We start from the raw sequence: 288,358 nt of genomic DNA, 5'->3' as shown, positions 1-288,358 counted from the left end.
AAACTAAAAAGTCATCCTCCACTTGTTCAAAGAAGAAAACACACATGCTGTGCTTAAAGAGTTACAGGACAGAAAACATCTTATAAAAAAGAACAAAGACAGTGTGTTCAAACTTTTTTTTAGTTTGAAATAGGAAGCAAAATTTTCCAGAAAGTTTAATTTGGGTACTAGTGGCATCCTTTTACTAATCAGTTGCGGCATAATTATAATCAAAGTAAGCTTATGTTTCACTTTCAGAAAAAGGGAATTATCTTGTCCTCAGTTTCTAAAAAACATTTACTGTGATATCCTTGTAATTGATTTTAAATTGACTTTATTTTCAGCTCTATCTTTAAATAGATACTTAGTAAAATAGGTATTCTCAAAATTTTCTTGCAAAAAAAAAAAAAATCACAAAAGATAGGACTGTGAGGCCTATGATATAAATTGTTTTTTGCAGTTCTAGTAATTTGCTTAGAAGTGATTTCCAAGAATATCCCCAAAGATATCTGACTTTCATTTTAGTTCAAGAAAATTTCCCTTAAAAGTTGTCCCTCTTGGAATTAAAACATCAAAAATTGTAAGTATGTCTGAGTGCTGAGGGAGGGGAAGGTTTGCAGCCCTTCATGATGCATGACCAACTGAAGACTTGGACAGAAACTTATGGCTTGACATTGCAGCGGCTCCGTAGAAACTTCCAAGTGCCAAGGAAACGGAATGGAAAACCAGCGCTGACCAAATGGAAGCTGGTTTTTCATCTGTTTCTAGCATTCTTCCAGAATGCTTTCCTTTTCCAACTCCATGATAACTGCTGGCAGAATATCATCACCTTGCTACCAGATTGCAAGCTCTTTGAGAACAAGATGTTTTCCTATATCACCCACAGAAATGCCGTGCTTGAGAAAACTGAATATTCTATAAATATTTTTTAAATAAAGGAGGTCTGAATAAATTCCTAAAGTTCTGACATATAATGTGCATGCCTTCTCTAACTGCTTCCTGTTAAGAGTTTCTAATCTTTATAAAATAAATATTAAATTAATAAATTTAAAACATTATCTGATCTGTATAGGCTTACCTAAAGACTTATAGAAGCACTTTGACTCTAATTTGTTAAGGTTTTAAAGTCTTAAAATTAAAGAAAAATATAGTATTGTTTTATAAATGAATCAACATCGAGCTTGTTGCTCCAAAAAGGATATTGTTAGTGGAGACTGTTGGCTGTCTACCAAGATCTGCCCTCCCCAGTATACTTATATTTCTCAATCTCCACTGCAGTTGAGTGTAACCACGCAACTAAGTTCTCTCTGAAGGAATAAGAGGGGAAGTCGTGTGCAACTTTCAGACCTGGCCCACAAAAATTCTCCCAGAAGGCTGCCTCCATGCTCTTTCCTGCACTGCACTCCAGCTGTCAGGGAGAGCGGCATCCAGAGCACCACACACTAAAGATGGCACCACCACATTCACCTCGGGTCCCTGAATGCTTGTGTGGAGCAGTCTCCTCAGCTAGCATGGAACATCTACTTTGAACTGTTATATAAGGGAAAAGGAAATACTCTTGTGTTTAAGCCACTAAGTATTGAGTCCATTTATAACAGCACCTTAGCCTATCCTAATTAATGTAAGTAGCACTTATCGAGTGCCTACTCTCTGCTAGGTAGTGTGTTAGGGAGGGATTCCCATGAACTTTCTAAGACACTATTAAATAGAATATTTTTAATCTAGTATTTATTGAGCCCTAATGGATCAGGTACTGCTAAGCATTTTATGTTTATGACTTCATTTATCCTCACAATAGCCTTATGAAATAGGAATTAGTTTTCCCATTTTACAGATGAAGAAACTGAGGCTTGGACAAGTTAAAGAAAATTGGCCCAAGGCCACAGCTAATAAGTATTAGAGAAGGAACCAAACATAAGTTACACAAAGTCCACTGTACTACCTCTAGGCAATGCTGCCTTAGCCAGGTATTATAGCTATACTATACAAGGGATATACCCAAATGCAATAGATACATCGAGAACAATGTCAAAGAAAGTAAATTGTGCAAAAGACTCTGATTAGTGTGACTTCTAATAGGTACGTTTCACCATGACTAAAATGATGATGTTCTGTCGTTTTAGCCCCAACGGTATACTTTCATACTCATTTGAATGCTCTGAAGCCTACAATGTGCACATCAGGGTAATGGATGAAGGAATTGGGGCTACAAGAAGGTCAATAGTACAGAACCTGACCTAGAGGGGAAACAACACACAATAGGTACCTATAGGAAGCAAGTAAAAGGAGCAGTTTCTTCTTTGAAAGATTTCCAGTGGTAAGTTACTTAGAGACTAAATAACCTGTAACGTAAATCAGGATTAGGCTTTTTCAAAATTGACCTCTATTATGGAAGGTATTTTCATAAGTAGTAATTCTCTCAGTAAATATTTGCATTTTTGACACTCTTTAGAGAATGATATAAATCACTGGACACAAGAGCTCTGAATGGGGCACTAACTGGTCTGCATTTGAGAATCCTTGTATAATGCTCTTAGAATGTAGGTTATTAAGGTAGGTATTTGAATTTGCTGGACTTGGTAAAATCAAGGCCCTCCTCAGTGGATACATCTGTACATGGATACACCTATAAATAATTCCTTTAAATCACTCTCCAGTTACAACTTAGACTGAAATTTGTATATTTTTAATTAAGGCAGGTGCTCATTTTGCTATAAATTTTATTACCATCATTGAAGCACATAATATAAGTGGCTTTCAAATAACAGAGTGCCTTTGAAATTTGAATTCTCATACCTGGATTTATATTTGCTTGGCTTGAGATTCTGCCTTTTGTAGCATCAGCTTTTGGCTCAGACTTGCCCTTTGAATATGGTCTTCGGCTGAGTCTCCTGCCCTCTAAAGAAACAGGGCTACATGGCTAATTTTCCTAGGAAGAATTTTTGGCCAGCCATGCATCATCTGTGTGGACACTGTAAATTAGACTACCATCCTGCTACAGCCTCCTTTGCCTTTTCCTGAACTTTTACACTTTTTACAGCCCTACATGATCCCCAATAAGCCATATAGAAATTCAGGAAGTAGAAGATTTTACCTTTGTCTCTCGAGGGCATCCCAGCTGAGTGCCCTCAACCACAAGCTTCTCCCTTCCTACTTTCTGTGGAATTGTTCAGAGTTGTTAGATTCCAGAACATCATTCACTGGACCACAGTTTTTAATGGGCAGTTTTTTTATGCCTTAACAGATACGTAGCTACTCTCCACTTTGTCTCTTACATATCTGATTTTATTTCCATGTGGTAAGTTGATCTAGGCGAGATCTGCCTTCTTGTACAAAGCCCAGTGTGTCAGGTCAGTCCTTAGGGAAGCAGATGCAAAGACAGAATTTAAATTGCAAGAGATATATTGAGGGTAATGCCTATGAAAGATAAAGAGAAAAAAAGGCAGTGTTTCAAACCAGCAATATAGGCCTGACACCTGTGAAGAGAGAAGGGAAAAGAAGGATGAGTAGGTAGGAGAAGCCTCATACTGTAGTACAGCTCTAAACAGCCTCAGACAGCACAAGTGGACACCAGCGTAAAGACTGCCTGTGGAAGCATCCTGCACTGGGCAGAAATAGGCCCAGCTACCCCACCAAGCGTGCTCATTGGCCAGGAGTGCTCAAGGAGAACATGTACTCAGCTCACACATAGCAGATCATAAGCCCTAGGGCTGGGGACTGGTCGGCGGCCTGTGTATCTCAAGGCCGGTTCTCTCTTAAAAAAAAAAAAATGAATTGGGTGGTATGCCTCCCGGACGGCCTCATCACGGTTCAAATTAGGGCTTGAGTTTAAATGATTTATTTGGGAGAGGATCCCAGGAAATATCAGTAGGGGAGTGGGAAGGTGAAATCAGGGAACAGAGCCCACCAAGAGAGTGAGCATTTCTATATTAGTTTTCTATTGCTGTCATGACAAATTATCACAAACTTAGCAGCTTTCATCAGCACGAATTTAGTATCTCCCAGTTTCCATAGGTCTGAAGTCCTGGCACAATAGGGCTGAGCTGATTCCCTGCCGAGGGTCACATAGGACTGAAACAGGTGCCAGCAGTTGTGGACTTTTATCTAGAGGCTCTGGGGCTGTTGGCAGAATCCAGTTTCATGTGGTTGCAGGTCCCATTTTATTGACTGTCAGCTGGGGGCTATCCTTAGCTTCTGAGGCCTTTTTCTGGTCCTTAAGTCTCAGAGCCAGCAGTGATCCATCAATTGCTTCACAAGTTTCAAATCTCTCTGACTTCTTCTGCTCTCTCTCTTCTGCCTCCAATGAAGAAAATTCTCTGCTTTTAGGGCACATGTGATTCAATTGGACCCACCTGGATAATCTAGGATAATCTCCATATGATTTATAACCTTAATTACATCTGCAAAGTCTCTGCCAATAGAATTTCACAGGTGCCAGGGATCAGGGTATGGACATCTTGGGGACCATCCTTCTGCCTACTACAATTATTAAGCAGTTTACCACTGTAGGCAACTGAGTCTCAACTCTGCTGGAGAACTCTGGAAGAAAGTATTGACGATAGCCCAGACTTGCCCCACCTGAACAGTCAAAAAGCTTCTAACACATACAGAGTGCCCTTGTTTTTTGCTTGTAATGTTCCTTTGAGTTGGACCCAAATTCAAATTAAGTGTTGTGATGTCATCCCTCATCACCCTAACTCTTCACTCTGGACCTGGCAGATGCTCTGGGTCTGCATACCCTGGTTCCATGCCAAGTCAGAGTGGCTGTTCTCTACTTCACAGGGAAAGAAGTGTGCCCTGAACCTTGTAGACAGAAGATTCTTTATGTAGATAGTGAAAGTTCTTATTTATCCAACAGAAAGATTATCTTTTTGAGTTTATAAGTACCAAGATCTCATCACCAGGTTTAGGAAATGAAAACACTTTTTAATACTAACTTACAACCTAATGGGGAAGGAAATGCTGCTGCAGCACCTTTATTATTCATCAGAAAATAAGTATGAGATCACACTTTTTCTGTGCCCCTACTCTCAGGCATTGGAATTGTTATGGAGGACTGACTGTGTAAGTGCCACTTCCTGGATGTTTAAGATGCATGTGCTTTGACCTTCTCATTTATAGGCCCATCTAATTTCCCACATCCAGCTTCTGTAACACACTCCCAGAAATTTAGGTTCTCAGAATGTGGATTAAAATGCCATGTTCTGTGTAGCAAGACACCTTTTGCTAAGTTTTGTGTCAGCTATTTTTGAGTGGTGAATAGAGATAGCCCCCAAGCTATAGGTTTTTGGAAAATTGAGAACCCTGGCATTTAATTATCCTCTAAGGCATGCTTTAGTTTTGCTAAAAATAAATTTAGTGACAATTTTGATTGCATACCGCAATATCTGCAGCTCCAAAAGATCTGATAGACAAGTACAATGCTGTTGTCTAAATTAACATAACATTTTAGAGGAAAAGTAAACATATTTACTGAGTATTCACTTACAGATCATTGTGCCAAATGCTACAGATGATTTTTATAAAATACAACCAAATACCTCCAGGGAGTTTACAATCTAATAGAAAAACTAAGATTATATTAAACATACTAAAGCGTTGAAGAGCACACCATAGCATATGATTAAGTGCCAATCGGAATACTTGCAAACATTCTTGATAAAATTAAAAGCAGGAACTTCAAGATCGTCAATGAGGAAGAATCTCCTTATGGGGACCGTATGTCCCTAGCTTTACCTACTTTTTTAGGACTTATTGCTAATGGCCTACTAGAAAGGAGAGGGTCCAAGTAGTGGGGTTTAAGCAGTGTATAACCCCAATAAAGATCAAGTTTAAATCAGGAAAATCCCCATTTCCTTCATGACTCATGGCAAATCTGAAATGAGGTGAAAAATTAAACTAGACTGAAGAAAAAAAAAGGGACTGGAAGAACAAAAGGGAATGACTTATAATTTGTTAACTGGAACTATCAGCCATATCTCATATACATATATCTTCAGATTGAGTCTCCACAGGGCAACCTCTCAATCTAGTTGCTAACCAACTACCTTTTCCCTCCCACCTGAACCTCATTTGGACACTTGTAAGTCCAGATCCCTATGACAGGCAGGAGTTACTTTTCCTGTTTCAAACCCACACTCCTAAATTCTGGTTCCCTGTCTGAGGGTCTTGCCTCCTCCCCAAGTAATTGACATAATGCCCACCTCATTGAGGATGGACCCTACCACTCTTCCAATGTCACTTCTATTACTATTACTTGTAGTGTTACTGCTGATATTACTACTACTAATAATAAAAGCTACTATTTTATTTTTTTTAAAGATTTTATTTATTTATTTGACAGAGAGAGCAGGAGAACACAGGCAGGGGAGCAGCAGAGGGAGAGGGAGAAGCAGGCTCCCCGCTGAGCAGGGAGCCCAATGCGGGGCTCGATCCCAGGACCCTGGGATCATGACCTGAGCCGAAGGCAGATGCTTAACCGACTGAGCCACCCAGCTGCACCTAATAAAAGCTACTATTTATAGAGCACTGATGCTAGGCACAGCATTAAACCTTTTATAAAAATTATTTTATTCTCACTATGACTCTATAGGGATACTATGGTTTAGAGAGGTTAGGTAACTAGCCCAAGGCCAGGGAGTATGAGCACTGGAATTTTCATCAAGGCCTGTCTGATTCCATATCTAATGATCCTAACCATTACACAATACTATCCCCTTGAGGCCCATCCTATAACTTGAAGACAATTATATCAAACTCTCTCCATTCAAAAAACACAGACATACGTAAGATGGTTTGGGTTGGGTGATGATTTATTACAGGGCAAAGACTAGACAATAATTATGCTGTGTAGTTGGTAATTGCTACCTAAATACCATGTTTTTCTTCATCCCAGTGATGGGATGATGGGGTGCCACCATTGGTTAAGGTAAATGATGGTGTGTTAATGGGCTGAGACATTTTCAAATAAATATACCTGAGCCAGGTGAGATTCAGACATTTGGGAAGACAAGTCCTTGTCAACCCCTTATTGCTCCTGATTTTCTTGTAAAGAGGTATAATTATTCTCAAGCTCAGCTTCTGACACCAAACTTTGGTTTTCAATGACTCTCATCAAATTCCTCTGATTAGAGGTTTGTTACTCTTCTCAGTCCTCCCAATTGTGCTTGGCTTGCTGCCACACAACCTGCCATTATCACCACCAGGATTTAAATAGTACCTCTTTAGACATACTAAGCATGAAACTCATATTTATAAGTGAAAGATATAATTGGCTTTTACAATGACCACCAGCTTTGTATTCTTTTCACAAATACAGAGATTGTCCCACCAAACTTTTCCAAATAACAGGTTGGGTATCTTGACCCAGTTCAACAAACATTAATTGAGGACTACGGGGCCATTCACTATGCTAGGTGCTGGGGGTAGAAAGATAAATGAGCTTTATGCCCAGGAGTTGTCTGGTGATAGAGATCATTACACATGACACTGTGTCAGCAGAATAGTCTTAAAGATGAGACAGAGGGTCAGGAGTGCTCTGCCAGCACAAGGAGGTGGCATTTACAGCAACTTGTAGGTTCAGGGCTTCTTAGCAGAATCTTTGCAGCACACAGTCAAAATAGCAACCACACTTTACCATAGAGCAGTGCATTCATCAATAGCCGGAAAAATGACACCTGTAATCAAAAATGATCATGAAAGAAAAGACAGTCTTCACGGATGCTATAACTTTGTATTTCACACCTACATACTTAGGTGGTGATTCTTCTCTATCAGCTTCATGGGTGTCCCCTTTCAGGCTGACAGTATGTTCTGGCAAAACAGAGGACTCTCAAAGAATAAATTCAGAGAACCCTTACTTCCACTAACCCTCTGCAGCCTTATTTCACAACATGAGACCCATTTAAATGTCTTACAGTACACACTCAGAGATAGAAAATTTAAATGTAAGCCCTCTTGAAAGTACGAGTGGAAAAAAAAAATCTAAAACGAGGGCCTATCCCATGGTGGGCACTATGCTAAATACTTTTGTGTAATCATTCATTTAATCCCCACAGTAGTATGAGCTAAGCAGCAGCGTTCTCCCCCTTGACAGTTGAGGAAACTAAAACAGAGGATCAAAGGGGTGGAGAAACTTCAAGTCAGCCTAAGTCAGGATGCAAATCCAAGACTCTTCATCTTCGGAGGAATCAGGTCCAGGTGGCATGAGTAAAAAAGGGGTAAAAATGACTGATGTCCAAAAATTTCCTAAGGATAAAAGGAAGAAGTAGATCTAAGGGGGAACACTGAAGAAAAGAGAAGGATGGGAGAGGAAAGGGCTCAGTAAAATTCTACCTTTTGGGGGGATTCTGGTGAGAAAGAACCCTCCCCATATCCTATTAGGGCCTTCCTGACACAAAGATACACACCCCAACCCCGATACAGACACCACACAAACTTTGACGAGGTTTGAAATCCAACTTAATTTTCCACCTGAGAAATTCCAAGACCAGTGCACATTAGACTTATACTAGGCAAAGGCCCAACTCTCCCTACTCATTCAGCAGGCACATTTGGGACACTAAATTGCAGGAAGCGATTATCTTTATCATTTCCATCAAAGGAATTATCTTTAAAAGCTGGTCTTATTGTGAACAATTACTGAAGCAGCTGCCAAGCATGGACCTTCTGCCAAATCCTAGTCCACAAAGCAGGTTTCTATGATGTGAGGACAATGGTTCTGGGAACCTATGGTAGTCACTCTATAAGCATATTTATATATTCCTCAAGGCCCCTCATCACCCTGTCCAGGAACTAATAGACTTTTCATACAAAGCAAAAGCTATCAACATATTCTGGAAACTGAACTCTACAACTGACATTCTAGTCTATACTCTTCAACTGATTAGCATGTGACCTTTAGAAACACATTCTAAAATTCCACTGCGCATGAAAGGAGAACTATATGATTTCCAAAGTTTTTCCTACTTTAAATGTGTGAGTCTAAGAGATGTCATTTTAACTAACACATTAGCATATATCCACATAGGGTGCAAGGCACTGTATCATGTGGTGAGGGACACAAAAACAGGTAAACCATGCCCCATGTCCCCACAGAGTCACTTTGTCTTAAGAGCTGTTAGGAATACTGAAATTATAAAATTATTACTGTGATTTCAACAGTTCAACCATTACCTCTTTATATCATAATCTTTATAGAGAAATAAGATATGGAGTATGTATATTTGCGGCGTTTACAATCCTATCTACCTCACATTATGGTTGCAGGATTAAGCCTAGAAATATGTGAAAAATGCCTAGAACACAGTAAACATTAACTAATAACAATAACTACTATATGTTGAGGCTTTTCTATATGCCAGATATTTGTAGCACATTATCTTTTCCTAAGTTACCTAATGCTCATGACAGTCTTAGAGATGTGTATTCCCATGCCCATTTTATGGATGAGAAACATAAGGCTTAGAAAAGTAAGTAGCTTGCAAAGGTTATGCCAAACAATAATTTAAATTCATTCCTGACTTCAGACTCATACATTTAACCAGTTCATTATTTATCCTCTTTGGTCACTCTTCCTTCATGCAGCTGGCCATGTTCTACACGTCTAACGCCATGGTCTCTGCTTTTAAATTCAGTTTTGCATCAGAATTTCTAAACTACTTACCTAGTGATCTAGTGTTAGTAATGGTAGAGGCTCCCAGCTCTAAACCTTTCCAGTTCCCTTTCATTTATTTATTTTTTTATTTGAGTATAATTGGCATACAATGTGTATTGGCTTCAGGTGTACAACATAGTGATTCCACCGGTTGATACATTATGTTATGTTCACCACCAGCGTAGCTACCATCTGTTCCCATACATCATTATTACAATATCATTAACTACATTCCTTATGTTGTGCCTTTTATTCCCGTGACTTATTCTATAACCAGAAGCCTGCATCTCCCACTCCCCTTAGCTCATTTTGCCCAACCCCCACACCCCTCCCCTCTGGCAACCATCTGTTCATTCTCTGTGTTTATAGGTCTGATTCTGCTTTTTGTTTATTCATTTGGTTTCTTGCTGTTGTTTTTAGATTCCTAAACGTGAAACCTGAAGCCATAAAAACTCCGAGAAGAGAACAGAGACAGTAATTTCTCTGATACCATCCATAGCACCAGTTTTCTAGATAAGTCTCCTAATGCAAGGGAAACAAAACCAAAAATAAACTATTAGGACTACATCATAACAGAAAGCTTTTGTGCAGCAAGGAAACTCTCCTGTTTCTTTTTAAGAATATCTGTGACATCACTTGCTCCATTCTGTGGACTGTCTCACTTTTTCTTACTGTATTAGGGAACATGCTCAAGAGTCACAAGAATTTTGAAATAGTTCTATTAGCATCTCCACTCATCATCACCATCATCATCAACAACTGGTTGAAGAGCAGTTGTCTTTCTATGGCAGTTAGCACACATTGCTTGTACCATTGTTTGCAAAACACCTCTCCCTCTGGTATATTCTCAGTGTTGATCGCCTTCCTGTCTCCTCACATGCATTTAAAATTTATATTTATGTCCCAAGTCCACTGCCACCCACTTTTATCTGTGCTTGTACTCAGCTAAACAAGGTCCCTTCTGCCTGGTTGTCCCTCTTGGCAGGTTTTCCATTCCTTGCTGGTCTAATAAGATTCTGTCATAGTCATTCTCGTTTATTGCCACACCAAACCAGTGCTAAAATGTTCATTCCAGCCTTTACTACCGCAGGGTTAGAAGAGTGGCATCTTTACCGTTTCCTGTGTCAACCTCAATTCCATCTTTCACATAGATCCTGTCAGTCCTATCCGCCCACCCCCTGCCTATAAATAAATTCTAGGCTGTTGACATGCTTATCAGAAAGTTTTAAAGTAGGACTTATAAATGAGTTTCAAGGGCTCTGGAAGCCTCCTGAGCCTGGAAAAATGCTACTTGTACTTGGGTATGTGCACTTTTCTAATGAGAGCATTTATGGTTTCATGGGATCATAGAGGAATCCATAAACAAACAAAAATCTGAAATCTAAGATGTAGATATAAATAGAACCAGAGAATGTTGAACCTAGAAAGGATTTTAAAGAGCATCTAGTTTGTTGCTCCATTATGAAGTCCATGGGCAGTTGGAATTGTGTGGTGATAGCAATGGATGTACTTAGCTATTTCAAATATTTCAAGTGCAATGGGAATTATATCTTTATCTGCAAAACAAAAAGACTGTAATATAATGGACATTTCTATTACTTTGTTTTGTACTAGGCATTTTCCATCTTTATTACATTTAATCTTTGAATAGTGTATGTTTCAATCCATGTTTTTTGGATGATAAAACTGAGGCTTTAAAGAAACACTAATGTTGCCCATGGCCAAACATATCAGAGAGCCAGGATTTGAACCCAAATGGTCTGACTCTAAAGTGTGTGCAGCTGATGGCTGTGGAGTGAGGGAATCCTGCTTGCTTCATGCTCTGGTTGTCAGTTATATATATTGGATTAATAAAAATAGAAAAATACTACTTAACAAGTGTATCTTGCTCGGGTTTTGTTTTTCCTTAAACCAATGGTTCTCAGATGTGGATGATTTTGCCTCATGGGGGACGTTTGACAGTGTCTGGAGACATTTTTGGTTCTTAGAACTGGGGATGCTATTGGCATCGAGTAGGTGAGGCCGGCAACACCGTGAAACATCCTGCAGTGGCAAGACAACCTCTCCCAACAATGAATTATCTGGCCCTAAAGGTCAGTAGTGCCAGTGTTGAGAAATCCTGCTCTAAACGTGGTTTATAGGTTAATGGGAATACCAAAAAGCATTCTTTGTGGTGAAAATGTTGATAGCCATCAATCTTATTCCACCATGGTACAGTAAACACTCTAATTTTTAATTGAACACACGAACTCCTATATTTAGGGAAGAAAACCATTTTCTTCCCTCTCAGCTTCACTTTATTTTCTCTGATATTATCCCCTGTGTCCTCTAACCCAGTGCTTCTCAAACTTCAATGTGCAATAGAATTACCTGGAGGGCTTTAAAAACACAGATTCTTAGGGGCACCTGGGTGGCTCAGTCGTTAAGCGTCTGCCTTCAGCTCAGGTCATGATCCCAGGGTCCTGGGATCGAGTCCCACGTCGGGCTCCCTGCTCAGCGGGAAGCCTGCTTCTCTCTCTCCCACTCCCCCTGCTTGTGTTCCCTCTCTCACTGTGTCTCTGTGTGTCAAATAAATAAATAAAATCTTTAAAAACAAAAACAAAAACAAAAAACACAGATTCTTAGATACCAACTCCAGAGTTCCTGATTCATTAGATCTGAGGTGAGGACTGAGAGGCCACTGTTCTAACAAACTCCCTGTTGTTGCTGGTGCTGGTCAGTGGACTGCACTCAAGGAACGAGGCAGTTCACTCTGCCCCTCTGGAAGCTTCCCCATCCTCCTTAAGAGAACACTCTACTTCTATATGGGCCACAGCTCCCTGATCCTGCCGCTCTTATAACCTGGTTTTCATTCTGCTTGTTGGAAAGAGGAAGTGGCCACAGACTCTTTCTTCATCCATCCAGCACATTCACAAGACTGGCAACAACTTTTCAGTAACTTTTAATACATCACAAGGGGAGTTGAAATCTCTTAATGTCACTTTTTTTTTAATGCAGAAAAATAGGATATCTCTTCCCCCATTCCCCCTTAAAATCCTTTTTTTATATTTTCCTTTTTTCTTTTGGAGTTTGGAAGAATGAAAACATTTAAAAATCAAATCTTTTCCCTACTCCAGTCACGTTTTCTAAAACAAGCAGTGCACAACATTTAAACATCTACATTGTGTGTGTGGGTGTGTGTGTGGATGTGGGTGTGGGTGTGTGTAGGTATAGTCCCCATTCCTTAAAAAGGAAAAAAAAAAATCATAACCTCTTCTTCCAGTTTATTTGCATTTAACTCTTATCTATTTTCCCTTTCTCTATAATCAGAACTTTCTAGTTTCTTGTCTCTGAGAGGGACTCTAGAAGTCTTCTGGCTTTCTTCTATTTTCTCTGTACTACTTAGTCCTACTGGAGGTTATATATTTTCTACACTTGTATATAATTTAATTATTATTCAGTGCTTCCTTTGAATTTCTTCCATTCATCTCCCCATTTTAATTCCTGTCTCTGAATGTTTTGTTCACTTCAGATGCAATGAACTTCCCATATCTATCTCTATCCCCTTCTTCCTTTAGGTTTCCCCTAGATGGTCTCCCCAACTTCTCATTTTTTCTTCTCCATAGACTTTCCACATCATGCCTTTGGTAAGGGAAATCTTCCTGTTTTCCTTCCTCAGCTACCTTCTCCCTGATAATTTATTGCTATACGTATGTTCTAGACTGATAGTTTTATGTAAACATAGGGTTGTTATGAGGATTAAAACAATAAATAGAAAGCTCTTAGCTCTCAACAAAATGTTATTAATATTATTCTCCCTAGATACCATATTTATTTCCCTATCAAGTTCCACTTCCTTTTCTCCTTTTCCATCATGAAGCCTCCTCAGTCTTCCACAGCCTTCCCTGCCTTCATCTGAGGAGATAGTCTTTGCTAGGATATGTCACTTCCTTTTCCTTTCCAGGCCCCAGAATAGACCCAAGTCCATTGTTTCCCTTTATTAAAACAAGCTCTTGGGAAGTTTGTATAAATATGTATCTCTTGCCACATATATTGAATGAAATTCATCATTTAACCTCAGACATGGATATTGGGTTCTTTTCCTAATGGAAATACCACAATATTTCCTTACCCATGTTTTATTTCACATGTATCCAAAAGAAGTCTTTCACTGTGACTGGAAATAAAAATATATCACAAACACACTGTGGTATATTGAATGATTTATTCACCTGTTTTGTTGATGCCTCCCTATATTCTCACCATTTGGTAGCACACTCCCATACTGAGGTTAATCTTAGCTGTGTGACTTTTGGCCAATAAGTTAGTAGAAACTGTGATACAAGCAGAGAATTTCAAAATGCTTGAGCACTGGAAATTTGTTCTCCTCTTTGGAATTCTGTGACTATTATGAGAACAAGCCCAGGCAAGTCTTCCAGAAGATGAAGGGTCACAGAGTTAACTTAACCTCTGATGGAAAACACCACTAACAACTAGCCATCCTACTGTTGCTGTCATTAACCAGACAAACCCAGCCAACCCATCAACTAGCCACAGACTCTGAATTAGTCTAGCCGGAATAAGCCAAAGCCAGCCCAGACTAGAAGTGCTTAGCTGAGGCCCCACCAAATTTCCTACCCTCAGAATTGAGAGCTAAATAAATGGTTGCTGGTTTGAGGCATTAAATTTTAGAGTGGTTCTGTATGTAGCAAAAGCTAACTATTATACACAATGTTAGCCATTTGACACTGTTCTTATTCATACTGCTTTATTCCAGAAAGAACAAAGAGTCCTTCTTTGGTATACTCTGTGAAATCATCATATATTCTCAACAATTCTGGCTCATTTTCTTTTGACCAAGTCTAATGAGTTTTGTTTTTTTTTTTTTTTCAAAATAAAAATCTTCATTGAATTAAAACATCTGACAATTGTTTTTTTTTAATTTAGATAAAAGAATAAGTCCTTGAAAAACACAACTGACTCAATAAGAAATAGCAAACACACTGACTACTTTATCTATTGAACAAATTGTATTGGCAATTAAAAAAACTTCTCCAAAAGAAAACGTTAGGCCTAAATGGCTTCACTAATGAGTTATTTCGAATATTTAAGAAAGAAATAATATCAGTCTTCAACAGGAAAGACTTCTCAACTTGTTTTAAAAGGCAAGCATAAACTTGATAACTATAACATTATACAAATATAAGAAAAAAACTATAGGCCAATATCTTATAAACAAAAAATTTTATATAAAATACTAGGACACTGAATTCAAGAACATATTTAAAAGAATAACATATCACAACTAAGTTGGATTTATACCAGGAATACAAAGTTGGTTTAATACTAAAAATCAATACCATTTATAACATTAGCAGAATAAAAGGGAAAGCTTATGATCAACTCATAGAAGCAGATAAAATCTAATAAAATTCAATGTCCATGTTTTAAACTTTAAGCAAGGTAGAAATAGAAAAGAACTTCTCACTGATATAAGGTAACTACTGGGAGTAACAAAATAAAACAACTCCACAAAAATCAGCCTTAATTGTGAAATGGTAAAAGATTTTCTGCTCACATTAAACAAGAAAAAAAAAAATGGCTGCTTGCACCACTTCTCTTCAGCATTACTCTATACAGGACCTAGCCAGGGCAATAAAGGAAGAAAAGGTAGCAAGTTTTAAAACTTAAAAAGTCAGGAGGTGCCTGGGTGGCTTAGTTGGTTAAGCATCTGCCTTTGGCTCAGGTCATGATCCTGGGGTCCTGGAATCAAGCCCCAGGTCAAGCTTCCCGCTCAGCAAGGAGTCTGCTTCTCTCTCCCTATGCCCCTCCCTCTGCTCATTCTAACAAACAAATTAAATCTTTAAAAAAAAAAAAAAAGTGGGGCACCTGGGTGGCACAGTGGTTAAGCCTCTGACTCTTGGTTTCTGCTCACGTCATGATCTATGGGTCCTGAGATGGAGCCCTGCATTGGGGCTCCCCACTCAGCATAGAGTCTGCTTGAGACTCTCTCTGCCCCTCCCACTGTCCCTGTGTTCTCTCTCTTTCTCTCTCTAAAATAAATCTTTAAAAAAAACTTAAAAAGTAATGAACACGGGCGCCTGGGTGGCTCAGTTGTTAAGCATCTGCCTTCAGCTCAGGTCATGATCCCAGGGTCCTGGGATCAAGCCCCTCATCAGGCTCCCTGCTCAGCGGGAAGCCTGCTTCTCCCTCTCTCACTACCCCTGCTTGTGTTCCGGCTCTCACTATCTCTGTCAGATAAATAAATAAAATCTTTAAAAAAAAAAGGTAATAAACAAAACCTTCATTGTTTATGAATGACACAATTTACACAAAAGATACAATAAAATCTGACACAGTACTAGAACTAAGTGAATTTAGCAATTTAGTTGGATAACAAGGCCAATCAATATATAAATATCTATTTCTATATACCAGCAACAAGTAGTTGAAAAATAATTTTTAAAGGCCATTTATAATAACACCAAAAAATAAAGATGAACCATATCATGGATTAGAAGACTCAATATTTTAAGGATGTCAGTTCTCCCTAAATTGATCTCTAGATTCAATGCAATTCCAGTCAAAATCCCAGCTTTTTTAATAGAAACTGACAGGCAGAGTCTAAAATGTGTGTGGAAATTCAAAGACCTAAGAAGAGCAAAGGCAACTGATGAAGCACTAAGTTAAAGGATGTATATTACAAAATTCAAGACTAATTATGGGGCTACAATAATCAAAACAATGTAGGATTGGTAGAGGATAGGCAAAGATTCCAGGAGAACAGGAGAAAGTGTCCAGATTTAGACCCATCCATCCATAATCATCCAATTTAAGGCAAATTACTGCTGCAATGAAATAGAATCTGCAAAATAAATGATGATTAATTAAGGTTATTTGTTTAAAAAAAAAACTGAATGTTAAACAGTATCTCACATGATAAGCAAAAAAACAAATCAGATGAGTCATAGACCTAAATGTGAAAGACCAAAAATAACTCATCTCAAAGATAACATACAAAAATATCTTCATGACCTTGGCATAGGCAAAGATTTCTCAAATAGGATACTAACCATGAAAGGTACTAACCCGAAGGAAAATGCTGATAAGTTGAACTGCAATAAAATTAAGATTTTTTTTATTTCAAAATATAGAAAATGAAAATGCAAGGTGTAGCGGAAGAAAGGATTTGCAATACATATATAAGATAGGACTTGTATCCAATACATAAAGTATTCATATGATAAGAAAAGACAGACAACTATAAAAATAGACAAGACTCATAAAAGTATTTCACAAAAGATGTGTGAATTCCCATTATGCAGATGAAAAAGAGATCAACTTAATTACTTCTCAGCAAAGTGCAAACTAACACTAGTGAACTACCCTACACACCCACAAGAATGACTAAAATGAAAGGGACGGACAATACTGAGTGTTACTAAGAATGTAGAGCAATTGAAATTCTCATACAATGCTGGTAGAAATGTAAATTGGTACACTTTAGTAAACTTACTGAGAGCATTACTTATGACCCATTATTCCATTCCTAGATCTAAAACCAAAATAAATGCTTACATTGTTCACCAAAAGACATACATCAATGTTCATGAAACACTCTTTGTAATAGCCTAAAGACAGAAACAACCCAAAATTATTCAACATGGAAAAATAATTTGCAATAAATTCACAAAATGGACTACTACACAGCAATGAATAACAATGACTGTGGTTACCCACAATAATGTAGATGAATCACAGATATAATGTAAAATGAAAGAGACCAGACACAAAAGAATACATGACTCACACATAACGTCCAAAATAGATAAAACTCATCTTTGGAGATGTAGGTCAAATCCTAGCTACATTTGATGGTAGGTAATAACTAGGAGGAAAAACAAAACTTCTAGAGTGCTGGGAATGTTCTCTTTCCTATTCTACGTGGTGGTTACAAGCTTGTGTTTACTTTGTAAAAGGTCAGAGAGCTGATTGGGCATTTTCCTGTATTTGTGCTGTGCTTTAATAAAGAAATTAAAATATATATATATATATATAAACAGGAAACAAAAAATTAAAAGGGCTTTATTTATTGTTTTCTAGTCCGCTCTTCTCTTTCCTACCTACTGACCTTTGTTTCTTATCTTCCCTCTTCCTTTAGGTCTATTTGTTGTTGTTGTTGTTTTTCTTATAAATCTTTTAAATACCCAAATGGATATTTTAGGGACACACCAGACACAACTATATTCTCTCCCCTCTTGCCATTGATAGAACTTTTTCACTTTTTCTATGTAGAACACAGAATAAGAAGTCACAAGCTTAAATGACAATGAAAGAAATATTTTTTTAATCCCGGAAGTTATTGCATACTTGACCAAACTTTTAATATTGTAGGATCATAACTATAAGTCTGTGTGTTTGTCGTCCCACTTGACCATAAATTCCTTCAGATAAGGAGACAGATCTAAGTAATCTTTTTGATCCTGCTCATACTTTGGTCTTTGCTACATAGTAGGAACTCAAATTGTTATTGACCTGAAAAATCGGATAATCCATTTTGAAGTCTTTGAGAGTAGCCAGAGGACCAGAATTGAAAGAGACTGAGATATCCTATTTCTAAGCCAAAGAACTAGATTATATGACCTCTTGAGAACCCTTCTTTTTCCCAGAGTCTATGATTGAATGACTTACTGATAACTTTTATAGCCTTCCTTAATTACTCATTGTACCAGTTGGTATACCACTGAGATTTACTTTTTTCTTGTTCTTTTTGTTATATTCCTTTTATAAAAAAAAAAAAAATTCATTTGATTTGGGGTTTTTTTTTTTTTTTTTGGTTCTTTCCGAATTATTGCTACCTGAGCTAAAGGATTAAAATGTACAATTTTTCATTTCAAACTTATGTGATTCCTCTGAATTTTTATCAGTAATCCAGATTTATTTCCAGATACAAAATTAAAACCTTAATACATTTTGCTTACATAACAGGAATTCATTTATCTTATACCTGTTTTTTTTTTTCTTGCTCCAGACAATAGCTAGTGCTTAGTTTGTGGTATCACATGTTAGAACAGCAGAAATTATTAATTATGAAACAGATTAACCTGATCCACCAGGATATGATCATGAACTTGAGTGGGGAAGTCTCTTGTCAGAGGAAAAAAAAAGTTTTAAATGAAAGCAAAGGAAGATAGCAATTGGAAAGTGGCTATGTCTCTCTAGGTAGTTGATAAATATTAATTACATTTTCTTCCTTTTTATGTCCAAAGCAACACTAATGACCTTCCAAAAATAGTTGTTTGCTATTAAGTAGACAGACTTTGAATGTAGCTAAACTCTCTTGATCACTTTTAATGCTTCAACCTTACTGAAATTCAGGGTATACACAAATGTTGTTCCTTAAAACGTATTGAAGTAACTGTAAAACTTAATGTCCCAGTGATTTTGCTTCTGTATACTAAGAAATAAATGCAATCTATTTATAGAACAATTATATTCAAAAACTTAATTGTATTTTATCAAAATATGAACTAAAAATTATTATGTACCACTTCTGTACTTTGATTTTCTTTGTTTATGTTGACAAAAATTAAATTAAACGAAATCTTATCAAACTATTTCAAAGTTAGGGGCGCCTGGGTGGCTCAGTCGTTGGGCGTCTGCCTTAGGCTCGGGTCATGGTCCTGGGGTCCTGGGGTCGAGCCCCGCATCGGGCTCCCTGCTCAGCGGAGAGCCTGCTTCTCCCTCTCCCACTCCCCCTGCTTGTGTTCCCTCTCTCGCTGTCTCTCTCTGTCAAATAAATAAATAAAAAATCTTTAAAAAAAAAAAAAAAAAAGAAATACCTTTGACCTCAAGTTTATTGCAGCCTTCATTTCTCATTACAACACAGATATGTACTTTCCTTTCACTCATTTTCTTTTAAAAAGATTTATTTATTTATTTGAGAGAGAAACTGGGGGTGGAGGGGCAGAGAGAGGTGGAGAAAGAGAAGCAGACTCCCCACTAAGCAAGGAGGCTGATAAGGGGCTCGATCCTACGACCCTGAGATCATGACCTGAGCCAAAATCAAGAGTTGGATACTCACCTGAATAAGCTACCCAGATGCCCCTCACTTACTTTCTTATTAGAGATATAAAATGCTCACTCTCTTTCTCCTTTTCTCATTTCTAAGCCAAGGAGGCAGATTTCCATCTTCTACTGATTGAGGACAACCCATTTACCAAGTCTCCTTTCTCAGCCCCTGGGGCAAAGGAATTGTAAGATCACTCATTATTTAACCTTGAATCCAATTCTAACTCTAAGATTGTGACATTCAGGTAGATGAGAACTAATTCAGCAAATGTAACAATGACTGGTGGCAGACCAACTAGCATTCTTCCTAATTGAGTTCTCTTGTGGTATTACAGCAAGGGTTAGAGAGAAAGAACAGTCATTCTTGATGCAGCCGCAGGTAGGTGGGGAATTGACGAAGCCATCCTTGAGCATAAGCTAAGCAGGCAGCTGACTGTTGTGGTTTGAAGGGTTCAAAGTGACTTCCTCAATTTCTCCCAAAGCACCTATAATTCCCAAAGGATTCACTATTTGGGGTTAAAATGCAAATGTTATGTAGGAAGTATAACACTTCTGATCAACTAGTTTTCTGAACTAAATTATCCAACAAGATATGGGTTGAACAAAGATAGGTAATAATTTGGAGGCAGGAAAAGGGGCAGAGATAAGATGTTCGGAAAGAAGGACAGAAGGATCTGCCTAAACAAGGACAGGTCGAAGGAAATCACAAAGTATAGTTAAGGGAAAGATAGGAAACTGAGTAAAGCTGATTTTAAAAGCAGTAAAAGATAGGTCTGAAAAATGACATAATATTGAATGTTCACTGAAGGAGCAAAACGCAAATTTTCAAAGAAATCACCAAAAACTTGTTTAGTGAGTCTAAAGGTCCATCAGCCACACAGAGGATATAGCAGGGTCCAGGCGGTAGACATGAGGAGAGGATTTTGTGAGGAGGCTCTTTTTAGAGAGAGATGGCCATACGCTGGGAGAGGTGGGGTGCAGACCCCTCACTACAGTCCTAGTGAAAAGAGCTCCAATAGGAGCACTCAGAGAGGGTCTTACATGTCTCCAAAAGGCAGGGGTATTTGGCATTTGATTTTGCGTGGAAATTCTTAGGTCCAAGATGGGCCTGCTGACTGCTTTGGTAGCAGAGAAAAAGAAATAACATCTCCATTGAGATCAGCTTATCATCCCAAACTTTTTAAAGGCAAAGATATGTTAGTATTTTACACAAGAGAAATAGCCTGAAGCCACTTCCAATCCTTCCCTAGAAGACCTCTGGAAAAACAGAAAAAAAAAAAAAAAAAAATGAGAGCAGTATGGGGAGAAGCAGCTGGAGAAAAATATATTGCCCTCATCACTAGACATAAACTCAAATATTCTCAGTGAGAATATTTGAAAGAGTACACAAGAAACAAGTCAGGTTAGACATCTTTCAGGTGGGAGGTGGAAAGTAATACCAGCACGTAAGGCCTGCTCTTCTCCCCTCAGTCAGGAGGGATAAAAAAACAACCTTGACTGCAAAGCAGGGGAATAAAGGGAGGAGAAGGACTCTTGGTTTTCTGTAATAGATGCTTTCTTAGCTTAGATTCTACAAGTGGACTGATTAGCAATATAAGGATACTTTTAGTATGCTTATATTTGATGTAAAATTTCTAAATGGAGTATCCTTCCACTTGCCCCTTCTTAAACTGAAAACTTCTGTCTTGCAGCACATCCTAGCTGGGAAAAGGAGAAAATATGTAAATCAAGTTTAAAATGTAATTATTTCATGGACCTATTTTGAAATACCAAATTGATACTGTGTTTTGTGACTTGGAGTAAACATACTTTGTATTTATTGAAAGTGACCAGGAAATTCATGGTACTAAGTTTTCAAAAAAGGGGCTGGAGGAGTTCCACCGCTAAGTAAATTTTTAAAGGGACAGTAAGAATAAAGATACTTTCTGGGGTGCCTGGGTGGTTCAGTCAGTCAAGCATCCGACTCTTGATCTCAGCTCAGGTCTTGATCTCAGGGTTGTGAGTTCAAGCCCTGTGTTGGGCTCCACGCTGGGTGTGGAGCCTACTTAAAAAAAAAAAAAAAAAAAAAGATATTTTCTGATTAAATTCCATTAATTTGGCTTGTTCAACATCCCTTCTACAATACTAATAGTAATAGCTGTAAAAATGACAAATAAAATAACTATCATCTATTAAAGACTTAATATATGTCAGATAGCTTATGTACTTGGCACATATTATCTCATTTAATCTTCATGCCAATACTATTAGTTTGATATCATAATTTCCACTTTAAACATGATCAAACTGAGATGAAAGGGTTAAGGAATTATTCATGGTCACTCAGATGTGTGATTAAACCACTTATGTGACCACAATGAGAACTTCAAAATTATATACTCTCATCTAGCTAGAACACATCGTCTCAGTGCCAGGTGATAAAATTTTTGTTTTATCCAGCAGGCACTCAAGAGGCCATTAGAAGTGTAAAAGAAAGAGAATATAAAAAACGAAAGTGGTTTTTTTAGGAAGGATAAGCTGGCAGTCCTTCACACTGTGGCTCTACATCATGCACCTCTATCTCTCTGGCCACTGTGACAGCAAGAGAGAGAGGAGCTGATCACTACCTACCCCCCTTGCCAGTCCCCAAAGCCATCAAAGTGAGTCGTCAGACACACAGCCGAAAGGGGTAGTCTTAGAACCTGCTACCGTGCCTTATTCTTCCTGAAACACATCTAGGAGATTCCATTTAGAAATTTCACATCATAAATAGAAACATGAATAATAATACCCTCTATTGCTAACCAGTTCACGTTTAGGAACTGAACAGAGTCTATGACAAAAAACCAAGAGCCCATTTCAACAAAGTTGCCCTTCTTTTTTTGTTCTCCTTATTCTTCCTCCAAGGACACTAGAACCACATGCTAATGAGAGAAAAATCCATGAGCAACTCTAGCTAGTCATTCAAAGTAAATAATTCAGGCATTAAAAGTCTGACCTATGGACTATTCAGAGTCAGGTAACTGCCAAAAGTTTACGAACTGGAGCACAGATCATCAGGAAGCCATTTAATGTTTCCTTCCTAAGATGAGAAGTTGGCACCAAATATATGAAAACTATAAATTATAATTTAAATTATTTTACGTATCACAGTAAATATAAATGCTTCACAAAATTCTTTAAATAAATCTTAACTCTTTAATATTACAGATAAGGAATTTTAATTAAAGTATTTCATTCAAGAATTTTATATTATATTTCATAGTTTTCATAGTGCTTACTCACAATGACCCAGGCAAAGATCAAAAAATAACTTCTATATTAGGTAAAGTTGTCCTTGACTAGAAACCCTGCTGCCTGCTTACATTAAGGTTGTTGTAATTCATCAAATACCTTGATGTTCCTTTTGTTATTTTTTTTAACCCAAAAAAGATGTATCTCTCTTAAGACAAAGCAGCCTCACTAAATAGAACTAGGCATTTTTCCCATTCAATTTTCTAAAATAATGTAATAACTCTTATCAGGAACATTAAACCCAAGGTGAATTCTGAAACAACTGTGTCACTTTGAAACTAAAGCTTCATTGATTGGTATCAGCCAACTACAATATATGCATTCCATTGAGTGCTTCCAGGATGGAATCTGCCTCCTGGCTCATATTACCTATTGGCAGCAGCATAAGAGCATTGCACTTGGGAATATTTTACACACAAAAATATAAAACCACTGAAAAACCTTATCTTTTACCACCAAAAAAGCATAATAATTTTTGACAAAGGCCTCAGAAGCTCTGAGGGTAAGTCATTCAGAAGGAGCAATGCTTTACTGTGCCTTGTGAATCCAGAAGTGGTAGGTAACTCCATGATGTATTATAAGAAAGAGGAAAGCATAGGAAGACAGTGTATACCCAGGGGTACAAGGAGATATACACAAGCATGAGTTGAACATGGCAACTCTGGGCCGTCTCTTATAGTCATCTTCCTGAAATCACTCATCAAACAACAAAAGATGCATTTTGGGGATTCTAATGAACAACCAAAAATGAGGAAGTCAAAATAGAGGGCAACTGGATCGCTATATTTACTGTGGGTGTTCACTGATGGACTTCCAAGTATTTATTAAATATTGTCTAAACATTGTCTGAATTTACTGAAACTCAGGGTTTGAATCAAGTTGGCAAACTCTTCCTGGCTATGTTACTGTTGTGTGATTATAAAAGTGACCCTCCCTCCCTGCTTTAACTTTCCACACCTAAACAATGATGAGAATAAAAAATCCTATCTATCTCAGATGAATGTAATGAAGAGGATTCCAAGTTAATAATTCATAAGATTTTCTGGGTGAACGATTCTATATAAATGCAAGCCTGAGCAGAGAAGCCAGCAATAAACCACAGGTTATTTGACACCAAGTTTAGTATTTGATCCACAACAATACCATTGTTTTAAAAATATATTTGAAAATAGTCTCACAGAATTTTCTTTCCTGTCTCATTTCACCCACATCCTGCAAGGCTTTCCGATTATTTCCTATATTGAATAAAGGAGAAGGTTTTCCACCACAAAATAGGTAAGAGTATTGTCAACTGCCTCTTTTTTTCTCTTTAAAATTTTTAAGAGACTTATTGGTGGGATGATTGATCACTTGCTCACTACAGAATAGCACTTTAGGCTTCTAAGTAAATGTAATGTCTTCAGGTTTCTGATTATATATGACCACAAATGAAATACAGCATAGGAGTTCATACTATGTAAATAGCAACCTACCCAGTTGACAGTAATAGTGTGCATCTGTTTCCTGGACTATAACCTCTAAACCAGTATCTGCCATAATTTAAAAGTAGATGGTGGTTGGGGCACCTGAGTGGTTCAGTTAAGCACCTGACTCTTGATTTCCACTCAGATCATGACCCGGGGTCCTAAGAACCAGCCCCACGTTGGGCTCTCCGCTCAGTGGGGAGTCGGCTTGAGGATTTCTCTCCCCCTCCTTCTGCCCCTTCCTCCACTCATGCGCATGTGCTCTCTCTCTCTAAAATGGTTAAATGAATCTTTAAAAAAAAAAAATGTAGATGGTAGAAATTGTAAACTACGTAAGTCAAAACTTTGTTTCACATGTTATATACTACTTTTATACTTACTAGGAACATTTATTACTTAAAGGAAAATTCCTATTCCTATGTTTTATCACATTTTCAATCTTTTTATAGTTGAATTGATAACTAGTACAAATGTTTTTTTAGTACCATAACTACCAGTACCAGTAATAGACAACAAAGTCATTTTACCAGCATTAAAGAAATAATTCCACTCATCTATTCAGAACATATCTGGTACATGGATAACCAAAGAATACCTGTGCAACTCCTACTTGATGACAGCATGGAAGAGAGTAAGGTAGGAAGTGTAGGAAACACTGGTAAAAAACATATAAATCGAAATGTCAAAACAGGAGGTATAACTGCTCAGAGATTTTACAAATACCCTCAGTAGGCATTAAAATCAATAGAATAGTGTCCCATTTGAACAGAGAAACAGTTCTAACAATGTGGCATGGAAGAAACAATTTGAAAGAGATTCCTAAAATAGTAGCCATATCCACAACTCAACCATATTCATGGGTTTAATTAGAAAAGCATTAACACTTTCATTGGTCTTCTCTGGCGCAATCATAGAAAACATAATATTGATTAAAACAATCTGCATATAAGTAGAAATGAAATCATCATTAAGAAAAAAGAAACAATCTTTGAATCTAAGTCAATCCATGGAACTTTTTTTTATGTCTGCCCAATAAAATATATCTCTAAGTTCTACAATAAAATCATGAAAAATTTATGCCAACATTTTACCTGAAACAACAGGTCATTTCAACCCCCAAACTGAGTGTATCCTGATAAGCATTGAGTACAATTAAATGTCACTTCAAAATTCTAAAATAATGAAAATTCTTTAATAGTAAAATAATTGGCAGTATCTGTCATTTTGAAGGCAAAGTTCACTATAAACAATAATCATTGTGCATAAACAGCTTATTTCATTCAGCAGCAGTCATTATTGTAATTGTCTGGTTATCTATGGCTGCTCAACAAATTACCCATAAACTTAACAGCTTAAACCAACATTTTTTTTTTAATTATTATTATATCTCATGGTTCCATGAATTCAATAGGCTTAGATAATAGTTCTTGCTGAGTTTCTCATGCAGTTGCAATCAGATGGTAGATGGGGCTGAAGTCTCAACTGGGTCAATGTTCAATACACCTCCTTCACTCACATATCTGGCACCCCAGTTGATATGCCTGGAACATTTGGGGACTGGCCAGGCCCACGCATCTCCCCTCCTCCCAGTTCCCCATCCTCTTTCTTCCTCTCTCTCCCCTCCTCTCTGCATGGCAGCCTGAGAATCCTCACAAATATGATGGGCTCAAAGTAGTAGACTTCTTATGTGGTAGATACAAGCTTGAAGATACTGTGGAAGTTGCAAATCCTCTTATAATCCACCCTCAGAGCTCATTGTAATGTCACTTTCACTGCATTATACTGGTTACACGTGGCAAGCCTATATTCAGTATAGGAGATGACTACGAAGGGTGTGAATACCAGGACGTCTGGTTTGTTGAAAGCCATTTGTAGAGATGAGACCAGTCACCACAGTAACTAATAAAAAATCAATAATAAGATCAATGAATATTTGTTGTTGTTTTTTTAAGATTTTATTTATTTATTTGACAGAGAGAGAGACAGCGAGAGAGGGAACACAGGCAGGGGGAGTGGGAGAGGGAGAAGCAGGCTTCCCGCCGAGCAGGGAGCCCAATGCGGGGCTCGATCCCAGGACTCTGGGATCATGACCTGAGCTGAAGGCAGACGCTTAACAAATGAGCCACCCAGGCGCCCCGAATATTTGTTGTTTTTATTATTAGTGTTGGTATCATTACTATTAGTATCATAACAATTAATTTATCCTTTTAGAAAGGGCTATTATAGAAAGAACTGAACTAATTACCAAATTAAATATGTTATATTTTCATAATCAGCAACTGGAAAAAAAGGAGAAATGAAATATTTAATTCTGAAATCAGTGATAAGTCCAATTTTGCTATTGACTTGCTTTGTGACTTTAAAAAATTGGAAGTTCTTACGCTTTGGTCCTATAATTGCTGTCATCACCTAATATGGTTTCTATCTTCACGTATAAAGAAATACTATCAGAAGAGGAAAAAAAAATCAATGAGTTGTATCTAAATGATACTAAATTTTTAAATATTTCGTATTAGTATAAGATTTTTCAAAAGGTAGAGTGCAAAGCCTCTACTGTAATTCAATGGGGGAAAGATTGTCTTTTAAATAAATGATTCTAGGTTAATTGAATATGTATGGGGAAAAAATAAAACTTGTCCATCTCTTAACATACAAAAAACAGTAAAATAGATCATAGACCTAAATTTGAAAGTTAAAACAATCTAGTGTGACTTCCATCTCAAACCATAATGGATTATTTTATACCAGTGTAATACAACCACTACAAACACTGGAAATGAAAATATATATGCATAGGAGTTAAAAAAATTGAAAAACTCTTTCAATTTTTAAACAACAGATAGCACAGGTCTATGATCCCTAAGAGAAGGAAAATACATAAAGTAAGCCCCAAGATCAACCCAAGTTTCTTTCTGAGGGCATTTTCTATACAACAAAATGGAGAGATGGTGTCCAAGCAAAAAAAAAAAAAAAAATCCTGAAAAAGAAAAGGAGTTTGGGGTTGCTGAGGTAGCAGAATTTGGAGAGCAGAGTACTAGAGAGCAGAGAATAGCACAGAGAAGGGGCTCTGGAAATCTGCATGGGGTCTCCTTTCAGTCTTTGGTTATTAAGCTATTAAGATAAAACTCTCAATGTGTGCTGGTGAGCTATGAGTTGAATAGAGATTCTGGTGTTTCCCAGTGCTAGGATACATAAGACACAGAAAGAACATGCCCTAAAAGTATGGCTACTCTATTACTAGTATAGAGAATGCGTTAGAGCTGCCTGACCTGGGCTTAAAAACAACTCTCAAAAGGAGCAGACTTATCCACCAGTAATTTTACCATATACCAGAACAAAAAGCAATGCTCATTAAAGAAAGATAAAGCAATGAAAAACCCAGACTCTAAGCAATATAGGAATTACTATGTCCATTAGTCATATTATTAGCCATGTGTGAAGAAACCAAAAATTAAGATGCTTGACGTGGAATAATAAAAAGAATAGTTTGTCAAACTTGAGATGACTCATGTGGAATTTCCAGATAAGGACTTTAAATCATCTAGAATAAATATGGTCAGGATTTAAGTGAAAAGATGGTTATAATGAATAAACAAATGGAGAATCTCAGCAAAGAAATGGAAAGTATAAAAAAAGAACGAAATGGAAATGAAAAAATTGCAAAGTACAATTTATTAAATGAAATATATACTGGATGGGCACATTATTAGATTGGAAATAAGAAAAGAATCACCAAACTTTAATATAGGTCAATAAAATTATTCAAACTGAAAATGAGAGAGAGAGGAGCTAAGAAAAACTATAGAGAGGCTCAGAGATCTGTGGGACGATAGAAAATCGTCTAGCATAGTGTAATTGAAGTTCCAAAAAGAGAGAAGAGAAAAAATGGGCCAAAAAATATTTGAATAAATAATGGCTGCATAGCCTCAACTTTAAAAAAAAAAATGGATTTATATATACAAGAAACTCCATGAGTTATATAGGAAAATAAATACCAAGAAAACAGTGTCCAGATCAAACTACTAAAAACCAAAGAAATTTTCACTGGGTATAGTATTCTAGTTTGATCTTTTATTTTTTCAGTACTTTAAGGATGCTGTTCCACCTTCATCTTACACCATTTTTAATAAGAAATATGATGTCATCTTTATCTCTGTTCCATTATACATGCCATTTTTTCTCTCTGGATCCTATTAAGATTTTCTCCTTACTGCTGGTTTTGAGCAATTTGATTCTGATATGCCTTGGTAGAGATTTTTCATGCTTCCTGAATGTGGTGTTTGTGGAGATTCTTGGATCCTGTGAGTTTATACTTTTAATTAAATTTGGAAAAATTTTGGCCATTATTTTTTCAAATATTTTTCTGTTCCCACCTCTGTTCTCTCCTTCAGGGACGCCATTTCCACATATATTAGGCCACTTGAAGTTGCTCCGTAGTTCACTGATGTTCTCTTAATATTTAACTCTCTTTCCTCTGTGTTCTTTATTTTGGATTATTTCTATTGTTCTGCGCTCAAGTTCATTAATCTTTTCTTATGCAATATCTAATTGGATGCTAATCCTATCCCATGTATTCTTCACACACTGTAGTTTTGATCTCTAGAAGTTCAATTTGGGTCTTTTATAGCTTTCATGTCACAACATAAGTTTTTGAACAAATGGAATACAGTTATAACAAATGCTTTAATTTCCCTGCCTGCTAATCCTAATATCTATGTCAGTTCCAGGTTAGGTTTGATTATCTCCTCATTATGGTAGATATTTTCCTGCTTTCTTATATAAGTGGTAATTTTTTATTGGACACAAACTTGCACATTGCAAATATTGCCTTGCTAGTTCCTGGATATTTTTGTAGTTTTGTACCTATTGTCGGAAGTAATTTGATCCTTTCATAACTTGTATTAAAAAAAAAAAGATTTATTTGAGAGAGAGAGTACACACACAAGCGGAAGGGAAGGAGGGTAAGGGGAAAGGGAGAAGCAGACTCGCCCTTGAGCAGGGAACCTGACACAGGGCTCGATCCCATGATCCCTGGGATCACAAACTGAGCTAAAGGCAGATGCTTAACAGACTTAGCCACCCAGGTGCCCTTCATAACTTGCTTTTAAGATTTGTTAGGCAAGGGGCACCTGGGTGGCTCAGTTTGTTAAGCCTCTGTCTCTTGCTTTCAGCTTAGGTCATGATCTCAGGGTCCTGAGGCTGAGCCCCACATCGGGCTCCACACTCAGCAATTCTCTACCTCTCCCTCTGCTCCTCCACACCCCCCCGCCCCCGCCACTTGTGCTCTTTCTCTCTCTGTCAAATAAATAAATCTTTAAAAAAAAGATTTGTTAGGCAAGACTGGAGTGCAGTCTGGGGTTAATTATTCCCCATTACCAAGGCCCCTCTGAGTAGTCTCCCAATATTCCATGAATCATGAGGTTTTTAATTCTGGCTCATATAAGCACTGTGCACTGTTACCTCTAATACTTTCAGGCAGTTCTTTCCCCGGCGTCAGGTAGTTTCTCTTCATACATGTGCTGATTAATAATCACCTGACTAGTCAAAGAAGATCATCTGAAGATCTCAGTAATTCTCTTTTCGTACAGATCTCTCATTTATGGTACTGTCTTGTGAATTCTAGCCTCCTTGATCTCCCTGGCCCTTAGTTCTGGATCTTTAACTGAGGTACTCTGCCTGCTCTACCTGGGTCCCTATACCATGGCCTAGAAACTCTTTCAAGAAAAAAAAAAGGGCAATCAGAATTCATCCCATTTTTTTCATCTCTCATGGATGACTATCCTTCATTTCCTTTGTCCAATGTCTTAAAATTTATTGCTCCTTATAACTTGCCCATTTTTTGGTTGTTTTAGAAAGCAGGTAAAGCTAGTCCCTATTATTCCATTTTGGTGAAAGCATAAGTCTTCTATTATTATATGTGAAGCTAATTAAAATCCTATGTGCAAAATAACAGGATACAAATTAAAAATGGAAAATTAATGTAATAGTCAAGATTAATTTTAGAAGAATTAGTGAATTAATTTGAAGAGCAAAAAAATATTGTAACACAGATTGAGTAGTTTGGAGACCTACCAACTCTGATAGAAACATTTGTTAAAAAAAAAAAAATCTGCCTCTCTCTGCCCTAGTATTATATCTCAGTACATTTATACATGGAAACAGAAGGTATTGAGGTCCTGAAAAGCCATTGCTAAAAAAATGCTTGAGAGCAAAGCAAGATGGTCAAAGTCTGAGGCCAGGGGAAGATGATTATTACTTATGAAGGTATAAATATTGATTGGTAAGCATTGGTGAGAGTTTTAAACTCTAGGACAGCCCATAGCACCTCTCACATTTCACGCTTTGATAAAGTACACCTACATGCTATCTGCTATTTAAAATGGCAAAATACTTGTCCTAAGGTCCCAAACAGCTTGGCCCATAAAATATATGTTCTATTTTATTTTTTATACAACTAATATTTTCTTTCTTTCTTTCTTTTTTTTAAGAGAGGGCAAGATGGGAGTAGGGGGAAAGGGAGAGAGAGAGAGAATCTTAAGCAGGCTCCACACCCAGCATGGAGCCCAGCTTTGGGCTCTATCTCACAACCCTGAGATCCTGACCTGAGCCAAAATCAAGAGTCAGACGGTTAACCAAATAAGCCACCCAGGTACCCCTATACAACTAATACTTTCTTCTTTCTCTTCCTTCACAAAAGCAGCAGCACCCTCTTGATTTCCTCCTCATTCCCTTGCCCAAGGCATTGCCCATCAATTCTTCCCATCTCTTGCATTTCAACCTGTCCCCTCCTCTAGATCTTTCCTCTCAGTCTCCATGCATTTCAGGGTTTTTTTTTGTTTGTTTGTTTTTATACCAATCCTAAACAAATTCTCAACCTTTTATCTCTTTGAGCTCTAACCTCATGTCTTCCCTTCTCTTTTACTACCAAATTTCTATTCCATTCCTTTCTAAATTAAAACCTTTTTCAGAAGGTTGCCTTCAACCTTCTCACTTAAAAACATCAAAAATATCTTCACTATATTCATTCTTCTTGAACTCTCTACCAAATTTAATATTTTCCCAATGGTTTATTGTGTTTTTGTTTCTGTTGCCTGAGGAGACCTATCTAGAAAAATGTTGCTATGGCCAATGTCAGAGTCATTACTGCTTATGTTTTCTTCTAAGAATTTTATGGTTTCAGGTCTCACATTTATGTTTTTAATCCGTTTTGAGTTTATTTTTGCTTATGGTATAAGAAAGTTGTATTTTTTCATTCTTTTGCACGTAGCTATCCCATACTCCCAGTACCATTTGTTGAAGAGACTGTCTTTTTCCATTGTATTTTTTTTCCTCCTTTGTTGTAGGTTAATTGAGCATTCAAGTGTGGATTTATTTCTGGGCTCTCTATTCTGTTCTGTTGATATGTGTATTTTTGTTCCAGTACCATACTGTTTTGATTACTATAGCTTTGTAGTATATCTTGAAATCTGGGATTCTCAAGATTGCTTTGGCTATTTGAGGTCTTTCACAGTTCCATGCAGATTTAGTATTGTTTTAGTTCTGTGAAAAAGGCTATTGGTATTTTGATAGAGATTGCATTAAATCTGGAGATTGCTTTGGGTAGCATGGATGATTTAATATTTTGATGAACTGCCTCCCTCCTTGGTTTCTGAAACTTTTTTCTTTGATATTTCTCTACCAAGGATAAATACAAATTGTCTCCTACTTTCTTTGTACACTAGCATCTACTTCCTTAGCTAGTGACTCCCAACGCTATGTCTAGACTTGAGCTCAGACCTGAGTTCCAGATTTATACTATTCACATGGACTTATTCCTGGAATGTGCCATGCCTTCACCCAAGCTATTTCTGGCTTCCTGGGCCCTAGTATCTTAATCATCTTCCTTTTAAAAATATATGTATATTAATCTCTCCAACCCAACTTTCTATGTGAAGCAGTTATGGGCCTACACACACGTGTAGCATGCCCACACAAAATCACTGTCTTTTCCATCAGCTCTGTCCATATTGGACCTTCTCATTAATGACCCAAAATGGCAGGTGCTTACACATCTAAAATGGATTGCAGAAAAATGATACAATATAGCCACAGCATTAAAGAGAGAATATGCATCACAGCCAAAGGCTATCTCACAGTAGGAGATTCAGAGAGGCCAAGTACAAAATCCAACTGTCCTCCCTTTGTAAGGACCATGGCAGTATGTATTTACTCTCTTGAATCAGAAACCACCAACATGACACTGAGCACTCTAGAACCAGAGATCCCAAAATGGAAGTTATCACTAGGATTTTTGTTTTGCATTTTGCTGGTCATGTAGATATATTCATTCTGTGTAGTTGGCCCAAATAGGGATGTCTTCAGAGATGTCACCAAGTCCAGGTATAACTTCTCAATCTCACTGTTATCAATAAATAATGATACAAACCACCCCAAACTCTTCAGACACATGGTTACAGAACAATGCTTTTACTAACTAGGGGTCAGTGCCACACAGACACAAGTAGAACAGCTCAGGCTAATTCCAGGCCTACTAGAATTAACCCTCACAGAACCACCTTTACTAAAATACTTATCAAAAGTCTGATTTGTGGGGTGCCTGGGTGGCAAATCGGTTAAGCGTCTGCCTTCGGCTCAGGTCATGATGCCAGGGTCCTGGGATCTAGTCCCACATGGGCTCTCTGCTCAACAGGGAGTCTGCTTCTCCCTGCTGCTCCCCCTGCTTCTGCTCTCTCTCTCTAATAAATAAGTAAAATCTTTTTTTTAAAAAAAAGTCTGATTTGTGGCATATATCTGTCTTCAAAAATTGACTGTAATCTCCTGGAAAGTAAGAACTATATTTTACTTATCTTGATCTTAAATTTTCAAATTAGCACCATTAAATATATTCTCCTTTTTCCTTAAGTATGATAAAGACTGAATTAAAGGACCAAATCAGTGACAAATAGGCAAGTGGAAATATAATGAAAAGTGTGTACCTACCCAGAGATTTCATTATGTATAAAAGTTGTAGTTTCAAATTTGCAAATTTGAATGTGCAGCAGTATAAGGCCAGTGGCTATTGAAAAATCTGACTAGAACACATTTTGTTCTCAGTACCTTATTCATTAAAAAAAAAAATAAACATTCACAAAAATAAAATGGAAAAATGAACCCATCATCAAACTATTATAATAACCAACTCATGGCTACTCTTAGAAAAGACATTTTTAAACTTAGTCAACTCTTTTAAAAACAAAATGTAGCAGCAAAAATGTGAAGTTACGTTAGTGGCTAAAATCAAAAAACGTTTCACAAGTATTGGCTATGTTAAGGGTTTCACACTCTTTGCCATGCTCTGGAAATAGAGTGTCCATATCCATCACAGCCAGTGACAAGCTGCACTTAATAAAAGCAACTCTTTTAAGGAATATTTCTGTCTTGATTTAACTTACTGGTAATTGCACAGGCAGAACTACTCTCCTTGCAACTAAATTCAGCTTCACAACAAACTGACACAGCACACGCACCGCCAAAGGGACTACATTTCACTACCACCTAACTTATCACTAGCCTCCAAGATACTGCTACCCAAATTACAAAGAGTGGATGTTATATGTTCCTGTGTCACCAAAGCATCAGCTGAGGATCCAGTTACAGGATCTGCTCCAACTTGCTGATACAGTATAAGGAGATTGTGGTGTACAGTATCCCAAGGGCAGTCTCTGCAGGAGGGATGGGGCAGAGGCATCCTCCTGGCAAGATACAGGCTTCCAGCTACATCAGGATTATATGTTGGTGCTGTGTAAGCACTTTATTTGGGTGATGACATTTGTGTCCTCTGAGAGCTAACTCAGTTGGCCTCCAGAGCCCACTGTATATGATAGCATTGTAGGAATCAGAAGAATGTCATGAGCTGTCTTTCTTCTGCAGTAGTGACTAAGAGAAGGGGAATAAATCTATTGTAAGAAGCTACTCAGCTTCTTAAACTTTAAGCAAAACAATGAGAGACACAATAGCAGTTACCAACATGTTACTGCTTCTTGATATATTTTATCATTAGAGTCTACCTCCTATCTCTTTTTGTTCATACAGCAATACAATCAGAATTTTGGTTAAAAAAAAAAACAGGCTCCAAGTTTGGTCTTCAGCATTTTTAATTTTTGTTTTGATCCCCACTATTTGCCCTATTTAATTTTTGCTTTGCAGATACATCAAGTGTTTCTTTGCTGCACTAATTATCACAAACTCAAGGCTTTGAAGTGTTGGTTTCATGTTATTTTTTGATATCTCACAAGCCCTTATTTGATTTTGTCTCTTCTTTAAATTAAGGAATAATCTAAAGAAATAACATATGGCTTCCTTTCTTTACTACTTTCTCCAGTAAGCTTATTTCTCATGAATCTATTATTACCTAAATTCATCTATGAGAAAAATCAAAAAAGGAAAGCCAATTTTCCCAGAGCGACTAACATGATGGGAGGTTGTCCTAGGCAATGTTTTATCTAAAGCTCTTCATCTATGACCCTGATGATGTAAGAAACACAGAACTAAAGTTTTGTTAGAAAATTTAAGACTCTAATCAGAGGGAAAGGACTTCAGTTTGGTATTCTAACAATTGGACAATTGTTGAACAATAAATGATTAAAGAATCAAAGAGAACTCTATGGGGGCACCTGAGTGGCTCAGTCATTAAGCATCTCCCTTCGGCTCAGGTCATGATCCCAGGGTCCTGGGATCGAGCCCCGCATCAGGCTCCCTGCTTCTCCCTCTCACATTCCGCCTGCTTGTGTTCCCTCTCTGTCTCTCTCTGTCAAATAAATAAAATCTTTAAAAAAAAAAGAGAGAACTCTATGTTGCAATATTGTAATATATGGACAAAATCTCTGGAGAATCATTTCTATCATGCCACTGTAATGGTAGGAGCGACCAACTTCATTTCCAATTAAGTCAGTGACCACTGTGATTCTGCATTACAATAGGTACCTCAGTCATAGCAATCACTAAAATGGGACTATTATTGTGTATTTAGGTATAAACAGACAACCAGTTTTCTTAAAGAATAAACTTCTTAAAGAAACGGCAATTAAAGCTTATGCCATAAAACCCAACTCTTTATTAGACTACATATCAAGCTCAGTCTGGGAGAAATTTGAAGATTATCATATAATTTACTGATCTGGTTCATTTTCCTTTAATCTGAGTTTCTGAGGACTAGTCCAACCAGATCATCTTTCACAAAGGTTTCCTAGAACCACAATGATTTCCAGCCTTCTGCTTAACAGAGTCTTCCTCATTATAGTTAGCAGTTCCCTTACCAGAGAGAGCTAACAAATCCTTGAAATTCACTCTGAACAGGCAGTATGGTGATACTTCTCCTTCTTATGCCTTCCTTTTCTCTAAACCTGCTCCTCTTCTGGTATTTTCTATCTCAGTTAAAGGCATCTCCATCTACTCATTTGTCCAAGTAGACAACACAAAATCTTTTTCAAAATATTCACTCTTCCTCTTCCTCCACATTTAGATAGATTTCCACCATGCTATGGCCATTCTACTTCCAATAGGTCTTTTAAGTAGATCTCCTTCATATTCCCACTACCTTACTTTTGACAATGCTCATGTTTCACCTTGACCATAATGTATTTAAATGGTTTAATAAGTGGGTTCATTTGCCTTTGTTTTTTCTTCTTCCACACTGATGCCTGAATCAATTTTCTAAAATTTCTTCCCATAAAATAGTAATTTCCTACAGCCTATAAGTTAAAGGCATTATTCAAGAAACGTTTATTGAATACCTACTGTGTACTAGGCATTAACTGCTTCCTATACAAAGATAAGAGAGATAGAATCCCATATCCTCAAGGAACTCACAATCTAGAAGGGAAAATAGCGTATCAACATAGATTTGCCTGTGTCTTAAAGTATATATAAACTTTCTCCAGACCGGGGCGCCAGGGAGGCTCAGTCATTAAGCATCTGCCTTCAGCTCAGGTCATGAGGGGGTCCCAGGATCAAGCCCCATATCGGGCTCCCTGCTCAGCAGGAAGCCTGCTTATCCTTCTCCCACTCCCCCTGCTTGTGTTCCCTCTCTTACTGTCTCTCTGTCAAATAAATAAGTGAAATCTTAAAAACTTTTTCCAGACAAACAAATGAGAGAAAGCCTTCCAGGCCAAGACAACACATCCAAAGGTTCTAATACCTGAGTAAGCACTGCATATTTAGGGAAACACAAGTTATTGAACATTGGGTAAAAGAGTATAAATGATACTAGAAAATGCATACAATGGAGTCTAAAATTTGACCTGAAGGCTACAATAAGCCATTAAAGATTTAAGCAGGAGAATAACATGGATCAGGTTTGTGTTTTAGAGGGAAAAAAAGGCTGGAATGAGAAAAAGAACAATTGGAACATTAATATAATAGGCAAGATATGATTAAGACTTCACTTAAAACAATAGCCATGGCATTTATAATGGCTAGAGTTAGGGCAGAAAGAATAGGACTCCTTACCATGAAACATAAGGCCTTGCAAAATACGGTCTCAATTCAGCAGAGTTCCTGGCACATAGTAGATACTCAATAAACTCAATAAATATTTGTTGAATAAATTAATTTACCTTCTGTATCTCTTATCTATTGCTTCATAAGAAACTGTTTCCAAACTTAGTACCTTAAAACTATAATGATTCTTACCTCTCACAATTCTGTGGGTTGGCTAGTTGGTGCTTCTGCTAATCTTGCCTAAGTTCACATATGACTGAATTCAGCCTGCTTATCCACTAGGGATGAATTCCTGTCATAAACTCATATATTCACATGGTCCCTTTCTTTTCATGGGTTCTCTCTATACATGGTGCCTCCCTCCCTCTCACTGGCTCTGTCTCTCTCTATAATATCTCTCTCTCCCTGTCTCTTGGATCTGTTTCTTGGATCTGTCTACATGTGGTCTGCCTACTTTCTTAGAATCTCTCTCCGTGTTGTTACTTCTTTTCCATGGGATTGCCCATCCTCAAGGAGGATAATCTGGGCTTCTTCAACCATGACAGTCTCAGGGCTCCAAGCAGGCATGTCTCCTGCATGAATATTTATCATGCCTCTGTATATATCACATGGTCAAACCTAGTCAATCTGAGAAGAGATTATACAAGATAGTCTTCCAGGAAGCATGATTCCTTGGAAGCCATTATTGTAGCAACCACACATCTCTTTATTTTACATCACTCCCCCCTCACAAGAACCCAATCGCATAGCCCACTGTTTTTCTCCCAGGTTCCCATACATGTAACCAACTTTTATGCCTTCTTAACTTGGGCCAGGCTTCTCCTCTTACAGTGCTCCCCTCTGCCTTGGGATATTCTCTGCCTCAAATAGAAAGTACCTACTTTCACAAGTCAGCTGCAATGTTTGAGAAGCCTTTCCTGAAATCCATACAGAAGGAAAAAGCTCTCCTTCCTTTCTTTCACTTTATTCATAAATTACAGTAGTAATCTCAATGTGCCAGAATTATCCACTGACATGTCTTTCTCTAGCAAGAATTTGAGCACCTCAAAGGTAGTCATTGTATCCCATTCATCTTTGTGTTATTCAACAATTATCATCAGTTATCTTCATTCTTTATGCACACTTTCTCAATAAACATTTATTGGGTGAATGATTCTGTTCCTAACCTATATGCAAAGGGTTATAAATCATTCTGTAGAGTCTTCGTGTTATTACAGAAATAGCCTAAAAAGAAATTATACATATTAAACAGATTTTACTCAGAAACAGAGACCTGAAAGAGGTCTTAGAACTTTACATTCCTTCTTGTAAACATGTAAAGAAGTGACGATATTGACTTAGGAGTTAGAACCACATTTCTCCTTAGAGAAGGAAATCTCTTGATAAGTCAATGCAAGATATAGCATTTCCAGGAATGAGATTCTGACTACCTTTCAAAAAACACTGATCAGGGCCCAAAACAATCATCAGTATGGAGAATAATTCCAGCATCCTTGGCAGAATCAGCAAAATGATCCACAACTAGAAACAGTTTCTATAGAACTTACTTGAGATTCCCTACTTCAGGGAAGAAAGAAGACCCTTCCTTGAAAAGGGGGAGATAATCTATCAGAATTCACTTCTGGATCCACTTTGGAGACCCACCCTTTTAGCCTCCAACAGAATTCACTACCTTGGGTCAATCTGCCCATGTGGTACTGTCAATCAAATATAGTTCAAAGAGCACTCTAAATCATCACTTTAAACAGTGTGACATTACTATAAATTTCCAGGAGTCCCTAATGAGTGATAACAGCAGCCTGCCTTACAGTCCTCTTAGGGGATGACTTTCTTTTCATGTCTGGAAATTTGTACCAAAGGGTTTAACAACAGTCTTAGGAGTGACATGCAGCAACTTCAGGTAACAATTAGTCACTGGTTTATTTATCATGTTGTAGCAGAGACAGTAACACTTACCGAATATCCAAATATTCTATCTATATATTATAAATTATCCATATCTATGTATTATATTCCCAGTCTCTCTGCACCTCAGTGAAGACATACAACCACTTCTGGCCAAAGATATAAGTGGGAAAAGCCTGTATATGATTTGCCAGTCTCTCTCTTCCCCTGACATAATGTCTGAATGGAGACCTCAATTCTAGATGGTGCCACTACAAGACTGGAGCCTCCATCAACCTGGGTGCAGAATCCTTTATCAACTATAGTGACCTGTTGCAGAGGCAAGAAATAAACTTCTGTATGTTAAACCATTGAGATTTGGAGGTTGTTTGTTAACAAGAATGCAATTTAGCCTAGTCTGGTTAATACATATTACTCAAATATTGGATTTTTTTCAGCTATCTTTAAAAAACATTTCATCATACATTTGAGTATCTAATGTATGCCAGGAACTCTACTGGGTATTTAGAATGTTATTAGTTAACATTAAGTACTGTCCTTGTGGAGTTGATATTCTAATCAAGAAAATCAAAATTACGAACAGTAATTGTGACCATTAAGTACACAGAACATTGTGTTGTTACAGGAGGTACATACAGGAGATATTGTAATAAAAATATTAAGGATAGTATTATTATATGTTTTTCTAAAATCTCAAAATTAGAATGTGTTCACTTTAGTGAGAATATATAATTTATTTACATTTGATTCAAGACTTGCTTCAAGTTACTTAAAATGTGCAGCATTTTGAAAGGAACACCAACAATTTTAGCAGGTTTGAGGAAAGGTAAATGAAGAAGTAAGTAGTCTACTACTTCACCAAAGGCCACTGTCATGGTGAGCATAGTAATCAGCCTGTGCCTCTTGAGAAAAGTCAATCAGCAGCAGCTTCCAGTCATTATTTGAAAGGTGTGTAGAGGGCAAAACCAGATTTCTGCTTTTCATTTGCTAAGATGGAACACTGAGTGAAGGATGTCAAATTCAAGTCCTTTAGGTTCCAGGAAGATAATAAAAGTGTAAAGTAAGACTGACTTAAAAAAAAAAAAGTATTAACTGTTAATAAATATTGTTTATTTTTATTGAATTATAGTTTGAATATATATTATAATGCAAACATGTATTATAGTTGGGATTATATTTTAAATTGAACCTTAAATATATATATTTAATAAAGAGAAGCTATTAAGTATTAAATTTGTCTTTCCTAATGAATTGCTTCTTTGATTTAGAACTGGAAAACTCATCCTCTCTTCTACACCAAGATGGCCATGCCTAGTTGAGTATTTTATATTGCTACAGAATTCAGCCTTTAGTAGGCAGTTTTATTCAGAAAAGAAAATAGCTGTTCACAAACATAAGCACATCTGGACATGTATAAAATCTTTGCACAATGGTTTTTTACAATTAAGAAAATTACCGTACAAAGGCATTTGTAGAATTCTAGTATTCTAGAACTTCTATTTAGTTTTCAGAAAACATTTATGCAATTCAGAAACTTCCATTTGAAGCTCTCTGTTCTCATGATTAAAGTTAATTGAGAGAGCTTAATTTGATTAAAACTAAATGTTAGCACATCTTTATAAACTTTGAAATCAGAGAATATCTTCTGGAATTCAGTTCCTTTTGGGGGAATATAGTTTAAGCCATAACTGTTACTTCTGGAGCCACTTTCATCAAAGGAACATAAACCACAATATTCCTTGTCATATGAGTTTCCCATATGTTTTGCTTGACTTGGACACATAAATTCATTGGTAACCACTTGTGAAGTTCCTTTTAAAGGGTTTAGATGGGTTGTAACATTAACCAAAAAGCCCAAGATTCATCCCTGAGTCTCTGGTGAGCTGAAGTAGAAATTTTCCCAAGACGACATGAGCAAACCAATTTCTTTCAACTCTTGAAAATAAGAAACTTTTCAATGCAATTAAAATGTCACAACTAAGTTACTAGACTCTGCATACAACAGACAACTTACTCAATTGTGCTTCCAGGGCCTCAAATCCAGCATTGAGCTCTCTACATTTCACACCACAGAAGCACTTCCAATTTGTGTCACTTATTCCAACAAAGACAGTCTCCATTTTTTTTTTTTTTTTTAACCATTCGGTACAAAGTAATTCCTGGCAAATTACAATGTGTCCCTCCAAATTTTACCATCTGAGATTTTCATCTCAGAAGTTTGATGTTAACCTGAATTTCCATGGAGGTGCCACCTTATATTAGTCACTCCCTAATATTTCTTAGCCAGTCTCCATTAAGCGTTTCAAGACTTCCTTAACACAGTTTGTTTTTTGATGTTATACCTCTTATGGGCTTTATATTCAAAATTTCTTCAGTCTCATGTATATTTTCATTTATAACACGTACAAATACTGCTAACCAGATGATATTTGTTACATCTGGGTTTTTGTCAGCTGCAACAGAACATGACAAAAATATTTTAACTTCTTCCTCCAACTTATCTTTTAAGATATCAGCTATTTCTTTGACAATCGGAGCTAACATTTCTTGTTGGAATTAAGTCTTGATGCCAATTTATATTTTCATAGGTACTACTTAACTCAATTTTATGGCAGTATTACTCAGATTTTTTTTTTTAATCTAAAAGCAAGCCCAGTAAAAAAAAAAAAAATTGGAATCTTTTCCCAGATCATTAAGTTCCTCATCAAATAAGTTTTCCATTTATCGATCATATTTCTTACCATGATTGCTTACATAATGGCATTTTAAGTTGTATTTTTGGACAAAAGCACATTTTGCACATCAAACACATAGGAATAATCTTCACTTTTGCAAAGAAGTATGCTCTCTCCCATATGCTACCCTCTCAGCTTATCATTCATTTTCCCTCTTTTGATAAAGATAAAAATACAAGAAATCATTCATCTTCTCTACAAAATAATAGAACTGCAATGATTTATGGCAACTGAAATTATGACTCTATCACATAAACAAAAAGGAAACTATGTTTCATTCTGCTGCTGATACTTAGCTCAAGAAATCCGGCCAGTGATGCCAGTGCTTCTAATTTTTCAATGAAAGGCAAAAGCCAAGGATTTTCTGTAAAACTGCCCAATTTTTACATGTTGAGAAGTAGTTCAAATTGTTTTTAAAACATTGTTCAGTCCAAACAACAAAAGAGCCGGGGCTGCATCTAGCCCATGGCTGGTTTGTGGTCTCTGTGCTGAGTCAGGTCTTTTTATCACATGAATTCAGAACCTTGTCCAACTACTCTACATCCTCCTAAACTTACATTTGGCTGCAGAGCCTGATCTCATAAATTCTTAAGCAAATCAATTATGCATAGCCATTATCCATCAAAAGCACTGCTTGGCATTTAAAGAAATGGTGAAACAAGGGATTCATCCAGTAACTTATCTACATTATATGAATATACCACCATCAACAGACACTGAAATATTTCAATGTGTAAAGGAATTTTAATAAGGAACAGTATTTCACTAATGGCCTGTATAACCTGTCTCACAAATGGATAGAAAATCAACATACTGTTCTTCCCCCATTAAAACTAATAGCACTTTTCTTTCATCATATGCAGTCAAAAACAACTTGAAGAGTTTTCATCGTAAGTCTGTGCAGTAGTTCTTACACATCCATATACAAGCACAAAGAATATCTGACTTTTATATCCCATGAGAAACCAGCGTGCAAGGATTTGGCCACCTGAAATTCTTCTCCAAATAAAAAGCTAAGCTAGCAAGTTTATTATGATTCAATAATTTATTATCTGTAAGGTCATCAAACTCAACTATAATTTAACATGTAAACATCTAGGCCAGTGTGGTCCAGGAGAGAAAATCTTAAGGAAAGGCCAGGTAATTAAGCTTAGAGAACTAAAAGATAAGAAGTAAAAAAAAATACAGTTGATAGTGTATGTTACATATATATATATTAACTGTTTGTCTCAGAAAGAAGGAGCGTATTAAGTAGTATATAAAATATAGGTCTTGAAAAGTTACATTTCCCATTAACTACTAGTATCTAACAATATCTTCTATCATTAAATGTTTAGTCTCAAGGGAGACATAGTGTTATACAATAAGAACTGACCAATGTGATAATCCCTTCTTTCTAAGACAAGACTTTATCCTTGGGTTCATGGATGGACAACAGATTCATGAAGTCCCTGAAATTACGTATAAATGTTCAAAGTACTTAATAACACCAATTAGTTTAAACTTATTTTTATGCTAGGAACTAGAATCAAAGGAAGAATTTGATTAGTATTTCTAAGTCTAAAATAAACAAACCCTATTTAAAACAAAATAACTTTCAGGTAAGTCATTAGTCATTATTTGGCTACATGCTCATTAAACATGCAGTAAAGAATTATGGCAGTTCAATAAATTCATTAGAAAAGGTAGAATACTATAATAAACATGAAATCTGTTAACATTTAAAAAAAAAAAAAAAGAAAAGAAAAGAGAACATGTAGTGCAGGATGCCTGGGTGGCTCAGTCGGTTAAGCAGCTGCCTTCGGCTCAGGTCCTGATCCCAGGGTCCTGGGATCGAGTCCCACATCGGGCTCCCTGCTCAGTGGAGAGCCTGCTTCTCCCTCTCCCTCTGCCTGTCTCTCTGCCTACTTGTGCTCTCTGTCAAATAAATAAATAAAATCTTTAAAAAATCTTTTAAAAAAAGAAAAGGTAGTACACTGTTGAAAAAAAAATAAGGATTAAGGAGTCAGAGATCTATGTTCTATCTAAGTCCTGCCACTAACTAGTTACATGAAAAAGAATAAGGTGCTTAAACTGAGCTCCTATTCCTTCCTCTGTCAAAGATAATAACAATCCCCACCTCAAAATGACTACCTTTTGAGTTTTAGAAAAACCTGAAGAACATAGTACTTCCTAGCACCTAGTAGGAACTAACAGTAAGTTTCCTTCCTCCTCTCTTTCCTTTGAATACATGCTCTTCTTAATTGCCTAAAATATCCAGACCATTCATTCCTGGTAACTATGAAGCCCTGAGGTAAGTAACCTAAAAATATCCATAAGATACACAAACACCTCAACAATATCCACCAAAAAGAACCTAGTAAACTTTAACCCATACTTAAGCCAAGAAAGGCCCCAATTTCATATGACAACTTTAAAAAATAGTAGCAAAGAAGAATAAAAACTTCACCAAACCTAGGGTGTAAACTCCACTTCACAAGCACAAAGTGAGCCACAAAGGTAAATGGAGAACATTCTGAAGGGTAGTACTAACTTCCTCTAGTACTAGTTTGTGGGGCTGAAAAAAAGTCATGAAGTCAAGAGTATCTTTTCTGACCAAAATAGGTTTGGGGAATCACTAAAGAGACTAAACTAATAGATTTTGGGAAACCTACCAAAGCCCCTCAAGTAAAGAATGTAACCACATTTGCACCCAGGCTTCACTTAATTATGTGCACCTGAATGAAATAGAGCTTAGCCACCTGAAAATATCCTCCGCTGCTCATGGAATAGACAACTGTAAGTGAGGCCTGAGGGTGAAACTGTGACCACAGTAGCACCTAGTCCCTACCCCTCGAGAGAGAAAACGCCCATTAAACTATGAAGAGAGAAAATAAAGATCAATGTTATAAGAATGTATATGGCCAAATTTGCACTATTTTAAGAGACTATATCTTTCCTACTTCAGAGGAATTAAAATATCCTTTCTTTCATAAAGCTGTAATAGTAGATAATAGCTTTTCAATTAACTTATATATTAAATATAAAAATTAACAATACTATGTCTTTCCCCACTTTTTAAAACTGGATCTTCCATGGGAAGGTCTGGAACTACTAATCTACCTGCTAACATTAATTATGAATCTAAGTTAGTCATTTTCATCATTATCAACATGACAACAGCAGATACTTAAAAATGAAAAGAAAATCAGAAGCCAAAAAAGAAGGTACCAAACTAGGGGATTAGAACAAATTACTACCAGTGAATATGTAATTCTGGAAACAGGAGAGAACTTTTTAAAAATTCTAAGAAGTTGTCTCAATGAGATGTGAGAATATTGGATTGTATTTGGTTTTTTTGAGTAAACATCTATTTTTTAAAAAGAGCACAAGAGAAGGGCAGACATTTCAGTAATCTTAAAAAAAATGACTGGTTAAATAGATAAATCAATAGAAGTAATGATTTTTCAGAAGAATATTGCTCTGAAAACCCAGCCCATGAATCAGATGTTGCGAAATTCTTTAGAGAAAAGGATTATGATTCTAGAATTATGTACCAGTGAACTATTATTTTTGTGTGAAAGTAAACATTTGTTCAATAAAAGAATGAATTAATATAAGATGAATGAATTCATTAAAAGGTACAAAGTATCACAAACCTATAACAATTGTGAACACTTGTAGCAAATGCTGTTTCATTCTTATTCAGGGCTGACTTCCAACTGCCAGACACCTGAATTATGTTTATTTGTTTCTTTTCTTAATGCTGGTTTTCTCTGTCTACCAGAGCCCACACTGATTGCAGACAAAACAGGCCAGAAATTCTGGAGAATTAATACCTGACAACCCTGGAGTGGGTCTCAACCAATTGACTACAGTGGATGCATAAGTATCCCAGCTCTCTCACCAACTTGGCAAAGATAACTCTGAAGTTAGTTTTCTACACTGGCTCCTGGGAGCTCCCAGAGGCAGTGAGCTACAGTTGCTCACAATGGTAAATTGCTTGCTAACGCACCCTTTAGTAGCCTCCCTAGTTTCTCTGTCCCAACTCCCCACTCTCTTACCTATACTTTCTAGAAACTGCTTGCCCTTGAATCCAAGCTAAAATAACACTTCTGCTCCAAATTTATGAAGAAAAGCATCATAAATACATGAAAGAAGATGACATGCATAACTGGAAACTGAAAACTTCCTCAGAAGTTGATAGGCCAAGTAGGCATAAAATAACAAACCAGGAGACTTGAATAACAAACTGCAGGTTTGATATAATGAATTATAAAGATGAGGACATTATCAAACATCTACCTTTCCCCTAGAGCAACAGACCAAGATAATATCCCAGACAAATTCAAAGAACAGACTAATTCTAAGTCATTTATTTTTTTTTAAAGATTTTTATTTATTTGAGAGAGAGGATGAGAAGAGAGAGAGAGCACATGAGAGGGGGGAGGGTCAGAGGGAGAAGCAGACTCCCTGCCGAGCAGGGAGCCCGATGCGGGACTCGATCCTGGGACTCCAGAACCATGACCTGAGCCGAAGGCAGTCGCTTAACCAACTGAGCCACCCAGGCGCCCTAATTCTAAGTCATTTAAACTGTTATAGAAAATAGAGGTTTTCACTGTTGATTTATGAAGCTAGTATAACTTTAATAAAAAACTAATTGACTTTGTATACCCACCTGTGAGCTCACACCCACCCACATACTCAATAACTACAAAGAAATCTTTTGGGAGTATAATGGAAAAAAAAAAATCCTAATTAAAATATTAGCAAATCAAATCCACCATTAAATCAAAAGCACATTGCAACATGACCAAGTTGACTTTATTCCAGAAAAACAAAGATAACCGAACTTAAGAAATTCAATTCTGTAGTTCATTATGTTGACAGATCTATAGAAAAACATTTATTTCTAAAACTGATAAAAAGCATCACGTATAATTTACCTATTCCTATATTACAAATAAAACTTCCTTAATGTGATTCAGTCTAACAGGAAAAAATTAGCATCATCATACTTAATAGTGAAAAAAATTAAAAGCACTTCTACAAAAGTCAGGGATAAACAAGGATATTTGTTATCATTTCCATTATTTGATATTGCTCTGAAGTTTCTAGTCAATACAATGAAACAAGAAAGAGAAGACAGGTACATATAGATAAGGAAGCAAGCAAACAAATTATCATGATTTGCAAATGATATAATTTTCTACCCAAAAAAAAGGCAAGAGTAAAAATTCTGAAATCCGTAACAAAATTTAGTGACTAAATTACAATATTAATACACAAAATTAGTAAATCCTAAACATTAGTAATAATTTTTAGATGTTTGAATTCAATCGTTGTATTCACAGTCCTATTGAAATATAAGCTATATTATTCATAGAAATAAACCTAAAAAGAACCATATAAAACCCCTGTGAAGAAAACTATAAAACTTTACTGATACACATAAAAGATTCTTAGATGGGAGAACTCAATACTGTAAAGGTTTCAGTTTTCTCCAGTACAATTTATAAATTCAATGCACTTTTAAATTCCTAAAGAACTAACAGAAATGGAATGTAGTAATGGTATGGAATATACCAAAACTATGGTTAATTTCATGAAGAAGAGTAAATTTATGAGGACAAGAAATTTTTGCAGGGGGAGAGAGAGAGCAGGACAGGAGAAACGCAGTAGGGGCAGAGAAAATGGGAGAGAGAGTATCTCCATGCTGGGCATGGAGCCTGCTTAAGATGCTGGGCATGGAGCCCGACGTGGGTCTCAATCTCACAACCCTGAGATCATGACCTGAGCTGAAATCAAGACTCAGATGCTTAACCAACTGAGCCACCCAGCCACCCCAAAGATAAGAAATTTTCGAAAGAGAAAAATAAGGAGGATATGTTCTACTGGGCAAAATTTATTAAAAGCTATAATTATTAAAACAATATATCATTGGCATAGGAATAAACATAGAAATGAAAAAAACTAAATAAGATCCAAATCCATAAATATATGAAAACTTTCATATTATAAATGTGGCATTTCAAATCAGATGGAAAAATGATGAATAAATATAATAAATAATTTTGCACAGCTGGGTAAACACTTGGAAAAATACTGAGTCTCTGCCTCAGACCAAATCCAGATGTATTAATATTTAAGTTATTTTATACATAAAATTATTATAGTCAAACAGAGGAGTATATTATTTTAATATTTAAGAAAAAAGAGGAGATCTTTCTTAGGTATAAGAAATCCAAAACTATAGTTATATAACTATACATTAATTTAAAAGCTTTTTAAGGCAAAACCATTATGAACAAAATTAAAAGATAGCAGAAATACATCACAGTGTAGACTGGCAATATACCTAGTATATAAGATTCTAATATTATGTACCATATTATTATGTTATAATAATACAGAACAGATTGGTGGCTGCCAAAGGCAGTAGATGGGGGATAAGCAAAATGAGTAAAGAGGGTCAAAAGGTATAAACTTCCAGATATAAAATAAATAAGAGAAATGTAATACACAGCATGATAACTATAGTTAATAATAATGTTTGCATATCTGAAGGCTGCTAAGAGAATAAATCTTAAAAGTTCTCATCACAAGAAAAAAATGTGTAACTATGTATAGTGACAGGTATTAACTAGACATATTGTGATCATTTCACAATATATATACAAATATTGAATCATTATGCTATGCATATGAAAGTGTATAACATTAATTTTACCTCAATAAAAAAAGAAAAGAAAGAAAAGAAAGGCTTCTGCATAGCAAAAAAAACCCCAAAAAACAATATGATGAAAAAGTAACTTACTGAGTGAGAGAAAATATTTGTAACCATATATCCAATAAAGGGTTAATATCCAAAATATGTAAAGCACTCATACAACCAAATAACAAAAAAATCTGATTAAAAAATGGGCACAAAACCTGAAGAGATATTTTTCCAAAGAAGACATACAAATAGCCAATAGATACCTGAAGAGATGCTCAACATCACTAATCATCAGGGAAATGCAAATCAAAAGCACAATGAGATTATCACATCATACCTGTTAGAAGACATATCTGCACTCCTATGTTTACTGCAACATTATTCCAAGACATGGAAACAACCTATGCATCCATCAACAGATGAATGGATAAAGATGTCACTGATCGATCTCTCTCTCTCTCTCACACACACACTCACATGTGCACACGCGCACACACACATACACACAATGGAATATTATGCAGCTATAAGAAAAAAGGAAATCCAGCCATTTGAGACATGGATGGAACTTGGGGCATCATGCTAAATGAAATAATCCAGACAAAGACGACAAATACTGAATAATATCACTTATATGTAGAATCTAAAAAAGCCAAACTCGTAGAAACAGAGTTGCAATGATGGTTACCAGGGATGGGGGAGCAGGAGAGTCGGGGAGATGTTGCTAAAAAGGGCAAACTTACAGCTAAAAGACAAAGAAGTTCTGGAGTTCTAATGCACCACATGGTGATTAGAGTCAAAAGTACTCTAACTATATACTTCAAAGATCCTGAGACCAGATCTTAAATGTTTCCCACCACAGAAAAGAAATTATAATTATGTTATGTGATAGAGATATTAGCTAATACCATGGTGGTGAATCATATTGCAATATACAAATGAAATATGAAAAAAGAAAAGAAAAATTGAAAAATTCCTTAATCTTAAAAATTCAAATAAAAATAATAAGATCATATTGTCTTTTAACCTACCAGATTAGCAGTTTTAAGACGCATGGTGTGAGACAATAGACACAGAAATAGTTGTGATGATATGCAGTTTGAAAACATCTTTTAGGATAGCCACTTCATTATCTTTCAAAATTACATACTATTTGATTCAGTAATATATGAGAAAATAGTCAAATAATAGAACAAAGGTATAAATACAAAGATGTTTATTGAAATGTTACAATCGTAAAAAAATGGAATGTTCATCGTGGAAATAATATTAAATAACTTCTCAAAACAATCACTTTTGTATTAACTTGAAAAGGGGTCTACAAAATACATTTAAGTTAAATAAGCACATGCATTCTTATATATATATATATATTATGTATAGTTATGATTATATGTAAATATATATGTATAATTTTAAAGGATGGAAGGAAATATACTAAAACATTAATAGTAAATAGCTTTATAAGGGGAGATTACAAGGGAACTTCAAATTTTTCTATTTCATTTTTTACCATGGTTTGTATTATCAGGAAAATATCTTCCATTTTGAAACAAAAATGAATAAGAATTATCAAATTTTAATATTTTGGAGTCAATTGACTCACATTTTTATCCCTGTCTTTCCAATGAAATCACTGACCTAAATAAATATTTATATCATCTATGAGCAGCAGTAATAGGGGACTTTTTAGAGCTTGTGAATAAAATTGTGATTTTTTAAAATTTTATTATGTTAATCACCATACATTACATCATTAGTTTTTGATGTAGTGTTCCATGATTCATTGTTTGCATATAACACCCATTGCTCCATTCAATACCCTCTTTAATACCCATCACCAGGCTAACCCATCTCCCCACCCCCCTCCCCTCTAGAACCCTCAGTTTGTTTCTCAGAGTCCATAGTCTCTCATGGTTTGTCTCCCCCTCAGATTCCCCCCCCCCGTAATTTTACCCTTCCTACTATCTTCTTCTTTTTTTTAACATATAATGTATTATTTGTTCCAGAAATTGTGATTTAAAGCAAAATAAATTTTTAATACTGGAGCCACAATAAAGCTGAGTTTTGATGGTTTTAAAAAAAAACTTCTAACAAAGTAAACATTATAGCTCCAAGGTATCTGAAATTCTTACCAAAGAAACTCTACATACAACAGGAAAAAATAACCAAGTTTATGTTTTTGATGGATTTGATGATTAATATTGAACAAAAATCAGCAGAGGATACAATCAGTGACTTAATATGTTATAGATAACAATGACTGAGTTTAATGTTACAGGCTTTTCAACTAGTTTGGGCATACCTACTCATTTGCTCATTTACATTTTCTAGCTACACATGGAGGTAATTTACAGGATCAAAGGAATGTGAATTTTCATTAGATTGATCAAAAGCACTGGATTTGTTCTTTCTGTCAAAGACACACATTAGTTTTAATGGAAAGAACATATGTAAAGGGGGGCCTGACTAGCTCAGTTGGAAGAGTGTGCAACTCTTGATCTTGGGGTCATGGGTGCAAGCCCCATATTGAGAGTAGAGATTACTTAAACTTGGAAGGAAGGAAGGAAGGAAAGAAGGGAGGGAGGGCATGTGTATGCCAAGTGACTATATTTTGTTAGTCTGCTCAAACATTATGAAACTACTGTAACATTTTCATTTATAATAAAATTTTACTAACACAACAAAAAGGTATGCACATTTTTCATACAAAAAGGAGTACACTTAACAGAGTGTATATTAACCTATATACAATTCTATGAAATCTAACCAATCAGCCAACCAAGTGCATCTTTTAAATAAATGTTCTATGTCTAGCAGTGTAAAATATTTTTATGTTCCAAACATATATTTACCTCCTCAAACACAACAGTTAGTAAAAACAGCACTGTCTGCTACATAAGTAATGTTTAGTCTTTGAAAGTTTGTAGTTATATAATTATCCTTTAAATCAATCTCAGGTTTCATCTTGACAGACTAATAAAAGGGATTTTTGTGACAAATATAAAAAATATTTGAAACAGTATGTTTACAACACATTCTCCAAGAGCAGAAATATTGAGTGGAATATTTTTATCTGGAAGATATGGGATGCTGTGTTTAAATTCATTTTCTGTGATGAACAATTTAGTTCCATAAACAAACTCTTAGTTGATTATTTCTATTTAGTAAACTAATTTGCAGATGTGACCCCAGGTTACAGAAGCAATATTCCTAACACCTAAGTCTACTCAATAACCAAAGTGCCTATTTGTCATTTTGATTAAATAGTGGAAAAAGCAGCCAATTTGATGAAAAAAATCAGCTAACAGTTATTTGATTTTAAAAGCCAAAGCAATAGGGTTCTTGAGTAAATTTCCACGTCAAATTTCTCACATTGGTTAACTCTAATTGTGTCAGGATAAAATGATTAATTAGGTTGGATTATTGAGAAATATTGTGGAGGAATAGAAACTCACAATAAATGTTCAGTTAGTTGAGTACGACAAAAGGTAGGAGAAGAAGAGAACATTAAGAGGAACACATGAACCTTCTCATTCAAATCTTTCAACAGCTTAGTTAAATCTTATTATCCCTATATTAGAAATAAGGAAAAAAGCATAAGAGAAGTGGAATAATTTTTCCAAATCCACAAAGGTGATAAATGCTGGATTCAAGTTTTAAACCCAAGTTTCTGACCCAAACTAGGTTTTTCCCTCTTCACCATGCTGCCTCCACAGAGATCAAACCAGCCAGTAAGTACAGTGTAGACATTTTCAGCAATATAAATTCATTTTATCTCCAAATCTATTTGAATGTTACATATGAATTACTCTATTTTAAAAAAGTAGTACAAGTAGGTGGAGCCCAAGGCTCTTGGGTTAACAAAGAGCCTTTTTAAAAAGATTTTACTTATTTATTTGAGATAGAGAGAGGGCATGAGCAGGCAAAGCTCCAGGCAGAGGGAGAAGCAGACTCACTGCTGAGCAGGGAGCCCAACAAGGGGCTCCATCCCAGGACCCTGGGATCATGACCTGAGCCAAAGGCAAACGCTTAACCAACTGAGCCGCCCAGGTGCTCAGACTATAAGATTTGGAAATAATAACCCATCTCTTCCATGCACTTGGCTAATAATCTTTTAAATTCTCTATAGTGACAAAAAAAAGAACAAAATATTAAGAAAATAAAACTTCCTATTTCAGGTTTATCAATAGTTGATTCAACTTCAGAGTAGGCTGGGGAAAATTACTTTGTCTGCCTCAGACTCAGTTTTCTCAGCAAGAAAGGATATAAAATATTGAGCATTTTATTGCTATCTCTATTTCTGCTGAAGAAACAAGAGGGAACAAAGTTAGACACTCGGAGAAATTATGACATCCTAAATAAAATATCTCCCTCTCAAGAGTTTTTTTTTTTAAGATTTTATTTATTTGACAGAGAGACAGCAAGAAAGGGAATACAAGCAGGGGGAGTGGGAGAGGGAGAAGCAGGCTTCCCGCTGAGCAGGGAGCCCAATTCCGCTGGATCCCAGGACCCTGGGACCATGACCTGAGCTGAAGGCAGATGCTTAACCAACTGAGTCACCCAGGCACCCCCCTCTCAAGAGTTTTTTTAAAAACAAAAATAGCAATCTGTTCCAACGTCACCAAAACTTGATGGAAGAAAAGGAGAGATGGTAAAATGGCTGGCTTCACCTGATGCTCTCCTGGAATTAACAATTCCTTTAGAATTCCAGTTACTTCTTCTAGGGTATTATTAATACCCTACTGGCATAAAGAAGCTACTGCATCTTGTTATAGGGAACTGTTTTTCCATTACCCTTATTACTGCTCCTAGTACATTGGTTTGTTCTGAACTTCTTGAATCACAGTACTGTATTCTCTATTATTCTAGGTTCCTGTGGTTGCAGTATTCTGCCTATTTCCCAGTAAGCAATGTAATCTCAACTTTTTCCCATTAATAAATCACAGATTAGAGAAACTCACTTGCTAATTTGCACTAATGATGATAGGGAACATTGACAATTACATTTTGTAGATTAGAAAATACATAAGCAAACACGATTAGAACTCAAAGATACTGTTTCACTAAATGCACTTTTTCTCAGCAATTGTTTATTTATATAAATGTCCTCTGCTCTAACCATGCCATGATAGTGAAATATCACCAAGTATTAATGACACTTTAAACCATTTAGTCTTTCTAAGCAATGATATGAGACACTCTGATTTTAAAGTCTATGTGTTTCTTTTCTCCAGCGGAGCAAGAACAGAAGGAAAAAGATCTAAATTCTACTTGTAAGGAAAGTTTCATTTTAAGTGAAGGTCATTAAATGCTGGAATAAGGATAGAAAAAGGTCAAAATAGAACAAAGAGGTGTTTTAACTACAGAATAGACTTTCTATCCTCTGGTAGGATTCAGTTATGGTTCAAGGACTATCAATTCCTATAAATTTAAAAAGTCTTAATCTGCACCAACACATTAAAGAATGGACCATTCTTACTTCTTCAATTTATAAGTAGAGGGATGAGACAGAGGGATGGAATGACTGCTCAAGACAATATCATTAATTTGGGAATCACCAAAATTAGAATTCCTAGGTCAGACTTAATTTTTTTCACCTTGGAAAACACATTTTCACAGTTATAACTGACAAAAAATAAACTTGTGGTTTGGGGAACATGGGTTGGAGAGTTGATGAAAAACCTCAATATTTATCACTCTAGGAAATATTGAAACTACATTTCTGTTTTTACCCTTTTCTCTTTACACAGTACTACTCCTGTTAGTATTACTGTATGAACCCTTATTCTTCAGAGACCTGATTATATGCCAGTAGCACAGCTTGCTTGAATTTGGGAGTTTGTATTAAATAAAAATGACTTTGAATTCCAAATTTAAAGATATATGAAAGTACATGTTTCAAATTTTTACTTCATCAAGTTTTAAAATTAACTTTTAGAGCTAAGTCAAAGGAGTTGCTTTTGTCTCTAATTTGATGGATGGTTCCCCAAAAGAGTTGGCAATAAGATCCATCTAATCTAAATTTGAATTCATACTGTTATTTGGAATAAAGATAATTCAGACTACCATCAAGGAATTCATCTAATAAGGGCTTTTTAGGTAAAATTCACAACAATGAAACTGAGAAATTAGAAAAAAAGTCTAAAACTATGCATTTCTTTTATGGCAGAATTTTACAAGGAGAAGCAAAATTATTTTAACATGTAAGACTAAAGTAATAACAACAACAAAATCATGCTTCACTACAAAAGTGAGAAATTAACAGGAAGAAAACTTCAGGTCAAAATTTTATGTATATGTAAAGCTACATATGTATACTGTTAAAAACAAGACAACTAGCCCAAAATGGAGTATTTATGCTAAGCCCATGTCAACAAACCAAGACTTAACTTGATCATAGTCTCAGCTCTCCTGGAAATGTAATCTTAAACTAGTAAGTCAGGAAATCGCCCAATCAGCATTAGTTCGCTAATCTGCCTGATAGACTTCTGCCATCCTCTAAAGGAGAGTAACCTTACAATAACCAATCTGCTTTTTTTGTGTAGTATGACTTCCTTGTTCCTGCTTCCTTCTGCCTGTAAGTCTCATTTTGTACAGCAACTCAGAGCTCCTTTCTGTCTGTTAGATTGGATGCTGCCTGATTCAAATCAATTTTTGTTCAAATAAATTCTTAAAATATTTAATATACTTCAGGTTATCTTTTAACAGTTCTGATATCAGAGGAGGGAACCGAAAGAGACTCTCAGAGGTCCCCAGGAACAACAAGCAACAAGATGTAGGTACCGGTGGAGCCCCTTGAGCTCGCTGCTTTCTCACTGTCTTTGAAGGTCATGGGTAAGTCCCATTCAGATCCTAGCTCCACAGCTTTTGCATTATGAGCATTCAAACTTTGAGCATTTCTTTTTCCAAACTGGGTCCAGAAACAGGCTGGAGTCAGACTGGGCCAACTTAGAAATCAGACTGGGTCCAAGGACAGAATGGGTCCAACTTGGAAACCAGACTGGGTCCAGAGATGGACTAGGTCTGAATGGGAAACTGGACTGGGCCTGAAGTCAGACTGGGTCCAACTTAGAAATCGGAAATGGTCCAATTTAAGCTGGACTGTATTCAGTGTGAGGTGAGGCCTTAGATGGATAAAACTTCAAGGCTAAGCTAGCAAGTCAACCTTACCAAAGAAAATCTTGAATTACAGGGGCCACAGTAGAGAACTTTTAACCTAGATAAGTTTACCCATTTATGAGGTGTCCTAGAGAGAAGGGAGTCTCAGCCAAATACTCACCATCAAGTGTGGAAGGAAATTTATTTTTCCTCCTCTACAGTTTCTGGTAATTAGGATGAGAACTGCTGGGACACCCCACTCACTCTAGAGCCTGCAGATATCCTGAGAAAACTGGCAGAAGCCAGCAAAGGATGAGAATTCTCATCAAAGTCAGCTCTCCCGGATCTGTCTCTGGTGCTGCTTGAGAGAGGAAGGTAAAAAATTTCATTTTGTCCCGTCCTTTCCAAATTCAGATTGGCAGACCATTGGAGGAGGTCATCAAGAAAACTTGACTGCCGGTTGACCTGTGAGCCTCACCTGGGTAATGAGAGATTCCTCACTCACTCCCCTGTCCTTGGAATGTATATTCTGCCCACTGTTCCCACATTTGGAGCCATTTTCAAGGACGCAGACTTGAAAGAGCAATGTGTTGGTTAAGACCATCTAGATGGGGACATAACTGAACACAGGTTGAGTCCTCTACAGAAACTTTTAAGATTCTGGCAGGCAAGTGAGGAGATCTACTTGTCTTGCAGCCATCAAAGACAAACTTCCTATTTAAGTTCCCTTGCTCATAAAACCTGTCACTTACCATCTGGAGTGCCCTACCTCTTTTTGGTCTCCCTTTGCTCTCCATTATGGGGGCTAGTTTCAGATTTCACCTGGAAAGCTCCTGAGGTTTTAAATCAACAATTGGCAAGCCATCCAGGAGACCAAAGAAATGGGTCTTGGGGAAATGACCTCTGCAGGGCACATCCCAAGTTGGCCATCAGCCTCTATGGGGAGAGGAGTGGCCTGTATGCTAGATGCTTGTGGATCACCTGAAAATGCTGGCCAGTCTAATATGCTTGTTTAAGGAACTGTACATAGCACACTGTGGCAAGGAAGGGAAATGAATGGTTGCCACAGTGGGCTGGTCTCTACTGTGGACAGTATGGTGGCCAGAGATACCCAACGAGAGGCTGAAACTTGAATTAGAAAGTTGAAAGAAGAGCTGAGATAAGAGAAGGACATGCAGATGTCCACTGCTCTTTGCTAGCTTCAGGGCTGGAAGACAGGTGGGAGGGTGGCAAAATAAGTTGGAGACCTTACTGTGTCATTTTGCAAAGCTAGGAGGGTACAAACTACCTTGAATTAAGGTCTCAGTGCTTGTGACAAGACCTGAATGGGATGCTAAAAGATGGAATTCCTGGAAAAGTGAGGACAGCATAGAAGGGGATGTTGTAATGGACAGTGAAATGGACAAAATGCCCCGTGCCATCCAACCACTAATACAAAGAAAAGCAAAAGCACAGTAACAACAACCCGAGCCAGTGAGACAGCTCCAATTCAGGAAACACTCATGATGAGAGAATATATACCCCTGAAAAGCTTATTGATATAACTGCTAAGTTCCAGGAAAAGGCCAGGGAAATTATTAGGGCATGGTTGGTATGCTATGGGATATGCGGGGACAATGGTATTTCTCTAACTGGGCAGGAAGCAGAGAAGATGGGCAACATTATCACATACGCTGCCCTCTGGCAGTAAGTGCATGGCATTCAGGGGACTCAAGGTACTCACTCCCTCATAGATTGGATTTTTCTAGACTGCAGGGAGTCTTGTCCCAATGAGGGGAATCTCCCTGGGCACATGGGACCCTGAAATCTATGGAGGAAGTACAATAAATTCTTAGAAAGTTAAGAATGAGAAAGGCCATCTATAACCCTAACTTTGAAGGTGCTGATCCAGCCACATTTACTTCAGGAATGAAAGCCAAGACATTCCAGTCCTCCCCTAGCCCCTAGTATGGGATGCTGATCCATGCTGAGCCCATGGAACAAGACATTTATGATAGTGGACAACCCACTGCTGATCTGGGAGAAACTGACAAATTCTAGGAATAGGTACGGGGTGTGGGAAAGACCCAAGACAAATAGGGAACTTGAAAAACCAGAAGGCTATCCCAATCCCAGACCCTTTAAAGGGTCTGATCAACTCTTAAAAATTTTTAATGCCTCAGTCTATATTTTAACAGTTCACACACATGTGTATGCATGTACATTTATGGGTATATGTATATATGTAAATTATATATGGATATATATTTGCATATATAAACATACATAGTTCATATTTATGTACAGATTAAATAGGTAGATAAATCCTGTTCATTCTAATTTTCATCACATGTCAATCCTCTCTCACTGTATCCTAAATTTTATATTATTAGGACACTCTTAATAACCAACAAAATTCCTAACCAGGCTATGATTTCTGGTCACTTAATCTTTGCCTACATAAAACATTACTAATAATCATATAAGGTTCACAGATTGGATATAAAGTAATATTGAAAAATCTAGTCTTCTACTAACAAACAAAACTCCTCAGTGAATAAAAAGAAACTTATTTCAGTTGTTTTGCAAGGGCTCTCATTTCACAATTTCTGACAACTGCAAAAGGAAATAATTCTTCTCTATTTACACTTCACACCCACTAAGCTAATGAAAATGCCAAATTTGTCATGTTACTGAGCCCCCAAAGTGGCTAGCTGAAAATAAGTGTAGGTGATGACATGGTAAATTAATCTCTTGGGGGTAATTCCACAGCTGAGTAACAAATTCGCACTAGCACATCCTAATTACACTAACTAGTTTCCCTATCATCCCCCATGGCAGTACTGACCTAGTTCAAGTTCACAGGGGTCAAGTGATGAACTAGTTAACCTTTTCAGGCTCTGTACTTTAGTTACTGCTTTTTTCCATGTAACATTTTATTGAAATGCCAGTCATATATTTGTTTTTGAATCACATGTAATTGACCTATTTCCATAATAGAAGCATTTGGAATTACACAATCCGGAATTTCCAGTATTTGTTTCAGGGCTGTTACTCCTTAGTAAAGATCCCTCTAGCTCCAATGTGTTACTAAAATGACTATTTTTCTCAAGGGATAATTATGACCTCTTGGAGGTCTAACTAACAAATACATTAATGGAATTATGTTATGTACATGTAAGCAAAACCTTTTATTTCATTAGTTGAAATCCAAATGTTCTGAACTCAAAATACTTTTGTTTTAAATTACCAAATGCATTCATTTTACATAAAGGCCAATGCCTTCTTTTGTCCTGAGGACTATCTAGTATATACAAAATTTATTTGGGCTAAATATTGGGAATATTTTTATAACTAGTCACAGTGATCTCAGTAAGCTGAACATAATGTAAACATGCTGATAACATAGCCCAGTCTCAAGTCCATAAACACTACTCAAATATATTCATTCTATGTTTATGATGAATGTTCTTCTCTCCCCATTTCCCTCTTATCCCCCATTCTCTCCATGTTACTCTTACAGGGACTATGTAGATAAGATATGGAAAGATCATGGGATGGATGTTCAAGTTGTGGTGCTCCAATGTCAAAATCCCCTTCAGTGGGGAAGACTTTCCAAGCCACTAGTTTCAGAATATCATAGAATTTTAGAGTTGGAGAGGACCTTAAATGCCAGTTAGTCCAACCCCCCTTTTGTTTCCTGAATTTCATCTTCAATGACCCATGACACAGAATATCTACCTACCCAGATTCCATTTCTGGAGAGTTTTTACTTTTAATCTTTTTCTCACCTTAAAATTCCTAAATTGTCTATCCATTTGGCCTTCTAAAGCAACTTTTTAATAAAAGGCAGGATGGCAGGCAGATAGTGTAGGACATATTAAGGGCTGAAGAATCCAACAATCCAGAAATGCCAATCAGAGCAGGAAAAAAAAAAAAAAGAGAAGAAAAGAAAAGACAACTCTCTCTAGCCAAAGGATCAAAAAGGGGCTGCCTAGAAAAACAGTAAACTTTTAGACAATAATCACCATACTGCATGCAACCAAACATCACAGAGAAAAGAGAAACCTATGGCCACACTCCACCCCTGCCAGGAAAGGCTAGGTGAGAAATATTGACTTCCACCCTCTCCTGGCTATAACAAGGTACCCCCTGACTGGGGTGGTGCTGAAGAAGGTGGAGTGGAGAGGTAGAACCTTCATTCCTGCATGGCAGTGAGCAGCACTCCCCACAGTGTCAGTGCAGGCCACCTGGGCAGCAATAACAACCTCTCCTCCCCTCACAGCCAGTGGCGTCAGTGCAGATTTGGAAAGGAGCTTCAATTCTCACTGATCTCCAGCAATAACAGGAACTCTACCTGTACTCTAGGCTGTCAACAGAGGCTGAGTGGAGAACCTCAACTTCCACCCCCATGTGCCAATAATGAGACTACATCCCACTTTGCCCACAGGCACAGTGGCAGAAGAGGCCTGTGACACCATCAGGTTTAAATAAAATTTATAGTCTCGTTATAAAATACCCAAGATGTCCAGATACAGCGGAAAATCCCTTCTCATACCAAGAACCAAGAAAATATCAAAATGAATGAGAAAAGACAGCCAACAGACACACACAGAGATGACCCAGATGATAGAATAATCTGACAAGGATTTTAAAGCAGCCACATAAAAAATGTTTAAATTAGCAATAACATACCACCTAGGTGGAAAAATGGAAAGTTTTGGTAAAGATATAGGAGGTATAAAATAGAACTAAAAGAAATTAAAAATTAATCCAAAAAAATTTTTTTAACTCAGCGATAGGCAAAATAGCAGAATGGGAGACCAGAGGAAAGAATTCATGAATTTGGAGATAGAATAAAAATTACCTAAATTGAGTAATGGGTAGAAAATAGACCGAAAAAAAGTCAAACAGAGCTTTGAGGTCCTGTGAGACTGTAACAAAAGAGACTATAACAAAACATATTTATGCCATTGGAGTCCTTGAAAGAGAGGAGAAAGAGGACAGGCCTGGGAAAGTAATAAAAAAAAGATAATAATGGCCTAAAATCCCCAAATTTAGTAAAAGATATAAAACCTACATATTAAAGAGGCAAAACAAACAAGATAAACCCAAAGTAATCCATGCCAAGACATAGTATATTCAAATTTCTGACAACTACAGAGCAAGAAAAAAATTGAAAACACAGACACCTTACCTAGAGTGGAAAAACTATTGGAATGAGAGCTCATTTCTCGTCAGAAACCATAGAAACCAGAAGAAGTAGAAAAACCTCTTTCAGGGGCGCCTGGGTGGCTCAGTCGTTAAGCGTCTGCCTTCGGCTCAGGTCATGATCCCGGGGTCCTGGGATCGAGCCCCGCATCGGGCTCCCTGCTCGGCGGGAAGCCTGCTTCTCCCTCTCCCACTCCCCCTGCTTGTGTTCCCTCTCTCGCTGTGTCTCTCTGTCAAATAAATAAATAAAATCTTTAAAAAAAAAAAAAAAAAAAGAAAAACCTCTTTCAAGCACTAAAAGAAAAGATCAATCCCAAATTCTATGTCCAGTGAAAGTATTTGTAAAAACTGAAGGAGAAAGGACATTCCCAGATGAAGGAAAACTAAGAATTTGTCACCTGCAGACCTACTCTAAAAGAATAGTTAAATGAAGTTTTTGAAACAGAAAGAAAACGATGTAGGAAACCTGGAACAACAGGAAGGAAGATAGAACAATGGCAAACATAAAATTATGAGTACATTTAAGGAACTTCTCTCCACTTGAGCTTTCTAAATTGTGTTTAACAGTTAAAGCAGGACACTTAACATTGTTTTAAGAATTACTAATTGAACTGAACATGTATATTTATTGGAAAAATCCAGCTTTTTAAAAAAAATCAAACTTAGGAAAGAGCTTAACCTGAAAACCTAAAATGTTGAAGAGAGAACTCTGACACCAATAAAGGATGATATTGTAGTTCAGTTGAATCATATATATTTAGAAAAGGAGTAAAGAACTAAAATTTAGTGACTGACACTGTCAAGAAAATGTAGGGTTTGGAGGTTGCTGAAGATGGCTAACGTCTGAGCTGAGAAGGGCTGAAAAAGACATACAGGTTATATACGTGGCTCTGCAACTGTTAGTTGTAACCTGAGATTCAGTTTCCTGAAATCTGAGAGAATTATGCCCAACAATTTTAAAGATCCCTAAAAATTCTATGATTCTTAGTTTTGTCCCCCCACAGAATTCAAAATGTCACATAGTAAAATGAGATGATTTTGTGAGTATATAGGTATATATTGGTGTTGGGAAGATAGGGTTCAGTTACAACCTACAAAAGGAAAGTTTATTAAAACTACTGATGGATTACAATAACCAGTGCATCTGCCTCCCTCCCTCTCTAAAGGTGCCATCCTAGTATCAGATCACCAATCAAGATCTAGTATCTAGCAGCTGTGTGTCGGATGGAGTTGGCTCTAACTGGCTATCAAGAGCCAACACTTAAAGGCTGAGGAATTTTGCAAGGCAATGGTTAAACCAATGGTAGCATGAAACTGGCTACAGTGGGAGTACTTACACTACAGAAATGGACAAACAATATAAAACAGAGCACTTTATTCACAGAGCAGTTTACCAGCACACCACAAAACAGCAATTTTCCTTCCATAGACTATAGATTTATTCATATTCTGGCTCCTGCTTACTTTTCTGGCTTCATTTTTTACCATCAACATCTCTCCATTCCCCACATTAAACCCTTTAGCAATACTTAAAATGTGCAGGGCCACAAGCACTCTATGCTCCCTCTTGCCTCTATGACTCCTGCCTAGAACACCCTCTGCCATCACCAACACCACCATCCCCCTGCATCCACCACCATCACTAGGCCTCTTGTATTTACCTTCAATCCTACTTTTACCTAGAAATTTATTTCCTGTGCTTATACACCATCTCCTCTGGGAAACTTTCTCTGCCCCAGCTGACTGAATTGGGTACCCTCTGTACTCTCCCATAGTACTTAACATTATCTTTTCATAACACACATTACATTGTGTTGAAATTCCTTGTTTACTTTTCTGTGTCTCTAACTAAAGAATAAACCCCTTGAAAATAGAGATCTTCTGATTCAGCATTGCATCCCCAGCTTCTACACAGTGGAGGGCACATAATGATTGTTGGAAAAAACCTTTATTAACAAATTCCAGACCAGTATTTGCTTTTCAGTTTCATTATCTTCCACAGAAAAACATTTCTAATTATATGAATGGGATAGATTAGAAAATAGGATTTGCTTCATGGCAAATCATTTCAAATTCAACTTCATTAGTACAAATATATTTCATAAAGATAAAAATGGCTCTTTACATATGCTTGCATATATATGTGTATATATATAAATATATATATACATACACACACACTTAGTACCTATTTATAGATAAAGCTCTGTCTACTCATCTTCAAATAATTTTTAAAAATGCTCATCATCATTAACATTATGATTATTGGTGATTTAGTTAATCTGCATTTTCATGGCAACAAACACCATAGTGCTGGGTACAGTATCTCTAAGCACATTCTAATTTCTTTCCATCTATCTATCAAGATATTTGTTTACTGCTCATCACTGCTCTCCCTGGGCACATACATGATGTTTTTTTGGGGAAAAAATTTTTAACAGCATTTTATTCAAGGAGATTAAGCCCATAATGTAAAATCTCTCAGTCTGAATTAGCCCTTACTATACCAAAGCTCTATTATTCCAAGAAACAAAATAGAATTCAATTTTCAAATTTCCCCTACTGCTAGAGAACATTCTTAATGATCTGTTTCCAGTAGATACACTAGCAAAGGTGCTAGAATAAAATTTGTTTTGTGTAAGGTGGATTCTTTTTGTTTGCTTTTGTTTTGTTTCATTACAAAACAATTTTTGTAATTTTTGTAGGGACCTTAAAATATTCCTTTTTTCATCCTCCATGAAAGCATTTTTCTGCAGGAGATTTCTTCATTTTTGTGTCCTAGCTAGTTGGAAGGGGACATCCTCAAGGTCGCTGAGACTGAACTCAGTTTTAATAATCACAAAGTACCTCAAAAACATAAAGAGCTCTTATCATGATCAGTTGCCCTCACCTTCATGGTTTACTTCATGCTGGCATTGTCTGAAATGCAGAAATCAAAAGATCATTCAAAACTGCACCTCTAGCTAATGAATTGTGAACCATGAATGGAAATTAACAATAACCATCTAATAATCATGCACCAATAAAACTGCCATGGAATTTTGCTATCATAAAGGACATGAGAATGGTTTCCCCAGTCAATTACAATGGATTGGGATTAATGCATCTTAAGATAAGAATCTTGAATCTAATTAAGCACTTTAATATATTAACCTTAATAGATGCTTATTATAACTGAATTACTGACTATTTGATCTGGTCAACACCCTACCAGGCTCTTTACCTGTGGTTCCTTTTTTATCTCACAATACTATGAGAGAGATATCACCATTTTTACATATTTTAGAACTACTCTTAACCAAGGTCACAAAAGTAACCAGTAGCAAAATCAGGATTTTAAGCTAGTATTCCTAACTGCAAAGCCTGTGCTTTTCCTATTATCCTACAGTTCCTAATAAGGAATATGTTATCATTTAATGAATAATGGAATAACAGTAAAAAGTTGATTTTTTTAAATCTGATTTCCATACACTGGAAAAAAAATTGTCAGACTGGATAAAAAAGCAAAACCCAACAATATGCTGTCCAAAAGAACAATACTTTAGATTCAAAAACTACAGATAGATTGAAAAAGGATAGAAAACATGTATAATGTGCAAAGTACCTTAACATCAAATTGACTTTAAAATAAAAAATATTACAAGAGACAAAGAGGGAATTTTTATAAAGATAAAATCATCAGTATATCAGGAATATATAACAATCATAAAGGAATACACATAAGAACAGATTGTCCAAATACATGAAGCAAAAACTGACAAAGTTAAAAGGAAAAAGAGATAATTGAACATGAATAGTTGAATATGTCAATGACCCACTCTCAATAGTTGAAAGAACTTCTACACAGAAATTCAACAAATATATAGAAGATATAAACAACAATATCTACCACTTGACCAAACTTAAAATGTTAAAGCAGAGCATCCAATGACTGTGGAATACATGTTTGTTTGTTTGTTTGTTTTCAAATGCATATGGAACATTATTTAGGATAGACTATCTGATGAGCCATAAAACAAGTCTCAATAATTATCAAAAGACTGAATTTATACAACATATATTCTATGCCCATAACAATTACATTAGATATCAAAAACAGAAATAAAATAAAATTGGAAATATTTGTAAATTAAATAGTGCACTACTAAGTAATGCATGGGATAAAAAAAATTGCAAATGAAATTTTAAAATATTTTGAACAAAATGAAAACAAAAGTACAACATATCAAAACTTTTGGGATAAAGAAGATGTGGTCCATATATAAAATGGAATAATTCTCAGCCATCAGAAAGAATGAATACCCAACTTTTACATCAACATGGATGGGACTGGAGGAGATTATGCTAAATGAAAAAAGTCAAGCAGACAAAGTCAATTATCATATGGTTTCACTTATTTGTAGAACATAAGGAATAGCATGGAGGACATTAGGAGAAGGAAGGGATAAACGAAGGGGGGGGAATATTAGGGGGAGATGAACCATCAGAGACTATGGACTCTGAGAAACAAACTGCGGGGGAGGGAGCTGGGGGGATGGGTTGGCCCAGTGTTGGGTATTAAGGAGGACACGTATTGCATGGAGCACTGGGTGTTATACAAAAACAATGAATCATTGAACACTACATCAAACACTAATGATGTACTGTACGGTGACTAACATTACATAATAAAATAAAATAAAATTTTTTTAAAAAGTGAAATTCAAAACTTCTGGGATGCAGGTAAAGCAGTGTTTAGAGGGATATTTATAGCTTTATTTTATTTTTATTTATTTATTTGGCAGAGAGAGAGAGAGAATACAAGCAGAGGGAGCTGCAGGCAGAGGGAGAGAGAGAAGCAGGCTCCCCGCTGAGCAGGGATTCCAATGTGGGGCTCAATCCCAGGACCCTGAGATCAGACCTGAGCCGAAGGCAGATGTTTAACCAACTGAGCCACCCACGCACCCTCTTTATAGCTTTAAATACCAATATCTAATTAGAAAAAAATCTCAAATTAAACTTCTACCATAACAACCAGAAAAAGCAAATTAAACTCAAAGCAAGCAGAAAGAAAATAATAAAGATTAAATTAGAAACAAATAATAAAGATTAATCTAGATTAAACTAAAAAATGAAAACCAATAGAGAAATATCAATGAATTCCAAAGTTGGTCCTTTGAAAGTTATCAAGTAAATTGGCAAACCCTTACCTAATCTGGAAAATAAGGGGACATTCCTAGCATTCCTACCTAAATTAAAAGCATTATAATAGGATATTATGAACAATTTTATGCCAAAAAATTAAACAACATTGATGAAATAGGAAAATTCTAAGATACAAATTATAAAAAAAATTATCAAGGAAAAGCAGAAAATCTGAATAGGCCTATATAATAAGTAATGAAGTTGAATTAGTAATGAAAAAGTATTCTCAAAAGAAAATCTCAGTCTTAGAGGGGGCTCTATAGATGAATTCTAGAAAATATTTAAATAAGAAATAATACCAATCCTTTAAAGATTCTTCCATAACAGAGGAGGAAACACTTCCCAACTCATCTTATAGGGCTAGTAGGACTCTGATACCTAAGGCAAATAAAGACATCATAAAAAAAATATTGTTCATGAATATAGATGCAAAAATATTCACAAAAATATAAAATGTTAAGGTTTTAAAAATTAACAAAATATTAGCAAACTGAATTAAACAATATATTAAATGATTATACAGTATGACCAAGTTGGTTTGATCCTAAGAATATAAGGTTGGTGAGGCGCGTGGATGGCTCAGTCAGTTAAGTATCTGCCTTTGGCTCAGGTCATGATCCCAGTACAACATATCAAAACTTTTGGGATAGAGAAGATGTGGTCTTCCCTACTCAGCTGGGAGTCTGCTTCTCCTGCGTGTTCTCTCTCCCTCTCTTTCTCTCTCTCATGTGTGTGCTCTCTAATAGATAAAATCTTAAAAAAAAAAAATGTAAGTTTGGTTTAACATCCCCAAAAAATCAATTAACATAAATACCATATTAATGAACAAAGGACTAAGAACCACATGTGTGGTTTGCATGTGTGGTTTGTGTGTCTATGTGGGTCATCTCAACGGACAAAAAAGTATTTGCCAAAATCCAAAACCAACTCATGATTTTTTTATTGCAGTATAGTTGACACACAATGTTACATTAGTTTCAGGTGTACAACATGGTGATTTGATAACTCTTTATACATCATACTATGCTCACAACAAATGTAGCTACCATCTGTCACTTCACAATATTAGTACAGTACCACTCACCATATTCCTTATGCTGTACCTCTCATCCCCATGACTTGTTCATTCCATAACAGGAAGCCTGCACCTCCCACTCCCCTCTGATAACCATCAGTTTGTTCTCCATATTTATGCATCTGTTCCTGTTTTTTTTGTTTTTCATTTGCTTTTTTTAGATTCCACGTATAAATGAAATGAAATGGTATTTGTCTTCTTCTGTCTTATTTCACTTAGCATAATTCCCTCTAGGTCCATCCATGTTGTTGCATGGCAAGATATATTTTTTATGACTTAATAATATTCCAGCACACACACACACACACACACACCACATATTCTTTGTCTAATACCAATTCATGATTGTAAAAACTCATCATATCAGGAATAAAAATGAGCTTACTTTAACTGTTAAAGATATCTGTGAAAAAAATCTATAGCTAATGTCATACTTAATGGAGGAATACTGAACACTTTCCCCCTAAGGAACAAGGCAAAAATGTCTGCTGTCACCAGATCTATTCAAAATGTGCTGGAGATTCTAAGGCGTGCAATGAGAGGCGGAGGCATATAAATAAGGGGGAGTGGGAGAAGGAGAGAAAGAGGGAGAGGGGGAAAGGAGATAGAGGAGAAGGAGAAGAAAGGGGAGGGGGCAAAGGAGCAGGAAATGGAGGAGGAGCGAAGCACATACGCAAATACCTTAGAGAAAAAGAGTCCCGAAGAACCAAAAAAAGATTGAGTACAGATGGGGCACAAAATATAATAGAACAAGTGTACTGGAAAGACATTTATTCTAGAAAAAAAGTCAGATATCAGACATTGTTAATGACTTTGAAATTCTTGAACAGTACATACTCATTTCATTGATTAACTAGTTATCCATTTTCAATTTCCTGGTACATTTTTTAAAGGCTAATTTTTTAATTCATTGCATGTATTGAGAACTTTCCACCTTGCATACTTTTAAATGTTACAAAGGTCCATTGGGGGAAAAAAGTACAATTATAAATTCAAAGATATTAACATATAATAGCTTTCTTCTAGTCAGGTATTAATTCAGATTAAAATCAAGATGTGATAAATTTCCTCCCTGTTAGTAGCCAAATATAGTTCCTGAATATAGTTCCTTTTATCTGGGCCTTTAAAACCACTTTATAAATAACTGCATAATCCAGTTGAAAGGCCAGGCAGAGAAGATAGAGAACAGTAAGCTACTCAGTTACTTTACAGACAGAAGTATTATGTCTTGTGAGAGACCAATAAAGAGCAGCCCAGCAAGATCTACACCTGTGGGGAGCTGCTGATGGGCAGCACTCCAGGAAAATACTGAAGAAGGGAAAAGATTTCCCCCTCAAAAAGAGAATAACATAAGCAAAGATATACTCCAAATATGTAGATTTTTCCGGCTGGAGAGTTTGGACATTATGGGAATGGTGTTGGAAATAAGACTGAAAGTATATTGGATAGGTGTTTGGATTCTAGGCTGAGGGATTTAAATTCTATACTTCATGTAAATAGGTACCCACTAAAATTGTGTCAAGCAAATTCAATTTCGTCAAGTTTAAAATACCATTGATTGAAGATACCTGATTATCATGTCTCAACTTGACAATTGTGGAATGCTAGCAGAGATATTAAAATGTGAAACAATATGAAGTTCAGAATTGATGTAAGTTATCAATTGCAGAAGTCGGATGACTTTAGATATCTGGGGGGGGAACTTAGTAAAATCTGTCTTCTGTGTTTTATATCCCTTTATCTTCATAAATCAAAGGATTCTGTGTCCAAAAAAGTAAAAAGACTTAATGAAAATGAAAATATTTGAACGGTATTTACTAGTGTTTGTAGCTCAAAAGGTTAAATAATGGGGTTAATGAGGTCATGGACTTCAGAATTATCCTAAGTAGGCCAGTTAATCACTAAGAAAAATCATTTTTGCTCAAGGCCATAGCCTATACTCCTCACTCGGTATCTGTTTTGCAAATGCACACTACTCATCACAAAAACAACAGGCCAAGCAGAAGCACAAAATTATAGAATGGAAGAGTTGGGAAAGATGACAGAAGTTATAAAGTAAAATCTCCCCAGTGCATGTATCCCCTCAACAACCCTCCTCACAGCCTGCCATTCAGCCTCGACCTCCATATTCTTTCCTGCTAAACTGTAACCCTCATGAAGACAGATACTCTGTCTTCTTCACCACTGTAGCCTCTTGAATCATATACTGAGGTCAATAAATATTTCTGAACAAGTGAGTGAGTGTTCTTGTGGGGGAATTGTACCACCCATGTAGTAGTGCCCATCTTTGGGGGAGAACCCAATCAGAAGAGAAGTCTGTTGAAACTACACTAAAAGCCACCTCTGGTGCCTTCTGGTAAAGTCTGTCCCCTCTTCCTTATGTAAGCCTTGCAAATACTTACAGGCGACTTCTTCTCCAAGCCAAACTTTGCTATTTCATTCCACAATTTGCCACATACCGTTGTTTCCAAAACTTCCTACTGTCCCCTATATGAGCTACATTCGGTCACTTCTTTTTCTAAAACTGTGACACCCAGAATGAAATATAGTTCTTTCACATTGTTGTCTAGCTAACCCAAAGTACAGAATTCTCCATGACTAAATCTATGCAGAATCCTCCAATCCTTGGGAAAAGCACATCAAATAGCAAGATGATGCTGATGAGATATCCTTCAGAGAATGTAAGTGGGTAAAACCGTGAACTCCCCCCAAGAAAGTTTAATTCATTTATTAAAGGCACTTCTATGAGGGGCTGGAATGCAAAGAGAAAGTGATACACTATATTCCCCTTGCAATTGGATCCACACTAAAAGATTTCTGGGAGTTTTCTTTTCTGAATGGAAGCTAAGTGCATTCATTAAACCTGGGAAGTTCTGAGTATTCCAATCTGCATAGTGAATTGGAACTGCAGTAGCCTGAATATGAATGGAGATGAGGTAATTCAGTAACATGAAATGGGAAATGCAGTTTAATTACCCTGGAAAATTTTTTTGCAAATAAATTACTTCTACTTTTATGACAATACCAGGTCATGAACCCATTCACCTTAATGTTGGGTACTGAGGACTATAAAGCAAGTCATAAAAATGCTCTGTTAGCTATGATTTTAGAAACTCCAATCTTACAGAAAAATCTTTCTTACTATTAAAATCATTTGTAGTTCAAAAATCCTAGAAATGAAAGGATTCCCATGCATTTTAGAAGACCCTTAATTAAGGAACCAAAGAATTTGGGAACAGTAATAAAAAGTATTTATCAAGTTGCTTCAAATCTATATAGAATATACACTTCTTTACTGGCACCATAGAGTAGAATTTATTCTAGAAATGGCTGAAGATAGTCTGAAAAGAGATATTCTTCTGAAGTGAGAGTGGGATAATAGACCAATAATAGTCCTGAGGAAAAATATTGTCTATGGAATTATATTTCTGCTATTAAAAAAATTCTGTATATGTAATGAGCATGCACATGTACGAGAGAGGAATTTTTACCCCTTAGAAAAACAGAAGGCAAATTTTAAGAATAGTGAATGCAAATTAAGAGAAATAATAACCTACTTTTACCCATTAGATTAACACAAAGTTTAAAAGGCAATAACACTCATAACTAATGTGTGTAAGTCATCCTCAGACTCCATTTGAATATGAGTTGCTACAAATTGGGGAAAATAATCTGTAAATGTGTGTTAAAATTTTAAATATGCATACTTCTTTAATAATGTTACTTTTGGGGACTCTGTCCTGTTGTAATTACAAACACATGTATCTAAGATAAATTGACAAAGGTGTTTGTTGCAGCAGTATTTGTCACATTAAAGAAAATAACAAAGAATCTGAATGTCTATTATTATGGTTAATAAATATTTCACTGTTAGGAAAGTATGAGTTAGATGCTGGTATTAATATTAGAGAGATGTCCTTGAATTAGTAGTAAAATTTAGAGTAATATACAGAATATAGCCTCTTTTCTGTGAACCAAATAACAACAATAAACCCATACATGTATATTTGCATGTTTGTATAAGCATAGGACATTTAATACTGATTACTTTGGGGTAGTGAGAGTATTAAGAGGTGATTTAAAAGGGGGCTTTAGATCTCCATAATCTACATTAGTTCCCTTAAATGCTACTCCACATGAACATAAAAAGTAAAAAGTGTGCTTGCTATTTGTACACAGCTACAAGAAAGAAACCCATTCCTTTCTCACACTCCCACCATGAAATCACCACACCTAAACATTGCCACATGGAAATTCTAAAGTCATCATAGCTTCAGAGAAATGGAATGGAAAAGAGATGGCTTTCTCACGTACATCTTTTTTTTTTAAGCCATTTAATATTTTAAAATGAAACTCGTAGGAAAAAAAAAAGTTGTGGTGGAACTATTTAAGAATTCATACTGAGTTTGTGCATGTGTGTGCCCACGCACCCATCAGGGGGAGTTAAGAAGTGGGTTTCAGGAAGGAAATCAGTCGTAATTAACAAAAAGCATATAAATGTTAGTTTTCTTTTCATTGGCTTGTTTAATTCATGTGCTTTTTTTTTTTTTCTAGCTTTCTGCCTCAGAACTGTACCCAAAGTCAAGACATTGCTAGCATTAGGACCATAAAGGGTCAGAGTGCTTCTTCAAGGCATTCCATAGTCAATACTTTTTCACTCTCTTTTCAAAGTTTATCCTCCAGTATTTGCTTCCAAGTTCACATACCATATTTTTCATACAAAGATCCTGCTGCTAATATGGTGGCAAACAGGAAATTTCTTAGAATTAGTTTTCCAGGAGTTATGAAGAACTTGCATCAGCTAATTGGTCTTTCACTCCTATGATCATTTCACCTTATAACCCGAAGTGCCCTCCATGGAACAAAGTTTTCTCTGTGCTTGTTATTTAAGTAAAGCTAGATAACTTAAACTTCAACTCTCACAGGCAGAAAAACAAGGAGGCTTATGCAGGCATATTAACTTATGCATACTTCTATTATATCCACATGTACTGTCATCTGTGTGCATGTGACCATACCCCCATAAGTCTAAGCTTCAAGAAGGCAGGCACCATGTCTTTTATTTTCCAATGTCTAGCAGAATGCTTGACATAGTAAGTATCAACAAATGTTCACTGGATGAATACAAATATAAATAACTGAACATTTAATGAACACCTATTTACTCCAAGAATAGTTATTTGCCTCTTGTGTAAACTAAGAATAATAGTATTGCTCCACATAACACTCTCAGTCACTAAAAGTGAGAATCAGATAAGGTAACTAAAATGAAAATAATTTGTGTACTGCCTGCCAAGTATTATAGAAGAGAGAACTCCATTGAGAAGATTATTGAAAGAGACCAGTTTTCAAATAATGGGTCTCTGAAAAGGATACACATAAAAAAATCCATGAATCCACTACTGGGTAGAGTTGTCATCTGAGAAACATAAATTTGAGGGTTCTCATACTTAATTACACAAGGTTAAAAAAATAAAATTTGGTGAATTCACTTTAATTCACTTTAAGTCTATATTGGCTATATTTGGATTTTCTGCTGTTCCTTCATTTTGCTTTTGTACCATTGTAAATCAGATACTTAAGATATGCCTTTAGAGGACCTTAAGGTCTCAAAAGATTCAAAACCAAACACTTTAGAAGTATTTATGTAAATAATAAATTATCTAAATTTATTACATATTTAAAATGTAACATGCAATCAGTTAGGTAGGTTTTTCCAACTCTGATGGTCACTTCCAGTTCCTGAAAAATTCTTCAACAAAGATTGCTTGGCATAGAAAGAAGAGATATACGAGTTAAGGCCTCCAAATGGGGTGCTGGCTGGGTCACTAAACCACCTAGGTATAAACTTAGACCAGATTCTTGGTTTCTCTTTGCTTTGGCTTACTCTTTCTAAACTCATAGGAAGGAAACCATAGTATCTCTAAGATCACTTCCTTCTCTAACATTTTAAGATTTTATAACTTAATTTTATCACTTTCTAGTTATACGTCTACTTCAAGCTGGAAAAAAAAAAAACAACCCACATAATCCTACTTCATCATGTTGGCAGGTCTTGTGCATATAAACCATCTTAAGAAACATTCCTAGGATGACTCTCCAGTACAAAATAGAGTGGTTGATACCAATAAATTAATTGTACACATTAATCAAAGTAACCTAATACTAACCTAATACTTTCACCTGCCTTTGTTTAAACAAATACTAAAATGTCTCGGAGAAGTCTCCCTCCCTCCCTCCGTCCCTCTCCTTCTCTCCCTCACACACACACACACACAACACACACACACGCATTATTTATATGGTTGTATTCTTTATCAGCTTTCCTCTTACATCTGAAAATCAAAACCTCTTTATGTTATTTCACTATAATATTCAGGAATGAGGATACTTTATGGATTAAGAGAATGTGGGAGAAAGGGTGTTTGTTTTCAGCCTTCAGTCTCTGAGCTAAGGATCTCCCACCACCTGCTGCTTCCTACACTTTAAAACTCCTGCTCCAGCTAGCTTTCCTGCGAGGAGAGGAGAGAACTGGGAGGGGAAAAAGGTTGGTGCGAGCTAGAGGCGGGAATGAGGAATGGGAGGCAGGAGGAGGCGTGGCCCGGCTCGGCCGTCAGAATAAATACTGAGAACTGGGTGCGGGGTGTGGAGAGAGAACTCCGGAGGACCGCCCGAGCCGAGCAGCACTGAGGACAGCTCCCGGCAGCATCCGCCCCCGTCTTCCTCCGCAGCCCAGATCTCTTTCACACACACACCCTGAGGATCTTGCTCACCCCACACTCTCACTGACACACACGCATACTCATACACGCAGACACACACTCGGCTGTACGATGGCAGAATCCCACCTGCAATCCTCCCTGATCACAGCCTCACAGTTTTTCGAGATCTGGCTTCATTTCGACGCAGACGGTGATTATCTTCTCTCTTTTTAACTGTTTGAAGACCCCTTTGTCCCTGCCCTTTTCCACCCTTTCCCCTCCCCCTGAGCCTCCTGATCCTATTATCCCTCGTTTCTTTACTTCTTCCCCCACCTCTCTAATCTTGTCTCTCCGGCTGGCTGCCAAACCATCAACTTTAAAGTTTATATATATTTTTCTATGTTATCCCAAAACCTTCAACTTTTTTTTTCCTCTCCAGGAATGTTAAGAATAGGAAGGCGATGGAGGAGGGGAGTGAGAGAACAAGCAGAGATTGGGGGACACTGCACCCTGAAGTTTCTATGACTACATTTAACATCCGTACCATCCTCCTTTGCCCTTAGTGGGTCCAAACTTTGACACACCGAGAGAGCAGCGCTGCCGGGCTTCCGCATCCGCATCCTTTCAGGGTTAATCAATGTAGAGGCAAGAGAGAGCTTCGCAGGTGGCCAGAACTATAGCTGTCATGGAAATTGAAAGGGGCAGAAACTCAGAATGAGATGTATGATACCTGGGTGCCTCTTTGTCTTTGCAGGAAGTGGCTACCTGGAAGGAAAGGAGCTGCAGAACTTGATTCAGGAACTCCAGCAAGCACGGAAGAAAGCTGGATTGGTAGGTTTAAGTTTGCAACCAAGGAAAAAGACCTTCAACCTTAAAACATAAATATTCTAGAGTTTTCATAATAAGCCAGCGAGATCAAGTGGTTTCCAGGGAATGTAGACTGAGGGGATGTAGATTTATTGACTGAGAAAGGAGAGGAAAAAGCACCTTTCCAAATTGTGTAGGGGGAAGATGAAAGGGGGAAAGAGAGATCCCCTAAAGGGAAAAACCTTACACTATGAAATCAGAGTTTTTTAAAATATAGATTCTATACTTGTACTTGCTTTAATAATGCTTAAAAGAAAAGTGTGGGTGCATGAGATCTTTTAGCAGATCACCTCCTCTTCGATAGAGTTCTACTAAGTAATTTTTAACTTCTCTTTAACTGCATGAGAAGTGGGGGGGGGGGTAGAAATACATTTCTGCCCCTTGGTGGTCAGGAAACAGATCTGCAGATTACGGATCTCCTGTTTTATTGCTACTTATTATTGTGAGGTTGATGTGGTTGGACAGATAAGAAAATGTTCTGTCTTGACCTTTCTCACTGGGGGAAAGTTGGACAACTTGCAACATAATAATGAGCAAGAACTTAACAAGAAAGCTGTTCATTTCTGTTGAGAGGGAGAAACCCAAAAGTCAGAGACGTAAAAAGTAAAACAATTTTAAGAATTTCATGTATTTTAAAAAAGCTAAGCTTTTTTAAACAATTAATGGGGTTTTGAAAACAAGCTATATTTGTGACTTAAGCCATTAAGTAATTAAATAAATGACAATTCTTACCAATTATGAATAACTTCCTGTGGGCATAAATTTACCTGTTAAGATGTTTTCAGCATAAAAATAAAATATACCCAGCTTTAGAACACAGATGGAAAATAGGATGGAACACAGAGGAAAACAGGATAAGAATTTTACTAGTGTATTGGGGTTTATGTAAGACTGCATTTCAGAACACTGTGTTGGATTTGGGCTAGTTAGAGGTTAATGATCTTTGGCCTTTTAACTACTGGCTAGAAATTTTACATTACAGATTATATATAACTTTTATGTCTTTAGAGGAAAACATAGATGTGTGTGATCCTTTAGCAGATCACCACCTTAAGCACTGATATATAGATAGATATTTTATAAATATATAAGTTACTAATAGAGTTACCTTTTTGTTCTATCTAAACTGAAAATTGTGTGATACACATCCCTGTATAACATATTCAAAAGACTACCAGAGGACTCTAAAATGCATTATAATGCATTACAGAACTATCGGTTGCTTTCATGGACCGAACGGATTTAAAACCAGATGACACTCTGGGGATAGTTTTACCCAGATTTAATATTATATAAACCTGAAGGTATTGTAGATTGGGATCAAATAAAATAGAAAAAAGTTTTATGTACTCTCTGTACACCCTCCCCTCCTTATATATTACCATAAATAAATTCATGTATTATTATAGCTCTATATATCTTTGACTAATAAAGCAAAAACAATTCCTTATTTCATTTAAAAATATATATTTAAAATATCTGTTTGGAAAAATCTTACTTGCCATAAAGTTTCAAATTAAAACATTTTAAGACACTTCCAGTAGCTAAATGATTATATTTTAATTTTTCTAGAAGTAATTTTAATATTGTGATTTATTTTCAATTTAGAAATTCAAATATTTAGAAACTACATTTTTTCAGATTTTTCTTTTTCTCTTCCCATTTTAATATTTGTACTTTTTTGTAAACAAATAACTTCAGTTAAAGTTCTAAAGATTGTAAAGTTTTTTCTACTGCCCAGGCTCTAATTTTAAGCTACTGGAAATTCTAATTATTAGATATTAATCAAAAAATAGCAGACTTGAGCACAAGTACAAGATTATATCAAGTTGCTTAATACATTGATTGTTGACTATTTTTCTGGGTTATGTGTATAGGCTTTGGATAGTTATAATCTAAATTGAGATTTGAATTGAGAGGTTCATGTACTGGACAAATATGTCCCTATACTACTGGCCCCATTGTAGTAAACCTTTGACATATTTCTTCTTTTTTAGAACATAAAGACTAACCTTAAAAACCAGGTTTCTTTTCATTTCTGGCCACAGGATAACAAATTTCATTGTATTAATGGAAGCACTGTTTGGCATTTAAAAAATTTCACTAATATAATTATAAATAAATGTAACATTTTTAAAAAAGATTTTATTTGAGAGAGAGAGAGCGCATAAGCAGGGGGAGTGGCAAAGGGAGAGGGAGAAGCAGGCTCCCCATTGATCAGGGAGCCAGCTATGGAGCTCAATTCCAGGACCCTGGGATCATGACCCAAGCTGAAGGCAGACGTTTAACCAACTGAGACATCCAGGCGCCCCAAATGAAATATAACAACCCAAAATATTTTCAAAATTACCCTTTTATACTAAACATGGTATTTTGTCTTTAAGTGTGCATTTTTATAAAGCTTTATTTTATTATCATTGTCATTGTATTTTGTACTGTTTAAAATGTAGATTTTGACATAATTACCACTCAAGAAACTCACAGACTAAATGTCGATTCTGCTAGTTAACCTAGTGGTACTATACGATTTTAAGGTTTAAAATCAAATTCTTTGTTTTGTTTACTTTAAGGTATGTGCAAAAACCAAAACTGATGATCCCATTAATGTCAGGGGGTGAACTCTTTCCTTTTCTTACAGTTATTGCTGTAATAAAATTTAATAAATGCATATTACAATTAATCCATAGAAAAGTTTTGTTTTAAAGGCTACTTATAATTAAATTGCTTGATTACCATTTGTTACCTCAGTTCTACTAAAGATATTTACTTTGGTTCAAAAAGGATTCTGCAACAATTAGTAGTAATGATATTCAGCCTCAATATAACTCAAACTATATTAACCTACCTATCCCTAAAGCAAACTCATGGGATAGATAATACCATCTTGTTAGTTATGAAAAAAATTGAGACCTTAATACACTTTCCCAAGGACATAGAATAGGACATTAGTAAAGCCTGACCTATTTTAAATTGGCTTCAGTTAATGCAACAGGGCTATCTAAAATGGGCTATGTTGGAGACCCAAGGGTATAAATTCAACTTCCTGAATACTAGTTCTATATTCAGATCACTAGTTTACAGTTCATGGCCCTCTGTCAATATGTGAAGAGATTATGTAAGCAATAGAATAGATTGGACAAAATAATTCAAATGAAATGAAAGCATTCATTTTGTCCCCCTTAAACATATCTTCTTGTACTAAAATACATGGGAGAGAAAACATCTCAGAAAAAAATGGAAACACTGGAAAAACCACTCCCTAAATTATTCTGGGAGGCAAAGATCCTAAACATATAACCAATAGCTTACACTAAGGTTATCAAAATTGTCTGTCTCTAATGAAAGTAGAAATTGGTCAAGTTATTTTATTATCTTATTTTTTTGAATTTAATTTTTCAATTTATTTAGTCAGTAAATGCCACTTCTGTGTTGGAAACACAAAGACACTGGAAACACTGAAGAGTGACAATGTGAGGCACTCTTCAACACTCAAATTTTTTGCTTGTCCAAACTGAAAACACCTATTATTACTTCCCATGGATAAAACATGTTAAAATAAGGAAAGTGTTATAGGGCAATTAGTTGTAGCAATACAAAAGAATTTTTCCTGAAGCAAGAAATGTTTAAAGTACATTTTATTTGAATTCACTAAGTTATGAACTCAATAATTCTGACTACCTTTTTAAAGGATAGCATATTCTCAAAACTAATAGAAGATAAATAAGTAATTGATTCAGAAATGATAATCATAACCCTTTCATTTGAAACCAGTAAATACTGTGTATCAGTTATATCTTCAATTTTCATGAGAATCGTTCATCGGTGTGCATAATTCTAAATGGTTTCAATTCCAGTTTTTCTAACACCATCAGAAGCATAACTGATAGTTTTTAAAATAAACTTCTTACCTTCTTTTATATAATTTTAGGAGTTATCACCAGAGATGAAAACCTTTGTGGATCAGTATGGGCAGAGAGATGATGGAAAAATAGGAATTGTAGAGGTAAGGAACTTACGCATTTTTCTGACGTACTATTAATCAATGAGCTTCATTTTGTACTTGAATCCAACTCAAACAGGATATGGCAAAACCAATTTTGAGAGGCTTATTTTGCCTAAGTAAAATGTTATCTTCTCTTCAAAAACTTAAAATCAAAATGGTCAGAAATGAAAGAGACCTTAGAGTTTGCCTAATCCAGAGCCTAAATTTAATACATTATGAAACCAAAGTGTGGAGAGGTGAAATGATTTGCCTTTGGTCATGCACCTGTTTGCTGGCGTAGGTACAGGTAGAAGCCCAGGTCCAAGATTTCTGGATGGGTACCCATGCCATTACATTACCCTGCCTCACTTGGATAAAACACCAACCAAGTACATGGTTCATTGGCATTTCTTATTAACAGTGTAAAATTTTCTATGTATTTGTAATCCCTATGACGATGGCAAAAAGCTGCATCCTGGTTCCTGAAATTCTATTTTAGACTGGCAGTTGACCATAGTAAAAACAAAGAACCAAAGAACTTAACTAAAATTAATGAATATTTTATGATGTTATAGGAAAGGATTTCTTTTGAGTCTCTAAAAGATAAAACTGTGGGTGTCAAATCTTATCTTCTGATGAGGACTATTCCTATGGAGGACAACTTTTGTTTATGAATCAAGGGGGCCAGACTTTGATTATGCATCAGTTCTTTGGCATTCTCAGATTTGTGCAAGAGCTTTCTTTCTTTACTTTCTTTACTTGTACTTTTTGAAACTCGGGTGTCTCAGCTACTTTATCTCTGCAACCTATTAGAGAAATGGAGTGGACAGCTTTGTCCATAAAAATTAATAAAGTTATATTTAAAAATATGCCAGATCAAAAGAATAATTATATTATAATATTTTTTAGTGTATTAGGTTGTGATGTATTCTGGCTGTCAACAACATGTAGTAATAATTTACCTTCGATTCAGAGAATTGACCTGGCTTTCAATTAATTGGTCTTAAAGGACATCTGTCATGTCATTGTGAAATACTTATTTTTAAGCAGCACTACAAAAGGAGTTAAGAAAGGACATACTATTATTACCTTTGTAATTAAAACATTTCCCTGGAGTATACACTTTCCCCTTTGCCTATGTATAACTCATTACAATATAAATAGATAAATTAACAGTACTGGGACATACAGATTGACATAGAGGGCAACTAATCAAGATATGAAATCATTAAGGATAAGAAAATAACTTAAAGGAACATAAATGAGATGAGGTAAATCTATTCAAAACAAGTTAGAAAATCAAAAATCAGTGAAATTATAGATGTGGTTATTTCAAAGTTTGGCAAAGTTTATAATTCCAGTAGAGGAAGGACCATCATCTTATATTTAACATACTTCACCTTAAAGGACTCCAGTGGTCTCAGCTATTTATTTTACTTGATTTCTTCAGTGATAGTAGATTAAACAATAGTATAAAAAGCATGATCCAATTCACATGCATGTCACACTTTTAAAAGGACTCAATGAATGTTTTGAATCCAGGTTTTACTATACATTATGTAATATAATCACTTATGAATTCTAATTTGAAGGCATATTTGAATGAGAGGCTGGGGGTCACTAGCAGATGCATTGTCCTGGAGGTTTGAGGAAAGAAGTTTCTCTAGAAGTTTGAGATAATAAACTATTATAGAAAAGTTTTGTGTGTGAGAAAAGATAGGTAACAGAAGAGGATAAAGACGTTAACAAAGGCTAAAATGAAGAACTGAGGAACTTTTATAGTAATCACAATAAGAAAATTTATATTAGTATGACAATATACAATTTCTAAAATACATTCTCTCATTTGATCCTAATGACAAAATAAAGCAAGCCTAAATATAATATAAGGACCTATTTTTATAGCTGGGGAACCTAAGGCTTCAATAGAGTTTGACTAAAGTTAAAGAAAAAATAAGAAATAAATGGTGAAACATCTAGAACCCAGCCATGTTCCTCTAAACCACTCTGCCTTTTTTAAATAATAAATAATCTGAGCATTTTCTGCATTCAGAGAAAATAGTTTCAAGCTTCAATTGGTTGATTACTTAGGGCAGTTTAAGCCTCGTTGAACAGGATGCACAAAGTATAGGGGCACCTGGGTGGCTCAGTTGTTAAGTGTCTGCCTTTGGCTCAGGTCATGATCCCAGGGTCCTGGGATCAAGCCCTGCATTGGGCTCCCTGCTCCACAGGAAGCCTGCTTCTCCCTCTCCCACTCCCTCTGCTTGTGTTCCTGCTCTTGCTATCTCTATCTCTGTTAAATAAATAAATAAAATCTTTAAAAAAAAAAAAGGATGCACAAAGTATAGAGAAATTATCCAGCCAAAGCATTTGAAACATGATTTGGGCAAAACTTTCAGATCAGCTGAAGAAGAAATAGTCTAAAAGGAGAGAAACTTTCTAATACATTCTTATGTGTCTCACTTAACTATTCCAGGACACAGAATTTTTTGCTGGATGGGACTCCAGGGAAAAACTAGCCAAAATTCCTCATTTTAGGATGAAGAAACTGAAACCCAGAAAGGTTAAATGATGTGTCCAAGGTCCCAGGGTCAGGGAGTGACTACACGTGTATACAAGCCTCGATCTAACCATGATTCCAGAATTCTTTTCATTAATCTGATTTATCAGCCACATGCAAGGGGAGGGGTGGAGTGGTGATTAGTTGGAGAGAAGAGAATTAGAATGGGAGAACAGAAAGAATGATCACTGCAGGAGTTCATAGGCATGTTGATTTGGTCTAGGGTGGGTAAGTAGGAGTGAAGAGAGTAAAGAGGTTCTGAAAATCATTGGAAAGAAGAAATTGAAAGTTACAGATTACATGTTGAAAATGAGGAAAGGAAGAGTGGGAATGCCCAAATTTATAACATGTCCTCTAGTGTCACCAGGAAGTTGTATAAAATGAAGTTCATCTTTTCTTTTTCCAACTTGACATGTATCACTTGCTAAGAAATCCTATATATAATATGGGACACAAATACGCACACTCCAGCCAGCCATGATGGAATGGGAAACCCCATGTTTTCCAAAATTTATAATAAACTACCTACTCACATCAAGATATTGTAGCTTAGTGTTCAAAGGGAAAAGAAGTTAGTTGTTCCTATATATTTAATAGGTATAATGATGGGCTTCTCAAAATCTGATCAAGGTAGGGGCACTTGGGTGGCTCAGTCGTTAAGCTGCCTTCAGCTCAGGTCATGGTCCCAGGGTCCTGGGATCCAGCCCTGCATTGGGCTCCCTGCTCCACGGGAAGCCTGCTTCTCCCTCTCCCACTCCCCCTACTTGTGTTCCCTCTCTCGCTGTGTCTCTCTCTGTCAAATAAATAAATAAAATCTTAAAAAAAAAAATCTAATCAAGGTAAACCAAATGATATTCATGTGGTAATCTGCTTTCCTATTGGAAATAAGCTAAAGTGATTTGACTTTAATTGAAATATGTTGTTCAAAAGATCAGAAAATATAGTGATTTTCAAAGTTCTATCCTGAAGTGGACTGACCTTCCCAACAAGCTTTTGCTATCTAGAAATATGTAAAATGAAGGGTAGTATATAGATGTCGTTCTTCTGAACTTTTAAAATTTCATGTCTTTAGATTTTAAAATTCACACAAATATAGTTCATTTACAAAGAGACTGTTAATATGAACTCAAAACAGGAGCACTGAAATTCTGAGATACTTTAACAAATACCATGACAGTCAAAAAATGTTCTAAATTTATTCAGACTAATAGCTCTATTGCAGGGAAGGCTGATTAAAATAATTAGAAAGGAAGACTGAATGATTCCGCAGATAATATATGTACCAGAGAAGAAATTTCTAGTAAGTATAGATATTTCCCTTACTTGGATATCAACTCTCTCAGCTTTTCACCTGATCCCTTGGGCAACGTGCGGGGAAACTACCATCCTCTTCAATTTTTTTGTATCTATTTGTCCAGGTCAGTGTATCCACTGGAAAAAAAAAAAAATAGATCTAAAAGCTATTTAAATACTAAAACTGTAACATCTCTCCCAGGGAAGCAGACACTACTTTCCCTCTTTTCTTCCACAGTAGGATTTGAGCACGTGAGTTTAGCTATAGTGAATGTAATTTTTCATGGCAGACTACTTGTCGACTTCAGAATTTGGGGAAATGATGGACAGTAAGTCAGATTAAAAACTTCCCTCTGGATAAATATTTTTAAATGATTAGGAAAATGTTTCTGATTGGAGATTTTAAGGGAGGGTGATGGTTAAAGACAAAGGCCCCAAAAGTCAAGAAAGTCAGACGGTCGGTTTTCAAATCTGGTTCAAACTAAATGATAGCAGTTCATTTATTCTCTCTGCCTGTTTCTTTGTAAACAGGGATGGTATTTAAGTACCAACATCAAATGTGATAAAGCATGTCAAACAAATACATCAACCCTGGCATACTTAAAAGCTCAATAAATGTATTTGCTATAATTATTTTTTTAAAAAAACTGAAAATCTACACAATTCTTCTGAAGGCCAAAACTTTTAATCACTTCTTATATAATTTTTCATATTCAAATATTAAACTCAACTAGCCTTAAGTTTATATAAGATTATTTGCCTTCCAAGTTTCCTGGAATCATTTAATTGCCTAGGAAAAATACTTCTCTGGTTTCCAAATGAAAGAACTGAATGCTTTGCTAATATGTGTTGAAAGAGGTTAGCATATACCATGAATGTCTTTAGGATTTAAGAATTATGCCTCATGTGTACTTTGACTTATTTAGCTCATTTATGTTTTTAGTAAAATTTCCCTTTGTGTGCGCTCTCTTTGCACCTAATACTTAGATTTATCACTATATCTCCTTTTTTGAAATTGTGGGAATAATGTTTGAAATTATCTGCCTCCCTATAAGGTTCTTACCCACAGTGACTATGAATCCCCAGTATCCAGCACAGTGCCTAGTAGGTTCTGAATCATACCTATATGAGATATAGCAAAGAATTTCAACCTACTCCAAAACATAAGACGAGGTTTCTACATTATGCCTAGGAATACAACAAAGATGTAAAAACCCTGTGACATGCTCAGTTCCCTGGGAAGCAGATCTAAGTAGAAAATTATCAATAAGGAAATTTATTAGGAAGTGCTCTTGGGACCATACCTGTTGAGGGGAAATGAAAAGAACAGGACTGGGCAGAGGGAGAGAGTGGGCCATGATACAGTCTCAATAGGGGCTTCAGCTGACCCTACAGTGGGCTCGAAAGCTGCAACGGCCCTTCACAGAAGTCCTAAATTGAGTAAGAGGACTGCGCCTTTTTCTCTTCATGTGGATCAGTCATAGGACACAGTGTCTTTGGGAAGGCAGCTCTCTTCAGCCTAGATAATCTCCCAAAGGTACCCCAAAGGCTCTCCCAAAATAACATTCCCAGCACCTAAAGGGAGCTCTGGGTAGATTATCACAATATCCACCCCAAACCTATCCACAATTCAGTAATAAGTCAGTAATAATTATCTCCAAAGGAACTTTATTTACAGCCTATGCTGACCCTAGACCATAGTCAATTGCCTTCATTCATAAGTTCAGTAAGGTATTTACTGACATTTTTGCAGGTTCTGGGCAAAGAAACAGTAATAAGACACAGACCCTATCCTCAAGATGTGTGTAGTCTTCATACATCTAGGGGAGACAGGCAAACTTTTATATCCCCACTCTCAGTGACACACACCAGTTCTCACAACTGAAGCTCCAAGGAATTCTGGTCACAACTATCTGCCTTCTACTTATTGCCTTGATATTCTTCCTTATTTTCCAACCCATAACAAAGTTTTGGGAGTTCATAAAAGATCAGGCAGGCAGCCCAAGGATTAAGAAATTACCAATAACCTTGGATCAGGCAGTATTGAATACTTCCATGGACAGCAGGGACTTAGCAAATGTGAGAATAAAGCAGCCTTACTTGACACCTTCAATAAAAGACCTCTCCTACTTTGTAGATATGCTCTAAGACACTAGATCTGGAGAGTTACTGCACCCAGCTCTGAAATTTAAACATTGATTCCCAATATATTGATGAAAGCATCAACAGCAGGACCATTACATTGTGAAACACACCTTTAAAAAGATGATTCATGTTCACTATAGTTACATCCTATCCACACGTATTCATTGCTTCTCTTTTAATGGCTGGCTTGTCTTATTATAATCTTTTAAATGTTTGAGATGCATTCTAATGTCTTAAATAGGATGGCTCTATATTCAGTTTAACATTAACAGTTCAAATTAATAGATTGAAAATGTGCATGTAGATATAATCTGTATCTTTTTAAATAATGAAACCGAGGAGGACCAAAATGGCATGGGAAAAGAAATACACATTTATACTATATATGCAGAACAATTTTACTGCCTCTATATTTAGCATTTTAGAGACCTCTAAACTTTATGCAAGTTATATGAACTTTAATTTTTGAAACAAAGATGGTCAAATTTTCCCTTATTTTACATTTAGTAATTGCTTACTAGTTCATTCTTTTATTTTTTTTCCTCTATTCATGTATTTGGAGGATTTTGATAAGTATAATTTTTTTAAGAAAAATTATTTTTTGGTGAAAATACGGTTATTAAAATTCAAGCAATATAGAAAATTGGAATGAAGATAGTAAAAACAAATACTATAAAACATGTTAGGTAGCTATTTTTAATGAAGTAAAATTATCAGCCAATCCCCAGCATTTATGTCAGACATATAACATGCTGAGCACCACCCTGGGCATTCAGGAGATGCAGACAAAGCATGGTCCCTGCCCTCCTGGAATGGATGGTCCAACAACAGCTTACAAAGTGGTATCTGACAAGTTACATACCAATAACTAAAAGAATTGGCATTAGCTATTTCTTATTTCCTAAATGAATGCTTATGTTATTGCACAACTATACTAGTGACCTTTATTCCAAAATAAGAAAATGTCTTCTGACAGAGTCATATTAACATTCTAGTAAGATATATGTCCCTGTTCCTTAGTTTCACCTCCATATGTAATGTCTATAAGCTGAATGGATCTAAGTTGAGGTATTATTTTAAAGACCTAAAAACAAGTTAAAGGACATATTATATGGGCATAAAAAAACAGAGATTACTTGCATATAAATTGAAATGATCCATTTTATGTTAAAAACTTTTAATATACCTAAATGGGTGAAATTTTTTTTTAAAGGGACAGGGGGAGATAAACTTTCCTATAATTTGGTAGAAATTTTGGAACTAATACTGAACTGAAGGTTGATCCATACCACAGGTGCTTGGTCTAAAATCCAGGGACAAGGGTCCATGCCTGAACTTCAAGGAAATTAGATGAAACATAGTATGTGTAGGTTCATTCTTTAATGGTGAAGACGTAGTGATTCTAACAGATTCTCAAAGTCCTTTTGAACCCAGTACATTTAAGAGACGTTGGTTTCTACTTCAACTCCTTATTTTAGTGATGAGGGTACTAAGTTCCAGAAGTGGCTGAGGGAGTTGCTGGGGACCACAGCTAATTAGCTGCTGAGCCAGGAATAGAACCCATGCCTGCAGTGGGGCCATCAATCCAGCTCCCTCCCTCCCTCCCTCCCTCCCTCCCTGCACATAACAGATAGATTACAGTCATCTTAAAATGGGATCTGGAGCCCTTTGTTCCAAAAAAATAAATAAAATAAAATAAAGGAGGGGCAGTACTAAAGTTATGAAATGAGAACTAAGGACACAGGTCATAGGGTCATGAAGTAGAGATCATAAACCCAAGCCCTGGATTCTGACAGTGGACATCCTCTTAGCTAAAACCAACAGTTTGAGAACTGTTTTTTCCTATTACTGTTCAATTTCCACTCTTCATCGTGAATTATCTTTTCCACCTCTCTTTTCACTGCCTTATAACGGTCTTCACTTTATCTTTTTTTTTTTTTTAAGATTTTATTTATTTATTGGGGGGGTTGCAGAGGGAGAGGGAAAACAGACTCCCCACTGAGCAGGGAGCCCGATGCAGGGCGCGATCCCAGGACCCTGGGATCATGACCTGAGCTGAAGGCAGACGCTTAACGACTGAGCCACCCAGGTGCCCCTGTCTTCAGTTTATCTTCCCTGCTTCTCTTAGGCTTTCTCCTCAGATCTGGGAATGCATTTTTTTCCCTTCCTTCCTTTACCCTACATTCACATTTCTCATAGTTTCTTTCCTCCTATGTGACATGTATGTCCCCACATATACCACATTCTGTGCACCCTGAGGAGAGCAACACTGCTCTGTGGCACAGAAGAGATGAAGGGTTCAAGCCACTGGGATGAATCTGCGTGGATGTCCAGCAGAGGAGGAGTGGTCCAACCAGTGCTAGCTGAGCTTTTTGAGCACACCTGCTGCGGCCACCTCACTGACCAGACAGCCCCATCACGCAAGGCCACCCAAGCTTTGGAAAAGACAATGGCTCTCTGAGGGAACAAAGTATCAGAAAGGGAAGGTCAACCCAAACGTTTTTCCTCTCCTAGTTTTCTAGGCAATAAAACTGCCTCTAATAAGTATATTCAAGAAAAATTTAGCAGGAAGTAATGACAGAGGCTTGCTTCCCTTACAACTTTTTAAATCTTTTTCAGTTGGCTCATGTATTACCTACAGAAGAGAACTTCCTGCTGCTCTTCCGAGGCCAGCAGCTCAAGTCCTGTGAGGAATTCATGAAGGTAAAACAGAGCTCTGTCCAGGAGGGAGGTCTTCAGAAAGCTACTTAGTGTAGGAAAATTGTTGGCTTTTTTTTAATGTGTTGGGTTTTCCTTATCCAAAATTACTTACAGACATGGAGAAAATATGATACTGATCACAGTGGCTTCATAGAAACTGAGGAGCTTAAGGTAAGCAAACAAAAACCTGTGCTAAGTTTTTTTCCCTTTTAAATAGAATTATGAACTCTTTTTTTAAAAAATCTCCCACAAAAGAAACTTCTGTTGAGCAATGGCACATTTTCACCCACTCTTCCACATTGTTAATGAAGTACCCGATTAAAAAAGGGACTTCAAGTACTTCTTCAAATTCTACTCAGCAATGCAAAAAAATTAGCATTTTCTGTGGTATAAACAAATGGTTATGCTAGATAGACAGATATAACAATATACTAAGCCAAATAAGATGCTCCTTTTCATTGAAATTTGCCATTTTACTTTATAAATTAAACTAATATAAATAGATTTCTCTTTCAAGAGAAAGACAAAGAAACAATTTTGTTGGACACCTACTATATGTTATGCACATTATTTTATCTAATCTTCGTGACAGTTCTGAGATTAGTACTACCCTCATGAGGAAAAAGATTAAGAGAGGTTTAGTGATATACTGAGGCCACACAGAAAGACGACGCTGGGCTGCAATATTTAAACCCAATCTCCTCTGCCTCCAAGTCTCCTACACATTCCATAAAACTTCGTGCCTCTCAACAAGAGCAACAAAGTCCTAATATAATCTAACTTCTGAAAAATTCTAACTTTGAAAATGAATTTCTCAATTCATCTCTCCCGGATGTACAGAGGAGCTGGTGGGGGAGGAAAGGATACAAAGGAGAAGGCAAAGAGATCTAAAAATCAAGTTATTCTGTCTGATTTTTTCATCTTTTAAATGGGGATAATAATACCTTCCTCTCAGATTTATTGTGAAGCTCAAGTAAATTCTGTATGTGAAAGATTTTGTGAAATACACAAGGTACAATACATTGTATTATTCACGAACTCAATAATTTACTAGTCTTTTAGAAGTATGGCAACATTCTTTCTCTCATTTCCTTAAATCGACCCCAAGATTTCTCAGTCCAGAGACCCTCTTTTGTCAATCTTCAGGATAGAGAGTAACTAAAAGGGAGGCAAATTAATACTTATGTGGCAGGTATAATATTAGGTGCTTGAAATTATTTTAAGATTTAATCCTCTCAGAAAACCTGCAAAGCAGGTATTATTCCCGTTATACAGAGAAACTGAAATTTAGAGAGATTAGATAATTTTTCAATGTTACCTAGCTGCTCATGAAAGAATCTAGACTATCGGATAATGCTAATAATATTTTTTCCGCCACAACACCACATGCTTCCAAACTTCAGTCATCAAGAGCTACCTCTCCTCTTGTCAAGTGTGGAAATAGGAATATCAAACCCAGTTTCCTCGTCATGGTTTAACATGGCTTGAGTCACATAGTCACATACAATTTTAGAGATGGAACTAGGACATTTGCACCACAGTAAAATTCCTAAAACACAATCAACAGCAGCCTCTTGGAAATATAAACATTTCTAATGTGAAAACAATATATTTTATACAAACTTGCAGCACAACCTGGAGCTCACAAGGTGACAGTTAAGCTATTGTGTTTTTATTCCATAGGACAAAAAAAACAATCTTTTAAAAATCATTTCAAGTTCATCATGAAAACCTTAGCTCATTTCTAATACTGACCTTCTTTGTTCTACATTTTATTCTCAGAAAGAGATTCTAAATAGAAGTCCTCCTCTCTGGGGAATTTTGAAGATAAGTTGGTATTCTTTTTTAATGGATCTTTCAAGAAAGCTAATTTTAAGATCCATAATAGAGTAAAACATCACTTGCTCTCCGTCACGACTTTGAATCTCAGCGTCCCGAGGTTTCTCCCAGGCTATTTTTGTGACCACCATTTTAGTCTCTGGTGAGGCTTTTTAACCCAATTAATCTCTGACAAAAGACTCATAAGGCTCAAAAATAAAATTCACCCCCAATAGATAACTTTGAATTTTCCATGCTTCACTTTGGATTTGAAATGGAATACTTGAAATGAAAATACATTTAATCAAACCCAGAAAAAGTCTCCTTCCTCAAAAAGAATAAAGTTAAATCAGCCCAGCAGAACAGGTACGTTTGGGAAGAAGATAAACCACTGCAGAACCAAAGAAACCCAATCCCTCAGTGTATCCAAACACAGTATCTACTTAGTTTTCCACAACTGCATCAATTCATTTTTTGAAAAAATAAAGGAGTCTCAAATGAACAGCACTAGACAAAATTGAATATTATATGCCTAAGTGCTCACACTGTCATTTATGTGGATTTTGTAAAGCTTTTGATTTATTTCTGTTCAAAAAAATTAACTCCCTCCTAAACTCCAACTCCAAATTAATAATTATCTTTTTTTCATCCTTCCCACAATAATCTGTATTTTAATATGATTCGCATACCCTTCAAGGATTAGAGAACATCATTTGTGACCAACTGTCTTAGTCTGAACAGCCAGCTGAAGCGTTCTAACCAAGGTGTTTGGGACTGCATTCAGGCCAAAAGCTACGTGACTGGCCCTTCAGAGAAACAAGCTTCCTACTGTCTATAAGCTGATGTGAAAATACAGTTTGTGAGGCAGAAAATGCACTTGAAAATAGAGGTAGCTCTCCATCTGGCTTACTAATAATTTTCCCTCATGTTACAAAGGCAGAGAGAGGGGCCCTTGTGTTTCTTAGAAAAAAGCCATATGAGATTTTATGAAGATATCATTATGTACAAATGCACCCATTGGGCTGGCTGGTATACAAGCTTGTACTCACATTCCTACACAGTGCACAATCCAGATACACACTGAAGTCATAAAAGCAGCGCAACATAGACCACAACAGATCAGGTCTCAGTAAAAGGCAGATATTGTACCTGTCAAAGGCAGCATCATGGCTGGAATGCCAAGTGAACCAATCTCCCTTCTAAGGTCCTCTCCTTACCCAGTTCTATCCTCAAAAAGAGGCTTTCTTTGCATTCTTGGGATGTTCCATTTCAAGGCGGCTGAAATGGAAACAGATTGTAAGTTACTTGTGACATATATCTGAGTGTTCTTTGTCTTAACAGAACTTTCTAAAGGACCTGCTGGAAAAAGCCAACAAGACTGTTGATGATACAAAACTAGCTGAGTATACAGACCTAATGGTAAGACTGATCTTGGAGAGACAGTAGCCAAGACCCTATGAAATATTACTGTGTTCTCGTTAATTCTCAAGGCTATGGAGGATGAAATAAATAAACCATGTGGGTATCACATGCATACAGTATCATTTCACTTGAAAAGTGAAATATTTAAGGATGTTTACACCTTGTAAGGCTGAGTGCTGTCATCATTGGATTTGAGGCTCAACACATGAGCATTTCCTTTCTTGTGGAGGTAGATAATTTATATCTATCAAAAGATCATTCATTTTTCTTACAAAGCCAGTGTAAGTATATCACTAAATTATATAATTTATACACATGGAAGTTACATTGTAGATATATAAATTAGATAACTAAAAACATTTTGGAGGTTCTGAATCCATTTTTATCATGACTCACAAAATCATAAATTTTGTTAGAGTTTAAACAAAACTTACAGCTACTTTATTCATTGAGTGACAAAAAAAAAAGGGTATTTTAGAATACTGTCTTGGTGCTTGGGTGAGGAGTTCCAAATGTACCCTGACATTGATGCTATGATAAAGTGTAACCAAGATCTCTGATAGAATATTGATAATAGAGGGGCGCCTGGGTGGCTCAGTTGGTTAAGCGACTGCCTTCGGCTCAGGTCATGATCCCAGGGTCGTGGGATCGAGCCCCGCATCAGACTCCCTGCTCTGCGGGAAGCCTGCTTCTCCCTCTCCCACTCCCCCCTGCTCGTGTTCCCGCTCTCATGGTCTCTCTGTCAATTAAATAAATAAAATCTTTATTAAAAAAAAAGAATATTGATAATAGAGCCAAGGAAACTGCTTTACACATAGACCTTTAATGTTTTAGGGATGAAAAAATTTATGAAGTTCTAGATAGAATAATCCAGTGCCCATGAATTTCATTAATTTCAAGTAGTAGTTTCCTCATTTTGACTCATAGCATTAGGACTATAGGAAAAGTCTTTGCCAAACTGATTCAGCTATGGGCCAATATTTTGGCAACATTTTAATTTTTGAAATTCAGGCAAAATTTTAAATTGTCCAAATCAGTACATATATTTATACATGCTTTAAATACTGTAAAGGTAGTGAATTCTTACCTTACAGGTTTACATAAATAACCCACAAAACAAGTGTATATTATAAAAATTATGTTCTATTAGATTGATAAAGGAGTTAGACTTTTTAGTTACCCTGGAAAGTCATTTTATACAAGGTTTGATTATAAACCTGTTATGAGGTTTACTTTCAACCTGTCAGCCTACTTTTATGCAGGGGGGAAAAAAGAAACCACTAGAACTTTACTATTGTCTTATTCACTATAGAATATTATAAAGTGGGACTAATCTTTAATTTCAAAACAATTAAAAATTTTTCATTGCAAGGAAGCATCCTCTTTGATCCACTTATGGGAAGTGGACAATAACCTACATTTCTCAATCTTCTGTTTTGTGCCAGCCTTATGGGATGTCTATTTAAAGCAAAGACTCCTTTTGAGGTAGAAATTTGAAGCAGTCTTTTAAAAACTACTCAGATGGGAGTTTTCCCCCTGTTGGATTGGCCTGGCATATCTGATTTAATGTCCAAACCAGTTCAAATCTGAGATGCAAATTAATCGAGAACTAATTAAGATTTAAATATATATGTAGGGAAATATTCCCCTATGGACACTACATTGCGTGATCAAGTGTCCAGTGTCTTGGTAGACAGTTTGATGATATCAGAACTTATGGTCAACAGTTTATAAAATGTGTCAGTATCAGACCCTGAAAAAATCTCCCTCCTACAAAGAATTCGTACATTTCAAACCATAGACTGTTCTTTTTCTCCCTAAAGAGACTTCACTAAACCTATACCCATTATGATCCTGATCATATTCCTTTTTGAAAAAACAAAAATAATGTTGTGTAGCATGCAACCTTCATTTTAATACATCTCATCTATAGGCCCTCCATGTATTACAGTACAGCAATAGTTGCTACTTTCTAAAAATATGCATGCTTCCTGAATAAGGGTATGAGTTTATTTATATCTGGATGGGTCTTGGTGTAGGATGTGAATGTAAGTGCGATGAGGAGGTATCTAGTATCCAAGGGAAAATAAATCAATTGAAAATTAGTCAAAAATTCTGTTCTCTAAGAATTTATTCATACTATCTGCCTATTGCTTCTCTTTGTACTTTTATGCTCTAAAGGAGGGAGACAAATATTTATTTTCATATCATTGTTTGGAGAATTTTAGAGTATGCTATATACTGCCAGACACCATCTCTCCCACATCTTGACAAATATACATATTTGCAAGAAATATAAATTACGGTATTCTAGAATCTAGCTAAGATCACTATTACCCTGTTTGACTATTCTATATTGTCCTGATAAACTTTGGCAATTGACCCAACTTAAAGAACTGAAAATTTGCACTCCAAGTTTAATAAAAGCTAGTTTCTAGAATTTTGCTGTCTATATGAGTAATTGATAACTCAAAGTACTTTACTTTGAATTTTCTTCTCCTTCCTGCAATAAATCATTCTTCAGTGGTTACAATAATAACATTCTGTCTTTCAGCTGAAATTATTTGATTCAAATAATGACGGGAAGCTGGAATTAACTGAGATGGCCAGGTGAGTTTAGGAAGTATACAGGTATTATAATAAGTTGATCCTCATCCAAAAAAAATCTAATCTATTAATATTTCTCTCTCAAAAGGTTACTACCTGTACAGGAGAATTTTCTTCTTAAATTTCAGGTATTTCTCTTTTCCCTACCATAAACAATATTTTCCTTGAAAAGTTAGACTGTGGGAGATTTGCCAAGGGAAACGCAATTAAATATAATAGTAGCACTTTAACCTTTGCTCTCTTTATCATCCAGGGAGTCAAAATGTGTGGGAAAGAGTTCAATAAAGCTTTTGAGTTATATGATCAGGTAAAAGTTCTTTCTTATCTATAATTTGATTGTTTAGAAGAATTTGGAAAATCCTCACTTACAGAGGGGAAAAACCCTCAAACTCAAGGTCCATATTAAAAGAAACGAGCTATTAAAATTACTCAGCCAATTTATTCTTGTCATAGGAAATGTAGTACGGTATGTCCCAATTAGATGCATCTTGATTCAAGTCCCATGCTACAATTTATCTATTTTGAGGCTTTGAAAAAGATACCAAACTCCTCTAAACCTCAGTTTCCTCATTTGTAATCAGGAGATCATACCCACTTTACAGGGTGGGATGAGGATTAAGTTAGTTGAAAATATCCAGCAGAATCCTCCCCCATGTAATAGATGGTAACATCGTGTGTATGAGGAAAGGTGGTTTGTGGTGTCAATAGTTACCATCCTTTATTCTCTTCTAATTTCTCTCCTCCTGGACCAGATCGGTCCTCTGTGGGCTCTGGCACAGCCCTGCCATGACCTGGTGTGACACAGGCTAGCACATGGCTTCCCCAGGCCTCAGGGTCCTCGTTCGCATGAACGTATTTATGACCAACTAATGACTCCAACAGGAGGTGATACTGTTAACATAAAGTGAAACATTATATATGAAGGTACTTCAAAAGATTCAAAGTGTTTTATAAATGTAAGGTGCTGCATGAGAGGCAATTCACATGTACTTTGGGCCCTTGGAGCAAGTAAGAATTTTGAGGGTCTGACATTAAGATGTTGGAATATCTGCCAAGTATGCAGGAGGGAGACTTTCTGAAGAATCAGCTATTACATTCCCCATTATTGTCCAGTTGGTTGTATACTGGTTTATTTCTGCTCCCTCAGGATGGCAATGGATACATAGATGAAAATGAATTGGATGCTTTACTGAAGGATCTGTGTGAGAAGAATAAACAGGTAATCTAGTGACCATGCCACTTACTTCTTAAGCAGACTATAAGGATCCATCCAGAAGTACCACACATCCTTTTTTGGAAATCTACTTTAAAGATTTATAGAGCAGAAGTAGAATTCAATTCTTAACCTGATTTGGTACTGGCCCAAAACAGTATAACTGATAAAGAGATTTTAAAACAACCTTGCGATTATTCACATTTGGGGAAGAATTTAATCTAGCTCTTAATGGATTGATGTAACAAGCAGTTTTCATCCTACATTTTATCACTTGACGGTGGTTAATTAACTTCCATATTTAGCTGGATAACAATGCCATCTATATTCTATACAGGATCTGGATATTAATAATATTCCAACATACAAGAAAAGCATAATGGCTTTATCGGATGGGGGGAAGCTGTACCGAACGGATCTTGCTCTCATTCTCTCTGCTGGAGACAACTAGATTTGGTGACCATGACCATTTACTAGCGATACATTGTATCTAAAAAATAACTGTGCATTATAAGGGAGTAGGCTGTATTTTTTTTTGTATCTGTAAATTTAACTGCACATAGATGATTACCCAGGATATGTGGCACATTCTTTTCAGCTTGTTTCTACAATGTTTGTAATGTACAGTTTTTGTAACTACATGACTGAAAAAGGAGAAAGTCTTAGGCTTAAGCCAGCCAATAGACCCAATTGAAAAAAAAAATAACTGAACATATTCTTGCTTTCATAAATATAGTTGGACAAGATTTCCCTAAAAATTCCATTAGGATTAATCTATAAAATTCTAGTCTCTGATGTGTAAATGCACATTTGTCACTGATTAGGAGAATTATACCTAACAAGTTATCATTTCAGACAATCATAGGTCTGTCCCACAAAATAGTCTTAAGCTGTATTTCCAATTATTAGGAAGAATGTGCTTTTGCATCTAAAAATACCAAAATATCGATCAATAGTTAGTTATTTGTGGCTCTATGAGGTTAACAGTCTCACTAGACAAGACTTAGTTAATCAACAACACGTCTACTGCTTGAATCCATACCAAGCTATTGGTTCAAGTTAATCTGATGACAAGGAAAGGTAGCACCAGATGAAACATAAATCTGTCTGATTCTACATCTGTATTTCCAAGAAGCCTACTGTCAGAGAGTATGACCTTAATCCATTTTCTAAACTGTTTTCACGTGTTGCAGATTATATTCTAGTCAATTGCTGTTTTTATGTCATATTGTGTGATCTCTGATTAAATTATATATGCCAAGTATCCTGGTGTCTACTTTGCATACTTCCTCATTTTCTTTCTATGTAGGACTGTCCATTTCCACCAAGGGTATCTGCTGCCTCTGAAAATATTTTTTTCTAGCTATAACAACTATTTTTTACTACATAATTAAATTTTAATGTAAAATTCATAGCACCCTGATTGTTGAATGTTATATCATCAATAATTTTGTGTAGTCTGTAAATTCTATATATTTCATATTGAGATCAGCATTCAAAATAGGTCTATTTCTATCTGCAAATAGTTTCAAATGAGTTTAAAATAACATCCTAAGAGAAATACAAATGTAATCATTTAACTTATTTAGCAAGGGAGATTCTAAAAACACTCTTTTGACCTACATCCAAGTCAGTTTCATAGATTTGTAGCTAGAACATCCTGTGCTGGTTACACTTGACATGTAATAGGTGGTAATTTGATTCTTTGATTGTGAAGCAAAGAGCTAAGAGATATGTGTCTGTATGAAATTTATAAAGTTACCACCAAAGAGTTAATGGCTCTGGGTCAGTTTAAATGTCCCCAATTCTATAAATTCAGCACTATTTTTCTCAATTCATAGAAATCACAAACAAAATAAAAGTGAAGTATCTCTTTCCCCCAACGATGAGCAGAAGAGACTTGCCAAAAAATAAAATTTATCAAATGATGGGTTAGATTGGCTTTGCTTCTAGTGTGTAAATGGAAGCACTGACCTTAGGTTGAATTTAAGAATAAATAAAGAGGAAAATAACTTTAATCTCTTGTATTTTTGTTTCTTCCTCAAAAAGTCAGTTGACATGTACCGGTCATCAATCCAGGTGAAAATGTAAGATGCTCAAGTTATTATGGCCTAAGAAATCTAAATAAATGTCAATCTGCCTGATCAAGCGAATTATTGGATGCCTTAACAGGAGCCTCTGACATCAAGATTTACAAAGAAACCTCAAAAAAATCTAAGTATTGGGGAGTTCCTTGCCCAACTGACATGATCAAATAGTTCTTCGTGAAAGATTTTCTCCAAAGTAGGAGAGATACACAGATTTTCTACATTCATCTGTTCATTACAGATGACATGCCTGTTCATTATGAAGTATACACCAAAATAAGAGGTTTGGCACTCTTAAAATTGTAGCACCAAGAAAGAAAGAAAAACAACAGCTACAGAAAGTCTGAGAGGAGTATATCAGGGGGACTTCGTAGAGAGCCAATAATAATAATGGTCATGAATCCAGCACCTGGCCTATTATGGTGAACTTTAACTCCTGAGCACTATCAGGGAAAGAAATTCTTACAACTCAGCTAAATCAGTCACACTTACTTTTAAGTGAAGGCCCGCCTCCTGGAGCAGAAAACAGAGAAGAGTGGAAAATGAATCTGACAGGACAAATAGCTCATACATACCTACCTCATATCACAAGCAAAATTAATTGCAGGTATATTATCAATCCAAATGCAAAAGGTATGCAGACAACAACATATTAGGATATCTCCCATCCCTCATGCATGGAAAGATTCCTTAACAACCAATTATAAAAAAAAAAGAAAACAGATTGAAAAATTGGATTCCTTAACAACAACTTATGAAAAAATAGGTTGGAAAAACTTAAGAACTCTAGTCCCCAAAAAGTCACTACAAAGAAAGTGAAAAATCAAACATGAGAATGTGAGAAGATATGTGGGTTGGCGAAAAACCTCGAGAGTTTTCCAGGTGAAATCTGAAATTTTTCCCCATAGGCGGAGGGCAAGGAGAGACTGAAGAAAGCAGCAGGCCACTCCAAATTAGAGATACCAGATTAAGAAGCTAGGGAACTTACTTAGGAGGTTTGTCTTGGGCAGCCCCACAGCTAAATGCCCACACCCGCCACCGGCATCTTAAAGCTTATATAGAGGCCTTAACTGCTTCAGTCACGCGTATACCATCCAGGTGGTTTCAACTACGCATTGCTGTCTCCAGCTGCGTCCTTGAAAACCGCTCCAGCTGGAAATGGAGGGCATGTGGAACCAACATTCCAAGGGTGGGGGAGGGGTGAGAAGCCTCTGATTCCCCAGGTGCAGCTCTCGGGTCAACCAGCAGCTCTCGGGTCAACCAGCGGTCATGTCCTCTTGATGACCTCCTCCAACAATTTGTAACACATAGAATTGACAAAGGTACATATCCAGAGATATACAAACATTACTCCAAAAATAAATTTTAAAAAGCATAACCCAATACATGTGTAAGGAAGTTGAACAGGCGGGGCACCTGGGTGGCTCAGTCGTTAAGCATCTGCCTTCAGCTCAGGTCATGATCCCAGGGTCCTGGGATCGAGCCCCGCATTGGGCTCCCTGCTCAGCAGGAAGCCTGCTTCTCCCTCTCCCACTCCCCCTGCTTGTGTTCCCTCTCTTGCTGTGTCTGTCAAATAAATAAAATCTTTAAAAAAAAAAATTGAGTAGGCATTTTACAAATAAAAAAGATCTCTAAATAGCCAAAATAAGTAAAAGCAATCAACTTTATTAGTACTCAGGAGAAATGCAAATTAAAACAAATGGGATACTGCCATGCACTCATCAGAAAGGTTAAAATTAAAGAGATTTCGAATGCTAAGTATTGGTGAGGATGTGGCACAATGGAAATTCTTACTGCTGGGTGAAAAGTTAAATCGAGATAATTTTGGAAAGCACTTTGGCAGTATCTACCAAATTTGAATATATACACACACCTTATAACCCAGCAATTTCACTTTTAGGTTTTATCAACCTGACAGAGAAAGGTCTGTATTGTCATCAAAAAAAAAAAAGAAAAGAATGTTTACAGTATCATTGTATTTGGCATAGCTGCAAACTAGAAACCCAAATGTCTCCAATAGCAGAACTAATATATAAGTTGTGGTATATTCATGCAACGGAATGTTATGTAGCAAGGAGGATGCACATAAACAATTGGTACACAGGTAAAAACCAAAAACAGAAGAATACATAGTGTGTGATTCTACTTATATAAACAAAAGTAGCTTAGCTGTGGTGTTAGAAGTCAAGATAGTGACTAGTTTCATAGAAGGGAAGTCACAATGAGAGACAAGCAAGGCTTCTGGATTCCTAGTGGTTTTGTTTTTCACCTGGGTGGTGGTTACACAAGTGTATTCATTTTGTGATAATTCATGATTTGTGTACATTAAGAAGTCATACATCAAATAAAAAGTTTTAAAAAATTAATGGTGCGTGAGCAGGAATTTAGGGAAGCCTCTCTGAAGAAGCCAGCCCTCCAAAGATCAGGAAAAGCACATTCCTACAACAAAGAAGTAGCTAGTGCAAAGGTTCTAGGTCAAAAAACCCCAAGGAACAGAAAGAAAGCTGCCGTGGCAGAGCCTGGGTCCAGGGGAGAGCATGTTTGAGGCAGAGCAGGCAAGAGCTCCTCTGCAGCCAGGGTAAACTGAGATTTTATACTAAGCGTCATTTATTCTGTCTCCAAACAAGGATAATTTTACCTCACAGTTGAGAAACGTAAGGCTTCAGAAGAAAATTCAAGTTAAAGGGATTGAAGTTGAGAATGAATTTATGAAAGCCTAATAGTTTTATGTCCAATAAACAAAATAATAAAATTGATCAAGAACAAAATAAATTTATAAGCTTTTCCCCTTGAAGTCCTTTGCAATAGAGCTATATCTCATAAAGACCCTGTTATTGCCTCTTGGTTTTAAATTATGATCCCAAGAAATAGTCGAATTGGGAAGGAAACAACCTTGACTAATTGAGTGACCTTAGGCAAGTCAAAACTTCGCTGAGCTCTCAGTTTCCTCAATTATAAAATGAAGGGGTTAAGATGTATCTTCTAAGGTTTCCCAGCTCTAAATTCTATTATTCAAAGTCACTTAAATTCTTGCTGCTTTAGTTTTTTGCACAAGAACAATATATTAACAACTGTTACTGCATGCCTGAAACATTTCCTGGAGGTGTTTTCATTTATTAATTGTAAGATTGGTGATATTGTTACCAACCATCCTCACTTTAATTTACTGAGTACTAAGTCTTCCATTAGGTATTGGAAGCAAGACCCTTCAAGAAGATACTAAGTAAAATGACAAAGTAACAATTCTTAAGGTGAAACATGGATATGGTTATAGCCCCAAGGTATATCATTAAATATAGTGACTATTCATCAATAATGTCTCATTCAGACTTCCTAAAAACATTTCTTTCTTAGGAAGAAATTTCAATCAATTGATATCCTCATAATTTCTCTTTTCTAGCTTTCTCTTCCATGCTTACAAGTTTTTCTTCCTCATTCATCATTTGTAATAGAATACAACAATGAGTGGGCACCTGGGTGATGCAGTCGGTTAAGTGTCCCACTCTTGGTTTCAGCTCAGGTCCTGATCACAGGGTCCTAGGATCCACACTCAGCGAGGAAGTCTGCTAAAGTTTCTCTCTCCCTCTCTCCCTACCCCTCACCCTTGCTCTCTCTCTCCTAAATAAATCTTTAAAAAAAAATAAAAATATTAAAATATATATATATATAATAATGAAGCAAACACTAAGAGATGATTAATAGAAGAAAAATGTGTTTAAAAAGCCCAGTATGATTGAGAATGTCAAGGCCACTTATTGCAAACCTACAACATTACCTATTTATATACACAATTTAATGTAAATTATGTACACAATTAACTCTGAATGTAGTTAAGTGTTTCCATATGGGGCTTACAGCATATATAGTCAAACAGGAAAACTAGATTCCTTTGCAGATCTATTCAAAGGAGCTAAGATGGAAGTTGGTCCCCTCTCTTGGTAATTTGAGCAATGGAGACAGTCTAGTGAGCATGTTTATGAGTGATTCCTGTGAAGGCAAAATAGACCTTTTTTTTAATATGAGCTCAAAATTATAGCTATATACATTTGAGACTGTGGGTTTATTATTTGATTCTTGGGATGATAAAATAGTCAAACCAAATATGAAATGAAATGAAATTATACACAAATATATTTTATAAGCTTGTTCATTTTCTCTACCTAGAGAAATCTACTCCTCTTTTAAAGCTGAGATGGAATGAGATCTCCTAAGTGTCATTTTCTCTACACTCTGGAGACTGAATGAATTACTTCCTCCTTCACACTTTTACACTGCTGGAATAATATTTTTTTATCACATTGCATCGCAAATAATTATTTATAGGTCTCTCTATCCTTCTAGATAATGTTTTAAGAAGGCAAAGGCTGTAGATGGCTCATGTTGTATCCTCAGTACCAAATAAAATGCCAGGCTATAAAATAGGCCCCGGCAAAAGTTTCTTTGAATTAATATTGAGCTCTCTAAAGAAGATAATTCACAAGTCCAGTGAAAAGGAAATATAATGGAAAGGCAGAGTCCATTAAATTTACTGTATACCTTCTACTTCTTTTTTTTTTAGGCCCCATAACCATAGGCATGGTTTAATACATAACTCAATGCTACTTCCACGATTAAGATTCTCCTGATTTCTCCAGGTTATAATATCTGCTTCTTTCACTGCACTTCCAAGCATTTTACCTCTACCAAAGCCTTCTCTTACTTGCCTTTTTTTAATTCTTAAAAAAAATTTTGAAGGGAAAATATCCCATCCTACGTATCTCTTAATATACAATGTCTAACTACCACTGGCCTGGCACATGATACATACTCAGTCCATGTTTGTTAATTAACAATTTATTAGACTTGAAAATAATTCAAAAGATCATAGATTGTATCATTTCCATTGTAACCAAGATGAAGGCCAGAGTGGTCTTAGGAGCCTTTTGTCTTCCTGATGAGTCCTTCCATTATGTCCCATTGCTCCTTGGTAACCTAACACAAACAGAAAAAGGCAATTTTATATGGTTCTTGCATATTTTTAAAGCTTGGTATCTTAGCTGCTAATATTATATTATATTCATAAAATGGTATTACCTTCCTCAGACTGTTGAATTCCCCTGAAATAAATACTTCCTCTCCACCATCAAATCTAATGACCTGAACAAAAAAAAACAAAAACCTCTGAAACTAACTCCTTTTAAAAAGTTTCTGAACCATTAGCCATTTTCCCATCTTAATTGACTAGAACATCTCCTTGGCACTTTCAATCAACACCCAAAGTCATGCACCCAAAGAAAAGTCATGATTAAACCTAATCTGATTTACTCATTTTAGAATCCTCTTTCCCCCATCTCCACAATTTCAAATTCTACCCAATATTAAAGATCATCTGGCATGTCTACCAGAGTAATTGGCATTTGATAAAATTAATTTATCAATGAACAAATTCCATAGCCTAAACAATCTATATTAATATTTTTATATTATTTACAGCCTAAAAAATATTTTAAATCATATTTATATTCAATATTGTCAGGAATGGTTCCACAAAATGCCTTCTCACCCCAAATCCACCTCCCCAAAAAGTCAAGAGAAAACAATACTTACTGCCCCATTAATCCAAGAAGCATAATCACTACAAAGGAAAGCAGCAAGATTTGCAAGTTCTTCCACAGTTCCTAGCCGACCACAAGGAATTCTAGCAATCACTTCTTTCTCAAATGTTCCGGTTGGGTCAAGACGACTAAAGGCACCCTTAAAAATTAAGAAAATAGTTAGGTTGCACTAAAAAATTTTAAGAAACAAGCCTGCATAAAATGGAATATTACTATGGCAGCCTGTTCATACCTCAGGCCTTGTAAACAACAGAGAATTTTGCCAAATTCTTCCAGAGTCACTTCAGCTCAAAACAGGTCATTTCACCTAATACTGACCTAAAAAATCACCAGAAAATATAACCTTTTTACCTTCATCTATAAAATGAGATCTGTCTTTAGCTACCTCACAAAATTGTTGTGAGCATTAAATGAGAAAACGTATATGATAGTACTCTGAAATCCATACATGCTTAGTGTGGGGGATGCAGCCGGTACTAATGTTGTTTGAATAATCACAGAAAAGTGACTCAAGTAGGAAACCTTTAAAAGGCAATTCCTTTTCTTCTTTCTTCTCAAAATAATTGGAAAGGAAGAAAACAAGTATGTAGGAATATTAAATTCAAGTAGATCCTTGAGAAAAAAAAAACAAAAAACCCTGTAACTAAATTTGCCAACCAATGTCTGCCTTCTGTTAATGATGTGAAGGTGCAGACCAAGATGAAGTATGCATGTGCACTGATTAAAAAAGAAGAAGAAGAAGAAGAAGATTGAATTTCTCTGTACCAGTGCCTGGAAGTCTAGGTGACAGTTTTCTTCAATAAAACAGGTGAGAGACAGAGCAAGATCTCAGGAGGCTCCTTGTGAGCCCTCCAGCCCTCCTGCCCTCCCTGGGCGGATACAAACTAGCAACCAATCCTGGCTCTGTCGGGATTGCTATGGAGTTTCTACACTTCCGTTTTCTTTTAATCTCTTTAAAGCTACATGCTTGTTACTTGTGTACAACGGATACCTGTACTGCTACACTGTAAACTCCTTGATGGCAAGTACTCTGTAACAAATGCGCCTTCAGTACCTTCCCGCATAGCAGTCCCTCAATAAGTATATTTTAAATAAATAAATAAAATGCAGGTGATCTCTCCTGGAGATTGAGGTCCTAAAAAGAAGCTTCTGTGACTCCAGGTTTCTCTTCAGAGAGTACTCAGCACAGGGCTGCCCTGAATCATGTGTTTTAATGTATGCTTTTGAGTTATTTTTCCATTAATTGTATTAGATTCTTTATTATTGGAGTGTCAGACAAGATAATCAAGATTCACTCACTCAAGTAGTTCTTCTTCCCATTTTCCACCCTTTAAACTGCTAAATAAACTAATGCGGCCATGTCCATATAACACCCAGAACTACCTACAATCCAAATGCTCCTCAGCACTATTTTCTAATGTAATACAACTGTAAATATTTATTTACAAATTTATTTATTATTTAAAATTTATTTAAAATAAAATAATAAAATTTATTATTTAAAATGAAGATTTTGTTAGATTAAATATTTATTTATTTATTTATTTATTTATTTATTTATTTATTTATACAACCAGAACAAGTTATCATACTTCACCTAGGCCTTCGGAGCTACAGGTCAGTTGGGATTGTAAATTCTTGCTTTACACAAAAACAAAAAGTAAGAGTGAAGTTATCTGGGGCAATATGAGAGAACACAGAACCTGTGGGCCTTCTGACTATAACAGCACTTGTAATCATTATGAGTTGCAATGAGTATCTGTAAGCATTACTGACTATAGGAGAAAAGCATGCCATCAGAAAGATTTGTAATCAGAGAGACATGGGAGTTAAATGACATGCATAATTGAGTGTTTGCAAGTGAAAGGCACAGACGTGAGTCAAAGAAAATGCTACCTATAGCAAGACCAAGCCTGTATGATAACTTTCTAGAACATCTCTTAAAATAAAAATATCCTTACATTTCTATGAACTAAAAAAGAGACGTCAATCAAAGTAAGAATCCATAAAATATGGTGAGGATTAAGAAATATAGGTTAATAACAGATTACTGAAGCAAATCAGACGAAATACCAAAACGGATGGCACAAAAGATCCCAGAAGATTAAGAGGTTGAAATAGATCTTATCAAGAAGTTACATAGCTGTTGTATTCCTGCCCACCTCCTTACTTATATTGGATAATGGCAAAGCCCTCTACCCTTCCACTAGGGATCCAAACTCAGGCATCTCTGACAAGTCCTGCACACAACAGTCAGAATATTTCTATCAATATTTTATTCCTTAATCATTCAGGAGATAATAGGCAAACTAAAACTTACTTTTGTTTTTATAGGCCCTGGTTGAATCACATTAAATCGCAGTCCATATCTACCCCATTCAGCTGCAAGAGACCTAAAAATTAAAATAAACACCACTATTTTAATATTCTAAAATATTATACTGTATGTCAAAAATACTAATAATCCAGACTCACTGCATGCTTACTATATGCCAGAGACTACAACCCCAACAAGTAGGTACTATTATCATTCCTCATGTTACAGACAAGGAAATTGAGGCACAGAGAGATTAAATCACTTACTCTGAGTCATCTGGCTACTGACAAACCTCAAGTGGTCTAATTCCAGAGTTTGTGCCTTCAACCACTCTGCTGTAATATCTACCATTTGCATCTTAGTGTCCTTAATCACAATGCTATACTACCTACCACTTACATTTTAGAACTAAGTCTAATATCAAAATACATTTTTAGAATAAGTATCATAATTTAGCATAACGAGGTGAGAGAATCATGCCCCTCCCCCACATTTTCTGGAGTTCAGTGCAACATGTACTACTTATATATAGTACATTGGATTACAATGTTTGCAACATCATGAGTACTTTTAAGTAAGAGATGGATTACATAGATATAAAATATTAACCACATCCATGTTTAACAAGGCTTTAATACAATTGCTGCACTGCACTCAAAGGGAAATAGGAATCTAACAAAATCTTACTAAATGTCATGAAGCAAAATACAACAATAATAGCAAACATGGAAACTTGAAGCAATCTGTTTTAAAAGCCTACTTGATAGACAGGTCTAACTTTTATTATCTAAACTCGTTTTAGGACTTTATACTCATATGTATATCTGTGTGTATATATACTGAATCTAGTTTTAAAAAATGACTTAAGATAACAACTTTTAAAAAACACATATAACGCAAATGAGGAAGATAAAATCGTTTAAAGGAAAGAGAGGACACAGACAAAAGAAGGAAGCAGGAAAGGAGAAAGGAATTGAAAAATGGATAAGGAAAGATAAAGGAGCCAAGAATGGAGCTAATAACTAAATGTTTTGTGGCATTCTATACAATCACAATAGGTGGGTCACAAATTTGCATCCATTCTTTCCAAGATGCAATGCAAAAAAGGTAAGCCCTAATCAGTTACACACTTTGCAGTGCCCGTAAGGGAAAGGCAAGGTAATTTCTCAGGAAAAGCACAATTGTTCCTGATAAAAAAAATCAGAAAAATATTTCTTTCAATAAGACTTCTAAAATGAAAATTGTATAATACAATAAGACAATACTGTATCCTTGCAATAGATACAAAGAGATAAGTCTTATGAAACTGTAAGATATCAATTAATATAGTCTGACAAGATCACTTCAAAAACTCATTCTATAGGATAGGGGGCAAGTGCTCCAAGTACAGTCTGTTAATCTATCTTAATCCATGGATGCATTTGAGAGAATGGGTGGACTGCATCTCTTTCAGGCAAATCATACATAAAAATTGCTTCTGAGTGATGCTTTTGACAGAATTCATGACTATACCTCCCCTTGGCACGTACTTGCAGTGCACCTGCTCCAAACTGCTAGGGAAGCAGCAACTTCGGGTCTTAACAGAATTACAAGCTGAGCACAGTTTATGGTATCCTGTGAAAAACTGAGCAACCTATTAGGGAAACCTGCCTAGAGGAAAAGCCATCCTATCTCTGCTCAGAGGTGCAACAGATACACTTTTTCCAGTCCTAGCTCTCATTAAATTAGCTTATATTCTGAAGAACTACCATAACATGATAAGAAATCCACCTCATTAGCTTGTTTTGCATGTTGAGATGCAAAGCACAATATACCCAATATATGTTAGCCATTATGTTGTTAAATCAACAGATGCTTATTGTGTATTTACTATGTGTTAACATTTTGTAAGTGTTATTTACCCTCTAAGGAAGGCAGTCTCTGCCTCTCAAGACAGCAGTCCTTCTCTCTCAAGGGAGGTTAGCTTAGTTGTATAATAAACTAGTTACTCTGCTGGGAATTGTGTAATGTGCACCATGACTGCTTACAAAAAAGTACCTAAGTCTAGTGAGAGTAAGAGGGAAGGCTTGCTGGAGGAAGTGATATTTGAGTTGACACTTGAAGAAGGATTAGGAGTTTATTGTGGGAAGCAAGGGGGAGGAAAAGAGGATGGGAGATAATAGGGTGTAGGATGGAGAAAAAAGACAGCCCAGGTAAATGGGCCAGTATGAGTAAAGGACAAAGGTACAAACAACATGCAGTATTTGGTGACCTACAAGGCCTCATCCAGTATGACTGTGTCCTATAAAGTATGAGAAGAGGACTGACAGGAACTCAGGCTGGAAAGGAAGTAAACATTTACCAAGTATCTACTCCATGCAATATGCTATGCAATAAAACAAAACAAAACAAAAAACAAGCAGCACAGAATCACAGTTCTTAAAGGACATGACACTGAAACCTCTAACAAGATCAAAGGTCCCAACAAGACAAATACTGATACTGTACAAATGATGCCAAAATAGTCAAGTTCTAATTCCTTATTTCCAATGCCACCTGACATTAAAAAAGTAATTACCTCTATTTACACTAAGATTCCACTTCTAAGTATAGTAATATGTCTTTTTATCTCAAACAAATGTGTATTACTGATTTCAATGTTGAAAAATACTTTGGGACTACTGGAAGAAAAGAACAGTGATGTTTTGGCAAACACTGAGCACCAGCCATGCACCAGGTCCTGCTGAGAAATAAGTATACTGAGATGAATAAGGTATGGTCCCTCCCTCACAGAACTCACATCCCAGTGGGGAGGCCACATAGCTTTAACAATATGTTTGAAAGCAGCCTTGCATGTCCTTCTCTGTGTCCTTACCATATTGGTACATGACCTTCATTTTAGAATCTATAACTAGATTTTTAGAATTTTAGAATCTATTTTAGAATCTATAAATCTATGGATAGCATTTATTTATTAGTGTGTTAGTCTTCTCACTAGATTGGAATAAACAAAGTTTTAAGGGTGCACAGAGTAGAGAATAATTAATTCTGTTTTAAAGCAATGAGAGAAAACCTCCTAGAGGAGGTGATATGATGACAGCCTTGAAAGCAGGGAAAATATCACAGCAAATTCCAACAGCAGCATAGCCCAGACATAGAGAGATGAAAACGCATGGCATATTTAAGGAAATACAGAGCAGTTGAATAGAGATTAAAACACAAGAAGAACAGTATAATGCTATCCCCTCAGGGGAGGATGAGAACTATTCTACTTCTATCAATATCCTATCCCTGGACTTAGCGCAGTGCCAGGCACACAAAAGGAACACAATACACATTCATCCAATTAATCAATGAATAAACAAAGGCCAGGGACAAGTTTATTTAGAATACCATACTAAGGTTTGGCTTTTATTCCAAAGAATAATGAAAAAATGATCTAAGATTTTAGCTAGGGAGTATCATAAGCAGACATATTTTTAGAAAGATGATTCTGGTGGGAAGATGAATAAAAAATAAAGAAGGAAGAGACTGGTAGCAGAGAAACACATTATAGGGTTATTACAGTAAGCCATGATGAGAACCTACATTATAACAAAGACAGTAGAAAAGGCCAATGGGGAATAGATTCGAAAAGCAATCATATGCTGCTGAGAAAAGGCCATAAGATCTGGCAAGTGGTCACTGGTTTATGTTAGTCCTATTAATCTTGCACAGCAGGTACAATATAAGGATGAAGGTGTGTTTAACAGAAATCAGAAACAGCACCAATAAAGATATATGGGAGAGCAAAAAGGCTATAGTCCTGTGCTATCTCATATGGCAGCTACTAGCTACATTTGGCTATCTAATCTCAATTTTAAAGTAATTAAAATTAAATACAATTTAGTTTCTCAGTGACAGTAGCCACAATTCAAGGGTTTTGTATGTGGCTACTGGATAGGGCAGATTTATAAAACATTTCCATCACTGCAGAAAGTTCTATCAGACAATGCTGATATAGACAAATAAGACCTACCCAAGAGCTAGAACGTCTGTTTCTAAGTGAATCCAAGTTAATCTTTGTTTTACTTTTCTCTGGATGGAGACTAGAAAGGAGAAATTAAGCTCCATGAACTACCAAAGTACATTATCTATCTCCGGTGCTGGGATTATCAGAGTAGTACTCACTTGCTCATGGCTTCCACTCCTGCTTTTGCAGAAGCACTTGGTACTACAAAACCTGACCCACTTTCAGCATAGATGGTTGTAATAGCAAGAAATGCTGCTCCTGAAATTCGAAAAGGATATAGTAATTAACAATACAGCTAAGTCAATTCACATCAGGAAAATATGATTTACAAGAATGGGATCTGATTCAAGAGGATTTAACAAAAATGTAGCATTTTTTAAACTTCAGTAGCCCTAAATTAATGAGAGAGTAATCTAATAAAATTGCTAATCTTGCTGTCATTCAAGATGGCCCAGTCTGTGCTTACCTGAAATCCTATGGCAGGTGAGTCAAGACAGTGACCCAAAACTCAGAGGCGTGGCCCTATAACCCCCTGCATAATCAGCTGGACTGGATTTCCATGAACTAAGCACCCACTTAAATAAGAATAAATCAGGGATGCCTGGGTGGCTCAGTCGGTTAAGCATCTGCCTTCAGCTCAGGTCATGATCCCAGGGTCCTGGGATGGAGCCCCACATTGGGCTTCCCTGCTCAATGGAGAGCCTGCTTCTCCCTCTCCCTCTGTTGCTCCCCCTGCTTGTGCTCTCTCTCTCTCTCTCTCCGACAAATAAATAAATAAATAAAATCTTAAAAATAAGAATAAATCAGAATCAAAACTATATTAGCAGGGACTTGACTTCCAGCCATGATGGACTTGCTCTCCCCCTGTAAACAGCAAGAAAACTGTATAAAATATATAATTATATGATACAACTATTTTTAGATACTGTACAGCAAGCAGGGAAAGACAATGATCCCTGAGAGAAGAAAAATGAAATGAGCCCTAAGGTCACCCCAGATTTTTGCCTAAAGGTACTATACATATATTATATACTATATAGTATACTATGGTGTAAACTACAAATATACACATACTGTATATATATGTATATACATACACATACTGTACACTATATAGACTGTGAGATAAGGAGGGGAAATACAAGCAAAACATAGCACTCTCACTGAGTTGAGGAGATGGAGATCAGAGTTTGGGGAGACTGAGCAAGTTGGAACTTGTGAGGAGAGTTCCCCCAGGGAGGGAAGTATGCAGAGATAGAGCTCCATAAATCTGCAGAGTATCTCCTCGAGTCTTTGGCCAAATATCAAGCTATACATGTTTAGGGGGAGATTTCATTAGACCAGGCAAAGAACCGCCAGGGAGCTGTAAGCTGAACAATTCCCAGAGCTCACATAGGCTGGGAGATGAGTGAGTTCTAGGCAGCTTCACTGAACATCCAGGACTTTCAGTGGAGAATTCAGAAAGGCCAGGCCTTATTAGGAGAGTTAAACTGGGTGGCTCAGTTGTTAAGTGTCTGCCTTCGGCTCAGGTCATGATCCCAGGATCCTGGGATCGAGCCCCACATTGGGCTCCCTGCTCAGCAGGAAGCCTGCTTCTCCCTCTCCCACTCCCCCTGCTTGTGTTCCCTCTCTTGCTGTGTCTCTCTCTGTCAAATAAATAAATAAAATCTTTAAAAAAAAAGAGAGAGTTAAATTAGCTCAAAAGTAAAGGCTACTCTAGATGTACCCAAATAAAGCTTAAAAATGAACACTGAAATGATGGAGCTGATCCACAAGTAACTTAACTATATGCTAAAATAAAATTCAAAACACTTCAAAGGAAAATTTTAATACACATACAACACTCAACAGCATAACATTCATAGCTCACAATCAAAACTTGCTACACAAAAAAGACACAGAAGTATAACTGGGAGAAAAATCAGTTAATAGAAAGAGCCTCAGAAATAACAGAAAAGATGGAATTAGCAGACAAAGACCTTTAAAATGATACTGTAAATATTCTAAAAGATTTCAAGGAAAATGAGTGTAATAAGTAAAATGCAAAATGCAAAAATAAAACCAAATAGAAGTTCTAAAGCAAAAAAATACAATATCTAAAGTGAAAAATTAAAGCATGGGCTTAGTTGTAGAAGAAAAGATCCATGCTCTTGAAGACAAGGCAACACCTATCATTCAAAATGGAGGATCAGTGGAAGGAAAATAGTTGGGAAGGGAAAAAACCAACCAGAGCTTCAGTGAGTTGTAGAACAGTATCTAGCATGCTAACAAGTGTACAATTGGTGTCCCAGAAGGAAGGGGCAGAAAAATCACTTGGAGAAACAAGGTCTGAAAATTTTCCATATTTGGCAAAAACTATAATCCAGGGCGCTAAACAAATCCTAGGCAGGATAAATACAAAGAAAACCATACCAGGGCATATTATAATCAGTCACTCAAAACCAGTGATAAAGAGAGTATTTCTTTTTTTCAACATGTTATTTTAAATAATCTCTACACCCAACGTGGGGCTTGAACTTACAAGCCTGAGATCAAGAGTCACCTGCTCCACCAACTGAGCCAGCCAGGTACCTGAAAGAGAAAATCTTAATAGCAATCAGAGGAAACAGAAAACAACATAAATAAGGGAACAGATAATAAAAATATTCACTGACATCATCAGAAACAATGTTAGCTAGAGAAGAAGAGAATGATAACTTGAAGGTGCTGAAAAAGAAAAACAAAACAAAACAAAAAACCTGTTAACCCTGAATTCAGTACACAGCAAAAATAGCCTCAAAAATAAAAGCGATATTTTCTGACAAACAAAGGCTGCAAGAATTCAACACCAGCAGATGTGCACTACAAGAAATACTGAAAAAAGTTCTTTAGGTGAAATAAAAATGATACTAAATAGAAACTCAAATCTTCAGATGAAATGATGGCTGTCAGAAACAGTAAATATGTCAGTAAACATTTACATTTTTGGTTTTCCAAATTGCTTTTGAAAATAACTGACTGTATAAAGCTATATTAAAAAGTGACACCAAACTTACAGTAATCAACAGTGCTTGGGACATAATAGGTTCTCAATAAATTGAATGAATGAATGAAAGTTTAAAATAATAATCTTTAGCTGCTAAGAAATTAGTGATTTTCTATTTCTTAATTAGGCTCAACACTAGAAAATATTGCAAGTTTAATATTTGCAAAAGGATGAAACTATATATATTTTATAAAGCAGTACATACTTTAAGAAATTTAAAGGACTACAAGTTTGAAAGATAATAAAAATAATTTGAAGAATATTCAGATACATTTTATTCCTCCTCCAAAAATATTTAGTTTCTCTTCCCTCTGCATTTTCCAAAATAGTAACAAAACTCTGCACATCCTGGACAACATGAGGGGTGAAAAGTGGGGCAGGAGTGCCATTTTGAGGGTATGAGAAATAAGAATGGTTAATCATTATGGTAACTCCTTTTTATATCAAACTCTGCTTCTTTCAGAGCTCTGAAAATTACTTTGCTTCCAAAATCACTCTGTGGAAAAGGGGGGATGTAGAACAATCATGTACACAATTACAGAACATTGACAACAGATGCTATAACTGCATCACTCTTACAGCAAAATCATAAAAACTACTTAAAAAAGTGATAATTACTTATATAAAGCAAATGCTGCAATAGAAAGTACTCTAACTTCTGATTCAGATTTAACAAATGTTTATTCAGGTGTGAAAGAGGAAGAATTAAACCATTTTATATAATTCAGACACTGAAGATGAAAGATACTGTTCTCTTCTTTCTCCCTTTAGGTTTTATTTTCTCAGCCTAGAAGATCTGGGTCGCCCACTGCTTAGAATGAGACAGCGCTGCCTCTGAGTGTAAGAAGGAGGTAAAATTTTGAAACTGTACTATCCCAATTGGGTTAAAGCTGCAGAGTAGAACAACAACAGCTGGACTTTAAAGAATGAACAGTGGTAGAGTGCCTGGGTGTCTCAGTCGGTTAAGTGTCCAACTCTTGATTTTGGCTCAGGTCATGATCTCAGAGTCCTGGGATAGAGCCCCACGTCAGGCTCTGGACTCAGCGTGGAGTCCGCTTGAGGATTTCTCTCTGTTTCCTTCTGCCCCTGCCCCACTCACACACACTCTCTAAAATAAATGAATAAATCTTAAAAAAAAAAAAAATGAATGAAAAGTGGTGCTAAAAGCTCAAAAATAAAGAATTCTCAGATTCCCATTGAGAATTATTAGTCATATTAGTCAATTAGACAATTAGTCAATTAGTCATTGATATATTTTTCTTTTTGAAGAAAGGCCAATTCTTTAATTTTTTTATGTTTTTATTTTTTTCTTTTTTTAAAGATTTTATTTATTTATTTATTTATTTATTTGTCAGAGAGAGAAAGAGTACAAGCAGGGGGTGCGGCAGGCAGAGGGAGAAGCAGTCTCCTCGCTTAGCAAGAAGCCTGATGCAGGATTTGATCCCAAGACCCCAGGATCATGACCTGAGCCAAAGGTAGATGCTTAACTGACTGAGCCACCCAGGTATCCCAAGGCCAATTCTTTAAATTAGAATAACTTCCTATAGAAGAGGTTTGGAAATGCCAAATTTCTAACATCCCAGTGCAGACAAGCAGAAATGAATCTGTTATTTATTGAGGTCAAGTAAATGGAGAAAGGGAGCAATAGCCTGTCTTTTTTTTTTTTTTTGTAGAAAATGGTTTATCAATTCCATTTTTTTGTATAAAACACACAGGAGAAACCTAGCCAGTCAACACACAAGTGCTGCCACATGGAAAGGTACTTTATCAAACTTTGAGCCTAAGAACATACAAATGTCTCTTATCGCATCTACAGGAACTATCTATGCTTTTCCATCCGCCTCTTTTTAAAATTCCACATATCCCCATTATTTCTTCTGTCCCAGGTATAGTACAATGACGGGGAGGAAGAGGGTTAGTTAAAACAATGCTCTAATGGTTTTCTGCTGTCCCTTCTTTCCAATCAGAGACTTGTGGATGTGCGGGATCACACCACCCCCAGTGATGGTAGCCTTAATAAGAGAATCCAGCTCTTCATCACCACATATTTCAAGCTTCAAGTGGCTTCATTACTTAAAAACGGTAAAAAATAATAACAAAGAAACACTAAAAATCACAGTCTAGAGACAGCTGGCTGGCTCAGTCAGTGGAGCATGTAACTCTTGATCTCTGGGTTATAAGTTCGAGCACCACATTAGATGTAGAGATTACTTAAAAATAAAATCTTTAAAAAAAATCACATTGTCTATTAAAAATAATAAAATGCAAGATTATGTCCAATTTCAAAAGACTCAAAAGTTCTAATATCTAGTTTCAATCCAAGTTATGAAAATTAAAATAATAAACAATTTTAGTTCCCATAACCAACAGAGGTAGAATAGTATAAAGATATCTGGGCCTGAATATTGATTCTACTATTTACTAGTTGTATAGCTGTGTGACCTTGACCAAGTCACTTCCCTGCTCTGGGCTGAGGATTTAACATCTGTAAAATAGGAAAATAGGGAGTGTCCAGCAAAAGTCATTCAATTTTACGGATTACTCATTAATTAATTGTTGCTGTTGATTCTACCTATTCTTCTTTTACCCTCCTGAAAAAAGCACCATTTTGAAACCGATTAATATCCAGCTTTTTAACTACTACCTGTAACTTCAACTGATGTTTGTCTTCCCAGTTACTCTGCCAGTTGTGCTGAAATTTGACTCCTGGCCTTAAACCTACACAAGCATCTGTAGCCACATCTCAAACCCAACTTCTGTCATCATCCTGATAGAATTCAACAACCAGGTGGACAAGATTAGAAATCTCACAGTTCTATGATCTCCCCATTCCCAACAACCTTCACTACTACCCAACAGAGCAACAACCTGAGCTTTGCCATCATGCCAAAATATGGATACAGTGCCTCATTCTCTAGATCCTGTCCTTCTAGTTCTCTCACACCCTCATACCGCACGTGCTCCTTGAGACCTCATTATAAATTCTGGGTTTTTTCCTCTCATATTCTTTAGGCTTATAATTCCCTCCTGCTCTAACTTGCTTATTTACCACCTAGACAATTACATGAATTAATCACTTAATGCCTAGCCACCATGTTGTCTCAAGACATCCATCCTCAACTCAATACTAGTACTGCTTTCTCCACTCTTACAAGGAAGGGATTTTAACACTATTACAAACTGTGGGTGAATGCCATTGGAAAGATACATCTGCAGTTTCACCTAGGCTCTCAACATCACCCATCAACTTTTTCCATATCCCAGAGTAAGACCCTCCACCTGTGTTTCTGATTCACAGCTCCTGGGACTAGACCATTCTTTCATTGGTTCTTTCTTCTTTTTCCTTTAACATTTCTCTTCACTGGGTTCTCCCCTCAGTCATCAGTTATGCTTCAATCTCCACTGAGAATGTATCTCTTCTTAAGATTCTTCAATTATTCTTTACTAATCTCCAGAGGGTAAACTCCACACCCCCTATCCTCATTTCTTAACTCTCTTGGCATTATACATTACACATAAGTAACACTGGACTCCTTATACTTTCTAAACATACAATTGAGATATTATTTGCAGCTTTAACTCTTCCATTATTGTAAGCAATTAATCTTACTGCCAATCATGGCAAGAAGAGAAAACTGTGCTTCTCTGTCTTTTGGATTAGGGAACAGAGGACCCTGTCTCTCAGCCACTTTTCAATAGAAGCTCAGATTAAATTTAAATCTAAAAATCATCAGTGCTCTAAGAGTTAATCAAAGGAGGATTATATAACTTTAAAAAACAAAATAACTTCCTAAAAATATATTATTTACTGAGTAAAGCCTTATTTCAGTTGAACATTTAATATACACATCTTTCATATAGGTTGAAACTTGCAAGTTTAATTACAATAAGTGGTATCAGGGCTCTGGTTTTTCTAGTCTATTTTAATTACAGGTCCTGGTCTCAAATTCAGACACTTTATGGTCCCCTTGTAAAAGAGGTAGTAAAAATACACTTATCTTGGAGGAACCTAATATTTTCTTTAATAGCTAACACTTACTGAGCACTAGTCTAGGCCAGGCATTGTTCTTAACACTTTATAGGTACTAGTTCACTTAATCATCATAGCAATCCTCGGGAGGAGTTCTACTATTATCCCTGATTTACAGAAGACACTGAGGCACAGAGAAGTAACCTGCCCAAGCTCACACGAGTATTAAGAGGTATAACCAGGATGAGAACAGACAGTGTGATTCTAGAGCCTACACTCTTAACCACTATGTAAAATTGCCTCTCCAAGAAATTTCCAATTACATAGTTTAAAAGAAAAAAGGATTCAAAATTTCCAAATCACCTTACCTTTATATTATCTTCATAATACAACAAAGTAAGCTACATATGGTTGCTACAATAAATTTTAACAAATGGAATTTAAATGTTCCATCAAACTAGCAAGATAACTCCAGCAAAAAGTGATTTTATTTATTTATTTATTTTTAAAGATTTTATTTATTTTTTTGACAGAGAGAGACACAGCGAGAGAGGGAACACAAGGAGGGGGAGTGGGAGAGGGAGAAGCAGGACCCTGGGATCACAACCTGAGCCGAAGGCAGATGCTTAACAACTGAGCCACCCAGGTGCTCCCAAAAAGTGATTTTAAAAAGGATACTAATGCTACCTTAATAAATTCCAAATGATGACTAGAAATGTTTTTATTTTTTATTTACTTTTTATTTTTTTAAAGATTTTATTTATTTATTTGACAGAGAGAGAGAGATCACAAGTAGGCAGACAGGCAGGCAGAGGGAGAGGGAGAAGCAGGCTCCCTGCTGAGCAGGGAGCCTGACACAGGGCTCAATCCCAGGACCATGGGATCATGACCTGAGCCAAAGGAAGACCCCTAACCGACTGAGCCACCCAGGTACCCCTAGAAATGTTTTTAAACATTCTTTAAGTGCACCCACTCTTCTAAGGAAGGCAATGGACACAATACACAGAAAGGTACCCATATGGTCCTAATATACTTTAAAACCTAAACAGCATTTAACTTGCACTCATATGACTGAAAGATAGCCACATTCTACTCCTGATCTACGATTCCTTTCTTGTCAAACAAGGAGCACTGCTTCCATACCACTCGATTTTGTCAAAATGACCGGTCGTCTTCTTTTCTTCTAGTAGTGAAGTTGACAGACATCACTGAAAGAAATGTTAAATATGCCCTCAACTCCTCTTGTTTTTGTCGGTCTCAAAAATGTTTCATTTCACAAACAAAGCATCACCTTTGTGCTTAGTAATGAGTTAGGAACTCATGGGGAGAGGACTGGAGACAGGGCAGAAAGGATTTGCATGTGGGATATGAGTAATGTATCCTGTTAGGTAAAAGCATTTCCAATCTTGGTGGATGGGACAAGAAGACTTACAACAGGGAATAATAACAACATGCAGCATGTGTATTTTGAAATGCTAAGGTGTGCATCATGGCCTCTGAATGGGCATCTTTCTTTTTTTTTTTTTTTTTAAGATTTTATTTATTTATTTGACAGAGAGAGAGATAGTGAGAGAAGGAACACAAGCAGGGGGAGTGGGAGAGGGAGAAGCAAGCTCCCCGCAGAGCAGGGAGCCTGATGCGGGGCTCGATCCCAGGACCCTGGGATCATGACCCGAGCCGAAGGCAGATGCTTAACGACTGAGCCACCCAGGCGCCCCTGAACAGGCATCTTTCATTGAGTTGTGGAACTAGAGTTGGGCATGAAGATTCTGTATGGCTTAGAGACAAATGGTTCTAGTCAGAATACATGTAAAAGAACAGCCAAACAAGGGGTGGTTATGGAAGGAAGTGAGATTAGACAGGGTGAGGGCACTAGATGACAGAGAGTGAGGGAAAAGGAACTGGTCAAGGACAGTATCAATGGGTTGGAAATAAGACTATTTTAAAATTTATTTTTGTGTTTACAGTTCACACACTAGGGAGTCTAGGACAGCAAGATCACTAAAAACCTTGGGTTTTCTGATAATTTATTAAAACTTAGCATATGAAAGGTATAAAGTATTTTACCCAGTTCAAAGCTTTCAACTATTTCTTCATATTTATTGACCAAAAGGATGCTCTCTTTTTTAATTCTTTCTTCAATTAGTGAATTGGTTCAATTTACTCTTCCTCTACACAAGGCTTCTGGTAAGATTACCTCAGGAATTCTTCCAATGACACCCATCTATCCACAATTTCCTTTGGAGATGTTTCTTACTTTCCTCTTTCCTCTTTCCCCTCATTTTACATGATTAATCTGCCTAAACAGTGACCTTTCACTCCCTCCCTCTCCCCCATACAGGCTTCACATGGTTCAAGCTGTCTTAGACTGCTTCTGACTATCCCTGACGCTTAGATACTCCGAAGCTCTGAAAATTATCTCCACCAAATTCTTTAAATTATCTAGGCTACCATATGTTTATTCACATGCATGAAGAAGCCCATGCACATTGGTAAAGCAATTTATATTTTTCATGAAGCTTTTGTAGCTATCAGTTTGTTTTATTACTAAATCTTGGAGAAGTAATTAATTATGCAATTTGTTTTATAGATGAGAAAGCTGAGTAAATGTAAAAACATCACAACTCCCTAAGTGTCTAAGTATCACGTATAAACTAGTGACTATGACTTAAACTGAATTACAGTTCCTTCTTTTTTCTCACTAGACTTTAAAAATATGTCAATTGTAGGGGCACCTGGGTGGCTCAGTCAGTTAAGCATCTGACTCTTGATTTCGGCTCAGGGCTCAGTCATGATCTCAGGGTCCTGAGACTGAGCCCCACAGCCCCACATAGGGCTCCCTGCTGAGCATGGAGCCTACTTAAGATTCTCTCTTCCCCTCTCCTTCCACACCCCGCACCCACTCAGACACACTCTCTCTCTCTAAAAAAAAAATGCCAATTGTCAATTTTAACAATAATAGTTAATGCTTATTAGGTATTTAATAAACCATAGTTTCTTATCTGTAGAACTGAGAATTTAAAACATCTATGTCATCTATTAAAAAAGACTAACTCTGATCCAGCTGTAACTATATGGGAATAAAATAGGTCATATCTTACAGTGTAACTGCAAATATTAAATGAGTTAATAAATGTTCAGCATTTAGAACAAGACCTGATACAGAATAAGCACTCAATAAATGGTGTTTTTAAAAAAGAAGGAAAGATGAAAGGAAAGGAGGAAAGGAGAGGGGGAGAGAGAGAGAGGAAGAAAATTTGGTTAAAATTAAAACATTTCCTTATAATTAATGTTTTGCTTTTTGCTTGTTCAGTATTCTAACACCTGTTGGGTCATCATCTATCTTTATTTAATAATTACAGAAGTTGCAGTAATGACTACAGAATTCTCATATGATCTTACGTGGAAAGAATTATAGCTTCTTGGTATGAAGTAGTCCATGTGACTCAGTTACCAAAGCTAGTCCAAAATCAAGTATAATATCTGGGTAGTCTATCCTATAATAAAATTTAAGAAAAAATTGTTTTATTTAGATAGAATCCAAACAAGTATGTTTTTTAAAGACAATCATGGATATGTGGCCAATATTTTCATTTGAATATCAAGTAATTTAAGATTCTGATAAACAGCCAAATAGGACGTATATCATGACATGTTGAACACTCATCTAATATGTTTTCGACAGAGAGACACAAGAGACATTTTTTGGATGTAGGTTAAACATGATATCAATTTCAAAAAGCAGGGCTGTAGCCAATACATCATCTGTTCACAAAAATCAGAGCTGAGAACTGCCAGAGCAGGTGGAAAGAAGGATGCAACATCTGCATATAAATTCCCCTCAAATATCTGGCTCATCCCGGAACTGAACAAGCACTGTCATGGCTCTAAGAAACTCAATTAAAAGTAATATCTGGAAGCTGAAAAAGTGAGCCTTAAGAAAATTTTAGCAAAACAAATCTAGCAATATACAAATAGGATAATATATCATAACCAAGCAGGATTTAGATTCATAACGCAAAGCTTGTTTAAAAATTCAAAAATTAATCAATGGAATTTACCATACTAATCGGCACCTCAATAAAGATAGATTAGATGATTTTAATACCTATTCATGATTTTTTTAAAAACTGTCAGCAAACTACATGCAGAAGCAAATTTCCTCAACTGATAAAGAGCATTTATGAAAACCTACAGGTAAATTTTTAATTAATGATGACTATCTGAGTGCTTTCCCCCTGCTATCAAGAAGAAATATTTGCTTTCACCACTGCTATTCAACATTGTACTGGAAGTCCTAGCTGGTAAAATAAGGCAAGAAAAGGAAATACAGATTAGAAAGGAAGACATAAAAATTGTCTTTTTTCATAATTATTAAGAATATAGAAAATCCTAAGGCATCTACTGAAAAAGCTGTAAGAACTATTAAGTAATTGTAGCAAGCTCATAGAAAAAAGGTTAATATACAAAAACAAGTCCACTGTGTTTCTAAATACTAGAAGCAAATAATTATAAAATTTAGAAAACAGTATCATTTAAAATAGCACCAAAAATATAAAACTATTTGGCAGAAATTTAACAAAATTTATATAAGACTACACACTGAAAATAGCAAAACATTGCTGACAGAAATTAAAGACCTAAACAAATGGAAAGACATTGCATGCTGATGGACTGAAAGATGTTATTGTCAAAATGTCACTTCTCCCCAATATAATCTATAGATTTACCACAACCTTGGTCAAAATTTCAGTAGACTCTTTTGTAAAAATTACTGAATTCTAAATTTATATGAAAATGCTAAGAACACAGAACAATGAAAGCAATTTTGAAAAAAAGAATAGTTGGAGGATTCACAATACCAGATGTCAAGTTAATATAAAGCTAAAGTAACCTATATATGATGTATGTATGTATTATAAAGCTAGGTAATCAAATAATGATAGATATATCATTTGAACAGAATAAAGAGCTCAGAAATTGACCTACATTTATATCATCAACTGATTTTCCACAATAGGACCAAAGTATTTCACTGAGAAAAGGATGGACAGATGTATGCCAAAAATTCACCTGGACTGCTATCTCATTCCAAATGCAAACGTTAAATCAAAATGGATAACCTAAATGTAACAGTGAAAACTAAAATAGTTCCAGAAGAAAACAACAGAGAAATTGTTACCTTGGATTAAGGAAAGATCTCTTAGTTAGGACTCAAAAAGCATGAGTCATAAAAGAAAAATTTCATTAAGTTGAACATCGAAATTAAGAATATTTCATCTTCAGAAGACATTGTTAAGAACATGAAAAGACAAATCATAGACTGAGAAAAGATATTTGCAAAACATACATCTGATAAAAGATTTATATTCAGAATATGTAAAATAAATTTTCAATTCAACACCAAGAAGACAAACAACCTAATAAGAAAATGGACAAAAGATTAGAACAGACACTTCAAAGAATTTATACAACTGATAAATAATCACATGAAAAGATGCTCAACTTCATTAGTTACTAGGGAAATATAAGTTAATGTCACAAATGAGGGACCACTACACAAACTGAGGAAGGCTAAAATGTAATAGAACCAATCTGGTGTGGGCTGGAATGTGGCGCAGATGCATCTTATAAATTGCTGTTGGGAATGCAACTTCCTAGACCCAATTTGGAAAACAGTTTGGTGGATTTGTCAAAATGTAGTTTCTTCTGCTCACCAAAAGATACTGATAAAGAAATGAAAAGAGAAGCAGCAGATTGGGAGAAAATATTCTAAATACATACTATATCGGACAAAGTATTCAGATTAAACAAAGAATTTCTAAAAATCAATAATAAAAAAGACAAACAATCCAATAAAAATGGATTAAAAACTAAGATAGTGGGGGTGCCTGGGTAGCTCAATTGGTTAAGCATCCGACTCTTGATTTTTGCCTCAGGTCATGGTCTCAAGGTCATGAGATTGTTGGCTCTACACTCAGCACAAAGTCTGCTTAGGATTCTCTCTCTCCCTCTCCCTCGCCCCTCCCCTCCCTCATGCTCTCTCTCTCTCTCTCTCAAAAAAAAAAAAAAAGGTATATATATATGGTGAGGAGTAAGTAGAAGATAGCAAGAGGGAACCTTTGGTGGCAGTGGAAATGTTCTATGTCTTGGCTGGGGCAATGGTTACCTAAGTGTGTAAGTTTATCAAAAGTTCAATTTGAACATATAAAATCTGTGGATCTCACTATATATAAATTGTATCTCAATTTTAGCAAACTAAAATTAATACATTCAAGTTATATTATGCATTGATTTACTCTTTTCTTTAATCAGCTTGTAATAATCTTGATTTCATACTGTTTGCATACTATAATATGAAAGTACTTTGTAAATTAAAAAGTACCATAGTGGTATAACGTATTATTAGTGCTACCTCAATAAAGTATTTCTTATCTGTCCTGGGGCACCTGGGTGGCTCAGTCAGTTAGGCAACCAACTCCTGATTTCGGCTTGGACTGTGATCTCGGGATCGAGCCCTAAGTCATGCTCCATGCTTGGCAGGGAGTCAGCTTGAGATTCTCTCCCTCCTTCTCCCCTGCCCCACCCCACCCACACTCTTTCTTTCTCTAAAATAATAAATAAATCTTTTTAAAAAATACTTCTTACGTGTCCTAAAATCACCTCTTGTGAGTTTCAAGAGGTATTTCTTGTTTCTAATGATCTAGGGTTTGATGGAAAAATTTAATATTTATCCTATCCTTTGTGACTAGATTTAAATAAAACCCCATATTAGTCTCTTTTGTAGTCTCTTCTCATTGCAAGTTCTCTCATTCTTCAATAAAATTAGGTATTCTTTTCCATACTGTTCACTAATTTTTATACTGATACATGATATCCTAGAGATGAATGGACCTCAGCATAATATTTTCAATATCCTTCTCAATAAGGATCAGTCACGTATTTACTGACCTTTGTGGTTATAAGAGCACACTGAGCTAATGTCTTTAGGAGTTTCCTAAATCTTTCATTTGTTCATAATTACTAATTTTGCATCAATGCTACTTATAAACATAGTTTAATAATGTCCTTCTAATTCTTAGCTTCTCTAGCTACAGCCACTGCTCTCTTGATCCTCAGTCATCTGCTATCCCCTCTCCGAGTGTATGTCAACAATTCCTGCAAGCAAATGTCTATCTTTCAGTTGCTGGTACCCTTATCTTCTCTAGTCTGACTTCCCTGGATATCTTACCTTGACTGACTCCTTAGATTCCAGACCACCAAACATACTTCTGACCACAAATAATCATAGACTGCCTACCCCCTGAACTGACTTCTTTGACATACTTCAGAGATCATTAGCACCTGAGTTCCTTAACTGTTGCTCTAGTACCAGAACAGACCCTGTGCATTGTACTCTCCAGAGCCTAGTGGTACAAGTCCTTCAAACTCTGTCAGGTTATGGCATCAATAACTGACAGGAATCTTGGAAGAATAAAAACTGGCTTCCATCTTTTAAAAAGTCTTAGCTAATATATTTTTAATGAAGCCCACAGAATTTTAATCCAATGTGAGAATAAAAATAGATCATAGTCTGTTAAAATGAAAGACAATAATGAGAAAAGAAGGGAGAGTCAGACAGAAATCAAGAGTCAGAGAAGGAATAAAAGAGACAATGAGGCAGAGAAACACAAAGAGGAGAGAGACTGAGCAAAATAGGGAACCCAGAGTGAAGAGCTGACAGAGACAGAGAAAGAAATATAGAAATGAATAAGATATAAGGAGAAAGAAAATCAGACAGAGTCAAAGGGAGAGAGAAGAGACACAGAGGTCAAGGATCGTTGGACAGAGAAAGAGAGAGAGAAGAGCCAGCCCATTCTTCTCTGTCTCCCTTCCCAATCATCCATCTCTTCTGGGGGAAAAAAAAAAGCCACAAACAAACAAAAAAAACCCACAAAATCAAAAACAAACAAGAATCATGGAAACTCCAAATGGAATTGATATTCACTTTGCTGTAGTGGGAATGAGGGACTTGGGGATTTGATTTCAATGAGTGCATGGAGAAAGGATGGAGGTTATACATGCACAGAAACAGCCAGCACCTCTCTAGTAACATTCTGCCTGTTCCTACATCCTTTCTCCAGCTGGCTTGAGAATTATCCACACAGTAAAGAAGAAGAAACTGATGGGATGTCTGGGTGTCTCAGTCAATTAAGCGTCTGCCTTCAGCTCAGGTCATGGTCCCAGGGTCCTGGGATCGAGTCCTGCATCGGGCTCCCTGCTCAGCGGGAGGCCTGCTTCTCCCTCTCCCTCTGCCTGCTGCCCCCCTGCCACTTGTGCTTGCTCTCTCTCTAATAAATAAATAAGATCTTTTTAAAAATTTTTTAAAAAGAAGAAGAAATTGAATCTAATGAGGCAAAGACTTCTGAACCAGAGGAAGGAAATTGGCCAGCTCCATGCCTTCTCTTCTCCCCTCAAGACCCAAAGGACATCCTTCAAGGAACACAAGGATTCTTCTTCCTTTTCCTTGCTCAGAATACTCTCCACCCTGAGAAATACCCCTATCTTTCAAGTCCCAACCCATTCCCCTTGTTCAGGGACAGAGATTTGTCCATCTCTGTCATTTGGGCATACAAGACCTGCTACACAAAAGTCATCAGTAAGTGTCCCTTAAATGAACATATATACACTGATTCTAGACATATAAGTATATACATACACACATATATTATACATATATTTACTACTTATATTGCATGAACTTTTATAAGGTTTGTACATAGTACTAAACAAAAATGTTCTAGGAATTTCCCTGTAGATCTATTCTCCCCAGTGTTCTCAACCACATTGATGTCATCATCATCCAAACTATTCACTCAGCACAAACTCTCTCATCTAATCAGTAAGGCCTGTTGATTTTGTCATGCAGCCACATGCCAAGAGAAAAGTCAAACCCTTCAGAATGGCTTCCCTAATCTTTTCCATCCTCCACACTGTTGCCAGTATCCTTTCCAATCAAGTCACTTTCTTCATGAAACACCTTCAAGAGAAATCCATACGGAAATAACTCCCCGTTTCCTTCAGAATTAAAATCAAATTTTCTATTTTGGTACTGGGAACTTTCCTAATTACACCCAACCCACCTCCAAATAGTCATTTCCCACCATTCTCCCTCCTCATCTCTAACCACATCACATTTGTCATCAATCCCTAAACCTCATTTTTCTCCTCCATCAGGCCTCTTTCCATGGACATTTACATTTACCTCCCACCTTCCTTCCACCCCCACTTCTCCACATCTAGATCTTTGAAAATTCAGCCCAAGTTGCACCTTGTTCCTCAACCTGATAATCATCCCTAGGGAGAGTTAGTCATTCCTGTCTTGGGGTTTCCAATACACACAAAATATGTATTTATTATAGCTCATATCATAGCATGTGGTAATTATTTTAGTATCTATCTTCTCCATTAGACTATGAGTTGTACAGGTATCGACACTGTCCTATTGACTTTTGAAAATATCCCAGGGCTTATCATAGAACCTGTGTGCAGTAGGGACCCGATAAATATATGAAAAATTAATAAACATACCTTTCTGTGCTTTAATTAGTTGCTTTCCAATTTCTAGTGTCACATAGGCAGTACCATTTAGAACTATGTCAGTTATGGTCTTCCAAGCATTAGGAGAGAGTCTTTCAGTGGGAGAAATAAAATTCCCTGCTGCATTGTTTATCACAATCTAATAAATGAGCAAGGCAAATAATAGAATTTTTTAGATAAGGAAGAACATTTTCCCTGAAGAGTTTTTACTTCTAAAACTTATTAATCCAAATAATACAATAAAGCTAAAGTTGATGGTCTGCTATAAAATAATACCATGAGATTTGGTTTGGTTTTACTTTTTTTGAGTCTGTGAAAATCTCCTGTGTTATCTACCAAATCTCAGAATCCTAATCTCTGTCTCAAAATTAGGGTAGAATCTATCATTAAGAAAACAAATACAGATTAAGCATATCTACCATTTGTCTATACTGTATTTCAAGGAATCTCAAAATGTCTTTTAATTTTGGTGACAGTCTGGCTTAATTTACCCAACGAAACTCTTGGTTAATAACCTGTTTCTTCACTATCAATAAAGATTCTGCCTAGTTCTATTAGCAGATTCAATATTCTTGGTCTGTCTGAAAATATCTTGAACTTAGAACAGTGCTCTCTTTGAGACTACTGGAGGAAATTGCTTCTTTCCAATATGTGAACAAGAAAACAGCAAAATACCCATGCACATCTCAGGTCTTAAAAGGAAAAATTTGGAGTATCTTATAGATTTCTTTACTTGTACCATTCTTCTCTACTGATAGAGATAATCAAAAGTTATTAGGAAAAGCAAAGAGCATGCATCATTTAAACTAGATATTGTGCTCTTGGATAACTGCTCTTCTTATTTCATAATCTCATTAAATAAAGTGAAATCAAGTTTGTTCTATATGACTGTAAATGCATTTTTAAAGTATTTCCGAAAGGCAATGGTGTAGCAGTTCACCTAATCTGTTCCCTGCTTTGAGCAAAGCTGGATCTTTCCTAAGGACAAAAAATACATGCTTCTCAACATAGCACTTGCTCACATCAATATTTTATTTCCTTAGTGCATCCTTAGCACATTTTGGTGGGTGGCATCAACACCAAACACCTCATACTTTGGCCTCATCACCATTACACTTACATCAGGATGTCCTGTAACTTTGATCAATTCCGACACAGTGTTTTGCACCATTTCAGGATTCCTCACATCACACTGAATTGCATGAACCTGAAAAATATCAGAGAGAAAAAGGAATCCTAAATTTTTCAAGCTTCTGAAACCAAAAACATGAATAAGTTATTTAAGCATGCTTTAATTCCTAAATCTGAATTAAATAACTCTTTTTAATGTACCTTATTTCCAGTTTGAGAAGAAATTTGTTCTGCAGTCGCTTTTAAAACATCAATCTTCCTAGAAATAAACACACAGTACTTTGCATGAGTTCTGAAATGACTTCATATTTTTTCTTTTTAATTCCATAAATTAAAAAACAAAGAGAATCTATAGGTTAAACAGATGCAATCTTGACAAAATACAAAAGCTGTATCTATAAACAAATCAGTTTGAATGAATTCACTTTCTAAAAGTTAAATTTGTACAATTTTTATATATCTAATACTCAATTATTAAATTATTTACTTTTAAACTAGTTGTTTTATATCTACACACAGCTTTAAAGTTATTTCCTTAATACAAAAATACTGATTCCAAGGGGTACATGCACCCTGTTGTTTATAGCAGCATTATCAACAATAGCCAAATTATGGAAAGAGCCCAAATGTCCATCAACTGATGAATGGATAAAGAAAATACAGTATGCATGTATGTATGTGTGTGTGTGTGTATATATACACATATATATATAATGGAATATTACTCAATGATCAAAAAGAATGAAATCTTGACATTTGCAACAATGTGGATGGAACTAAGAGTATTATGCTAAGAGAAATAAGTCAAAGAAAGACAAATACCATATGATTTCACTCATGTGGAATTTAAGCAACAAAACAGATGAATATACGGGAAGGAAAAAAAAAGAGAGAGCGGGGCAAACCATAAGAGACTCTTAACTATAGAGAACAAACTGAGGGTTGATGGAGGGAGGTGGGTGAGGGATGGACTAGATGGGTGATGGGTATTAAAGAGGGCACCTGTGATGAGCACTAGGTGTTATATGTAAGTGATGAATCACTAAATTCTACTCCTGAAACCAATATTACACTATATGTTAACTAACTAGAATTTAAATAAAAACTTGAAACATGAAAAATAAAATAAATAAAATTATTTCCTTAATTACAATAATTTCTGTTCCCTTGCCCAAGCCTCCTTTAGAAAGAAAACACAATGTGAACTAATACTATATAAAATCTGATATGTATAAAATTTATGTTAGTAGATTTTAGACTGAATTTAAGGATAAAAAAGCATTATATGCATTGTTTTATACTCTTGAAATAAACATGAAAAATAAATTATGTAGTGTTACAAAGAAAATAATATTTTAATATTTGTAAAAACATTATGATATTTAAAAAAATATTCTGGCCAATTTGCATTAAAGGAAACATCTGAAAGAAATTCCTTTGGCCCTTTGTAAATTACATAGTGACTTGTCATTCAGATTCTTATTCAGCTTATCTAAAAATTTTACACTATTCAAAATAGGAAGAAGGTGTAGATTTTTTTGACCAGTCTCTAAAGTTCTAGACTTACATAGTTATAGGGTCCCAGGATATGCCCAAGTAAGAAATTCCATCTATATGGCCTTATCCTTCCTACATTTATCACAATAGATGTTTTGAAACATCAGCCCATCTTACAGAAAATGGAAGGATTATATCCATTATCCTAGTACAAGGCTAACTATCCTTTGAAGCAGTAACTATAATCACTCCTACTGAAAACAAAGCAGCCTCAACACAGTACTTTTTATTTTTATTTTTATTTATTTTTATTTATTTTTAAAGATTTTATTTATTTATTTGAGAGAGAGAATGAGATAGAGAGAGCATGAGAGGGGGGAGGGTCAGAGGGAGAAGCAGACTCCCCGCTGAGCAGGGAGCCCGATGCGGGACTCGATCCCAGGACTCCAGGATCATGACCTGAGCCAAAGGCAGTTGCTTAACCAACTGAGCCACCCAGGCGCCCAACACAGTACTTTTTAACTTAAGCTTCAGGTACAAGAAAAAAAATTTTATCACTGAATTTGGGAAATGTATACATCATCAGTTCCATAATCAATCATTACTGATCTTCCTCAACATAACAATGGGGTTACATCCATGGTAAACCCATCATAAGTTTAAAATACCGTAATGTGAAAATGCATTTTAATACACCTAAGCTACTGAACATCATAGCTTAACCTGGCCTACCTTAAATTAGCCTATAGTTGGGCAAAATCATCTGACACAAAACCTGTTTTATAATAAAGTGTTGAATATCTCATGTAAACTTACTGAATACTGTACTGAAAGTGAAAAACAGAAAGGTTGTCTGGGTACAAAACGGTTGTGTTATCGGTTGTTTATCTTCATGATTGAGTGGCTGACTGCGAGCTGCAATTCACTGCCAGCATCATGAAAGAGCATCTTACCACATATTATTAGCCTGGGAAAAGTTCCAAATTCAAAATTTCAAGTACAGTTTCTACTGAATGTATGTATCACTTTCACACCACCGTAAAGTCGAAAAATCCTAAATTGAATCAATGTAAATCACGGTCCATCTGTATTTCTACCATTACAAATTGTAACTGATTTTTCCAAGGAAATTTATTTAAATAATCTAAAGGATATTTCGTAGAAAATTAAGATGAAAAACAAAAGACTCTGGCAAAGAGTGTTTTCAAAATCATGGCACAGAATTGTTTTATAATAGACTCTTGCCAGGCAATTCGCTGAGCGTGACTTACCGGCTGGCGATCACACACTGAGCACCTAGGCTGGACAGAAGAGCTGTCATTCCTTTACCAAGGCCAGTACCTCCCCCAGTGAGAAACGCCACTTTTCCTTGAAAGCTATTAGGCGGCAGCATGGCTTTTTGAAGGGGTAGGAAGAATTTAGACTGCAAAGCTTCATTGTTTTGATACAATATTTTTGTTCCATAACTGAAAAACTGAAAGGGAAAAAAAGATTAACTGAAATTTTCATAAATGCATTTCCACAAAATAGTTGAATTTCAAAAAACTTACTCTTGAATTTATTATTAATCAAATTCTTGGGTTAACAAACTCACTGTAAACATATTGGTATGTATTTAATCAATTATGACTCTTTTTCTACTGGAATGTTAAGTAACAGAATGGAAGGTTAAAAGCATGGTCTTTGGGGCAAGACTACACATGACAGAATTATCTCATTAGTTGTATAACCTTCAGCAAGTGATTTAACCACTTTGTGCCTCAGTTTCTTCTATAAATGGAGACCATAATAGAACCTAACTCATAGGACACTGTAAGCAGCACATGAGTAAATATAAATAAAATACCAAGTCCATTGTTTAGTATATGCCAAGCACTTTATAAATGCTAGTATTATTATTTACAGGGGTTCTGCTTAAATTTAACTTTAAAAAGCACTAACATAGCAAGGAAACAGTCAACAAAACTAAAAGGCAGCCTATGTAATGGGAGAAGACATTTGCAAATGTCTTATGAGATAAAGGGCTAGTATCCAAAATCTATAAAGAACTTAAGAAACTCAACACCCAAAAAATAAAAAACGCAGTCAAGAAATGGGCAGAAGACATGAACAGGTATTTCTCCAAAGAAGACAAACAAATGGCTAACAGACACATGAAAAAATGCCCAACATCACTCCGCATCAAGGAAATACAAATCAAAACCACAATGAGATACCACCTCACACTGGTCAGAATGGCTAAAATTAACAACTCTGGAAACAACAGATGTTGGCGAGGATGTGGAGAAAGGGGAACCCTCTTACACTCTTGGTGGGAATGGAATCTGATGCAGCCACTCTGGAAAACAGCATGGAGGTTAAAAATAGAGCTACCCTATGACCCAGCAATTTCACTACTATGTATTTATCCAAAGGATACAAAAATAGTGATATGAAGGGACACATGCACCCCAATGTTTATAGCAGCAATGTCCACAAAAGCCAAACTATGGAAAGAGCCCAGATGTCCATTAACAGATGAATGGATAAAGAAGAGATGGTATATATACACAATGGAATATTACTCAGCCATCAAAAAGAATGAAATCTTGCCATTTGCAATGATGTGGATGGAACTAGAGGGTATTATGCTAAGTGAAATAAGTCAGTCAGAGAAAGACAAATACCACGTGATTTCACTCATATGTGGAATTTGAGAAACAAAATAGATGAACATAGGGGAAGGGAAGGAAAAATAAGATGAAAATTGAGAGGGAGGCAAGCCATAAGAGATGCTGAACTCTAGGAAACAAACTGAGGGTTGCTGGAGGGAAGGTGAGTGGGGGGAAGCAATAATTGGGAGATGGGCATTAAGGAGGGCACTTGATGTAATGAGCACTGGGTGTTACATACAACTGATAAATCACTAAATTCTACCTCTGAAACTAATAAAAAAATAAAAAATAAAAAAAGATCCTAGTTGAAAGATGCATTCTAAAAAAAGATGCAAAAAAAAGAAATAACATAAAGCATATTCATCTTTTAACAAGAATAATTTGGATAAAAATCACATTCCATTTTTGAATCACTGAAAAAACTATTAAAATTTCCTCATAAGGTTTATTAAATCAAATGCCTCTTCCTATGTTGTCTTCTGGATAATAAATTTAGAACAGATAACTATTTGTTACATTTGAAATAGGGGGAAAATAACATTTTACACTAAAAATATTTGTATTGCCTTACCTTATGTCTTACAATTCACATTCTCACATTACTTGTGAAAACCACTGCCATTCTCTCACATTTAATTATAAAAACAAACTTTAAGTGTTGAAAATAACAAACAATAAAGAGCTAATTTCATTAAGTGCTTACCATATGTCAGGATTTGATATCAAACCAGTTCATCTTCACCACCCTATGAAATAGATATTATTTTTACACCTCACTGGACAGGATATGCCCAGAGAAGTTAAACATATTGCCCAAGTCACAGAACCAAGATTCAAATGTGGTCTGACAGGCTCCAGAATCCTCCCTCATCATCATCTTATATATTTCCTCACTACTCACTGAACTCCCACAGAGCTTAATGATCACACCAAAGAGGCACATGATATTCCCCATCAGGTCATGGTTGGAAATTAAAACTCCAGAATCTATCATTTCCTGCTAGAACATTCCTGTAAGCTAAGTGGGCTGCCATCAGTTGGTCTGGGATATCTAGAAATTTAGCCTAAAGAAACAACTGGTAATATGGTCAATGATTTAGGATAAGGCTGTTTATCAACTGGAAATTACACAAGAAAATGCATATGATACGATGTTATATGGGAAAAAAGTATACAATATGTTCTTAACTATAAATAAAAATATATGCTTGGAAAAAAGACTAACAAAAAAACAACAGTAAGTAGTAGATTCAGTATTTACCATGTGCAAAGGTCTACTAAAGACTTTCAATGCATTACCTCACAACAATCCTATAAGGTAAATTCTATTACTATCCCCAATTTATAGATGAAAAAGCTGAAACATAAAAAAGTCAAGTAATTAACTTTTAAAGACAAACAGTTAAGTAGAAAAGACTTGACTCAAACCCAAGATGTGTCTGACTTCAGAGTCCACCCACTACTTTCCTTACACAGTTATTATCTCTAGATGATGAGATTACGGATGATTATTTTTGCTTTTTGTTTGGTTGGGTTTAGTATTTTCAAAATCTTTTCAATAAGTATGATTTGCTTTTATAATCAGGAAAAAATGTGGTTGAAAGACAGAATTTGAAAACATGTATAAAATAATTGGTAAAGACAAATTTGTAAATCTGATTATGTTCCATGCTGGTCATTGTATTTCCTTTAGCTTCATGTTGACAAAGCATTTTCTTTTTGTATCCTTTTGCCAAAGCATAATAATCCAAGCAACCTACAATAATAATCTTTCTCTACATAAATGGCAGTTTTACTTAAGGCTGCTGCCGCCTCCAGGACTATTACATTAAAATGATGAATCAGGAAATTTGCACAAATAGGCTGGTGAGTTTGTCATTTTCCACTAATAATGAAAAAAATGTGTTCTAATTGTTCAAAGGCTCTAAAAGGAACTTCTATTTATTTAGTGTTGATTTGTGCAGGGAATATGATGTGGTGCTTTATGAAAGATAAATTAAGTAAATAAATAAAATATTTGTATATACATATTTTTATTTATCTTAAAACATTTTCCCAACCTCCCCAATAATAGAAGAAAGAATATAGAGGCAAAAATATAATCACTTTGATAATAATTCCTATATCTATAAGGTATTAGGTTACTACATAGCACAGGCTTACTTGTTGTATTTTATTTGATCTAATCAATACTGATTTCTCCCACCAAACCAAAAGTGAAGAAATTGATATGCTATTTTAATTCATATTACCTTCTGATAATTCATAGCATATATGCTATTAAAAATTAAATTCAAACCATCTGTTTGCCTAAAAACAAGTTGTTCATTTCAATATTAAGACCCATAGAGATGAACAGACCTCACGGAATCATGTTTTATTCGGTCTCCTACTTCTATAAAGAAGAATCCTGAATAACCTGAAATAGCATTTTGGCCATTTCTTTTTGAGTCATAAAAAGTGGATACAAAATAGACTTTTAAGTTTTCAAATCTTGCTTTGTGTTTTTTCTAGAAATAAGTTGTCTTTTGAAAATAAGTATCTTTCATATCAAAATTTATTTCTCTGGACATCTTTATTTTTTTTATTTTTATTTAAATTCAAGTTAGTTAACATGTAGTGTATTATTAGTTTCAGGGGTAGAATTTAGTGATTCATCAGTTGCATGTAACACCCAGTGCTCTCATTACATCAAGTTCCCTCTGTAATGCCTATCACCCAGTTACCCCAACCCCCCCCCCCCCCCCCCTCTCCCGCAACCCTCAGTTTGTTCCCTATAGCTGGGTCTCTTATGGTTTGCCTCTCTCTCTGTTTTTATCTTATTTTATTTTTCCTTCCTTTCTGCTATGTTCATCTGTTTTGTTTCTTAAATTCCACATATGAGTGAAATTATACGGTATTTGTCTTTCTCTGGACAGCTTTAAAATTTAAAATTCTTAAAACTCTCTAATGTTTTCGATTTTGGCAAACAAATTTACTTATTAGAAGTTCTAAAATCTCCCCTCCCCCAAAAAAACCCAGCTATCATCTGCCTTCCGCTCCATACTCATGACTCTCCCACATCATATAAACAATATCTTCCTCCTTCATGTGGTCCTAAATGATAGCATCTAAACTAATGAAAAGTGATCATACTTCTAATCCTCAGAATGGCAATTCTTTTAAGAGTCTTGACTGTCTCTTCCCTAGAGGATGAAGACTATATAGCATTGAGATTTAACCTTAAATTACCTAAGTATTTTGACTGGTCTCGAATGCTAGAATAAACACCTACAATAAAGGCAGATTGGTGACCCAAGCCAGATGTTTTGTTAGGCCTGCCCAGTATTTTACAATTTTGAGCCAATATTTGGATACCGGGAGAATTCAGATAAAAATCAGAAGCTCTACCAACACTCAGGTCCAGCTTCTAATAAGACTGAGTTAATGCCCCCTTGAGACAATGCCTGAGCTCTGACCAGTCCCCACACACACAGGTAAAATGAACCCTTTTCACTGGGCAACCACTGTCATTTATAGGGCCATCCAGAACTTGAGGCATTTGAGCGCGTAACTCCTCGTCTAAATGAAACCCAAGAATCCAATACAAAATAGAAAGGGGAAAAATGATTTTTTTTATACCAATGTAAAAATAATCATTTAATGTTCTAGGTATACTATTAAGAAAACTGAGTTTCAAATCTGTAAAAATCACTATTAACAGACCCTCACACAGAATTTGTGGAGCTAAGGAAGGTAATATTTAAATGACTCTTAGAAATCTTACCATCACTGTCACCATTACTAATTGACTGGGCCTCCACATTAAAATCCCATACCTCAAAAACACTGATGTCCATGGGCTGCTGGATTGCTCAGTTGGTTAAGCATTTGCCTTCAGCTCAGGTCATGATCTCGGGATCCTGGGATCGAGCTCCACCTCAGGTTCCCTGTTCAGCAGGGAGTCTGCTTCTCCCTCTCCCTCTGCCCCTCCTCCCCACTCCTGCTCTCTCTTTCTCTCTCTCTCAAATAAATAAATAAACAACAACAACACTGATGTCCTCCAGAGTCAAAAATACAAAAATTAAGCTCTTTAGCCTGACATTCAAGCTGGACAACATGGCTTCAACCTACCTTCCTGGCCCTACTTCTAACCAGTTCCACCACTTAGAGGTATACTCCAACGCCCACCAACCCCGCAGCACTCCTGAAACTTGCCAAAACTTTCTTCTGGCCTTTGCTCCTGATTTATCATCTGCCTGAACTCCCCCCACTTTATTTGTCAACCTAGCAGAACCAGCCTTCAAAACCAAGCCAAAGTGTCAAAAACTGTTGACACTTTTGAACATGTGTCTCTGTTAAAAATGGGCCAAATGAATCCCTCCCTCCATCAGGATATCAGTTTTCTGCACCAGACTGTGAGCACCCAGGAAGACAGAACAGTCTCCATTCATTACTATAATAGGGTTTCTAACACCAATTAGACATTCAGTAAATGCTTGTTTTATTCACTGTAACCTGACTGGCCAGACTCCAATGCCATCAAAAGTACATGAGTGCAGACAAGTAGAGTCTTATGGAGCTATGGCTACAAATCCAGCTCTCTGCTGCTTGTTTCATCAAGTTGAAATACTCACTTCCAATGACTCTAAATTATGCCATCTTAAAAATTAGTTTAACCCCCCAAAATCCAAATCTATTGATACATGAATATTAACAAGTTATTTGCAAATAGAAAAACTGGGCAAAGGCCTTAAAAAGATAGTCCACATGCAAAAAATACAACCATATTTGTAACTGGGTGAATGTAATTAAACAAAGAAGATATCATTTTTCTCTCACAAGATTGGTAAGGTTCAAAATTTCATAATACATAGTACAAAAAATAGCTTATTAAAGTCACTCTTAAAATCTGTTGATAGGAGTTGGGGCAACTTCTTTGGAGGCCAATTTGGTAACATATCAAAATATTATCTAAAATATACACACCCTTTAACCCAGCAACTCCACATTTAGGAATTAATCCAACAGATACACTCATTCTTTGGGTGGGAGGGAAAAGCTATGTTCAAAGATATGCACTAAGATGAAAATGAAATTAATAATTCTATTCACAATCACATCAATGGGAATAAAATGCCTACTAATAAATGTAATAGAAGTACAAAATTTATAAATTAAAAACTATAAAACATCATAAGAGATTAAAGAGGACCTAAATAAATAAAAAGACACCCTGTGTTCATGGATTGGAAAACTTAATTTTGTTAAAATGACAATACTCCCCAAATTGATTTACAGATTCAATGCAATTCCTATCAAAATCCCAGTTGGCTTTTTGCAAAAGTTGACGAGCATATCTCAAAATTCACTTTTAGGGACTCAGAAATGCAAAGGATACAGAATAGTCAAACATATAATATATGAAAGCATTGTTTGTAATCAAAAAGACTAGAAAACAATCTATCACCATTTCAATAGCAGATATAACCAACCAATTAGGGCACATCCATATAACAAAATACTGTGTATCTTTTAATAGAATATATTCTATTCTAATAACAATATATGGTTATTCAATCACTCAACAAATATTTGTTGAATACCAGCAATGCAAGGCATTACATGTTAAGGAAAATAATCCAACGTAGGGAAATATATATAAAATGTTCCCGTTTGTATGGTGTCTCTTAATGAAAATATCTTCATACATATGTTGATATATGAACAAAAATTGTTGGAAGGATCCACAAGAAACTATTCACAGCACTAACCTCTTGGGAGAGAGAGACTTTCTGTACAGTCACTAGATATCCTTTTGTACTGTGTAGTGTTGGATAGGTTCATAAATTAGTTTTTTATTAAAAATAGTTAACATAGGGGCACCTGCGTGTCTCAGTTGGTTGAGTGTCCAACTCTTGGTTTCAGCTCAGGTCATGATCTTGGGGTTGTGGGATCAAGAGCCCAGCACAGGGCTCCCCACTCAGCGGGAGTCTGCTTCCCCTCTGCCCCCCCGCACCCCCCTGTACGCGCTCTCTCTCTCTAAAATAAGCAAATAAATATTTTTAAAAAATAGTTACCACAAAATCAAATCATATATGCAAGCACACAATATAATAAGGGTATAGAGGAAAACAAAGTTACAGCAAGAACACTAGCATATGATCAGTGTTACAAGAATGTTATTTAAAGTGTAAGCACTATATATGCCACACTTAAATGTGAGCTATACTTCTAAGGAAAATGAAACATGACATATCTATTTATTTTTGCGGGGTTTCTAAGTACCTGTTAGTTTAGGTTAACATGAATATTTTTTTTTTTTTAAGGATTTTACTTATTTATTTGAGAGAGAGAATGACAGACGGAGAGCACGAGAGGGAAGAGAGTCAGAGGGAGAAGCAGACCCCCTGCTGAGCAGGGAGCCCGATATGGGACTCGATCCCGGGACTCCAGGATCATAACCTGAGCTGAAGGCAGTCGCTTAACCAACTGAGCCACCCAGGCGCCCAACATGAATATTTTTTAAGAATAAATTTATCCTGACTCAAATTCACAGGATAAGAGCTTTGCAGACTGGGCCTTGACTGTCATATAAAAATGTCAGCTTGGTAAAGACCTGACAATCTTATTTTTCAAAGGATGACTTTGAAAAATGGGTATTTTTGCATTCCCAATGCAACTCGATAGTCTGTGCACACAGTAAGCCTCCAGTAACTACTCCCCAATGTATTTTGTCCAGTTGTTAGAAGGCACATGTCTGTGCCTTGCATGCACTTTTCAATGTCTAGACCACTGCCACTTCAGCACAGCAGAGGTGGCTCTTAGCTGGAAGCATCTGGAAATACAAGAGGGAGCTGGGCAGGATGCTCTACTTGATGCTCCAGCACAGAAACAGTGCTGCAGAATGAAGAATTGTCCCGCCCCCGCATACCAATATCGATCCTACAGACTGTAAAAGAACTGAGGAGCCCAAACTCTACCCACATCAATGGCTTGCCACAGGCCATGTTGCACTCGAGCTCTCTGCATGTGTGGATTGCTTGAGTACCTCTACCCTCTCCTTCACTTAAAGCAGGGCACTGAACAGAGGCCACTGATATTCTAAGCTTCTGCAGAACACAGATCTCGTTGCCACAGCAACTTGAAGGTAAGGCTGAGCAAATATAAAAGAAAGTGAGCTGGACTCCAAGCTGCAGTGGCTAGGCTGAATTATGCAGTTGTTGCCCGTAGCAAGACAGAAATTACATTTTTAAGTAATGATACACCTTATAGCAATGAACATGAGTCCTTGAAAAAGTAGTTGCTCTGAGCTTCAGGGTATATTTCCCATTTTTATTACAGTTCTTACCTGCCTGCAGTTAGATGTGGACCAAACAGATGCTTCACGAATACTTCCCAATAAAGGGAGATGAAATCAAGGAGATAAATTAGCAGGCAGTTTGAAATTTTGAACTGGGTTCTTCACTCCTGCTTACCTCTCATTTGAGTAACCTCATTGATGCCCATCACATTAGTCATAACTAACATGACTATCTTTTCTGAACCAAAAAAATAACACCCCTGTTCTTAAAAAGGCTTTGTTTTGGCTTGGGAATTTGCATATATGAAAAAATATTAGAGATAAACATATTATGATTTGGTATGGAGTTAACTCATTTATCTATTTCTAACAAGTTTTTAAGGAGCATCTCCTATGGCCTAGGCACTCTTCTAGGAAATGGCAATACAGCAGTGAGCAAAATAGATACAATATTCTACTGTGAGCACCCAGCACAGATTATTTTTGGAGGGTGGGGATAAATTAAACAATATATATACTTAGCATATTAAAAGCTAATACACGCTGTGGGGAAACATATGTGTTTAGAGGGCTACTCTATACTGTTCTGCATGCTATGTTGAGAAGGAATGTAGGAGGCAAGGTTGGAAGCAGGGATGATGCTTCTGTAGCAGGCCAGACAAGAGGTAATGATGGCTTAGACCTGGATGCCATCATCAGAAGGGGTAGGAAGTTAGCAAATGAAATTACTTGCTGGTAGGAAGGGCCCAGAAAATGAGATAATAAATTATCACTGTACTTAATATTGTCTGGTCCAATTATTTCTTGCCTCAAAGCCAACCTCAGCACATGTTGACCTATTTCACTAAAGGTGGATAAGAGGCCCCCCACTTTCCTGAAAAGATCAAGCCCATTCAGCTGAGAGAGCCTTCTCCACCTCTCTCCCCTATACCTCAGTATTCTGCTACTCTTTGCATTGCTTTTGTGTTTTAGAAAGTAAGATTTAACTCTGAGCTAAAAGGAAACGGAGACCAGTCAGACAGGTGTTGGGTCTAGGGTTGAAGTAACGAGGGCAGGAGAAATAAAGACAACACTTCCCACACAAATTTAACATGTAGTCCAGCCTGAATTCAGAAGCCAACCAGCTGGAAGTGGTGAGCAAGAAGGGAGAGTTTACATGGCTACTTGCTGGGTGCTGCTATAAATGACAGGATTGACATGGGAAGAGCCAAGTTGGAGGATTGAAGACAGTGAGTTTTGTATTGGAAACGCCATACCTGCAACACCTGTGGGACATTCAGGTGAACATACCTAACCTGCGGGTGGAAATACAGTTTTGGAGTCCAGAAAATAACTCAGGGCTAAATGTAAATGGCAACATTATTCAATAATTGCGAAAGCCTGCAGTTCTACCACTGATGCAATGCAGTGTGGGTGTTTCCCCAGACTGGAAGGGACCAAAGTATAGTTGTCCCCTTACTCTTAACTTACTTATACTTACCCAGGAATTTCTTTTTTTTTTTATGTTATGTTAATCACCATACATTACATCATTAGTTTTTGAGGTAGTGTTCCATGATTCATTGTTTGCGTATAACACCCAATGCTCCATGCAGTACGTGCCCTCTTTAATACCCATCACCAGGCTAACCCATCCTCCCACCTCCCTCCCCTCTAGAACCCTCAGTTTGTTTCTCAGAGTCCATGGTCTCTCATGGTTCATCTCCCCCTCCGACTTCCCCCCCTTCATTTTTCCCTTCCTGCTATCCTTTTTTTTTTTTTTTTAACATATAATGTATTATTTGTTTCAGAGGTACAGGTCTGTGATTCAACAGTCTTACACAATTCACAGCGCTCACCATAGCACATACCCTCCCCAAGGTCTATCACCCAGTCACCCCATCCCTCCCATCCCCCACCACTCCAGGAAACAAACTGAGGCATTTCTGATTCCAAGGTGAATTATCACCCCAGGGAGAGAACAGCATAGGATAGCTGAGAATGCTAATCATTTTCTGCCTGGAATTTTCTTTAAAACCAAGGGTTGCCAAACCTTGATGGAATGCCTTTTATTATGGGCTGTAGACAACCCTAACTTTAGAAAATCCCTCCTCTTTTGATGTGTTTTATAATGATCTTTGTGGAGATGTACATATTTTTTAATATTCTAAAATTAGCTTTATAGTTTTGGGAGGAAGTTTGTTTTGAAATTTCTTCACATGCATATTTGAGCTCTGAAACCATCATTCATCTATGGGACTCTCTCTTAGTGACTCCTTCAAGGCCTCTTTCTCTTCACCTGATACATCCAATTCATCTCCAGTCCCACATATTTTACCTCCCAGTCAGTATCTTTCCTCTCTATCCACCGCTTGACTTCAAAGGTCCGTATCTCCTGTCACCCACAAATACAGAGGTCATACTTTATGTCATCTCTTGTCTCTGGCCTCGTCTCCTCTCTCCAACCTGTCTGTGATGCTGCCCTCCAGAATACTGCAAACCTGCTCATGCTACTTTTCACCTTAAGATCGATCTATAGCTCCCTGGTAGCTGCATAAAGTCGATTCCTTAGCTTCACACAGCATGTCAAGTCCTTGTGACTTGACTCTTGTCCATCTCTCCAGCCTCTTTTCCCTCTTCTTTACCCCCTTGAAATCTGCACTCAGGAAAACAAAATACACAGGGTTCCCCAAACAAAAACTGTTTCCTACCTCCCTATCTATACCAAATCGATCCCCACATCACTCAACATTCATCATTCAAAGGTAGTTCTAAGAGTTCCGATGCCTTCCCTAACACTCCCAGACAGAATTAAAATTCTTATCTCCATCCCTGTAACCAGTTCCCCCTGGTAAGTGCCCTCTCTCAGTGGCATGGCCCTTAGCTCAAGGGCCACAGACAGAAATCTGGGCTCCATTTCATAGAGTACATCCAAACCACAAAGTCCAATTTGTCTTAGTCCTAAATAGCTCTAATGCTGCCCTTAATGCAGACTCCTATCACTTCTGTTTGACTTCCCGTCTCCCTATCTCAAGTCTTACCTGATAATATTACTTCCCTGCTCACAATTGTGATGGTGCTATATCACCTCAATATGGCCCAATCTTCCTAATTGCCAAGGCCTCTCAATTTACCTCCTAAATATCACTTGACTTTGAGTTTCTCTGCATCTACAGCCATTCCCTATCTGAGGCCACCATGGAGAGAGGAGTACCCAGATTTGACTACATGCCTGTTTTTACCCCCACTCCCATGCTGTCAGGATAAAGCTCTCACTCTTTAATGTGGCCCACTGGCTGCTCATTAGCTTCTGCTCATTAGCCTCTCCCCACCTGCCTCCCTACTCTCTACCTATACACTTTAGCCTGGCCCTTCACACAAGCCACTCTCCCACCTAGTACTTTCTCATATTCCTCCCCTTAGCTAACTCCTATTCATCCTTCAGGTCTCAGCCTAGATGTGTACCCCAAAATATATTCCATAAAAATTGTACACTCCTCCCACTGGGAGTGGGAAATGCTTCTTCCCCAATCCTGACGTTTCCTTCCCAGAGGGGAGCTCAGTTAGTGTAACTCCGGGCTTCTTTCCACACCCTTAGTTTCCTGGTCTCCAGAGATAGTTTATCTGACTGGTACATTTTAAGAGAATAATTGGGCACGAGTAGGCCTTAAGCCTTCCTCCTCCAGAGTTAGCTGCCCTCAGAGAGCAATTCTACTGTCCTTCTGAGGCAGCAAGTCAGCCTAATTCAGGAAGTCCAGTTAACAGGGCCAGTTGGCTCTCACATGGAATGGTAATAAGTGATACTTTGGCCTCTATCTTTACTCTTTGTTTTCCAAACTGGAGAAGAGAGATGCTTTATTTTTGGACCTCTTCTGAGATCAAGAACACTCATCATAATACTTACCATATTATACCATAATGTCATTCTATTATAAGCTTCCTGAGAGCAGGAATCAGCTCTTTCTCATCCTCATATCCCTAGTACCCTGCCTAGCACATAGTAAATGCCCAATTTGCCATATGAGTGAGTGAAGCCCACCATGCCCTGACCCCAGCAACCTCTCCAGTCTCATCTCCATTGCACTCTTCTCTGACCCTGTATTTTAAACTCCACAATACTAAGCCACTTTTTTTTTTTTTTTTTTAGAAATAGGCTATGCTCCCTCACTTCTTGATATATGCTATTCCTTAGGTCTAGATCACATTTGAGGCCCCATATATTCCAACTCCTCCTTTAAAAGTCAGCCCTGGAAGCCACCTCCTCCATGAAGCCTTCCCTGCCTCCTCCAGGCACACACCATTTTGTTCATATATGCATTCTAACATACCTCTGCATTTTCAGTCTACTCATACCCTGATGACCTACTAGACTACCGTTTTCAGACATTTATATATTCTATAAAGCAAAGCAAGAAATACACTTTATATTGCAACACAGTACACACATTCATTCATGTAACAGGTATTTATTACATGTTTACTCTATGCTAGGCACTCTTCTAGGCCTAGAAATACAGCAGTGAACAAAGAGGATATAAATCCTTGCCTCCAAGAAGCTTATATTCTGGAATTTTAGGTTGGGTACAGAAAGATTTCTTAAGCTTTTCAGATAGGAAAGCTCAGAAAGAAAGAAAACTCAAAACACACATGGAAAAAAAAAATCCACTGGCCTTCCATTTTTCCCTGACAATATTCAGTGTTAGAAGACAATGAAAACTGGGCGCCTGAGTGGCTCAGATGGTTAAGCGTCTGCCTTTGGCTCAGGTCATGATCCCAGGGTCCTGGGATCGAGTCCCACATCGGGCTCCCTGGTAGGCGGGGAGCCTGCCTCTCCCTCTGCCTCTGCCTCTCTCTCTCTCTCTCTCTCTGACTCTCATGAATAAATAAATAAAACATTAAAAAAAAAACTTTAAAAAAAGGAAGACAATGAAAACAATGTTGATTCAGTTCTAAGGGGAAAATAAACATAATACATCCAAGCAAAATTATGCCCCCATCCTTTTTACCAGCACCCATCCTTTTTACCAGCACAGACACCTCGAATGTTGTTCACCAAATGTCAAGACTGGTTATTTCTGGGTGGCCAGTTTAGGGTCTTGTGTTACTTTTTTTTTAACTATATTACCTGAATTCATATTAGTCAGATATCATTTTTATAAAAATCCTAAAGTTATGACTCTTGATAAAAACAAAAGGAAAGGAAGTATGGCAGTGTGCATCACAGACATCTAATAATTAATCCACAAAAGGAAGAATGGTAAATTAAAAAAAAAAACAAACAGGTTTCTTTCTTAAAATCATTTTGCTCCACAAAATTGATTTCCATGTCCACTCATGATTATCCATAGCTTGAAAAATATATATGAGGCTTAATGATGGTACAGGTACCTTTTCAACCAAGTATCTCCAAAGAATGCCCAACATTTAATAGGCACTTAATTAGCATTTCCTGATAAACCACTTAATGTGTACACATTTTCCTGAGAGCAACTTGAGAGCAGAGGTCATTTTTTTTTTCCATCTTTGCAACCCCAGGGCCGGGCACAGAGCCAGTTCTGCAAACCGTTTTATAATGATCTTTGTGGAGATCAAAATAAACGTTTGTTGCACTGAATTGAGGCCTACTAGCTAAACAGCACAATTTTAATATAACACTTCATAAATACAACGTTTAACAAATGAAACATTTCTCTTGGTTCTTGGTAACAAAAATACTCAAATTAGGAGTTTTAATTGTAATAACTAGTATTTGAGCACAAAAACATGATGTTCCCTGGAACAACCTCCCACTTCACAGATGTAAAAATGCTTCTCCCAGGAATTCAAACCCAAGGCTGCATGTGCCAGGAAAACAAACCACACCAAAAGGCGCCTTTGCTGGCTCTGAACCCTGAACCTCAAAATTTCTGTTTTTCTTAAGGAAAAGAATTTCAAAATTGACAGATTACAGTTAATTTTTAAATGAGTTCATTTTCTCCCTCTCATACTCTATTGTCTAATAGTGTCAGAAGAGTTGGGATATGGTCTGTGTGACCTTATTACTACAGTCCTAATGATTTGTTGGGGGTTGGGGGAGACAATGACCTCTGAAGGCTCTTGTCTACCTCACAGAGCTGTTGTACACAGAGAAAGTTCGAGAAGAGGCCAGAAAACACAGGCTTCTTTCACAATGGCTTATAACCAAAATCTTTACAGGAAAACGGTATCAACAAAACCTTAGTGTTGAACAAATACCACTTTTTAAAAGAAAGTTCTCTTACTTGAGAGACTTAACCATACTATTTCCTCATGTTCACATTTGGAACTGCTGTCTCCAGTTTTCAAAAAAGAACACCATGGCTGCCCATTCTGTTGGACTTAAAAAAGGTTTTTTCATGGCTGGCAGAATAATTTCTACCTGGCTAAGGAAATTGAACTTTTTGGTTTAGTTTATTAAGATTTTTTAATTTGCTTGGGGGAAGGGACTGTCTTGGCTATTACTGCTTTTTTCTATATCTTCCTTTCTCTTTCCTTATCCTCTCCAGCTGTCTTCACTTGCATTTTTTATTTGGACTCTGGGTCCAGTGGACATACATAAGTTGACAAAACAAAAAGTTGTCTCTCCCAAAGCATGGGGGAGATAGAGGTGGAAGCCAGCCTAAGACACAACTCTCCCAGCTTTATCTCTAGGAAGGGGAGTCTGGACAGCTGGGTTTGGGTTTTTTTCTTTTTATAAAAATGTTTAAGTGAATATGTTTGTATTATATGTTTAATTTGCACAACTAACGCATGAATGGATTTTCCTCATAAAACAAGGACTCATATAAGGCCAGTGCTCCCTGGGACCCCACTCTCACCCCAGTTCCTCTCCCATCCCTCAAAGGGCCAACGTGTGCAGTGTCCTCCAGTCTTTCTACCTATTTACACACAATTTTGAAGCTTCCAGGGACATGAAAACTTTGAGAGCCACACCATGCACTTCACACACACTTTCTCTGACAGCAGAACGTGACTTCGCTCCTTCTTAACCCCAACCCCCCGGCTCCCACTCCCCCCGCGCGTCCCCGCGCCCCGGAATCCCCTGTCCTGGCTCCCTGCATCCCGGGGTCCGAATCCTTGCTGTGCGCGCCCCCGGCCGCCGTCCCGGAGACCCGCACGGGCAGGGCGCTCGCTGGGGGCGAGCCGGGCCCTCAGTCCCTCCAGCGTCGCCTTACCCGCCGAGGACCGTGGCCCCGAACAAGGAAGACCTGGCCTAGCAGCGCCATCTTCGACCTCCAGGACTTGGTCTGAAACCCGCAAGGTTCAGGGGGCGGGGCCGGGGTACGGAGCAAGGGCGGGCCGGGGCCGGGGCCGGGGCCGGGCCAGGCCGGGCCGGGGAGCGGGGGCGGGGCCGGAGCCAGGGCGGGGGACAGGGCCGGAGCCAGGGCTGGGGCCGATCAGGGGCGCGATCGGGTCTCCGAGGCGGGAACCGGTGCTCAGGCGGGGGCAGATCGGGGGCGCGATCGGGGCCGGGCAGGGGCAGGTGGGGGAGGGGGAGGGGGGCGCGGAAAGGGGAGCGGGGGCGGGGGGCGGGATCGGGGCCGGGGCCGAGCGGGCGCGGAAAGCTTGGCCCGGCCAGGCGGGCGCGAGGAGGGGGGGGCGGAAGGGGGAGCAGGGGGCGGGGCCAGAGCGGAGGCGGGGCCGGGGCTGGAGCCGGGAGAGGGGAGCTGGGGTGGCCCGGGGCTGGAGCGGGGAGAGGGGAGCCGGGGCGGGTCTAGGTGACTGCGACGCCCCGCGCCCCCTACCTCTAGTCTAATTCGTGGTTGGTGTGGCGCTGAATCATACATCATCAGAGTAGTAACATCTTGGATTTAAAACTCAGCCTCCGTTGTCCAGGGGCGAAGCGCTTGAAATCTAACAAAAGGTGCAGCTTCTGGGCGGCTTTGACTTTCCGCTGGACGCGCTGCCCCCTATCGCCGAGAGGCAGCTGGGCTTTGACCTAGGGTCCCACTTTTGCTTTTCTCGCAAAGGGAGTAATACACAGGTTAGAAGCCAAGGCGTACCTTTAGTACATCATTCTCCATCTTAGTGTCATGTACCTGTTGACATGCTGCATAAACTCAGATCACATTTTCTTCCTCACTTCTAAAATGTGACTTTTCATACCTGACACAGCATTATTGTGACGATTGAAAGAGGATGGATGTGAAGCCCCAAGCTCAGGCTGATGGTAGGTGACACTGAGAATTTACAAAGTGGTGAGAAAGAAAAACAAAAAGCAGACATTCAGAACCTGGCCTGGCACTCACAGGTAGTCCATGCTAATCTCCTTTTAAATATAAACCATCTCACAGAATACCAACCTCACAACTTGACTCCGAGATCAGAAGGTGAGACAAAGCAAGCCAACTTTATAACTTTGTCTAAGCACAAAGAGAAGATCACGGTTGTTACCCACCAAAATACCTAACAACCTGTCTCTTGGCTAAAATCAGTGACTATTTCTTTACCAATTACAGCTTTTACCTCATTCTAGTATCCCCTCACTCCAGATAAGATTTACTGAGATCTTCCTTCATGGAATTGCCCTTGCTTTCTGACAGCATCCAACCTAGGGTGAACCGCCTACTTCCTTAGACCCTCTCTTTAATCATCCAACCAAAGTCCAAATCCTATAACAGGTTCTTTCTAACACCCTTTTACTTAGACACACCATGGTAAACCATGGTGTCCTTCCTTGCTGCAAAAAATAATGAACCCAATTTGTTTGATCGTAGGTGTGTCCCTGGTGGACTCTGGCTGGAGGGCATTGACAGTGCCCTTACAGTATTAACTTATCGTCTCACCTTAGGTCCCCCCAAAGCAGATCAGGGAACAAGGATCCAGTGCAAGTGACTCATTTGGGAACTTTGGGAATCACCAGTAGGGAAGAGAGGCAGGCAATACAGGGTAAGTTACTCAGCTAGCTGACACTGTGGGCAATTAGAGCTAACACCACAGAGGAAACTCTGGGAGAAGATGGAGAAAACATGCTGCTATGGACTGAATAGTCATAGTTTGAAGCCCTAACCCTCAAGGTGATGGTATTAGGAGGTGGGGCCTTTGGGAAGTGATTAGATGAGTGCCCTTATAAAAGAGATCCCAGAGAGCTAGCTCATCCCTTCCAACATGTGAGGATGCAAGGAGAAGTGGGCAGTCTGCAACCAAGAAGAGGGCTCTCACCAGAACTTGACCATGCTAGCATCAGACTTCCTGCTTCTGCAACTGCGAGCAATAAATTTCTGCTGATTATGAGTCACCCAGTCTATGGTATTTTGTTATAGCAGCCTGAATGGACTAACAGACTTGCCTCAGAGAAATCTCACCTGAGAAATGAGGGAGCTGGAGTGTTTACACACCACTCCTTTTCCAATGGCTGAGGGCTGCTAGGTGTAGGTGTTGATTCTCCAGACCTTCTCTCCTGTGGACTTGGCATCAGGGCTTCGGTGAAAGATCTCAAGAAAAGAAATGCAGGCACTGTAGTTGGTATACATGCTGCCTTGAAGTGGTAAGGCCCAAGGGATCTAAGAATGGGATGCCACATTATCAACCACCCTCATTTAATTCTCACAACCCTATAAGGCTTATTATTCTTTTCCCTATTTCCCAGAGGCATAAACCAGAGTAGGTGAGGAACTTGCCTCAAGCTCCACAGCCTTTAAGTGGTAGGGCTGGGATGGGATTCCAGCAGTCCAGCCCTAGAGCCTGTGCTCTTTACCACTGTATTTTTTTTTCCTGTTAGAATGTAACAAATTACCACCACCTTAGCTATAACAAAAATATGTCCTCATTTGTTGATGTTTGACTGCTGGTAGCTTTTAAGCCTCATCCCTCCCTTTCTCATATGTCTTGGGTCAGCTGGGCAAGTGAACAGAAAAGCCCAGATACTCTCTCCTTCGGCGCTGCAGTCAAGCCCCTTCTCACACATGGATACCCACACTCTGACCCCTAACCAGCCCCTAACCACAATAAAACCCCCCAAGCCATTCTTTTTTTCCTTACTGTATTAATTTTCCAGGGCTGCCACAGTAAAGAAGCACAGACTCCGTGGCTCAACCAACAGAAATTTTTTTTTTTTTTTTACAATTCTGGAGACTATAAATCTGATATCCAGATGTTGGTGGGATTGGTTTCCTCTGAAGCCTCTCTCCTTGGCTCATGGATGGTGCCTTCTTACACGGTCTCCACATGGTTTTCTTTCTTTACATTTCTATGTCCAAATTTCCCCTTCTTATAAGGACACCAGTCATATTGGATTAGGGGCCACCATAATGACCTCATTTTAACTTTATTATCTCTTTAAAGCCCTATCTCTAAAATAGATGATTTGATCTATTTCTCAAATTCTAAGGTATTGGGGGTTAGGACTTCAACATATGAATTTGAAGGGGACACAATTGAGCCCATAATACTTGCTCTCTCAAACCATTTTTAGATCAGCTCAGGAGGCCTGCTCTGTCCTCCCAAATAGTCTCACTACATAAATAATAAACATTTTTATATTCTCATGGTGTGTGGGTGTGTGTGTGGCATCATTAGTCTTGACATCCGAACTAAATTTGTGTGGGAATCCATCTTGTTTCCACAGAGATATTACAGCATTAGTGTCTTAAAATGATACATATTCATTATGTCACATTTTCTATGGGTCAGAAATCCAGATATGGTCATAGATAGTCCTACACAGACTCTAGGACTATCCAGGTATGCTCAGGCTCTCAAAAGACTGCCATCAAGTTGTCAACTAGGCCATGTTTTCATCTGGAGACTCACCTGGAGAAGAATCTGCTTCCAAGTTCATTCAGGTTGTTGGCAGAATTCATTTCCTTGTGCCCGTATGACTGAGGCCCGCAGCTTTTGCTGACTGTTGGCTGGAGGCGACCCTCAGCTTCCACAGGTCACTTATAATTTTTTCTATATGAGCTTCCTCAGGGTGACTGCTTATTTTATCAAGCTTGCAAGGAGAATCTCTCATCTCAGAGAGGCTCCAGTCCCTCTTTTAAGGATAACCACCTGATTAAGTGAGGCCCTCCCAGAATAATCGTAATATCCTTTGATGAACTAAAAATCAGCTGATTTAGGGCCTTACTTACATCCGCAAAATCCCTTCACCTTTGCCATATTCTGTAGGCTAGAATCAAGTCACAGGTCCCATCTGTATTCAAAGGGAGGGGATCATAACTGAGGAGAATACCAGGTGGTAGGGATTATGGGGACCTCTTAAAATTTTGCCTACCACAACCACTATGCTATACATGGGAAGGAGAGGTGATTGGACACATTTTAGGTAGACCCACACTTTACCACCAGTCAGAGGAGAAGAGCCGTGAAATATACTCAGGCAGGGAAGACACTGGGTACTTGGCTTAACTGATTATGCACCAAGCTTGGTACACATTGGCAGAGGGCTGGACTTCAAGAGAACAAGCCAGTGAGGGAAAAAATAACCACTGTGAACTGAATACCAGAGAGGTCTCCCCAAAGGCCTGTGTAAAACCTGGGGCCCTTCTCATGATTCTGAGAGGGAAGGAGAGCAGGGCACAAAGACAAATAAAAGTAGGAATGAAAACAGTTATCTTAACTACTAATGGTATGATATCTTTTGCAAATTTTGGAAAATAAATGGCCCTGGCATCTTGGAAGGGCTATATGTTTAAGGGGCCCTGAAGTTTACCAGCTCCAGGTCCATCCACCTTTGCCCTTACTACACATTTTCATAGAGCTCCAAATTTTCCTTTTGTAGCTCTTTTTTTTTTTTTAAATCAAACAATTTTAATCAAGTGAATAGTAAGCAGTAAAAGTGCAATTGCATGAAGAGCCCCATATTTCACATGTTCAAACTGTTTTCCAGTGTCTTTACTTGTAAGGTGTTGAAGGTGGGACCCACTCTTGAATCTTCTTTCTAGTGGTAGAATAAGGTACATATTGTTCTGGAGTGCCACTCACATTGAACTTATGGTTTGTCCTGATGAATTTACGAGCAATAGGTGGTCTTGTTGTTGGAGGATCATCAGTCATACAGGGAAGCCAGCGATGCCATTCAGGGGGCACCATGCTTACATCCACATCCCAAAGTGTGTTTTTGCCATTCATTTCAGTAGTATGTATAACCCATCGGTGATGGCCAAAAAACTGCTTGTTGTCTTCATAGTATTTGTTTCCATATTTGTCTTCCCCCACTAAGGTACCAACCCTCACATCATTTGCCCTGAAGAAACCCGTAGATAGCCACAGAGGCCGCCGTGGCCGCTGACCTGCTGCAGCCCACATTTCAGGACCTGCAAGAGCTCCATCTTGTCCCGTTGGCCCAGCCTCCCGGGTGCGATGCTCAAAACGCCCTTTTGTAGCTCTTAATACAATTGCAGTCATGTCTCTCTTTTATATACTAGGGTGTGGGGGTGAGTGTCTTTTTTTAAACCATCCTTCTATCCCTCACATCTAAGAAAAGCTTGGTACATAGTGAGCCTTCCACAAATATTTGCTGGACGAATAAGCGTTGAGGCTGTTGCCATCTTGTAAAGGCAGTAGCATAAATATAATTTAGAGAACTTGTAGCACTGTTAGGCATGACTAAAGAATAAACTGGGAGCATGAAAAAAAGAGGCCACTTCCAAATGTAAGGAGTTATTTCAATTAGGCAGGAGCCAAGGGGTTTGACTTCAATGCCTGAGGGTGTATTACTCCTGAAAGCTAATATTTCTCAACTTTTTCTGTGTGTCAGGTGGTGCTCAGCACCCTACGTGTGTCCTAGTCTTCACAAGCATTTGTAGTTTATACTATTCTTATCCCCATTTGGAAACTGAGACACAGAACAATTAGGCAAACTGAGAAGCTAATAACTAACAGTGACAGAGTCTGAGCCACCCAGGCTGGCTCTGGGGCTCCAGCTGTCAGCCATTGCATTGTTCTCTGCGTTATTGGGGCATAGATGTGGGAGTCAGACTCCTGGACCTCAGGCAGAGCTATAAGGCTCACTAGATGTGTCACAGTTAGCCAATTAAGAACTTTTTCTGTTTCATTTCCTTATCTGTGAAGTGCAGGTATTAAGAGTGCTAACCTCAGAAGGTTTTACTCAGGTTTAAATGAAATAATATATTTAAAGCACTTACAACAGGGCCTGGCACCTACAAAACAGCAGAAAATGCTCACTATGATCCTGCACTTAGAGACTGAGCAGTAGGTAACCCAGAGTTAAGGGAAACCCTGAAATCACTATACAATGGTTTTTCTTTTTTCTCATGGAGCCACAGGCTGTAACTATTAAGATTTTTTTTTTTTTTTTTTTTAGATTTTATTTATTTGAGGGACAGAAAGAGAGAACATGAGCAGGGGAAGGGGCAGAGGGAGAGAAAGAGAGATAAGCAGACTCCCTGCTGAGCAGGGAGCCCAATGCGGGGCTCCATCCCAGGACCCTGACATCATAACCTGAGCTGAAATCAGACACTTAACCGAATGAGCAACCCAGGAGCCCCAAGTTCAACAAGATTATCACCCAGAAGATACACTACCCATGGAAGAAAAAAAGCGGAACACCTACCAAATGCCTTGCTCAAGCATTGTCTAGAAATTTCGTATCTTTGTTAAGAGAGTTCTACAGACACCTAATATGAAGTGTCCAAAATAAGTTTACAAAGTTGTGTTTTGATGAAACCAAGGCCCACAGCTTCTGCCCCAGGGGAGGAAGTTGAAGAGGGTGACGATCAGTTTCAATCAGCTTGGCAATTAAGCAGTGTAAGCTCTCAGCTGTCCTGGGAGCTCTAACGGTGGATCAGAAACCAGCCCCCTGTCCCAGAGGCAGGGTGAGACTGAAGAAAGAGACAGGCCACTCCATGTTAGTAGGTAGCAATTTTAATAATAGCAAAGGAACTTACATATGAGGCTTGTCTTGGGTGAATGGACAGCAAGACGGATGGATCCCTGCACCTGCCCTCCAAATCTTAAAAGCTTATAAAGAGGCCCTAAGTGGGCTCCATCATGTGTATACCTGCAGGCGTTTTCAACATCATATCACATCAAAGGCTATGTCCTCAGAGCAGCCTCTGGGAGCAGGAAAGGCAAGTCAAACCCACATTCCAAGGGCAGGGGAGGGGGTAAGGAGCCTGCAAAGTGCCCTGGTCCAGGTCACGGGTCAATTGGTGGTCATATCATTTTCGATCACGTTCCCTAAAGAGTGGGAATACGCATTAAAATAAGAGACAATTCTCCCTATTGAAAATAAGGGAAAAGACTCCCTTTTTTAGAACATTACTTTAGAAAGCTTGTCATTATAAATTCTTTATGGAAATGTATGTAAATCTTTTTTAAAAGGGTAGGTAAAACTCTGCCACCTTTACAACCCAGCCATGTCTTTCTCAAGTACCTGGGGCCATCTCCTTGAAATGTAACCATCAGGGAAGATAGAGCCATTTCCTAGTTCAACCTGCAAAACTATCTCCTGTCATAAAGATTTGAGAAGTTTATTTGTCCTTTGGATAAAGGTTATTAGCTAACACAGTGGTCACTCCAATTGCCGAGTGAATTTAGGATGAACTATGTGTGACAAATGATGCTGCCAAGTCCTCTTACTCAAAGACTAGCCATTGTTTACCTTGAAAACATGTATGGAATGGGTTATATCTGCTTGCCTATTTAAAAGGGCGAGATTTCTCTCAGCAATCTCTTTAGCAGATTGCCTGTGATTCTGGTTTACGCTTATTCAATAATAAAACAGTTTCCTTTCTCTTCTATATTGGGGTGCCAGAAGAGTTTGTTTTAATTAAGTTTTCCCAATAGCAATGACCTTCAAACTGCAGCAAACCCCTTAGTGCCCAGGTCTAAAGTCACATAGTTACATCAGCTCAGGCCTGACTGCCAGGGTAATAAAGAACCACGTCTTCCAGAAAAGGCCAGAGAGTTGTTTAGCATTGTCTTGGAGAGAGCATGAGTAGTCCTTTGACTGGTTTCTGGTTCACTCCTGAAGAATAGGAGGAAGGCTCACCTGAAAGGGGGACCTCATGAGTACTTTAGGTGGGAGGTACCGGCCATCAGACCAGTAACATTCTTAAGGGTACAGGTCTGAGTCTGAGAAAAGGTAACAATTGATAATGTTCCTACCTCTGGTTTTCCATCCAGCATTCACTCCTGGCTGCACAGCGCGGGGGGATTGCTAAATGGTAGTATCAGCTGGAAAGAAAAGCCAACCTCAAAGTAGGTTAGTAAATGCTTTAGTCGTCATCCTACTGAGGACTATAGCCCAGCAGAAAAAACTGCTCCAAAGCTTGTCAGTTTACAGGGGATTATATATAAAAAGGGTAGAGGGTAGAGGTACTTGCAAGCAGTTCTCCAAGGTCTGCACATCACATGGTATAATTTATTCAGTTGTAAAAATTAAGGTTTATTGATTTCCACATAGATACATGCGAGACCCTTAGGTCATCTTAATACATTCATTATGTTTCTATCATATTTTGATAAAAATATTGCCCTCATGCCTCCACTTCACTGATTTTCTGATTCTTCTTGTTTTTGGTTTCTCCTGGAGCTCACTTGAGAGGGTCACAAGAGGCTAACATCATTCACCTACTGCAGTTTTAGTGCACAGTTATTGCTCAGAGGACGCGGTCCAGGCTGCTACTGCTGAAGGGATCTACAGAGATTCTGCACTGAGAAGCAGAAGACATGCTTGTCATGACTCTGCTGCGGACTGGCTTTCTGATACTGGGCAAGTAAACTTTCATCAACTTTATTTTCCTCATCATAAAACTGGGTATTGGTGTAAACTCTCTCTAAAATCACTTGTAGTTCTAAAAATCTGTGATTACAAATAGATTTGGCAGAGTAATTATAGGCCACCTGGTGTGGTACTAAGGAGGTCATTGTGAAATGCTATTAAGATTTAAAAAAACTGATAGATAATACTCTTTCTTTAATATATTAGCTCTAGTGTATCTCTGGTGTTTGAGTACCTCATCTAATTTTACACATTTTAGGTGAATATTAAGCTTCATATTTTCAAAGTGCTTTACAATCATTAATTAGCTTCTTGAATGACCTCTGGAAGGGAAGCTTACCCATGATCCCAAACAAAGGCTTATTTTTTTCTCGTTCTGTAAAGGCAAGTCTTAAACTTGGCAATTTGGGATCTTACATTCATTTATTTTTCAATTAAAAAAATAAATTATACTTAAACAGCCGATTTGATTCCAGTAATCCACTGCTGCTTCGGGTAACTCTACTAATAATTTATAGATTAACTTGATATATACAGTTTTACTCCCATATAAAGATAAAACAATTAAGACACGTAGAAGTTAATTTTTTTATTCTAGTAAAATATAAAATAGAATTACTACACTAAATTAATTACAGTAAAATAGAATTAGGGCTGAGCTACAAAAATAGAACTCAGTTGTTCCTTACTATCTGGTAATCTTCAGACTAAAAAAGATGCACGCTGAGTCATCACTGGTTCTCCACATGCTTCTCATTTCTCCAAACCACACCTACTTTCACAGTTCAACGTAAGTACTAGACACAGGTGCAAAAGTGTTTCGATGAGTAGTTAAACTCAATAAACAGTTATAACAGGTGTTCATCACTAGGGTAAATATTAGAGATATAAAAGTGATTTAGACAGTAGGGACCCAAAATGATTTAGACACAGCCCTTACCCTTAAGGAACTAGAAGGGAAGGAAAGGAAAGGAAACTAATATTTGTTTAAACCCATGATGCATAGTGTAGTGTCTCATTTAACGCTAACAATAATACTGCAAAGTAGGTATAATTTAAGCCCACTTACATGTAAGAGGAGACTGAGCTACCTTTATTGTTACCTGTGTGTGATCCTGAGACAATAAAATCCTAGCTCTATTAAACCTATGCTTTAGCATAACATTAGTTAGAAATTAATGGCCAAATTAATGAAATTTGGGGGAAAGACAAGATGGTCTTTTATCTTTTTTTCCAAGTTTTTACTTACATTCCAGTTAGTTAACATACAGTGTAATATTAGTTTCAGGTGTAGAATTTAGTGATTCAACACTTACATACAACAGCCAGTTCTCATCACAATAAGTGTACTCCTTAATCCCCATCACCTATTTAACCCATTCCCATGCCCACCCCCTCTCTGGTAACCATCAATTTGTTCTCTAAAGTTAAGAATCTGTTTCTTGGTTTTCCTTTCTCCCCCCCCCATATTCATTTGTTTTGTTTCTTAAATTCCACATATGAATGAAACCATATGGTATTTGTCTTTCTCTGACTGATTTCGCTTAGCATAATAGTCTCTCATTCCTTCCATGTTGTTGCAAATGGCAAGATTTCATTCTTTTTATGGCTGAGTAATATTCCATGATATTCCATATATATATATATCACATATAATATTCCATTATATTCTATATACACATACCACTTCTTCCTTATCAATTCATCTGTTGATGGACACTTGTGTTGCTTCCATAATTTGGCTATTGTAAATAATGCTGCAATAAATGTAAGGCTGGGTATCTCCTGCTGAATTAGTGTTCTTATATTTTCTGGGTAAATACCTAGTAGTGCAATTGTTGGATCATAGGTTAGTTCTATTTTTAACTTTTTGAGGAACCTCCATACTGTTTGCCAGAGTGACTGCACCAGTTTGCATCCCCACCAACAGTGTAAGAGGGTTCTCCTTACTCCACATCCTTGCCAACACCTGTTGTCCCCTATGTTCATTCTAGCTATTCTGACCAGTGTGAGGTGATATCTCACTGTAGTTTTGATTTGTATTTACCTGATGACAAGGGATGTTGAACATCTTTTCATGTGTCTGTTGTCATCTAGATGTCTTCTTTGGAAAAATATCTATTCATGTCTTCTGCCCATTTTTAAAAATTGAATTATTTGTTTTTTAGGTGTTGAGTTGTATCAGTTCTTTATAGATTTTGGATACTAACCCTTTATCAGATATGTCATTTGCAAATATCTTCTCCCATCCTGTAGGTTGCCTTTTAGTTTTGTTGATTGTTTCCTTCACTGTGCAGAAGATTTTTATTTTGATGAAGTCTCAATATTTTTGCTTTTGTTTCCTTCCCTCAGCAGACCTATCTAATAAGAAGTTGCTATGGCCAATGTCAAAGAGGTTACTGCCTGTGTTCTCCTCAAGGATTTTGATGGATTCCTGTCTCACATTGAGGTCTTTCATCCATTTTGAGTCTATTTTTGGGTATGGTGTAAAGAAATGGTCCAGTTTCATTCTTCTGCATGTTGCTGTCCAGTTTTCCCAACACCATTTGTTGAAGAGACTGTCTTTTTTTCATTGGACATTCTTTCCTGCTTTGTTGAAGATTAGTTGACTGTAGCATTGTGGGTTCGCTTCTGGGTTTTCTATTCTGTTCCATTGATTTATCTGCAACATGGCCTTTTAAATGTTTTTAAGATAAGGTGAAGGAATCAAAGAGAAAAATGGAAAATATGTAGGAGAAGGAGATAACTGATAAAGCAAGGCCTTGGGATAGATTAGAGCAGATGGATTTAAATTGAGCACAAATGGAGGAATTGATCCCAAACTGAAGGGTCAAATCATACCCTGAAACCAGAGAGAAGGGGGTAAGGATGAGGTGTAGGTATAGATTTTAAAAGAAAAGAAGTTTCTCTTATGACTAGGATAAGGGCAAAGTAGGATAGAAATTGTAAAGAAGTCCTTACAGGAATTTCCTCAGTAAGATACAACACCATATTCTTTGAAGGAGGCCAGGAGATGACCAGATCTGAGTAGATATTAGCAAAGGTGTGGAATAGCTCTTCAGGATTTCAGAGAATTTTTTTTAAAGATTTTATTTATTTATTTGACACAGAGAGAGAGAAAGAAAGAGAGAGAGCGAGCACAAACAAGGGGAGCGGCAGGCAGAGGGAGAGGGAGAAACAGACTCCACACTGAGCAAGGAGCCTGATGCAGGACCCAATCCCAGGATCCTTGGATCATGACCTGAGCTGAAGGCAGCCGCCTAACTGACTGAGCCATCCAGGCGTCTCAGAGAATGGGTTTTTTAAAAAGCAGGAAGTGGGACTGATGAGTCATGTTCTATAGTTCAGCTGATGTTAGAGCTTATGAATTTTCATTGATTCCATGTTTTCAAAGATAGGCAGTTTTAATCCAGAAGCTTTAGTATAGAGGGTGGTTGTATAATTAATTGGCTCATGGCTGGGGTTTCTTAGGGCTCATACACAAGTGAGGTACAGAGATGAGAGCTCTGAGACTAAAAGTAGTTCTGAGAGCTGCTCCTAGTACTGAAAGCCGAGCTGTGAGTAAGGCTATTTCAAGCTCTGATCCCGGTATCCAGCCCAAATATGCTGGAGGACAAGAGACTCATCACCTAGCGAAAGTGGAGGGATCAAGAGGTGAGAGGCCTGGATGAAGCCAAATAGCAGGTGTTATGGAATAAGTATATAAGGAACCTAGAAGGCTAGGCAGCTCCAGTCAGAAAGTAGGATCTTAAAGATGGGGAAGTTTCTGGTGATGGAAAGATCTAAAGGGTGGCCATCGAAGAGGTTGTGTATATGAAGTAGAGATGAAAATCATAGGATTTGAGAAAGTCAAAGAAATGTGAGCCTAATGGGTAAAATGAGTTTTCCACTTGTGTCTTACAGTTACTTGAGAATAATGGCAGGAACTGGGATGCAGCAGAAAGCTCTCACACAGGTAGCAATTTTCTCAATGAATATGGACAAGTAACATGGCTATGTCTGCAATAGGTAGCAGGCACAGGATTCATAAAGGGTGGGTATTCACACATAATGATTCTATCTAGGAGAGATTTTGCAAGTTGGAGAAGAGTAAGACGCTGAAATGGAAAGTTAAGGTATAGGTTTAGGGAGAAAGAGTAATCCTCTTGACCAAAAAATATGGTGGATATCCTATTGGTCAGTAGCTATAGGAGAGGTATTGGAGCCACTATCCTAAAACCAGTAGAGAAAAACCGATCTCGGGTGAGAGCCGTGTTTAATATAAAGCAAAACATAGAGGGAAGTTTTCATGAAGACTTAAAAAAATCGAGCAGCGTTTGTTTACAACAGAACAGGGGGTGAGAGCAGATGCCAGTAAGCTACAGGAAGCAGGGGGCATGGAATAGTAAGCAATTTGCTACCTTTTTCAAAATTTTTCTAAGCTCTGATTATCAGACCTATGCTGTTGCCAAGCAACAGATAAATTTTCCTTTATCACTTTGACATTGTCCCATCTTCCCTTCTGGAAACCAAAAAATAAAGGGCTAAGACAGTGTAACCCAGCTGGGGAAGGACTTGGCCTGCTGAGGAGAGATGTGGCTTTACAGTAAAGGAGCAGCAGGGCCATCCACATGTGCCAGTATGAGCAAGGAGAGTACTTTTGGGGACTGTATTCTGAGGCTGCTGAACAAGAGGCAAATGGAAAATGAATTTGGATAAGGGAGAGTTTATTAATTTGGGAGCACTCATCAGGAAGAGAAGAATGAATGCCTTGGGAAGGATCCTGGAAAACATGACTATCATACTTCCATGATGGCTCTTAGAAGCTTGAAGAAAGTGGTGACCCACACTGAGAGAAGTAGAAGGAGAATTGTCATGGCAGAGGGTGGAAGCAGGGGAGCAAAATGCTCAGGGAAGTGGGCATGCTAGAGTGGCTATCCCCTGTAAAGCTGGAAATTCCACCAGATGACAAAGTTCTGATTCAGATGCTCTATTTGTCAAAGTGACTAGGAATTTTCTGGTGAGAGGGGTACCCCATCACTGAGAAGCTCAGTGGTGGCTCTCCTCTGCGGGTCATGGCTGATGATAAAAGATGCTATCACCAAACTAGGTTCAAAGATAGCAACAAGGATAATAGATTCCTGAAACAATAGAGGCCAGGTGGCAGCACTTAACCATCAGAAGGGTACAACTGTCCTACTGAGTGGCAGAATTGGAGTGGCCCTCAGCGGTCTTGACCTAGAGAGAGCTGTGAAGATGATTAATAGAATATGGCACCCCTAGGGGAAAAGACAGAAGCTAGCCAACAAGAGCGTGCTCAATGAAAAAAAAAAAAAAATCAAGGATGGATGAACACAAGGCTGAGAGCAGGAGCCTCAATAAAAAGTTTCAGTCTCTTCCCCAGATTCCTGACTTGAGGCAGTTCATCAATCCAGAGCCCAGTGGCTGAAGGACAGGCAGGAATGCAAAGAGGGAGGACCCTGAAACACCGTAGTGAGAATATATGGTAATGACTTCTCCCACCCCCACCGCACCCCCAATTCTTCCCCAAAGGGACATATGGCCATCCCCTTGGAAAACCATACACTGAAGAAAAGAGAATGCCTAAACATTTTAAAGATTGCTGGACACAATCATTATTGACACCTAGGAACTCTGAGTATTATTATGGTCCCCAATTAGAGTAGAGGTATAAAGGAGCCAAATAATGAATGAATGGAGTTTTTGCCCAGATCTGGCATACAGCGGGTCCATTAAGCACATGGGCCTATGTGGTGATCATTTCCCCAGTCCTAAATGTATCATTGGAACAGACATACTTGATAGGTAGTATAACACCCACATCAGTTCCTTGGCCTATGGGATAAGAGTTGTCAAAGTGGGAAAGGGGAGCCTCTGAAATTACACAGTCAATATATTACATAAAAAACAATATAGGAGAATGGTAGATATTAATGCCACTTTTGGTTCCCATCGTATCTCCATTTAATTCACCATACACGTCCCTCCAAAGACCCAACAGTTCCTGGAGAATAAACAATAGACTACTGCAATTCTACTAAGTAATAACCCCAATTAGAACAACTGTACCACATGTGGTATCTTCACAAGAGCAGAGCCAGATGACCTCAGGTAACTGGCTAGAGGTGATCAATATGATGATTGTGTTTTTTCCCAACCTTATTAGAAAGTAGAATTAGAAAGTGTTTGCATTCAATTAGAATGAATAATGGGAAAATATTTATAGTGTACCCCTACGGCTACGTTGTCTCTTCCACCCTCTGTCATAATATAGTCTTAAGAGACTTGAAATGTTTGGACATCTCACAGAACACAACACTGGTCTGCTATATTGATGGCATTATCCTAATCAGGTTAGATTAACAAAGATTGGAGGCCTTGGTGAAGCATGTATACTCCAGAAGAATAAGATGAAAATCCCTACAAGTTGTTGGGGATCCAGCAAATCAGTGAAACTTAAGAATTATGGGGTCCAGAGCATATTTTTTGTGTCCTGTTTAAGAAAAATTTGCCTATTTCTCAGTCATGTTTTCTTACAGAATATTTATTATTTTACTTTCATATTTAGATTTATGATCCATCTGGAATTGATGTTTTGTATGTGTGTGAGGTAGGTGGGCAGCCTTTATTTCTTCTGTTAATCGATATCCCCAGCATCATACATTGAACCCTTCCCTCCAAAAAAACAACTTTCCTACAATGTTCTGTAGGAAAAAAAAAAATCAAATTACCTTAAATGTATGGATCTTTTTTAGTCTCTCTTGACCATTTGCCTATTTTCTATCCTTGTGCCAAAAGACACTGATTTAATAATCTTAACCTCATAATAGATCTTGATATCTGGTAGTGTAAGTACTCCAGCTTTGGTTTTTGAAATTACCTTGGCTATTCTCAGCCTTTGAATTTTCATATATATTTTAGAATTTGCTTATCAATTTCCATTCAAAAAAATCTTCTGGGACATTATTGAAATTGCATTGAATTTATAGATCAGTTTTGGGAGAAATGACATCTTAACAATCTACAAACGTGGTATAACTGCATTTATTTAGGATTTATTTTAATTTCTGCCAATGTTTTGTAGTCAGTAATGCTCTGTATCACATCTTTTGATAGATTTATTTCTAGGTTTATTTCTTTTTGAGGACTTCGGGTGATTCCATTTGCTAATTTCGTTTTTAGGATTTTTGCATCTATGTTTATAACAGAGATTGATAAAACTGCCTCAACACTTTCTTCTTCTCATTACAAATGCTTTAGAAAACTAGAAATTATATGATCACAAGCATTCTCTAGGGTGTTTACTTTGTGATGTACAGGATGTAGAATGGAGTATGCAGGAGATGGGTGGTGAAGGATTAGGGGTCTCCCGGAGTATTAAGAGAAGAGCTTGGACCAGTTTGGTACAAGCAGAAATGAAAAGGAAGGATAGACTCCCCAGTGTTTAGCTCCTGATTAGATGGAGGGGTAACATTATGAAATAGAGAAGTTGGGAGAAGTTGATTTCGACTTGGAGAAGAGCAAAAATAATAAGCTGAGGGGTAAAATCTTTATCTTCATAACTGTCACCATCATTAGGGTGCATACAAAGGAATAACAGCAATTTTTCAGAAATCACAAATGCATGAAATTACATAACTGGCTAGTATGTTAATGTCTTTAATTAGAAAATTTCCTTCAGTTGCTTTGTAGCTAATTTTACAAATTATTTCCATTCACCATCAGAAAACGTAATTCATCGTATATTCGTTGAACACCTTCCAATGGGATCCATACTTCATACACAACCTAATACAACCCATTTCTATACAGACTGCGCTTTTCCTTTCCTTAACCACCAGGTGGCGACCAGGAGCCCACGTCTCACTCCTGCTCCTCCCTCCTCTTCCCAGGCGGCCCAGCTCCCGGGAGCGCGCACGTTCCGGAGCCCTCGCTGCTTGCGGGAGCTGCGGCCGCGCACGTCGGTCAGCTGCTGCTACGCCTTCGCGACTCGGCGGAGACTCAGAGGACCCAGACCCATGTGGAAGCTGCTACCCGCCGCGGGCCCTGCCCGAGGTAAGGGCGGAAGGGAGATGCCCCGGGACCGTTTTCCCGGGAGCAGCTGCCTTGGGCAGAGGGTCTGAGGAGGGATGCTTCCGGTCCGTTCCCGTTCCTCTGTCCGCCTTCCGGCGCCGCCTTCGTCCCCGCCCCGGGAGGCTGCGGAAACGGGATAGGCGAACCGTAGGACTGCGTGTGGGGACCGCGGTGTCTTCCCGGGCGCCGGGCCGGTCAGTGGCGGCGGCGTCCCTCCCGCGACCTACCGCCAGGTTCTCGGTGGCGGGACCAGCTCCTCCGGCAAAACCGGCGCTGCCGCGGCTTACAGGCCCCGCCGAGTTGAGTCTTGGCCGGCCACCTGTTGTGGCCTCTAGTGTTTTCAGCTCTTGGCCAAACACCTAGAATAAGTTATCACAGGCTAGACGCACTATGGCGACAGATGACTTTGTTTGGAGCACATTGTTTGATTTTGTGAAAAAACACAGAGATGAGTTGGGTAAATGGCAGCCACAGGGAAGGCATAATTTCAGTTTTGTTTTAGAGCCCTTTTTTTGTTATCAGAACTGAGAAAATGGGGTTTTTTGTTTTGTTTCGTTTTTCTGTTCTGCACTTTCATCAATGGCAGATGGTTATCTCCTGTTAATTGATTGCCTACTCAACGTCCTTATTAGTGGATAAGCAGCTGTAGCCTATGATTAGGTCTTGCCCCCAGGGAGTTTATTCTGATTGGCAAAAGATCTACCTCGAAGCTAAATTTACGAACAGTATATGAAGAGGACCAAACAAATGGTTAGGAAAATAGAGAGTAAAAGACTCTTAAGATCCAGGCATCCCTGTGGACTTGGAGCAGTGCCGAGGTGGAACATAAGCTGGGGAAGCAGGATTCAGTTCCTTTCCAGGAACAGTTGTGGTCTGTGGCTGGCTCTCAGTTCCTGTAGAGAGAGGTAGATAACAGTGGAAAAACGCTTTTATCATCAGTGGCCAGCATTCTTAGCTTCTAGGAGATTGTGACCTCTTTTCAGAACCTAACGGACACTATGGGCCCATTCTTCTAGAAGAAAAATGTAAGTAAACCAAGGCACAATTTTTTTTCCTTGAAACACCCCACTCTAGGCTGAGTTTCTGAATAACAAAATGTGATCCAAACATGACTTGCCTTTCTACTTGTCTAGTTTATATGCCCTAATTACCCTACCACTCCAGTGATGGACTCATGAGCTCCCATACTCAGCTCCACTAATCTCCAACAAATATGCTGTTACACAACAATTTGTGATTTTCAACATTTTTTTTTAGAAACTAAACACTCTCACTTACTTGAAATGCTACCTTTAACATGAATACAAAATTCCCCAAAATACATACTTAAATCAGGTCTGAACTTTTCTTGCATTGACCTATGTTTACTCCTAAATCAGTACCATATATTTTAATTACTGTAGCTTTAGGGCATAGTTTACCATCTTGTAGGGGAAGTTCCTGTAAATTTCAGATTTTTCTTTACAGTTTTTTTACATTCTATTTTCCCAGTGGATTTTTGAATCTATTTATCAGGTTCCAAACATAGTATTGTGATTTGTTTGGTAATGTATAAAATGTATAAGTTAATTTGGACAAGCATTGACACTTGTTTTTTTTTTAAATTTATTTGCTAGAGGGCAAGAATGCGCGCGAGTGAGCACGCAAATGTGCGAGCGAGCCAGTGGACACGTGCATGGGAGGCAGAGGGAGAGAGATGGACCCCAAGCCAACTCTCCACTGAGCACCGAGCCCAACATGGGGCTCAGTCTCATGACCTGGAGATCATGACCCTGAGATCATGACCTGAACCGAAACCAAGAGTCAGACGCTTAACAGACTGAGCCAATCACCTCTGACACTTCAGTATTGTTTTCACTTTAGAAAATGCTAGAGCTTTCCATCTGTTTAAGTAATCTTTTGCAGGGCGCCTGGGTGACTCAGTCATTAAGCATCTGCCTTCGGCTCATGTCATGATCCCAGGGTCCTGGGATTGAGCCCCGCATCGGGCTCCCCGCTCTGCAGGAAGCCTGTTTTCCCTCTCCCCCTGCTTGTGTTCCCTTTCTTGTTGTGTCTCTGTCAAAAAATAAATAAAATCTTTAAAATAAAAAAATAAAATATCTTTTGCATCTTTCAGTGAGGTTTTACTAGAAATCACAGGTTTGATTTATATGAAGTTGATTATTAACATTTAAAAACAATAAAAATATTTTACATATTTGCTGTACCTATGTATACATAATCATGTGTGTGTCTATACATTTACTTTTTTCTTTTTTTTAATTCTTAGAACCATTCAGACTTTTGACTGGTGTTGAATACATTGTTGGACGGAAAAACTGTGGCATTCTAATTGAAGGTGATCAGTCAATCAGTCGAAATCATGCTGTGTTAACTGCTAACTTTTCTGTAACCAACCTGGTATGTTACTAATTTTATTTCACTAGCTTAAAGTAAGGGGGTTGAAATTACACGATTACTTTGGTGCGCATGTGAGAGAGAGTTTGTAGGATTTTTAATTCCATAAAGGTGTTAGTTTTTTTTAATGTTAAAATTAAATACTTAATTTTGGTAGTGGTAACAGCGGTGTTTGTTTTGATATTTGAAGTTTCTGTTCCAGTGTTTGTTGTTGTGATTTAGAAACTCGAAGTAGAACACATTTATACTTACTTAATGAACAGTAGGTGTTTACAGTGTCTATCATTGTGCCAAACCTGGTAATAGAGCAGTGAACATACCATCACACTCCTGCTTATAGAGTTTGTATAGCCAGGTGAACACAGGCATTTCCCATATAATGTAGGTTTTCACAGTGGGAATTGGTTTATTAGGAAAAACAGCTGTTGCTTCTGTCTCACAGTTCTTTGAATGGCTTTGAGTTTGTTTTGGTTGGTTAGTTTTAATCACAACAGTGGGTGGTAAAAATAATAATATATATAAATGGCTGTGCTCATGATAATACTGGTGATAGTAAGAAAAGCCAGTATTTTGAACAAAGACTACATATCAACAAATGCTGGATCTTTCAGTAATATTTAGCTTTTGTGCCTGTATTCTTTTAGGTATAAAAAAAGATTATTATTGAAATTCCTAAAGGAAAAATAAAATTGTTACTTTAAGTCAGACACTCTAACCTTTTCTCATGGGACTATTTTTTTACTGTGTTATTTTGATAATGTAAAAAAAAACTTGGGGATGAAGCTGTCATGGATAAAACAGACTACACAAAAGCAAAGAAATTCTCAAATGTGTGAAATTGAGGGGTCAGAAAAATCTGCACTGACTTACAAAAATAAAGAAAATGCATGTTCTAAGAGGAGTGATCCTGGAATTCAGACATTTACTACTAATTTCTAGTTGAGTGATCATTCTGTGCCCACAACCGAAACAATAACTATTGCCTTCTATGTTGGGAGGTTAGCCATCTATCCAGTTGCCTGTTCAAAAAGTTATCAGCTTTTTGTTTTGAAATCTTTTCTCCCCGGGAATTGTATTTACTGATTGGTAAAATACTTTAACTGTATTGATTTTTGTTTGTTTCAGAGTCAAACAGATGAGACTCCTATATTGACAATAAAAGATAATTCTAAGTATGGTACCTTTGTTAATGAGGAAAAAATGCAGAATGGCCTTTCCCAAGCTTTGAAGACAGGGGATAGAGTTACTTTTGGAGTGTTTGAAAGTAAATTCAGGTAAGAATTTTTTTAATTGATATTAAAAATGGATGGTTTTGTTTTGCACTGAGCAAATTTTAAAGGACATGATATTTATGGATAATGAATTTAAAACCATTTAATTTAGTTCTTGCTTAGCACATTAGTGCCCTTTGCATCGCATGTGGTTAGTGCATTTTGTCAATCACAGATAGTGCCAAGAGTGAATAAGAGTTCAAGTGGTCTCTGAGAACTTTGATGGGAGCTACATTTGTTTGATTACACATAAGTGAAAGTATAATGTTAACTTTGATCATTGTTTTTTCTTAAGTGCAACTCAAGACTTAGGAAGTGATAATTTCATAAATTAGAAAGTTTAATACATAAAAATTAAAATAATAGCATGTGATGTGAGCTTAAAGTACCGTAAGTTGCCATCTTTGGAGCTATGATAATATAACTTTATGTAACTTATTTTCATTTACAGAGTAGAATATGAGCCTTTGGTTGCATGCTCTTCTTGTTTAGATGTTTCTGGGAAAACTGCTTTAAATCAAGCTATATTGCAACTTGGAGGACTTACTGTGAACAATTGGACAGAAGAATGTACTCATCTTGTCATGACAACAGTCAAAGTTACCATTAAAGTAGGTTGAATGCCATCTTATTATGTTAAAATAAGTTCTGTGTATTTAAGCTTACTCACCAACTATACACAAAACATTTTTAAAGCCATTAACTTTAAAACTATCAGAACTGTCAGTTGTGGATTTATATATGTCAACCCATGCCTTCGTGTGCCATTTAGGCTCGAATGATGTTTCAGATAACCTGTTTATTATGAGACAAGCAAAAGCATATAAAATTATATTTGATTTTGATTTAACATTTTAAAAATGATATATGTTATATTTTCACCAATAAGTTTATTACAGTGTATAGTTGGTATCTTCAGTCTAAAAGCAAAGTGATGGACTTCACTCCAAAATTAGCATCTCTAGTCCCTTCTATCAAGTTGTCTTCCTCCAGCTCATCTCATGGTCTCATCCTCTCTCACTCAGTTTCTATTTGGTTTTCTAAGTTCTTTTTTTTTTTTTTAAAGATTTTATTTATTTGACAGAGAGAGACACAGTGAGAGAGGGAACACAAGCAGGGGGAGTGGGAGAGGGAGAAACAGGCTTCCCACTGAGCAGGGAGCCTGACACAGGGCTCGATCCCAGGACCCTGAGATCATGACCTGAGCCGAAGGCAGATGCTTAATGACTGAGCCACCCAGGCACCCCGACTTTTTAAGTTCGTATAGTTCAATATTACCTTAATGTATCTTCACCATCTAGAGATACGTAGATATGTACCATTAGAAGATGCCAACTCTTCATTAAAACAGTGATATATTTTGGTATGTTTTCAGATTTTGCATCTTCATCAGATTTGGTTATATCCAAAGCTAATTGAAGAATGACATTGGGAGGTGATTCGTCTCTTTTTAAACAGGTTGATTATAGATATGTGAGATTGTTTTAGGTTAATATCTATAGTAAAAAGCAACAGATATTTAGATTCCTTTATTAGATGGTACAAAAATCCTTTAATATCTAATATAATTAAAATATGTATATTACAGCTAAACAGATGTCGTAGAGAAAGGCTTGCTGCTCAGATTGAACCTCAGGTTAAACTTGTATGTTGGTGGGGTTATCTCTGATGAAGGATCGTTCTATCTTTGCAAGTTCATGAAGTTTATAAATTCAGCAGAGTAATTGGCCTCCTGAGTACTAATTTATGCTAATAAATCAAAACGTCCACTTATTAGTTTATAGTAGGTATGGAACTTTATAGTGACCACATATTTATGTGTGCACTCCAACACAATCCCCTTAAAGATACTAAGGTACCTGAGAAGTGAGATTTAGGTCATTATGTGCTCACTTGGTGGATATGAAATAAGAGCAAAGGCAGTTAGTTAGATGGTCTTGAGAGATATTTTACTGAGTCTGTGACAGACTTGGAACTAGCGTCCATTCACCGGAGTACACACTGTTCCAGTGACCGAGATACTAATGGCAGTGGGTGTTAGAGCGTCACTGTGTATATACCAGCAACGACTTGCAGAGCAATTCTTTTTCAGTACTTTTGATCAGTCATGTGCCAAAAAAGAAAACCTAGTTATTATTTTTTGAGTAAATTTTCCAAAAGTACAGGTTACCTTATATTTTTAAAATCGTTAAATGTTAGAACCAAAAGGAAACTTAAGGAACATTTCGGTTCAGTTTTTATTTTCTGAAGAGGCAACTGAGGCATGGAGCACTTAAATCCTTTGCCCAGGATCACATGTATTGGAGCTTCCTTCCTGCCAGAGGCCAATTATTTCACTCACATTCGAGGTGGTTGTATTCAGATTCCAGTTTTGAGAGGCACCGTACATTGCTTGCTCATATTTAATTAATACCCCATGTTATTAGAAGCATACTTAGAAATTCTTCAGTGGGATTATTTCCTAAGATTATGCTGAATCTTTATTTTCATCTCCAGTGGTGGTATTTTCTAATCTTTTTCAGATTTTGTGGTACATTTTATTTGATGTTTATAGCTTAGGTCAGTTGCTAGTTAAAGTTTCTCCACCCTTACCCCCAATCTCTGTGTACTTATTTTGAGCTTTTACCCCACTCCAAACAGTTATTCCTTTATTTACTTTCTTGAAAATACTTTATTCCATAGTTACAATCTGTTCAAAAGGTATTTAGGCAGAAAAGATCTTATTACAGCTCATGTTTATCTCGATACTGTCTTCTCTAGGGTAGTTGTTATATTTACTTAATCCTGCGATCTGCTTTTTAACATTTTAAGAACTTTTAAATTGGAATACACTTTAAAATTGACTTATTTTATGTTACATTGTTCTGCCCTCCCCAAAGCAGTTTTTAAATTAATACTGTAATGGGTGGCTTCTTAAAATTAAGTGATTATATAGAGATTTGTATACTAAAACTAGACAGTGACCAAATACTGACTTCAGTTTTATAGATTGTGACTTCTTTATAAATTTAGAGAAATGAAAGGAAAAGCATAATAAACAGAACAGCCCCTTATTGTAGTCTCTAACTTAAAACCTTTCTTTAAAGAAAAGCTAGCACATGAGTATTTGTATTCACGTATGTTTTCTTCTTTCCAGACAATATGCGCACTCATTTGTGGACGTCCGATTGTAAAGCCAGAATATTTTACTGAATTTCTTAAAGCAGTTAAGTCCAATAAACAGCCTCCACAAATTGAAAGGTATATCTGTATTTTTTTTTTAACCTATACCAGTTTATTAAAGGATATGATAAAGGATACTAACCAACAGCCAGATGAAGAGATACACAAAGCAAGGTATGGGGAAAGGGCGAGGAGCTTCATGCTCTCTCCAGGTGCACTACTCTCCCTGCACCTCCATGTGGTCACCAACCTGGAAGCTCCTGTATCGTGTATTTTAAATATAATACAACATACAGAATGCAATAGCACTGATTTTATTTAGGTTGATTCCCTCTTTAATGACTGTTTCAGGATGTAGTGTTCAGTTTAACAAAGTTTTTTTGTTGTTGTTAGTATGTAAAAGAAGGGTTTGTTGGTGTTTTTTATCTCAGTAAAACAAATGTTACATATGTATCAATATTTATTTTTTTTTAAAGATTTTATTTATTTATTAGAGAAAGAGCACGAGGAGGGCTGGGCAGGAGAGGGAGAAGCAGACTCCCCACTGATCAGGGAGTCTGACGTGGGGTTCGATCCCAGGACCACGAGATCATGACCTGAGCTGAAGGCAGATGCTTAACCGACTGATCCACCCAGGTGCCCCCATATGTGCCAATATTTAAACAAAAAAATTGAAGGACAGCAAATGGCACGGAGGTACAATCAAAAGGCCACAACATGTCCCAGTGCCTGACATCATGGAAGCAGTACCCCTGGAATTGTGTTGTGCAGCAACCCTGTCTGGAGTCACATAGTCCTGGGCCAAAATATTAACAGCACTGTGGCCTTGGGAATGGAGCTTATTTCTTTTGATCATCAGTTACCTCCCTTGAAAAATGAGACTAATACCTGTCCTATATTTAAGTATTTAGTAGTATTAGTATTAGTTATTTTAAGTAATAGAGTATACAAAGTCTGAGCATTTTGCCTGGCACTATAATAGGTGCTTGTTAAAAGAAATGCTGCCAATTGCAATAATACTGTGTAAGATTCACAGTAGCTTTATGATGATGGTGATGATGATTTTAGATGCTCTCCTGAATTTGTGAACCACCAGACTAAGGGATCTATCTACTGTATAGTATTTGTGATGCTTTGAAGGTAATATAAGCTGTGGTTGAGGAGGAAGATATTTGGATTTTTATTTTCAGATTGCATGGTTAAATTGCTGGTGACTATAAAATGGTGGGTGTTTTTAGTCAACTTAGCACAAGAACATGCTTGCTTAAAATATGTCAAGGGGCGCCTGGGTGGCTCAGTCGGTTAAGCCCTGCCTTCGGCTCAGGCCATGATCCCAGGGTCCTGGGATCAAGCCCCGCATCGGGCTCCCTGCACAGTGGGAAGCCTGCTTCTCCCTCTCCCTCTGCCTTCTGCTCTGCCTATCTGTGCTCTCTCTCTCTGTCTCTGTCAAATAAATAAATAAAATCCAAAAAAAAAAAATGTCAATAGATTATAGTCTATATGGCATAATAGGCAAACTATAAGCTCATCTTAATCTCTATAAGACAACTTTGAATATTTGAGTCTTTAAAAATCTAAAATGTTATGCAAGTTAAGAATTTTATTAGTAGTTGTAAAATATCATTAGCTGTCATAAACAATTTTGCCTAATGCTGGTGTTTTGTTTTTTTTTTTTTTTGAGGTGGGGAGATTATTTATGCCTAATAATATGTGTCTGTTCTTAAAAGTTACTGAAAGTCAGATTTTTTTTCTTTTTCTTTTTTTTTTTTTCCATTTGGGAGGTTTCTTGTATTTTATATTTGGGTTAACTAATAATGTAATATTTTTGGATTCTGGAAAGAGGTCCTCAGATTTTAAAATAGATGATTGTAAACCTTTTTTGAATCCTAGACTCCTATGAGAACGTGAAAACACTGTTTTCACAGTTTCCTCCAGAAACTTCACTTTCATACTACCAGCGTGCCTAGTATTTCAACAGAATCACATCTTCCTCTAAAGCCTTTTCATGATCCTCCCTATGGAAGCCAATAAATACCATAAATAAAGACGCTTGCTACAGATAATAAACGATTGTTAATCCTATATTACTTGGGAGTGGAATAGTCTGATAGGTTTTTACTACTGATGATATGTGTTTTATGGTCTTGAAAGTTTTAGGATTAGTCATTGATTTCTACTTACTGTTCAGACTCCCCAGTATGTTTAACCTGGGTCTATTTTTGACTTAGGTTCACCGTAATTTTTTCTGGCTTCAATGTATGACTGTATTAACTTAGATGACTATAATAAAACACCTTGCTCTAAGATTGTTTAATAACTTCACTGTATTTAAAATAAAAGGGATATTTTTAACCTAACAAAAAGTATAGCTCTATTTAGTGCAGTTGTGTCTTCATCTTTGCACTGTTACCAAGAGACAGGGTAAGACAGAGTTTAAGCTTCATGTACCTGACATGATTTGTGAGATCTCATTCGCCTAAATTGTCATCAAAATACCAATGTAGATGAAGTCATTTTTAGAAGACTCCATTTAAAATATTTATTTTGATAATCAATACTTTATTAAAGGAAGCTCATTAAAATATTGTATATTTTCTGAATGTAAAGAAGTGATCCCTTAGAAAGAAGGAGTTACCTTTTGCTTGAATTTTTACAATTTTGTATCATGGAGTGCTCTCTCAATTACTGTATTTCAAATAACAAGCATTGTATTTGGGAAAACACTTTTGGGAGAAAGTTAACCTTTGCATTCATATACAACTTGTCGAATGTGCCAAGAATGCAAGGCACTGACTGCCCTATATACCCAGGCCATTTCTCAGGGTTTGCATTGAAAAGCCTTAAGGGAAGAGGTAGTGTTCCTTTCGGGACAAAGAACAGGCCTGCTTATAGCTTGCTATGAAACTCATGGATCCTCAAGTTCATTGTTCCTCTCTCCTGTAACACAACCTACTGTACGTGCCTTTTATATCATCCTGACCAGACTTGGTCAGGGAGGAGATCTACCACAGATATGCGGAGGCTTGCTGCTCACTTTGTCTCTGATCTAGGAGTCTTGTGTCTTCTGCCCACATCCAAGAAACAGAAACAGGCTAACTTACTGGCTTGTAATCAAATATCGGACCCAAGAGACACATTAGTCTGAAGCAGTCTTAGTTTATGGAGTTGACTGTATATAATCAATCAAAATTCAAGGCAAAGAAATTTAACATACAGCAGAAATTTGTTCCTGACTATATAACCTTATATTTACAAGTTGTGAATGTCAATGTAATTTGGGCCTTTTAGAGATCACCAAAAGGAAGCAATATAAGTTCTTGTACAAATAATGAACATATACCTATAGGACTGACTAATGAAATAAACAGCTATCCAGATGTTGGGCAAATGAATGTTGTGGCTTGAAATACAGTTTCCACAACAAGAATTATACATGAATTGAGAAAAATTGTGTATTTGAAAAATCTTGGGACAGAAATTAAGATGATGTGCTTTGAATTAGATGAAATGTATTGAAGATGATACAAAGAATTTAAACAAGTCATAAAATGTACAGGAAAAAATCAGTATTTCTAGATTAATATTTTGTAGAATTTGTGAATTATATGTACTAGTTACTATTTAATAAAACATTATTTGTAGCTCTCAAAGTTTCTATATAAGTGTGCCAAAAAATGTTTTAATTCTTTCATTATAGAAATTGGAGATTATATTTGCAGTAGCCTATTATTTAGGCAATGTGCCTCTAACCTTGGTCTCTGCCAAGTTAGTTTACTCTTTTCCAAATTTTTTACTAGCTATCAAATCACTGGAGCCTCAGAAATGCTTTAAAAGTTCTAGAACATATTGCTTCAGAAATACTGATTTTTAGTGATGTTTTCCTCACATTTATTTATTAGTTTCTTGTTCTCATCTTTATACTATTAACGAGAAAAAAGCTTGTTTAGGTATATAAAGTTCAAAGCACAGTGTATTATTTATCACTGTATTATTAATAATTTTATTTATCATACATATGCATATATATGTATATGTATACATGTGTACCAGACTCCAACATTTGGTTAGATTCTTCACAATACAGTGATGTATTTTTTTTGCAAAATCAGTCTTACTGAGTGGCTCAAATTTACCACTGTTTTGTTTTTTTTTTTAAGATTTTATTTATTTATTTGACAGAGAAAGAGACAGTGAGAGAGAGAACACAAGCAGGGGGAGTGGGAGAGAGAGACACAGGCTTCCCGCTGAGCAGGGAGCCCTATGCAGGGCTTGATCCCAGGACCCTGGGATCATGACCTGAGCTGAAGGCAGATGCTTAACGACTGAGCCACCCAGGCGCCCCAATTTACCACTGTTTTTAAAAGAAAACCAAAATATATTTTTTCAGTCCCAGAATTTTAAAGCTCAAATCTGTATATTGAGGGAATTAAGGGATGTTTATAATTTGGTCTATTTTTATTAGATGCATTTTTAATTTATATTTTGTACTATCAGTTTATTACCAAATTTTTTTTTTTTTTAAGATTTTATTTATTTATTTGACAGAGGGAAGGAACACAAGCAGGGGGAGTGGGAGAGGGAGAAGCAGGCTTCCTGTGGAGCAGGGAGCCCGATGAAGGGTTCGATCCCAGGACCTTGGCATGACCTGAGCCGAACGCAGATGCTTAAATGAGTGAGCCACCCAGGCGCCCCTATTATCAAATATTTCTGAATGCCTACCATGAATTAGGCAAGATAGACCTGAGGATATAGTGATGAGCCAAAAAGTATTACAGTTTCTGCCCTCATGGCACTTGGTAGAAGAGCCAAATACTAAAAATCACACACATTAAAATTAGAATTCTGGTAGTGCCATCGAGAAAAACTAAGGGTATATTAGGCACCTGTCTTTAGGAACCTGATTCAAGGTTTAACAAACGTTTACTCTTCATTGAACTAAACTATAATTAACTGCTCTCCGGGGACAGTAAACTATTATTTGGGGCAAAATTAAGAACGACAGTGTAATTAACAGTGGTGTAGGTAATTTAAAAATCATTTTTCATTGTCATTGGAAGGCAGTAAGACTCACATCTACTCAGCTATATGTATGTGTCAAACATATACACACCATTTTTGCCTAGGACTGGCTCCATCATCCGGTGTTAGAGTACTATGTACACTAATTCGTGGACTAGTCATTTGTGTTTAAGTGAAGTGATAGTTGCCTTTCACACTGAAAGAAGTGTGAAATATGGGAGAATTCTTATTAAAAGGGAGAGGATAAAAAGCATTCAAAGAGATACTAAAAATTTATCCTATTTATGAATTAGAAAGAATATTTACTAATTTTCTAGCACTAACTTTTCTTATCGTAGATTTAACTTTAACGGTTAAAATAGTTTCCACTATTATCTGTGTCTTTAAAAGTAAATAAATAGAATTATAAAGTCAGTTATTTAGAAAATCAGAATAATGCAGTGGGTTGCATCTCACCTTGTTGGCTAGGTCAGCTGTTGCCTGCAGATAACTCATTTATTTGAGATTGCAGTTTCTAGGAATCACTGTCTTGGAATGGATGTACAGTATCCGTTGTAGCAGGTTAAAACACATACATTTGTGGTTTAATCAGTTATTTAAAAAAATTAATGTAATTTTTTAATCATGACTTAGATAACTTTGAGAAATAGGTATGTTGCCAAGGAGAAATCTGAGGGGAAAAAAATGTAAGAAAATTAGTTGTAAAATGTGGGATGGTGATCCTCATGACCAAAATATTTTTACTATATTGGATGTTGTTCTCTGCAGATGGCTAAGTCTGGATTGTTTAGTGACTAATTGTCCAGGTTGTGAATTTCCCCTGTCCTACATTGTTTCCTTGTCATCACCATGATGTGTTAGTAACTTTTTTAAGATTTTTTTTTCAAGAGCAGTTTTAGGTTCATACCAAAATTGAGAGGAAGATACAGAGGCTTCCCAGATACCTCCTGTTTCCACACATGCTTTGCCTCCCCCAATAGGGGTACCTCCATCAAAGTGGCATGAGCCTACATTGACATCATAATCACCCAAATTTCATAGTTTACACTGGGGTTTACTCTTGGTGTTGTGCATTCTGTGGGTTTGGATAAATATATAGTGACATATATCAATCATTATAATATCAAACTGAGTATTTTCACTGCCCTGAAAACCCTCTGTACCCTATCTGTTCATCATCGCCACTCCCCCAACTCCCAGCCACCACTGAACTTTTACCGTTTCCATAGTTTTGCCTTTTCCAGAATGTCATATAGTTGGAATAATATAGTAGGTAGCCACTTCAGAATGGCTTTTTTCACTTAGTAACATGCATTTAAAGTTTCTTCATGTCTTCATGGCTTGGTAGCTCATTTCTTTTTAGTGCTGAGTAATATTTCATTGTTTGAATGTACTACAGTTTATCCATTCATCTACTGAAGGACATCTTGGTTGCTTCCAAGTTATGGCAGTTAAGAATAAAGCTGCTGTTCACATCCATATCAGGTTTTAGTGTGGACATAACTTTCCAGCTCTTTTGGATAAGTACCAGGGAGTGCAGTTGCTGCATCATACAGTAAGAATGTGTTTAGTTTTGTGAGCAAGTGCCAAGCTGTCTTCCAAAGTGGCTTTACCATTTTGCATTCTCATCAGCAGTGAATGAAAGTTCCTGTCACTCCACATTCTCTCAAACTTTGGTGTTGTTTATGTTCTGGATCTTGGCCATCCTAAGAGATGTGTAATAGTGTCTCATTGTTCTAATTTGCATTTTTCTGATAACATGATGTGTTGAGCATCTTGTGCATCTTTGTTATCTGTATATTTCTTTGGTGAGGTAGCTGTTAAGATTTTAGCCCTTTTTAAAAAAAATTATTAAATTCAATTGAGTTAACATATAGTGTATTATTAGTTTCAGGGCTAGAATTTAGTGATTCATCAGTTGCATATAACACCCAGTGCTCATTACATCAAGTGCCCTCCTTAATGCCCATCACCCAATTACCCCATCTCCCCAACTACCCCCATCCCCTCCAACAACCCTCAGTTTGTTTCCTATAGTTAAGAGTCTCTTACGGTTTGCCTCCCTCTCTGTTTTTATCTTATTTTATTTTTCCTTCCCTTCCCCTATGTTCATCTGTTTTGTTTCTTAAATTCCACATATGAGTGAGATCCTATGGTATTTGTCTTTCTCTGACTGACTTACGTCACTTAGCATAATACTGTCTAGTTCCATCCATGTCATTGTATATGGCAAGATTTCATTCTTTTGGATGGTTGAGTAATATTCCTGTGTGTGTGTGTGTGTGTGTGTATGTATGTCAGTGGACATCTGGGCTCTTTTCATATTTTAGCTATTATGGATATTGCTCTATAAACATTGGGGTGCATGTGTCCTTTCGAATCACTATTTTTGTATCCTTTGGATAAATACCTAGTAGTGCAATTGTGGGCTGTAGGGTAGTTCTATTTTTAACTTTCTGAGGAACCTCCATACTGTTTTCCAGAGTGGCTGCATCAGTGTGCATTCCCACCAAGAGTGTAAGAGGGTTCCCCTTTTTCCACATCCTTGCCAACATCTGTTGTTTCCTGAGTTGTTAATTTTAGCCATTCTGACCAGTGTGAGATGGTATTGTGGTTTTGATTTGTGTTTTCCTGATGAGGAGTGATGTTGAGCGTTTTGCATGCGTCTGTTAGCCATTTGTAGGTCTTTTTTTTTTTTTTTTTTAGATTTTATTTATTTTTCAACAGAGAGACAGTGAGAGAGGGAACAGAAGCAGGGGGAGTGGGAGAGGGAAAAGCAGGCTTCCCACCGAGCAGGGAGCCCGATGTGGGACTCGATCCCAGGACCCTGGGATCTTGACCTGAGCCGAAGGCAGACGCTTAATGACTGAGCCAACCAGGCGCCACATTTGTATGTCTTTGGAGAAGTGTCTGTTCATGTCTTCTGCCCATTTCTTGATTGAATTTTTTATTTTTTGGGGTGTTGAGTTTGATAAGTTCTTTATAGATTTTGGATACTAGCCCTTTATCTGATAAGACATTTGCAAATATCTTCTTCCATTTCCTAGGTTGCCTTTTAGTTTTGTTGTTTCCTTTGCTGGCAAAAGTTTTTTATCCTGATGAAGTCCCAATAGTTCATTTTTGCTTTTGTTTCCCTTGCCTCTGGAGACGTGTCTAGCAAGAAGTTGCTACAGGATTTTGGCCCATTTTTTAATCAGGTTGTTTGTTTACTTACTGTTGAATTTTGAGAGTTCTTTGTATATTTTGAGTAACAGTCCTTTATCAGATGTGTCTTTTGCAAATATTTTCTTCCACTTTCTGATACATCATCTCATTTTCTTGACATTGTCTTTCACAGAGCAGAAGTTAAAAAATTTTTTTAGACATTTTAAAATTTAATGAAGTCTAGCTTATAATTACTTCTTTCATAGATCATGCCCAGTGTTGTATCTAAAAAGTCACTGCCATAACAAAGGTAATCTAGATTTTCTTCTGTGTTATCTATGTTATCTTCTAGGAGTTTTATAGTTTAGCATTTTACTTTAGGTCTGTGATCCATTTTGAGTTAATTTTTGTGAACACTGTAAGGTCTGCGTCTAGATTCATTTTTTTGTATGTGAATGTCCAGTATCCAGTATCCTCATTTGCTGAAAACACTATCTGAGCTTCATTATATTGCCTTTGTTCCTTTGTTAAAAATCAGTTGGGTATATGGGGCGCCTGGGTGGCTCAGTCGTTAAGCGTCTGCCTTCGGCTCAGGTCATGATCCCAGGATCCTGGGATCGAGTCCCACATCAGGCTCCCTGCTCGGCAGGAAGCCTGCTTCTCCCTCTCCCACTCCCCCTGCTTGTGTTCCTGCTCTCGCTATCTCTCTCTCTGTCAAATAAATAAATAAAAATCTTAAAAAAAAAAAAATCAGTTGGGTATATTTATGTTAGTCTATTTCTGGGCTCTCTATTCTCTTTTGTCTATTTTCATAATATCAGACTCTTGATTACTGTAGCTTTATAGTAAATCTTGAATTTGGATTGTATTAGTACTCCAACTTTGTTCTTCCTTAATATTATGTTGGCTATTCTAGGTCTTTTGCCTCTCATATAAACTTTAAAATCTGTTTGTCAGTATCCACAAAATAACTTGCTGGGGGCTTTATTGGGATTACATTTAATCTATAGGTCAAGTTGGGAAGAACTGACATCTTGATGATACTGAGTTTTCTTATGCATGAGCATTAGTAATTGGTAATTTTTACTTGAAGGTAGAGTTAAGCTGAAAGACTGATCAGCTATAAATTGCTGTAGCAAAAGATTTGATTATAAAGAACGTTGAAACTGAACTGATGTGAGGCTTAATAATTATCTGTTGATTTTCTGTATTTTCTTTTCCTTCATTTTCATGGATAAGATGTTTTATAGCCTTATATTAAAGAGCTAAAAGATTGTTTATGGTGGGGAGAGAGAATCCCAAGCAGGCTCCATACCCAGTGCGGAGCCTGACGCTCCCACAAACCCAAGATCATGACCTGAGCTGAAATCAAGAGTCAGATGCTTAATGAGCTGAGCTACCCAGGCACCCCAAAAGATTGTGTTTTCTAATCTCACTTTGGAAATTTTATTTAAATTGACAAATATTTTAAGTTTTAAAATTTCCTGGGCTTCTCCAAAGGGATCTCTAAAAACACTTAAAATAGTGGTTCATAGAATTGGATGTGAACATTGTTAACACATATTGGTTCCCAGGAAACACAAGTTGTGAACAGAATTTCATCTTTATGGACAGTGTCTTTGTCAACCTTTTATAATTCGCATAACTTCCTGTATATTAAATCATATTTTAGGATTGTCTACCCTTGGATTATATTTTTTCAGAAAATAGGGAACAGTTATGCAATTCTATATGGCATCTGTCACCATTTTGTCCCAGATAAAACTCTTACTTTTTTAAAAAAATAATGATGAATTAATGATGTTATGAAAATTAAACCTTCCTAGTGTCTAGATAGCCACTCTATTTATAAATTTAACAGTATACATACAGAATAATATATAATTAAAATATTCTTTAAATTTTTTGTACAGCTTTTACCCACCTATTGATGAACCAGCTATTGGAAATAAAAACATTGATCTGTCAGGACGACATGAAAGAAAGCAAATCTTCAAAGGGAAAACGTTTGTATTTCTAAATGCCAAACAGGTAATCTTATGAGCTAAATTTTCTTAAAACATTATAAACTAGGATAAATTATTACTGTTATCAACAGTTATTATATTTTTTTTGAGATTTTGTGTAGAAGTGTGAAATGAAACTATCTAGGCACCAGAACTTGCCTGGTATTCATGTATATGAGATATTTTTTTGACATATGTTAATTGGCCAATAAATTAAGTTTATATAAATATATAAGTGAGGGGTGGGGACAGAAAACTGATTTAAGTCCTTACTTGGTCAGTTAGTAAGTAGATATTGAATGTCTTCTGTGTGCCGAAATGGGGGTTCAAAGAGTTTATGTTGTAGGTGGAAAATGCAAGCAAGCCCACAGTTAGAGCACTGTGAAGTAAGTATGATAAGGAAGTGCAAAGAATGTAACAATTCCAGGGCTGCAGAGATACCTGGTAAACTGGGGATTTTCTGAGTGGAAGCTTGGATTGTCTTCTCAAAAAGTAGAACTAATTCTATTTCAGTTCTACTTTTATTTTACTTCCCTACTATAAATGAATGGATAAAGAAGATGTGGTATATATACAATAATATTACTCAGCCATAAAAAATAATGAAATATTGCCATTTGCAATGACATGGATGGAGCTAGAGTATAATGCTAAGCTAAGTAAGTCATTCGGAGAAAGACAAATACCGTATGATTTCATTCATGTGCGGAATTTAAGAAACAAAACAAATGAGCAAATAGAAGAAAAAGGCAAACCAAGGAACAGATTCTTTTTTTTTTTAAAGATTTATTTATTTAAAGAATTTTATTTTTTATTATTTTTTTAAGATTTTATTTATTTATTTGAGAGAGAATGAGAGACAGCACAAGAGGGAGGAGGGTCAGAGGGAGAAGCAGACTCCCTGCCGAGCAGGGAGCCTGATGCAGGGCTCGATCCCGGGACCCCAGGATCACGACCTGAGCTGAAGGCAGTTGCTTAACCAACCAAGCCACCCAGGTGCCCCCAAGGAACGGATTCTTAACTGTAGACAACAAATTGATGGTTACCAGAGGGGAGGAGGTGGGGTGATGGGTGAAATAGGTGATAGGGACTAAGGAGTGTGCTTGTGATGAGCACTGGATGATAGGGAAGTGTTGAATTACTATATTGTACACCTGAACTAATATAACACTGTTAACTATACTGGAATTAAAATAAATTTAAAAGAACGTACTCAAGGAATTGAAGGTGGCTATTTCATTATATTTTTTCTATTTCTATTTTTAGCATAAAAAGTTAAGTTCAGCAATTGTTTTTGGAGGAGGAGATGCTAGGTTGATAACAGAAGAAAATGAAGAAGAAAGTTTCTTTTCAGTCCCTGGAATTTGTGTTGTTGATGTAGGAATAACAAATTCACAGACTCTAATTCCTGACTCTCAGAAAAAATGGATTCACTCAATTATGGATAAGCTCCAAAGGTACAGAATTATCTTTATTAGTAAAAAAATGAAAAAGAAAGGCAATTTTGTCTGTAACTTTTTTATTGTACCGAATTAACAAGGTAAAGGATATACAAGAATTACATTTTACCGTGTAAACGTTGCTACTGAGATCATATTTGTATGTTTCCTGGTGGTACTTCTGCAAGGTTTTCTTTGAAGAATATTCTTAGGGTTAGAACTGCTGGGTTATAAGTTATGTGAATACTCAACCTCTGGAGGTAGTATCAAATTGTTTGCCACTTCATACTCCCACCCACAGTATGTAAGAGATCAAGTAGATGCACATTGTTTTCAACACTTGGTATTGTTAGACTTTACCATATTTGCTAATTGAATGGATATATAATCCTATCCCGTGATTTTTGTTTCTATTTTTCTCATCACTAGTGATGCTTAACATTTCTTCCGATATTTATTGGACATCTGTTTTTCCTGTTCTGAAATATCTGCTCATGTCTTTTACCCAGTTTTCTAATTGTATTTTTTTATATGGATGTCCCAGTTTTTGAGTGTGTGTGTGTGTTTTAGTTCTATACACTTTTATCACTTGTTGGTACATATATTCACCACCTTAGTCAAGATAGAGAACAGTTCCATCACCACAAGGATCCCTCCTGTTCTTTTATAACCACACCCACTTCCCTCCCTACCTTTCCCACCTCCCATTCCATGTCCCCAAATCCTGGAAAACCACTAATTTATTCTCCATTTCTAAAATTTTGTCTTTTAAAAATGTGTTGTATAAATGAAATCATAGCATATACACTTAAGGACTGGTTTTCTCATTCAGCACAATTTCTTGGAGATTCATCTAAGTTGTATCAATTGTTCATCCTTTTTAATTCCTGATCAGTAATGTGTATATATATATATATATATATATATATATATATATATATATGTGTATATTGCAGTTTTTGAGTCATTCTTACATTTTTCCAATTTTTTTTTACAAATAAAACCTCTGTAAACATGCATGTACAAGTTTCTTTGTGAATGTAAGTTTTCATTTCTTTGGGATAGATGCCCAAGAGTGCAATTGCTGGATCATATGGTAATTATATATTTGTGTATTCTTTTTTATTTGTAGAAGTTCTTTCTATTTCTCGATATTAATCCTTTTTTCACTTGTGTATATTGCAAAATCTTTTACCACTTCGTAATTAATGTTTTACTGTGTGCTACATGAAAGTCCTTAATTTTAATATACTAAAAATTAACAACCTTTTCTTTCTTAGCAGTGATTTTTGTATTTTAAGAAATCTCTTTCTATTCATAGATCAAAAAGATATATTCACCTGTATTTTTTACTAATTTGTTGCTAGTGTTTTGATACTTTGTTTTTGAAATTTGCTTTTAATCTATTTGGAATTGATTCTGTTTTATACCAAAGTCCCATATACGCATAGGAGTGTTTTTGGCTTTTCTCTATTCCATTGGTCAAGATGTCCTTGTACCAACACCACATTTACCACATTGTCTTAATTACTGTGACTTTAATTAAGTTCTCATATCTGGTATGGCAAATGTCTCTGCTCTTCTTTAGAAGCATCCTGTCCATTCTTGGCTCTTTGTTTTTCCATATACATTTTAGAATCATCTTTTCAAAAACGCTGTTGGGATTTTGATTAGGAATTCCATTGAATTCACAAATCAATTTGGTGAGAATTAACAACTTTTACAATTTCCCTATAAAGATCTTGAGTACCTTCTATTAGATTTATTCCTAGGTACTACATAGTCTGTGGTAGATATTATATGTCTGATAGGTAGAATATAAATAGATAATATTATCTCTTTAAGTACATTTTCTAGTTGTTTATTGCTGGTGTATATAAATTCAGTAGACATTTAGATATTAATCTTATATCCTCCCACCTTGTTAGACTCCCCTTTTATTTCTAATGTATCTATAGTCCTTTTTGTTGTAAAAATCATATTATCTATAAATAATAATGTTTCTATCCTGTTTTTTTAATCCTTATGCTTCTGATGCTTCTCCTTTTTCTCTCTTTCTGTTTTGTACCTACTGGGACGTGTAGAGCAGTGTTGTATAGAGGAAGTATTAGTAGCCACATTTATCTCACTGTTGACTAAAAGGATGTGTTTCCCCATTTAGGATAATGTAATTATCTGTATAACATTATTATTAATTATATATTAAAAATGTTTTTATTTTATGGAGCCAACCTTTCTAACTAATTTATGTAATATATTTACAGTTTCAAAAAAGTAAGATAATAAAACAATTCTGAATTGCCTGACTTATAAGTAGATATATGTGATCACTTGATTATAATACTTTAAAAATATTCATATAGTACTATCATAATTGCACATATAGTTGAGTTCTGTTACATTAACCCAGGACATACAAAAAACAAATGTTAAGCATTTGAAAAATACCTTTTAAACTACTACAACCACTTAAAACATATTTGCAATAAATATTAAAAGGAGTTTTGTAGTTCTTAAAGTCTGAGGTATAGTTTTATATAGCAGTGTTATTAAATTGTCTTTGTTTCATTCACATAATAGAAAACAGAATGTAGGTTCACTATAAGATTCCTTTAAGAAGATTCCTTAATGCATGTAAATTTGGTAAAATGATTTTATTTACTAAACTTAAAATTACAAAACGTGTAGATACAGCTTATGATATTTCTTTGTACTTCCTCCCTCCTTCCCTTTCTCCCCTCTTCTGTCTCTCTTTTAAGTTTTATCTCTGGATCCTAGTAATAGATGTGCTTATAAAAATTTATTTTATTGTTTCATCTGGTATTACTGTTCTTATTCTGAAAATTATAGAATTTCAGAAATGGAATTTCTGACTCAGAGCTATCTCCTTTAGGCCTTTATTTTATAGATGAGATGACTGAATTGCTAAAGGTGGTGGGCTTGTCCAATATAACATTGCCCCAGTTGAGTAAGCCAGTACTGCGTGTATTTGAAATTCTCTCCATACCATAAAATTGTGTTATCTCTTTGGGGGAGGAATAAAAAGATTCCACTTGACATCACATTAATAGAAGTTGTTAGTTTTAATATATTATCATGCTTAAACTATTTTATTCTCATAGGCAGGGGCTTAGACCTATTCCTGAAGCAGAAATTGGACTGGCGGTCATTTTCATGACTACAGAGAATTACTGTGATCCTCAAGGCCAGCCCAGTACAGGTAATTAAAGCATTATTTTATTGGTTCTTTAGCAACTTTATGTGTAACTTGGTGATGGGCTGTATGCACATTACTTTGTACTTGTTAGGGATGACCATTTTCACCATCTCCTAAAACTCATCTGTTTACCATTTCATTTATTTATTTGATAAATATTTGTGGCTGCCATGTACTACTGGGTACTGCTTCTAAAGAAGTGCTGAAGATACACTTGGTGAATAAAGTAAAACATTTTTAGGTATCTGTTACTGTGAACTTTATATTCTAAAGGTCAGGTTTCAAACAGTTAACAGGCAAACAGACGTATCTGATGAGTTCAGTTAAAGTCAAGCACCAAGAAAAAGCTAAAACAAGACCTGAAATTCTCCTTGTGCAGCTTCTGCTCAGGAGGTCTGCTGCCATCCGTTCTCACAGCCACTGCCCCACTTCTTGAACTTTCCATTGTCTTCCTTTCGTGAGGGCTGTTATAATTGCGCCCAGTAATGGTCCTGCCTCCATACTCATCTCTACAGTTAACATTTCACTTTGCCAGTAGAATCACCTTTTCTTAAAACTTTTTACTAGCTCGTTATTTATAAAATAAAACCCTAAGCCCTTCGTCTAGAGTTCTGAGCCCTCAACAGTTTAGCATTTCTCCTCCCATCCTCTTTTTTTTTTAATACATCTCGCTACAGTTTATATGTGCCATATTATTTATAATTTCCACACTCCTCGGTCTTGCTCATCATGGTCCCTGTTCCAACACTGCTTTGCAAAATTTGACTCATTTGGCAGATGTTCACCTCCTTCATGAAGTTTTTCTAAGTTGTTTTCTCTCCCATAACTCTCCTCCAAGTCAGAATTGTTCTGTTTTCTATTCCCCAGTAACTTTCTTTTGCATTCTAGCTAGACTTTCTTCCTACTTTGAAATATAACCAGTTGTTTCCATGCCTTTTCAGTCACTAAATTGGTTATAAGCTCTAATTAATTTTGGATTCCCTGACAGCACCAAGCACAGTACTTGTTTGTACTAGGTATGAATATTTGCTTAATTGAACTAAATTATTGGCACACAGGATTATCTTTGCCAGTGTGGAGCAACAAAGTTTTATCATCCACTGTTGGAAATGTGTTCATGGCCAAAAGGGCCTTAGAGATCATCTAATCTGTCTTTCTATTAAAAGGTAAGCGAGCTTGTAAGGCTGAGAACAGTTAAGATTCCATAAATAATTCATGGCCAAGCCAATCCTAAAATTTGGGTTTTCTGAACACTTAGACCAGTACCTTTTCTGTTGTATCATTTCATACAGAAACAGAGTCATAAGGAGTAAAAATCAACATTTTAATTAGTAGTGTTACTTCTTGCACATACTCATAGGTGGGTCTGTGTAGACTCCAAGTCCTAGACATCTGACTTACAAACAATTTTAGGATACAACCCTTTGGGAGGGAATAGAATAAATGCATGTGTCTCTCCCTCCCTTTCCCCCCTCCTTATTTTCTTCCATTCATGTTTGTTTATTTATGAATTCAGCAAGCATTTATTGAACATCTGTTATATACCTGTACTTATTCTAAATACTTGGAATAAAGAGGTGAGCAAATCAAAGCCCTACCCCTGCAGTATTTTTAGCAAGGAGAACATTGTAAATCTTTTGTTGACAAACATCCCTTATTCTGGATCATTAGATTCAACTTATAGTTTCTTTTAGTGATAATATAAGCATTTGTAATTACTATTTTTTGCAAACTTCTGTGCAAGCTGAAATGAATTCTAGGGATATGTGTGTTTAAGGAAATGACAGTGAGCTTCTATGGGGGTCATATAAGGGAAGTGGCAGAATTTGGAATCAGTAATAAACATTTACTAAGCACATCCTATGTCATGAGGACCTAACAAGTGATGATTTAGCTTAGATACTTGGTAGATGTCAACGTTTTAAAATTTTCAGTTAATGATTTAATTCCATTAACATATTTATATCTATAATGTCCCAAACATTGCTCAGGGACTGCAGATTTAGAAGTGAACAACAGCCAGTTCCTATTCTCAAGGAGATTCTAAGTCTAATAAGGGAACGTAACAAGTAAACAAGTGTAGTGTAAAGTGATGATGATGATAACAGCTAATATTTGCATTGTACTTATGTGTTCCAAGCATTTTTCTAAGTGCTATCCATGTATCAGTTCATTTTGTCCTCAAAACAAAATGGTCCTGATTTAATGGATGAGGAAACTAAGGCACAGAGAGGTTAAATAACACATACAGCTAATGATTAGTGTGTTAAAAGTTAGCAGAGTGATGTAAAGGGTGGTATGGAAGCTGAAATGAAGGATACCTCATTCAATGTGGGAGGTTCAAGGAATGTATGCCAGAAGAGTGACACTTGAATTAAGTTGCTATTCTAGTAAATTAAAAGATGAAGTAATCATGGTTTTCTGGAGTGGCCACAAAATTTATGCCTAAAGCTATTTATGTCTTCTTTTCAAATAGTATTCCTTCAGAAGGTGAAACTCACATTAATTTTGATTTATGTCAGCAGTAGAGTTGATTTTCTGCGGGGAAGAAATGCAATTTTTTTGTCTCCTAATTTAAACCATAAATTGAATTATAACTTAAGTGTTGATTTTATTTTTAAATTGGTAATACTTCACAGAAGATTTGATGTAGCTTTAAAATGATTTGATTTAGATGAGCCCATTACAGATGCCAGCAGGTTGCTTTTAGGCTATTTCATTAAATGTTTGTTGGTTCCACTGAGTGAAGATAACTGTGTTCTATGTTGCCTACTTGATTCCCTCAGCATGGCATAGTCTAGCCATTTTAAGTGACAAAATGTCCATCTTGTGTCTAGCAGTTGTGATTCTTCCCTTCACTTGTGTGATTTACAGCATTGAAGATGACTCCAGGGCCAAGCCTTTCCCAAGGCTTATCATTCAATGAAAAGCTAATGCCAAGTGCCCCCGTGAATACCACCACATATGTAGCTGACACGGAATCAGAGCAAGCAGATACATGGTAAAGCTTCACTGTTGACAAACTATTGTTATTCTATCAATAAATTAATAGTATATTCAAGAAGTAAAGTCGTGTCTTTATCAGATTAACTCTTAGGAGATAAAGCATGGGAGAATGGGATGCCAGGGAAAATAATATATTAGGTTAAGGATTAGTAAACTTTCCATAAAAGACCAGTAAATATTTTTGGCTTTGTGAGTCATTGATCTCTGTCCCAGCTACTCAACTTTGCCATTGTAGCATGAAAGCAGCCATAGACAACATGTAAATGAATGTGTGTGGCTTTGTTCCAATAAAACTTAATTTATGAAAACAAGTGGCAAGCCAGATTTGGCCTGTAAGCCATAGTTTGCTAACCCCCATCTTATGGTAAAGTTTTTTTGTTGTTCCTTACAAATGTACATGGAAAACTGTAAAGAATTACATTACTTTATTTGTGACTGTTGAAACAAGTTCGAAATAAATTTGTTTGTACTATAATGTTTCCTTTATCTGAATATTATTTTAACTTTGGAGATACTTTCTGTGTGTCTACCTGGCTATCTAAATAATTAATATCTTTATAAAGATAGTTTTCTAGTGGTTCTCTATTTGAAGAGGTTTTTTATTGTTCTTTGGGGGGGGGTTTTGAGCAAGGGTAGGTCATTTGTATTCTGTGGTATTTTTCATTTAAGAGAGTGTATTGTATTTTAAATAATACATAATGAATTACTGATATTGAAAAATACTTGTGATATCACCATATTAGATTATATTTAAATTTTTAATACATCCTTTTTTTTATACTGAGGCTAGATGTAAGTTTTTAAAGAAACTATTAATGTTTTGAAAGTCATGTGTATGACCACTTTACTTGTTTTTTGTGCAATAAGAATATTAAAGGCAGTTTATTTAACCATACATTGTGAAACTGTGTGTGTGTGTGTGTTTTAAATATTTTTCTGGTAGTATAGAGTTATACTGTATTCTAGGGGCTGCCATCTGGCTGAAATGTAACCATATCAGTTCATCTGAATCTAAATTCATCTCATTTAGATCTAAATGGGATCTAAATATGTCATTATGATGCTGGAATTATAGGAGATTGTTCTTTTTGTGATTTTCCTTTTTTAATTAATTTTTTGCCTGAAAATAATTCTAAAATTTTAAACAAAGCAAAAATTATCTAAGATTATCACCTACTTTAATTTATAATAGAATACTAGGTTTATATTCCATGTGTGTATGACAGTTTTTTATAGTAAGAGTATGCTAGACATTGTGTGCTATAGGGAATGAAGAAGAGAAAGTTATCATTTGTCTTTAGGGAACTTTGATGAAAAAGGAGCAACTTTTTTGGGATAGTGAAATATATTCCCTTAATTATTGTCTAAAGATAATTATGTTCTAAAGCTGTATCACATTAGTACTATTTAGAAGACTTTTTTTTTCTAGATAAAAATTGCTATAAATCTGATTGTTTATGTTGTATTCTTTTCTTTTGTTACAGTATGGATTTTAGTGAAAAACCTAAAGAAATCAAAATCTCCAGAGTGGAACAAAAATTCAGAATGCCTTCACAAGAAACATCCACTGTGAAGGAACCCCCCAAAATAAGCTCTAATGATAAAAATGCAGTATCAAATACTCTGGAAAGGATGAAAATCCCAACCTATCAGCTTTCACCAACTAAATTCTCAGGTGTAAATAAAAGTAGAGATCAGCCTTCTCAGAAGCTGCAGACCAGCTCCATCAAAAACTACTTTAAAAAAAGGTATATTTTTAAATAATACCTCTCTGTGTCTCTGAAAAATATTAATAGAATGGCATTTAGTCTGTGTTCTGCTTGAATATGCTTCTGTAGAAAACTGACCCTTTGACCTCATTCCCTCTCAAAAATGTCCGTATCTCCTTCTTCACTAAGGTCATTATGGATAGATTCTCCCTCATCCCTTTTTTTTGTGGGTACCTTAAGCTTATCTGTTGTTTCACTTTGCTGCACTCCTTTTGAAGAAGTCTGTCCAGTACCCTGATAGTAGATTAGTATTATTAAAATACCACCTTGACTATTCCAGTTTAACATGAATTTGGTAAACTTACAGGAAGCAGAGATCCATATTTTTATGTTGTCTGTGGACCTTAGTGCAATTTAAATGAATAAAGTACTTATCCAGTACTTAATGAATGAAACAGTATTGTACAGAAAACTCTTAGTCATATATTCACATATTATTTGCAATTTATAGTCTGTACTGTATTCTGGATTTAGCCACTCTGACTTATTATCTTGAATCTAGCTCTCACTAACCCATCAGGTTTTATTCCCAAGGTAATTTTTCCCTTCCTACAAGTTCCCTACATTGTAAAGTAAGCTATTGTTCCTGGCAACAAGTGCTTTGTATTTTTATATCTTTCTACCTTTTCCTCTACATTGACTTATCAGCTACTGCTGCCTTAGCAGAGAAGATAAACCTCTCCCTATTGTTTTAGCCATTGGTTGACAGTCCTACGAAAACAGTGTCCATATGAATTGTGCTTTTTTTCAGATGTCCCATTTTTTTTATTTCCAGTGATATTAATTAATAAAATTAAGAATGTTGTGAATTAAATGGAATGAATATTGCCAAACCAAAAAATTACTTAGCTGTGTTCATTTTCTGTTTTTGCTTTCTTCTCTCCTTTTTTAAATCTAAGGGAAAGAGATGACGAAAATCAAGAAATTTCTTCACCCAAATCAGCAAGAGTAGAAATGTCTTGTTCTCTTTTGGAACAAACACAACCTTCTACACCCTCAGTATGGAAAAATAAGGAGGAGCATCTATCTCAGAATAAGCCTGTGGAAAAGAAACCAGATAATTTACTTACAGATAGAGATTTAAAATCCACTGTGAAAAATTTTGCCAGTGAATCTCTTTCTACAGAAAAACTAAGATCAGAAAAAAGAAAAGAAACTGATGACTTAGCCATAGAAGATGAAGTATTAGATCAGTTATTCAAGAACACAAAACCAGAGTTAGAAATTGGAGTGAAAGTTCAAAAACAAGAGGAAGATGTCAATGTTAGAAAAAGGCCAAGATTGGATATAGAAACAAATGGCACTTTTAATGATGAAGCAATATTGGAAAGTAACAGAATATCTGTAAGTAACATTTTTTAATGAGAAGTACTACAAATAGAAACTTAGAATGTTAAAAAGAAACTTGTGATAGTATAAGCATTCACTCTGTTTCCTTGAGGAAAAAGTTAGTATCTTCAAAACCCGGTATTAAGTATAAGAATTTGTTGGTTGATAAGGTAAATATTAAAAATATAATGTTTCTCTGATAGTATATAATAAATGACAGCAAATAAAACTGTTATTCATGATTATTTTAATAGATTTCCAGGCTGTACTATTCCTATACTACTATATCAGACCTTTAGCCTTGATGATAGGTAGAGGAGATGACTTAATAGAGGAAACAGACACAGAAAAATGAAGAAAGTTAGTAAACTACTAAATAAATTTTTAGATAAAATAGTTATAACATCACTAAGGATTTTTATTTTCATTTTGATCTTTAATATCCTATCCTACTTTCCTGAATGTTGATAATTTGTCTTACCGCTTCAGATTATTTCCAATTATATGTGTAAGTAAGTTGTCTACAATCTGTAGAATAGTTAGAGGTCATTAGGTGAGAGCACTGACCACATGAAGTTAAAAGGTAATATTCTGATCTTTCATATAGGACCGTTAGCTCCAATCTCACTCATGGGTTGTGGTCATCCCTTCCTATAAATGGCTACTGCACAAGGATAGGACTAAGTAAAAGGATAAGGATTAAGTGATTGGAAGGTACAGTGACTCAGTAGGTATTTGTTGAGAACCTAGTGTGTATCAAGCACTATAAATCTATAACTACTGTTGAAAAAACAAAGTATATGTCCTGTTTAGTCAAAATATTGGCATCTTCATATGAAGGAGAGAATCCTCATTATTTCTTTTGAGTGAATCCTAAATGCCCTTCTGTGGACCAGCTGTGTCAGAATTAGCTGGTGAGCTTTTTTAAAAGTAGGGATACCAAGACCAAAACCCCAGAAGATCGTGATGGAATACATCCAGTTTTTTTTCCCAAAAAAAGTTTCCTCATTTTATGAGTTAAGAATTCCTTTTGCTGTCTTTAAAAATTCTAAAATCAGGTGCCTGGGTGGCTCAGTCGTTAAGCGTCTGCTTTCAGCTCCCGTCATGGTCCCAGGGTGCTGGGATCGAGCCCCGCATCGAGCCCTGCATCGGGCTCCCTGCTCAGCAGGAAGACTGCTTCTCCCTCTCACACTCCTCCTGCTTGTGACCCCTCTCTCACTGTCTCTCTGTCAAATAAATAAATAAAATCTTAAAAAAAAAAAAAAAAAGAATCTTATCCAGCAACAGGACAGAATCTTCAGGCTGATTTAATAACAATTAACCTGCGATTAAAAAGTGGCTTTCAGTTAATGAGGTAGCATATCCAGAATTAATAATTTTTTGGAGGTGTCAAAATAATAAAATTACTGAAAATCCAAGAAAGCTTAAATATATTAGATGAGAACTTGTAGGACAGATTGTTGTAATAATGTTAGTTATGGTTTTAATGAAAAGAAGTAGACAATACTGAGATTTCTTGCTAAGAAAATATATACAAGAAGATAAATTATTAATTGAGATATTTATTAGAATAAACTACTAAATTAAAATGCTATATGCTTTTAGTCTTCTGGCATAGATGTTATAAATGTTTCTAAGGTTGTGGAGTATTTGAGTAATTTTCTCGTTTGAAGTAGATATGATTTGATTCCAAATGCAAAGTTTGGGTGCCAGAAATAAACCTTTTTTTACAGTTTTTTTCAGGTATTTGAACTTTTTTCTATAGCTTCCCAAATGACAAGTAATTTTCTTTTTCCTTATTTTTTTCTGCTTATGTATCCATCTTAACCCCATTTAAGATCAAAGATGAACTTCAGGAGGATGATGATATGCTTCCAAGGAAGGTGTTACTAACTGAATTTAGATCACTGATGGTTAGTAACTCTGCCTCCAGAAATGCATCCTGTGTAAATAGTGATTATGGTCAACTAAAGAATTTCAAGAAATTCAAAAAGGTATGGTATTCCTTTAACTAAAATATCACAAGAGGGCAGTGTTTGAAATGTTTTTAGAAATACCACTGATGCTAAATAGTAAAAGCCATTCATACTGAAAACTGATGTTATTTTTTCTGCTTAAAACAGTTAAAATTACTCTAGGAAGGACATGAACTGACAGGTAATGAATATATGAATAAATGTATGATGAATATATAATGAATACTTGGAAACAAACTTCTTTAAGACTGAATTCCTTAAAGGGTGCTGTTTACCCTCGTCTTCTCCACCTTGAGTGGCAGGCTTTGGGTTATATTGATAGGGTCTTTTACCTCTAATAATCATCTATGTCTACCTGAAGGGGTTCTTTAGCTCAGGACTTTATGAAGATAACAGATTTGTGGGAAATAGCTGAGCACATTAAATAATGAAAAGTAGGCACTTTACTATTACATGTATATATAAAAAATATAAATATGTACCCTGAATAATATCATCAGACCTGAGTTTCTTCTCCTCTAGGAACTGGTAAGATGTTTAATTTATCAGTATGGTTAAAAGAATATTTCTGATCTAGTCTGTGTTCTTTTGTTGTCTTTTCTGGAATATTTGCTTCTTATTCCATGTCTGTTACTGACTGCCACCTTTTGCTTAAACATTTAATCAGAATACAGGTGATTTCTGTGGAAGACTCCTTTTCACTAGAATATGATATGTATGATTCTTGCTATACTATGAGGTGTTGTAGCTTTTTCTCTCTAATGTGAGCTACTATTAACATTTGTCAGTTAATTCTTTGCCTACTATGACAATGTGTAAAAGGTTCTAAACTCCATTTCTTGTACTTAGATGGAAATATCTCCCACTTAGATGGTACCCACTTTCTCCTTTCCATCCCATAGGTGTGGCTCATGAATACCACAGGATCATTCTTAACTGTATGGTTACTTCATGTTCAGTATCATGTTAACAATCTCATTGTTAAATCAAAATTCAAAAGACATTGTATTTTTTTGTTATTAATGAAGTTACCAAAGATTAAAGTAGTAATACTCAGTGTTGACCCAGGCATGGTGAAGTATAGAGTAGTACAAACTTCAGGAAAGTAGTTTGGAAAAATTTTAAACTCTTAAAAATATTAATATCTTTGACTATGGAATTTTTTTGAGACTGTAAAAGAAATTCAAACCAAAATTTGTATAGCAGGATGATTTAACTAGATTGGCTCTAATGAAAGAATTTGTGTTTTTCTTTTTATGCCCAAATCCAATGACATGGCTCTATTTGTGCTTTTTAAAATAGTGTTTAATGATGAAAACTATTTTAGAATTCCCTTTCTGGGGCACCTGGGTAGCTCAGTTGGTTAAGTGTCTACCTTCCACTCAGGTCATGATTCCAAGGGTCCTGGGATCTAGCCTCACACTGGGCTCCCTCTGTCCCTCTCCCTGCTTGTGTGTGGGTGTGCTCGCTCTCTCTAATAAATAAATTTAACTTAAGTTAAAAATCTTAAAATAAAATTCCCTCTCCACTTCATATATTGAAATTTTGAAGGTATGTCCCATAGATATTAAGGATTTATTATTTCCTAAATACAGTATTAGCAGTGTGCTTCATTTGCATTTTCACAATATTTTTAACACCTCTTTATTTAAAATAAGCCATTAAAATTTTAATTAAAAATATAAATTGTTGCCATCTCCAACATCTTTTGCTAGAGATCTATAAATTAGAAAGTTTTGAAGATGTAAATTTGCATGAGTACTAGACAAGGCTTAAACTTTGAAATCTTTAGAACAAAATATGATACTTTATAGTCTCTATATTCACCTTAAGTCGCTTTTAACTGCTAAATGATGAGCTAAGGCCGTTTTTCAATAAAAATTCCCAATTAAGAATCTTAATTAAATTCTTGGTACATAAATCCCAGTGACATCTAAATCTGGGTATAGCAATAACCAAAAAAAATAGGGCAAAAACATGGGTCTAGCATAGTTAACTTCTCTCTCACTCACTTTCATTTGTAGGATATAAACATATTTGGCACTTACATTATACATGATTTATACTGTGCTTTCTTATTAAACTTTTTAAAAAAGTAATGGTTTTGAGGGTGCCTGGGTGGCTTAGTTGGTTAGGCGTCTGACTCTTGATTTCAACTCAGGCCATGATCTGAGGGTTGTGAGATTGAGCTCTGCGTCGGATTCTGCCTTGGTGGCAATTCTGCTTGAGATTCTCTCCCTCTCCCCCTGCGACCCCCCCACCCCTTGTTCACACACACTTTCTCTCAAAAAAAAAAAAAAGAAAAAAATGAGATGGTCTTAATTTGTTAATGCATTTAACTTTACTATTTTTACTATATAACAGGTCACATTTCTTGGAGCAGGAAAACTTCCACATATCATTGGAGGATCAGATCTAATAGCTCATCGTGCTCAGAAGAATACAGAATTAGAAGAATGGTTAAGGCAGGAAATGGAGGTTAGTAGGGAGTGAGGCCTGGTAATTTGCTTGGTTTACATTTTGGTCCCTCATGGTTTCCTTAGAGCAAATTCTTAAAACCAAACGTTAAGATAATTGACCTAAGGTCATTCATTCAGGAAGATTCCTAAGTTATAGAGCATTAAGATTAATTTGTACCTTTCCATAATGCTTCTTTAAGAGACTTTTAGACTTATTAGTTAAAAAAACAAATGAATTGGGGCGCCTGGGTGGCTCAGTTGTTAAGCATCTGCCTTCGGCTCAGTCATGATCCCAGGGTCCTGGGATCGAGCCCCGCATCGGGCTCCCTGCTCAGCGGGAAGCCTGCTTCTCCCTCTCCCACTCCCCCTGTTTGTGTTCCCTCTCTCGCTGTGTCTCTCTCTGTCAAATAAATAAAATCTTTAAAAAACAAAAAACAAATGAATTAAGTTTATATCCTAATGTAAAGGGGAGAAAAGAGACTTAACCTACAAAAATGTAAAAGAAAGCTAAAGGATAACAATTAAAATTAGAAGGTTGTACAGTCATATGGGTGTTATTGCAAATAATACCAGTTACATAATATATGAATGTACTGGGTTTTCCAGATCTGGAAATTATCTTTCAGTGGTTCTGAAAATTTCTCAGTCATTATTTTATTGAGTTATTACCTCTTTTCCTGTTCTCTTATATCTTTTTTCCCCTATGTTTAACGTTTTAAAGAACTGCCATACTGTTTTCCAAAGTAACTGCACCATTTTACATTCCCACGGATAGTGCAGAAGAGGTCCAGTTTCTCCATATATCTTCTCCAACACTTGTTATTCTCTTGTTTTTGATAATGGGCATCTAACTGGTCTGAACGTTACTGTGGTTTTGATTTACACTTTCCTAACGATTAGTGAGGTCATGCATCTTCTCATGTGCTTGTTGGCCATTTGTATATCTTTTTTGGAGAAATATCTATTCAAAAATCTCTTCCCATTATTACTCAGATTGTTTATTTTTTGTTGTTGAATTAGAGGTGTTCTTTATGTAGTCTGGATAATAGTCCCTTATCAGATGTATGATTTGCACATTTTTTCTCCCTTTCTCTGGGTTGCCTTTCACTCTGTTGTTTGTGTATTTTGATGCACAGAAATTTAAAATTTTGATGTAGTTCAGTTTATCAGTTTTGTTGTTGATACCTATGCTTTTGGCATCATATCCAAAAAATCTGCCTGATCCAGTGTCAGAAAGTTTTTCCCTTTTTTCTTCTAAGAATTTTATAGTTTTAGCTCTTACATTTAGATCTTGAATTGATTTTGAGTTAATTTTCATAGGTGTTATAGGGTTAGAGTTTGACTTCATTCTCTGTGGTATACTTTTATACTTTGGTTTAATGATGCATGAGCACACCATCTTGAAGGTGAGGGAGGGAGTCTTAAGTCAGTTATACTATTGACAACTGCTTGCTGTGGGAAACTCGCCTTAATGCTTCCTCCCATGGGCAGTTGTTACTGATCTCATTTTTCCCCAGAGTCTTTCTGTGTAGTTCAAATTCTTAAGCTTTCTGTTATGAGAACTTTTCAAACATATACAAAATAAAGGGAGCGTGAAACAAACCCAAAACACAGCTTCAACAAATACCAGTATTTGCACATCTTGCTTCATCTCTTCTCTTTCCCAACTTTTTTTTTTTTCCCCTGGAGTATTTTAAAGCAAATCCCAGTCATTTTATCATTTCATTTATATTTATATGTTCAAACATATACAGATTTCTGATCAAATATGTGTTATGCCAGAGTGTGCTTTTCTATGTACTTTCACAGTAGGATACTTACATAATCAGTTCATATTGTTTTAAATCCTAGATTAGGACCAGCAGCATAATTTTGACACTTGAAATTGCTTTAGAGTTTTATAATTTTGCATACTTTATGGCATGTCTTTGATCATATCTATAAGTAATATGTTGCCTAAGTCTCAGGAAACCAAACCTCACTTATAACATTGTTCTTCTGGGAAGATGTGAACTGCTTTACAGCTCTCTGTTAGACTGTGATTTTCAAGAATTCATTGTTTACACATATCAACTATATGTATTTATATACTCTGTAATGAGAACTCACAGGTAAGATTATGAAAATATGCTTCTCTTTTTTTTACTTCCTTCCTGGGTATTTTGAGTCTAGTGGATATTATGTAAAACAACCATATACCTGATTCATAATTCTTTCTACCCCTTACTTATTTTTAACTGGAGAATTTAATAAAATTCAATAAAGTGGCAACTTTTTGCTCTAGAGGAAGTTACTGGATGGAAGTTAAGATTTCAGAAACACATGACTATTGAATTGAGAGATAACCAGAGGTCTCTTGCAAGGTTAGACAGTTTTCTTCTTAGCCTTTATATTGCCTGATTATCTAGTGCTCCTGGAACCCAAAGGTGGGCTCCAGATAGGTCCTCTTAGCATGCTATTTGAAGTAGGGCCATTTGGTAATTCCGGGTAGGGATATTATCTCTTTCTTAAACTCCAATTTGACAGAAGTCAAATTTCACTTTCTTCTCTATCTTATTTTCTTTTCTTTTTTTTTTTTTTTTTAAAGATTTTTTATTTATTTATTTGACAGAGAGAGACACAGCGAGAGAGGGAACACAAGCAGGGGGAGTGGGAGAGGGAGAAGCAGGCTTCCCGCTGAGCAGGGAGCCCGATGTGGGGCTCGATCCCAGGACCCTGGGATCATGACCAGAGCCGAAGGCAGACACTTAACCATCTGAGCCACCCAGGCGCCCCTCTATCTTATTTTCTATATATTTTATCTCTTTTTTTCTCTGGATTGTATTTTTTGGCAACTTCTCTAGATTATCTTCCAGTCTGGTCCTTTTCCTTTCCACTCCGTCTGGTTGGTATTCCCACCTATCCACTGAGTTTTCATTCAGCCTCTTGTATTTTTTCATTTCTGGTTGTCTGTTTCATTCAGCTCTAGGTCTTATTGTTCCCTGCTGATATTTTTAAGCTCTTCTTGTATTCTTTGCCTAAAGTGTTTGTTGATATGTTTCTGCTACTCTTCTCTTATGGAGCCTGTTTCCAAGTATATATTTTGTGATAGTTGAATGTGAACTGCTCATTTTCCTTGGAATTTGATCTGTGGGAATTCCTTGAGTCCTAAGTTCAAGTTTATTTCCTCTAGAAAAGATTTGTTTGTGTTTGCCAGTCTTGTTCTACCAATATGAGACCCACTTTAGCCTCCACTTGTGATTTTTTTGGATCGCCTAGGTAGTTAATACGTATTTGGACTAGAAGCCTGAGTGAAGGCCAGCTTGTCACAAACTCAAAAGAGTTTTTTTTTTTCCTTCACCCTGTGTTAGGGTTGAGAGGCAGGCAAGTTTCTTTCTTGCCGCCTTTTTGTGTTGTACAGTTTATTCCACTTTCTCTCTTTAATGCTGGAGTCTTTTCTTAGATTCCCCATCTTTGATTTTCTTTCATGTTGCTCATCCCCCATACAGGCATCAAAGCAGAGCCCAGTTTTTTTATGCTTTGCAGAAACCCACAGGGCAAGGCAAAAGCTGATCATGGTACTTGTTAACTTCTCAGGGTTTTTATTTTGCTTCATTGTGGGTTAATGTAGTCTTCAGCAATTTGTGTTTAAAAATGCTTTTTAATCAAAAAATTGTTAGGAAGGTTGCCAAAAAGTAGGGTTGGTAAGGTCACTCAGGATATTTAGTGTCAAAAAATGAAAGAATGGAAGTCACATCCTTTCCTCCTTTCTTTTTTAAAGAATAAATGGCCTTATTTAAAATGTGCATTTCAAAGGATTGTGGTACTACACAAGAGAATGACGAAGTTAAAATCCTGAAGTCCAGGAATTACCCATTTAAATATGAAGTGAATTATTCCAGATACCTCTTTATTGAAGAGGAGTAATTGCCAGAGACAGAGTGGGAAGAGAGAGCGAGAGATTGATAGAAGGAAGTAAAGCTGAAAGCATTGCTGAATTTTTGCAAATATTTCTTCTTTTAAGGTGTTTTATTTACTGAGTTCCCTCTAAGACCAAGGGTGATATATATGACCAAAAAAAACCCAAAACAAAACAAAACTACTGTCAGGTTAGAATCAGTATTTGTTTCATACTGCCTATTTTGATTTTAGATATGTTTTTTGGGTCCCTGCTGTAAACAGTGAGGAAATTATTTGTACTTCCTCTGTTCCCCTGCCCCCACCACCCCACCCCACCATCTTATGACAGTCCTTTCTTTTTCTCCCTTTTTAAAAGGTGACTTGCATGCCTGCCCCATTCCTTCTTAGGCTTGCAAGTCAGTAACGATGAGAATATGTCTCAGTGTTGATCAATTTTCCATTCATTTTTCTTGGAATACAGTATGTTATTTTGATTTGCAGATGCAGGTCTTTTTATTTCAAGGAACTCTTCTAATACATCTTGGAAAGCATTTTTATATTTGTTGGGTTCTCTACTTTAAGACATTATTATCCTTTTATTAGATCACCTTTGCCTTCCACATCCATTTCTTCTGCATTCACTGTGGTTTTCCTGAGCTCTTTCACTATGTCAGAAATTCAAATTTATTCTGTTCCTCATCAGCTATATGATCTTGGGCAAATTACTTTCTTATGCATGCATTTCTTCCTGTGTAGAATGGGAACAATAATTATACCTCTGTTTCACAGAATTTTTGTGAGGATTAAATAAGATGCTACTTGTAAAGCATTTATAACAGTGTAAACAGTCACTATTAGGTATTTCCAGTTTATTTGATTCTGAAATGGTGTTATTAATAGGTCTTAGTTTGTTTACTTAGCATTTGTTCCCTTTTCATTGTCATTGTGGTTTTTGTCATCTAACTTTTTGGTTTTTATTTTATTGCTTTCATGTTCTTAGTAACTTCATTTCTTTATCCTTGGGTTATTTCTTACGGACTAGGTTCTTCATCTGTCTTGCATGTTCTGTTCCAGTTGCTGCCCTTTTTTTCCCCTTCAGTATGTGGAGTAGTTTGCAGTTTTCTTTCATCTTGCAGCTGTTTAGAATAAAATACCCTGTCCAGGTACTCTGTTTGCTTTGTGAAGCATCATATGCTATCTTGTGCAGGGATTACAATCTAAATACAGCTTGTGCAACTGATTAATTATTGAACTCTACATCTGAAACTAATGATGTATTATATGTTGGCTAATTGAATTTAAATTAAAAAAAACCCAGATGAATGGATAAAGAAGATATGGTATATATACATAATGGAATATTACTCAGCCATTAAAGAATGAAATCTTGCCATTTGCAATGACGTGGATGGAGCTAGAGTGTATTATGCTAAGCAGAATAAGTCAGAGAAAGACACATACCATATGATTTCACTCATGTGGAATTTAAGAAACAAAATAGATGAACATAGGGGAAAGGAAGGAAAAATAAGATAAATCAGAGAGGGAGGGAAACCAGAAGAGACTTAATTATAGGACACAAACTGAGGGTTGCTGGAAGGGAGCTGGTGGGGGGGGGATGGGGTCATTGGGTGATGGGCATTGAGGAGGAAGTCATGAGCACTGGGTGTTACATGCAACTGATGAATCACTAAACTCTACCTCTGAAACTAACAATACACTATATGTTAACTAAGTTGAATTTAAATAAAAAATTAAAAAAAAATAAAGACAGTTTGTGAGGCAAAAGTGAATGTAGTCAAAATTACTCCTACCCAAGCTCTTAGTGTTCTGGTAGAGAACAGAATTATCCTGGTGGCTCCATTCCATTAATATGGCAACATGCTCAATCAGAGGCGAATTGCATGTTCCATCTAATTTCTGTTGTCTGAAGACTTTGAATCCAGGAAAGGAAGGGCTTAGCTGGAGCTATGTGCTGCTCCTTCCTGGAACTGGAATTAAATGTGTACCGGGGGGGTGCATCTTACCCCGGAAGACAACAACCTGCCATTTTAGGTTGTTTACCTAATTTGTCAGGGCTGCATGGGGCCTGTGCCTTTGGTCAGTGTCAATACCACTCACTTCCCTGTGCCATTTGTCCCTTTCCAGTAGTCTACCAGCAGTGTTTTTCTGCTCAGGCTACTTTTTCCCAAATTTGGAGTATTACTAAGCATTCTCAGGTTTGGGTTTAGTTTGTTTAATGGGTTAGGGCAGTGTTAAGAACATGTTGCAGCAATCTTTCGGTTCTCTGCAGGCTACTTTTCTCAAGTCTGTGGCTTCTTGATTATCCTAGGTTTTGTTGGTTTTTGGCTAGAGAGGAGTTGAGAGAATGACAATGTAGCTGCTGACTTTTTTCTGTCTTTTGTTTATTTGATTAGAATTAGAAAAGAGCCCATGTTTAAGATTTATTCCACCAAATCTCTCTTTCTGCTAGAGCAATTTTAGGTGCACTATGTTGGATTTACTCTTTACGATAATAGAGTTGACTTTCTCATGCGCTCACAGTGCCTGTATATAAGTATGCTACTGCCTTGATGTCCTATTTCCCTAGGCTTGTCCCAGCTACTCTTCTTAAGTATTTTTTGCCTTTCATTCTTTTTCAGTTTTTCTTTCTCTACTTCTGCTGCAGACTTTTTGTTTTCATAATCACCAAATCCATTCCTGAAGTTTCCTTAGATTTAGGATATTTTCATTTTGTGCATTAAACATAATAACTCTTTGAGACACTATCCAACCTGATTTGAATTTTGATAGACTAGATATGTAACTCTCTCCAACCCTTAAAAAATGCCAGTAATGAGAGGATTTCTATTTCTTAAAACTATTTTACTTAATGTTTTTACTAAGACACATAAAAACTGATTTTTCCTTACTGATTTTTCTCTACTATAACTTTAAAATTAACATCCCCTGCCGGGAAGCATTTCAAAATAATTACAATAATAATACCAACTGCTTTTTTGACAGCTGCTTTATGAAAATCATTGTCTTACCATTTATGTTCTGCTATACCTATTAGAAAATGTGGAAAGATGTAATGTCATTTTGATATTTCACCATAGGAGTAGAAAATCATTCTGTAAGAATCCCTGCAATCCCTGCAAGTCATTCTTCTCAGCCCTTTCCTACACTGACTCAGAATCAGTGTAATAGCCTAGTTAAGACCTGGTGGTGCTCTTTGTACTCAGCAAGACCTGGTCAAATCCCAGTTCTTCCATATGACAACCTTTTGATCTTCTGCAAGTTACTTAACCTAAGTCTTTGCTTCCTTGTTGGTTAAAACTGGGATAATAGGAGGCGCCTGGGTGGCTCAGTCGTTAAGCATCTGCCTTCGGCTCAGGTCATGATCCCAGGGTCCTGGGATCAAGCCCTGCGTCGTGCTCCCTACTCAGCAGAGAGTCTGCTTCTCCCTCCCTCTGCTGTTCCCCCTGCTTGTGCTCACTCTCCCTCTGTCAAAATAAATAAATAATAAAATCTTTAAAAAACAAAACAAAACTGGGATAATAGTCTAATAGTAATAATGAAGTTATATGAAGATTAAATGAGATATTTTTAGAAGGAGTTTTAAGATAGTATCTGGAAATACACAAATGTAAGTTATTAACAGTAAAAATAAACAGTATGTACATTCAAGGAACTTACGGTCTTTTAGCAAAGATAAGATACAGAATTATAATAGAGGGAAATCAGTAGGCATCTATGAGTTGTATAGCTGAAGTTTTATGGGAGTTCTTCATAGCAGACGTTATTTTTATATTTTTAAATGAAGAGAATTGAAAAACCATTGGTAAAGAAGTGAAGAACATGTTCCTGGACACGTAGTAGGCACTAAATTATTATTGAAGTGAATGCACACTGAAAGATTGTCAGAGATGGGAAGAGGAGAAACAGGAGGTCATTTTCCGGGCAGAGGGGAAAACATGAACACAAGCAGAGGGACACAGGATATTTGTTAAGAGGTGAGTCTGGTTGGTTGGTTTGTGATTCAGTTTTAACTGGCATACAGTGATTGTGAAGAGGGGCATGAGAAGTGATTGAGAATGTAGAATGGAGCCAGGTTATGAAGAGCCTTTCCCATGTTGGGGGTCAAACTCAAGAGTTTGTGTTTTCTTTGGTAGGTAAAAAAAAAAAAAAAAAGTCATTGAAGGGTTTTGAATGGCATATGATAGGATCTAGACTTTAGAAAGATGGACCCAGCATGGAGTTTTTCTGGGGTTCACTCTTAGAGGTGCATTAGGAGTTTGACGAGTTTGTGTTTAAAATTACTTTGTCAGTGAAGTAGTTAAGCAGCAGCTTCAGAGCCCTGACTTGGGACACTGGGGGAGAGAACCACTTCACCCATAGAGTTGCTCTAGTTGAAAGTGGGATAGAGGGGCGCCTGGGTGGCTCAGTTGGTTAAGCGACTGCCTTCGGCTCAGGTCATGGTCCTGGAGTCCCGGGATCGAGTCCTGCATCGGGCTCCCTGCTCGGCGGGGAGTCTGCTTCTCCCTCTGACCCTCCTCCCTCTCATGCTCTCTGTCTCTCATTTTCTCTCTCGCAAATAAATAAAATCTTAAAAAAAAAAAAAAAGAAAGTGGGATAGATTTTTGCCCTCTCAGCCCCTTCATCAGTCCTGTGACCTCAAAACAGTGGTATTTCTTTCTTTCTTCCGGAAAAAATATTTAAAAACTCAGCAAGCTAGCAGTATATACATATGTTGGTTGCTTTTGATGGAGAGGGGATTAGCTGGAGAAAGTTGTTTAATTAGAGGACTTTTGCAGTAATCTTGGCATGAAGTGAAATGGAGAGGATTTGGTGAATGAGGGAAGTACTGTAGAGGCAAGAACTCATAGACCTGGTGATTTCCTCAGTGTGGAAATATCCGAGATGACTGACCACCCAGTATAGCACTTGATTAACCATATATTCATCATTGAACACATCTTGAAATTATGTTAATTTTGGCAGGTGCAAAATCAACATGCGAAAGAAGAGTCTCTTGCTGATGATCTCTTCAGGTAAAGTTTAATTTCATCTTACTCATGAATCTTTGAGATGTGTATAAAATTCAGTTTTATTCATAGAGGTTAAATATTCATTTATTCTGTCTTTAGAAATAGACACAGGGTGCCTGCGTGGCTCAGTTGGTTAAGCAGCTGACTCTTGATTTCAGCACAGGTATGATCTCAGGGTTGTGGAATCAAGCCCCGCATCGGGCTCTGTGCTCAGTGTGGAGTCTGCTTTTCCTTCTCCCTCTGCTCCTCCCCTGACACACACGTGCTCTCTCTTTCTCTTAAATAAATAAAAAAATAAAATCTTTAAAAAAAAATAGTCCCTTCACCTAAAGAATGTTTCATTTTTGATTTTTTTTTTTTTTTTTTTTTTACCACTTGAGCACCTCTCAGTTGGGTTTGCTGGATATATCTTCGAGGCTTGGGGGTGATTCAGTTGAACTGTATCACAAGATACTTAAAATTGCTGTGAAGGCATTCACACAAAAGAAGGGTCCTAAACTGGTGAATTTAGCTGATGACATTTGTGAGATTTTCAGCTCTGAGTTGAATTATGAATGAATGGGTATTGAGTTAAGACAAAATACCAGAGCATTTGTTCAGTTTTAGTTGGCATAAGCATAAAAACAAGAGACTGGATTAGAGTTTCAAATCAGGTTTTTGTGGGAGGTTTAGAGGAGTTATAATGGGCGGTTACAATTTAATTCTGATTTAACACATTTTCAGCATTCCTGCAGGCCCAAAACCTTATAATAATTAGCTCTCAAATACAAATAGTATAAAATAAAATTACTTTATCTACTTATAGGTAGGTACTGACTAGGGGAGGATAACATTTTCCCAAATTTATGTAAAGGCAGAACCAAGAAGTACTGTATTTTTGAATTTGTTTTGCAGCCAGTTTGATTCTTTAATTTCATTATTGACAGTATATGTCTTGGTGAAAATGTTGACAAATGGTGCCGATTTTTCATAAGTAGTTAAGACTATCTGGTTGCCAGTTAAATTTGTTTAATTACTATAGGAGAAAATTTTATAAAATATGTTTATTTTAGGCTCATTATACTCTTTTATGCAGATGTTATAATTTAGTTGGGAGTGGAAGGAGTTTGAAGCCATACTAGGATAGGTGTAAACATGTATTTATTTTTAAACCGTTTTCATTAATTATTTTAATGCTTTTACAGGACTTTTTCTAGAGTTGATGTTTTATTTTTACCAAATAGTCATCAAACCAACGTCAAAAGGATAAATGAAAGTAAAAATGTCAGTGCTTAATACCGGATCCTAAGGATAAATTGGCATTCTCATTGTGTTTGCCAAAGTGTGACTGTTTTGAAAGCCCTTTAATTTTCTTTCTTTCTTTGCAGATACAATCCTAATGTAAAAAGGAGACGATAACTGAGGATTTTATAAAGGAGCCACAGAAAAACATTCCCTCTCAAGCATTTACATCAAGTTTCCTCTGGCATACGTTCATTAAGTATATAGAAGGGATTTAAATTACAAAGGTTTTATGGCCTAAATTTGTTGAATAAAATGCACAAATTCCATTTTTTTTGTATGTGACAGTATTATTCAGTTTTCAGTCTTTGTCATCTCATCTCTTATGGTAATTTTTTCATTTCTAAATGTGGCTTTTTACTTATTGAATATTTAATATAGTCACAGTTCAAAATTCTAAAAGTATAAAAGAATAAGAAATGAAAAGATCTCCCTTCCACCACTGGTCTAGCTGTTTGGTTCCCCTCCTCCAAAAAAATCCATGATACTCATTTCTTATGAGTCTTTCCAGAGATTTTTGCTGCCTCTTCAAATTTCTATGCATATTACTTTTTCCAGTAATTTCCTACAAAAATGATAGCATAACATATACAGTATTCTGCACCTTGCTGTTTTTTGCCAAATAGATTGGAAGATCATACACATATCAGAGCATACATTTTCCTCCCGTTATACTGTAGTCTTCCTTGAGCTGACGTGACCCACATGAAATGGATTTCAGGGGTGAAGATATCACCCACATATTATTCTAGTACTAGAAAAGACAATATGGAAGACTTCATCAAGCTTGTGGATAGATTTTACTAGAATGGGAAGACTTATTTGGTGGTCTTACTGAGCTGGGTGTGTATCTCTTGAGCTTCTTAGAGTCCTGGTTTTCCTATTTGCAAAATAGAAATGATAATATTGTCTTCTTTGTTAAAGGACTATGGTAAGAAATAAATGTCTTTTTTCAGATTTTGTAATATAGACAACTTTGGCTGTACATTAGAATTATAGTAGACTTTTTATCAACTCTAACGACTGATGCATTAAGTTCTGGGAGGTAGAACAAGCTTTTTATACTGATTGAAATCTTCATGGTCTCACATAGGTTCTGCCACCCTAATGAGCTAAGCATTTTATGTTGTTAGAGATAACCCAGCATGAAAAATTATGTTCAAAGTTAATATGTACTGTTGCTAGATCCTCATGGAAGATTATTGATGTTAAACATCTCTTCATTAACTTGGCCATTTGTATATCTTCTTTGGAAAAAAAAGTCTCTTCAGCTCCTCTGCCCGTTTTTTTAATTGGATTGTTTGGTTTTTTGCTGTTGAATTGTAGGAGTTCTTTATATATTTTGGATATTAACCCCTTATCAGATATATGATATATGATATGCATATATTTTCTCCCATTCCACAGGTTGCCTTTTTGTTTGGTTGATTGCTGCCTTTGATATGTAGAAGCTTTTTAGTTTGATGTAGTTCCACTTGTTTATTTTTTATTTCGTTGATTTTGCTTTAGATGTCAAATCCAAAGACCCAATCATTGTCATGACTGATGTCAAGAAGCTTACCTCTCCTGTGTTTTCTTCTAGGAGTTTCATAGTTTCAGGTCTTACATTTAAGTCTTTAATCCATTTTTAGTTGATTTTTTTGCATATTGGACAAGATAGTGGCCCAGTTTCATTCTTCTGCATGTGGCTGTTCAGTTTTCCTGCAACCATTTATGAAGAGACTATCTTTTCCCTGTTGTATACTCATGGATCCTTTGTCAAAAATTAATTGACCATAAACGTGTGACTTTATTTCTGGGCTCTCTGTCATGTTCGATTCCTCTGTGTGTCTTTTTATGCCAATACCAAATAGTTTTGATTAATATAGCTGTGTAATATACTTTGAAATCAGGAAGTATGATGCCTCCAGCTTTGTTTTTTCTCAAGACTGCTTTGGTCATCTGGAGTTTCCTTCTGAGAGTCCAGCTTTATTTTTTCACATGTGAATATCCAATTATTCCAGCACAATTTATTGAAGAGACTCCTCCACTGAGTGTTCTTGGCTCCCTTGACAAACACTGGTTGGTGATATATACTTGGGTTTATTTTTGGGCTCTCGATTCTATATTTGTCTTGGTGTATTTATTTTTATGCCAGTACCATATGGTTTTATGGACTGTAGCTTCATAGAATAGCTTGAAATAAGGAAAGGGGGTGCCTACTGCTTTGTTCTTTCTCGGGATTTTTTCGGGCTATTTGGGGTCTTTTGTGGTTCCATACAAATTTTAGGAGTGCTTTTTCTGCTTCTCTAAAAAGTGCCATTGGAATCTTGATAGGGATTGCATTGAATCTGTAAATGACTTTTAGTAGTATTGACATTTTAACAACATTAATTTTTCCAATCCACAAACAAGGGATACTTTTCTATTTGTATCTTCTTCAATTTCTGTCATTGGTGTTTTGTAGTTTCGGAGTAGAGATCTTTTATCTCCTTAAGTTTGTCCCTAAGTATTTTGTTTTTGGTGCCATTTCAAATGGGATCTACTTCTTTATTTTTCAGAAAATTTAGTGTTACTGTATAGAAATGCTACGGATTTTTAAAGTTAATTTTGTTTCATATCCTTAGTTTTACCAAATTCATTGATTAGATGTAACAGTATTTTGGTTGAGTCTTTAGTAATTTTTTATAAAATCATGTCTACAAATAGAGACAATTTTACTTCTTTCTTTCCAATTCTGATACCTTTTTTTTTAAGATTTTATTTATCTGAGAGAGAGAGAGAGCATGAGCAAGGGGAGGGGCAGAGGGAGAAGCAGACTCCCCACTGAGTAGGGGGCCCAATGTGAGGCTCCATCCCTGGACCCTGGAATCATGACCTGAGCCACCCAGGCGCCCCCTGATACCTTTTATTCCTTTTTCTTGCCTGACTGCTCTAGCTAGGACTTCTGATATTATATTGTATAGGAGTGGTGAGAGTGGACACCCTATCTTGTTCCTGATCTTAGAGGAAAAGCTTTCAACCTGTCACCATTGAGTGGGATATTAGCTGTGGGCTTGTCGTGAACGGCCTTTATTATGTGGAGGTATGTTCCCTCTATACCTACCTTGTTGAGAGTTTTTATCGTGAATGATGTCAGATTTTGTCAAATGGCTTTTCTGCATCTATTAAGATGACTGTATGATTTTTAACCTTCATTTTCTTAAAGTTATGTATCACATGGAGTTACTTGCAAACGTTGAACCATCCTTGTGTCCCTGGTCATGGTATATGATCTTTTTAATGTATTGTTGAGTTTGGTTTGCTAATATTTTGTTGAGGATTTTTTTGCATCTGTGTTCATCAGGGATTTTGGCCTGTAATTTTATTTTCTTGTAGTGCTATTTTTTTGCTTTTGCAATAATGCAGGCCTCATAAGATGAGTGTTTCTTCCACTTCTGTTTTTTGGAAGAGTTTGAGAAGGATTGGTTTTAATTCCTTGTTAAATGTTTTGTGGAATTTACCAGTGAAGCCACCTAGTCCTTGGCTTTTCTTTGTTGGGAGGTGTTTGATTACTGATTCAATCTCCTTAGTAATACTTGGTCTATTCAGATATTCTATTTCTTCATGATTGCACCTGTGTCGATTATATGCTTCTACAAATTTACCCACTCTTGCAAAGTTCTACAGTTTTTTGGCGTATAATTGTTTATTATAGTCTGTTATCCTTTCTGTTTATGTGGTATCAGTTGTAATGTCTCCTCTTTGATTTCTAGTGTTACTTTTTTGAGTCCCTTTTTTGTTTGTTTGTTTGTTATGTCTAGCTAAAGTTTTGTTAATCTTTTGAGGAAAAAACAGGTTTAGTTTCATTGATCTTTTCTGTTGTCTTTTTATTCTCATTTATTTCTGCTCTGATCTTTGTTATTTCCTCCCTTCTACTAACTTTAGGCTTGGTTTGTTCTTTTTTTAGCTCCTTGAGGTGTAAATTTAGGTGGTTTGTTTGAGATCTTTCTTGTTTCTTGGTGTAGGCAGCTTATTGGTATGAACTTCCTTCTTAGAAGTGCTTTTGCTGCATCCCATAAATTTTGACATACTTTCTTTACATTTTAATTTGTCTCAGGGTACCTTTATTTCTCTTTTGATCTCTTCTTTGATCCAGTGATTGTTCAGTAGTATGCTGTTTTATCTCCACATATTGTGAGCCTTCCAATTTTCTTCTTGTAATTGAATTTTAGTTTCACACTGCGATTGGAAAAGATGCTTGATAGGATTCCAATCTTAAATATTTTGAGACTTGTTTTGTGATCTAACATATGATCTGTCCTATAGAATATTTGTGTGTGCTTGAGAAGAATAGGTATTCTGCTGGTGTTGGATGGAATGTTCTGTAAATGTCTGTTAAGTCCATCTGGTCTAATGCATCACTTCAGCCCCATATTTCCTAATTTTCTGTCTGATCTATCCATTGCATAAAATGGGGCATTGAAGTCTCCAACTATTATTGTATTGCTGTCTGTTTCTTCCTTCAAATCTATTAATATTTATTCTATATATTTAGGTAATTCTATGTTGGGTGCATAAATATTTACATTTGTTATATCCTGTTGTTGGATTGACCCTTAATATTATACAGTGACCTTCTTTGTTTATTACACTCTCTGGATAGAAGTCCATTTTGTTTAAGTATAGCTACTCCTGCTTTCTTTTTGTTCCATCTCCATGGAATATCTTTTCCCATCCCTTCACATTGTCTGTGTATGTCCCTAAAGCTGACATGAGTCTCTCGTAATCAGCACGTAGTTGGGTCTTCTTTGTTTTGTTTTGTTTTCATCTGTTGAGCCACTGTATGTCTTTTCATTGGAAGATTTAGACCATTTACATTTAAAGTAATTATGGATATATGTGAACTTAATGTCATTTGGCTAATTGTTTTCTGGCTAATTAATTTCTGTAAATTGTTTTGTAATTTAATTCCTTTAGTCCTTCCTTCTTGCTCTCTTCCTTTGTGATTTGGCAATTTTCTGTAGTGGTTTATTTAGATTCCTTTCTTTTTATCTTTTGCATATCCAATGTAGATGCTTTGTATTTACCATGAGGCTTAAATAAAACACCTCATAGTTACACAGTCTCTATTTTAAACCGGTAAGAACTTAATTGAATGCATACTAAAGCTCCACATTTTTACTCTTCCCCTAAGCCTTATGTTTTTGATGTCACAATTTACATCTTTTTACCTTGTGTAACTATTAACAAATTATTGTACTTAACGTTTTCTGCTTTTGTCTTTTAACCTTCACACTAGATTTATAAGTGACCTATCACCATCACAGTATTAGAGTATTTTCAATTTATGTATTTACCTTTACCAGTGAGATTTATAATTTCATATATTTTCCTGTTACTAGTTACCATTTTTTCTTTTCAGCTTGAAGGAGTCCCTTTAACATTTCTTGTAAAGCTGGTTGAGTGATGATAAGCTTCAGTTTCTGTATCTGGAAAGCTCAATCTCTCCATCAGTTCTGAAGGACAACTTCACTGGGTAGGCTATTCTTGATTGGCAGGTTTTTTTCTTTTAGCAATTAAAATGTATCATTCCACTCTCTTTTGCCCTGCCATATTTCTGCTGAATAATCTCATAATCTAATAGCGGTTCCCTCATAAGTAACAAATTGCTTTTGTTATTCTGACTTTAAGATTGTCTTTAACTTTTGACAATTCATTTAATGTGTTGGTGTGGGTGTTTTGGGATTAACTGAAACTTTTTGGTTTTCTTGGATCTGGATGTCAATTTCATTCCCCAGATTAGGGATATGTTCAGACATTTTTTCTTTGAATAAGCTTTCTGCCCCCTTATCTCTTTCTTCTTATGAGATCCCTATAATGCAGATATTGGTCCCATGAGTCTCATAAGCTGTCTGCACTCTTTTTCATTCTTTTTTTCTTTTCTCTTCTCATTATGCTGATTCCATGCTCTACAAGTTCACTCTTTCTTCCTGTTTCATCTATCAAATCTGTTTTGAATCCTCTATTGAATTTTTCAGTTCAGTTTTGTATTCTTCAGCCTTGTGATATGTTTGGTTCTTGTTTTCTCTTTGTTGAAATATTCACTTTGTGCATGTGTTATTCTGACCTTGGTGAGCATCTCTATAACCATAATTCTTAACTCTTTATCAGATAAATCACTAATCTCCAAGGTCTACTTCTAGATTTTTCTCTTGTTATTCTATGTGGAACAGGTTTCTGTATTTCTTCATTTTCCTTGACTCCCTGTGTTGCTTTCTGTGTATTAGATAACATAGTTGGAGGTGTGCCAAGTTCTGTAAGTGTCTTAAAGGGAAGGATCTTAGCATCTAGATACAGACTGACAGGAAGCTGGACCCTCAGGCAGAAGCTTTTAAATTATTTAAGTATCCATCTTTCATGGAACTGTGAGCTGGGTGTTTGCTTCTTCTCCACTGAACCCTGGGGGAGTAGCTAGTTAAGAATTGTTTCTGTTTAGCTACAGTTCCAGTGATGTTGGTGATTTGGATTGGGCTACATACAGGGAGAATGCAGCCATGGTGTCTGCTGGCTTTCCTGGTCTCTGAGTAGGATGGAGTCTCTCCCTAGGTGTGAAATAGATTAGAAGCCTGACCTTTACACTACAGCTTTTAAGATACGCAGATAGTGTTCCCTCTCTCACTGTGTCTCTGTCAAATAAATAAATGAATTAAAAAAAAAAATAGGCAGGCCTCTGTCACGGAAAGACTGAGATAAGGGCATTTTTGCCTACTGATTCTTTCTTGAGCCCTGGGCATATAGCTGGTTTAAAGCTGTTTCTTTGTTAGCCATAGTCTTGTTCAACCCACAGACAAAAGCCCTGCTGGCCACCAGTGCCAGGCTATCAAGGACTGTGTCGTCTGGGTGGCAGCTACAAGAGCTCCTGCACCTGGTATGTGTGCCAGCCCCTTGGAGGAAGACACGAGTGACTTAGAGCAAAGGAGAGTGCAGAAATAATACCTGCTGGGCTCAGAAAAGATAGCAGTGTGTTCCTAAATCAGCAACCAGACTTTCAGGCTGCAGCTTGTAAGATACGCAAAGAAGCCTCGGGAAAGACTGGGAGGGAAATGCGCGTTTTTCTCTGCTGCCTCTGGTGGGTTATCTACAGTAAATCCAAGCCAGTTAAGAACCATTCTTTGCTGTAGTCTCATGGGTCCTTTGGGCACCAGGCTTGTTGGCTTTCAAACCTAGGTGTTTCAGGGGCTCATCCCTCAGAAGTCTTAAAAATTGGGACATTAGATGTTGCATCCACACCCTTCAGTCCTCTGGGAGTATATGTAAGTTCCTTCCTGATTGTTCGCTGCTGTGCCAGAAGTGGAGCTTATGGCAAGTGTCTCTAAACCTCTCCAACCCCTTTTGGGGTGGGGTGGGGGTGGGGGTGTGTGTGTGACCGTGTCAGTTTCTCAGCTAGTGTCTGGGTTTCTTTCAGAAGGAATTGTTCCATGTGTAGCTGTAGATGTGGTGTATCCATGGGAGGACATGCATTCAGGAGCCTCCTGTGTCACTGTCTTAGCCAGAACTTCATTTATCTTAAAACTCAGTAATTAGGTGCAGATACATTTAAGGTTGGTACATCTTCTGGACTTACTATATCTTTTGTTATGAAATATCCATCTCTAGTAATACTTGCCTTGAAGTCACCTTTCTCTTTAGTGTTTGCATCCTACGTCTTTGTCTTTCTTAATCCTTTTTTAACCTATGCGTGTCTTTATATTTTCCTGTCTTTTTAAACACAATATTGTTGAAGCTTGCTTTTTATCCAGTATGATATTTGCATTTAAATTGGTGATGCTTAATCTATTTACATAATTTGTGGTTGGGTTAAGGTCTGTTACCATGTTTTTCCTCTTTGTCCCATTTTTTTTTTTCTCCTTTGCATTAATCAAGTATTTTTTAATATTCTTTATTGCTTCTGTTGGCTTTATAACTACACCATTTACATTTTCTTAATATTTGCTGGAAGGATATACATTCTTTACTTAATACAGCCTACCTTAAATAACATACCACTTATGCCTGTATAATGTATAGGTCAGATATGTGTACTCCACTTATCCCTTTATTTATGGTGTAATTATATATTTTACTTCTACATGTCCTAAATCTTAGTTTTTTAAATTTTGCTTTAAATTTTTTAAATACTCGGGCGCCTGGGTGGCTCAGATGGTTAAGCGTCTGCCTTCGGCTCAGGTCATGATCCCAGGGTCCTGGGATCGAGTCCCGCATCGGGCTCCCTGCTCCTTGGGAGCCTGCTTCTCCCTCTGCCTCTCTCTCTCTGTCTCTCATGAATAAATAAAGAAAAAATCTTTAAAAAAAAAAAATAATAAAATAAAATAAAATAAATTTTTTAAATACACTATTAATAATTTTCCTTTCAAAAGTTAATTGGAAATAGAGCTACCCTACGACCCAGCAATTGCACTACTGGGTATTTACCCTAGATACAAATGTAGTGATCCAGAGGGGCACCTGCACCCCAGTGTTTATAGCAGCAATGTCCACAATAGCCCAACTATGGTAAGAGCCCAGATGTCCATCGACAGATGAATGGATAAAGATGTGGTGTGTGTATATATTGAATATAATGGAATATTACACAGCCATCAAAAAATGAAATCTTGCCATTTGCAATGACTTGGATGGAACTAGAGGGTATTATGCTAAGCGAAATAAGTCAATCAGAGAAAGACCGTTAACCATATGATCTCACTGATATGTGGTATTTAAGAAACCAGGCAGAGGATCATAGGGGAAGAGAAGAAAAAACAAAACAAGACAAAACCGGAGAGGGAGACAAACCATAAAAGACTCTTAATCATAGGAAACTAACTGAGGGTTGCTGGAGGGGAGGGGGGTAGAGGGATGTGGTAACTGGGTGATGGACATTGGGGAGGGTATGTGTTATAATGAACACTAGGTATTATATAAGATTGATGAATCACAGACCTGTACCCCTGAAACAAATATGTTAATTGAATTTAAAGTTAATTGGATTTTAATTTAGGCACTAGAAAAATAGTATTTATCATTTCTGGCACTTTCCCTCATGAAGGTATGTTTCATCAGGTATCATGTACCTTCAATGTGAAGAATTTCCTTTAGTATTTTGTGTAGTGCAGGTCTTCTGAAATCAAATTTTCTCAGCTTTCATTAAATTTAAAGGATATAGAATTTTATGTGAAGATCAGCATTTAGACTTTTAGTTTGACAGTTTTTTAAGCACTATGAAGACATTTGTCCATTTGTACATTTCTTCTGGTCATTTGTTCGTTCTTACCATTTTTCCCTGCTGCCTTTTTTCCTTTTAAAATTTCTCATCTTGTTTTCCAGCAGTTTGATAATGATGTGCATAGGTGTGATTTCCTTTGTATTTATCTTGTTTGCAGTTTGAGTTTCTTGGATCTGTGCATTGCTTATTTTTTAAATCAAATCGGGAAAATTTTCAACTTTTATTTCTCCACATATATTTTTCTGCCCTAATCTCTCTCCCTCTCCTTCTGGATTCCAGCTGTCCGTGTTAGATCACTTGCTATTTATATGTTATTAAGTCTGCTCATTTTTTAAATCCTTTTAACTCTGCTTCAGTTTAGTTTCTAAAGATGAAGTTCACATACTCAGACTGCCTAAATCTTTTTTTTTCAAACCCCAAAGAGTCTGCTTTTTAAACATTTTTTTTGAGAGCTAGACTTTTAAGGGATGAAGGAGACATCCATGGAATGAATAACTAGTCAGATATTTAGTGCTTCCCCCACCGCCTGAATAGCTAGTTGATACTGAATAAAAGATTTAGAATTATGGGACAGAAATTGGTTAAGAGTACAAGAGTATAGTATATCAGAGAAAAGGCTATAATGTTATCTGTATCCCAGAAGAGCTAGGTTGGAGGGAGAAATGAGGGTTGTTTACTACAGGTGAAATTATTCACCAGGTTTATTTAGGCCCTTACTGAAGCTTTATTTTCCCTAAAGTTGTTTTTTTTTTTTGATGAATACTTTCATTACAAAAATGCTATCATTTGGATAAGAGCAAACTTTTGAGACACAAGGAGATGTTAACAGTTCTCAATTTTATAAAAACATCCAGCCCAACTCATTCAGAGCTCAAAAGGACAAGCAAGAGTGTGCTCAATCATATGCAGTCAGAGGATGTTTATAACCATTTCAATAGGTGTGAAATTTGAAAGTTACAATTATAGTTAACTAAAACTGGATTACATCATTTCTAATCCAAACTAAATCAAGACATGACACATATCGAGTGTAAGAATTCAATTCATCTGAAACAGCTACTTGTAAAGTGTATTATAAACACTGATGTTTTAAGGTGAATTATGATCCTGTAAGCATATAACACTGCAACTGGACAGAAAAATATTGACATTTTAGTCTTTTTATACTAAAGAAAAAGGAATAGACATTCAATAAACACATTCCAGATGAAGTAAGTTTTACAAAAAAAAAAAAATGAAGGCTGAGAAATTAAATTTGCCATGAAGAACTTCAGAAATCACTTTTTTGCCTAACACTACAAATGCTGGAGACGTCGGTGAAAATATAGACATTAAGCACATCTAAATAAATATAAATCAAGATAGGGCATATAATTCAATAAATAACGATAGGATAAGCTACTATGTCATCTCCAATGAACAGATTTCAAAGTAATCAGCATTGGAATGGAAAAGAAAGACAGTTTTTAACCTTAAGTAATTCTAGCAGTACCCAAACATACTTAAATACTTATTACAATATTATAAGTATTTATGCCCAAATGTTAGTTTTAATGACAGAAACTCAATATTCACACAGGGATAAGTAGTTTCATTCACAATTTATTGAATTGCAAATTAGGTTGTTACGTGAGTTAGAGAATAAATCTCCAAAAATATCTTGGCAGGTTCCTGAATGTCTAAGTGTATGCCAACATTATTGGACTATTTAAATTATTAGAAGCTAAGAATATGAAGTACTTATCAAGGTTTCAACAATAAAAATATTTTTTTAAAATACCACATTTGGTAATAAATTAGATTTATAGAAATTGATAATTCAAAATAAATTAAACCTGAGTTGTAAATGCCTCCTAACCTGCCCACCCCCAGCATACATAACTTATATCACATTTTCTTTTAGACCAGTGTGCCTCAAACTTTAGTAAGCATACATATTCCTTGAGGATCTCATTAGATGCAGTTTGATTCACTAATTCTGTTGTGGGGCCTGAGGGTCCACATTTCTAACAAGCTACAAATGAAGCTAATGCTGGTCTTTAGCCCACCCTTGAGCAGCAAGGTGGACCGAAAGTATAGTGAAGATTTCTGGCCTAATATACTGTATGGTTTTATAGATTACTCAAGGCTGTAAGATTTTGGAATCAAACATAGCCACAAATGATCACAAAAAGTAAGTCTTGGAGGAAAAGAATGTTTTAGTTAAGTGAAAGCTTAAAGTAGACCAAATTGGCAGTGTTTCCCAGACACCTCTGATACAATATAAATCAGAACACCAAGTTCTTGTAACTTTAAATAGTTACTATAGCTTGAGGCTCTCTTCCACAGTTCATTCAAGTCCAGAAAATTCAAGCCAGTACACTGCAAAGCCACTATGAAAAATCTTTAATGGTTAACTGTCCATATAAATTACTTATAAACTCACTTTAAGCTATTCCATCTCCTCCTCCTCTTTCAACAAATAAATGTTTTTTTTTCTGTCTTGTAGCTAAACAGCGTGTCACACCCAGTGCCCCTCCCTTTAAAAATCGAACAAAATTGTCTCCAACCAAAGGACCCAATGCAAAAAGGTTGGCTTCTTTAACACATTCGTAGGTATATGCATCTATTTCCACAGGATTACTCTTACATGTGATTGGCTGGCTTGAGTTATGGCCCAAGTAACAGCCTTGTTCCTTCAGAAAAGACAGATTGGGATGAGAACCTATGAGTACTACTGCTGCAGAGAGCTTAAATATTTTTTTCAATCCAGAGAGGCTTTGAAGAATGCATTTCATGTCCGACTTAAAGGAAAGCACATGGTGCTCAGGAAAACTGGTATAATCAGATAAAAGATTGGAGTCTACAGAATATGACTGAGTACACATCATATGATAGACTTTATGATATTCTGGATAAAGCTTTTTGGGAAGCTGTTTGAAAATTAAGCTTGGATCAGTTACTCGTCTGCGAAACACATGAATCACAGGAATATTATTGTTGTAAGCACACAGTACTGCATCAGCTGCAGTAAGCCCAGAACCTACAATTAACACTGGATCCACTTTGCCACGCAACTTTCCTTTGCTTATAGCAGCTCCAAATTCAGGCATTGAATGAAACACAAAAGGAAAATCTTCCCCTTCAATTTCCAGATGGGCAGGAGAATCCAATGTTCCAGTTGCCAGAGCTACATTCTCAGCAAAGAGACAGAAGGGAACATGGGAACCATCCGCTATTCGCTGATAACCCCTGATTTCCCAATTCCTCTTGATAAATTTAGACTTCTCTATCTGTAAATGCTGTGTTGAAATATTTCTGTCTTGTCCATCATCATCATCTTGATCTCTGTAGAGTCTTGATACAGAGGTGATATAAGTATTCTCTCTGAAATTCTTCTGAAGACCCATGACTTTTACATAATGTTTATAGTAGCGAGCTATTTCCTCTGGCATAACTCTATCTCCTTTTAGGTTCCTAAAAAAGGAAAAGGAAAAATATCCTATGAGAAAAGTACTGTGATAGTTTCCATGATTATTCCTGCTCCTCCTAGTAAGCTATTATAAACCATCTTTTTAATTCCTTTGGACTGTCTTAGCTGTAAATTATCCTTTCACAAAGAAAGTAAGTTTTCTTTAGTTAAAAATGTTAAAGAATGAGTTTTATCAATAGAAGTCCCATGAGAGTAGAAACTGTATTTTAATGCATCTGTTTCCCCAGTGCCTTGCACAGGATCTGTTCAAATTAGCTACCTTTATCAAGAAATTTATTAAATAAATGAATTAAAATGTGGAAATACACTTTTATAGTCTTATCTCACAACTAAATAATTCAGTCTATATACTATTCACTCTACATACTGTAAAAGACTGAACTAGATTATAATTGAGATTCTGCACGTCTAACTATAGTATATATAATTCTTAATATACATGATTTTGACATGATTTTTCATGAGTTGCTCTTTTCCTAATGACTGAAAATTCACATCTGTCTTCTGAAAAAAATCATCTTAATCTAAGTACATAAAACATTTGTGTTTTCCTGTTCATAAGGAAATCTATAAATACAGTAATGTACTTTTTTCATAAAGAGCAGTTTCTTTCATTTTCCACTTGAACTTTAAAGCAGTAGGCATTAATACACCTAAACCCTGGGCCCCAATTAGAAGTAGCAGTAAAAACATACCTAATAATTTCACATAATTCATTACAAATTATAACTGGATATTCATAAAAGTTTTCTTAAAATTTAAGATTTAAAATATGTTAACTCACTTTTTACAGAAACCCTATGTAGCAGTTAATACTATCATAATCTCCATTTTATAAATGAGGAAATTAACAGCTAGTTTAAGTTACTTGACCATGGTCACAACATTAGAAGTCAGAGTCAGGATTCAAGAGTCAGTCTTTCAAGATCTAATAGTCAACACTATGCAAAGGCAGGAAGTGAAGTCAATATTTAATCACAAGATTCTTTTTCACATATTACTTCAATATACAATATGCCCAATGTAAAAGGATGAACACTTCTAGCACATTAAAAAAATCATAAAGCTTCCCCTTTTTTACCCGTTATCACAAAAGGAAGAATATTAAGCAATTTTTCACTTGCTTGCTTATGAAAATCAAGAACTTGTACAACTTGCCTGATTTTACTACTTTTCATTTCAAACCCATATAAAATTCATTTTTAAAAAATCCAAAAGGGATTGGGGCACCCGGGTGGCTCAGTCAGTTAAGCGGCTGCCTTCGGCTCACGTCATGACCAAGGGTCCTGGGATCGAGCCCTGCATCGGGCTCCCTGCTCGGCGGGAAGCCTGCTTCTCCCTCTCCCACTCCCCCCTGCTTGTGTTCCCTCTCTCGCTGTGTCTCTGTCAAATAAAATATTAAAAAAAAAAAAAAATCCAAAAGGGGGGTGGCCTGGCTGGCTCAGTCAGAAAAGCACGTGATTCTTGATCTCGGGGTCATGAGTTCAAGTGCTGGGATTACTTAAATAAAACTTAAGAATATCTGAAGGGTTTAATCTCAATGACTCATGCTGGCCTGAATTTGTTCTCCTTAAATCTTCTCAAATTAAGGATAATTTCTATGGGGTAATATGGTTTCTATCTAAAAGGAAGTCAAGCACTCAAATGTGTACAACCCTGTTCTAACAAAGGTTAAGTAACTTCCCTGCTTTGCTTTATTGTTTCGGTGAGCAAATTAGATTCTCTGTATTAGCAATTCCTATCTAATTTAATACTACTGTTCTTGAAAATAAGGCTTTACGGGGCGCCTGGGTGGCTCAGTCGTTAAGCATCTGCCTTCGGCTGAGGTCATGATCCCAGGGTCCTGGGATCGAGCCCCGCATTGGGCTCCCTGCTCAGCGGGAAGCCTGCTTCTCCCTCTCCCACTACCCCTGCTTGTATTCCCTCTCTTGCGGTCTCTCTGTCAAATAAATAAAATCTTAAAAAAAAAAAGCTTTTCATATTACTTTACATTTTAGGTATTTTTCCCCAAATAAATTCATATTCTTCCAAGTAGAGCTTTCTTCTTACTTCTATTTTCATATTTCTTAATAAATATTTACCTCTATAGTAGCCAGTAGGGTAACCAATCACATCACAGATTCTGGCTTACTCCATCATTCTAAATTATTAATCATATGCACTCTTCTACTCTGAAAGCCAAACACTATAGGTATATATACATGAGATATCCATACACAAACTTGTATATCGACTGATAAGAATAAGTAAGTGTAGAAAGGATTTGTGGGTGGATGAGAAATTAGAGTGGTTTAATAGGAAAGTGGGATAAATCCATAATTAACAAAAGCAAAGGAACCCCATCTGTCTTATAATCTCTCTCTAAATGGAAATTAGCTCATGATCACTGCTACAAAGAGGTTTTATTTGAAAGACATACTATTCCTCTAAGACAGAATCACAAATATTTTGAAATTTGCTGAGGGACTTTCTCATTGTACATCAAAGAACTGTAACAGTTTGATCTTTACCTTCGTTTGCTAGATACCCAATCTTTAAATTTAAGTCCAGGTAGCTCCATCCAATTTCCAAAGCTGATTGTCAACATGGAACCTTCCATATTCTATTTGAATAAAAAATGCACAAATACATTTAAGCAGTGACAGGGATTTTTAAAAAGCCAAATCCATCTTCATTCACTATAATTAAGAATCTGGATAAGGAGAGCTGAAAGAAGTTCTAAGTGGTTGTGTAAATTATAAATACTTTTATCATTTTGTAGAATCTATATTCCTTCTTTCATAAAGTTATACACTTATAAAACAAGTTTATAATATTGCCAGATGCCTATACAATGTTAATAGCTTCAGCCTATAATAATATAATCCAGGTATAGAATATGTTAGAGGAACAAATCAAATCAGTATTTTCACTTTTTAAACAAAAGGAAAAAAGTTCATTAATTTCTAACACTTTAGATGTAGATCCATTTTAATATTAACAAATTTTTTAAAAAATGTGCAGCAGAACAGCTTTTCCCCCTCCATCAATTATAATTACAAAGTCAGAGCTTGGATACAGCAACATCTCATTCTAAAACTAGGGAAAGCAGCAGTGGTTACCTGATTAAGAACAGACTCACTGCTGAAGCTAATGCTGCCTTTGAGGACGTGAGCCCTTCAGGCTCCCCTGTCCTACTTCTTTCTGCTTTGCTCACTACAAAGCAACAAAAAGCCCAAGGGCCAACAGCACCTGTCCCAATGACCTCAATGATCTCTTTCAACCAACTCTTTTAGGCTATGGCTGTTTCTTAACTCTTCTTGCCCTGCTTCTATACAACCCAGCACTGGGAATGGTACTTATAGTTATTATTACTAACATTTCCAAGCACTTACTATGTGCTGGGCCTTATGAAGCCTATTATTTGTGACTGTGTAGATCACTCCTGGGAGAGAAGGCAGCAAGGTGCCACTGCTTTGAGGCAGACTGGGCCTGATACTAGGATACGAACCAAGAAGATGGAAAACATCACAAGGGAAACTTAAGAATGTATTATATACAGAAGTTATCTGGAGCTATAATTGTCTCATCTGAAACTCAAAAACCTTAAGGCACAAATATTCCACTTTCAACAATCTAAACTTTATTCCCACGGCACCAGTTCTTCCAGTTAGTTGCGAGCCCCAGTCCCTTGATCTCTTCATTTTTCTCCCAGTCTTCCTTGTTTTCCTTATGCCATAAATTCCTGCGGCCAGGGAGACTATAGTATATTAAGGAACACAAACCTGACAGAAGTACCAGGGGCATAGAGAAAGAGAAGAGAAGAATATTTCTTAAAGGACACAAATGGGCTGTGGGGAATGTACCATTAGGGAGAATATTCCAGGCAGAATAAAGATGTTATGTGAGTTTTATAAAGAGAAAGAACAGTAGTGTCCTTCAAGAAATTAAAAGCAGTTCAGCCTTATGCAGGAAAGTATTAACAGACTTGGGTTGCTTAAATTGTGCACATTACTAAGAAAGGTCTGTCTTTAGGACCTGGCTTTTGGCTGCTTCCTAGGAAACAACCCCTGAGCTCTTGGAATGTTCTACGTGATGAGTGACTTTGTACGCCAGAGGCCTTGGGCCCTGCTGTACCTGTAACTGTACAGTGTGACTTTAAGTTTATCTTAACAATGAGATTTATGGGAAACACCAGCATTTGCTCTGGGAGGCAGAGGAGTCAGTCACGTGGGTGCTGCTTTTCTACATGACTGGCCCCCAGAAGATCCCGGACACCAAGGTGTGGGTGAGCATCCCTGATTGGCAACTCTTTGCACATGTTGTCACAAATCATTGTTGGGAGAATTAAGTGCAGCCCCCTGCAACTCCACTAAAAATGAACATTTAGAAACTGGAGCTTGTCTTCTCCTGGACTTTATTCCATGAACTTTTCCCCTTTAATGATTCTAATCTGTATCCTTTCACCGTAATCAACTATAACCATGAGTACAACACATTTAGGGAGTCCTGTGAATCCTAGTGAATCTACAGTCTGAGTGTGAACCTGGACCCCCAGAAAGAGTATTCTGGAGCATGGAATGTAAGAGAGCAGTAAAGCAAGAAAGCCAAGTAGGGGCTAGATCACCCAGGTACTGGTAAAATACATTAATGAGTTTGCATACTATTCATTAGATGAATTGAGAGCAGCTACAGGGTTTTATGCATGGGTGTAACATTCAAAAGAAAGATAACTCTGGCTTTGGTATGGAGATTATACTGAAGAAGAAAACACTGGAGTAGGAAACCTGTGCCATAATTTGGGTCAAAGATGATGGGGCGCCTGGGTGGCTCAGTCATTAAGTGTCTGCCTTCGGCTAGGGTCATGATCCCGGGGTCCTGGGATCGAGCCCCGCATCGGGCTCCCCACTCGGCGGGAAGCCTGCTTCTCCCTCTCCCACTCCCCCTGCTTGTGTTCCCTCTCTCGCTGTCTCTGTCAAATAAATAAAAAGTCTTTAAAAAAAATTAAAAAAAAAAAGATGATGATGGCCAAATAAAATTACGATGGGGAAAGGTAGGGTGGAAGGACTCACAATATGTTTATGAGAAAGAATGGAGAAAATACAATAATTGGTTTGAAATGGGAGTTGAGGCAAGAACAATCAAGGAAGGTTTTTGGCTTGAGTAACAACATTCCAGGGCTATTACTCCATGATAAGGAAGGGAAGAAATCTGATGATAAAGATGACTGGTTATGTAGGCATGCTGAGTTTGAGAACACCTATAGAATAATCAAGGGAAGGTACCTAGATGAATCTATAAAAGAAAGCAATGTGGGCCAGGGATCCTGATTTGGGAATCACTCAGCATTCACATGCAAGTCACTGACATATATGAGACAAGCCAGGGAGAATGAAGGCAAGACCATGGCTTGGCACAGAGCTTACAGAAGAGTCCACGAGGTAATGGAAAGGAGTGACTATAAGAAAAACAAGGAGATGAAAGGTTCTGAGAATCTAAGAGGGGTATCATCGCTGTCAAATGTTGCAGAGGTCGGGAAAGAAAAATTCTGAGACTATCAAACTGATCAAAAAAGGAAGTTACCAACCTTTAAAAAGCAGAAAAGGCAGTGACAGAAGCTAGAGTGACGTTAGCTAAGGAATAAGAGGCGAAGGCATACAAATAATGGATAGGTGGGGCACCTGGATGGCTCAGTCAGTTAAGCGTATGCCTTCGGCTCAGCTCATGGTCCCAGGATCCTGGGATCAAGCTCCAAGTTGGGCTCCCTGCTTGGTGGTGAGCCTGCTTCTCCCTCTCCTCCCCAGCTCATGCTCTCTATCGCTATCTCTGTCTCTTTCTCAAATAAATAAATAAAATCTTAAAAAAAAAAAAAATGGATAGGTAACTATTTCAAGAAGGTGGCTCTAAAGCAAAGAATACAGATAAGCTAACACATAAAAACTTTTTAATAATAGAAAATAATTTTAGCATATTTATATACTGATAAACAGGAGCTGCCAGAGAAACTTAAGATACAAGAGGGGAAAATCAAATAAGCAATATCCTTGGAGAAGACAGGGGTCCAGAACATAGCTGGAAGGTTAGTCTTAAGATACAAGTGATACCACTTCTACAATAACAGGGGATAAGAAACAAAAAGGTAGCATGAATGCAGATATGTTTGCAGGTGTGAACGCAAAATTATGGAAGTTCAATCCTGATGGATTCTATTTTCTAAGAATCGAGTATTTCTAAGTAGGAGGTGAAAAAAAAAAGGGATAGAGATTTGAGAAGAATATTTAATAAGGAAATATCAAAGGATTTACTAAGTAGTGTTCAGGACCCAAATGAGGTTGGAGAATACTTTTCACAGCTGTCCAACTTTTTTTTTCCTCACACTGTTTAACAGTTTAAGTATGGGAAAAGATAATGTAGACAGTTATATAAAGCTTTTTTTACCAAGCCAGTGTGATAGGACAATGGGTCAAGAGACTACAGAACCCAAGCTGGGTAGGTAAGGAGGTTAAGATCAGAGCCTCAAACCCTCCGTGTTTGAAGATTAGGTTCAGTGTAATTGGGTGATGCAGCTGGAAGAATAAAAAGTTGTGATCATAAAGTAAGGTATTAGTCACAGTGGCGCCCCTGGAGTCAGTATCTAAGGAGGAGAAGAGGAGATCACTGAGAATGAAGAGACTAAGAGGCTAAGGTGTTGCTTCTGTGTCATGTATGTAAAGGTACTCAAGTTGACAATAAAACTTGGGATACAATGGAAAACCATGACTTAAGTGCCACAGATTCAACAACTGAGGGGGGACAATCGGGCAGTCGAGGAGCTACAAGATGACAAGACCTGTTCAAAGGAACGGGGACTTTGACAGAAGAGCGATGGGGAATAAAGAGAACGCCAACCTCACTAGTCAACCTGACAGGACATGGAGCCATGGGGAGTGAACAGACTCCACTTCAGAGGGCTGCAGCGAGAACAGTATCTTCAGGAAAGCAAGATTTCAAGGAAGGGAGTAAAAGTAGCATATAATAATTGAAATGGTTAAGAGTAAACAAAAGCTTGCTTATTAGCAAATGGAGTTTTAGGGATACACTGTTAGAAAGTCTGGAAGTGAGGAGAGTGGTGAGAAACTGGATCACAAGAGAAGCCAAGAACTACACAGAAATGACTATGAGAGGACAAATGACTTAGGGAGCTTACATCCTGAGTAATAACTGAGGTTAACAAGCATGTACGTGAAGCATGGCAGGGGAGAGGGCTGTCTAAAAAGATAGCACTACAGTCAAGAGCTTTAAGATTAAGGTATGGAATGCAGAGGTGGGAGGGAATAAATAATTACACCTGGAAAAGTCAGGTCAATTCATAGAAGTGATGCTTGAAAGATGGATAATAGCTAAAATACCATTTATTTATATCCCTACTCTAGTGGATATCCTATATGATGCATGAAAAAAATTCAGCAAGTTTTAAGTATATTTCAGCTTTACCACTGATTCAAATATGTTTTTAGTAATCAAGGCTTACACATGCTTTAACTTTCCTATATGTAAGGAAAAAATGATATAACACAGATTATTGTCTGTACATTTTTCTAAGCAGGAAAATATAAGTACAATAAAACCTCAGAAATTTAGAGAAGCATTATGCATTATGGCTTTTTCAGGAACTACCATTTAACAATGCTACTCATTAAGAGCACAAATATAAACACTTAAGCCAAAAGGCACAGCATATAATGTTAGTTGCTATCCGTTACCATTAAGGAAATTAACATTAAGAAAGAAGTTGGTGATATATTTAATCTAGAAAGTCCCCCAAATACCCTGAAAGTCACTTATTAAATGTAAATAACTATTTAGACATACAGCATTGCACTAATATAGGAATATTCAACTGAAGTCTGTAATGAAGATCTGATATATAACATTAAAATTCTGATGAAATCCTTATTCATAAAATAGCAAAAATTATTTACCATTTATTTGTATAACAAATGAGCATTCACTACACACCAGATGCCATACAAACAGCTAAGGACACAGGAGAAAAGAAAAATTATTAGTTCCTGACCCCTAAGGAAATGCACTGAATTTTTATGTTAATCAATTCTCTGGTTTAACCCCTGCCATGAACTCAATTTGTGTCACCCCCAAAATCCATATGCTGAAGCCCCAACCCCCAGTGTCATGGTATTTGGAGATAAGGCCTTTGGGAGGTAACCAGGGCTACATGAGGTCATAAGGGTGGTGCCCTCATGATAGGATTAGTGGCTTTATTAGAAGAGGGGCAGAGGAGAGGAAGGAGCATGCACCAAGAAAGGCGCTGTCTGCAAACCAAGAAAAGAGCGCTCACACGAACTGAACAAGCTGGCACCTTGATCTTGAACTTCCCAGCTCCAAACTATGAAATAAATATCTATTGTTTAAGGCACTCAGTCTATGTTATTTCATTATAGCAGCCCAAGCAGATTAATACAACTTCTTTCTTTTACAATCCACTTTTCACTTAAGATATTGAAAACAGGGAAATAATGGGTACTGGCCTGAAATACTGTGTGAGATTTTATAAAGTCTGAAATGAATTTAAAACTTTTTACTATGCAAAACATTGTTGCAGTATTTTCTATATAGTTATTGTAAAATAGTACAGAGAAGCTTATTCTAAGACTGTGCTGGTAATCAAATTTGGCTTAACTTCTCGTAACCCGTATTTTATTGAACACCATTAAAATTCTCAGATAAAAATGTGGTAAATGTATATAATGTATGATAACGTTGTATATCATGTTTCAAAATTCAAATGGTCTTATCAAGATGACATATAACAACTCACATACACTATAAAATGCGAAGAAAAACATACTCACATGCCAAGCTCCACCAGGTGGACCTTTACCAAGAACTAAGTGAGGGATGTAATGATGTTGTTCTAATTTCCAATGCAAAACGGATGGATAATCATAACCAAAGTCAGCATCTGGATGAAGAAGTGTGTCAAAAAGTATTGCAACTGGATTGGATGATCGGCCCTCAAGGCCCTCAGACAAGTATTCTAAGTCCTGAATGAATTTTTCAAAAAAAGAAAGAAAAAAGGTAGAGTTTGAAGGAAAAAAACAAAAACAAAAACAAAAAAAACCTTAGCTGGTACAATAGTGAAAGCCATCACTCTAATCCAGCATTTCCTAGGTAGTGTTGCTATAAAACACTGATGTTCCCTGAGACCTTAACAGATTCTTTGGTCAAATGAATATAGGAAAAGACTGGATTTCAACAAAACTAATCAGATCCTTTTACTGCAATTCTTGAAGATGCATTTAAAATACATTAATATGCCTTAAAAGGTCTACTGTAACATTCCAATAACAAAAAGCAGCACTTCCCAAACTTATTTGAACACAGAGCACCTATTAAAACTCCCGCCAGGAAATAATTTGGGAAATTTGAGTATTTAAAAAAAAAAAAAAAAAAGCAAAAAGATTGACATGTAAGAAATACCTGATCAACAATGGAAAGATGTCTTGCTTCTTCTAATTTACTATGTAAGATTGTATTTGGATGTATTGCTTCTGATGATAAATATGGTCTGTAGCCTGATAACATATAAGAAAGGCAGATTCCTGAGGGTCCATTTCCTATTTAAAAAAAAAAAAAAGAGGTGGAGAGGTACATCATGTGTCTTAATACTCTTATTCCTTGGCTTTTCTCAAAGATGCATTTTCTCCCTTACCAATTTGTCTTCCTTCTCTAACTCTTAAAACCAAGTATTCATAAGATACTGACTTTTGTCTTCTCTGTTTTCTTTTGGTAGTCTCATCTACTTGAAGCTTTAAGTCTCTATGCTACTGACCCCAAATTAGACCTGTAGGCTGACCTCTTGCCCAAAAATACATCCCACATTTCCATATGCCACTGCTTCACTCCACCTAGTCGAACCACCAAATAATTTAATCACAATGTGTCCAAAAGCATATTCATGAGTTCCTTCATTTAGGTGTCCTCTCCTTTAAATCCCATCCCCTCTCAAAGTCTGGTGCTAAGAAAATCCTAAATTAATCAGGTTCTGATTCTAAATCTATTTAGTCACTATATCCATTCAGTTGTCTTTTGTTAGTGTCACTCCAAGACAAAAGTCTCTTGTTCATACTAAAGATACACCTATTCCAAAATCATTTCACATTCTACATTCAGATGAATTCTGATAAAACAAGGTCCTCATCATACTACCCCCTCCAATTGGAAAGCTTTAATTGCTTGCTTCTGATTACCCAGTGCTCACCATGTTCTGGTCTCAATCACCTTTACAGACCTATCTCCTAAGAGTGTCTTCCTACATTTTTATATGCTTAAACTAAAACCAAACTGGATTTTTTGTTGAACCCTGGTGAACTAGCTCCATTTCTGTAGTTCCTTTAGTCTAGGTTTTCACTTCTCTATTATCTCCATCTACCAAAAATTTAATCCAACTGGGATAACTGCTAGCCTCAGGAAGAAAATTCTGTTCCATTCTCTAATATTTTGCCCCAAATAAAAGAAGCTCAAAGATGTAAATATGAAAAGTAAAATCCAAGAACACTGGAAAATGTATTGCTACTTCTACTTATAATACTGAAGTGGGAAGCCTTTAAGCATGACACAAAATTCAAAAGACAGAAAGGAAAGTAAACCATTTGCCTTCATAAAAATTAAAAACAAATGAGAAATAGTGGAAGTTAAGATCTGAGGCAAATAGTTAATTTCCTTGAATCAAAAACAAAGACAAAACTAAAGAATAAATATCATATGATAATATCAATACAGATAAAAGATACAGAAAAAGCATTTAACAAAATCGAACAACTATTCATAATAATAATAAAAAAAAACTCCATAAACTCAGAGGGATACTTCCTCAAGTTGGTAAATTTCTACAGTAAACCTACAACTAACATCATACTTCATGGTGAAAAACTAGATGCCTTCCCTCCAAGATCAAGAACAAGACAAGGATGTCTCTTCCCATTATTCCTATTCAACACACACCATGATAAAAGTCATAGTTAATGCAGTAAGAAAAGGAAATAAGAGACTTAGAAAGAAATAAAACTGTCTTTGTTCATAAAAGCCATGATTTCTATGTAGAAAATCCCAAAGAATGGACCAAAAAACTCCTAGAACTAACATCAAGATTGCACAATACAAGGTTATATGCAAAAGCCACTTTCTTTCCTATATACCAGCAATGAACAGGTGGCATTTGAAATTAAATATACAATACTGCTTAATCTATGCATGTGCCCACACACACCCCCACACCCACACACAAATACCTGCGTATGAATCCAACTATATATATTTAAGATAACTATATATATAAGATGCATACAAGGAAAACCACAAAACTCTGATAAAGATGATCTAAATAGATGCTCATGAATAAGAAGATTTGATATTGTTAAGATGTCAGCTCTTCTCAACTTCAGCTACAGATTCAATGCAATCCAGGTAAAAATCCCAGCAAGTTACTCTGTGGATACCAACTAATTCTGAAGTTTGAATGGAAAGGCAAAGACCCAGAATAGCAAACACAATACTGAAGCAGCAAGTCAGGACCAACATCATCCAAACTCAAGTCTTCCACTAAACTACAGTCAACAAGACAATGTGGAAATTATTGAAGAGGAGACAAATCAATGGAACAGAAGAGAGCAGAGAGAGATTCTCACAAATACAGTCAAACTAGTCTTTGACAAAGGGGCAAAGGCAATCCAATGGAGAAAGGAGAGTCTTTTCAACAAATGGTGCTGGAACAAATGGACATCCACATGCAAAAATATGAATCTAGATACTAACCTTTTATCTTTTACAAAAATTAACTCAAAATAGATCACAGACCTAAATACAAAGCACAAAATCATAGAACTTTTAGAAGATAAAATAGGGGAAAAATCTAGGTGACCTTGGGTTTGATAGTAAGTTTTTAGATATAACACTAAAAGCAGGATCATCCATGGAAGGAAAAAACTGATAAACAGAACTTCATTAAAATTTAAAATTTCTGCTCTGCAAAAAACACTATTAAGAGAGTGAAAAGATGTCACACTGGGAGAAAATATTTGCAAAACGTAACATATACAAAGAACTCTTGAATCTCAACCATAAGAAAATAACCTAATCAATTAAAAAGTACAGAAAGGATATGAACAGGCATTTCAAAGATACACAAATAAATAAGCATATGAAAAGATGCTCATCATGTATGATTACAGCACTGCAAATTAAAACAATGAGGTACCACTACACACCTATTAAATGGCTAAAATCCAAAACACAGACAATACCAAATGCTGACAAAGATTTAGAGAAACAGGAACTCTCATTCACAGTAGTTGGGAATGCAAAGTGATAGAGCCACTTTGGAAGACAGTTTGACAGTTTCTTAAAAAGCTAAACATAGTCTTATGATATGATCCAACAATCACACTCCTAGGTATTTACCCAAATGAGTTGAAAACTCAATGGCTGTGCAAAACCTACACATGCATGTTTATAGCAGCTTTACTCATAATTGTCAAAAATTGTCAGCAACCAAGAAGTCCTTCAATAAGTGCATAAACAAACTCAAACGTCCATACAATGCAACAGTATTCAGTGATAACAAAGAAATGAGCTATCAAGCCATGAAAAGACCTAGACGAATCTTTAAGGTATACTGTTAAGTGAAAGAAGCCAGTATGAAAAGGTTCCATACTGTATAATTCCATGAATATGATATTCTAAATAAATCAAAATTACACAGACAGTAAAAGATCAGTGGTTGCCAGGGGTTGGGGGCTGAGGGACAGGATAAACACATGGAGCAAAGAAGATTTTTAGGGCAGTGAAACTATTCGGTAGGATACCATAATTGGGGATACATGACTTATATATTCAGCAAAACCCACAGAACTATACAACACAAAAAAGTGAACCCTAATGCAAACTACAGATTTTAGCTACAAATAATGTATAATCAGAGGTTCATCAATTATAACAAATGCACCACACCAATGCAAGATACTAATAATAGGGGAAACTGGAGGTGGCAGGAGAACGGGAGTATATGAGAACTCTCTGTACTTTCTACTCGATTTTCATGTAGACCTAAACTGCTCTAAAAAATAAAATCTATTAATTAAAATAAACATTAAATAAATGCAAAATAGTGGGACTTAGGATCTGAGGCAAAGAGCTAAGTTCCTTAAATCAAAAAGAAACAATACTCAACAGACATAGGCAAAAAATACAAACAGGCAGTTTACAGAGAAATACATAGGTGGAATGCTCCTTCACTCCCAAAGACGGTCCCCATCCTAACCCCAAGAACCTGAGAGTGTTACTTTATATAACAAAAGGTAACTTTGTCCATGTGATTAAATTAAGGATCATGAGATCGGGAGAATACCCTGGATCGTAACGGTAGACATCACCTAATTATACCAGTCCTAAAAAGAGAGACTCTTTCCCAGCTTTGGTGACGGGGAAAAGGGACAATGAAAGAAGGTTAAGAGAGAACCCATATTGCAGATTATGAAAATGGAGAAGGGGTCCAGGAGTCAAGAAATGAGAATAACCTATAGAAAATGGAAAAGGCAAGGAAACAAACGTTCTGCCCTAGAGACCCCAGAAAGGGATGCAGTCTTGCTGACATCCTGACTTTAGCCCACAGAGACTAGTGTTGGACTTCTGACCTATAAAACAGTGAGATAATAAACTTACATAGTTTAAAGCCACTATGTTTGTGGAAATTTGTTATGACAGCAACAGAAAACACACATATTAAGGAAATTAGTTCCTTCTCTGCGCTCTGATGGAGTGTCAGTCCAATGTGCATTAGGTTAAGCTACTCACTGGCTAGCTGAAGCAAAACACAGACAGACTGTTTTGGGGAGTGAGGTGGGCAGGTACAGATGATGGTACTTTTTTCTTTTCTGACCTGCCATAGCCAGCGAGAAGAAGAAGAGGGTTCCTTTACTCACGCCAACACACTCAGGATGAAAAACCAGTGTTGGACAGAAGTGAGAAAATGGAACATGAGGAACAGTCGCCAAGATACGCTGGACGTGAACTACTACAAACACCATCAGCTCTATCATCACCCCTAAAAAGAAATCTAGGGTAGAACGGTCTCGCTTTCTTCCTTTCCTTCCTCCCTCCCTTCCTTCCTTTACTGTATCCCCCATATGCCAGTCAGAGAACAGGACTTCTCTCTCCTTCCTGCTAACTTTGAAAGAGGCTATTGGGGCCCCTGGATGTCTCAGTCGGTTAAACATTCAACTCTTGATTTTGGCTCAGGTCCTGAGATCTCAGGTCATGGGATCAAGCCCCACATTAAGCTCCATGCTCAGTGGGTCAGTGTTCCCAGACTAAAGGAACCACAGTTGCTGGAGATCTCTCTCCCTCTCTCTGCCCCTCCCCCACCGCACACACGCACATGTGCTCTCTCTCTCTCAAATAAATAAATCTTAAAAAAGAAAGAAAGAAAGAAAGAAAGAAAGAAAGAAAGAAAGAAAGAAAGAAGCTTTCAAAGAAACTAAGGAAGCTATATGCCATCAAGATATGTTATGCCCCGTAATTCTTTCCTGCAGCTTGCTTCACACCATAGTACTTGTCTTGTAGTACGTTCGAATATTAGATGCAAGATGTATGTGACAGGTAGTTAAAAACATGCAATAAACAAAACCATAAAAATATCTACAATTCTGAAGTAATTAGGTTGCACTAACAGCTTAACTTTTAATATCTTCTATACCTATCTGTTGAGGTGGTACAAAGGATATATAATGATAATACTATGGTTAAGGTCATTATAGTACACACCACAGCAGAGTACCCTAACAGTCATTACTGAGAACCTTTACTAGCTTGCACAAGTTACTCAACTTCTGAGCTGCCCTGACTGTATCCACCCCACAACAGAGGGCTCTAGGGTTGTAAGGCATAATCCAATAATGTACACAGAATGCTCTGTATGGGGCTCTACTAATCCTGGTTATAATCATTGCCATGACACTACCATAATAATTAACACAACTGATTGACAGTATTTTAACACAATACGGTAGTATCAATCCTTCAATGAAAAAAATGTTACATTCTAACACAGAATCTAGTATCAGATAAACCAATTACTCTCTCCCAAGACTTGGTTATTGGTTACTTAATCATATCAAAAAACCTAAGACTACTTCTCAGTACAATCCTAAGACCCTGTGCCATGCAACTATGCATATATAGTAGTAGTAACGAGCAGAATTGTAATTTTAAGAGTAAAATGCAGTACTTACCTATTACTACCACAGGCAAAATCACTGATGAATCTTCCAGTAAAGAAGTTTCTTCAACTAATGGCATAGCTTTAACTTTCTGCCCCAAATTATCACCAAAATATTGCACTAAGGAATTAAAAATCTCTCCTTCGGTTTCAGTGTCACTATAGTTTCTTCAAAAAAAAAAAAAAAAAAAAAACCAAAAACATGAAACAAAAAACAAGAGATGTAGTTAATACAGCCTTTATAAAAACCTATCTTTATTCAGATTTTATTTAGACCATAAAATATGCAATAGTTCCATAAAAGGAGAAAAAGAAATTCTTCTGATTAATGCTTTCAAATTAGTAGCTTAGCTTACCTGTCAACCTGTACCATTTTTAATGTCAGAAATCCTAAATAGCTGTTAATGTCTCTGTAGTATAATGTAGGCAAGTCCCACACAAGTTCTAAATAAGAAACTATCTTTAAAGACCAAGGAGACAGCATTGTATTGGGGATTTTTAGAATTCTCTGAGATTTCCTAGGAATGGCTAGTTTCTCTCTTATTTTTTTCTCATTAATAAAAAGATAAGTGCACTAGAGGTGGCATATTTGGAACAAAATAGTCATAATACTAAGGAAAAATTAATTATACTTATGTATTACAAACTGCATATTTTGGTAAAAGAAATGAGGTTTATACATCTTAATTCTCAGATATTGAAAATTGGAAACATCTTTATGTTGATTTCCAATCTACTTTCTTTCCTAGTTGCCTCCCTAGAAACTAGCTTTAGCATTCTGACATGCTCAGGAAATAAATGGAGTAGCCTCCAAACACAGTTAATGTTCTGCATTACACTAGTGATTACTTCAGAACAGAATCCCCAAATTATTTTTCATCTTTATATAGTCAGCAGCAGGCAAATATCTGGAAATATTAAACTGAGCACCAACTATGGGTGAATGTGCTTACTACTCCTCCCAAAATGAACATGAGATGGATCAGTTACTTCACAGGACTCACAGATCCCGGAGGAGAATGATAAACAGAAAGAATTAGGCAGAGACCAAAATTTCTGCTTCCCTATAGCCTCCCAAGGTCCCAGTCTACCCTAGGATAGAGTTCTCCAGGATATGCTAACAGCTTTCCTGAAGAAGGTATAAACTCCACCCCAAATATTTGGACTCCTCTAATGATACGTGGCCTTTTGGGACCAGAATAGATAGATACCCTTTGGATAGGTCTATTAGGGAAAGCCCCTCCTCACACTGAAGCCTGCTCCTGGAAGAAGTTATCTTATGCTCTGCTCAATGCATCCCTTTCAGATCATCCCAACTACTTCTCTGAGCAGATCCAGGTATACTAGTTACCCAGTCTGCTTCTGCTTCTTGGCAACTGCACTCAAATGAGTGTATTATACTCAGGCCTATTTCTGGTATCTCCCCTGAATGTGTGCCGAGGACAGGTCCCCCAGCTCCCTCTGGATGCTTCTGATCAAAGTCCTTTTGCATACCCAGGCCTGATTGATATTGTGGTGGCTGTAAAGGCCACAATTCTTTTTCAGAAGATGCACACCTCATCTTCAGTCTCTTCCAAATATCCCCACCTCAAACATTGTTGCTCCCACATATACAACCCTCTCTTTATTTTAAAAAAAATAATTTAAAAAAGATCATCACTAACTTTTTGTTAATCAAAGAGAGGTTTCCTTCAAACCTTAACAAACATTTCCTCCTTTTCAAGTGTGCGATTCAGGGTTGTTAGTACAATCACAAGGTTTTGCAATCACCACTACTAATTCCAGAAAAATTTTATCACCCTAAAAGTGATAAACTAAGTTAACCGTAGCAAACTAGTTACTACTAAACTACAGTACCCATTAAAACTCATTCCCCATTCTTCCTTCCCTCCAGCTACTGGTGACCACTAATCTACTTTCGGTCTTGTTGGATTTGTCTATTCTGGAAATTGCATATAAATGGAACCTCTCACACATTATGTGGCCTTTTGTGTCTGGCTTCTTCCACTTAGCATGTTTTCAAGCTTCACCCACAGTGTAGGGGGTATTGGTACTTCATTTCTTTTCATGCCTAAGTAATTTCTCACTGTAGAGATAGAACACATTTTGTTCATTCACAAACTGATGAACATTTGAGTTGTTCCCATTTTTTGGCTATACAAATAATGCTGTGAATATTCATGTATAAATTTTGTGTGGATAAATGTTTTCATAGCTCTTACGAGTAAATGGCTGGGTCATAAACTCTGTTTAACATCTTAAGGAATTGCCAAACTGTTTCCTAAAATGGCTGCATCATTCTACAATCCCACCAGCAATATAGGAGGGTTCCAACTTTTCCACACCCTCACCAACACTTACCTTTTTTTTTTTTTAGCTACCCTCATTGGTGTGAAGTGACATCTCAATGCAGTTTTGACTTGCATTTCCCTAATGACTAATAATGTTAAGCATCTTTTCATATACTTTTTAGCAATTTGTATTAACTTCTTTGTAGAAATATTCTTCACCCACTTTCAAACTGGGCTTTTTATTGAGCTTTAGAAATTATATATGTAGAGCACAAGTTCCTTTTCAGATATATGATTTGCAAATATTTTCTCCCATTCTGTGGGTTGTCTTTCCCTTTCTTTGTCTTTTGAATCACAAAAGTTTCAATTTTTTTATTTTTGCTACTGTGCTTTTGGTGTCTAAGAAACCACTCCCTAATCCAAGATCACCAAGATTTACTCCTATGTCCTATAAGTTTTACAGTTCTAGTTTTTAAAAAGATTTAAGTCTGTCATCCATTTTGAGTTAATTTTATATATGTGATGTGTGAGGTAAGAGTCCAACTCCATTCTTTTGCTTGTGGATATCCATTTGTCCTGGAATCATCTGTTGAAGAGACTGTAACTTCCCCTTTGTCTCGTGATCCCATGGAAAAACCAACTGACCATAAATTTAAGGATTTATTTCTGAACTCTCAATTCTATTCCACTGATCTATTAATCTTCATGCAAGCGCCACACTGTCTTGCTTACTGTCTGTTTGTAGTAAATTCTGAAATTAGGAAGTGGGAATTCTCCGACTTTGTTCTTTTTCAAATTGTCTTGGCTATTCTGGGTTCCTTGCAATTCCGTATGAATTTTAGGATCTTGTCATTTCTGCAAAAAAAAGGGTGCTAGGATTTTGATAAGACTGCACTAAATTTATAGATCAATTTGAAAAATATTGCCATCTTAATTAAGAATACTAAGCTTTTCAATCCATGAACATGGGATTCCTTTTATTTAGGCCTTTTTTAGTTCTTCTCAATGATGTTTTGTAGTTTTCGGTGTACAAGTCTTAAGACTTAGGAATAAGTATTTCTTTCTTTTTGATGCTAGTGTAAATGGAATTTTGTTAATTTCATTGTCAGACTGTTCATTGTTAGTGTGTAGAAGTAGGATTGATTTTTGTATGTTGATCTTATATTCTCCAACGTTGCTTAATTCATTTATTAGGTCTAGTAGGTTTTGTGTGTGGGCCTCCAACAATTTAGTCTGTTCCAAGACTCTAGAACATTAAGTAGAGCCAAAGTTTTAGCTTATCTAAATTCTCTATATAGTGTAAGTAATTAGATCTGATTTTCTACTGGTCATTGGTATAATCTGTACATATGCAATATGTATATAATCTATAATAATACTGGTATGTATATAATTGTATATGACCTATAATTTTGGTATAAACTATTTGTAATAAACTTGCACGGTATTTGAAAAATTTAATACAAATTAACACAGATGAAAAACTGAATCAAGAGAAGCAAACAAAAACCAAAAGTATGGTTCACTGATTCTGCATAAAGCAACAATGAAACAAAGGCCTCCTGATAAGTATTCTTTCTAAAAAATTCAGAGCCTAAGTTATAATTCAGTATTACTGCACATGTTTTATAATATATTCATACTATATCACAGGTCTATGAACAGTTTCAACTTTTACTTGAGATATCCAACTTGATCAATGTTATGTTTAAAACAAGTATTTTGAGTAATAAAAATCTACTTTTCCTTTATTTGGGATACTACAGCACTTTACACACATGCAAAAATAGTTGCCCTATTAGGCATAAAGACTATTTGATATTTAAGAGGATTTTAGAGCCCTTCCATCTTTTGTTCTTGAAATATTATAGTCCAGTCTCGAAACAAATTTAAGAGGATGGCACAGGCATAAAATTTGGGTAACAAAAAGACTTTTCTCACATCTAGCAATACTTCTTTAAATGATGACTCAAACTTAAATGAAATGCTTTAGTATCTGAATTTTTATAGTCTTTGGAAGCATGATCCTAAATGGTCACCAAATTAATACTACTGTATGAAAAAAAGGTTCTAAAGTCACAAATGAAGTCAGTCACACTGTCCATCTTCCAAAACAGTAGGTATGGAACAAGCAGCTGGAAAGTCAGTGGACAGTTATCACAATACCCATTCCTTTCAGGTATGGCACAAGATCCAAAATATACAGGTTTGTCACAACCTGTTTTAAAATGTGGGTTCCTAATAAAATTGCTCAAAAAATAGCATGAGTAAATTATAAACACCTTCCTAAAGAAGAGGTCTTAAATGTTTTAGTTTTTAAATCTGAGACACAATGCAGTTATTTTTACAATGGAAATAAGATTTATTATCACAATTTTCTTCTTTTGGCTAGCAAGGCTTGTTTTCCTTTATCCCTCAAGATCAAAACATACCAACTACTTTTGTCTTCATCTCCTCCAAATTTCTGTACAAAGTGTTAATAGGCATATGGTATCCACAACCGAGGGTTAGCTGAATGGATATGAATCCCAACCTGTGTCCTTAGAGTTCAACTATACCAAAAGCAGTCAATTCACAGCCACGCAGTCAAAAGGCTAAATTTTAGACAGCAGTGTCTGAAAGGCATGTTAATTTCTCAAGGGGCTTCAGTTTAACAAGTTTTCACTAGAGGAACCTGTTTTCTAACTCTCCAAAGTGGATCTGATACTCTCAAACCAATGTCTGTCAAGTAGTCAACAAAGTTGCCTAAAACTTAAAATCCAGCAATTACATAAAACATTTTTTTTTTAATATCCAGAATTTAGAAACCCCTACAAAACTCACTGAGAAGTTGGGTAAGCCTGAACTGTTCTGAACCTTCTTGGTGCCTTACACTCCTCGGCAATTTGATGAAACCTCTGAACCTCTTCCGTTGAATATTATTATTAAATACATAAGAGATACATAGGATTTACAAGGAAACCAATTACATTAAAATACAGTTATAAAAAGTAAACTTGTGACATGTTTATTTGCACAAAAAAATAACAAGTTTGGTGATGTGTAATTACTGTAATTTTGAAAAAATAAGCATACAGTATTTCTAGATATGTGCAACTGATATGAAAATATTTGTGAATTTTATTGGTGACAAGGTCATAAGTACTATGTGACTTGTTGCTTATATTCATAATTGAAAGACATATTAGATTTTGGCTAAAGTTTAGCAAAAATATCAGTTGTACTTTCTTCCCACGCAAGTTCATGGCCACTTAAATTCTACCTACCAACTCCAATTTTAAAATTCTTGATCAGAGTTTCATATTTTGAGAAAAATTTATATATCATTATTCTAGCACATTCATATATGCGAAGTAAGGTAATTTACTTAAGTCTTCGCTAAATTGAACATTTCTTCACCACAGGGTTAAAATCACTTCCAAGTGCCTTTAGCCTTTCTCCCCATAACTGACTTAAATGTCTGCCAACTGTGCAAGAGAACACGTATTTTTATTCTCAAATGCATTAACCTCATCACCCTTAAGAACGTTCCCATAATGTGAGTCTTGAATGGCCACCTATTTCAAATTTCTATAATATACGGCTTGCAATGACAAGCATCCTAGAACAAAGTCAGCACCTACTTTTAACTAGACCATCACACTTAAAACAGTTTCCTAACTCCTTTCAACCCAATAACTTAGATTATTACGTTTATTAAAAAAATCTATGAAGATTGTAAAGGTGGGGTAGGGAGGAACCTTCGCAACTCTTCGAACTTTGCACTACTTGGAAGTCTCAGGTGGCAGTAACCGACTCGCTCCGGGTCTAGCCGGTTTCGAAGTCCCATGACTGGCCCGGTCCCGGAGAAGATAAGAAGACAAGAAAGGAGAGTTCCCCCCCCCACCCCGCCCGGAGCGAGGCGCCCCCAAGCAGAGGTTGCCGAGGCGGGAACCCTGATCAAGCAGGAACCAGGAGGAAGCGGCGGCCGAGGCGGGAGGCCGCTGCAGTCCAGGCGCTCGCCCCCCACCCCGGACCCGTCCCGACTCCAGACCGGTCCTGACCCCGACCCCGCCCGGCCTCTGCCCATCTCGGCCCCAGCACGGCCGCGGGGCCGGGAAGCGTTCCACCCTCCGCCTGCTCCCATCCCCTCCGCTCCCCGGCTGAGAAGTCACCTGAAATGACCGGCCAGGGAGCAGCTGCAGCACCACACCGGCATGGAGCGCGGCGCACGGGGCGCCCGAGCGCGACCGCCACGGCCGCCGCCGCCGCCTGCCCCGGCTGGGCTGCCCGTTCGGGGCGCCCGCCCACTCGCCCGGGGTCGCGGGGTCCGCGGGGCGCCAGCGCTCCGCGCGTCGCCGTTGCCGCGGCTGCCCGGAAGCTGCGGTTCAGCAGCGGGCCGGGCTCCGGCGCCCCGAACTCCGCCTCAGGAAAAGCGGCTTCCGCTCCTCGCCTGCGGGGAGCCAGACGCCGGCGGCGGATGATCTGGGGGCGCCGCGATGGGGGCGGAACGGGGCGGGGACGCTGCGACGGCTGCGGCGGAGGCGCGCGGGCTCCGCCTCGCAGGTGCGGCGGCGGCGGGCGAGGCCGGCGATTGGTGGAGACGCGGCCGGGGCGAGGGGCCGGGCCTGACGGAGTGGCGGCTGCGCGGGCCGGGGGCCGAGGTCCTCGCGCCAACCGGACCGCGGCGGCGGCAACCGGGGACCCGAGCCTCGGCCTGCGCCCCGCGGCCCCTCCGCGTGCACCCTCCTCACGGCCTGGGGGGTTAGCAGGGCTGGGCGGATGCGCGTCGAGAGGACCGGATGATGAGAGGAAGAGAAAACTGTAGCAGAACGGCTCGGGGGGGAACCCTGCGTACAGCGCGGCCTCCGCGACCGGGGAGCAACGCGGTGTCACCCCAGTCCGTCCGCGCGGGACTCCCACCGAGGAGGCCAGGGGAAGGCCGAGAGTCCCACCCAAGAAACCCACCTTAGCGCCTTTTCTCGCGCTGGCCTGGGCGCAGACGCTGGGAGCTTCTGCGCGCTTCTCGCTTTCGACCCTGCATCACAATCGCCTGGGGCGTGGTGGGGGGTGGGGGAAAACACACCAAACCACAGGTGCCCGGGCTCCACCCCCAACTGTTCTGATTGTGGAAGTCCCGCTTCCTGAATGGGGGGGAAGCCTCCCTTCCCTAAGTAAGAGGCTCGCAAACATTCCCTAGTGTGAGAATCACCGGCGTTGCTGGCTAAAAGTACAGGTGCTTAGCCCTGCCCAAGACTTACTGAGTCCGTTTCCGGGCGGGGGAAAGGGCGGGAACGTGTCCCTCCAGGTGAACGGGATTCAAGAAAAGTTAGAAAAGTACCGAGTAATGAGTGTCCCTATTCGATGTTGTCAAAAAATAGAGGCGGGAAAAACTCCTAGAAGTGACTGATTGCACGTGCTGTTAGATGTAGATGTCTTCCTATCCCCACTTCCAAAAAAGCCCAATTATTTTTGCGGTTAAAATGTAAGATACATAGTTTCTGTTTTTAAATAGTTTTTTTTATGTAAGTTCTCAAGTTTTGTTGAATGTTGTCATTGAACGAACTTGCACATAGCAGGTATTTTAGATTCTGTGGAGCTTAACAAAATTGTATGACTCAGCCTGCCTCCAGGGTTATAAAAAAATTCTGTTTTTTCTCTTGTCTTATTGACAATTTGACACGTTCATTTCATTTAATGTTGTCTCGAAAAGTGAAGCATGAAGTTACTTTTCTGTTACTAGTCATAACATTATCCTTCTAAAGGACCTAAATTCCTAAAATGTATGCCAATCCAGAGAATTGAAATATTTAAAACTGTAAGAATGTTTGTAAGTACTTTGTGTAATTTTTCCTTTATGGCTTTGTTTTTACTTTGAGTTTTCTTGAAGTATTTCAGATCAAATAGTAAAGTGAGCATATCAAATTTTAGGCTTAATCTGTATTTAAACCTTGTGAACTTGCTATCATGGTTTACACTATATAATGGTTTATGATTAAATCAGGCCACAATGACTACATAGAGGATTTTTCTTACAGGTAATGGGGCATGTCAGAGTTTTTGTATTTTTTTTTAAGATTTTATTTATTTGTCAAAGAGAGCACGAGTGGGGGGAGGGGCAGGCAGAGGGAGAAGCAGGCTCCGCGCTGAGCAAAGAGCCTAATGTGGGTCTCGATCCCAGGACCCCAGGATCATGACTTGAGCCAAAGGCAGATGCTTAACCAACTGAGCCACCCAGGCGTCCCGGAGTTTTTGTATTTTTATTTTGAATTGTAGGTGAGGTCTTATTTAAATATAAAATCCAGGTTTTATAATAAAAAATAAATATAAATTGTGAGGTTGTAGGGCAACAGACTCAGATACAGCTGGTGAGAATGTAAATTAGTATGTAATCCAATACTCCCTCACCTGCATAGTAGAACCTCCGTGGACCTTTCAGCACCCACACTAGCGCACTGAGGGTGCAGCTTATCTCACACCAGAAGCCTTGCCACTCCACAGTACTTTCTGGACTCCCAGTGTTACCTGGTTGTAGAATCCTTACTGAACAACTCTTCTTACTGGTATATAATGTGCTGGTATGTCATACATTTAATTATAACCAAGTGGCTAAAAGGACTGTCTGTTGGAACCTTCACTGCGCAGCTAAGGTGATCTTGGACAAGTTACTCAGCATCTCTGGGCTTTGATTCCTCATCTATTATGAACTTACTTCTTTGGTTGTAAGGATTAAATAAGAAAATACTTTTAAAGCACTCATCACAGTGTCTGGCTCATGTTAATCACTGAATAAATATTAGTTTTCATTATTATCGATAATAATATTGTAAAATATTTTTACATTTTCTAAAGCAGAAATTCAGAAAGTATGGATTGAACTGTGCCCCTTGCCGAATTCATATGTTGAAGCCCTAACCCCCAGTGTGACTATATGTGGAGATAGGGCCTGTAAAGAGGTAATTAAGGTTATATGAGGTCGTAAGTATGGGACTCTAATCCAGAAGGGCTGGTACCTTATAAGAAGAGCAGCTTTCTTTTTCTGTCAGGAGGGTGGGAAGCCAGGAAGAGCTCTCACCAGGAACCACATTGGCAGGCACCTTGATTTCAGACTTCACAGTCTCCAGAATTGTGAGAAAATGTCTGTTGTTTAAGCCACTCAGTCTGTGGCATCTTATTATGGCAGCCCAACCTCACTAAGACAGTATGTTTTTGCATTTTCTAGAAGCAAACAAAAAATTTTAATGTACACTATTTGAAGTAAACCACTGCATTTCATAAACTAGGTAATCTATCAATAGACCATCTCATGCAGTAATTTGGTAGTATAATACTCAGTTTTAGAGTGTTCTAGAAAACATTCTAGAAAAAACAGTTCCTCCTTTATTGAAGCTCTGGGAAGCTCAGATACCTTTCAGATTTCTTATCCTCGAGCCTATCAATAATTTTCGGTACAGTGAATATCTCCGTTGAGCTGTCAGTTTGGAATTCTTAACTAATTCAATTCTCTATTTTGATGGCATAGTATGAGTGCTTTCTTGACTACACAGAAAACTGGGGACAGAAGCTGGTGCTAGAGACTTAAGATGAAGTTTATTACTGCAGCTTGAACTTAGGCCAGAGAGAAAAATACCAAAGAGGCTGCTTGCTAAAAATACAATTTATTTTTGCGAATTTTGTAGCGGTCAGGCTCTGTTGCAAAGAACAGAACTCATGAATTCACTCAAGCTAAATTAAGAATAAAAGGAATTTCTTACAGGGTATTAACATGTTGCAGAATCATAGGTAGACTGAAGAACATAGGTAGAACCTGAGAAAAAATACTCAAAGTCACAATGAAAGGGCAAACCAAAGGGCAAATAGGAGCTGCTGCCTATCTATGGCCAAGATGCTGCCTGCCAAATTTGCTGCTTTGGCTACAGCTGCTGATTTCCAGAATTGTACCTGACATTGCAATACTTTATTTATTGTCTGTCTCCCTCTATATACAAAGGAACTTAGTATTTCTGTTCACGGTTATATACCACAGCAGTGAGAACAGATCTTGGTTTGTAGTAGGGATAAACACAGAGCATCATAGGTAACACTCATCCAGTAAACCAGCAGGGCCATTGTTGGATAAGCCTTTAACTAAATGGAAGGGGGAAATATGAATTACAACTCATTTGTCTGTCTCATGGCCTGTAAGGTCAACTTATACACTCTGCATTACTACAAGAGTAGAGAAAAGGAGAAAAGCAGAGAATAGAGAGCAGTAGTCAGTGTGACCAAAAAGATAAGTCATTCAGAATTAATCAAGGTTTCAACATCAGAATAGAAGATCCAGAAAGTGAGGGCAGAGAAGATGGTTGGATGAAATTTACAAGAAAAAAATGTTCAAAACTAAAGAGAGACATGAGTCTGCAAATGTATAAGACCTACTGAGTCCTAAGAAGAAAAAAGAAAAGGTCTGCATGGAGGCATATCTTAAAATTTAAGGATAGCAAGAATTAAAAGATTCTCAAAGCTTCCAGAGAGCAAATACAGGTCCTCTATAAAGGAATGAGAATCAGGCCAGCAACAGGCTAGCTTCCCATCAACAGGACTGGAAATTAGGAGATGAGCAAGCCTGAAAGTTCCATGGGAAAATGATTTTGAACTTGGAACTCTAAACCAAGCCAATAAAATATAAAATCAATAAAATATGGGGGCAGAATGAAAAAGAAAGTTAAACATGAACTGAGAAAGCTTCCTCACCCAAATACTCTTTTTTAGGGTGTTACTTAAGAATGTGGGGTGGCAAAACAAGGGAATTATCCAAGAAATTGGAGCAGGTTGAATGTATGAACAATAGGACCAACTCAGAAAAGCAATGAAGGCAAGTCCCAGGAGGACAACCATGCAGCAGGCCTGAGAGCTCCCCATACAAATCGAAAGGAGACCCCAGGGCTGCAAGAGAACTGCCCATGGAAAGAAGAGTCCTTAGATGTGACAGTATCCTGCAAATGTCGGAAGAAACTATTCTAATGATGCCATGAAGGCAGACCATTCAAGTAAAAGTAAAAAGGCAACTCGAAGTCAAGAGGGCTGGGGGTGTATGACTAAAAATATACAAAAAACAGGTATAGCATAGTCAGGGAATACAAGTCACATGAGCAGGAGTTGTTTACTGATTTTGTTTTGTTTACTGGAGTAACAAAAAACGGAAGTAAACAAAAAAAGAGTTGTTTACTGATTTTCAAATTTACACTTCACCTGTAGACGAATCTCCTAACTATGGTTACAAAACATTTTAAATGTTAATCATGATAATGGAAAGAGAAGAGAAAGGTATGGAATACAATATTCTTATGTGACAAAGTAATTGAAACTTATAATACTGCTTATAATTGAAAGAATCATCATTTTAAGATTATTATTTAGTATCACAAAGGTAATTAATGGAAAAGCTAATGATGGTGGTATAATTTATTAGGTATTACAGGTAGGGAAAATTTGAGGTGGTTTAATAAACCCTTAATCGTATTGGCAGGAAGTGAGTATGCAAGATCTAACACTGATTATGTCCAGAATTAGTGGCATAGAAAGAGGAGGGTACCAATGAGCTAAATGTGATTGCCTCTGGGGAGCAAGATTGGGAGGTTTGGGCAAGGAGGGGTTGGGGGTTCATTGCTTTGTGTTCGGCCTGCTTGAATTGATCCATTCATTTACATGACGAATATTTGTTGTGTACCAAAATGTGCCAGGCACAGGAATGAAACAGAAGATTTGGGGACACAGAATATTTTCTACCATGACAATGCCAAAATTTGAAATTGAATATTAGCCTTGTTCTGAAATTTTTTTTTTAAGATTTTATTTATTTGAGAGAGAGTGAAAGCAAGAGAGATCACAGAGGGAGAGGGAGAAGCAGACTCGCCGCTGAGCGGAGAGCCTGATGCGGGGCTCCATCCCAGGATCCTGGGATCACGACCTGAGCCGAAGGCAGACGCTTAACTGACTGAGCCACCCAGGCGCCCCCGAAATTTTTTGATTAGGCAATCGATGCCAACCATGTTGTTCCTCCCTTCTCATGCCCTTCCTCTTGAGTTGTCTTGTTTGGACACACACTTTTCAGTCATCTGACACCCATACCCAGTGTTATTTGTTGGTGTTGTGGGGAACCTGGGGATAAGGCAGCAAAGGAGGAAGGTGCTTTTCCTACACCAGTGGGGTGGTTGGTGAGGTCTTAGGATTTCTGTGGAGGTGATTTGTGGTTTTGGAGTTGCAAACTGATGTGAGCTGGAGCAGCAAGCATGATGAATGTATTGGGCAGGCTACCTGGGAGCAGGAATGAGAAAAGCCCTCTCTTTTTCCCATATAACAGAGTCATGCTTCTCAAGCTGACTGCAGCTTAGAATCACATAAAAGCATTTAGAAAACAATGCCCAGGTGTAGCCCCTTCCCTACTACTGATTAAATGAAAAGTCTGGTGAAGGGACTTCAGGCACCTGATTCAAATCATTAACATGGAATTCACAAGCAATGTTCACAAAATTGATCAAGCTGACAAAACAGATTAGAGCTTCAAACCAGTTTTCATCCTGATATTCATACTATAGCCAGGCTGAGAAAGAGCACACTCACTTCTTTGACCCTATAATACATAGTTATAGCATAAACAGAAAATGTGTAGCTTATATTTAATTAATAAAGTTAACTTATTGGTTAAAAGCCCCCTACACACACATACGAGTTTACAGTTCTCATCTCACCTTTTATTCCTAGCGCCGCCCATGCTGTTCTTTCCAAACATAGCAGAGGAGTCTCTCCTTAGGATTTTGCATTGGCTGTTCCCTTTGTCTGGAACACTCTTCCCACCATATCCACACAGCTAACTCCCTCCCCTTCTCAGAGTCCACTCAAATATCACCTTCTCAATGAGGCTGACTCTGATCACCCTGTTTAAAACTGTAATCTGCCCTCCTTGTCCCAAGGCGGTACTCCCAATCTCACCTTACTCTACTGTTCTTTTTATCATAGCACTTATTACCTTCTAACATATTATATAATTTGCCTGCTTAATGTAACCACTGTGTAATGTTTGTTCCCTCCCATTAGAATGTAAACCAAAGAGAGAGGGTTTTTTCCATTTTTTTTCACAAATGAAACTTGTGTCTGGAACAGTGCCTAACACATAGTTAACACTCAAATATTTGCTGAACTTCAGTGGCCTCTTAAAATATCATTCCATACAAGATATGTGTTTAGCCATGTTACAATAATATGTGTTTGGAGCGTGCCAGCGTTACACTGTTACATAATGTCTTTATGGAGTTGCAAATCTACCCAAGCAAAAGTTCTGTCTCCCAGTGAAGCATGCTGGAAAGCTGGGCTGGGAGTCAGAAAACCTGGGCTTTAGTCTTGTCTGTTAAGTAGGTATGTAATATTGAGCAACTTACCTTCACCCCTCTGAGCCTCACTTACATAATCTGTAAAAGGCGTTTATTATAAATGAATTCCAAGTTCTCTTCCTCTTCTGTCATACAATATTTTATTACCAAAGGTGAGATGGAAACACAACATTAAGTTCTTGTTGTTTTCTATTTTATTATAAAAACAGTTAAAATATGCACCAATCTCCACATCACAAGTTGAATTTAGTATAGTGGTTAGAAGTTATCCTCCGTGGAATCAGACTGTCCTTATTTTAATCCTTGCTTAGCTGCTCATTACCTATGTATTAAATGAGTTATTAAACATCTCTCAGCCTCAGTTCCTTCTTCTGTAAAAGGAATACCGTAATAGTACCAATTTCAGAAGTCACTGTTATATTTACTGTGAAATTAGATAATCCATGTAAAACATTTAACACAGTGCATGGTTCATGGTAAGGGCTCAATAACTGCTAGTTACTAACTTTTTATGAAATATTCATCTTGCAATACTTTCTGTTTGTGGAAATAAATGAAGACTCATCAGATGAGAAAAGCAAAGGCTATTTTTATTCTGAGCTTGCTGTAGAATGGAGTCGGCCACCACCACCACTTGCATTTTGGCAGACACTCAAAGGAAAGCAGATGAGTGGGAAAGCTTTTAGTGGGAGGGGAAGTTCTCAGGAAGGCCCTGATTGGAGGCTGTTGGCAAGGGGTAGTTCTAGGCAGGCTAGCTAGAAGCCAGGCATCCCATGTGATTAGTTTGGGGTGCATATTTGGCTTTCTCTGTTGGGTACTAAGTCAGAAGCAGGAAGAAAAAATAGGGGAGCTATCAGTTATTTAGCAAGTCCCGGACATTTGGAGCCGATTATTACAGAAGTTATTGTCAGCAGTCTAGCTTCCTGTAAGACTGACATAGCAGCCTGGCTTCCTGAGCTGTTTATTGTAGGTGAAGGGGTTGGATTCCTGAGCAGGTGGCTGCAGGTTTTGGGTCAAAGTTTTATTTTTATATATGGTCTGATCATCATCTGTTTGCATATTCAGCCTCTCAGATTCATAAGAAAACAAGTCAGGATTTAATTTCCTTCACTGAATGCGGCTTTTTAATATCTCAGAATAATATTAAATCTGGGGACAATTTAATTAACTCAATTCATTTGTTTACTTTGATATAGTGGTTTTAGATGTTATTTCAATAAAGAGTCAATTAAGAGTCAATTTAGGGGGCATCTGGTGGCTCAGTTGGTTAAGCGTCTGACTCTTAATTGCAGCTCAGGTCATGATCTCAGGGTCATGAGATCGAGCCCCAAGTCAGGCTCCACACTCAGCGTAGAGTTGGCTTGAAATTCTCCCTCTCCTTTTATCCCTCCCCCCTACCTCACAAGCTTGCCCTCTCTCAAATAAATAAATAAATCTTTGGAGGAAAAAAGAGTCAATTTAGTTCCAGTGGGAGATTCTATTTGGATGATGATAGTAGCTAAGCTTTATTTGCAAGGTTATCAAGAATATCGACTGGAGAAAAATGGATTGTTTTAGTTTTTTAATAGATCACTTATTTATTTGATTTAAATATTGATATTTTGTTGATATAAACTTATCCAATCAGCATCTTGCAAAGTACATTACCTTCCACTAATCAGTTTTATACATAAAAAAGGCTTAGAACAAATATAATTATAGATATCCTTTCTACCTTAATCATCCTCTTCAATAATTCTTTGCTCATTAAATCAGAGAAAATTCTAAAATGCCTGGCAAAGTTATTTTTAGAAAGGGACCCATTTCTGACATTTCCCTCCAGAGGCTCTAGAATTTCAATTTATGCCACCAAATAGGATAATTTCATAAAGACATTGACATTATTTTTTACTTTAAAATAGATTTTTGTTATTTTGTTCCTAACTTTATTCTTTTATAGTTTGGGGGGGACTATTTGGCCTCCTTGGTTAATAATATAGCAGTTTTTTTATATGTATGGATCTCAGAATCTTTCAAGTTGCTTAACAATTAACAGTGACTTATTTGAAGATTCTCACTCTTGTTGAACATCCACTGCTATTTTGTATTTATTTCCTATAGATTTGAAAGAAAGGACTATGATGTCGAACACATCACAGATTAGATTACTTGGAAAGAACAGTTGAATTTCCACCATTATATAATTTCTTCTTGATATGTTTCAGTGATAAAAGAAGAGGAATTGCAAACCCGGCATCTTAAGGCATTTAAAAATTATCAAATTATTTTAAAATAAGACAACCTCTATTTATATAATAGTGATATCATCAGATATATAGTATTACTAAAATAACTATCTGTCCTTGTTCTCAATCTTAAAACAGATTATTATAAATCTCAGAAATAAATTTAACCATAAATGTGAACATATAGTTATTTCTAAATTTTATGGTGGAATATGTACCAGTCATAACATAGTTAAATTAGTCATTTTATCAACTGTCTTAACTGCCTATTACATTTCTATAACTAGAATCTTTGATAGGGTTGTTCTTTTGGAAGGTGGCCAAGGAATGTGCTTATTTGCATTTTGTTTTTAAGAACCATAATAGAAAGCCATAAAAACTCATACAAAGTATGCTAGAAATTTAATGTGGCATCCAGAGCTCAGAACTAGAGTTTGGACTCAACTTCTGTAAAAGCGTGTAAAACACATGCGATTCCAGGGAGGGGCAGGAGGATCAATTTTCTTCCCTGTGTAAAAATACTACATATGCAAGATTTAATCGCCAGAGTTAACTCATGAAAGACACAGAAGCATTACATAAACTAATTAAATAAAGACATTTGAAATCTATCCACTATTTTCTTTCTTATGCGTATATATTTTATTGCAGAAAGATTCTGTTTGGCTTGTTTATAAATCTGTCTGCTCGTATTTAATGTACTGTCTCGTTCTTTCATTGTGATTTATATTCTCTCCTTCTTTATAAATATGTCAAAGTATCTTTCAGACTACATTGTATCCTTTTTTCTAGTCCTTGGTGTGCAAATTCTTCTATTTGTTGTGTCTGCTAATACTCTTTCCAGTGATCGGTTTCCTCAAGAAGATATGATGTCCAGCTATAAGTTCATCTCCAGCGGGGGGTGATTTGGGGACTTATGCCACACACTCAGGATGTAGATACCACAGCCCAGTTTCATATTTGCTTCTGCTTAGAAGACTGGATGGGGTCTACCATATCTAGATGAGTTTTAATGAAAATATCTCAGTTGGGGATCATTTGAGCCAAACAGAGAGAATGAAGTTTGACTCTAGAGCTCCCCACAAGCTGAGGCACTAGATTCCTTTTCCACCCAGCTTCCTTGCAGTCTGCTAAGCAGGATCAGTAGCTGTGGTTTTTCTATTTCATGGAAAGGCCAGCTCCTTATGACTCCTGGTCATATGCAGGAAGTTTACAGGTAGGTCTTTTGGCTATGACATGCTTCATGTTTCTCAGAATCCCAGCACCCTGCTCTCAAGCATAATATCTGGTTTCAACATATCCATTAGCTGGGAAGACCTTATAACTTAGCATCCAAATCAGGGCACTTCGAAAATTGGAAGGGGACATTGTTTGAATTACTCAGAAACAACAGGTACAAAGCAAGGCAGTCCTTTTCAAACCAGTACGTGTGTGGTAAACCTATAGTCACTCCAAGGTGTGAGCTATTTTGGCTTCTGCTCCCGCTCACTACTCACTGCCCCACATTTTGCATTTCTTTATTTCTACAGTGTGGAGATTTTCCTGTCAACTTCTAGCTTGACGGTACATCCCAAGCTTCCACTGTTAGAGTTGATCCATGTGTCTGTGTTAGGAGCAAGGGGTCCTTCCAATATCAACTTGTTCTGAAAATTTGTTAATTTCTTTAATATAAGCAAGTCTTCCTACTCCTTGTGAAATCCAGCTGAGTTTGTTAGCTATTTCCCTATTATCATAATCACACTTACTGGAATCCTGGATATAAAGATGGTAAATAATTTCACCCTTTTTCTCCCTTGAAATGGTTGACTGAATTTTGCCTTATATTATATGGTTTCTGAATGTTCATCATTCCTAGGGTAAAGCAAAATAGTTCTTTTATTTCTCTCCAAAGAATCAGACTAGTATTTTGAACTTGAATTTACTACTGATATGCACGATGCTTAATAATACTTTATTGTTATTTGATGTCTAATTACAGCCAGCAAAACTACTTTGGCAGTAGAATTCACACCTAATTGCTCATTACTCAGAATCAGGATTCCACTCTATGGGAGTGGGACTAGCAAAAGCCAAGAAAGCTCTGAATAGACTGAAGTACAAGAAAACTAACAGAAAATGACACCCACACATGCGAACAAAGCAGGCCTGTTTTTAAATCTGAATTAAGTCAAAACGGGCAGGAGGGTTTTGGCCTGCAGTAGAAATCTAGTGACCAGAACTGGGTCCCAAGGTGGATGATCTGCACACATCAGGCAGAGTCCACACATGTGCTGAGTTTAGACATTCACGGCACAGCCACAAATTAAATGAGGCCAAGTGGGTCATGAGCTCTTAGAGTAGAGGCTATTGGAGCACATTCATTGTGTTCAGTTGCCTCTTCAGTCCCCTATATGTTGTCCATTCCTTCAGACATGCATGTCTTCCTTCCGACAGGATCCTCTGTTATCCTCTGAAGACTCTCCAGGCCCAGGCAGAGCACTCAGGACTGGCAAGGACAAACTTGTTGCCAAGGCAGCAGTTGGCAATGAGCCTCCATTAATACAGCTCGGCTTTATTGCAACTCTGGTAACTGCCTTCTCTACCTCTCCCACTTCTTCCATTCCAGCTTTTCCCTGCTGACCATAATCCAGCTTTTCTTCCTGCTTTATATTTCTAGCTGGGCACTCCTACCATCAGCCCATCCTGATGGGTTTTGTTCAACAAAGCTTTTTACTTTCTTACATTGAGGAATGGCCCAAACCCTATGTGTTACACTTCTTGGCTTCATCTTATGAAGGTATGATTTAGAGCCAAGACCTGAAATAAAATAGAGTCAAAGTTTTATTTACTCTCTTAACAGAAGGAAATATCTTCTTTTTTCTTCTAAGTCTTTTGATTACTTAGAAAAATATCATATTTCTGGGGCACCTGAGTGGCTCAGTTGGTTAAGTGTCAGATACTTGGATTTGGCTCAGGTCCTATTCTCATGGCTCATGGGATCAAGCCCCGCATTGGGCTCGCCGCTTGGCAGAAGTCTGCTTGGATATTCTTTTTTTTTTTTTTAATTTATTTATTTGACAGAGAGATAGCACAAGTAGGCAGAGCGGCAGGCAGAGGGAAAGGGAAAGCAGGCTCTCTGCTGAGCAGGGAGCCCGATGCGGGGCTCGATCCCAGGAGCCTGGGATCATGACCTGAGCTGAAGGCAGCTGCTTAACCAACTGAGCCACCCAGGCGCCCCTGCTTGGATATTCTGTCCCTCTGCTCCTTCCCCCACTTATGTTCTTTCTCCCCAAAAAAAAAAAAAAAAAAAGTATCATATTTCCGATTGTGACAATACAGTTACTGCTTCTCTGAGTTTCATAATATATTAACCTGAACATTGAAAGAGAAACTGTACATCTAAAGCAAACACACAGAAATGACATAGAAACACGCTTGTGTATCTCACCTATCTTACATATTTTAATCACACACTCTGGAAAATTCCAATGGGTGTCACTGTTCTCTGTCCTGTCTTTGACTCCCTAGCCTACCTGCACAGGTTAGGATTCCTTGACAAGTCAATTTATGCTCCGTTGAACAAATATTTTCTTTTCTATTTATTTTATCTCAATACTTATCTGTTTTCCTTATCCTGCCCAAATCAAATTGTAAAAGTTATACCTTCACCAAAAATATAAATCTTAAGCCTTTGCAGAGTATTCAAAGTAAGTGGTCAATTTTAACTGCTGTTTAACATCTTACCCTTAACTTTCTGGTGACCTCCAAATGCTAGTAGTTACAGCAATACACCAAGATATTTCTTGTCTTGAGCCTTTGTGCCAGCTTTCTTTTTTCCCTGGAATGACCTTTTTTTTTAAAAAAATTACTGAGCAGTATTCCATTATATGGTATTCCATTATAAAAACTACCATAACTATTTACCATTTGATGGGCATTGGAGTTATTTCCAGTTTGGGCTTATCATGGACAAACATTTAAAAAAAAAAAAACTGTTGTAAACATTTGCAAGCATGTCTTTGTGTAGATGTGTGTTTTCATTTCATCTGGGAAAGACCCAGGAGTGGGATTGCTGAGTCATTGGATAGTGTATCCTTACCTTCAGAAAAAAATTTAGAACTGTTTTCCAACGTGGCTCTATTACTTTGCATCCCCACCAGCAATGAATGAGAGTTTCAGTTGCTCAATATCTTCGACAACACTTGGTGTTGTCAGTCTTTTTAATTTTGGATATTCTGGTAGTATGTAAACTAGCATCTCATTTGGGTTGTAATTTGCTTTTCATGAATGATTAATACTATTGAGCATCTTTTCATATGCTTGTTTAGATTCTGAATACAAGTTCTTTCACAGAGGTTCTCTGTATAAGGTTCCATTCAACTAATTCCTCTCACTATTCCCTGGGGCAAGAAAGATGTGCAATAGTCCCTGAAGCCATGCTGTCAACGCTGGACGGCTTTTCTCCACGTCTCAGGAGAGAGAGTAAGTTAAGCCACAGTTATCTTGGATTTCTCTACCTAGCAGCTGAACTAGATACCAATCCATCATAGTATCTTGCCTGTTTCTTCTTACCCTCCTGAAGAATTGGGTGAATTTCCTTCTAATAGTTGATATCAAAGTCAAAGGAGTTCGACTTGAAACATGAATGGAGTTCTTGGTGGTGGGGAGAGTGATTTGCATTAATGTAGGGGGAGAATTACAAGGAAGAAAATTTTAGTTCAGAACAGGAAAACTTTTTTTTTTTAAGATTTTTGTTTATTTATTTGACATAGAGAGACAGCGAGAGAGGGAACACAAACAGGGAGAGTGGGAGAGGGAGAAGCAGGCTTCCCGCTGAGCAGGGAGCCCGATGCGGGGCTCGATCCCAACACCCTGGGATCATGACCTGAGCCGAAGGCAGATGCTTAACGACTGAGCCACCCAGGTGCCCCACAGTAAAACTTTCTAACAAAGAGCAAAATTGCTCATGTGGAAGGAAACGGCTGGGGAGTTTAGTTCGGTTGTGGGCTGGCATTTGCTAACTATGTGATCCTGGACAACTCGCCTAAACTCTCACATTCTGTCTCCTGATGTATAAAACAGGGATAGTAATTTTTGGTATCTCTACTTCAAAGGGTTTTTGTAAAGATGATATGAGATAACATATGTGAAAATTCTGTACAAATGCAATAGAATTAGTAGGAAGAGCCATTAGTGATACAAATAAAAAATAGGTGTAGAAAGTAGCATTGGTCAGCATTCAGCGTGCTGCCTCAGGAAGAAGGGCACTTCCTGCCTCCTGAGGTAATATTCGGGCAGAGGCTGGACAACCAGCCCTTAGCATGTTGTGGAAAGGAATCTGTTGGACAGAACCTCCACCATCTGGTCTTTAATGTTCTTTCCAAGTCTAAGCCTCTGTATCTGCGCTATTGTCAATCACTGTATGCTTTTTCTGGTCCTTTGGCAAAGTGCTACCGTCAGTACCCAAGGAAGCAGGGACACGGTATAAAATAAGAGGTAGTGAGATATTTTAAGTACTCTAATTGTGAAAGCTGTTCATTTAATTTCTACCACCTCCTTCGAAGCACTATTAGTGAATAGCAAGTAGGATTCAACATTAGTCACTTTTAGGAACACTGAGCTAAAGTTGATCCTTGTTAAAAATAAGGCATGGACTTAATTTATGGACACAGACCTCACATTTTGGAATCCTTGGGAGCAAAGATTTCCAGGGTCACTGGTATTTTTCATAAAGTTCTTAGTCTGATAGAAGCTATATCTGAGTAAATCAGTCATCAAGCAGCAAATAAATGCATAAGCTAAATGAATGATGTAATTTATAAAATGAATGAATTTATAAAAGTATAAATTTGTATTATGCACAAAGACATGGACAAATATTAAGGGGGGGAAATAGGATATTTCAGATACATGAAGTTTAGTAATTTTTTAAAATTAACATTGTTAGGAATAGACATTTTGGGAGTTATCAAATATCTGGAATGTTTTAAAATCATTTATATTCAAAAAATTTTCAAATATGTTTAAGTTAATAAACTTCTTCCTTTAACAATATATATTTGAATTTCTACTTTAGAAATAATTTGGTCATTACATAAAGTTAAGAAAGGAGTATACATTTCTGTAAAAAGAAGAAAATGGGAATTATAAGAATCATACCACTAAATGTAACCACTGTTAATATTTTTGGACATTCCTTTCTACAATATACATACATATACCCATATAAATACATAATATATACATACATACATACACTTTTAAAATGGGGATCCTGCTTTCATTAAATATTTTTTTGAAAATCATACTGTAATAGTTTCCTAATAGTACACTCTATATTTTATATCTAACATGTTTAACAGTATTCCCTCCCACTGAACATTTGGGCATAAAATGTGGGACTTACTTAATCATCTAAACCAGGAAAATTCCATTCCGAGCTCTTTCATGTGTATTTTATTCCCCAGTGCAATGTAAGTTTGAGTTGGCTCAGATCATTGAGGTCTTTTTGTATCAAATCCAGTTGTCTGCAGACAGCTAGATTGTTGTGGCCCTATCTATCACGGTCCTCCACCTCCTAGCCAAATATGGCCATGGTCTGACAGGCAAGTCTTCCAAAGCAAGAGGGGAAAGCAAACCATGCTGCGTTCTAATGGATGCCACACACTCCCAGATTGTATTAGGCATCAGGCTGGTCACTGCTTTTTTTTTTTTTTAAAGATTTTATTTATTCATTTGAGACACAGAGATACAGAGAGAGAGAGAGAGAGAAAGCATGAGCAGGGAGAGAGGCAGAGGGAGAGGGAGAAGCAGGCTCCCCGCTGAGCCAGGAGTCCGATGTGGGGCTCGATCCCAGGACCCTGGGATCATGATCTGAGCCGAAGGCAGACGCTTAACCATCTGAGCCACCCAGGCGCCCCTGGTCACTGCTTTAAGAGGGATGTTCTTTTAAGGTAAGTAATTCTTTACCAGAAGTCTTTTTTTTTTTTTTTTTAAGATTTTATTTGACAGAGAGAGCACAAGCAGGGGAAGGGCAGAGGGAGAGGGAGAAGCAGGCTTCCCACTGAGCAGGGAGCCCGATGCGGGACTCAATCCCAGGACCCTGGGATCATGACCCGAGCCGAAGGCAGATGCTTAACCGACTGAGCCACCCAGGTGCCCCTTTACCAGAGGTCTTTATCTGGAATCAATCTTGGATGCAAGAAGTTGAGGATTCAATGTTGTACTTTCTACAGAGGATATTTTAAGAAAAACTAATTTGATCTGAAAATGTAGACTCAGAAACACCAGCTGGATAAAATTGTAAAGGAAAAAACTTAAGAATCCTATGTCCCTTACATTTTAGGAAAAATCAACCTCATAACTATGTAAATAAGACAGATCTTAATGGCTAGCTAAGCTAGGCCAGCAACATAACAATCCTAATGAAAAGTTAGAAATGCAGTTGGTAATGCGAACACAGAGGGCTAGGTGGGCTGGGAACCAGGACTGAGGGAGAGGTTCATGACCTCCCTTTCCCACAGCCCACAGCTGTCTTCTTCATTCCTCACAGAAGTTGGATGAGGCCTCTACCATTAGGACAAAGACTGGGTTCATACCATGAACCTATAGCCACTTCCAAATAACTTAAATGTCCCACACTCAGACCCAGAGAGTGCAGAGCTACGATTCTAAGACTTCTTCCTCAGATGAGCCTTTAATGTGGAAGTGAGCCACATCTTAAGATGCTGCTGCCCCTTAGATATTTTTTTATTTTGTATTTTATTTTATTTAAATTCAAATTAGTTAACATATAGTGTATTATTAGTTCCAGGGGTAGAATTTAGTGATGCGTCAGTTGCATATAACACCCAGTGCTCATGACTTCAAGTGCCCTCCTTAATGCCCATCACCCAGGTACCCCATCCCTCTACCCACCTCCCCTCCAGCAACCCTCAGTTTGTTCCCTAGAGTTAAGAATCTCTCATGGTTTGTCTCCCTCTCTGATTTTATCTTGTTTTCTTTTCCCTTCCCTTCCCCTATGATCTTGTATTTTATTTCTTAAATTCCACATATGAGTGAAATCATATGATTTTTGTTTTTCTCTGACTTACTTTACTTAGCATAATACACTCTAGTTCCATCCACATCATAGCAAAAAGATTTCATTCTTTTTGATGGCTGAGTAATATGCCATTGTGTGTGTGTGTGTGTGTGTGTGTGTGTGTGTATTACATCGTCTTTATCCATATGTCGATGGACTTCTGGTGCTGCCCATTAGATATTATGTTAATTTGATGAAAGCAGTTATAAGCAAGGATGCAGAATGTGTGACTGGCATGATTCTAAGGGGTCAATGGGCGAGAATAAGGAAGGGGGCACATAATAATTAACACAGAATACTTGTCAGGCACGTCTAAGAGCATTATACATACTAATCCATTTAAACCACATAGCAATACCAAGGAAATTTTATCATTATAAAATATATTTTATTTCTGATTATATTATGCTAAGTAATTTTTGCCTGTCAGTCATTAGACACAAGTGAAGCAGAGGAAGACCTAATTCTTGATTGTATTGAGTTGCATCTTGAATAGGGAAGCATGTAAAAAGTAGTTTAAGAAGGGCGGGTAGATAACTGCTTAGAGGGGAAGGAAGACCTGAACAGCTCCAAGTTACCAGGCTGCTCCTTTACATTCTGAGAGTGGGTGGGTTTTGGCTTGCAAAAGGTGAGTGATTACCTTTTTACCCTCTACATTTAGTGCCTTTCTAGAACAGCTGCTTCCCCCAGGTTATTCCCCTCTTTTAGAATGTCACTGGCTACTGGCTGAAAGTTTAGATAAGCAATATAAACTAGAAGCAAAAATGTTGACTTTTACTTACAAACAAATCAAGAGATTAGAGAATGCTATTACATGGGAGGCGAATAAAAGCAAACACTGACAGAGGCTTCCAGAATGCTTCACATAGATTAACACATGGAATCCACAACATGGCCCTGTGAAAATCCCCACACACAGCACAGGGAGGTTAAATAATTTACCCAAGAACACAAAGCTCAGACATGTTGAAGTCATGATTCCAACCTTCCAAGTCTGGATCTCGAACCCACACCCTTAATCACTGTTCCCTGAGAAAATCAGTTCTCTGCCCACCCAGATGTGAACGCTTGAACACGTCACTGCGTTTGTTTCTCTGTTTTCCTCTCCTTGATTTACCCCCCTTGGTAAGTCGTTTGAGAGTGAAAAATGATATAACATATGTGACTGTGTAAATAATACTACAAGGTGTTGTTTTTCATTGTTTTCAGCGTAAAGCTCTAGCAGTTGGGAGATCTCCCTTAAAAGCCAACATTGTATTGGTACTTCCTTTTACTCCTGGAGGAACTGCGGCACTGACTCTGCAGCTGGCTTCAGTGTCTACCTCACAATGACACCCGGGAGGTGAGCACTGGGCTGGAGATCCCTCACCGCTCCGATCTACTGAAGGGGCAACTCTAAGTGAGGTGACGCATGGTGCTGCAGCCAGCGTGAGGAGCGTGGTTATGCCCTCTCGGTTCTGTGCTCTTCTTCTCCCGGTTGTTTTTATTTTATTTCATTTATTTTTTATTTTTATTTTTTTTATTTATTTGACAGAGAGAGAGAGCACAAGTAGGCAGAGCGGCAGGCAGAGGGAGAAGCAGGCTCCCCCCTGAGCACAGAACTTGATTCGGGACTCGATCCCAGCACCCTGGGATCATGACCTGAGCCAAAGACAGACACTTAACTGACTGAGCCACCCAGGTTCTCCTTAATTTTTGTTTTAATTGAAGTATAGTTGACACACAATATAAGTTTCAGGTGTACAACATGATTTGAGAAGTATATACATTACAAAATGCCCACCACGTTACCTGCAGCTTCCGTCTGTCACCATACAAAGATATTACAATATTATTGACCAGATTCCCTATGCTGTATACTTCATCTCCTGGTTCTTTTTATTTATTTTTTAAAAGATTTTATTTATTTATTTATTGTTGGGGGAGAGGGAGAGAGAGAGAGAGCTCAGAAGCAGGGGGGAAGGGCAGAGGGAGAGAGAGACTCTCAAGCAACTCTGCACTGAGCAGAAGCCCTATGTGGGGCTCGATCTCACGACCTGGAGATCATGACCTGAGCCCAATCCAGAGCTGGCCACTCAACCTACTGTGCCACGCAGGTGCCCCAGTACCTCCTGGTTTTTTTTAAATAGGTGTCCTGAGAAAAATAAAAAATTAAAAAAAAATAAAAATAAAAATAAAAAATAAAAATAAATAGGTGTCCTGGCACGTCTGAGTGCTGGGGCCCCTGTCTTTGACCTGCTGTGCCACACGCTAGGGCCCAGCAATGGGGAGAGATGGTTCAGTTGTGCGGATGGCGCGCGGGGTGGGGGAGGGGGGGAGGGAGTACACTGGGAAGGAATAATCTAGAAGCACCACAGATATAACTTTTGCTCTTTTTTTTTTTTTTTTTAAAGATTTTTTTATTTATTTATTTGAGAGAGAGAGAATGAGAGAGCAAGCACATGAGAGGGGGGAGGGTCAGAGGGAGAAGCAGACTCCCCGCCGAGCAGGGAGCCCGATGCGGGACTCGATCCCGGGACTCCAGGATCATGACCTGAGCCGAAGGCAGTCGCCCAACCAACTGAGCCACCCAGGCGCCCTAACTTTTGCTCTTGACTGTGATTAACTCACTCAGTCAAAAGCAAAATCACAGCAGTAAGCATGTGAATCACAGAAAAGTCCCTTAAAAATCGTTTGGCAATTGGTATAACACTAAAGATAAACAAAAATTAAAGAATATATGTTTAAACCAGAATATTAACCTAGACCAAAAAAAAAGGAGAAGATGATCCTACCTTCTTCCTGGTCACATGCCTTCTCAGTTATTGTAACAGTTCTGACAGAGGAAATGAATTATCATAAAATAATAACCAGACCTCCTCCCAGCCAAAGGAAAAGATAAAACCTTCTAGATTCACAGTTTTCATTGTTCTTAGAATTTAAAACTTTTGATTAACATTCTGATGATGAGATTATCTATTTTTTAGGTAGTTTCATAAATAAAACTATAATGTATATAATTCTTTTTTATTTTTATTTTTTGTCCATTTTTCTTTTTTTTTTATTATAATGTTATGTTAATCACCATACATCATTAGTTTCTTATTAAGGCCTAGAGTTGGTTTTTGAACATTGAGAAAAAGCATAAACCCAATATCCTGGCATAAACAATTATTCTTTAATTTTTCTTATTTTTAGTGTTATATTAATTGTTAAATTTTAAATGATTCTTCTATGATTCACATGCTTACTGCTGTGATTATTTTTGACGTTCACTATGATTTTGGTTCCTGTGAACTGAGATTACATTGGACAATTGAGGCTTTTTTCAGACTGTAAAAATAAAACATTTGCAACAGTCAAATGTGAGGAAGACATACTGCTTCTATTTTGGAGAATTCCGGTAGAATTGGTCCGGTTTCTTTTTTCTAAAAGACAAAATATACTTCATTGTTTACTTACCCATAACCATCCCAGTTATACTATTTGGGGCAGGGACCGTGGACCTTGGGGAGTGTGAGGGATATGAAATCAGGGCGAGTTTGGGAAGTAACATAAATGGCTCTAATAATATATGCAAGCTCTTAGCATTTGATTCTATTTTGGAAAAAAACAAGTTTAATTCTAAAGAAAAAGCTTGTCATGTGTTAGCTGAGTTCTATTTAAAGATCCTGGTATTTTTAATTATAAACATAGTTCTCTCTGCTTCTATGGTCCTCAGCCATATGAATATGTTGTGCAGAGAGAAGACCACCAGATGCAAAGTCAGTAATGTAATAAATGGATTAAAAATACAGAAAGTAAGTTGTCTGATAAATCAAATAAAGTATATTAATACAGGTTCACCACCCCTTATATGAAACTCTTGGGTTCATATGTGTTTCAAACTCTTTTTTAAACATATGCCTTTTATCAGGCACATAATAACTTTATCAGGGTTTGAGGAAGCACCCTATAATCAAACCCATTAATATGTTTACAACAAAATACAGAAATATTCACACTACGTGAAATAAATAAAGACTATGAATAAGCTCACATCATTTCGGGCAGGTTTTTCTGTCTGATGAGTTTACACCAAAATTAGGAAAAAACATTTAGTCTTCAGAATTTTTGCATTTTGTAATTGAAGGGACAATAGACCTATAAGGATGCCACAAGGCAAAATATTATATTTTTCTCTAGTTATAATCTGTGTGATGTCCAAAATAAAACACATATTTTAAAAGTTACTGGGGATTTTTTTAGTGCAAATTCATTAAAAGGGGGAAGAAATAAATGTCAAATTTATTTTTTCATCCAATTTCAGATATGTTGAAATATCTTAGAATAAAAAAATGCAAAGTTATCTGGTATTTTTGTAAATATTGACATTTGAAGTAGAGCTGTCATACTGCTTTGTAACAATGTTTCTAATGAACTCTAAGTAAAATATTAGACTGATATCTACCATTACCCACTTTACAAATACACAAATTATTATGAAATAATATGGTGTCTGAGATTTGGCATAAAAATGCTAGCAAAAAAAAAGAAGTGGGGGACAAATGAAATAAGATTGGCAAAATATTAGTAATTGTTGAAGCTGGATAATGAGGGTCCACTAAATCATTCGATTTTCGGATATATTTGAAAATTTCCATAATCAAACGTTTTGTTGTTGTTGTTGTTTTAGTACAGATGAACAAGTTCCCCTTTAGCACTCTTAAATATATATATATTTTAATTTTATTTCTTTGTCAGAGAGAGAGAGAGCACAAGCAGGGGGAGCGGCAGGCAGAGGGAGAAGCAGGCTCTCTGCTGAGCAAGGAGCCCCATGTGGGACTCGATCACAGGATCCTGGGATCATGACCTGAGCTGAAGGCAGATGCTTAACCGACTGAGCCACCCAGGCTTCCCAGCACTCTTAAATATTGTGTAATTCTCTTTTCTCTTTGAAATTGCTTTGCCATTCCACAGTCCCTACATACTTTTATCTTCATGTAATTTTTAAGCTTGAAAATCTTGATCACCCTATCATACTTCTCTGCAACAATAGTCATATAAAGTGAATTTTGAAAAGTTATTTTCTATGATCCTAAAGCTCTGAGTACTACAAATGTTTCCCCATTTGAGTTTTTAATACAATCATAATTTGTATATAAAATAAATATATTACATAAGATGTATGCAGTTTTGATAAATAAAAGCTAAAATATTTTAGATTTACACATTTTCAGGAGAGATGGAACTGTGTTTTAATTTTTTTTAAATAAGTGTACCTCTATGAGATGCATATTATTAGTTACTAGAATGAGACAAGGTTCTAGTCTCATCAGTTCTATTCCCATTTTCAGGAATATGGAATATTTTGAGATATCCCTACTTTTTAATATTTATATATTTAGTGCTGAGAAACTGTTTACATTAGAAAATAGATACAAATGTGAAAAGTTTGTAGTAGCAATGTCATTTTGAAGTCTTTCCAAGTCATATACACATAAAAACTCCATAATGATCTATTATTAAAAAAGACCTATTATTAAAAGTTATTTTAAAATCTATCAGCTGACAAGTTAGATTAGGCTTTCCTTCACTTCTGATGAAAGCAAATAATTAGAAAACAGCTCAAAAATTAGCATCAGAATAATTTACTTTCATTAGAATAGTCATTAGAATAATTCACTTTCTCAGCACTAACGTCAATACTTCCAATTTTCCCTTTCCTTTGCCACCTTAGAATTGTTCATACCTGAAGCATGATAGACTTTTGTGAAAAAGGAGATGAGCCATTATTAAGATCTCTTGGGAAAGAGTGGAGATAAAGATCTGACCAATAATTCCCTTAAAATATCCACATCATCTTATCTCACTCTTTTTGAATGAAATTTAAGAAGTTACAAAAAGTAATATAGGTTGGTTGGGAAAAAAATGGTCAAATGAAATAGATGTTTATAATGTTAATGTTTATAATGTTATTTCCTCACCCCCAAATGTGAGCTCAAGTTTAAATGCCTGATTGGAAACTGGGGAAAAGGCCTACTCAAAATTAAGAGGCAAATCTAGTATGAAATCTGAGATGAGAGAAAGAACAGAGGACCAGAATTAACCATGGACAAAAGAAAAGAGTTCTTCACAGTAAATATTTTTCTTCTTTTAAATTTCTGCTGAATTCTAAGTTTCCATGGTGGGGAGTGAGATAGTTTATTCCAAAAGGCTAGGTTGGAGTAGAAGATGCAAATGTTCATGAATTGAGCTTAGCTAAATTCTGTAGATGTATGCCAAGATAAAAACAACAAACAGGTGAAGAGTTAGAGATTAACCAAAATCTAAGAGTCAAAAGTGAGTTATCAAACCTAGGCTACTGAATCAATAATCTGGGGCATAGAGAAGGAGCAGACACAGTTGATTTGGAAACAAATAGGGAGGATATGGATCGGAATTCCAGTGAGTGATTTATCTTCTAGAATCTGAGTACTTTCTAAACTCTAGAGACCTCACAAGTGTTTATTTGTATCTTGCTTTCATGAATGGCCTGGGGCACAGCCAGGGGTAATTTGTCCTGGTTTAATGGATTTTGACAGAAGTAGAATTCTAATAATTAAGAATCTTATCGCCTTGGGTTAAAGCATCTTGAATAGCTTTCTGTTAAAGTGTAAATGTGCCTGGAAAGGATGAATTATCAATCCTTAGCTAGAGTGAAATAAGGAGCCTTTTTAAAAAATTTATTTGTCAGAAAGAGAGAGAGAATGAACACAAGCAGGGGGAGTGGCAGGCAGAGGGAGAAACAGGCTCCCTGCTGAGCAAGGAGCCCACATGGGACTCAATCATAGCATTCTGGGATCATGACCCAAGCCGAAGGCAGACGCTTAACCAACTGAGCCACCCGGAGCCCTAAAACAAAATGTATGGTGGTGTTTCCCCCATTTGTCAAAATTTATTGTGTCCTTAAAACTGGCTCAATTTTATTGTATGTAAATTGCACCTTAATAATTCAAATGAAAAAAATCAAGCAAACAGAATGTTGCATCTTTCAGTTTTTAGGGTTGGAAGAAGAATTTTCAATTGAGGAAAAATTGGACTGAGTGGTTTTCAACTCTGCTTGAGTTTGACCTTCCCATTGAAATTTTCTCCTCAGTTTCTACCCATTCAACACTTTTTGAGGAATGTGTTGCTCTCACTTCTTAAAATGTTTCTCTCTTTTGACTTACAACATATTTTCATTTAAAAAGTTGGAAATGATTAAAAATTATCAAATCTTAAGGAATTTAATGTTTCTTTCGTATCTACTTTTCCCTACAACTCTCTCCCCTCAGATGTAACCATTTTTAACAATTTCAGTTTTTATCCTATCACACCTTTCCTTATGCAAATTCAGATATACATATCTTTTTTTTAACCAAATTGTATCATGACTAACATATTATTCTGAAACTTGCTTTTTTATTCAGTGACATATCACGTGTATCTTTCTACTGCTTATACATCCACTTCATTATTTTAAGTCTGAATTTTATTCTAGTGAAAGAATGTATCACAACTTTTAAAACCAGTCCTTAACTGATTTACTTTAAATTTGTTCTAATTCTTAACAATTTCAAAAATGCTACTAAGAATAGTCTTGAGTAACTATCCTTGCCCATTTTATATGAATATTTCTGCTCGAGAGATACTAAGAAATGGATTTACTGTGGCAGTGGATATGTGTATTTTTACTTTTTTTTTGATAAGTATTATTTTATACTCCTAAAAATAATATATAAGAGTATCCTTTTCTCCACTGTGATGTTTTGAATTTTTGCCTATCTGATAAATAAAAGTAATATCTTACTTTAATTTTCATGTCCCCATTCATTAGTAAGGTTAAATATTTTAAATTATGTTCACTGGCCATTTGTATTTATGTTCCTTCACTTGCCTGGTAAAGGATCCCAGAATATGCCACTTTGGCATATTGAATATTTTAAATTAAAGACACTTAAGAGGGGCACCTAGGTGGCTCAGTCGTTAAGCATCTGCCTTTGGCTCAGGTCATGGTCCCAGGGTCCTGGGATCGAGCCCCGCATCGGGCTTCCTGCTCTGCGGGAAGCCTGCTTCTCCCTCTCCCACTCCTCGTGCTTGTATTCCCTCTCTCGCTGTGTTTCTCTCTGTCAAATAAATAAATAAAATCTTTAAAAAAAAATAAAGACACTTAAGAAACAGCAGGTTCAAGAAAGACACCCCAACCCTCTTTTTTTCCCTGAAAGCAGGAGATAAAATTCCCATGTGATAAGTACCCTTCCTATACCAGAAAGAAGGAAGACATTCTTATTATCAGAGATGGGGAATTTGCGGCCAATAATCTGTACAAATAAACCTTGTTAAACTAACCCTTATCTTCCTACTTACTTCTTCACAATTTACTATTCTTAGCCCACATTCCTTTGTCTTGTCAATTCTTCACAAATGGGTTGTTTCTTTGTCTAAAGAGTATAAAGCCTCCCTGCTCTGGTCATTTCTCTGAATCTTCATTCTCTTGTGAAGGCTCTCCCATGTACATATAAAAAATTTCATGAATTTGTATCCTTTTCTCCCATTAATCTGTCTTCTACCAATTTAAGTCTTAGGCCCAGCTGGAGGTGCTAAGAGGATAATGGAGAAAGTTCTTGCCCTACACTGGTCATATCTGTAACTATTTTTTTCAATTACATTGCCTATAGGAGCAATTTGTTTATAAGGGATATAAATCATGTGTCTTACAAGTTGCAAATATTTTGTTTAGTTCTTGTACCTATAAAATAAGAGACTGGAATTTTGCTTGGCTTTAGGGGAGACTTAATACTTTATTACAAATTGGGAATTTAATGGTTTAAATAATGGGTTTCAAAGTACTTTTCGCTGCCACTGACCGCCAGTCACACTAAATACCTGGCCTGAGGCTGAGTTTCTCTCTCTGTTAACTAGGGATAATAATAACCTAATGCATGAAATCCTGTTTGATATGGTGTAGATGGTTCTGGAGATGCTCAAGAAGTGAAGTTATTTTGGCTGGACGGACTGACTGAGGGGAGGGATGGGAGGCGAGCAAGACTCAGGGCACTCGGAGGAAAGTCTATTACTACCACAACGGGGATGTTGGAAATTACTATTATGGACAAGGTCACCCAATGAAGCCTCACCGAAGCCGCATGACTCACAATTTGCTACTTAACTATGGTCTGTCCCGAAAAATGGAAATCTATTGTCCTCACAAAGCCGGTGCTGAGGAGATGACCAAGTACCACAGTGACGACTACATTAAATTCTTGCGCTCCATCCGCCCAGATAACACGTCCGAGTACAGCCAGCAGATGCAGAGATTCAACGTCGTGAGGACTGTCCAGTATTTGATGGCCTGTTTGAGTTCTGTCAGTTATCTACTGGTGGCTCTGTGGTGAGTGTTGTGAAACTGAATAAGCAGCAGACGGACATCGCTGTGAATTGGGCTGGGGGCCTGCACCATGCAAAGAAGTCTGAGGCATCTGGCTTCTGTTACGTCGATGACATCGTCTTGGCCATCCTGGAACTGCTGAAGTATCACCACAGGGTGCTGTATATCGACATTGATATTCGCCACGGCGATGGCGCGGAAGACGCCTTCTATACCACAGGCTGGGTCATGACTGTGTCCTTTCATAAATACGGAGAGTACTTCCCAGGAACTGGGGACCTACGGGATATTGAGACTGGCAAAGGCAAGTATTACGCTGTTAACTACCCGCTCCGAGATGGGATCCATGATGAGTCCTATGAGGCCATTTTCAAGCTGGTCATATCTAAAGTGATGGAGATGTTCCAGCCCAGTGCAGTTGTCTTACAGTGTGGCTCCGACTCCCTGTCTGGGGATCGGTTAGGCTGCTTCAATCTGACCGTCAAAGGGCAGGCCAAGTGTGTGGAGTTTGTGAAGAGCTTCAACCTGCCCATGCTGATGCTTGGGGGAGGGGGGGCTACACCATCCGCAAGGTGGCCCGCTCCTGGACGTATGAAACAGCCATGGCCCTGGACACAGAGATCCCCTTTGAATACTTTGGACCAGATTTCAAACTTCACATCAGTCCTTCCAATATGACGAACCAGAATACCAATGAATACCTGGAGAAGATCAAACAGCGACTGTTTGAGAACCTGAGAATGCTGCCCTATGCACCTGGGGTCCAAATGCAGGTGATTCCTGAGGATGCCATTCCAGAGGAGAGTGGCGAGAAGGACGAAGAAGACCCTGACAAGCGCATCTCAATCTGTTCTTCTGACAAACGAATTGCCTGTGAGGAAGAGTTCTCGGACTCTGATGAGGAGGGAGAAGGTGGGCACAAGAATTCTTCCAACTTCAAAAAAGCCAAGAGAGTCAAAACTGAGGATGAAAAAGAGAAAGACCCAGAAGAGAAGAAAGAAGTCACAGAAGAGGAGAAAACCAAAGAGGAGAAGCAAGAAGCCAAAGGGGTCAAGGAGGAGGTCAAGTTGGCCTGAGCAGACCTCTCCAGTTCTGGCTTCCTGCCAAGTTCCCCACCTTTCTCCCACAACCCCTCAGATTTTATATTTTCTATTTCTCTGTGTATTTATATAAAAATATATTAAATATAAATATCCCCAGGGACTAGACAGGAACCAGGGCCCTGAGCCCAGGGCACATGTTATGAGTGAGCTTTTCTAGTGGCTGCCTTGCCACCATCCTTCCCCAGTTCTTAATTTTGAACCATAAAGGGTGCCGGGTCTGGAAGGCATACTCTTAAGCAGCCATGGGACAAAAATCCTGAAATGCCAAGTGTCTGCTTAGTAGCTTTGGAAAGGTGCCCTTACTGAGCATTCTAGAAGGAGTGGCTGGGTCTTCAGGGACCCCCCCCCCCCCCCCCCCGCCAACAGGCTCCTTAAGGTAACAGCCATTTTTAGATTGGTTCTGTTATCGTGCCTTCCCACTGGCCCTATGTGAGCCAAGGAACTCCCACTGCCTGCCCTCTATCCTCGCCCAATTCTGCGGGTGAAGACTGGTAGTCTAGTACCCTTTTTGAGATACTATTTTCATTTTCGTGAGAATCTTTGTAATAATAAAATGGTACATTTCTACATCCTCCTAAAAAAAAAAAAAGAAAGAAGTAGTTATTTTGTTGTGCATTTTTATTATTTTGGTCTCCAGAACTTCCAGATACTGCTTCATCTTGATTTGAACTCAACTGTTACTGTTTGACAATTAAAGAGACACAATTTTAGAAAAACTCTTAATATATTAGTTGTGAAGGAGTTGAAGCTAAATCTGTTATGTTTTCCTTTACTATAAATCTTTTCCTAAATAGTTTCATGTTAAAACATTTAATGTTTAAGTATTACCTTAATAATATTGTATTTTAAAATCGCTACGATAGCAATAAGCAGTGCATTATCATCCCCATTTTTTATTGTGTACCTATTTCACACAAGGTGAAAGTGTGTGAAAATTTATCTTTTAAGTACTCTTTCATTATTTTTTATATGCTATATTACTCTATTTTCTAATGTATTCTATATTTAATAGAATTTGGTTTGTAAATTGATATAACACCTTTGAAAAGTAATTTGGCAATACAAAGTGCTTTGGTGAACTGAAGATGTCATTGATCCTAAGATACAACTTTATTTTATCACAAAGAAAGAAATAAAATCTGCCATATAAGTTAATACAATGATTTCTTTCATTTGTAACATTTATTTTATACTTAACCGAGTTTAGACATTTTTAGATGTGAAATTGTATCATTTATAATTCTAGTGAATGTATAAAAAGGAAAAACATAAGCCAACTTCTTTATACTTGGAATTCAACTCTTCTGTGTCACTCTTTCACTTGCGGTTGTTTGTGTCCACGTTTTTCTACATAATTTCGTCCTCTCTGCCATCAAGGGTAAGATGTTAGATCCTTCTTTCAAAGTGAATCTAAGGGGTTAAAATCCATTTTTGTAAATTTTGACACATGTGCTTTCTTCGTCCTAGCAGAAGGTGTCGTGGAATGTGGTGAATAACCAGGACTCATTTCTTCTTCAGATGGTTTCTAGTAGGTTTGTTGACGGAATTGGGGAGGGTCACAGCACTCCAGCTGTTGCCACCGGGTATAACCACCACATTCACACGTACACAGGAAATGACCTCCAGGTCAGTCACTGATGCTTGGCAGACACTGATGTTGACACCGTGGATTGTATGCTGCCTTCTGATTTCAGAGATATTAAAATGAAAGAAAAATGCATCATAGAACCAATAAAATATTATTTGCAATGGTGAACAAAATTATATTTGATTATATATTATATGAAATTAACTGATTATATATTTTGATCTTCTTGCTAGCAATAATTCTATCTTGCATAATAACAATAAGTGCAGAAAAGTCTGTATACAAAGATGTTCACAACAATGTTATTTATATTCATAAAAATTAAAATATTTTCTCTTTCTGGCTACAAAGGAATAGCTAAATAAGATATGATAAATTCATGCAAAGTGCAAAACAGGTGTGCAGTATGATTTCAATTATGTAAATTTTTAAAATGCCCAAAACTTATGTTTAGAAGAAAGATAAGAAGAAGATACATCAAAATGTTATTAATTAAATAAAAAAATTTTTAAGATTTTATTTATTTATTTATTTTAGAGAGAGAAAGAGTGCACACATGCAAGCAGGGGGAGGGGCAGACAGAGAGGGAGAGAAAGAATTTCAAGCCAACTCCGCACTGAGCCTGACTAAGCCTAATGAGGCTGGATTTGAGGACCCTGAGATCATGACCGGAACTGAAATCAGGAGTCGGTCGCTTAATGAACTGAACCATCCCGGCACCGCTCAAATAAAAAATTTTACAAATGTTATCATTATTTCTATTTTTATTTATTTTTTATTTGATTTGATTTTATTTTTAAAGATTTTATTTATTTATTTGACAGAGAGAGACACAGCGAGAGAGGGAACACAAGCAGGGGGAGTGGGAGAGGGAGAAGCAGGCTCCCCACTGAGCAGGGAGCCCGATGCGGGGCTCGATCCCAGGACCCTGGGACCATGACCTGAGCCGAAGGCAGACGCTTAACGACTGAGCCACCCAGGCGCCCCTCATTATTTCTATTTTTAGATGGTTTGGGATTTGTCTTTGCTGCTTACTTTTCAGTATATTGAATTTTTAAATTTTCTTTTTAAAATTCTTTTTAAATTTTCTAAAAGTATAAACTACTTTTATTGTTGATTTAATATTATTTAATGTTTTATTATTTATTTTTTCAAAGATTTTATTTATTTGACAGAGAGAGCACAAGCAGGGGGAGCGGCAGGCAGAGGGAGAGGGAGAAGCGGGCTCCCCGCTGAGCAGGGGGAGCCCAATGCGGGGCTCGATCCCAGGACCCTGGGATTATGACCTGAGCCGCTTAACCACTGAGCCACCCAGGCACCCCGTTTTATTATTATTTAATGAAAAATCACAAGCCCATATTGTATAAAACAATTTTCACTGTTTAGATTTGCCTTGTTATCACATGCTGCAGGCATTTTAGTGACTTAAAAACAGGAAAGTATTTGTCAGAATGCTTAATATGTTTATTCCCTTCCAAAATCTTCAGCTGACCACAAAGTGTAATTCTTTCAGAAACATAGAATATAACATTTCAGTCTGAAAACACCATTGCAAATTAATTAGTTCGGCTGCCTTTTAGTTCCAAGCGTTTTTCCTCGGTGATCTTGAAATAGCAAGGCATGTGTTGCTAACGTATCACCTGCCTGGTCTTGTGAATGCATGAACAATGCAAACTTATACCAAATAAATCTTGCCTTTAACTTTCCTATGACATTTTCATCTGCTCAGTTTTAACAGTTTCCCTGTTAACAGGATCACCTTTCCTGTTTATACTCCTAAGTTAAATGTTACCAAAACAGCAACGAGGTATTTCAGATAATCCTGATTTTCAGTCTGTTCTTTTATCCCCATAATTACACTCATCTCATTTTGTGCGATTCCAATCCAAAAGTTATTGACAGGGAAGGAGATATGAGGTTTGCGTCAAACTCAAGATAGCAAATTACCTATCCTGGCTTTGGGGAACAAGACAGTTTACCCATTTTCAGAATATTAGCGACACCCATATCCAAACAGGTGTAGAAACTCATTCCAAAGTTTAAGGAAATTTGTCTTTTATTCTCTATATTATTCACACTAATGCTGCTTGCCATAGTATCTGAATTAGCTAAACAATAGTATTTTTCACATACGTTCAGGTAAAGAAAGTGTGTTGGAGTTAGTGTGGTATTAGGATATGGGGGTCATATGGCAGAGTTTGTTTTCTCACCGCTGGTTAGGTGATATTGGGGAAGTTATTTAAATTCTCCAAAGCTTGGTTTCCCTGGGTGTAAACTAGATAAAACGATTAAGATTTATCAAAGTAAATGGCAGGCTTTTGGTTGGATCACCACAATTTGACTCCACAACAGCTCCATTAAACCTCTTATGTTTATAGCCTTATCAGTTGATATTCCTTTGTTATTCTACCTCTGACCTAGAAATTCCATATAGGGTACAATTCTTCCTAGCCTTTGTGAATCATCACAGGTTGCTGAATTACAAAAGAGAAACATGCCTTACCAGTAAGATAAAAGTTTCCAAACTGGTTTTGCCAAGAAGGTGCTTAAGAACACTCTGTGCTATTTGTAGTTGCAGAAACTGTAAAGTCAAAACCACTGGTCTGGGCATTGTCTTGACTCTACGAGCAGGTGGAGAGAGGCTCTTAGTCCATACTTCAGTATGTATTGTTGCCTTAAAATGTGTAAATTTCATGTATTAAATTTGTGAAATATTGCCAAGCTCCATCAGTGAAAATGTAATTATATTGAGCAGTTTTCTTCGCAGTAAGCACTATCATTATACAACCTCTGGACCAAATTTCCTTCCATTTGAAGCTATGTTTACCTTTGATGGAATACAAGCTTTCCTCAAATGTTCCACTGCCAACAGTAGAATGAAAAGAATAGCCTTGAACGAGCTGCTGCTGAATAAACTATGTTTGGGGTCATAATGCACATTAACAATCACTCTGTTGTCTCTCAGTTTATTAGATAAGCCATTTAAAGCTATACTCTTGCCCATGACAAATTATTTCCAGTAGAAAATATCTTATAAGGGTAATCATAAAATATTAGGGTTTGCAAAATAGTTTTACAATCTCGTTTTAGGTGTCCATTGACATAAGCTGCAGGATTCATATGAATCCCCTTTTATTTCAGAGGGTTTTGTGTCTCCCCCTCCCCCACAAAAAAAGGTTAAGAAACTGGTCCCATCTGAATAGGGGCCCTATGGGACTCTGGGAGTTGATTTTCTGAGTCAGCAGAACTGAGTCGGTTATCTGGAAGAGAGGCTGCCAGCATTGGCAGCCTGGACCTAGAGGCCTGGACGAACTTCAGAGTTTGATTATACCAAAGACAAAGGATTGTTGGCATCATCAGTTCTGTGAACAAGCAACAAGGGGGCATTCCATTCCAGGGTGGAATTGGGTGACCTCATGATCTTTCCCCAACTGTGAGAAAGTTACTTTTAGCTCAGCTATTAAGAAACAAAGAAAGGTTTATATTTTCTGAACACTGTAGCTTGAAGGTTTTTGTTTTTGTTTTACAGAACTTTTGTTGATTGAGAAAAACTAAAAATGTTTCAAAGGGTGCTTTGTTTGAATTATTAGATATTCAAAAACCACATTGAGATACCACCTTACACCAGTTAGAATGGCAAAAATGGACAGGGAAAGAAACAACAAATGTTGGAGAGGTTGTGGAGAAAGGGGAACCCTCTTACACTGTTGGTGGGAATGCAAGTTGGTACAGCCACTTTGGAAAACAGTGTGGAGGTTCCTCAAAAACTTAAAAATAGAGCTACCCTATGACCCAGCAATTGCACTCCTGGGTATTTACCCCAAAGACACAGATGTAGTGAAAAGAAGGGCCATATGCACCCCAATGTTCATAGCAGCAATGTCCGCAATAGCCAAACTGTGGAAAGAGCCGAGATGCCCTTCAACAGATGAATGGATAAAGAAGATGTGGCCCATATATACAATGGAATATTACTCAGCCATCAGAAAGGATGAATACCCAACTTTTACATCAACATGGATGGGACTGGAGGAGATTATGCTAAGTGAAATAAGTCAAGCAGAGAAAGTCAATTATCACATGGTTTCACTTATTTGTGGAACATAAGGAATAGCATGGAGGACATTCGGAGAAGGAAGGGAAAAATGAAGGGGGGGAATCAGAGGGAGAGATGAATCATGAGAGACTATGGACTCTGAGAAACAAACAGGGTTTTAGAAGGGAGGGGGGAGGGGGGATTGGTTAGCCCGGTGATGGGTATTAAGGAGGGCACGTACTGCATGGAGCACTGGGTGTTATACGAAAACAATGGATCGTGGATCACCACATCAAAAACCAATGATGTATTGTATGGTGACTAACATAACATAATAAAATTTTAAAAAAATGAATTATTAGATATTCAGAAATCAGCTCTTTCATTAAATATTTATTGTGCTTTGTTAAGTACTGGAAATATGAAAATGAGTAAGACTTGCTGTCCTCAAGGAATATACAGTTTGGTGAATAAATACATATGTATTTTATGTCTAAGATAAACTCAGTCTCTCTGATCATTACAGGGCCATCCTATAGGAAAGATCTGGGCTGCCCCTGCATCTTCTGAAAACTCAACCTCCTCGTCTATAAGATGAAAACAATCCTGGTCCTCCTTACTTTAAAATATAACTGAGGGGATGAAATGATAATCGGCAAATATTTTTAAAAAACATCCTTTATTAATGTTTCTCAACTTGTAATCTACCTGATTTATGGTCACCTTGGTCACGTGGTACTTGTGAAAAGGACAGATCCCTGCACTTTACCCCAGACCTGCTGTATTAGAATATCTGAGCGTGGAGTCCAGGGACCTGCATTTTTATAATGGCCCTCAAGTGATTCTTATGCACATGGAGTTTGAGAAATTGATTTTGCGGATGCAGACCATTGTGCAGGCAGCCTTATGAGAAGGTTCACATGTCCCAGATATGTCACAGAAGCTGGAATGAGCCTGAGACCTGATGAGGCCATGCAGAAAGGAACAGAGGACGGACGACCAGTTCCTCTTTGAATGCCTCTGCCCTGTGTGGGATCCAGTAACTATGGCTCAGGAGGTGGGGAGGTAGGCAAGATGTAGAAACCCCTCAATGTGCTGTGGTGAATTTTCTGCCAGCCCTATAGAACAAGGACTCAGAATATAGACTCTTATCTACCTGAGATGGTGAACTCTATTAGTCTGCCACCACTTAAAATCTACGACCCTTTCCATTTATTCAAGAAAGGTTTTGAGTACGTGTTTTTTGCTAGGCACTGTGTTAGTAGTCACTGTAGACACTGTGCTGAATTAGCAGGCACGATTTCTGTCCTTGTGATTTTAACAGGCCAACAGAGTTACACAATCATCACACAGTGAACCATGTAATTACAATCATGAAAAATACCATGAAGGACAAGTAAAAAGTATCATGAGGCATTATGACAGAGACCTAACCTAGACCAAGGGCTCAGGAAACCTAAAAGATTGGCACTGGGGGGAGGGGATGTCTTTTCAGAAAAAGTGTTCAGACAGAAATAAATTTCTCAATTTTAAGATTGGTGAAGATCATGATAGATTTGGACAATGTTCCGTAAGAAGTTACTGAGGAAGTAAACATATTTTACTTTTTTTGTTTGTTTTTTGAAACAATTATTTTCGAAAAGATGGAAAGATCTTAATTTCTAAAAAATAAGAAACTAAAACGTAAGAAAATAACACAAGTGTCTTGCAAATAATGTATCTGTGAGAATTTTTTAGTGATTTTTCTAATAGCCAAAATGCAAGACTACAAACTATCCAACAGTGGTGAATTATTTAAATACAGATGCTACAAGCACACAATGGAGTACTATTCAACGCTAAAAATGTTCTTATAGATGATTTATTGGTTGGTTACATAAAAAAAGGTTTTTGAACAAAATGGGTGATAGTCTATCTTTGTGAACATATTTAATAAAGACGTATATATTGACATAGAAACATAGATTCTGAGCAGTAAGTTTATTTTTCTTTGTTTGACATGTCTGAATTTTCTAGTTTTTCTACAAAGTTTTATCCCAAGGGAAGAATGATAAAAATGTATTTTAATAACAAATGTTGCAAACAAGCTTGTACTATTTTGGCTGGATATAAGAAGTTGTGGTGGGAAAGAGTGTCGCGCTGGGAAAGAAGAAAGGACATAATGTCCATGTTCAGATTCAATGCCTTTCCTGAGAATAAGAAAAAAGACTTCTTACCTCCAGCCAGAGGGCAGAAGCAGAATAAAAGTACAATGTTAAAGAGCAGAAAAATGAAGTTGTGAAGATAGAAGAGTTCCTTTTGCAGAATTAGGGCCATCCAGTAAGAGACGAGTCTGCCTTAGTGGGCGGGGGGATCTCCCCCACGTACCTGAGCACCGCAAGGGTCCAGAGGCAGCAAAAGGACTTCCGTGTGCAGGAGGGGTAGACAAAGGCTCCTGGGTTCCTTCCAAATGCAAAGGTCTGTGATTTTATCAACCTTAGCCTTTTCCCCAGGACATGCAAATAACCATGTCCTGAGAGACTTGAGGCTCATATTTACTGACTCCTGCCTGGAAAGTAGAAAGGAATACCTACAACTCTTATTTCCATTATATTTTATTTCTTCACTACAAATGCGGCTTGTGAAAACATACGTGTGATGCTAATATCCTTCTCATTCTTATTTACAAGGCTCATCCAATTATTTCTATGAGGCCCAGAGCTGTCCTTTATTTTTGTTCAAAATCCCTCAGCTGCAGAACTTGGTGAATGCTTACTGTCTTCTAAGAGTCTCATTTAATCTTTTTTTTTGACAGCTTGAGTACAAAGTTCACTGGCTTTTGGCCGTAAATAGTGGTGACAAAATTGAGGTCTCCCTCGTTTTTTTAAAAAAATGCATCTATCACAAGAGGTGTATTTATGGGCAGTTCACATATTATAATAATACTGCAGATTTAAAGGTGGAGCATCATCTGAGGGCCAGATCTTGTTCCTGTGGGTATTGTACTGACCGCCCTGCATAGACCTTCCTCTGGAGGCAGGGGGCTGAGGCACCTTTCATGCATTGTGCTCCAATCTTTACTCATCCATTCCATTTTGGACCGTTGCAAAGAGCATGAGCCATTTCAGAGGGGCATTCAAAGAAGTGTGTGCGCTATTTTGACAGTGGCGCTCAGAGACACAGGCATTTCCACTTGCCCCAAATACCATGAAAAGCATGAGAGCTAATGCTTTCAATCACTTTCATTTTCTAAGAAAAATAATGGCCTTGGTTTACTTAAAAATCTTTTTTTTTAAGATTTTATTTATTTATTTGACAGAGAGAGACACAGCGAGAGCTGGAACACAAGCAGGGGGAGTGGGAGAGGGAGAAGCAGGCTTCCCGCCAAGCAGGGAGCCTGATGTGGGGCTCTATGTGGGGCTAGATCCCAGCATCCTGGGATCATGACCTGAGCCCAAGGCAGACACTTAACGACTGAGCCGCCCAGGCGCCCCTGGCCTTGGTTTGTTTAGACGCCCCTTCCACGCAGCCCACCAGGATGCAAACTGCCCTTGTGATGCGATTACCGGTGTGCCGCTCTTTCAGAACACAAATTAAGTGCTGAGCTCCCTCTAGTGACACAAGAGAGAGGCATTTAAGAACCTCGATAGTGTATATATTTCACAATGTGATCCAATTATCTTTAATTCCATTTAATTCAGTTACTTTCCACTCCACTTTATTTTATACAACAGATATTTCTCGAGCCAGAAATTTTACTAAGAAAGTTATAAAACTGTAATTTGAAAAGATCACTAAAAATGGAAATTATAATAAGGGAAAATGTTTCATGTGATTATAGCATAGTGTAAAAAAGACAATACTCCAGCTCACTTTGTATAAGACGCCCACATACACACACACACACCAGCTCTATTCCAATATACTCACCTTGATGTCCAACCTTCCCTATTTGTCAGATAGGGGTCTCCTTCATCTGCATGCTGAGAGTAAGATGAGGGTAGCTCCACGGATCTGGAGGGAATAACTGTTACCACTACAGGAAAAATAAAACAGAGATCACGAAGCATCTCTTAGTGACGAATCATTAGGGCTATGTTTATGCCTTCTTCTTCTTCTTCTTCTTTTAAGGAGATAAAAGTTTATTGACTGCACTGCAAGGGAGAAGTCGGCAGGACAGCAAAGGAGAGGCTGTCAGGAGGTGGTGGGGTATGCGCTGTAGTTGGGGGGGGATAAGGAAATAGGGAGGCATGGGTACCTATGGAATTTCCTTTTTTGGTACCTGTGCTGGGTTATAAGTAGCCCATTGGTCAGCTAGAGCCTAATGGCTATTTTGAGGTGGGTCGCCTAATGAACCTGTTTGCATTTAGCCTGATGGTCACTGTGGGCCCTTTTACCTTACTCAGGTTTCTGTTGCTCAAGCCCATTGCCTAAGAGTGGCCTTTACGTCCCCCACCCCCGCCCCGCCCCGCCCCACAGATCGACAGTGACAAATCTTTGGCATTTGGGCACAGGTCTCAGCTTCAGTAGCTGCTTCATGCTGGAAGGTGGGGGCTTCGGGGAGGAGTAGGGCGTGCTAGCCCTGCCGAAACCTGTCGGTCCGTCAGGGGTTCTGTCCGGTTTTAGACCATACCAGCGATTTGAGCGAAATTCCCTGGTGGCTAGGTCCATGGGATTTAGGAGGACGGGACCGTCCCATGGTATGGGCAGAATCCTTGTTGAATCAGCATTCCTGTATGGAGTTGTCCGATTCACGCAGACGCATACGAAGGTGTTTTGCTCGCAGATCAAGATGGTGGCTGGATTCGCAGAAACGAAGGAAGAGGAGAGGTGGGAAAGAAGCAAGATGGTTGAGAGTCAGCCAGCATCAGGAAAGGGTCCCAAGCGAGTCCCTAAGGTGTGCAGATTTGCTTTGGACGAGCTGCAGACAGAGGGGGCAGGGGGGAGGAGAGAAAAGGCATCTTTCACCCTCCCAGGTGCAGGCAGTCCCCCTGTTAGCCCTCAGACCTTCAGACCACATGGGGGAGTCGTCCTGGCCAGAGACCTTAGTTGTTTGAGGAGTACTAGGGTTAAACCCCTGAAGGGCCAAAAAGAAAAAGGAGAGGGAGAGAAGGATCCCTCTGAAGGGTAAGAGGGGAAATCCCTCACCCTTTTAGGAAAGGGTGGTCCAGCTGGTTCCCTCTGGGGCTTCAGATCCTCACCAAGGAGTAACCTCAGCCAGAGGTTATCGGTTCCCCAAGGAGTACTGGAGTCTGTCCACTGAGGGAAAGTCCCAAGAAATTCCTGGAGAATCCGGGGAAAGCCCCAAGTCAGCAGAAATTCCCCATGAGGGCCACCAAATGTGGGGCAACCTGATTGGGTGGAGGCCAGCAGCACAGTGGTGAAAGAATTCACCCAAGGTAGAACAAGGTAGAGACGTTCATTGAATACACTGCAAGGGCGCAGCCGGCAGGATAGCAAAGGTGAGACTATCTGCCTGTTCATGTCGTTTTAATGTGTTTTAAAAAGTCCAAAGAGACCAACATGGTACTGGTTGTGAGTTTTGATTTTCTAGACCAAAACAACTCATCAACTATTCTCAAAATTTGTATTCATAATTAAATATAAGAAAATTGCAAGCTAAAATCATGACTAGAACAGAAACAACTATTGGACACTTGCTGTTTCCCTCCTATCATTCCCCTACCTTAGCACCAGAATGACATTTCCAAAAAGCCCCATCTTCTCCTGTTACTGCCCTACTCACAGGGCCTGGAGGAGGAAGCAGTGCGGTGATAGGAGCTAATGACCTGGATTCACACTGCCCAGGTTCATGTTCTGGTTCCGACCCCTGCAAGCTGGGTGATCTTGGGCAAGTTGGTTAACTGTGTCTGCAAAATGAGGATAAATAATAACAGTACCTACTTTGTAGGACTAAATAAGCTCTTGACATATAGCAAAACCCAAGCAGTATGATGTACTGTCCGATGAAGAAGGCAGAGGCCAGTTCCTGTGCTGTTATTATACCTAGGTCTCTCATCACCAGGCTTTCTTAAATAAAGCTTTTTTATTTGAAGAATGAGGTTTGTTAGAGTCTCCTCAATAACAAAACAAAAGCCATGTTTGTTCCTCCCTCATCCTGTTGACTCAATGGAGTCAAACTCTTTTGCACATGGCTAAAATTTCTTGACAGTCTTTCTGAGACTCACTTTTACAAATGTAACACCCCACTATTTTGAATATAAATTCTTTACTGTTTCAAATTGGTTTATTCACTGTCCTCAGACATAGTTTATCTCTCCTCTACCCCTTCCTTCTCCCTCTCTCCCTTTCTCTCCTTCTATCCTCCCATTCTTCCTTCCTAGATTGGCATGCACCCCAATCCTCTCTGTCACTCTCCTTAAGGATTAGCTAAAACACCACTTCCTTGGCAGACATTTAACTCAGGAAAATTATTGTGGAGTATAAAGTACACTATATGCATCTCTCAGTAACTAACTTAAAAATATTATAATGCACTTGTGTGATATTGGGGCATCTTAGGCAGACCATTCTCCTGAATGGAGAATGGGAAGATCCCAGCTCTTTCATCCTCATGGTTACTCCTGTTATGGGAGAGGACTCCAGGCTCAGTGTTCGCCAGAGGTTTCCTGGTTACTGTCAAAATATTTCCCAAGTCTCTGATTTTGCCAAAATTAATAGGCCCAGATACTTCTAAGAATATGACACAAAGAAACTTATTCTCAGATTTTCTTATGTTTAATTTAGGAAAATTTGGCATTTAAAATTAAAATTGGTAAAAATCACCAGTTTTGATTACCTGAAGACACAGGATAATGTATTCTCAAAATTTAACATAAGAATGTACACATTTTAATTTTTCAAAATTATCATTTGTCGTCATCATTTGTCAAAATAGTCATTTGTAATCTCATTTCATCTTTCCTACAAATTCACAAAAATTATATTTCAAATGGGCCTTAAGTGACCAGGAATGAGAACAGGAGAAGCATATTTAACTCCTTTCTGAAGGTCCCAATGGGCCACTGAATAGGATCCTTTCATTAGGGCTTCATGGGAATCACTATTTCCTTTGAATGGTCTGAGGCAGGTCTTATTCCAGAAACCCAGGGCTGGATTGGATGTCTCTGCACATTCCTGTGTGACTCTTTTTGCTATTATTCAACACCTCTCATCAAAGATGAGGAGTATGGGCAGAGGAGGAAAGACATAGGAATGAAGAGAGACATGTTCAGATTCAGGACAATATAATACACATCAGAGGGGGTGGCAGCAAAGGACATTCTAAAGGAAAGAAAGGGGCACAATCAGCCATGTGCCCTCAAATCTGGGTGTGGTTTTCTGGGCATTGGGAAACCTCTGGGAAAGAGATGAGGGTTTTCCATTATTGCAGGCTCTCTCCTGCTGCTCTTAGTGGAGGACTGATTCCAGGGAGAAAATAATCGTGAAGTAATTATTAAATAAAGGGAAAATATTCTTCAGAACAGTCAAGAATATATGAGTTCATACAGCTATTCGTCAAACCATTAAACACCTATTATATCCAAGATTCTGGGGATACAGTTTTAAAGGACACAGCCCTGCTCTCAAGGGGATTACAGGTCAATGAGGGACAGCAAATAATAATAACAACAATAATAATAATAACCATTTATTAAATGCCTACTCTATTGAAACTTGTTCACACTTGACATTACTTAATCTTCACAACAATCCAATGATACGGTTAGTATTATTTTCACCTTATAGATATGGCAACTCAGGTACAGAAAGCTTAAGTAACTTGTCTAGATATCCACAGCTGGCAAATGACAAAACCGGAAATTTGAGCCCAGGGAGTGAAATACTAAAACCTTTGCCCTTAAGCTCTTATCTTCCCAAACAGTGCTTCATGGATTTCCTTGGGAAGCATTGTATGGAATAATTTCAGTGTGTCAGTGTTGTACAGGATCTGTGGATACCTGGGGTTGGATTCACCACAAAGATGGGGGCCAAAGATAGTTATGAGGTAGTGTGGTAAGTGTTAGTAGAAGTCAACATGGGAACTCAGAGAAGGGATTGGTTAGAAAAAGCCTCCCGGAAGAGTCAATACCTGGCCTGAACCTGATAAATGAGTAGAGTAGAGATCAGACAGGCAAAGACAGAGTGAGTAAAGTGCCTTCTGGGCAGAAGAAGCTGGATGTGTGAACACTTGAAAGAGCATGGTTTTCTGAGTGAATGGAGGTGACCAATATAGTATGAAGCAGGGGCTCAGGTAAGGACTAGGACAAGAGATAAGAGAAACGAGAAAGCTGAATAAGCCAAGGCCAGATAATGAAGAGTCTCTTTATTTAATATTTTTAATGTTCTATTATTTCTGTAAAAGTGAAATGTGTTTATTTTTTGAAAAAAATTCTGAGATTATAGGTATTATAACAATATATAGAAGTATAAAGAAAAAAGTAAAAATCAGTTGCGCTCTCTCCATTCTGAGATGACAACTATTGGCATTTTATTGAACGTCCAGTATCTTTCTACATGTATATAGACATATGGTTATTTGTGTGTAAATATATAAGTGGGATCATACCATGCATGTTGTTTTGTGACTTCCCACCATTATACGGCAATGACCAGAATCTTGGGCCTTTTTCTGAAGAGAATAAGTGAAGGAATTTCAACAAGAGGGTAACATAATCATATTTGTATATTATGAAAGAACACAACAGCATTTATAGTGTAAATTTGAGGTAATATGGTGGCAGGAAGATCAAGGAACCCAAGGAAGAAATGATGATGACAGGAACCAGGCAATGGTGGTGGGACAGACACAAGGGATGGACTCAGGTGACAGGAGGTGGGCTCAGCGGCCTCTTTGTGCAGACAAGGGCTGTCCAGTGGTGGGAGGTGAGGACTGAGAGAGAAATCTCCACTGATTTCTAGGTTGTTGGCTCTGGACTGGATGTGTAGGTATTAGCACCATTAACTAGCAGTTTGGGGTGCCTGTGGGATACCCAATGGAAAAGAACAGGTAAGTATTCAAATATATAAATCTGGAGCTCAAGATAGAGATCAAAGCTGAAGATAGAATTCTGGACACCATCAGAGGTTAAAGCCAAGATAATTAAACACTGAACACGGGGACACCAAAATACACAGGCCAGGCAGAGGACTTTGCGTAGAGACTTTGTTTTGTTTAGTGTTGTATCCTCAGAACAGCCTTTACGACATAGTAAAATGTTTCTTGAATGAATAAATGAATAATAACATACATTCTATTTGTATTTCAATACAAAAGCCTTCTTACTGTGGCCATCAAGTAAAGAGATCACAACTTGCACATCCATTTTCTTATCTTTCCAGTTATTGATGGCGGCATAACAAACCATCCCAAACTTAATGGTACAGAAAACTACTTTGTTATGCCCACAGATTCTGTGGGTCAGAGATTTGAAAAGAGTACCGAAAGATGATGTGGGATAATAGAAAAAAAAAAAAATATATATATGCCTCTGCCCCTAGTTCTTGGCTTAGAGCTCCTAAAACCTTTGTAATTCCTTCAGTGATAACAACACTAGGAGCATTTCTCATAGTTGTCTTTCACCCTGTCCCAGACAAAGCTTCTAAAATCCTGTAAGTTCCTGAGTGATAAGAAGATGGGGAGCATCTTTTGTTCTAATGAGGTAGCTCTGGATGGGCTCCTGAATGGGGGCCGGTCACCAGAAAGATCAAGCCATTATTAAAACCTTGGAATTTTCAGCCCTGTCCCCCATCCTCCAGAGAAGGGAAAGGGACTGGACTTGGGATTTATAATTGATCATGCCTACATGAGGAAACCTCCATAAAATCCCTATAGGAGGGGGTTCAGGGAACTTCCATTTTGGTGAACACATCCACACTGGGAGGGTGATGCATCCCCAACTCCATAGAGACAAAAGCTCCTGTGCTCAGGACTCTCTTAGACCTCTCCCTAAGCATCTCTTCATCTGGCTGTTCATCTGCATCCTTTATCATATCCTTTAATAAACTGGTAAATATAAGTGTTTCTCTGAGTTCTGTGAGCTGCCCTAGCAAATTAATTGACCCCAATAAGGGGGGAATTGTTGCAACCTCTGATCTATAGATTGTTGCTTGGAAGTACAGGTGATAACCCGGGCTTGTAACTGGTATCGGAAGTGTGTGTGTGTGTGTGTGTGTGTGTGTGTGTGTATGTGTGTGTGGAGGGAGTGGGGGCAGTTTGTGGGACTGAGCCTTTAACCTGTGGAAGCTGATGTTATCTCCAAGTAGATACTGTCAGAATTGAATTAAATTATAAGACACCCAGCTGGTGTCACAGAGAATTGCTTGGTGTGAGGAAAAACCTCCACATATTTGGTGACCAGAAGTGAAGTGTTCTCTGTGTTAAAGGAGAGACACAGGGAAGAAACACATCTTAGGAAAGAACTGGGTTTTACCCTACGCAGAAGGAGGAAAACTGACTTTTTCCTAAACAGATGGCTTATCTCTTCTTCACAATGTGTGAGACCTCAGCTGGGAAGATAGGAAGGCTGGGATGACTTGATGCCCACAGCTAGAATCATCTGAAAGCTTGTTCCCTCATGTCTGGCAGTTCATGCTGGCTCTCTACTGAGACCTCAACTGGAGCTGTCCATGTAACATCTCGGATCTCAAGATCAAGTGTCCCAAGAGAACCAGGCAGAAGCTGTATTGCCTTTTAAGACCTAGCCTAGAAAGTCCTATGGTGGCACTTCTGCCATAGTAACAAACCCACTCAGATTCCAGAGGAGGGAACATAAACCCTACCTCTCAATGGGTGGAGTGTCAAAAGTCACAGTCACATTGTAAATAGAGCACGTGAGGTAAGAGATATTGTTGTGGCCATCTTTGCAAAATACAATCAACCACAACTCTTCTGTTCCTATTTGTCCATTACTATAGCCTTTTACTTATGGTTCTCTTGTCAGCCATGCCACAATGTTGACAACATTAAGTCAGCAATCAGCTAAAACCCCTATATTGTTTCCAAATGAACGGAGAAGCTAGCTATTCGCTTTTCATCTCATACATACTTTTAAACAGAGGCTCTGTGATAATTAATCTTAAATTTAATTATCATTTCATAAATATTTATTGAGAATCTGTCATTCACTAAATATCCCATAGACAATGGGGAGAGGCTGAATGCAATAAAGCAAAAATGGTTTCTTATCTTAAGAAGTTTACAATCTGGAGGGAAATATAAATAAATTAGGGATTTTTAAAATAGGTGATACAAACTTCTATTAGCTTGTTGAATTGTCAGTCACTGGTAGGATATAACTTGTTTTCAGGGTATTGTGTCACGAAACAATTTAATGGCCTGCTAGATTCTGGACAGACACACCATGCCACTGGTATTCCCCGATCTACCAGTCTGATGACCTCGTAAAAAAGGAAATGAAGCAATTGAGACAACTTGTGCTTCATGAGTTCATGCTGACTTGGAGTGATCACTGCTTCCCTTTTTCTCCTCATTTTCTTATTTTAAATATTTGAATAATCTTAAACATCTTCCTAAATGTTTAGTAGCTCTCTGTACTTAATTTTTTTATAGACTCAGAACCCTCTAGAATCTCTCTGAAGATATCAAACATGTTTATTTTAGCATTTTATTCTGTGTCCTATATTGTGTTTTCCCAGGGGTTATTTCTGCTTGTTGGGTTCAGTGCGTTTCTTCTCATATTCTTGGTTGTTTGATGATTCTTGGTTGTTTGGTCATATTTGTAAGTGAGATCTCAATTTGAACATTATTGGTGGCTGGAGAGAGTAAGAATTCTTGTTTTCCTGGCCAGAAGCTCAAGTTTAGAGTAAATCAGCTCTGACTTAGTGGTTGTGGGCTTTCCTTTAAGATGTGAGTATGGTCTGTTTTAAGGATATGTGGCTTGGGGCACCTAAGGCTCAGTCAGTTAAGCAGCCAGCTCTTGATATCGGCTCAGGTCATGATCTCAGGGTGTGGGACCGAGCCTCATGTCCAGCTCTGTGCTCAGTGGGGAGTCTGCTTGAGATTCTCTCTCCCTCTGCCCCTCCCCCACCTCTTTCTCTTTCTCTCTCTCAAATAAATAAATAAGTCTTAAAAGAAAAAAGGATATGCAGCTCTCCTTTGCCTGTAACGAGGTCCTAATTCTCTGGACTTGATGTTCATTTTGAGAGAATTTCACATGAAAAGTGACTATATACAGCCTGGGGCATATATCAGAATCAGCATTAGGTGGAATAAGGACCAGCTTTTCCTTAACTAGTTAGCTACCCCCAGCCCAGGGCTCACTTATTCCAGCTAGCTTCTGCTTGTTTTCATTGTAAGGCTTTTGTAGAATTCTGCTGGGAAAACTTGTATTTTTTTATTAAGTTTTTAATTTTAATTCCAGTATAGTTAACATATGGTATTATATTAGTTTCAGGTATACAAAATAGTGATTCAACAATTCTATACATTACTCAGTGCTCATCATGATAAGTGTACTCTTCAATCCCCATCACCTATTTCACCCATCCCCCACCCATCTCCCTTCTGGTAACCATCAATTTGTTCTCTAAAGTTAAGAGTCTGTTTCTTGGTTTGTCTCACTTCCTTTTTTTTTTTTTCCCTTTGCTCATTTGTTTTGTTTCTTAAATTCCACATATGAGTGAAATCATATCGTATTTATCTTTCTCTGACTGACTTATTTTGCTTAACATTATACTCTAGCTCCATCCGTGTCGTTGCTAATGGCAAGATTTCACTCTTTTTTTATTGCTAAATAATATTCCATTGTACGTATATACCATTTCTTCTTTATCCATTCATCTGTTGATGGACACTTGGGCTGCTTCCATACTTTGGCTATTGTAAACAATGCTGCAATAAACATAGGAGTGCATGTCTCCCTTTGAATTAATGTTTTTGTATTTTGGGGGTTAATACCTAGCAGTATGATTACTGGATCATAGGGTAGTTCTATTTCTAACTTTCTGAGGAAAGTCTATACTGTTTTCCAGAGTGGCTACACCAATTTGCATTCCCACCTGAGGGTTCCTTTTTCTCCACATCCTCGTCAACACTTGTTGATTCTTGTGGTTTTGATTTTAGCCATTCTGACAGGTGTGAGGTGATATCTCATTGTAGTTTTGATTTGCATTTCCCTGTTGCTCATTAATGTTGAGCATCTTTTCATGTGTCTCTTTGGAGAAATATCTGTTCTTGTCTTCTGCCCATTTTTTAATTGGATTATTATTATTATTTTTGACGTTGAATTGTGTATACATTTGGGTGTTGAGCTCTTTATAGATTTTGGATACTAACCCTTTCTTAGATATGTCATTTGCAAATATCTTCTCTCATTCAGGAGGTTGCCTTTAATTTTGTTGATTGTTTCCTTTGCTGTGCAGAAGCTTTTAATCTTGATGTAGCCCCAATAATTTATTTTTTGCTTTTATTTCCCTTGTCTCAGTAGACATATCTAGAAAAATGTTGCTATGGTCAATGCCAGAGAAATTACTGCCTGTGTTCTCTTCTAGGATTTTTATGGTTTCAGGTGTCACATTTAGGTTTTCAAGGGAAAGCTTGTATTTTTAAAGTTCTCTTTCATGGTCTGGATTTGTGGGTTACTAGCTCTGTTTCATTTCAGCATCTATATATTCCAGAAATTTCTTACTGTTCTGATTGACTATTAGTAACCGCCTTCTGAACTAAAACTTACTTAGATTTATTTTTATTTAATTTTACTCTTCTGACATTTCTTTGGGATTTGGGAAGAGAGGTAAGTGCATGTGTTTAGTCTGCCAGCTTTGGCAGGAAGCCATCGACCCCCTTCTGTGGTAATGGATCCTTAGAAAGTTCTACTGGGAATCACAGCAACCTCTCCCCGCATGTGGTTTCTAAGAAGAGGTAATTTTTTTCTTTGTTCTTAAATTAGGGCATATCTATATCCAGTTCTCTTGCATCTCAACCATTCTTTGCAGTTTTTCAAAGATTACTGACAGCAGTCCTTTGCTGACACTGACAACTCCTTTCAGTGCTTTGCAAACTATTTCACTTGAACATTGAAAATAGCTAAATCGTCTTATCATTCCTCACCTATCAGATGGACTTCACTTCCCTGTTAAATGTGTTTGGTTTATCTTTTCAAGTATTTGGAACTATTCTTTTTCTTTTTTTAAGATTTTATTTATTTATTTGCCAGAGAGAGAGAGAGGGAGAGTACAAGCAGGGGGAGTGGCAGGCAGAGGGAGAGGCTCCCTGCTAAGCAAGGAGCCCAATGTGGGACTCGATCCCAGGAACCTGAGATCATGACCAGAGCTGAAGGCAGATGCCCAACCATCTGAGCCACCCAGGCGCCCCTATTTGGACCTTTTCATTGAATATCTTTTTCTTGATAGGAAAAAAGAAAGTCAGACGGAAGTTATGTATTCTACTTTTTTTTTTAATCTGTTGAACATTACATCACCATCAGTAAGGATAAGGAATCACTTTTGTCTTTATTAACTCTCACCTTTCTTTTTCTTTTTTTTTTTAGTTCCCCTCTTTTCAAGTCTAACCTCATTTAAAGCTTCAGCATTGCTGGCATTATTCACAGAGGTCTGACCACAACTCTCAATTTGCTTTTGATTTCATACCTCTGCTACTGTTTTTTGTACCTGTCCTTTTAAAGTCTGAGTGTTTGAAAGAACTCCATGCACAATGTTAGGAGCTCAGGAGCATTGAGGTCAAGGGAGAAACTAAACATGAGAGAATAAGGAGTGAATCACTGGTGATGAAACACCGGCAGCATGAATAGTGAATTCTGAAGAACTTGCTGGTGAAATATCTCCCATATAACAGCTCCCAGCCACGGAAGTGGAGCCCATCAGTCACCTCTGATCTGGGTTGTAGTAACTGTTTTCCATGAGAAGACATGTCTGAATCACCTAGACAGGCAGACTTTTCACCTAATTAGGTACACAGTGTTTTACAGATTACAAAGCTCTTCCATGTATGCTATTGTACCTCAACTTCCTTGCCGTTCTCATAACAATTCTTTGAAAGGAAGGAGGAAGCTAGCAGCTAGGGAAGAACTGGCTATTTTCAGGGACAGAGGAAGGCGCTGGGAACCTGCAGTAAGCACCCTCTTTCCCTGGCCTTTTTCTATGACCCCTCCTTCCTCTCTTTGAAACTCTTTCCTCGGCTTGATTAATCTAATGCTCTCTTGATTTTCCTCTTACCTTTTTAGTCCTTCTCAATCTCTTTTGTTGGTTCTACTTCCTTTCATGCATTAAAACTTGTAATCCTTTTGAAAAGGCAAAAGCTTGCAACATCCAAAATGATATTTTTTTATGTAACTTATTTAACTCAGAATGTTATTTTTGCCATGTGAGAAATATTTTAGTTTTAGGTTATTCGAAACAAAAGTTGGAATTGGAAAGAAAGGAAAAGCAGCCAAAAGCCTGGTAGGTTAAAAATGTCCTGAGATAGTCCCTCACAATTTGAAAATAGAAGTGGTTTCTTAACAAATGGCAGAAATACTCTGGTATTTAAAAGCTGCTTAAACCTATTTCTAATTGTATTTAAAAACATTTTTGCTACATTAAATTAGTGAATACAATTCAGAATAATAATAACCATTTGTAAACAAAACTAGGAAGTCTAATTGGAAATGCTAAGAACTACCTGGATATGTGCAAAGAGTAGACCATTATCTCCCTGCCAGGTCTGTATGTCCATGTTATTATTGACATAAAGGGGTCAGATCTGAGAGATCTAATATCTGTATATATATTAACTCTTTTTAAATTTCATTTGAAATGAATTGTATTATTTACCTTCTATGGGCCACTTAGCTAGTGTGGTTAACTTTTTAGAGTGTTTTGGGGGGATGGGAGATAGGAGCAGAGATGGGGGGGTTTGGGGGGAAGGGTTGGGCAGGCAGTAGTTGTAGCTATGACCAAGAAGGGTTCTCAAACCTTGATCAGTTCTTTAAAAAAGTATGTTATTTTTTCATCAGGAAGAGGGAAAACAGTATAAATAATTTAGGGAACCCTACATCAATCTTTTAAAAAGAATTAGAACACATCCTTCTAATTGTAATTGGGTCTGTTTTTATAATTAAAAATTACAACTTTTTTTTTTCTCATGATGAAAGCAATCCATATTCATTCGATTTAGAAAATACAGACAAGCGGGGCGCCTGGGTAGCTCAGTCGTTAAGCGTCTGCCTTCGGCTCAGGTCATGATCCCAGGGTCCTGGGACCGAGCCCCGCATCGGGCTCCCTGCTCCGCGGGAGGCTTGCTTCTACCTCTCCCACTCCCTCTGCTTGTGTTCCCTCTCTCCTTGTCTCTCTGTCAAATAAATAAATAAAATCTTAAAAAAAAAAAAAGAAAATACAGACAAACATTGGAAGAAATCACACCTGTGATCCCACCACCCAGAGATATACTTTGTATATCCTTCTGTTCATTTTGTACCAAATGGTATCATAGTATACATCCCATTTGTAACTTGTTTCTTTCGCAGAGCAATGTTTTTACTATCCTTTGATAAGAATATCTAAATCTGAATCTAAATCTATCAATGTCTAAAACATAAAATTGGTAATCGTCAAAACTCTAATTTCGTTATCATGGAACTAATGAAACTTAACTTTCAAGGCCATTCATATACCCTGGCACAGGCTACAAGTGTGTTCACATAGTTATAACATGTTTTTGTAAAATTTGCAGAAATAAGATATTAAAAAAAATTTTTTTTTCTTATAGAGAGCCCTCCCAAATTTTATAAGCATCAGATCTAACAAAACCTGTATCTACCCCTGGTAGTGAATCCTTTCCCTTCCCACTTCCATTCATTCAGCAAATATTTTTGCATATTTATTATGGGCTACACGCTGTTCTACGTATTTGGGACACATCAATGAACAAAACTGAAAAAGACCCTTGCTTTCTTGCAGCTTACTCTGCAGTGAGGAGAGGTAGACAGTAAGCTTAAGTAAGTAAATTATGCTGTATGCTATAAAGTGATAAGTGCTGTGGAAAAACAGTAAGGAAGAGGATAAAGGAGATTAAGGATTTGGCAAA

The 288,358-nt window shown here is 37.2% G+C and overlaps 5 protein-coding genes and 1 pseudogene across 7 annotated transcripts; 3 read left to right on the top strand and 3 right to left on the bottom strand.

The window, feature by feature from the left end:
* Window positions 1-73,396: 73,396 nt before the first annotated feature.
* On the top strand, window positions 73,397-96,453 carry CALB1 (calbindin 1). The gene is made up of 11 exons (XM_032421914.1): window positions 73,397-73,696; window positions 74,240-74,316; window positions 78,281-78,355; window positions 86,952-87,035; window positions 87,147-87,203; window positions 90,192-90,269; window positions 92,827-92,882; window positions 92,968-93,007; window positions 93,133-93,186; window positions 94,027-94,098; window positions 94,430-96,453. The coding sequence occupies exons 1-11, from the start codon at window positions 73,618-73,620 to the stop codon at window positions 94,541-94,543; spliced, it is 786 nt and encodes a 261-aa protein (XP_032277805.1). The 5' UTR covers window positions 73,397-73,617; the 3' UTR covers window positions 94,544-96,453.
* Window positions 96,454-99,864: 3,411 nt separating this feature from the next.
* On the bottom strand, window positions 99,865-144,491 carry DECR1 (2,4-dienoyl-CoA reductase 1). Its single transcript, XM_032421729.1, has 10 exons — window positions 144,392-144,491; window positions 128,555-128,757; window positions 125,988-126,045; window positions 125,776-125,862; window positions 124,647-124,794; window positions 108,240-108,339; window positions 104,094-104,166; window positions 101,766-101,912; window positions 101,253-101,315; window positions 99,865-101,150 (listed from the first exon to the last, which is right to left on the bottom strand). Exons 1-10 carry the CDS (start codon window positions 144,440-144,442, stop codon window positions 101,091-101,093), a joined length of 990 nt encoding a protein of 329 aa, XP_032277620.1. The 5' UTR covers window positions 144,443-144,491; the 3' UTR covers window positions 99,865-101,090.
* Window positions 144,492-148,941: 4,450 nt separating this feature from the next.
* Window positions 148,942-150,443, bottom strand: LOC116643012 (annotated as a pseudogene).
* A 9,054-nt stretch (window positions 150,444-159,497) lies between these two features.
* Window positions 159,498-203,633, top strand: NBN (nibrin). 2 transcript variants are annotated; one of them, XM_032421715.1, is made up of 16 exons: window positions 159,498-159,514; window positions 160,746-160,959; window positions 163,247-163,377; window positions 164,500-164,648; window positions 165,097-165,256; window positions 167,782-167,885; window positions 177,884-178,001; window positions 179,243-179,433; window positions 182,538-182,635; window positions 185,507-185,633; window positions 187,123-187,386; window positions 188,307-188,751; window positions 190,575-190,730; window positions 193,077-193,190; window positions 202,037-202,086; window positions 203,451-203,633. In XM_032421715.1, the coding sequence occupies exons 2-16, from the start codon at window positions 160,923-160,925 to the stop codon at window positions 203,479-203,481; spliced, it is 2,175 nt and encodes a 724-aa protein (XP_032277606.1). In that variant the 5' UTR covers window positions 159,498-159,514; window positions 160,746-160,922; the 3' UTR covers window positions 203,482-203,633. The 2 variants fall into 2 exon arrangements, with proteins under 2 accessions (XP_032277606.1, XP_032277605.1); XM_032421714.1 differs by lacking the exons at window positions 159,498-159,514; window positions 160,746-160,959 and adding an exon at window positions 160,970-162,002.
* An 8,664-nt stretch (window positions 203,634-212,297) lies between these two features.
* Window positions 212,298-238,655, bottom strand: OSGIN2 (oxidative stress induced growth inhibitor family member 2). Of its 2 annotated transcripts, none has more exons than XM_032421751.1 (6): window positions 238,554-238,655; window positions 231,329-231,483; window positions 225,522-225,658; window positions 224,894-225,085; window positions 218,573-218,664; window positions 212,298-216,046 (listed from the first exon to the last, which is right to left on the bottom strand). In XM_032421751.1, the coding sequence occupies exons 2-6, from the start codon at window positions 231,393-231,395 to the stop codon at window positions 215,017-215,019; spliced, it is 1,518 nt and encodes a 505-aa protein (XP_032277642.1). In that variant the 5' UTR covers window positions 231,396-231,483; window positions 238,554-238,655; the 3' UTR covers window positions 212,298-215,016. The 2 variants fall into 2 exon arrangements, with proteins under 2 accessions (XP_032277642.1, XP_032277641.1); XM_032421750.1 differs by lacking the exon at window positions 238,554-238,655 and adding an exon at window positions 237,761-237,846.
* On the top strand, window positions 238,085-265,957 carry LOC116643268 (histone deacetylase 1-like). Its single transcript, XM_032422029.1, is given in 5 exon segments — window positions 238,085-238,349; window positions 240,441-240,541; window positions 264,250-264,544; window positions 264,547-265,157; window positions 265,160-265,957. Coding segments are annotated over 5 exon segments (1,797 nt in total). The 3' UTR covers window positions 265,685-265,957.
* Window positions 265,958-288,358: the final 22,401 nt, after the last annotated feature.

This window comes from Phoca vitulina, unplaced genomic scaffold (genome assembly GCF_004348235.1).
Source record: "Phoca vitulina isolate PV1807 unplaced genomic scaffold, GSC_HSeal_1.0 scaffold25, whole genome shotgun sequence".
NCBI lineage: Eukaryota > Metazoa > Chordata > Mammalia > Carnivora > Phocidae > Phoca > Phoca vitulina.
Note: the sequence above shows the minus strand (reverse complement) of the source record. Positions and strands in the feature narration are given on the sequence as shown.

What these genes read in the sequence shown, in the direction of transcription:
- OSGIN2 (XM_032421750.1), bottom strand. Translation starts at nt 237,804, where the DNA reads ATGCCGGTGTGGTGCTGCAGCTGCTCCCTGGCCGGTCATTTCAG. An exon ending in TTTGCCTGTGGTAGTAATAG is followed by an intron (nt 225,659 to 231,328) that starts GTAAGTACTGCA and finishes TTTTTTAAATAG; the next exon opens with GAAATGGACCCTCAGGAATC. An exon ending in CACCTGGTGGAGCTTGGCAT is followed by an intron (nt 218,665 to 224,893) that starts GTGAGTATGTTT and finishes TTATTCAAATAG; the next exon opens with AATATGGAAGGTTCCATGTT.
- CALB1 (XM_032421914.1), top strand. Translation starts at nt 73,618, where the DNA reads ATGGCAGAATCCCACCTGCAATCCTCCCTGATCACAGCCTCACAGTTT. An exon ending in GAAAAATAGGAATTGTAGAG is followed by an intron (nt 78,356 to 86,951) that starts GTAAGGAACTTA and finishes AATCTTTTTCAG; the next exon opens with TTGGCTCATGTATTACCTAC. An exon ending in TAGAAACTGAGGAGCTTAAG is followed by an intron (nt 87,204 to 90,191) that starts GTAAGCAAACAA and finishes TTGTCTTAACAG; the next exon opens with AACTTTCTAAAGGACCTGCT.
- DECR1 (XM_032421729.1), bottom strand. Translation starts at nt 144,442, where the DNA reads ATGGCGCTGCTAGGCCAGGTCTTCCTTGTTCGGGGCCACGGTCCTCGG. An exon ending in CAGTGTGTGATCGCCAGCCG is followed by an intron (nt 126,046 to 128,554) that starts GTAAGTCACGCT and finishes GTTTATTTCTAG; the next exon opens with GAAGATTGATGTTTTAAAAG. An exon ending in AATTCAACAGTCTGAGGAAG is followed by an intron (nt 101,151 to 101,252) that starts GTAATACCATTT and finishes TGTTTGTGTTAG; the next exon opens with GTTACCAAGGAGCAATGGGA.
- NBN (XM_032421715.1), top strand. Translation starts at nt 160,923, where the DNA reads ATGTGGAAGCTGCTACCCGCCGCGGGCCCTGCCCGAG. An exon ending in TATTTCTAAATGCCAAACAG is followed by an intron (nt 178,002 to 179,242) that starts GTAATCTTATGA and finishes TTCTATTTTTAG; the next exon opens with CATAAAAAGTTAAGTTCAGC. An exon ending in ATTTCAAGAAATTCAAAAAG is followed by an intron (nt 190,731 to 193,076) that starts GTATGGTATTCC and finishes ACTATATAACAG; the next exon opens with GTCACATTTCTTGGAGCAGG.